Here is a 243,793-nt window from a genome sequence, read left to right on the forward strand (position 1 = left end):
TGCCCCTGGAGTAAAATACAAACCTACCAGCTCCATAATTGCCCATTACTTCTCAGAGTAAGCAGAGAGTGGGCAAAGGAGCAAAGCTGGCTCTACTTGGCTGTAAGAGCAAGTTTGGATCTTTGAAACTGAAAGCGATAAGGTATTATGATGACAAGTCTACACACTAGAGGAACCTAAGGTTAAATAGGAGCCAAGGCTGCAGGGAGCATGCAAGCCCACAATCCTATAAGTCAGTCTTCAAAACCAGAGGTGAAGCATGGACCATACGGTGACAAAACGGAAGGATCAGTTGGACTGATGATCGGAGTAGGTGGTGGGCGGGTTACAAAGATGGAGTGAGAGCAAGAGCAGAGACAGTGATCCAGGGCAGCTGCTGCACACAGAACAGCTTTTATTTCCCAGCAGACTTGGGGGATACATGAGTCAGACTGGTTGCAAAGTTCAAGGCCAGGGCAGACAGCAGTAAATGAAAAAAGATATTATTCTCACATTAACTTGTACCCAAATTATTAAATTTTCCTGAGGCTAATTCCAATGCCCTTGAAAACTCAAATAGGCACCATTTGTTTCATCACCTTGAAGAGTCCAGGAGCTACAACAAAATCCATTTTTAAAAAAATCTTTCAAGCAGCATAAATGAAAGCTCTAAAGCAAATATCTTTGCTGAATGGCCAGATCAAATAGTTGTTTCTGAAGTGGAACATAGAAGCTAAGGTATCACATTTCAAATTTCAAAATGATAAAACAATTTTCTGATAAAAGTTTTACAAAGCATTTTTCAGGAAAATAACATCCCATGACCCCAGCCAAAGGACAATCATTTATCCATTTTCTTCCCAATTAAAGGAAATTTTTTTTGAACTAATGTCAGCCTATTAGTTCTCACTTAGGGCAAAATTTTCCAATTTTGATTTTTTTCACATACAAATATTTTATCTGACATTTATTCTCTGTCAATCTTCTAAGCTTCTGTTGACATTAAAACTAAACTTTATAGGATAATAATTGTAATAGCTAAAATCAATGGAAATAACAGCTGAAGGAAAAATCCTCAATTATGAAAGAAATGATCTGCAGCAACACCCATATTGGCAAGTTCCTATTTGCGCATGTAACTCAACAGGTATGATTTAGACACCTACTCAGCACCATACACTGGGGACCAGCAGCAGGGGACAAAACATGAAGGCAGAGTGAGTTATGAGCATAGGTGAAGAATAATAAACATGTAGAGACAGGCTCTGTGATGCAGTGGGTTAAGCCACTGCTTGGGATACCTACACCCGTATCTGAATGCTTGGGATCAAATACAGCCTCCACTCCCAATCCAACTTTCTGCTAATGTGTACCCTTGGAATCAGCAGGTGAAGGTTCAAGCATTTAGGTCTCTGCCATCCACATGAGAGACCCACATGGAGTTCCAAGCTCCGGGTGACCCAGTCCTGGCTATTGAGGGTATTTGGGGAGTGAACTAGTGGATGGACGCTCTCTCTCTCTCTCTCTCTCTCTCACACACACACACAATGCATTTCAAATAAATAAAAATAAACTTTTTTCTATTATTTATATGAAAATCAGAATTATGGGGGCTGGGGGTGGGGAGAGAGAAAGAGAGATTTTCCACCCACTAGTTCACTCCCCAAATGGCCACAACAGCAAGGGCTGGGTCAGGTCAGGCCAAAGGCAGGAATCCGGAGTTTCTCCTGGGTCTCCTAGGTGGGAGCAGGGGCCCAAGGACTTGGGCCAACCTCCACTGCTTTTCCAGACACATTAGCAGCTTGTTGAATTGGAAGTAGAGCAGCCGGGACTCTAATCATATGAGACGCCAGCCCTGCAGAGGGCAGCTTAACCCACTATGCCACAGTACCGCCCCAAAAGGAGGAGAGAATTTCCACTTTGATTGTGGCCTTGTCTAAATAAGGCCAGAGTTTGTGAACTCAAGAGGCTTCCATAGCCTCGGCAGCTCATGACAAGAGCCTCAGGTGATTACTGACATCATAAATAAGAGTGTCAATTGTTAAATCAACAACAGGAGTCATTGTGCACTTACCCCCCATGTAGGATCTCTGTCCTTAAAGTATTGTACTATGGGAATTTATGGTAAAACTAGTATTCAAAAAGTACTTTACACTTTGTGTGTCTGTGTGGGTGCAATCTGTTGAAATCTTTACTTAGTATATACTAAGTTGATATTCTGTATATAAAGATAATTAAAAATGAATCTTAATGAAGAATGGAATGGGAGAGGGAGCAGGAGATGGGATGGTTGCAGGTGGGAGGGAGGTTATGCAGAGAAAACCACTATAATCTAAAAGTTGTACTTTCAAAATTTATATGTATAAAAGTTTTCTAAAAATGATGCATATGTAATAATGGTAAATATATAATAACATATGATAATGTAAAGTACATAGTATCATAAATTAAAACATAAACTCAGGGCCGGTGCCTTGGCACAGTAGGTTAATCCTCCGCCTGCAGTGCCGGCATCCCATATGGTGCTGGTTCTAGTCCCGGCTGCTCTGTTTCCAGTCCAGCTCTCTGCTATGGCTTGGGAAGGCAGTACAGGATGGCCCAAGTCCTTGGGCCCCTGCACTCAAGTGGGAGACCAGGAGTGTGGTGGAATGAGAAGGCCATGCCAAGATGGCCACTGGCAAGCAAGCGTCAATTACTGAGGAATGGCTTCAGAACCCACCTGGCAAAGGAGCCTGCAGGGCAACAGGCCGTGATTGGTTAGGGCATAAACCACTCCTTGACCTGATTGGCTACCTCGGCTATATAAGCTGCTGTACCAACTGAAATAAACGAGTCTGTGGGGCTGCGGGCTGCTCACCTCTAGCCTGCTTTCACCTGATTCCCAGTGTCTGTATGGTGACTCCAAGCCTCTTGTCCCCACCATGCTCCTCCTCTCAGAACGAATCCACAGCAACACAGGAGGAAGTGCCTGGCTCCTGGCTTCAGGTTGGTGCAGCTCTGGCCTTTGTGGCCATTTGAGGAGTGAACCAATGGAAGGAAGACCTTTCTCTCTGTCTCTCCCTCTCACTGTCTGTAACTCTAACTCTCACATAAAATAAATAAAATCTTAAAAACAAAATCACATAAACTCAGTGAGGGAAAAATAAAGGATAAAGGGATGGAAGATGATAGAAATATCTCTCAGTTTACCTGGAAAGCAAATGTAGAAGCAGTGTTGTATAAATGTTAGGGGTTAAGGGTCTAAAGGCAAACAGTTCTGGATTTTTACTCCCAACTTGAGAATTCCTTAGCATGGTGTATCTGAGTGGCTTATATCTTCTCCCTCAATGTAAGGGTCCTAGTCCATCAATTGGACAAAATAAGGAAACTTGCTTCATCAAAGGGCTGGGGTGACTGCCTAGTCCCAATGCCGGACACATGTCAGTGCTCCATAAATGTTTATTATTATGATCTAAGGTTTGGAACTGTGATATGGAAAACAGCATTTGCGTTGCGCATCTCTACTAAAATAAGGAGGCTTTTTCACCCGTCATGGCAATGTGGTCACATCTTTGCCTCTAGCAAACAGACCGAAATTAGAAACAAATTCCTCGATCTTCTCTGACCTCCCTCAGCATTTTCCCAGTGCTCAGGGACATGTATTGTTTCTTACTAATTTATTTTCCTTCAGGAAATCCTAGGTTATTTTTAGTGTCTATCTCTACCACAACAAAATGACTTGTATCACTGTTCAACTGCCAGAGGTTGCAGTTGCTTGTAGCTCTTCCAGATCGTTAATATTTTTTCTACCACTTTTTAAATTCCTCTTCCAACCCCGTACTGCTTCATGATAGACCCATGGGAAGTGATTATAACATGACATGGAAAGAAGTAAACTGGCTTGCATATAAAAAGACATTTGCATGTGAGAACCCCAGTTCCTGGCATCATTGTCATTGATGGAACTGTTTGCTGTTGTCTGTTTCTGCCTTTACTGATGTGAACTATTGATAATGATGCCAAATCGTGGCAGACACAGCACCCACTGTGACTCGCCTGACTTTATCAGCACTTCAGCACCACATCACCATATCACTCACCTGGATTGCATAGTCTTCACATTGTCCCTGCTGTGTGTGTATGTGTGCATGTGTATACACATGCATGAGCAGAGAGAGAGAGAGAGAGAGAGAGAGAGAGAGAGAGAGAATCTGGTTGCTCAGGTTATCTGGAGCATCACCAAGGAAACATAAATGGAAGTGGAAGAAACTGGTGCCAAGATATAGTTGATGATAGAACTAGAGCTAAAATCAAGTTCCCCAATTCCTTATTCACCCAGCTCCAAACACTTTATAGTCTCCCTCTGTGCTGTAAGTGAATAGGACAAACTCACTCCAGAAGATTAACATGCAGCAATATACAGAAAAAGGATTGATTTTCGCATACAGTACATATTTTTCTACAAGCCAGCCACAAATGCAATCAGTGCAGGCCATTACATAGCTATAATGTTACTTAAATTTATTCTACTTTCATACAAAATGTGTAGTAATGCAAAATAGTAGTCTTAATGTTGTGATCAATTTAACAAATAATAGTGTCATGTGTATTGAGTAATAGCACCAAAGACTACATTAAATTCCATGAGAACTGAGCATTAGCAAGAAAAAAAGGAATGCATAATTATGTTTTCAGTAATTGCATCATTCCAAAATAAATCATTGTGGGATGAGGTTTTATATAGAATCCATCTGGTGCTTCAGCCAACAATGGCCTTTATTCTACATTTACTCACATGTGTATAAGTTGCTATACATCTATGCCTATCATGAGAACCCATCATGCATTCCTGATGATCTTTTTAATAGGGTAAACAGATATAGAAGGTATGAATCATCACAAACAAAAGCAAACCAAACATGCAAACTCCACAGGCATGCAATTATTGACAAAATTCATTAATTTTAAGTTTTGATTTAAAATAATGAGTGATCTTTATTAAATTCAAGCCTACATAAACAGGTATTATCCTTCTTCCCTTGAAAGAGAGCTCTCTGCTCTAGGTCCTATACCTTAAATGATCTCACATGTTTCAAACACAAGCAAAAAATAAATATACTGAAGAACACCTCAGTGCCACTGTCACCCACCAGCACTTAGTGTGACTATAGCACAGCCTGTAACTGAACACAAGCACTAGTATCTTTCAGCCTCTGTGACACAGTTATTCACTGTTGCCCTGTACTCTAGAAACAAAAGTCAACTGCATTTGTGAGGGCTTTGTAGAGCTGTGGGCTGTGACATGGACACTGCTCAAGAAAGGAGGAGACTGTGAACATAGAAAGTGTTAGATAGAGAGAAGACAAGTCAGTCAACTGTTACTGAGACCTCTGCTCAAAGAGATGAAAGAGCTAGAGCCTTACAAAACCAGTGGCAAAGCATCCACTTTAACAGTTTCCAAAGCAAAACTTCAGAATGTGATGTTTTTCAAAAACTTGGTACAAGAATTTTCTTATCAACCTATTTGTTATATTTTTAAAAGTAGAAATCTAGATTTTCAACAAGAAAGGAATAAACATAAGTATATACTATGTGATAGAATATAGTGACTAGCTTTTTTTTTTTTTTTTTTTTTTGGACAGGCAGAGTGGACAGTGAGAGAGAGAGACAGAGAGAAAGGTCTTCCTTTTCTGTTGGTTCACAATCCAATGGCCGCCGCGACAGGTGCTCTGCAGCCAGAGCACCATGCTGATCTAAAGTCAGGAGCCAGGTGCTTCTCCTGGTCTCCCCTGGGGTGCAGGGCCCAAGTGCTTGGGCCATCCTCCACTGCACTCCTGGGCCATAGCAGAGAGCTGGCATAGAAGAGGGGCAACTGGGACAAAATCCGGTGCCCCGACTGGGACTAGAACCCAGGGTGCCAGCGCCACAGGTGAAATATTAGCCAAGTGAGCCGCGGCGCCAGCCCACTTAGTGTTTTTACCTCTGCAGGAGACAAGAATCTGGATTGGGAATTCATATATCCATGGACCACATCACCTCTAGCTGCTTCTTTTCTGTCTCTCTATCAGGTTTATCTTTCTGTACCTGACCCACTATCCAGTGGATAACCACAAGACTTGGCTCTAGGCCCTTCTCTCACTCAGTATTTTCTCTCAATAGGAGCTCATATCGTGCGCCACAGGCGGAGGATTAGCCTATTGAGCAGTGGCACTGGCCGGCCGTGACTAACTTTTAAAAATTGTATTTTTAAGGAATATCCATTAACTTAAGCAAATACTTGGGGTACAGGACAATCAGAATACAAAAACTATGTTTCATGTAATTCTAATTTTTTAAAAAATATTTATACATGAAAAGAAATACATCATAAATGTATATCATAGCTGTACCAGTCTGGATAAGTTAACATCAATCAACAGTATTCAGTTAACATCTACTTAAAATAGAGTGGGTATTTATTGTAATTTAACCAAAAAAAAAATCTAAAGGTAAGCTATGGTGGTATTATTCAATAGCTCAACTCTATCAATAATCAATATTCATTTTGGCTTACCATTATGTTGCTATTAGTGTGTCTCTTTTTGTCCTTTAGTTTGTTGCTTTGTGTTTGCAAAATGGCTGGCACAGCTCTGGACCTTTCAGACTCACCTGAATGCTTCTAAACAAGAAAGTAATGTGGATATCAGGAAAACAAGCTCTCTTGTAAAATGCAAAATCTTGCCAGAATCTTCAAAAGATGGGTCCTGTGTCTCACAGGCCAGAACTTTGTCAAGGCTTAAACATGGGAAGAAAAATGGTATTGTGTATGCTTGTTTTAGACTAATCATGATTCACTCCCTGGAGCTGAGCTTATTTTCACTTAATTTCTAGCTTATTTTAGAGCTGAAAAACATGGCCATGACCATTGGATAGGTAGCCAATGGCATCTCCCCAGAAGAATTATTTCTGAACAGCAAAATTAAAACTGAATATCATCTTTTGCTTTTTATAATTTCTAAACATTCTACAATGAACATGCATTACTTTTTAATAAAAAGGTGATTTTTTTTCTTAAAGAAAATACCTACAAACATTTTAAAGCTCTTAAATAATTCTTTCTACCAGGTGACAAATCCATGAATTAACTGGCCCCGGAGACAGTCCCCCAAGGATCACAAAAACACAATACCATAAATTCACAAAACCCTATTACAGCAACACTGATGTTTATGACCTCAAATCAAAATGCCCTGCTCAGTATGATTTAGGTAATAGTTAAGGTATATGTTTGTCTTGCTAGATCTAAGGAATGGTAAAAGAAAAGGATAAATCTGAACCTAAGCCTACTCAGACAGGACCAGTATTTACTCTAATAAAGACCCCATTCCTGTCAATCACTTCTCACCCAGCTGCTTAGTCCCTCCTTCTTTGCTGCCTACAAGTTCCACATTTCCTGGCAATGTCACCGATTTTTAAGTCATATAAATATTTTGAAATAGAGCCTAAGAGAAAAATGGGAAGAGAAAAATCTCTGGAAGGAACTTCACAACAGTTTTCAAGAGGGACTCCAAATACTGACCCCTATCATCTTTGCTGTCTTTGGAATAATAGACGATATTTCTATGAGCAAAGGGAAGCTACAAAGGCAACTAGGACATATTTTGAAACTATCCATTTAGTGTTCTCATTGTAGTGACAAATAAAATGAGAAATATGGGAGGATTTGTGTTTTTAAATCTAGATATCCCGGGGTCGGCACTGTGGTGTAGCAGGTAAAGCCGCTCCCTGCAGTGCCAGCATCTCATATGGACAGTGGTTCGGGTCCTGGCTGTTCCACTTTGTATCTGGCTCCCTGCTGTTGCCCGGGAAAGCAGTAGAAGATGGCTGACTCCTTGAGTCAGCACCCCTGCACCCACATGGGAGAACTGGAGAAGGCTCCTGTCTCCTTGCTTCGGATTGGCACAGCTCCGGCCATTGCGGCCAATTAGGGAGTAAACCAGCAGATCAAAGACCTCTTTTTCTCTCTCTGCCTCTCCTTTCTCTGTGTAACTCTGATTTTCAAGTAAACAGATAAATCTTTTTAAAAAATCTAGATGTCCTAACATATATAGAAATTAGCATCCATGTTGTAGCAGGATTAATATTTACTTGCCCCCTGAATCCACCTGCCTGTTAGTGCTAAATGTTGGATTTTCTTTGATAAATGTGATAGGATACCAGTAAGTTGTCAGTCCAGATTTTCAGAAAGAAACTTTATCACGGGAGACTATTCTTTCAGAAAAAGTAGGAAAGGCAAGTACTGTGTATTCTCCCTCCCCATGTCTCTCTCTGTAACACTCTTTCAAATAAATGAAATAAACCTTTTTTTTTAAAGTGTTGTATATTAACAAGTAATGTGGAATCTACTATTTCAGCGGAAAGTAAATGCTACATATGTACATAATTTATTAAAAATATACAGTGTGGTACCAAATTTACAGTGGGTGTCTATGGGAATAGTAACAAAACAACTAACTGTTGCTCTATCTATTGTTGTATTATTTCAGTTCTTACCATAAGAAATATCCATTTCTTATGTAATGGGAAGTGACTAATATTTTTTTAAAACTTTTATTTAATGAATATGAATTTCCAAAGTACAGCTTATGGATTACAATGGCTTCCCCCCCATAACTTCCCTCCCACCCGCAACCCTCCCCTTTCCCACTCCCTCTCCCCTTCCATTCACATCAAGATTCATTTTCAATTATCTTTATATACAGAGATCAGTTTAGTATATATTAAGTAAAGATTTCCGCAGTTTGCACCCACATAGCAACATAAATTGAAAAATACTGTTGGTGTACTAATTATAGCATTAAATCACAATGTACAGCACATTAAGGACAGAGATCCTACATGATATTTTTTAAAAATTGATTAATTTTCTATGAAATTTCCAATTTAAAACCAAGGGTTTTTTTTTTTTCATTTTCAATTATCTTTATATACAGGAGATCGATTTAGTATATACTAAGTAAGTATTTCATCAGTTTGCACCCACACAGAAACACAAAGTGTAAAATACTGTTTGAGTACTAGTTATAGCATTAATTCACATTGGACAACACATTAAGGACAGATCCCACATGGGATGTAAGTACACAGTGACTCCTGTTGCTGACTTAACAATTTGACACTCTTGTTTATGGTGTCAGTAATCTCCCTAGGCTCTAGTCATGAGTTGCCAAGGCTATGGAAGCCTTTAGGGTTCGCTAACTTCGATCTTATTCTGACAGGGTCATAGTCAAAGTGGAAGTTCTCTCCTCCCTTCGGAGAAAGGTACCTCCTTCTTTGATGGCCCCGTTCTTTCCACTGGGATCTCACTCACAGAGATCTTTCATTTAGATCTTCTTTTTTTTTTTTTTCCAGAGTGTCTTGGCTTTCCATGCCTACAATACTCTCATGGGCTCTTCAGCCATATCTGAATGCCTTAAGGGCTGATTCTGAAGCCAGAGTGCTGTTTAGGACATCTGCCATTCTATGAGTCTGCTGTGTATCCTGCTTCCCATGATGGATCGTTCTTTCCCTTTTTGATTCTATCAGTATTTGCAGACACTAGTCTTGTTTGTGTGATCCCTTTGACTCTTAGACCTATCAGTGTGATCAATTGTGAACTGAAGTTGATCACTTGGACTAGTGAAATGGCATTGGTACATGCCACCTTGATGGGATTGTATTGGAATCCCCTGGCACATTTCTAACTCCATCATTCGGGGCAAGTCCGATTGAGCATGTCCCAAATTGTACATCTCCTCCCTCTCTTTTTCCCACTCTTATATTTAACAGGGATCACTTTTCAGTCAAAATTTAAACACCTAAGAATAATTGTGTGTTAATTACAGAGTTCAACCAATAGTACTAGAACAAAAAAAAAAATACTATAATGGATAAAGTATTGCATTGTACATCGACAGTCAGGACAAGAGCTGATCAAGTCACTGTTTCTCAGAGTGTCCAATTCACTTCCACAGGTTTCCCCTTTGGTGCTCAGTTAGTTGTCGCCAATCAGGGAGAACATATGATATTTGTCCCTTTGGGACTGGCTTATTTCACTCAGCATAATGTTTTCCAGATTCCTCCATCTTGTTGCAAATGACCAGGTTTCATTGTTTTTGACTGCTGTATAGTATTCTATAGAGTACATGTCCCGTAATTTCTTTATCCAGTCTACTGTTGATGGGCATTTGGGTTGGTTCCAGGTCTTAGCTATTGTGAATTGAGCTGCAAAGAGAGTTTTAAGAGTATTGCATGTGGTTTTATTGTTTCATTATCTATGTATTTCATGTTGCTTTTTCCTTTTTTATATTAATTAATTATTCATTATTGGAGAGACAGATGGACACAGAGATTCAGAGACAGAAAAAGAGAGAGAATCTATCTGTTGGTCTACTCTCCAGATGCTTACAATAGATGGAGCAAGGTCAGGCTGAAGCTAGGATCCTGAACTCAATCTTGGTCTCCCATTTGAGTGGCAGGGCCTTAAATATTTGAGCCATTATCTGCTGCTTCCCAAAGTGTACATTAGCTGGAATTTGGATAGGAAGTGAAGGAGTTGGGACTCCACCCAGGTACTCTGATATGCCATGTAGGCTTCCAAAGCTGCATCTTAAGCACTATATCAAATCCCCACTTCTTATGTCATGTTTTTCATTTTCTGAGAGATAGCAGTATGCCAGAGAGCTCTCTAAGACTACACCCTATTTATTAAAGTAAAAGACAAATCCTCAAACCATATGATATTTGCTGCAAACCTCTGAACTCCAGTTGGAAAGTTGAGCTGTCCTGAGACTAGCCTCTTTGCTTTAAAGGCTGACAGCAAAGTTCGGAGAAAGTTAATGACTAGTCTGAGTCACAACCACTCAAATTCATTGTTAAAGAAAAATTATTCTGACACTTGTTAAAATGGCAAGGAAGACTTCATTCAACACTATTGAAATAAGGGAGAGAGATTAAGAACAAGTCTAAGTACAACAAAGACAGCTAGGGATTGGCAGGATGATGACAGCAGTAGAGAGAAAATTGCTAAGAGGATATACCAAGAGTAGGGAAATTGTGCTAAACTGGCTTTACTGGATTCTTGGTAACATCAGGCCAATGACTTAGGTGTCAAGGATAAGGAATGAAGAGTTTGATCAGATATTAAGTGTAGGGGGATTGTCACTAAACTGACTTAGTGGGAGTCTTGCTAAAAGCAAGCTAAGGTCAAGGACTTCTGCAGAAGAGAGCTAATGATTGGCCAACGAAGGAGTCTTTGTCAACATGGGACTCTGTTTTCTGTTTTGCTTTTCTCTTCTCTTGGAACTATTAATATATGTCCCTAGGACTTTGTTCAGACTGACAAAACCAGTTTGTGGTGGGGAAAGTGAAAATGATAGGTATAGTAGTGTTTAAAATAATTTATTGGATGTTGGAAGATTTTCTAACAGTTAAAAAACAAGTAAATAAAGAATGTTCTCTGATTTTTACAATTCTTATCAGAAAACAAAAGCATGTTCTCCGTGCAATAGTTAAGAAGAGGTTTTTAAAAATAACTTTTGTCCTTACATATCTGTCAGGAAATAATACCAGTTCTGATTTCAGTCTATCCACTTCCTGCCCAAACAGAAAATTTGAAATGATGCTTCTGCTAAAAAAGGTAGAGCTTTGCTTTAATCCCTCATCTCTGATTTTAAAAATAAATTCCAAAGGGCTAAAGAAAACATATTATTTTGAAAGTGTAGTTGATTTTTCAAAGATGTTATTATTTCCTTCCTCACACAGTATGAAGTTTCATGTGGTAGCCCATGTAATTTTTACAGCTAAACATATGGTCTGAGCACAAAATAGCCATGGTCCATAGAAAGTCTGGAGATTTAGCATGATGGTCTCCACCACTTCACTTAAATGGGCTGATACTAATTTTCTTATATATCTAGGGAAGTGTATGAGTCTCCGTGTTTTAAGTATCGTGGGGCACTATTCTTCACAAAGCAAAGTAAAAAGTGAGTTCATATCAACTTTATAATCTTTAAAATATTTAGCATTAAAATTCTGATCACCAATTTACATCCATATTTATATTTAGTTTTAGAAGGGTGCAATTCTCCCTCTATGCACCTTGGCTTCTAGCCGTAAGGCGGATACCTTTTTTTTTTTTTCCCCTTGGAAGAGATGTTGGGATTTGAGGTTGGGCCAAGAAAAGCTAAGAGACTAGGAAGCACTTACAGATGGAGATAATTAGCATATTAAAAATAGGCCAGCCAATTTTTTTTTTTCAAATCAGGAAGTAGAGGGGTAAATGCTCTTTCTGGCAGCACTATAGAAGCTGTGTGGACAGAGGAAATGTGATTCAAACTTTGGTATAAGAATGGTATTTTACTTGAACCATGTTTCAAAAGACTGGAGCAGGAGTTCCTTTGACTGAAAACCATAGAGTTGGCGGGCTTTGTAGGGGCCTCCCTTGAAATTCTGCGCCAAGGGTACTGTTTTGAATTTTGTGTGAAAGTCTTCGAATGGGAGATGCTTGGTTTCAGAAGACACAGGATAAACATCGGGAATTTGATTGGTTTCTAACGCATGGTAGAGGAAGTGGCATTTCTGATACCACCTCCCATTGAAAGGGGATTAAAGAAGAAGGGAGTAGATGGGAAAGAAGGCCCTGGAACAAAACTACTCAGGCTCTACCAGCTCTTTTGCCAATGCTAAAGCGAAAAGCAGAGTGTGAGCTGGGATTCAGGCTCTATCGGTGGGGTGTGCTTAATTGCCAAATAATTCACTGTGGTTTCCTGAAGTTCTGATTCACAGAGTTAGTCCTTCGGTTCACATGTTCCACCCTTTCTTCTGAAGTCTACTCTTATTTAAAACAGACTTAAGCAGTGCCTGTCCTGGAACAGTGCTTCTCAAGGGGTGGTGCAGACTCTGATCTGAATACAGAATCATCACTTAGGGGATAGAGAATTTTGAACACTTACTAAGAATTAACAATTCTTTAATTGTCATGGAAATACAGCTAGTTGTCTACTGCTGACCCTACTAGAATTTTCCTTCACTCCTGCTTTCATGTCCATTCTGAATTTGATTAATTAAATACTGAATTCTGCCCTTTTTCCCCTTTATTTCTTGCTTCGTTTCTTCCCCTCTTTTGTTTTTCTTTCCATGTCTTCTTCCCTTCCCTAGTGGGAAGTTTGACCTGATGCAGAATGTGTGGAAATAAATTTTATAAATCCATATAATAAACTTAAAATTATTTTAATTCAATTTGTTGTTTAAACATTTTTAAGTATAAATCACAATTGAAATGGGCAATTGGCCTCATGGTTAAGAGGCTGATTGATAGGTGGTCATATGGCTCAGCCTTGAAGACATAGCTCAAGACACCCACATCTCATTTCAGAATGCCTGGCTCAAGACCTGCTATTTCACTTACCATCCAGTTTCCTGCTAATGTACACCCTGGGAGGCAGCAGATAATGGTTCAAGTACCTAGATCTCTACCTATCCACATGGAAGACTTGGACTGAATTCCAACCTCCTAGCTTTGGCCTGAGCTATCATTTGAACTAGTGCATAGGAGATCTTGATCTGTCTCTCTTTGCCTTTCCAATAAAATGAAAATAAATGAGTAACTAGACAAATAAATAAAAATTTTTAAAACAAGACACTGTGTGGGACATTAATAGCTCATATTGGAATTCCTGGGTTCAAGTTCTGGCTCTACTCCTGATTCCAGCTTTTTTCTAATAGGCTCCCTGGAAGGCAGAAGTGATTGCACAAGTAACTGGGTCCCCACCACCCATATGGGAGATATTGATTGAGTTCCCAAGTCCTGGCTTTAGCTTCGCCCAGTCCTAACTGTTGCAGTCACTTGTTGGGGGGGGTTGGCAAGGAAAAATAGTGAATGGGAACTCTCCCTCTATTTCTCTGCCTCTCAAATAAATCAATAATATAATTTTAGATGTATAAATCACAATAATGGTTAATGAGAAAAGTTGACAGGGAAAAATAAAAATTCAGAGTACTGAGCTGATCACGACACTGCCGACAGAATAAAAGAATGTGTCATATATATACCAGTTACTGTAAAGTTATAAACAACATAAGCATCTCTACTAAGTGAGCCTTAAGTCCAGTCTCATTAAAGTTTATTGAATCTGTGTATCCTGTTGACTTAAAGTGAGTTTCTATCTAGTTTTACTATGGGGGATACAAGGAAAGTCTCAGCTATGCCTCCCTGCAGCCTTGTGAATATTCAAGGTGAAAGCTTGATTCACATCTCGCTTGAGTCTGGGCAGAAGACTGTGTGGACCCCCTGCAGTAGGGGAGAGGTCTGTGAGGAGCTGCTATGAGACCTCCTTTCACTGACCTCCCCGTACCACTGGAAGACTGTCATAACTGAGTTCTCTGCACCTCCCAGCATGTGAGAAAGTGAGGGGCTTTATCTCACTTCTAGAATTGGATCCTCAGCAATTGGGTGCCCTGAAACTCACACTGTAGTCATCCAGCCCTTGGATGCCAGTGTGTGTGTGTGCATGTGCGTGTGTGTGTGTGTGCGTGTAGGACAAGGATTACAGAGAACTGGCCCACTCCTCACCACTGTCTATCTAAGTAATAAGTGTCCAAATAAATCTAAAAGAGAACGCTGGTATGTTTACTCATCCAGTGAGGCTGGCCTTGGACTTAGCCTTGCCTTGTTAAGTCTGTGTGACTTTGACTAAAGTAAGAAGTCCTCCTGTGAAATTCCCATGTTAACTACAAAGTCATTTTAGATTTGCTCATGTATTATATACCTCTTAACCTTGAGGCCATGTTAACTTAAAGCTAGTTTATTAAATTTTTTAGATTGTAACTCTCTGTAAAAAGAAATTGAATTAGCTCACCAGTCTATGACAATGAGCATGTGGACGACATCCTTGTATTAATCACAGTTTGTGTAAATGCTACTGATACTGAGAAAATTTTCTCTAGACTCTTTTTGGGATCTGAGCAAATAAGGAAATTTTGTCACAGGCCTAATTTTTAAAATAGCATATAAATTCTCATTTTTTTTTCTCATTCCTCCTTGACATGAGTTTTTTAATTGAATGGCAAGAAGAGACAATTGAAGAGACTTTGAAGAGAATTGAAGAAGCAATTGAATTAATCCAGTCCTTGAGCATTGTTGAGTTTTCTGCTGTGGATAGTGAGGTAGAAGAGGAATAGTTAGAAGAGGCATGGCAGATTAAGCTGCCACATCAGATTAGCAGTTGGAGTCCCCAGTGTTATGCTTCCAATCCATCTTCCTGCTAATGTGCCTGGGAAGGCAACAGCAATTGACCTAAGTACTTGGGCCCCCGATACCCACAGGAGAGACCAGGATGGAGTTCCTGGCTCCTGTATTCAGCCTAGCCCAGACCTGGATATTGTAGCTATATGGGGATGGAGGATCTCTCTCTCTCTCTCTTCCTCTCTCACTCTCTCTCTCTCTCTCTTTCTCTCTCTATCTCCTTTATCCTCTCCCTCCCTCCTTTTCTCTCAGTCTTCCTTTCAAATAAATAAATTTTTAAAAATTAAATAGTTACAAAAATAAACTCCAGTTACCCAAGGCAATTTTATTCTTGAAAAGCATACTGAGAATGAAGGATTTTTAAACCTTATCATCATTAGTGTAATTACTATCTCTTAAATTTACTATTTTTCCCCTGGGTAGAATTTGAACTCAAACCAGAGGCTACAACAAGCACAGTATTCTTGAGTTAATGCAGATAAACATCACAGAGATTGTCTCATCATTCTAATCTGTCTCACATAATTTTCTATCAAAGTGCTGAAATATTTGCATCCATTCATCAAGCGAACAACATGACCCTCTACCATCTTGAGATATAATCCACAACAAGAGTTATTACTACTTAAAAGGGTCTACAAATCCCAACAAATCTATTTTTTTGCTTATAAAAGGTGATAGAGTAAAGTATCTGACAAGGCCATTATAGAAGTCAACATTCAGGAAAGAAGACAAGATGCTCACTTGCTTGCAATTCTGAGATATCTGTTCATGAATCTCCTTAAGAAACACCTCCTGCTATCTGTCCACCAAAGTCATCACAGTGAAGGTCCTAGAAATGAACTCTTCTTCCAGATGTTATTTTTCTCATCCTCAACCAGTTATCAGAGAGTACAATAATTCACAAATTGGGAATTTGACTCTACATGAAAGGAAGAAAAATGCTGTCGTCCCAGAGTGAAAGATTTTCTGGGTGCACATGGCTTTGAGATGGGAATATACAGAGGCGTCCAGTGTCAATGAAGGCTTAGAAATGATCATCTAAAGCAGTTGGCATGATAAGAAGTAATTTTGTAGCTTCTCCATTTGCTCCAAAACGCACCGATAGAAAAGCAGGACAAAATGAGGAACATCAGTCAAATTTGTGGAATGAGGAATTTGAAGTTTTAAGGCATCCTACTGAGCTAGTATTGTGAAATCTACCCATATTCTTTCCCATTTTATTGCTGTGACATTAAGTTCAATAGGAAGGGAACTGAATCCTGTGTGTAGGAATGTGTAGGAATGGTTTTCTGTATTATTTATAAGCTATTTAAACTGTCTGCACAGGGAAGTAAGAGGAAATCCCCGGACTAGAACGACTCTTGCATATCAAAGTACCATTGACAAGCGGCAAGATGGCGGAATAGGAACGGAGCACACGATTAGTCTGGGGGACAGACAGGTTAATAAAAGTGGAGATACTGCATGGCCAAGGAAGAGTAGGGGAAGAAACAGCAGAGGAAACTCTTCTGGAACTAGTGATTCACAGTGGACCTGCGTGGAGAGCGTGGGAGCCCAAGTTCGGGACACCAGTGGCAGACTCAACACACCAGCGCTGGAACGCGAGGTGAGCCGAACCTCAATAGCCCGAGACACTGGCAGGGAAGCGGAAAGAGGAGACTAAAGGGAACGAGGCTTGAAACTCCGTGGGGAAAAGTTCACCAGGCTAACTAGAAGAGAGAGAGGAAAAAAAAAAAGTGACCGATACGGACACGAGTTTCTCTCTCTCCGCTCACCCCTCAAAGGCTAGCAACACAAAGAGCAGGCGCCATTTTGGACATACGTCATAAGCAGGGCGACCTCAGGTCTGCACCAGCCCTGAGCCTAGCAGAAAAACCTGACTCTGGGGGGAGGGGTGAAATAACAGGAGATTAGCATCTAACTTGGCAACCCAGTGGGAGACTGCAGGAGAATTGGAGCCCACACTGAGGGCAGCAGAGATTCCCTGTGTGGTCCTTGGGAAAGAGCTTCAGATCTCTGGCTCTCCTGTGGGTATATCATTTGCCTGCTAACTACCTCCAATTACGTTCAGCTGTGCAGAATTACTTCCCTTTTGAATCAAAAAAAGAGAGATTTACCACACCTAACCTGGGAGTGTCTTCTTTGACACACCCTCAACCCTGAGGAACCAAACACAGCTCTCAGTCCACACTCATCTCAAGCCTCTAAGGCTCCACTGAAAGCAGACAGTCCACTTAATATAGAGCCATAGTGCAACAAGAAAAAACACCACAGTGAAGAAACCAAATATCTCCAACATGCCAAACAACAAACGCAAAAACCAAGCTAACAAGAACAAGGAAGACACTATGACGCCCCCAAATGAAAAAGACACCCCAATTCAAGATTATGAAGATTATGAGATAGAAGAAATGCAAGAAGCAGATCTCAAAAAATTGATAAGAACATTAAGAAGTTCTCAAAAACAAATTCTTGAACTACAGAAATCCTTAATGGACAAGATAGAAAATCTCTCTCGTGAAAATGAAATATTAAGGAGGAATCAAAATGAAATGAAACAACTAGTGGAACAAGAAACTCTGATAGTGACTAGAAATCATAATGAAATGAAGAATTCAATAGATCAAATGACAAACACATTAGAGAGCCTTAAAAACAGAATGGGCAAAGCAGAAGAGAGAATATCAGACTTAGAAGACAGAGAACAGGAAAGGAAACAGGCAAACCAAAGAAAAGAAGAGGAAATTAGAAATCTAAAAAATATTGTCGGGAATCTACAGGATACTATTTAAAAAACCTAACATCCGGGTTCTAGGAGTTCCTGAAGGCATGGAGAAGGAGAAAGGATTAGAAGGCATTTTCAGTGAGATACTAGCAGAAAATTTCCCAGGTTTGGAGAAGGACAGAGGCTGATTAGTACAGGAAGCTTATAGAACCCCTAATAAACATGACCAAAAGAGATCCTCACCACGACATGTTGTAATCAAACTCACCACAGTGAAACATAAAGAAAAGATCCTAAAATGTGCAAGAGAGAAACGTCAGATTACTCTTAGAGGATCTCCAATTAGACTCACAGCAGACTTCTCATCAGAAACCCTACAAGCTAGAAGGGAATGGCGAGACATAGCCCAGATACTAAGAGAGAAAAACTGCCAGCCCAGAATACTATATCCTGCAAAGCTCTCATTTGTGAGTGAAGGTGAAATTAAGACTTTTCATAGCAAACAGAAACTGAAAGAATTTGTTGCCACTCATCCTGCCCTGCAAAAGATGCTTAAAGATGTGTTACACACAGAAACACAGAAACATGGTCACCAATATGAAAGAACGTAAAGGAAGGAATCCTCACAGCAAAAGATCACAGGAAGCTCAATTTCTCTTTGACATAGAATTAAACTCTGATGCTCTGTTAAACCAATGTGTTAAAGTAATCTATTATGTTCTCTTGATGTCTGTTAAATTCTAATTGTTCAAAAACAGCTGAATTTTTATTAAGAGCTATGGGTTATTTAAATATGTACTTATTTTCAAAGATTTGAATAATCACCTGTAACAATGATCAAATTTGGTCTACATTATGTCATGATTTTAAGGAATCTTATTTCAACCAGATATTTTGGATTTTGAGCCTTCTTGGCATTCTTGACAGGCATTCAAAAAATCAAAGTTTCAAACAATCTGACTCTAAAATTTCCAGTAAATCCTGGACTTTGGTTTGTCCAGTTTGGGCCCAACTGAAAAAATCGAAGGACCTATGTCTCTCATCTTACAGAGACACTGACTAATCAGGCTATTTGGATTATATTAGAAGTACTATCAAGATGTGACGTGGTACCAAGTTTTAAGTTTCTATAATGGAAAATGCTATTAATACAAATGTTTGAGAATTAAAAAGTCTAATGATCTTGTGTTACTAGACATGATAGTTATCTTAATGAGAAAGCCCCAGAGGCCTAAAGGGTTAAATAATTGTAAAATCATACAGGTGCTTTCAAAAATACTGTGAAGTAAGCAAGTGCCTCTTGTTGGCTGATGAGTTTATAATTTTAAACATGGTGACTTAAAGTCTTTTGTCATCCACAGTTATATATGATTTGCTGCTCATAAAACTAAAGCGTTGTTGGTTCTGTGTTTGGCTGTCCTCCTAGAGGTTCCTATGGACTTTTTCCAGCCACTTCTACTGTATTCAGTACTTTGGGATGGCTCTGTAAACAGATGAAGCCAATAATGTATTAACAGTACCAACTGAAAGTATGGTTAACTGAGGTTACTAAAAAGAAAAAGCAATTCAAATCAATTGGCAATCTACAAAAAGAGTTAAAGATATTAAAAGCTATTATTAAAATTGCTATATTGGTCTACTATGGTATGTTATATGTGTGTACATATTGTATGTCCACATGGGGAAATTTTATTAAGAGTTTTATTTTAAATGGCTTATAGATAAGATTGTCCATAAATTTAAGCTGCTAAAATCAATCAAAGATACATTTTAATTTGTGTGACCTGAATCTGTGTATCATATGTTTTAAACTTGTTGGTAGAAAGAAACTAAAAACATTTTATATGGTTGTGCTTAAGTTTACTGGTTAAACAAACTACACCATGTTAGATATTTAAGAGGTGTTTTCAAATACATGATTCTTAAAATTTATAGAAGGCATTGGACCTTCTGGTAAATGTTTTCTTAAGTTGTTATCTAATGGCTGAAACTGTTTGCTAAGTATTCATGTGATATTGCTATTGTCAGCAAGCGATCTAGGACTTGCTCCCTCATTTCTCTAGTCTAAGCCCAACTTGTTCTTTCATTTCTCTATTCTCTTCAAGGTAGGAAACTAATTCTATTATGAAGGAATCTGTAGGACGCACAATTTAATCTTTAGACCTTATAAAAGAGATGGCTAACATTTTTCTGTAATAGCATAGCCAAAATAAGAACTTAAATAATAATCTCATAGCTAGATTCACATCGCCATCAGCAAAGTATACAGTAAGAAAAAACCTCCCTTTCAGACAAAAGGGAAAGAAAGTTTTTAAGCGAGAATATAATTTTCCTCATGGGCATTGTCTACCTTAGAAAAACTACTACAGAACATGCCTGTGAATATAGACTTGTAGTTCAGGCCACCGAAGATTAGAGATGGGACTTGAGCACTCCCTTGACTTGCATCCTCTGGTCTGCTTTAACACAAACCAGGAGGAAAAGAAAGCTAGGCATCAGAAGCAATGGGTGGCAAGCCTATTAATGGCTGATCTGTATAGTGATCTGCCCTCAAGGAGACCCAACAGGCCAGTCCACTGCAGTGGCTTTCAATGTGGTAAGCCTGGGCTTCAGCAGAAGTCAGCTTGTGAAGAGCCCTGGCAGCTCTGCCAAGAGTTGGATCACTGGAAATGGACCTGCCCTGGAGTCGAAGGATGCCCAGGTCAGAGCCACAGATCTTATTGGCTCTAAGCTGAAAAGCCCTTCACTCAGCCCAACTTCCAAAGTGACCACTGCAGCTGAGGGGATGGTCAAGTAGGGTCAGCAACCTTGCAGGCAGAACTGTAAATTTCTTGTTAGAGATGCCCCCTGACTTTACCTGGCCAGCTCTCCTCCCAGGCCAGCCAAGTAATGAAAGTCAACAGAGTGCCTTCCCCTAGGAGGTTCACACCTCCCTTAGGATATACCCCATGTGAAGAGATAGGTAGGTCTGGGCCTCTTAACTTACAAGGCCTAAAGCCCAACAGATTATTATCAAGCCCCTTCTATCAGGTTCTATTTGCCTCTCAATCAGAAAACTTAATTGTAGCTTAGACAGCACCTTTCTTAGCTCCTCTAATAATGACTCTGTCCTTTGTTCTAGACCCTGTCTAACGTACTTGGGCCTCATTCCTTTGTAATCATAACCTCTACTCTACCACCAATGGCTCTACTCCCAACCTGTGTGTACTGATGGTCCTCTTCCCCACTTAATGCTGTATAATTGTTCAAACCTGGTAAATGCCACTCTTAGGATCATTGGTTACTATCCTCACTCTGTCTTGTATGACCTTGTCTAAATATGATCAGAGTCGGCAAACTTGGAAGGCTTCCATAGCCTTGGCAACTCATGACGACAGCCTAGGGTGGTTACTGGCACCATAAACTAGAGTGTCAATTTGTTGGGTCAACAACAGGAGCCACTGTGCACTTGCTCCTCATGTGGGATCTCTGTCCTTAATGTGTTGTACATTGTGATTTAATGCTATAACTAGTACTCAAACAGTATGTTTCACTTTGTGTTTCTATGTGGGTGCAAACTGTTGAAATCTTTATACTAAATTGATCTTCTGTATATAAAGAGAATTGAAAATGAATCTTGATGCAAATGGAAGGGGAGAGGGAGCGGGAGAGGGGAGGGTTGCGGGTGGGAGGGAAGTTATGGGAGGGGGAAGCCATTGTAATCCATAAGCTGTACACTGGAAATTTATATTCATTAAATAAAAGTTAAAAAAAAAAGTACCATTGACAAAAAAGGAGAAGGAGGAGATAAAAATGGAGAGGAAGAAGAAAGAACAGGGGCAGAGGTAGAAAAATGGTGGTAGATGGAAAGGCAAGGGTTGAGGGGCAGAAGAGAGGAGAGAAGAGGAGGGAAGGGGGGAGAAAGGAAAACTAAGAGCCTGGTAAGAAATAGGTAAATTTGGAATTAAGATGAACCAGGATTATGATGATAATAATAGTTAATACTAGTTAATACTTAGCAAATTCTTTCTTTCTTTTTTTTTTTATTTGACAGGTAGAGTTATGGACAATGAGAGAGAGACAGAGAGAAAGGTCTTCCTTCCGTTGGTTCACTCCCCTAATGGCCGTTATGGCCGGCGCTATGCCAATACAAAGCCAGGAGCCAGGTGCTTCCTCTCGGTCTCCCATGCGGGTGTCAAGCACTTGGGCGATCCTCTGCTGCCCTCCCAGGCCACAGCAGAGAGCTGGACTGGAAAAGGAGCAACTGGGACTAGTAACCGGCGCGGGCGCCCCAACCGGGACTAGAACCCAGGGTGCTGGCACCACAGGTGGAGGATTAGCAAATTCTTTCTTGACATTAGCATTTTGCTAAACACATCATGCCTATTATGTCATTTAAGAGCTGGACAGCGCCATTATCCTCCTTTGCAAAGTAATTGTCTCAAGTCAACAACAACGCAATGCACCTGGCATTCTCTGGCTCCAGGGCCAATGACGTGGTGCTTTACAATTTGTAAGGGTCTGTAATCTGCAGTCTTAAAACCTGCCAAATGGGTGGCTCTATTTAAATCAAAGATCCATAGTGATAACTAGGTGCAATCCACTAAGGGGATTCTGTTTTCAATAAATTCAAATAGCTGTGTATGTTGCATTGACCTGTCACCAGCTGTCAGAGGGCAGCAAACCTGCTCTTATGTGCCCACAGGGACCAGAGTGCTTTCCCCCTGAATGTCTGTACTTTCTGAGGGGAAGAAATAATGGCTTCCACTTTGACTGCCCCAGGACAGTAAGAAAATCAGCATGAGAATAGCAGAACTAAGGGTTAGAGCAATGCCCAGGATCATGAAAGAAAACCAGAGAGACTAAAGGAAGGAAAGAGATGATATGGAAGCCGTAGCAGGAACATGTTTGTGTCTTTGCAAGAAAGCAATCCATGACATTGAAGCTAGAATTTAAGAACTTCTGTGAGACATGAAGGGAAATGCTGGAGAAGTTAAGGATATCTTGTGTCTCATCTTTCACTCATGTCTATGAATAATTTTATATAGGCACAAATGCAAGTCATGAGATGAGATGTAATAGCTGTGTTCTTATGTGTTTAATTGCACTAATTCAACCCCTTGCCTGGGGTGGGGGAGGAAGATGAATATGGTCACAGATATTACTAATGGATGCTAAATAGTCTCATTTCAGTTAAGAAGCTCAGTTCCAGAAGTCGGCTTTGTGGCATAGCGGGTTAAGCCACTGCGTGCTGCAATGCCAGTATCCAATTAGGGTGCCGGTTCAAGACTAGGGTGCTCCACTTCCCATCCAGCTCCCTGCTAATGCACTTGAGAGAGCAGCCCAAAATGATCCAAGTACTTGGGGCCCTGCATGCATGTGGGAGACCTGGAAAAAGCTCCTGGCTCCTGAAATCAGATCAGCCCAGCTCTGGCTATTGTGGCCATTTGAAGATTGAGCCAGTGGGTGGATCTCTCTCTCTCTCTCTCTCTCTCTCTCTCTCTGTAGACTTTGCCTTTCAAATAAGTAAATAAATCATTTAAAAAAGATGTTCATCTGGGGCCGGCGCTGTGGTCCAGTAGGTTAATCCTCCGCTTACAAGCCAGCATGCCATATGGGCACCAGTTCTAGTCCTGGCTGCTCCTCTTCCAATCCAGCTCTCTGCTGTGGCCTGGGAAAGCAGTAGAAGATGGCCCAAGTCCTTGGGCCCCTGCGTCCATACGGGAGACCAGTAAGAAACTCCTGGTTCGTGGCTTCAGATCAGCACAGCTCCTGCCGTTGCAGCCATTTGGGGAGTGAACCAACAAACCAATGGAAGGAAGACCTTTCTCTCTGTCTCTCCCTCTCATTGCCTGTAACTCTACTTCTCAAATAAATAAATAAAATATTTTTAAAAAGATGTTTAGTTCCATGTAGTCATAAAAATTCTGAACTTGAGTGGCAGTTGCAGCCTCTCCCCAGCCATAGAGAATGATCAGCTTCTTCTTTCTACTCACCCAATACTTTTTTTTTTACAGGATCTACTTATTAATTTGAAAGCAGAGTTAGAGAGAGCAAGAGAAAGAGACAGAGAGAGAGAGAGAGAGAGAAGGAATTTTCTATCCACTGGTTCACTCCTCAAATGGCTGCAATGGCCAGGGCTGGGCCAAGCCATAGTCTTAAGTTTGGAGCTTCATCCAAGTCTTTCATGTGCATGCCCAAGTAGTTGGGCCATCTTACACTGCCTTCCTAGGCACATTAGCAGAAACTGGGTCAGAAGTACAGCAGCTGGGACACAGACCAGCACCCATATGGAATGCCGGTATCAGGCAGTGGCTTAACCTGCTACCACCACAACACTGGCCCCATCCTATGCTTCTATTCCTCCTTGTCCCTTACTCCTTCATCCAAGGTTGCTTTCACGTGTGCGGGTGGGGAGATTGAGAGAGTTAATGAGAACAGAGATTCTTTGGACATAGACTAGCAGTACTTTTTGGGCTTTTGCTTAAAGCTAATTCTAGGGAGGGACACACTAGTGGGTTATTTTGAGAATCTACACAATTTCTTGGAAATCCAATGTAATTCTCTGGACCTCAGTGTTACTATGCTACCTGGTCACTTATCTTCTCCTTAGGCCCTGGCAATCTAGCAATACCTACAACATCTTTCTGCAGCTCTTTTGAAAAGGATTTAGGATGACTCCATGGCCAAGCTCTCTCACCCATGGCCCACATCACTTCCATAAGAAGCTGCCACTAGTTCTTAGCCACAGTGAACTCTGGGAGTGCTGGGGTTGCCGATGATGGTGCTAACACATCTTCAGCACATTTGTGAAACTGCCCAGACAATCTTTCATGCTAGAGGTTTCTCAGAATAGAGTCAGATACCAGCCTAACCTTGGAGAACACATGCTGGATTCTCTAAGTGGTCCACTTAAATGCCTGGCTTAAAGAGAGGGACAAGCATCCCCCAGAACTTGTCCTTGTAGGGGACATAGACTCCCCGTAGAGCTCTCCAAAGAAATCCTCTTGAGAATTTTAATTTCAATTTCCTCCTCTACCTTTTTGTATTCCTGAAGAGGATGAGGAATTTCAGAATATTCTACTAGTTCTCACCCTCTTACTTTGTAAATCCTGACCCAGGACTCAACGTGTAATAAGTATCTGCTGTTTTGCAACCTAAACTTCCAGTTTGCCATCCTGTTAAAAGGTAGCACCTGTAATCCAATTTTCCCAAGTCTCTCTAAATTGGGAATATAAAATAGAGTTGCTCTATTTTTATGCTTAAATTATGATGGCAAGAGTCTCAAGCTGTTTTGATGACCAGTAGTTAGTGCATCCCCAAGTGTCCCCAAGATATTTTTGGGAGTTGCCCAAAGGAGTGCCACACACAAGCCCACAGCCTGGTCTGTAACTGCATGCTGTCTGCCTGTTACTTCCTTTCCTACTCTGGCTTATAATTTTGCAAATTCTCTGACTATGGATTTGAAGAGTGTAGGATCACTGTCAGGTTCCATAGGGAAGAAACAACCCACTCTCCAACTGGGTGCCACCTTTGGTCATCATGACCCCGCAATGTTCCTTCTTTCCCTGAAATTAACTTTTGGTCATTTTGTACTTCCAACAAAGTCTCCAAATATCTCCAAAAAAATAGTGCCACTTTTCTTGGCTTGGGCAGTCCAACCCATTCTGAGAGCTAGAACCACTCCCATCTCTGCATCCCACAACCACAGAGTCCACCACCCACATTCCTTCCTTCTCTTCCTTCATGCCTCAGCACAAAAGAGAAACCTCTGCCTATATTAATGGACGGGAGTGACAAGAGGTAGAAGTGTCACTCACAGCTTCTGGGCCAACACTCTGCAGGCTAACCTTATCCAATATCATCTCTGTTTTACTTCCTAAATTCAAGGGCCATTCAGAAAGGAAAAAGCAAAGTACACGACAATGTATATAGTTTGCTAGTAGCAGATGAGAGAAAATACATACAAGTGGGGAAGGCAGGGGTGAGCATTTAGTTTAGTGGTTAATCTGGACATCCACATCCCACATCTGAGTACTGGGTTCAATTCCCAGCTCCAGTTTCTGATTTCAACTCCTTGCTAATGCAGGCAGTAATGACTCAAGTAGTTGGGTTCCTGCCATTCACACCGAGACCCAGATTGTGTTTCCTGTTCATTTGGAGGGTGAGCCAGCAGAGGGGCACTCTTTTTCCCTCCATTGTATCTGCCACACACACACACACACACACACATAAGAATGTCTCCAAAAAGACTCCTGATGGCTTCCAGCATGGGAACTTTGTGATGGGGGATCAGAGTTGGGGAAGACTTTTCACCTCATTTCATTTTGTACATTTTGAATATTTTACGTATGCATGTACTCCTATTTCAGAAGAATTTTTAAAGATTAAGAGAAATACCTTCAATTTTACAGTTTTTAAAAATTGTTGCTTGTACATTTTTGATCACCCCTTGGAGAAAGAATTAAAAGTGGAAAAATTAGTGACTAAAATCAGTCTAATTTGTGTGTGTGATCAAATTCTTCAAACAGAAACATTATTTTCTTAAAATATTACTGTAAAATTTTCCATCTTTTACAATGTTCTAGCAAATATAAACTCTTTCAGTAAGGCTCACCACTGAGGAATTTAGACAGATACAAACTGCAGTGACTGACTCTTATTATTTATGATATGTATCCAATATCCACTGCTGTAGCCTGCCAATGTCCTTTTAAGTGAAGAAATACCAAAAGTTTCAAAACCAGAAGTATATATTTCAACATTATTATCTTATACATTTTTAATTTAGCCATTTGAAATTTCTGTACAGTACATCTCAAGAGTGTTTCCACAGTGCTTTCAATTGTTCATATTCCTTCAGGCTCTGATTACAAAATTGTACAAAAGATTTGTAAAGTGTTTTACTTATTTCAAAGGCAAAGGGACAGAGACAGATAGATGGACAAAGATCTTCCACCCTCTGGGTTCACTGTTCAAATGCCCACAAAAGCCAAGACTGGAACAAGCTAAAACCAGGAGATAGAAGCTTAACCCGGCTCTTCCATGCAGGTGGCAGAGACCCAAGTACTTGACCCACCACAGCCACTTCCCAGGATATACATTATCAGGAAGCTGGTTGAGAGGTAGAGGCAGGACTCAGCCTAGGTATTCCAGTATTGGATGCAGGCACCCGAAGTGGTGTCTTAACTACTGTACCACATACCTGTCCTGCAACACACACACACATACACACACATATGTGTGTATATATACATATATATATATATATATATAGAGAGAGAGAGAGAGAGAGAGAGAGAGAGATTGGGCTATCCCTTGGGTAGGGAGGTTGCTAGAGAAAGATAAGGTTAATAATCCAAGGAAGGATATAATTGACATAATCAAAATGTATGGATGAAAATACAGCATGATAACAAAATAATCTTTCTCCCAGTCCAAACAAGCAAAAATCACAGCAACCTCAGCCCTCACAGTTCCAACCTCCTCCAAAGAACCTTGGTGTTAGATTTTCCTTGTGCTTCCCACTCTTTCTCTTCAACATAGGTACATGTTCAAGTCCCTTCCACCAAAACAGTACACAAACACACACACACACACACAGACACACACACCCCACAACCAGAGAGACACACAGACCAACATAATCTCAGATACATACAGACTCAGCCACACACAGAAATCAACAGGCACAGGCACTCACACAGAGTGCCTTTCATCTCACACCCACCCACCTTCTCTATGGGCTCTATTCCCTCTGAACAGTACCTGTTATTCTCCTTTGTTTCACTGCTAAGCTGTATGAAAAAGAGGTCTACTGTCGCTACTCCAGTGTCACACTTCTTCCATTCCAGATACCTCTAACCATCTGCTGCACCTGTTCCACCACATCATCAGATCACCAATTGTTTCCTAGTGGCCAGATCTGGGTACACTTTACAGTCCGTAGCTTACCTGATCTCTCACCTAGCATTTGACATTCTTTTAAAATAATTATTTATTTATTTGCTTATTTGAAAGAGTTACAGAGAGAGGGGACACATACACACACACGGAGGGGGAGGGAAAGAGAAAGAGAGAGAGAGAGAGAAATAGATCTTCCATCCACTGGTTCACTCCACAGATGACTGAAAGAGCCAGGGTTGGGTCAGAGAAAGGCCAGGAGCCCAGCGCTTCTTCTGAGTCTCCCATGTGGGTGTCAGGGTCCCAAGTGCTTGGGCCATCTTCTGCTGCTTTCTCAGGTACATTAGCAGGAGCTAGATCAGAAGTATAGCAATCGAGTCTCAAACTGGCACCTATATAGGATGCCAGAGTCAGAGGCAGAGGTTTAACTTGTTATGCCACAACGCCGACGCCACAACCAAATTTCTTGAGAACATTTAGCATCATGGGAAACTTCTAATTATGTATTGTATACTCTCAAGAATTTTTCTAAAAATTTCAGATAATTTGCAATTAATTGTCTCAGTTTGAGGGACCACATATATGCACACAAAAAATAACAATATATATCAAAATAATATCAATAGCTATTGCAGGAAGATTTTATTATTTATTATTATTGTAATAAGATATTTATATTCATGTCTATGCCTTCTCTGTTTCCTCAATATCATCAATAAAAATGTATTTTTATATTAACATTTGTAAAACATTTTACCATAGCTTTTTTTTTTTCTTTTTTGACAGGCAGAGTGGACAGTAAGAGAGAGAGACAGAGAGAAAGGTCTTCCTTTACCATTGGTTCACTCTCCAATGGCCGCCACGGCAGGCGCACTACGGCTGGCACACCACAACGATCCGAAGGCAGGAGCCAGGTGCTTCTCCTGGTCTCCCATGCAGGTGCAGGGCGCAAGGACCTGGGCCATCTTCCACTGCACTCCCTGGCCACAGCAGAGAGCTGGCCTGGAAGGGGGGCAACCGGGACAGGATCGGTGCCCCGACCGGGACTAGAACCCGGTCTGCCGGCTCCGCAAGGCGGAGGATTAGCCTAATGAGCCGCGGCGCCGGCCTACAAGCAGAGAATTGATCTTAATGTTCTGTCTTCCAGCAGAGGCTCTGGTAAGTCTGACTCAGCTGGAAATAACTTTTAGTACGTCTCTTAGAATCATAATGAAAATAATCTCTGTACTGGAAAATAGGTGCATCTTATGTAGATTCCATAAACTAAAAGGAAAAAATTTGTGTCGTTAACCATCTTGATTCTGACCAGTTGAATCTCTCTGACCTTTACACTATCTTTTATTCTTTCTTTTGACCTGATTCAAAAATTTGGGGCTTTTAGCACCATTAGAAGCAATTTTAGCAATATATGATTTTCGTATATCAATAGATTAAAACCAATGAGCTCTACAAAACATCCTGTGAAAACTCAAATTTTAAAAATACATTGAAAGAGGAATGCCTCTTTTTTTCTGCTTTCTTTTACAATTTTATTTAACTATAGGATTTCTTTTCCTCTTTCTTGAAAATTATCCTGGCCCCATACCTTAGGAAGCGCCTCCTTTGTATTTCAACTATCAAATGTTTTCACAATCTTTAGTTTTTAGACTTAATCAATTGAATTTGGTAATAAAAAAATGATAAACAAGTACCCTAAATGCACAAATACAAAATGTACTTAATTCACTATCCTTCATTAGTTTCTCACTCCAGCCTCCTGCTAATGCAGACCCTGGGAGGCAGCAGTGATGGCTCAGGTAATAGGGTTCCTGCCTCCCACATGGGGGCCCAGATTGATTCCTGGCTTTCAGCTCAGCCTCAGCTCAGTCTTAGCTGTTGTAGCCTTTTGGATAGTTAACCAGTAGATGAGACTCTCTCTCTCTCTCTCTCTCTCTCTCTCTCTCTCTCTCAATCTCTCTCTCCCTTTCTCTCTCTTTCTCCCTTTCTCCCTTTCCCACTCCTTCTCCCTCTCCCATCCCTCCCCCCTCTCTTTCTCAGCCTCTCAAGTAGTTTTTACTAAATCTAAGTGCATATATAAGAACTTAACAAGGAAAAAAGAATCTCACAACCTCACAATCACAAAATTTTAGAAGGGATTTAGGATCCACTGTTCCAACTGCCTCCAGAAAACTGGAGTCCATAGGGATCATGTGATTTGTTCATGGTTGCAGAAATCTTTAGCAGCAGAGGATGAGAGAAATTCAGGAACCCTGATTCCAAACTGGTTTTCCTTTCACCAGACTTCTTAAACACTGACAGCATCAAAGCAAACTTTTCTCTCAAGGTAGTCAAAGCCCTTTGAGCAAGACTGTCATTGGCTCTGCTGAACGTGAAGTCTCCATGGCACTAACAGAAGCCATTTATTAGGGCCACTGACAGCCACATCATCTCAAACCTCTAAGACAGCCTTCAAAGTAGTACCAAAATTCCCATTTTGTGGGTCAAGCATTTGTTATAGACACACACACACACACACACACACTCCTTGGGATCCCAGGATCCCATATTGGAATGGTTATGTTCAAGTCCTGGCTCTGCTCCTCATTCCCGCTAACGTGCAGGCTGGTAGACAAAAGGTGATGAGTTGACTACTTGACTCCCTGCCACCCACATGGAAGATCTGGATTGAGTTCCTGGCTCCTGGATTTGATGCAGCCAAGACCCAGCTGCCATGAGCCAGTCTGTCTCCATCTCTCTCTCTCTCTCTCTCTCTCTCTCTCTCTCTCTCTCTCTCTCTTCTCTCTCTATCTCTCTCCCACCCTCCCTCTCTTCCCCCCATAAATAAAATAAGATACAGTTTTATAAAATCCCCATTTTGTTGTAAGTAGACTGGGAAACTTAAGCAATTTGCCCAAGATCCTCCAACTGAAAATTTGCCCAAGATCCTCCAACTGAAAATAACAGGGCCAAGAAGCATAGGCTTCAGTGAATGCTTCTTGCAACATACTAGGTTACTTCTCCTTTCAGATGTCAAGTCTTATCTCCAAGGACAGTGTGATTTATAAAGGGTTTCCAAAAGTTCATGAAAAATATATGTTATAAAGAAAATACACATGGAGTCAAAATTTTTCACCAAAATAAATATCATTTAATTTCATTTTTCCATGAAATTTTGTCTCCTCATAGTCATGTGGCATTTTAAAAGGCAAAAAAAAAAATTTTGAGTTTGCAATAAAACATCTACCTGTAGAATACTGCTCTTGCTTTTATTCATTCATTCACTCCCTTATAAGGCGTTGGAAACACTGGCATTATTTCAACACTTCAGAAAGAAGCCTAATGTAAACTTGCCAGAGAATTCAGTAAAGCACCCAAATACCCAAAGGTTTTGATAACTTACTTAATATACAAAATATGCTTGCTTAATATGTTCTTCTAGGCTGTATTCTTTAGGAAAAGAAGCTCAGAAAAGAATTTGAAGATAGCAAAATGATTAAATGATTGAAAAGCAAAGAGCTACATAAAGAAGGAAATTATTCTGTCAACTCAAGAAAAACCAACATAATAATAGTTTCCAGTCTATGAAAGATTGTTATCCTGATAATGATGACAGATTATTCTCCATTTCCAAATAAAATGAGACCAACAAAAAAAGTAACAAAACATGGGGTTTTGGCCAAATATATTCGATAGTCTACTGGGCATGAGAGATTTAAAAGTTTGTCTTAATATATGTGGGGGAAAGGGATCATGGAGTTTATAGAGCAGTAGAATTTCTAGTGCTGTAGAACTTTGTAAACCAGTGGCTTACACATGGTAAAGCTATGATTTTCTCTAAGGTACATGTTGGAGAAAAATAGGAACCAAATTTACTTCAAAATTCTTGATATCTCCAGAGTTTGATGAAGTGAGGCATTTTCATATCACCTTATTAAATCTTACCACTTCCCACTTAACATTATTCTCATTATTTCAGAAAGATTAGCCAAAATTTTCATGACCATTACATCCGTGGGTGCCACAGCTGCAGCCCACTTCTCTCTCCAGCTGCAATGTGATTTGGAGCCGGAGGCATGTCGTCTGTCCATGCACACTAGCAAGCCACTCCAACAGTCCACAGCCAGTCCCTGAAGAAGGTCATAGGGCCAAACAGTTAGAAGCACAGCACACAGAAGCTGGAGAATGGACACACAAAACAGGTATAAGGGCCCCGAGGGGTTCTTGGTGGAACACCAAAAGTGTTCACTTTGGGAATATTGTGCAATCTCCCCCATAATATGCAGTCAGCTGCTTTTGCCATTTGCTTTACATTCAGATACCCAAGTATAAGGCCACCACAGAAAACACCAAGCAGCGGGGTAAGGGAAAGGGTTTATTGGTAGGAAAACCCGACAGACTGAAGGGAAGGGGCAAAGAAGGAAAAAGAGAGCATGTGTCCAGGAAACAGGTCCAAATATCCTTTTTTTGTTAATCCTTTCCTCCATGCAAAAGAGAAGAACTGACTGAACAAACTGTGTATAGCAAAACCAGTTATTCATATTCCCCATTCGATATCGCTTCCAACTCCCAATCTACCACTCATTTATTTCATTGGCCTCCCTTCTGATGAAACAGTTTTTCTTGATTAGTAATAGTCTGAAGAAAGTTTGACTCTTCAAAATCATTTCTTAACTCTCCCCAGAGCACCTGAAAAATCGCCTATCTGATGAAAAAATTTTTCATTTTCATTTTCATGCTCCAATAACCCAAAATGGGCCTTGCTGAATTTTATCAAACATTTGAAAAGAAGGAGGAAGAAAAATCAGTTCTGGATTGAAAGTAAAAATAAGAAACTTAGAGCCTATGGGGGATAAGAAACTTAGAATGAAAGTGCTTCCTCAACCAGAGCTCTCCTGTTGAGACACGATAATAAAAATGTCCACAGTAATAGAGACAATATTTCTACTTGGCACAATCTGAACAAAAAGGAAAAAAACTATATCTCTGGATGGATACGTATTTGTTCAGGCATTTAGGTCTTTCTTTAGATGAGCACATGTCACTTTGTATTGCTTATCAAATACTGAATTTGTTGGATTAAATCTTTTAGTTTGGCCTTGTTTTACAAAACATGAGACAATTTTTGTGCAGTTGAATAAGCTTGTGGATAGATGGCATATACAATGTAATACTACACTTCTTTTACAATGCAACTGAGCTAGCAGACAAGCAATATCTAATTCTTTCCCCTTTTGTGTTTAAATTTAAAATAAATAAATAAATACATTACTTGAAAAGATTTAAGACCACCTGCAAATCTAATTACTGTGAACTCTCAAGGACTGCCCCAATTCTATTGTCATACTAGAGTGCTATAATATTGAGCATTGTTTGAAGTAAGTGGGCCATAGCCAAGGCTGAAGGACAGTCTTTGGCAAATGGAAATTGTCATTATTCTAGTGAATTTGACTTATGGTATAATGTATGATTTTGTGTAAAGTGTGCTGTTTTCCATTTAAAGCAGCAAAAAAATTAACTTATAGTGATAGGTTAATGGAAGGACATTACAATAACAAAATATTCAGAGTATATGCATTTTGTAAAGGAGAAATGTCATTTGTGAATAGTGTGTACTTATTGAAAAGAATCATTCAAAAGTGGGGAGAAGAAGCTCAAACTATAGATGAAAAACTAAAACAAAAATATGATGAAGTTGGAAAAATTAAAGTACAAATATGGCAAATCACAAAACTGTATGATAAATGCCAACTGGATGGACAAATACTAAAATAGTTTAAAAGATGAGATCCCTTCAGATACAACTGGGAATGTAGCATTTTTCCCTCTAGAAAATGTTTACTTGAAGTTGCATAATTTGTTGTGACTTTAAGATGAATATGCAAAATAGTCAGCATACCCTCAAACTGGGGAATGTGGATGAGATGAGACAAACTCCAGAGAAGTGTAGGTGATCAGGGAGGCCAAAGCACAGTTGTGAGATGGTGTGAAAGGGCTAAGGAATGCTGAGCCCAAGGAAAGGCTCCCAGAGTCTGCATGACCAGGGGTGGTGCAGAGAAAACTGTTGGAGATTTCTTGGCTCCCAAGAAGGCTACAAAGACAGAGAATGCAAATCTCACACTCCAAAAAGTCTAAGAATGAAAGGACTGCAGTGATGCACATGGACATATGGATTGGAGCTACACTGGTACTGCCATCATCTCAGCACATCAGGCCAGTGGCCAAGGATCACAGGATCAATGACAACTCAGTGAGAAGGCTGAAGATCTAAGGCTCCCTCACCTGGATGGTATGTAAACCTCTGCCGCTTAGATCAACACAGGGACTACTGGAGAAAGAGAAGCAGAAGCCAAGTGATATATTTACACAGTGGGTCATATGGCTGTAAAACTTATGTGGATAACGCATAATTACAGTGATCCATTCATTCAACAACATTTATTGAGCTAGAATTTTGAAACACTAAGATTACCTATCAGATGGTAGCCACTATAGCAAGTTTTAGAAATACAAAATTTTTTCTAAAAAAGCTAGTTATAAACCAGTACAGTAGGAAAGTATGCTTCTATATAATTATAATATGGAGTAATGTGTGCTTTAAAGTTATGTGTAAACAGTGCTGCCAGAACAATGAAGAAGACACACAGCTTCTCAGTGGGCTGTACAAGAACATCCTGTGGTGTAGGAGAAGTTGAGTTTTTTTTTTTTTTAAGAGATCAAAATACTTCTCCAGACACAGGAAACAACAAAGGGTAAGAGCATACATATTTGTCACAATGGAGAGAGTTATAAAATAATGTAATTGGTTTAGAATGGATAGGGAGCAGACACCAGTTGTGGAAAATAACATTGGGGAGGTAGAAATAGTACAAAATTATGGAATTTCTTATATTTTAAACTAAGGAGTTTATTGTTTGTATATGTGTTTTTAGTCCCACATGGGTTTGATATCTGGCTCTGCACCTGACTCCAGCTTCCTGCTACTGCAGACCCTACAAGGCAGCAGGTGACAGCTTGAGTCCTTGGATCCCTGAAACCCGCATGGGAGACCTGGATTGACTTCCTGACTCCCAGCTATGTCATGGCCCATTCCTAGCCCTTGTGGGTATTTGGGGAGTGAAACACCCAACCACTCAACCCACAAGCTCTCCAAGAAGCAAACTTTAAAGACATCTTGATTTTTCCCTTTTCCTTTCCTCAACAAGCACCACTGCAGTCAACCGGGGCCCAAGTCTCATGCATTTTCACTCTTTTGAGCATCTATAAAAAGTCCCCAGTTCCCTGTGCCCCCTGGTAGTGGCTTAGTTCATATCCATCATCTCTTTCATCAGCACAGATTTTCCCCTGCTAAGCGTATACCTTTGAATCCATAGATGTACTAGTGACACTAGAAAACAGTTTTGAAAATTTAAATCTGACTCTGTTCTCCTTTCTAAAGACACTTCTATGACTGCCCTTTGCTTAGAAAACCAATTAGGAGGCCCTCAGTATCCACCTTTCTTCTCTAATCTTTTTATCAGATCGCCCATCCCCTAAGCCCCCGTCATGAAGAAGTGCTGGCATTGGGGTAGGGGGTGGGGTGGAATATTCACATAGTATATCAGAGCACATGGATTGAGTTCTAGGTCTGCTTCTAATTCAGCTTCCTGCTAATACACACTCCGGGAGGCAGCAAGTGGTGGGACAAGTATTTGGGTCCCTGCCTCCTCCAGGGGATACCCAGATTGAGATTCTGCTTTTTTTTTACTTCAGCCAGGCCCAGCCCTGTCTGTTATAGGCATTTGGGAAATGAATTAGTAGATGGAAGATCGCTCTGTGTGTGTGTTATTTCTGCTTTTCAAATAAAATGAAAATTAATCAATAGATAATTTTTGAGGGCCAGCGCCATGGCTCAATAGGCTAATCCTCCGCCTGTGGCACTGGCACACTGGGTTCTGCGGCGGCCATTGGAGGGTGAACCAATGGCAAAGGAAGACCTTTCTCTCTGTCTCTCTCTCTCACTGTCCACTCTGCCTGTCAAAAAAAAAAAATTGAAAAAAGAAATTAGATGTAGAGTTTTTAGAATTTCCTCTGCGATTCCAAGGTTTTTCATGTTCCTACTGCTGAGCCTGTACACACCAAGGCCGCATGTGAAATGAGAAGATTTCATGTTCAGAAAGCGTACAACTGCCACCACTCAAATTCTAGACTTGCTTCTTACTAGTTGTGCATTATTTAGCTTCTCTAATACTCATTTTAACTATTTGTAATATGGGATAATAAAAGACCTACTTCATTGAGTTTTTGTGATTATTAAAATAATACATTTAAAATTGCTTATTACGGAGTCTGGTGCCTATCCATTACTCAAAAATACTGAATAAACTAAAATACTTAGATATGTTTTTCTAAAATTACACTGGACATGATCTCCCCCTCATTTTCCAGAGTTGGAGTGGTCATGGTTCTCATGAGAACATTTGTTCTAATACACACACAATCAACCAGTGACCAGGTAAAAAGCACACCTTTCTGAACCTTGGGAAAACACAATTAATGTGTTGTTATATTTAAGGAAGGAATAAGTTAAGCAGAAGCAGAGGTGGAGGTAGAAAACAAAGATAATGATGGCACTTGGGTGAACTTGAACCTCAGACCTGTGTGACTGCAAGTTGACTGCTCCGGGCAGTCTCAATATCTTAACACACCAGCCACTCAGGAAATTCCAGCTGTGTCCACCACCATCCACTGCCCTCCTTGTCCAAGCACCTTGGCAGCTTTTGCTTTACTTCACGGCTGAGGTTGAGGAAGGGATTTGCAGGTGAGCAGTGCTGAGGTCACTCACAGCCACGAGAAAGTTCCACTTGTCTAGAAAGGTTTTCCCTAAGTTTGAGTTCTGCGTGGTACTGAACCCTTGTTGAGGATGGACATACCTAATTAAAAAGCATTGTTTTATAACCATGGATCTGAAGCAGCATAGATTTAAGGTTACCTGGCTTATCAGTGTTGTTTTTTGGTATAAACAGTAAGATGATGATTTATACCTTTCTTGTTGAGACTCCTAGAATCCTCTGTGATAGTTTCCATAGAAAAGGATAGCTATGTGAGACAAGCAATTATCCTAGCACAGAAGTTTTTGATTGAGATGCCTATGTTCCATTTCAGAGTACTTGATTTCGATCTAAGATTTCACTTCTTTTTTTTTTCTTTTTTTTTTTTCTTTTTTTTTTTTTTTGACAGGCAGAGTGGACAGTGAGAGAGAGAGAGAGACAGAAAGATCTTCCTTTTCCGTTGGTTTACCCCCCAAGTGGCCACTGTGACCAGCGCGCTGTGGGTGCGCACCGTGCTGATCCAAAGCCAGGAGCCAGGTGCTTCTCCTGGTCTCCCATGCAGGTGCAGGGCCCAAGCACTTGGGCCATCCTGCACTGCACTCCAGGGCCATAACAGAGACCTGGACTGGAAGAGGAGTAACCAGGACAGAATCCGGTGCCCCGACTGGGACTAGAACCCCCAGGGTGCCGGCGCCACAGGTGGAGGATTAGCCTATTGAGCCGTGGCGCTGGCCAGATTTCACTTCTGATTCTAACATTTCTAGTAATGTGCACCCTGGGAGGTAGCAATGATGGCTCAAATTGCTTGAGAGACCTGGGTTGAATTCCAGGTTCTTGGCTTCAGCTGGAATAAAATAAGACACTATATTCAGAAGCAAGCGTCAGCAGAGTTAAAGATTTAACTGGCAAGAGTAAACTGAAAGTACATTAAAGAAAATATAACAGATTATCTTTATCAGCCTAGGAGTACCTGGGGGCTTCTGAAATACGAATCCTGAAAATAGATAAGATGAAAATAATAAGATGAAAAGTGGCATATTTGATTATATCAAAATTAAGGTTGGACAATATTAACAATAAACAGAAAACAGAGAATATAGCAAAATTTAAAACAATAAAATACATAGAAATAAAAAGAAATTTAAGAAAATCAATAAGGAAAATAAAGGCAAATTAATTAAATCTTAAACCCACTGGCAATCAGATTATTGAAAAATGAAATGACAATTAAACACTATTTTATACCTCTCAGATTGGCAAAACATAAAGTACAAAATTACCAAATGTTGAAAACAAGTATCGATATAAATAGGATTCCACTGCACTGCTAGGGGTAATATAATCCAGCATCAATTTCACAAATACCAGGGAACCTCAGGAAGTTCACAGAAAATATATATTATGAAACAATTATGCATAGATTTCAAAAAAATGTAGCAAACTAAACTTATCTTCATTAAAAATTTTTATGTATTTGTTTAACTTTTTTTTAGATTTATTTATTTATTTGAAAGGCAGAGTCACAGAGAGGCAGAGGCAGAGAGAGAGAGAGGTCTTCAATCCATTGGTTTACTCCCCAGGTAGGCGCAAGGCCGGAGCTGTGCTGATCTGAAGCTAGAAGTCAGGAGTTTCCTCCGGGGCACTCATGCAGGTGCAGGGGCCCAAGGACTTGGGCCATCTTCTACTAATTTCCCAGGCCATAGCAGAGAGCTGGATCAGAAGTGGAGCAGCTGGGACTCAAACCAGTGTCCATATGGGATGCCAGCACTGCAGGCAGTGGCTTTACCAGCTATGCCACAGCGCTGGCCCCATGTTTTATTTTTATTTTGAAAGACTGGGAGACAGAGACAGAGAGCGATGGAACTCTTCCATTTGCTGGTTCACTGCCCAAATGCCATAACAACTATGGCTGGACCAGGCTGAATTACTCTCATGTTTATAAGAATTAACACACATGCAAGGAAATATATCAAACGTGTAAGGAAAATGGGAGACAGTCTGAAGAGGAGAAAAAGGTAAAAGGAAGAAACAGGTAATGGAATACTTATAGTGTTAAATAAACACATGAGGTTAAAAAGAGTATGCAGCTGTGAATTCTGCCACAGTACCAGCTTTTGACAAAATCCTCTTAGCATTTTGGAAGCTCTAGTTAATCAGACAATTATACGATGCAATTTCAAGACTTAATCATTGAGCTCTTCAAATTGATACATACAAAGAGAATTAGGACATTGACATGCTTTAATTTTATTTAAATTAAAACATAAATTCTAACTCAAAATTTCATTAATTATCTAGTATTGAATATTAACATATACAGTTAAATACAAGAAACAGAGTTACCAGGTTATTCATCACTCAAACTGGAATAATTTTTTGTGAATAAAAGGAGACATATAAATTGTATAATATTTGAGATTTTTATCTGCTGATTGACACCTTGATGCTATTATATTGGTAGACACAATAAATAATTCTGTTAGCATTTAACTTTGAAGGACTTCTGCTTACAGCGTTGATAAAGTAATGGTGACTATACTTACTCTCCTACCTCAAGCAGCTTAAAAATGGACAAAATTCATGAAGCAAAGGATTTCAGACATTAGAAAACAGGCACTCCAGGAGTTGGGATTTCTGGAAGGAGGGAAATACATGAGGTCAGTTTAGGGTTGCCTGAACATCCATCCAAAAAGTTTCTATGCAAGAGAGACTCAAACAAGAAGGGGGCAGACTTGGTTGAAAAGACAGAGTTTAGAATTTGGGGCAGTCAAGAGAATAGAATTTGCAGAAGTTCAAGAGAAGGGAGAACTACATGGAAAGGAGAAATCTGTGCAATTTCAGAGCCCCAGAGAAGTACTGTACACACTCAGGTCTTATAGGGAGCACCAGTTAGCACATGCATGTGAGGATGCTACAAGAAAACGGGAAAATATGGTAAGAACCATGAACCAGAGCCATCTCTAGAGTTGGCGATAGGTTTTTTTCTTCTTGTTTTCACCAGCTTGGAATCAAACCTCTCTTAATATATGTCAAAAAAAGATTAGTCCTAGACTAACAGCCGCTCTGGTTCTGCCTAGCAAACTAAACATAGACTTCTAAAGGATCCTTCTGTTTCTGAGTCACTAAACAGAGCCCCAGAACAAATTTCAATGGCATGAACTAGAATGCATGAGCAGGCAATACCCAAAAGTTAAAATTCATAGTGTGTGATGTCTAGACAAAAATTACTAACTGGGGCCAGCACTGTGGCGCAATGGGTTAAAGCCCTGGCCTGAAGCGCTAGCATCCTATATGGACGCCGGTTACAGTCCTGGCTGCTTCTCTTCTGGTCCAACTCTCTACTATGGCCTGAGAGGGCAGTGAAAGATGGCCCAAGTCCTTGGGCCCCTGCACCCAAGTGGGAGCCCCGAGGAAGCTCTTAGCTCCTGGCTTTGGATCAGTGAAGCTCTGGTCATTGCAGCCATCTGGGGAGTAAACCAGCGGATGGAAGACCTCTCTCTCTCTCCCTCTCTCTCTCTCTCTCTGCCCCTGCCTCTCTGTAACTCTGCCTTTCAAATAAATGAAATAAATCTTTTTTAAAAAAATCACCAACTAAGAGAAACTGTGATCCATAATGGGGAAAAATTGAGGGTCAGGCACTGTGGCCCAGCAGGTTAAGTTGCTGCCTGAAGTGCCGACAACCCATGTGCATGCCAGTTCGAGACCCAGCTGCTCCAATTCCAATCCAGCTCTCTGCTATGGCCTGGGAAGGCAGTAGAAGATGGCCCAAGTCCTTGGGCTCCTACACCTTGGGAGATGCAGGGCTATCTCCTGGCTTCGGATCAGTGCAGCTCTGGTCAATGGGGCCAATTGGGGAGTGAACCAGCGGATGGAAGACCTCTCTCTCTCTCTCTACCTGCCTCTCCTTCTCACTCTGCATTAACTCTGACTTTCAAATAAATAAATAAATCATTTAAAAAATTGAGTTGATAGACACAGCAATGACACAAATACAAAATTTGTACACAAGGACCTCGAAAAATTCTTGTAACAGTATTCTATATGTTCAAGAAGGTAGAGGAAATTGAGAAGGCATTAAAGAAAAAATATGGAAGAATTTTTGATATCCAAATTTAACTTGTAGAGATGAAAATACAAAATCTTAGATGAAAAAATAGATATACTTGCATGGAATTAAGAAAAGATAATAGCAAATCAAAAAATAGGAACTGCATTCAAAAAGTTATTATAAGTCAAGGTATTTCAAAATGAAATCATGGAATTTCAAGATTCGAAGACCATCTGACTTTCATGGATTTTGTTCAGTTTATGCCTTGTTTTTGTTTTATAGGATGAAAGTTCAATGTCTTCCAATTTTCATGGTTTGACTCTCTAATTCAAGTTATCTAAAAATAGCCAGAATTTTTGATACTTTAACATTACACAGTCAAAAGATTGTTGGTGTTCTATTAAATAATTCCATTAAACAGTTCTAATTCATTTGGAATAAAATGCAAACAATTTAGAGGACTCCTTTTTTAAAATGTTTGGCACTGCTGTAAAATTCTAAAGGAAACTTATAAGGTTGATCATCTAGTGGTGGTGTACAAAGAAGAAAGCATGTATGACAACATTTTATTCAACGTCAGGTCAGCCTTGAACACTCAGTTTACATGTCAGTTGCTCCATTACGTGTACAAATATGTGTTACCTTCAGCAGCTATAGGTTTGAATTAGCGCAATATGGATGCTCACTTAGATTTAACTTGAGCTGAGTGTGCAAAAGAATCCCAAATATATCTATTATGTACATGTCTTGATTGAATTATAACATTATTTTTACCATGATCCTGTCCCACACAAATACTTCATTCATATTATTACAACAAAATATATAATTTTCTCTCATTTAGAATGTTTAATTTATGCTGTCAATCTCAATAGTGTCAGATATTTCCCTTTGAGTTAAATTAAATTCCATATGCTTCTCACTGGTTCCATGAGTTGATAAAAAAAGAAAAAATTGAACCATTAGAATTAATTCCCCCGACTTTTTTTTTTTTTTTTTTTTTTTTTTTTTGGACAGGTAGAGTGGATAGTGAGAGAGAGAGACAAAGAGAAAGGTCTTCCTTTTTGCCATTGGTTCACCCTCCATTGGCCACTGCGGCCGGCGCATCTCACTGATCCGAAGCCAGGAGCCAGGTGTTTCTCCTGGTCTCCCATGCGGGTGCAGGGCCTAAGGACTTGGGCCATCCTCCACTGCCTTTCCGGGCCATAGCAGAGAGCTGGCCTGGAAGAGGGGCAAACGGGATCGAATCCGGCGCCCCAACCGGGACTAGAACCCGGTGTGCCGGCGCCGCAAGGCGGAGGATTAGCCACGGCGCCGGCCCTCCCCCGACTTTTTATAAGTATGTAATATCGCAGATATAAAACGGGCTTTATTTACCTGTATGTGAAGTTCTAAGAAAGTAACACATTTGTAGGTATTCCTTCACTTCTTATTCATGTAAAAAGAAAGTGAAAATCAGAAATGCATGAAACTGATTCAAAGTAGACTCATTTGATTCAAATGAAAAGCTAGGTACAATATTCCTAATGTGATCATCCACTGTCCACTTCTGAAGAATGTTTGTATTTCTGGTGTTCACATAATCTTGCATGATATCATTTGAGCTTTTGTGATAGGTAGCACACAGCTTCAAACTTTGTACATTCTTAGTGTACTCTTCATCACCTTTATTGGGAAATAGAATTCATGTATCTAATTTATCATATAACATATGCCTTGTTTTGTTTTACTTTGGCACTTGTTGATGTCAAAAGGGTTTATGCCAAAACACACAAAAGACTAACCAAAAATCTGAAGCATAAATAAATAGCAGTATGCCTTATATAACAAAAGATGAAACTATTGTACCAAGAGCATTCGGCCCACTTTTTTTTTATTTGACAGATAGTTAGACAGTGAGAGAGAGAGATAGAAAGGTCTTCCTTCTGTTGGTTCACCCCCCAAATGGCTGCCACGGCTGGTGTGCTGTGCCGATCTGAAGCCAGGAGCCAGGTGCTTCCTCCTGGTTTTCCATGCAGATGCAGGGTCCAAGGACTTGGGCCATCCTCCACTGCCATCCCGGGCCACAGCAGAGAGCTGGACTGGAAGAGGAGCAACCGGGACAGAATCCAGTGCCCCAACCAGGACTAGAACCTGGGTGCCGGCGCTGTAGGTGGAGGATTAGCCAAGTGAGCCACAGCGCCAACCTCGGCCCACTTTTATACTCTATAGGAAGACTGCTCAGATTCTATTTTACCCAATTACTTACTGTCCATCTAACTTAAGTTTCCTGTGTTTCCCAGTGACACAGCTGCATGGTTTTGTATATCTCAAAGACCAAGGCAGAAGAGGGGCACAAGGAGCTCATGCACCAAGTATTCAACAGTGATAGAAGCGTCGCCTAATTTTCCACACCACTCTGCACTAAGGCTAATCTGTCCCTTGTCACTCATCCTAGTGCCCTTCATTTTGTCAATGGATGTTTCTTATACCGTCCTTAAAAGGAAGGGTATAATTATGCTTCATTTGAAAAGAGACAGCAAAAGATGAATGATCATTTTTGAGCCTAAGGCACAAATGTAAGGAAGAACCCAGTCCACTTGATAAAAGGAAAGTCAAAATGGTTAAAGAGAAAGCAACATTCCCTGTGCAGGCTGTGGATTTGCTGACAGAGTAAGTTTCTACTCAGTCCCTGAGTACGGAACAGCAAATGAAATGATTCTCTAGGCTTTATCAATACTGCTTGACCATAGCCCCAGCATGAATATTTCAACAGTCTTGCAAAATTTATAACCACCCAATTTACATCAGTATCCAACCACTGGACCCTCTCCACTTTGCTTATCTCCAAGAAGAGCTGAGTTATACTCTCCCCTTCCCCTTTGCTTACAAAATACTTAATTCCATTTCACCTGAGAGAAATACTTATGTGGTTGTAAATTTATGGATCCTGATAAGTAGAACCATTCTGCACCTGAATCAACCTGTCTGTGCTTTTATTTTAACTTTGTGTCCGGTTCTTGGTTCACACACCATATATCGGAAACTGTAAGTTCAAAGCAAAGTTCTATCAAGTCCACCCCAGTTTATTTTAATCCAAATATAAATTGTTAAGTCAGCAACAGGAGTCACTGTGTACTTACACCCCATGTGGGATCTGTCCTTAATGTGTTGTCTAATGTGCAGTGATGCTATAACTAGTACTGAAACAGTATTTTTACACTTTGTGTTTCTGTGTGGGTACAAACTGATGAGATCTTTACTAATTATATACTGAATCGATCTTCTGTATATAAAGATAATTGGAAATGAAAAAAAAAAAACCTGGTGCTAAACTGGAAATGGCATAGAAAATTAATTAATTTTTAAAAAAATATTATGTAGGATCTCTGTCTTTAATGTGCTGTACACTGTTATTTAATGCTATAACTAGTACTCCAACAGTATTTTTTTCACTTTGTGTTGCTATATGGGGGCAAACTGTTGAAATCTTTACCTAATATATACTAAACTGATCTTCTGTATATAAAGAGAATTGAAAATGAATCTTGATGTGAATGGAAGGGGAGAGGGAGCGGGAAAGGGGAGGGTTGCGGGTGGGAGGGAAGTTATGGGAGGGGGGAAGCCATTGTAACCCATAAGCTGTACTTTGGAAATTTATATTCATTAAATAAAAGTTTAATAAATGAAATAAAAAAACAAATATTAATGTCTATGCTTCACTTAAAAAATAAGTTAACAAAAACCCAGGATTTATTCTAAAATAGAAAACATACCAAGAAAATGAGAACTATTCCAGGTGAGCCTGGATGGCTGGTTACCCTAACTAGTATGACACAGCTAATCATTAGTTGTTGATTGTATTACTTATATCCCTACTCCTTTAGGTTTTCATTGCTTACTTTATGTCAACACTGTGAGAAGCACTTTCAATCATTTATCCCTCTTAATACAACAAACCTACTAGAGGTTATGTGATAAGTGGCACAACTCAGTCATTGTACATTTGGGATTGTCACCTAGTCACATCAAAAGCCTGTTCTCTTAATTGTGGAAACCTTTAGCTCAAGTGCTGTATATTCTATAAACTTTGCCTGGACGTTTCTTGTTCCATTTATCTATTACTGACTAACAAACCACCACAAATTTAGTGGAGGAAAACAGCCACAACTTTATTATGATTGTGGATTCTGTGAGTCAGAAAGTCCAACAGGGCAAAGCCCAGAAGGTTTGCTCTGCACCGTGGTGACTGAGGGCTCCACCAAGGGAGACACAAAGGGCTCAGGCCGAAATCATCTCACTGCTCCTTCACTCATGTGTCTGCTGATGGAGCTGGATGAGCTTGGTGGGAACTGACAGCTTATGCATGGCCTCTCCATGTGTAACCATGATAAAGACATCTCCTTTCCTTTTCACATTCTGATTAGTAAAAGCTAACTGTTCGTCTTGGGACTATTTACAGTGTCTGCTTAATTCAACAGAAAGATAATGCTAGCATGAGAATTCCAGAAACTGGCCTTGAGAAAGCTGGCTGAAGTTGCAAATAAACCTGTCCACCCGAGTCACCATGCCCAGGTTTGGATGGATGGCAGCAGAATTAGAGTAAACACTGAACCAGCCCCTGACTGCCTGGTCAGAGGCTCCAGGCATCTGTCCCTATCCTCTATTCCCACCATCCTGACTCCATTTACCCCCACTTTCTGCTCTCTTCCAAACTACCCCTGCTAATTTACAGGTTGAGAAAAGCACTTTTGAGACTAAAGATGTCTGCTTTGCTCCCAAGATTGCTAGTGTCTGGAATAAATCTGTTTTCTTGCATCAACTCTTGTTTTCCAGAGGATGCACTGTCTGGTGTGTGCAGTTGGATTCTTAGAGGAAGTGTAACCAAAAGGAGTGCCCAGAGGGTAGACATCCCAAAAGAACCAAGGAAGAACTTTGTGGCTTTTTTTTTTTTTTATCATACAGCCTCAAAATTCACTTAGTCTTTTTTCTGCCACAACTTGTGCTCAAATCAGGCATGAGTTTATCCAGATTGAAGGTCAGAGGATGAACCCCATATCTCAAGGGGAGTAGTACCAAAGAATTAAAGACTGTACTTTAAGTGACCCCATTCTCCCAGTTCTCTCTCTCTCTCTCTCTCGCCCTCTCTCTCTTGCTCTCTCTTGCTCTCTCTCTCTCTCTCTCTCTCTCACACACACACACACACACACACTTGAAAACTCCTTTGTGCTCCCATGATACTTTGCACAGACAACTGTCTGATCATCTGTGACCTACTGAAGCACTTGCTTGTGTGGATAAAGCCTTTCTGTACAGGAATATATGCTTCTTAAGATGCAAGTCTCTGTCTTAACCCCAGGAACTAAGCACAATGCATGGCACGTGGTGGATGCTCCATAAATGTGTTGAACTGATTGGTTGGTAGGTGGGTTGGTTGAAAAAAAATTTAATAAAACACAATTTCAAAAAAAGAAAAACTTCCCTCTAGTTCTCAGCTACAATTAGCTTAATTCATTAAATCTTTCCTCCATTCCAAAAACAGATGCCATAGAACTTCTCTGAGTCGAGAGCATATGAACAAATCATCTATCTTCGTGTCATAAATTCCTTTGCAGAAGGTAGGAGTCAAGTAGTAGTCGAGGCACAGGCTTCAGGAGGGAGGTATTGGCCCCTTTTTTTCTTCTTTGCAGGTAGAGAAAAGTCAAGACTCTCCCATCATTTTCAAAACACTCGGTTTCATGATTCTGAGGTACAACTGAGGCTCTGAAAGACCCCCTTCATGTCCAGGTGGCCTTAGTATCTGACCCTGGAAAGTTTGGCCTTTTGCTTAGCTCTGCTAGGGTCTTGTGGTTCCCTCCTAAGAAAGTACTGACTATATCTCTCCACTTCCTCCTCTACTTTCCCATATATTACCACTTACTCATAGACCTGAACCTTATCCAAAACCCTGATCTCCACTGAAACTTAAGAACTGATGGTTTTGTAAACCATATAAGGAAGAAAGTGCAATACAGACATTAATGAAATCACAGGTAGTTTTTACTCAGTATTTTCCATCTTGACATATTTTCTGATCTACAAAATGGATTTATTTTAAGATATTTTGATAGTTCAGATTTCATTGCCCTTATTTTAAAAAAGCAGTGTTGAAAATATAATTGAATGTTTTCCTAGATTAAAATTGTATACTTGCTTGCTGCCATTCAACCACTCAACATGTTAAATTTTCTGGATACAGGGGATATGCCTAAATTGAATTATGGTGTTCAGTGGAGTATTTTGTAATACATTTAAAACACAAAATAAATTGTTCAGCAAAACTAACATTGCAGTGAAAAAGTTCAGTAGTTCCCCTAGATAGGTTTGGAGGGGTCATGATGTATGGGGTCTATACTGTCTTAGATAGGTTTGGAAGAGGGCATACTGTATGGGGTCTATACTGTCTTGGCTCTGAGTATCCCCACCTAATTCCTTTCTTTCCATGAAGACTATAAAGGGCCTGAGGTGAAGGTGTCAGTCTAACAATGTTGTCCCACAACTGTATGTAAAATTTTTGAAAGTAAAATACTTTACCTGCAATTTAACTGTCTCTTTTTACTTTGATCGCCCCTCTGCCATGCTCCCTCCTGCTGAAGATGTTGAAGCAGCAGTGACTTTTTTTTAGGTTTAACCAAGTTGAGATTGGGGTGAGGATATACTAGTTTCACTTTAACTTACAAAGACATTTTGGGGTGTTCCAATAAAACCAGTGAGAAATGGTGTGTTCCCTACGTTCTCATACATGAGCAGGTAGCTTCTTTTCATTTGTTTATTCATTAATTGGAGAAGACAAAAATAAAAAAAAACTAATGAAATGTAAAGCAAAGGCTAAGAAGATGAGACCACATAATGAAATCAAGATAAATTAATATATCACTGAAAGTGAATTATAATCCAAAACTTTCAAATTAAGTGAAAAGAAATAAGTCATTAAGAAAAAGAGATAAAGTTACAACAGAAATTGTTAATGGTATTACAGTTCAAAAATGGAGAACAGCAAATTATATAAACACATTGGAAAAATATTCTTCATTTGACATTTTCCTGCCCTATATATGTAAAACCACCTGAAAGGCTTATTTTGACCACCAGAGAATTTGAGTGAGTAGACCTGGGGCCAGGTTAGAATTTGCAAATCTAATTAGCGCTCAGATGGTGCTCACACTGCTGACTCAGAGGTCACCCTTAAGAGAATCATAAATTTTCTTAGTCATCTTAAGTGTCTTCTTTATTTCCTCCTTTCACCTTCATTGTAATAAGTTTTGTAGCCTATGCCATAGTTTAAAAACTATTGTCTTTCTATAAATATTGTCTTAAATTAATAATGGTAAAATCCTGATTGTTTCTATTCATTTCCTCTCTGCTTTATTGAGTAGAAATCCTTGTCTTTAGAATGCATTTACCATCACATTTTTTCCAGTAGCAATTCATTTCTGAGCCTAATGGGTGCACGTTTGAATTCTGAGAGATTCAAATGAATGATTACACTCATATTCAAGTCTTCAAGAGTTTGCACAAGAATCATTTAGATTTTTGTTGTTTCAAAAAATAAAACAAAAACCTAAAGCCATTGCATAAGAAAAAAATAACTTGTTATTTTCACCATGGTCAAAAAAATCATATGACCACATTTGCCTATTATGCTTACCGAGGGAGTAGTTATATTTTATGAAATTGAGGTTTTGGTTAACTATTCCAGAGAACCCACAGAAGTGAATGAATTTAGGGCATTTGAGTCATTTTTACTTAGTTGACAAGGTGATAATTGATTCTAGATTACTTGGCGCATGTAACTGCCCTGGCAAGTTTCTGGATTCTGCCAGATGTTGGGCACTGCTTTTGGAATGTTCAAGGACAGCTTCTCATTAGTGTGGCATGGAAGCCAAACCTTTGTGTTTCATTTCACAGAAATTAGATAACTTAGTCATCCTGGTTTTGCAGGGTGCATTTCTTAATATCTGAGAGGGACAGAAACCAACTCATTGATTTATTAAATGAGATAGAGATCACTGATTTAAACACATACACACACATACACCCCCATAATTTAAGCAAATTTAAGTGAAAGCTCACCTCCTTCCATTGCAGACTAATTTTCTATTTTTATACTTCAAAATTTGCCAGGGAAGTATGACATACAGGCCTATGTATGTTTGGTAAAGGAAATTAACAAATGCTTAGTGACTGTCATGAACAGATATAGGCACTCATATCTTTAAGCAAGTACTTTCCTAATAACTGAATTAAAAGTCCAAAAATTACTTCCAAAAGGCTAGTAAGAGATTTACACTTCCAGGAAGATGAAGTAGACATAATCTTACCTATTCCTTCTGTGTAAAATAACTAAAACCCCTGGACATTATACTACTAAGGCACTTCCAAGTTGGAGTTCCTGAAGTGCTTGGGATATGGAGGTACCCAGTTCACGAACTGCTGAACCCTCAAGTTAACACATTAATATTTTAATGTGCCTCAGTTTAACCTTTCAACAAAGGCAAGACAAAATATTGGCATGAGTCAATTTCTTACCTCCTTAGTTCCATCTGGAACTGCCAAAAATCTTTGAGGAATGTTTGGAAGAGCACAACAGTGCTATATGAAGGAAAATATTTCAAAAGTCAATGGAAAATGAAATCAAGAGATGTTTGTTTTGTCGCAAAAAAAGTTGAAATCCATGCATATGAGGAATCTTCAAAAAGTTCATGAAAATTCAAATTTTGAAAAAACTATACATGGATTTCAGAAAAACCTTTGCACCAAATAAACATATTATTTAACTCCATTTTCCATGAACTTTTTAAAAGTCCTCTTATATAAAAGTTATGGAAGCATGTTGATTTTTATTTTGAGGAAATAGTGATTATAAATTGGAAAGTTCTGACAGTTCCATTTTAACAACTCCCTGTGGATCAGAAACTGAAAGCCTAAAGCAAAAATACAAAAAGGAGCATAAAATGTTAATCCCCTAGGAAGTACTTTAATCAGTAGATGAAAGAGTTGGAAGAGCCCTGAGAGACAAAATGACCTTACTAGGAAGAAAGGGAGTCCTAACAAGATCAAAGGACTCATTCTAGGTAACTCTTTGGCCAGCAGAGGTCTTGCTCCAGGTCCTTGGTATCAATGCCACATTGTTCTCTGGAAGTAGACCCTCCCTGAGTTCAGCAGAGAAACAGCATGAGAAAAATGACTCTAACTGCACTTCACACCCTAAAAAGATGCCAATTTTCTTCCCTTTTTAAATATTTTCTGGCATATTCTTCAAATATATCTGTAAAGGGGAACTTTAAAAAGTTATTGGAAAATGGAGTTAAAAGATATAATTACTTTGGTCCAACAACTTTGAAAACCATGCATAGCTTTTTTTTTCATAAGTCGTATTTTCCATGAAGACTCCCTCATATAAGGGAAGCATGCTTTAAGAAAACAATATGGAATATTTAGCAGTAGATAGAGTAGAATTCATTTCCCAATGTATTTGTATCATAAATTATATAAGTCACAACCCTTTCACTATTTATCCAAATTCTCTAAGGACTAATCCCTTTTACTTATCTACCTTTTCCTGGCCCACCATTATCACAAGATATAGAACAGAGCTCCAGCTTCACAGGTCTGAGGTACGGGGTGATTTCCTTTGCCCTACTTGCCCAGTTTAATTTGTTGCTTATTACCTCGTGAGCCAGCTTCCTGGGCACACCTCCTTGTAGTCACACGGAGCTCATGTTTAGAAGGGCCCTGCACTTGGTCTAATATTCAAGAGGACAAAAGGTTGTCACCTTGATTCTCTTAATAGGTTTTGAACAGAGACCTTCATTTCAGTTCTGCACCGGGCACATTACAGTGGCAATGTGGGAAAAGACATTTTGATGTTCATCAACATTACTGTCAAGAAACTGAGAGCAAATGTTTAAAAAAAAAAACTTGTGGTATTTCTTGAACTTTTTAAGCTTGCAATGCAAATGGTATCTATACTTGCAGTTATGACCTTGCAAACATAAATATGACTCTAAGCCCAAACTTAATAAAAAGGGTCCTTCTTAATTTCCACATTACAACATGCTTTATGTTTCAATTTATAATTTCAAGATAAATTGAGATGAACTTCTATGACCTTAATTTGTACATGTATGAAAATACATTTGAAGAGAAAATTGCACCAGGAATTGATAAGTATTTCAAAGACAAAGGTTCCATTGAAAATTTCACTGAGATCAATATATGCACTATTCAGATGACCTTAAATTCACATCAAGGTTATCCAATTATGTTTCTTAGTGTCTAGAACAAACTTCACAATGTGCACGGAAGAGGTTCTACCTCCTGCGTCTGCAGAGTAAGGTCTCCTGGGCATAGCACACAGATAGGTCAAATACCAATGCTATTGCTAGAATGCCTCACTAGATGGCGTTAGGAGAACCTGAAATAGCTGAGCACCACCTATGAGAGTCCTGAAAAATCCCTGTAGCATTTTCTTAAATTATAGAATAATCTATTTCTGAAAGGAAAAACATTTTAAAATAACTTTTGCACATTTCTGTATGCCTACTTATACATAAGTGCTTTTCTTTCAATGTGAAAAAACTAACAAAATGTCATGGCAAAGGATGTACTTTGTACCTTAAGCATTATCATATTTTCAGAAGTGGCTTTCCTTTCTTGCTGATGAAACACCTGCAATGACTACTGTGCTCCCATCCATTCTTGCAAACAGCAAAGGATGTTTTTGTAGTCCTTTAAACGTTTTTTCTTCCAAAATGTAGAAAGGGTGCCTGATGGAAGGCAGCATGCCTTATGTAGAATCGGATAAACAAGTTAATGATCACACTGAGCCGAAGTTTTCAGGCTACATAATCAGGAGTCATTAAATTATAGTTTTCTGACTCTAAGACTCATTGCATGAAACAATCAGTGAAGTGGGTTAGAAAATCATGGCCTCAAACAAATAAAGTGGATTCGTTTATTTTGCTGATGTCGCCAAACAGCTACTGACGTCCAGACTACTGGCTTTTCCTTTAAAAGATGCAGTTGACCATTATATATAGAACAGATTTCTCCCTATTCATATAGTATTTCAAGTGCAGAGAAACTTAACAATTGCTAGAAGGTGATTAGATCAGAGGGTATCTCTCTCCCAATTGTCCCCAGGATTTTTTTAACTGCCTTTTTTTTTTTTTAAGACAAATCTTTTGGATGCAATGTGTTCTTATTTGTCAGTATCCACTGAAGCTTTGCACACAGCTATCAAGTAATTAAAGTGCTACTTTGTTTATCTTGATCTACATTTTGGCTGATTTCATTTACTCAATATTTGTTTAATCTGAATGCTGGGTTGGGGAAAGACAAAAAGGAGAGGAGAGGAGAGGAGAGGAGAGGAGAGGAGAGAAGAGGAGAGGAGAGGGAGGGAGGGAGGGAGGGAGGGGGAGAGAGAGAGAGAGAGAGAGAGAGAAAGAAAGAAAGAGAGAGAGAGAGAAAGAAAGAAAGAAAGAAAGAAAGAAAGAAAGAAGGAAGGAAGGAAGGAAAGAAAGAAAGAAAGAAAGAAAGAAAGAAAGAAAGAAAGAAAGAAAGAAAGAAAGAAAGAAAGAAAAGAAAGAAGAAAGGAAGGAAGGAAGGAAAAGGTTTTTTAATATTTATTTATTTTACTTGAAAGACAGTTACAGATAAGGAGAGGCAGAGGCAGAGACAAAGATAAAGAAAGAGATCTTCCATCCACTGGTTCACTACCCAAATGGCCATAATAGCTGAAGTTGGGCCAGTCCAAAGCCAGGAACTAGGAGCTTCTTCCGGGTCTTCCACATGGGTACAGGAGCCCAAGAACTTGGGTCATCCTCCACTGCTTTCCCAGGCTTGTTATCAGGGAGCTGGATTGGAAGTGGAGCATCCAGGACTCAAACTGGTACCCATATGGGCTGTCAGCACTGTAGATGGTGGCTTAACCCAATATGCCACAGTGTTGGGCATGAAATTTTTTTTTTAAATCTGTTTTACGCACTAAGCTTGTTTAGAACTGCTAGTTTAGAACTATAGGAAATGTTTTGTGAAATTCAGTGGATTTCAACATTTCTTATTATATGGGCAGAAGGCACAGATATCTTCTGGATTTTTCTTTAGGAGTAAATTCTAAAATTCATAGGATACTTATGATTTCCAGAGAATTATATTTAAAGGCATCTAAAATGCTGAGAGTGAAGGAAACTCTATCAGTTATTGGGAGTGTAATTCTGTTAAACCAAAACTGTTGAGATAAAAGGTATCCAAGGGTTTACTGAGCCATGCCTGATGCTGACCTGTGCAGGACCAGGTCCTGGGACAAGTTCATATCTTGCTCACATCTACTAGCGGGAAGGCCACATAGCAGCTTCAGAGATGCTAGATCTAAAGCCAAGAGAATTTCTCTTTTTACAACAAAAGTTGGGGTGGGTAGGGAGTGTATGTTATTAACATGGAACTCACATTGGCTATGGAGGACAAGGATGGATAACATGAAGTAGGCAAAGCTCAGGGCAGGGGGCTATCTCTACATCCATACTGAGAGGTACCTGTTGGTTTGGGTTGGCTGGGGTGAGCAGCCTGGCAAGTTTATGGGAAGCAGGAGCAGGTGGCACATGGCTGTCAGGTGTTCCAGTCAGCACCATAACATGCATCCAGTGGAGTGGAACAGCCGTTTGTTGGCTTGTTCATGGCTGTTGACTGTCTAGCTTCCTTTATCTCTTCTTTCTTCTGCCTTTTGGCTTCATAATTAAATTTATGAAATTTTGTAGGATGGACCAAGTGTTCTGGCTGCATCCACATGAGAGACTTGGATGAAACTCCTGGCTCCTAGCTCGGCCTTGTTCAACCCTGGCCATTGTGGCCATCAGGGGCGTGAACCAGCAGACGCAAGATCTCTCTCTGACAGTCTCTTTCTCTTTGTAACTCTGACTTTCAAATAAATGAATACACATTTTTAAAAACAGACAAATGAATGTACTTCATTGCTGAACTCAGAAGTAATTATAAATTTCTCATGTGTGGTGAACCAGAGTTCATGAAATGCTCTCATGAGGACTCTTGCTGGCACGGTTTCTGCAAAATCAATTGAAGACACTGCCAAAAAAATAAAGTTACAACAAATTGAATTTAAAGATCTAATTAAATTTTATTTTAAGTCTAGAAACAGTCAACTTCTCATTCTATAATACAGAATGGGTGTTCTGGTGAGCTGAGTAGAGAGTTTGCCTTTAGCAGCAGAAAAGGGCCAAAGCAAGCAGAAACAAAGAATAAAAAGTTGCTTGGTCACTTCAAAATTACTTTCCTCCTAGGGATAAAAAAACAAGAGACTTCCTTATTATTCTGACTCAAGTTGACAGAAACCTATTGTTTCTTTTGGAAGCCTGGCCCTCTCCTAAGTTCCGTTTGAGTAGGTGGCACTTAGTCCAAGTGACTCCACTCTAATCTGATTTGATCAGCTGGGCTAGTGCAGGAGCTCATCCAACACAATGGCCTCCCATAGACTTTGTTTAACAGAAGTATGGAGAGGTAATTGCAAGGGGCATTTGTTTGAGGGTCTACAGCAAAGGTCTCTTCATAGAAGCATGCCTGAGAGGAAGAATAGAAATAAGGACATAAAAGTTCAGATTAAAGTAAAGAACCAGGGTTGACCCTGAGAGTGGTCCAGTGCTTTCAAATAGCCAAGGCATGAAAACCCTTTGATTATTTGACGAGTTTCTTAAAAGTTAAGAAGTTAATGTTTTGGTGATGTCCATTCTCTGTTACTTCTCTTAGAAGGACATGCTTGACCTGGGCATCTCAGCACTTGCTAGTGCCCTGACAGCAACAGCGACCCGTCCATGATCTTTGGTGGTAAGTCCCTTGAGTTTCATATCAAGTTATCAGGTTACAACTCTCAGTGCTTCTTCACATCTTGGGTGAAAGGCCAGCAACCAGGAAACCTGGAGACTGCGGGTGGATGGCCACGTAGTCAGATTTTTGTTCTCAATGATGCCAAGTCTGGAGGAAGGGAGAAATTTGAGAGCTTTAGTTTGGTAATTTACAGAAACATAGGGTAGGGAATTGGAAGGAATGAAAACTTAGTAAGGCTTGATAACATTCGCAAGATAACAATATTCCATCAAATTTCAAGTAGATAACAAAGCTGGTTTTTCCACAATGGGGAAGGAAGTCAATTACATCTCAACCAAACAAGCCAACCTTTATTCATCCATCAGTTACCTGCAATTTACAAAGACATACAAATTATTCAAAGACAATAGAATTACTGTTCTGTGTCTGTTAACTAAAAAAGGTCTGCTGTAATTCTCCACTGATACGAAGATTCTCTCCACAGTTATACCCCTTGGATCAAAGGGAATCTAAAAGAAACAGATTATTCTGGACCACAAAAAAATGTGGTCTCAATTCTACTGAATTTAGTCTGGTTATTTATATAAACACAATAAGAGGGTTGGTTTACTATATATGCCTTATTGATTTTATTATACTAAAATTATCTTCATGAATTCTAGATGTGACTCTTATATGCCTGTTGAGGGTAGTCTCTCAAATGAAGAATTCATCACCAGATTTCTCTTATAGTACCTATGTATTTGGATTAGTTCCTCTTTTCTTGAGGCACCCCAAATACCATGAAAGCCCTAGGACTTCCAGGAAGTAACCTTTCTTATTCAGCTATCAGACTAAGAAGGACACGGTAGGGGCCAGTGCTGTGGCGTAGTGGGTGAGGCCACCGCTTGCAGTGCCAGGAACCCATATGGGCACTGGTTCGAGCCCCGACTGCTCCACTTCTGATCCAACTCTGTTTTGGCCTGGAAAAGCAGCAGAAGATGGCCCAAGTCCTTGGGATCCTGAATCCATGTGGGAGACCCAGAAGAAGCTCCTGGCTCCTGGCTTCAGATCAGTGTAGCTCCAGCCATTGGGGATAATTAGTGAGTGAACCAGAGGATGGAAAACCCCTCTCTCTCTGTCTCTCTCTCCCTCTCTCTCTGTTATTCTGTCTTTCAAATAAGTAGATTAAAAATTTTATGTAGAATGACAAAGACAAAATGGGTGTGGTTAGTTTATCACAGATAATAATATTACAGATAATATTGCAGATAATTTTTCAAAACTCAGACATCTGAAGAGTTTGTAACAAGAATAACAATTGGCAAGGAAATTTGGTTGTTCCTTAACATGGAAAATAAAGTATGTGCAAAAAAGTTATACACAGAATATGTATAAATATAATGATTAACCCCCAGTTTCAAAGAGTACCCATGAAAATGAATGAATATAATCTTTATAGAGAAAATGAGAACAGGCCATCAAAGAAGGAGGTACCTTTCTCTGAAAGGAGGAGAGAACTTCCACTTTGACTATGACCTTGCCTAAATAAGATCGGAGCTGGCAAACTCAAAATGCTTCCATAACCTAGGCAATTCATGACAAGAGCCTAGGGTGATTACTGATGTCATAAACAAGAGTGTCAACTTGTTAAATCAACAACAGAATTCACTGTGGACTTACTCCTCATGTAGGAGCTCTGTCCTTAATGTGTTGTACAATGTGAATTAATGCTATAACTAGTACTCAAACAGTATTTTACACTTTGTGTTTCAGTGTGGGTGCAAACTGTTGAAATCTTTACTTAATATATACTAAATTGATCTTCTGTATATAGAGATAATTGAAAATGAATCTTGATGTGAATGGAATGGGAGAGGGAGCAGGAGATGGGAGGGTTGCGGGTTGGAGGGAAGTTATGGGGGGGGGGGAGCCATTGTAATCCATAAGCTCTACTTTGGAAATTTATATTTATTAAATAAAAGAAAAAAATAGCTAATTATGATGGATAAAACTATAATATTGTTGCCTAATATTAAGCAAAAAATTGATAAGATTTGAAATATATCAAACAAAATTTAATCAGTTATTTTATTTTGTTTTTTATTTGAGAGGCTGCGGTGGAGGGGAGAGGCACCCTCTGGTTTGCTTTCCAAATGCCATGGTCCAAGCCAAAATCAGGGATCAGGAACTTGATTCAGATCTCCCATATTGGTGGCAGGAAAATCCAACTATTTGATCCATCACTGCTGTTTCCCAGTATCTGCTTTGGCAAGAAGCTGGAGTCAGGAGCTAGAGCTGGGAATTGAACTCTGGTTCTCTAATATGGGACATGGGCATCTTAAATGTTTGAGTTAACGTGTGTCCCTACCAATGTCTTTAAGAAGTTGGTTCACACTATTTCATGTAATGTTATCCTCTGTTAAGCATGCGTTGTGAACCTCTTCTATAGGTGTTATGAAAAGAAAATCTTCAACCTGAAACTAATCACAATGTGTAAACAAAATTCTGATTTTAAATTCAGTAACTATGTGTATTGCATTGATTGCATTTCAGCACAGCAGAATTTCCCATTAATGTTAATTTATTTGTCACTTTAAATTATTTACCAATCCATATATATTTAATTAATACAAAATGATGTTTTGATACACAAATTCATACAAAATCATTACTAATGTCAAGCAAATTAACATATCCATCATCTCACATAATTACTTTTGTGTGTGTGTGGTAAAAATATCTAAATTCTACTGTTACGGTAGATTTACTGTTACAGTAAATTTCTGATTTTTAATATAACAATTAATTATAGACCTCAGGCTGTACGTTAGGTCTCTATAATTATTTATCCTATGTAACTGTAACTTTGTGCCCTTTGACATAAGCCCTATTTCTTCTACCCCTCCATGGTAACCATTCTGTTTCTACTTATTCAAGCAATAGTCATTTAAAAATAATTCCTGGGAATAAAAATTTGTCTTAGTGGTTAAGAAGCCCATATCCCACATTGGAGTATCTGATTTTGATAACTGGTTCCAGATCCTGACTCCAGCTTCTTACGAATGCAGACCCTGGGAGGCAGAGGTGATGGCTCAAGTGACTGAGTTCTGTCACCCACATGAGACCTGGATTGAGTTTCTGGCTCCTGGCTTCAGTGGGACCCAGTCCCAGTTGGTGTGGACATTTGGGGAGTGACCCAGCAGATAAGAGCACTCTCTCTTCTCTTCTCTCTCTCTCTTTCTCCGAAATGAATTTTTTAAAAGTTTTCTGACACCTTAAAGTTTCAGTTGGTCCTTTAAAAGTTAAAAAGGTAAAAATAAATACTTTCTGATTTCACCATCTGATAATTACTTTCACATTTTTATTACAAATTTCACTTGAAAATGACTTAGGTAATGTCTTTAAGAAGTGTAGTTATGTTAATAGATTCTTGAGAATAAAGAATATATGTTGAGGGGTCAGCACTGTGACACTAATCAGTTAAACCTCTGCCTGCAGTGTTGGCATCCCATATGGGTGCCAGCTCGTGTCCTAGCTGCTCTTCTTCCAATCCAGCACTCTGCTAATGGCCTGGGAAAGCCCAAGTGCTTGGGCCCCTGCATCCACATGGCAAACCCGGAAGAAGCTCCTAGCTTCTTTCTTCAGATCAGCCCAGCTCCAGCCATTGTGGCCATTTGGGTATTGAATTAGAGGATGGAAGACCTCTGTCTCTGACTCTCCCTCTCTCTGACTGTAACTCTGCCTCTCAAATAAATAAATAAATATTTTAAAATATATAGATTGATAGATAGATATTGAGTAGATAAGGGCATATATGAAACTCTAGCAAATAGATCTTGAACTTGTAGGTATAGCTCTTTCTTCCATTCTGTGTTTTCCTGGGTTTACACATGTAAAATAGCAGTATCTTTACATTGTAACTGGTCATTTCCATCCAGTGCAAAGCCAATTCTTTCATGCTTGCATGTTCTTTTGTTAGCTTAATCTAATAACCAGCCAAAACTCAGTTTGCATTGAAAATACACATGAGACAGAGGGAGAAAACGTAATTTTTAAAATATGCAGAAAGGATAATAAATTAGAAATACTGGAGCCAGCATTATGAGCAACATGTTAATCTGCTTCCTGCATTGCCAGAATCCCATGTAAGTGCCAGTTTCAGTCCTGGCTGCTCCACTTCTGATCTAGCCCCACTGTTAATGCACCTGGGGAAGCAGCAGAAGATGACCTCAGTGCTTGGATCCCTGCCACCCATATAAGACAGCCAGATGAAGTTTCTGGCTCCCAGCTTCAACCTGACCCACTCCTGGCCATTATGGTCATTTGGGGAGTGGACCAGTGAATGGAAAATCTCTCTCTCTCTCTCTCTCTCTCTCTCTCTCCCTCCCTCTTTCTCTCTCTAACTTTACCTTTCAAATATTTAAATAAATAAATGTTTAAAAAGAAATAAGTAAATAAGTGAAATACCAACTTATAGTTTTATGATGTAGATATTTTCCAAAAGCATTTGTAAATGAAAATTAAAATTGGTTTTTCCTCTGTTTAATCACAAGCAAGGAAACTCCTTACACATCAACATTGGTTTCCAATGTCTTGCCGATATTATTTAAAACATAATAAAATATAATTTTTAAAAATACAAGTATATCCTGAAGGACAATGTTTGGCAAATACACTCTAAAACTTGGACTTCAATACACATGAGTGTATAGAACAGTAAGACAAGTAAGACAATAATCCCACCAACCTCTTGCTTTGAACTTTTGAAGCCATAACAGCAATTTGGCAATGTCATTAATGATCCACTTAGGTTTTAAAGTCCATTGTGAGGAACAGTAGTGATTGAGTTATTGGGAATTACTTATTAACATTTATGAGACGTATGTAACCTTGTGCTTGCCTACAAATGTCAGAATGAGTTATGCATTAGTATTTCATGGGAACAATCAATACCATTAAGGGAAGTTAAACAAATTTGGTTGATAGCTGTTTAAAAATATGCGTCAAAGGTACTTGAGATTACAAGTGGCAAGGTTTCTGTGAAATAATCATTAGAACATGTTTCATAGTAGTTATTCTTTTTGTGGTATCCTTACTGATTCCACTTTGCAAGGGAATCATGCTTTCCGTGTTCCTGACTCTAATTTACCACTTTTGTTTACATGTATTACATACCTAAATGAGCATGCATGGGTTTCAAAATGTTTTGCACCAAAATAAACTTGTCTTTGAATTCCATTTTTCCATGAGCTTTTGAAAAATACCCTCATATGCAGCCACTCATTCGGATGATATTTCTTGAGTCTCCTGTGCTGCCGATCCAGTGAGGGGTGCTGGAGACTTGCAGCTAAAGGCAAAGCTATGTGCGAGCCTGAAGCTACTGGTGTGGAGAAGGACACAATTACACCACCCTGCAGTGAAATGTGATAAAATGGGGAAGTCTAGCATGACCTGGGAGCCCCCAGAGGGACAACATGGAATGGAAAAAGAGAAGTCAGAAAGGATTCCTGGAGAATGCAGGAAATAAGCTGAAAGGGAAAATAGGAATTAGCCCGGCAGGGGTGGGAAGAGTGGGAAGAGAGGTCACCAGCGGAGATTTCGTGTGCCATATATACTGAGAGGTTACGACTGAAATTGATCCACACTGGAGTAGGAGCCCTTTTGGTACAAGAACACTGCCTTACTTACCATGCATCTTTGCTGCCTACTTCAGGAAGTGACATTTAATATGTGTACCTTACACTATGTCTGGGAAATAGGAACAAAATTGCTAGAGGATGAGATTTTCCGACCTCCTTGCGCAAGTTATTCTAGCAGGTCGTGAAAGTTGAGTTAATCACGTCAAGGATGACAACAGAACAGGCAAGAGAACTTTCCTTCAAAGTCATGGCTTCTTTTTGGACAGTTGTCAATCTTAACTCAGTTTAGAGATGTTTCTGGGGCTGACATCCAGAGCAGGAGTACACTAAGATGAGAGTTAGGTACATGACTCAAAGGAAGGATGTGGAAAAAATGGAGCAGTAAGAGTACCAAAGAATAAAAAGAACAGTACATTAAATTAAAAAGTAAGGGACTGGTGTTCAACTATAATGGGTTAAGCCACTGCTTGGGACACACACATCCATGTCAGAGAGCCTGGTTCAAGTCCTGACTGCTCTGCTTCTACTCCAGCTTCCTGCTAATGTGCTTGGGAAGGCAGCAGATGATGGTTCAAGTGCTTGAGCTCCTGCCACACATATGGAATACCCAGATAGAGTTGCTGGCTCCTGATTTTGGTCTGGTCTAGCCCTGGCTGTTATGACCATTTGGAGAGTGAAACAGCAGATGGAAGATCTCTCTCTCTCTCTCTCTCTCTCTCTCTCTCCTCCCCACCTCTCTCCCCCCAAGTGTGTCTCTCCTCTCTGTCACTCTTCCAATTAAATATTTTTTCAACTGAAAAGAAAAATATGAAAGTCGTTGGATGAGAAGATGGAGGAAAACTGGAACTATAGGATGAAGACTTAAAAGAAGAACAAAAGAGAAAGCAAAAGTAGGTTTGTGTATCTGCTCCAAGTTGAATTCATGAGAAGGATCATGCAAAGAAATGCCTACTAGACCCGTTTGGCATTTGATCAAGAACTTACAGTCTTTTGACTGGAAAAATATATATGTTTTATTATGACAGGAACCAGGACTCTCTCACACATTGCTGAAGCAAGTGTTTGTCAGACAAATAGATGATCATTTTTGGAAACTATTGCCTTGCTTTTTCCCCGTTTAAGAGAATTTTTTCCAAAGATTTATTTATGCCATTTGTTTAACCACAAGTAAACAGTCAAATTATTTTGTTTATAACCTCAAACCCAAAAGCTTGTTCAGAACAGAAATATGAACCAGAAATAAATTACATGGTAAATCAAACCCTCATTTTGGGGCTGGGACACTATGCAAAGTGGTTTACAATTTGTTCTTTGCAGTGTAAATGAAAACCCCAAATACTGGCAGGAGAGGAAAGCTTTTTTTCCCCTTCACCCATCAGATGGGCAAAACCCCAAGGTCTGAAAACCCAGTCTACTGGTAAATCTGCAAGGAAAAATGGCCTTTCATTTTAGAGCTGGTGAAAGCCAACATGTCATAACCCTACAGATAAAGGGTTGACAGGATCTCATAAAAGTAAATATGCAGTTGCCTTTGATCCAAGTGCTGCATTTCCAGGAAACTACTCCAGAGATATTCTGCAAACTATAGAAATATATAGGCATACATGATTCATTGCCTTTCATAGAAATGACAGGGACCCTTTGAATGAATTAAGGCGCATCCACACAATAGTGTGGTATATGTCCAATAAATAATAATAAAGAGGCCAGCGTCATAGCACAACACAGTAAGCAGCCACCTGAAATGCCAGAATCCCATGTGAGAGCTGATTTGAGTTCTGGCTGCTCCACTTCCTAACCAGCTTCCTGCTCAGATGCCTGGGAGAGCAGCAGACAGGGCTTGGGTCTAGCCACCCACATGAAAGATACAGATAGAGTTGCAGGCTCCTGGATTCAGCTTGGCCCAACGCTGGCTGATGTAGCCATTTGGGAGTGAACCAGTGAATGGAAGATCAATCTCTCTCTCACTCTTTCTTTCTTTGTCTCTGTAACTCTGTCTTTCAAATAAGTACATAAGCCTTTAAAAAAATAGTAAATATGTAAACTTTGAATTATCTATATGGTATGTAGTTATCACTAGGATATATTCAGTTTTTTTAGATTTATTTACTTTATTTGAAAGTCAGAGTTACACAGAGACGGAGAGGCAGAGAGAAAGAGAGAGGTCTTCCATCTGCTGGTTTACTGCCCAGTTGGCTGCAGTGGCCAGAGCTGGGTCGATCCGAAGCCAGGAGCTTCTTCCAGGTCTCCCATGCGGGTGCAAGGGCCCAAGGACTTGGGCCATCTTCTGCTGCTTTCCCAGGCCAGAGCACTGGACTGGAAACAAAGCAGCCAGAATGAGACCTGGCACCTATACAGGATGCTGACACTGCAGGAGGTCGCTCTACCTGCTATGCCACAGCCCAGGCCCCTATGATATATTGTTATTAAAATAGTAAAATAAATGAAAGAATGCACAGTAAACTACTAGTTCACTTAAAGGGAAGTATGATAATATTTTTATATTTTCATGTACTTCATATCATAGAGGGGTAGCTTATATATATTTGTTTAATTGTGAAGAAAGGAATTAAGTGGTTGGAATAGAGGAATAGAAACTAGATTTCTCAGTATGTTTTACTTTGAAACCATGCAAACATTTTACTTAGCTTACATTATTTTTAAATCCCTAATAATTTAAAGCAAATTGAAATAAATAGAATTGTGAATCTGTTGGTGGCAGCATCATACCAAGTAACTAAAATGCAGGATTCTAACTGCGTATCCCCAGTGAGATGTACCCTAAGGATAAATATGATCAGCAGAAAAGCATTAACCTGTGATTTAGTAAAGCATTGTTGCTATGGTAGCAGGTATGTTATAATTCTGAAACTAGCACAAGGGGACATCAAAAAGTTCATAGAAAATGGAATTAAAAGATAAGGCTATTTTGATGCAAATGAATTTGAAATCCAGTTCATGGGAAATGTGTGTTATGAACTAATAAAATAGGAGTAGAAATCAATGAAATAGCAAACAATAAAAAGTCAATGGAACCAAAGCCAGTTTTTATGAAAATATCAATAAAATTGATAAACATCTAATCAAGATGAACTGAAAGAGAGGCAGAAGGAGGTAGAAGAGTGATATGGAAGGAAAGAGAAAGCACAAATAAAAAAAGTGTGATATTACAAATATCTTTGTCAACTGAGTTTACCATTCAAATGAAAATAATAAACCATTTGAAAGAAATGATTTATCTTAAAGAAATAAATCCATTCTCTTCCTTCTGAATGTTGAACCATCTTAATATATTGGAAATTACATAGAAAATTAATCAATTTTTAAAAAAATATCATGTAGGATCTCTGTCATTAATGTGCTGTAGACTGTGATTTAATGCTATAACTAGTACTCCAATAGTATTTTTCACTTTGTGTTGCTATGTGAGGGCAAACTGTTGAAATCTTTACTTTATATATAGTAAACTGATTTTCTGTATATAAAGCGAATTGAAAATGAATCTTGATGTGACTGGAAGGGGGGAGAGAGCGGGAAAGGGGAGGGTTGTGGGTGGGAGGGAAGTTATGGGGAAGGGGAAGCCATTGTAATCCATAAGCTGTTCTTTGGAAATTTATATTCATTAAATAAAAGATAAAAAAATAAAATAAAATAACCCTAAACTAAATCAAATTTAAATTTTTTAAATACAGAAAAAAACTTCTATAGGCAAATATTTAATTTTATCTATGTGGCTCTACACCTAACAAGGGATATCTCTGGCTGCTATGCACAGAATAGGCTAAAATATAAAAACTCAGATAAGGGAGAAGATATTGCAGAGGAATATCATGCAATGAATGTTATGCCTCAGATTCTACAACACAGTAAAGATATTCTTCTACTTGTACCAGCCAAGCTTAAAGGTTCTTACACGAAAGGCTGCACCAAGTAGACATGTCTTATGGACTCACCTCCAACCCACTCTTTCCCCTCTTGCAATGACAAACCTTTCTTCTACCTCAACACATCGCCATGGAAACACAGCTGCCTCTCATTCATTCCCCTCTTGACCTTATTTTATCTAATACTTTAAAATCCCACTCTGTGCAAAGCCAGCAAAGAAGATAATGCTGGGTTAGAAGAAGACGGATAATAAAAGAGAGGGGGGAAGAGAGATCCTAGGATCAAATCTGGGAAGCTAACAACCAAATTACAACCTGTAATTTACAAGGGGAAATTCATTTCTATTTCCTAATATAAATAAACACTTTGAAACATAACCTGTTTACAAATTAAAGAATTTCTAGATTTATATTCTCATATGCTTACAGACTAAGAGTCATAACAGCAAATGAAATTCAAGTCTGATATTTAGATTATTTAGGGAGCATGCACTTTTTTCTTGAAAATGAATCTTATTGAACATGTGTGTATATGTGTGTGTTTGTGTGTGTGTGTGTGTTTGCTGTAAATATATATGACCAATATTTATGCTGGTAAATTTCTGAAGATTGTGAAAAAGAAAAAAGCTAAAGAAATTAGCTCTGGCCTCAAGATACAACAGACAATCCTAAAAAGCCTCAAGTTGGTGGTTTCAAGTACCTTTTCTCCTTTATGTGCAGGTGTCCAGACACAAAAATAGGGTAAGCAGATGGTACTTCTTGGCTATTTATAGCTAGTGTTGAAACTTGTGAAACTTAGGATCATGATTAAGAATCTTACCACCTTCTAACTGAAACATATGACAGTTTTTCTTAGAAGGTGTTAGAAATGCAGCAGTCAACGTTCTCTCCTTCCATAGATTAAAAAAAAAAAGTCTAAAACTATTAATGGCCTTCGGAATGCAAGCAAATAGACACAGAAAATCAAAATTAATTGGGAGATGTTCAGCTCCAAAGCATGTTTGCAGCTCAGAAAGTGAAGATGTGTAGAGCTAGGGTCAAGGAGACCATGTGGGGCCCATTTGGGCAGGTTATATCAACAGTGTTCCACTCAAGGCTTTACTGCTCAAAGGAAAAATATTTCAAGTTAGGTTCCATGGGCAGTGATTGCTTTAAAAATACACGGAGGGTCTTGTGTTGTGCTATAGCAGGGAAATCCAGTGCTTGCAAATCCAGCATACTATATATGCTGCTGGTTCAAGTCCCAGCTACTCCACTTCCACTCCAGCTTCCTGCTAAGGCACCTGGGAATGCAGCAGAGGATGGCTCAAGTACTTGATTCCTTTCCAGCCATATGAGACACCAGGGTGGGGTCGCTGGATTCTGGCTTTGGACTGGCTCAGTCCTAGCTGTTTTGTCCATTTGAGGGGTGAAGCAGCAAATGGAAGATATATCTCTCTCAATATCTCTCTCTCTTTCTCTCTCTCTCTGTCACTTGTTCACTCTGGATTTCAAATAAATCAATAAATCTTTGAAAAATAAGCATAGAAATACCTGGGAACCTTAGAGGACCCCAGGGGATATTTGCAACCCGGCCTCTTGGAGGTTTTGGAACCGGGAGAGTCAGGAACTCTGGTTCTTCAGAAGCTCTGTCTCAATGCACTTCTCTACTTTGTGCAGCTGCTCTGTTTCCCCCTTTATGCTTGTTCCTCCATTGCTGGCTACTTACACATCCTGAATATAGCTGGTTATGACCCAGAGAGGCCTCTGTGTGACCTTTTAGGTCCAGGAACTGCTATCTGACTTCATCTCTAACAGTCCTTTTGCACAAACTTTCAAGAGTGAGTACCCAATTCATTGTTAGTCAGGCATGGATTGGTCAGTACCTGGGCAGGTGGCTTTTCCCAGTCACATCAGCTTTAGGGAGGAAGAGAAGGTACAAACTGGATGCCATTTGCTACTTGTCAAGTGATCACATTTTTTAGAAAAGAAAAAAGGGGGGGGGGAGTATTGACAATCATTGCACCAGGCACAGAAGTAAATCAGTACTGCACAGGTCAAGCAGCCCAGCAAAGCTGTGAGTGGCATAGATTTCCTAGAAGTAATAGAAGGACTAGTAGTGAAATCTGTCACATATATTCTTCTGGTACCTGCTACTCTTTTGGCTTCCAAACATACAAATATCTTTTCCCTCAGAGATACATTGCTAATCCTCGTCTGTGACATAAAGAACCACAAAAGGCTTACATTACACCTTGCAACAAGGGAACCAACCACAGCCAGCTCCTGTGTATCAGGGCCTGCTGTCACCAGGGACTATTCTCCCAGCAGTCTCCTCTCTGATCTCCACCAGTTTGCAGAATGTAGAAGGAATGAGTTCTTCCCAAAACAGGATCCCCTAGCCAGCAGCATCAGTATCACCAGGGAATTAATGAAAATTCACGTTCTTAGGCCCCACACTAGAACTACTAAACTGGAAATTCTGGAGGTGGTAGGACTCAGTAGTCTTTGTTTCACAGGCCCATTCATCGGACAATTTTGATACATGCAAAATTTGAGACCCCACTAGAGTAAATGTCATATTTAGCCACTGCTAACACATTGGAAACAAGTATCTGAATTTTGTCTAACAAAAGCAATCTTCCCTTCATGTTTTGTGTGACCTCCTCAATACCATAACAGCAGCCACCTATATTTTATACCTGAGAGACAGAGAGAGAGAAGAGAAGCAGCAGTGACACTGAGAGTTAAAAAGAACAAAATCAAGTCAATTCCAACTTTGTATCTCCTAGTTCCAATCTCGTGAAATCTACTTGTCTTGCTCTTGAGTTTTATTCTGAGAAATCTCATCTTTTCCTAATATATTAAATAAGTCTAGCCTTCTTGTAAACAACTGGTGCTGAAATAAGCCAACCTCCAATAATCAATACAGGAAAGGGGATGGCGGTTGAAGAGACCTTTGTGAAGCATATTACATGGATCACTGATAGTGAGCAGGTATTAACAGCCTTCAGAAAAGGCAATGGCCTTTTCAATTGACACTATAAGGCCAGGAGCTAAGGGTTACAGTAGATCAGTGAATGTATGGGCAATGGTATGTTATCTAACTCCCTTGAAGTACATTGACTTACTTGAGTAACAAGTTGGGCTATCCTTTCCATTGCATGTCGGGAAATTTTCAATCTTTTCATTCTTTCTTACGGTTATGCTGAGACAAACATCAGGGAGAAGTCCCCATGGATCTGGGTGCCCTCTGCAGAAGTGTGTTTTTACTGGTGTCCATGCTACAATCACGCATGGCCAGACTCCTTGCTGAGCTGATTGAAATCAGGCACAGTTCCTCACTTTCCAGCCTGGAATTATTTTTTTCCTGGCAATAAACAACTTATATAAAACTTTAGTGAGCTGCTGATAAATCTCGTTTGGAAGTACTCCATACTTTAAAACAAATACCAGGGGTATTGTTGGAATTGTAGCTGAGCATAAATCATCCGCTCATCTACTTTGTTTTCATAATGGCCCTAGGGTCAGGGACTTGGTAGGTGGACCAGGCTACCTTTATTCTCCAATCTGCTTTTTCACAAAACCTCTGAACTCAGGGTTCAGTTCACCACATGGTACTGGGGCCATCTCATGATGAAAAGGTAGTATAGGGAGTATTTTCTGGAGGTGTCACAGGATCTCAGCACGCCCTGCCTCGGCTCTATCAAGTGTCACTGTCAGAACTGGCAAGATAGTGGCTCCTCAAGGGTCTTTTCACACAGAGGATGAAATTTGGCAGACACTCCACTTTTTGAGTATTACAAAAAAAGTTGCTATGACTAGTCTCGAGTACTATCCTTTGATGCTTTTCAGCTGGGGATACAACTTCAGTATATTCTGCAAAATATCAAAATGACTAAGGCAATTTTCTCTTCTCCCAGCAATAAATGAAATTCTCAGTTGTTCCACAGCTTCTCTGGCACTTGAAATTGTCAATTTGTGTCTGTATGTTTTAATATTTGCCATCTGGTGTTTGCTTAGTGGTTCTTCATTGTGAATTTAATTGATTTTATCATAATAGCTAATGATGTTTAGCACTTTTTTCATTTATTGGACATTTGGATAATCTTTTTTTGGAAAAAACCTGATGACATTTTTTTTCATTTTCTAATTTAGTTCTCTTTAGATCAATTTATCAATAAACCATCTATCCTTTATTCTTTTGTCCTTATCCTTTATTGTTTTTGTGATATTTATGAGTTGTTTGATATAACTTTGTCATCTTAGAGAGACAAAGATACTGCCCTATATATTTCTTAGATGACTTTTGTTTTATCATTCACATTAACAGTGCAATTCAGGGTCAAGAATCCTCTTTTTTTTTTTTTTTTGCATATGTATACTACTGTGCTTTTAACCCAGAAATATTTATTGAGATTTTTCTCTTAATTCTACTTTACTTTGTGAGATTTATGATAAATTGATACTTATTCAGGTATTAGTATATTTCTAGAGCCTATATTCTGCTCTTTTGATCTATATATTATCTTATATTAATTATTGATCTATTAATGAAAGCCCTCCAGCTTTGTTCTTTATATATTCTAAGTCTTTGAATTTTCATATAAATTTTAAAACCAACTCAGCTAGTTCCATACACAACAACCAAACAAAATATGCCTATACTTTTGATTTGCATTATATTACTTCTATAGATCAGTTTGGAATTAATTAATATAAATATATTTATATAATATAAGTTATAATATATTAATATAATTATTTACACAACTGAGTATTCCAATATATGAAGTGAATATGTGCCTTCATTGAATTAACTATCAGTTTCTAAACTGGGGACCCCAGAATAAGCAAAGGCAGAAGATAGAGCTGGGTGTTCAAGACCCCAGAAAAAAGAACCAGAAAGTTAAGCCCTGAGGGTACATTCTGAATTCCAGGAAGATTGAGCTTTCTTTCCCCCTCTTTCTTCTCTATTCCTCTCATTCCATGTTTTTCAGACTCTTCCTATATCACAATTTGTGTCTTTGAGTTGTTCATTTTGTCAGTAATCACTATAGTCACACAGCTCCTCAACTTTTCATTTCTAGTAGCTATTCCCAACTAATGACAGTTTCTATCTCTCAGTTCAAAAGTTTGAGAGAAAAGCCAGTTTACTGCTAGGTGGTCAGATTTTTTTGTGCTGGTTTAAGTCTTGGGTAGGGTAGGTGGTAGAATGGAGTAAGGGAGAATGGCATGATCGCTGGAAAGAGAGAAACCAGGAAAATAAATGAGACAAATCCAGGAGCTATATCAACTATTAGGACTGGGTTGGAGAAACAAATTCATATTTGAGAGTTTATTTTCAGACTCACTCTTTGAAACTCTGCGATTCTGATACAGATACTTGATTCTTGCTATCCAGCACCTACTTAGCTCTTTAGCAAGCTAATGTAGCTAATTAAAGTCTATACTGGTATAAGGTAGGCTGTGTTGGAAATTGTTCTCTACTTACCACTCTATGTATTTTGTAATTCAGTTTTCAAACATGCAAAATGTGAATAAAATTATTTCAAAGAAATGTATGACAGAATATATGTAAATTCCTTAATTCTGTATCTTTCATATAATAGCACTTGAAATACATTACCTGCTTTGCTATTGCACCTCACTTTTGACTCTAGATCATGATCTTTTGATTCTTTAGAAGGTCATCTGGCTTCAGTGTTCGCTCTCATGGTTCCTGTCAGTTCTACTCATTGCTTGCCTTTGGTTAGCATGATAACTCTCTCTACTTCTCAGCAATTTGAGATAAAGCAAATGCTTTTGGTAGCAAACCAGACTGTTATTCCATCCTTCGATAAACCACTGTTTATGTTCTTGTGGAATTTGATTTCTACTTTTGTTTGCAAATTTTGTTGCTGTGTATTTAAAAGAGTGTAATAAAACCAGAAAAGGCAAAGAATGCTCATGTTTGAGGTCAGTGATGGCAAAACAAATGCCGGCTAATGGATCCCCTGGTCTGACTCAGAGAAACTGTTCTTAGGTTGCAGTGGTTCTAATTCGGTTTCCAATTTCCATTCTTCCTGAACATGGATTTTCCCTTGTCTGCATTTCCTCAGATCTTCTCTTTTCCTCTATTTAATTCTATTTCTATCTTCAGTCAAGCTATCATACTACACGCTCTTGTTCTTTGTGGGCACAAGGCTCCACTGTTTGCTTTGAGAAGCACAGACCTTTGACTTCAGGCCAACCAGAATTCTGGTCACTCCTAACCAAGTGCAGTCTCTCTCTCTCTCTTTTACTTTCCCTTGGGATCTTTTCCTCTTAGTCTGTTGGATTCACGAATTCTTTCCTTTAATATAACCATTTCTCTAGTTGTCATGAATCCCTGAAATTTAAGTAATCTATTTAATGTGTGACTATCTACAGGTTGGAACAAATCAATATTTATATAATTTCTTTACTAATCTAAAGTTGAGAATCATAGTATGTTATTGCCAAAAGTAATATTAAAAGTAGTAAAATCCAATTCCTCCAGTATTCAGAAGTGGATACTGAGATTCAAGACGGTTAGCTCATTGGTATATTAATTACACTGCTATGATACATAAACCACAAATATCAGAAACTAAATACTATTTATTTATTTTAAAGATTATTTATTAGAAAGTCAGAGTCACACTGAGAGAGAAGAGGGAGAAAGAGAGAGAAAGAGAGAGAGAGAGAGGTCTTCCATTTGCTGGTTTACTCCCCAACTGACCACAACAGCTGGAGTTGCACCAATCCAAAGCCAGGAGCCAGGAGCTAGGAGCCTCCTCCAGGTACTCTATGCAGTTTCAGGGGCCCAAGGACTTGGACCATCTTTTACTGCTTCCCCAGGCCATAGCAGAGAGCTGAGTCAGAAGTGGAGCAGCTGGGACTTGAACCAGTACCCATATGGGATGCCGACATTGCAGGCAGCGGCTTTACCTGCTGTGCACAGTGCCAGCCTCAGTACTATTTATTTCTCACTTAATCATCCAAGGAGACTATACTCGTCAATTTTTCACTGCTATGATGAAATCCCTGAGGCAGACTGCTTAGAAATAAAAGAGGCTCACTCTCAGTTTGAGAGACTGAAAGTTCAAGGCTGGTGCCTTTGCTCAATAGGCTAATCCTCTGCCTGCGGCACCGGCACCCCAGGTTCTAGTCCCGGTCGGGGCACCAGATTCTGTCCCGGTTGCCCCTCTTCCAGGCCAGCTCTCTGCTGTGGCCCGGGAAGGCAGTGGAGGATGGCCCAAGTGCTTGGGCCCTGCACCTGCATGGGAGACCAGGAGAAGCACCTGGCTCCTAGCTTCGGATCAGCATGGTGCGCCGGCCGCAGTGGCCATTGGAGGGTGAACCAACGGAAATGGAAGACCTTTCTCTCTGTTTCGCTCTCTCTCACTGTCCACTCTGCCTGTCAAAAAACAAAACAAAACAAAAAACAGAAAAGAAAGTTGAGTGGCATGGTGCTGGCTCTTTCCAAGCTCCCGTGGTGGATGATGCGAGCACATGCAGAGGAAGGGTTCACATACCAATACAGGAAATCAGAGAGAATCAGGATCTGCAACTTTTTATAATAATTTTCTCCCAGAAACCAGGATTCCCTTCTAAATAGAGTGGCCTCAGAGAACTAAGAGCCTGTTATTTGGCCCCACCTTTTAAATGTCCCATCAGCTCCCACATTGCCACACTGGGGACTAACCCTCCAATACACAGACCCCTTCTGGACAAACCACATGTAAACCATAACAGAGATTATCTGGGGTTGTTTTTCCCATACACTCACATAAGACCCAAATTGATGATGGCTACATCATCCTACAAATACTGATTTCAGGATCAATGTGTTGGCTACATCCCAATTACCTTGAGGAAAAAAGGAACCAAGAACAGCACAATGGGTTGGGTTTTGTGGTTGGAATGGCCTGTTGCTTCTTCTCACATTGCTATAGAAAGAGTATAGTCACAGGACATATTTAACAAAGTGTGAGGATGGCCATATGACCACAAAAGAGCAAACTATACTTTGGGGATGTGTTGTCAGCTTTTCCTTATTTTAACTAAAATATCTGAAATAAGTCATTTAGGAAGGGAGGTTTATTTTTGCTTACAATTTGGAAGATCCATAGTCAAAGATACAATTGGGCTGGTGTCTGATGAGGGCGGCAGACAGAGGTGCAGAGGGAGGATCTAATGGAAGTCAGGATGCAGAGAGAACAGAGAGCATGCTCAGTTTACCTTACCAATCCTTTTGCAAAAACTACCTTCCAAGGGACAACTTTTCAGTGACTTAAATACCTATACCTCTCAGATATCATAATTAAATCAAGTCCTCACCCTTAATCCAGTGCCAATTAATGCTAATTCATTAACCATTAACATAAAACTTTGGGTTTTAAATGTCTGCATTAGTCTGGGGGGGAAGCAATTCCTATTCAAATAATAATGGGATAGTTAGTTGGTTTTCACACAGTGATCATAGATCAAATAGTCAATGGAAAGATCTTCCCTACAATACCAGTATTTCTATGTAAACTGATATAGATCATTTATAAAATCTATATTTTAAGTAAAAAATAATTATTTTATTGAATATGCACAAGAAAGGTTAAATATGTAAGAGGGAGAGTGTTTAGCACTTCCATGGACTAGGAATCTAAAAACATACAATAGGTAACATCCCCTCAATGTCCACCTCATTATCAGCTGTCTCTGCATATATATTTCTCTTTAATCATCTCTAGAAACACTAAGAGGCTGCCAGTTTCATCTCTACTATTATACAGCTTAAGCCCGTTACTTAAACAATTATGTAAAATTAATATATTTAATATCTAGAGCAAGAATTTGAATTCAGTGATACTGATTATAAAGTCTGTGCACATTTCACTAGATTGTGTTGCATTTAGGGGAAAAAGAAAACTTTGACCAATAAGCCATGAGAGTCTATGAGCTAAACATAACTACCATATTTTTCTTTCTTTCTTTCTTTCTTTTTTATTTTATTTTATTTATTTTATTTTATTTTATTTTTTGACAGGCAGAGTGGACAGTGAGAGAGAGAGAAACAGAGAGAAAGGTCTTCCTTTACCGTTGGTTCACCCTCCAATGGCCACTGCGGCTGACGTGCTGCAGCCAGCGCACTGCACTGATCCGAAGGCAGGAGCCAGGTGCTTATCCTGGTCTCCCATGCGGGTGCAGGGCCCAAGGACTTGGGCCATCCTCCACTGCACTCCCGGGCCACAGCAGAGAGCTGGACTGGAAGAGGAGCAACCGGGACAGAATCCGGCGCCCTGACCGGGACTAGAACCTGGTGTGCCGGTGCTGCAAGGTGGAGGATTAGCCTATTGAGCCGTGGCACCGGCTCATATTTTTCTTAATTTGTGTGTTTTATATTGTTATATAGTTGGAATCTTTGAGTGTGCGTTTATATTTGTATTAGGTATATACTGTAATCAATCCAAACATGCCCTATCAAAACATGCCATAAGCAAAATTCACTGAAAACAATTTAAGATAGAAAGTTATCTCCTCCAGTGTCACAATTTAGATAAAAATTGATAAAAAAAACACATAAATATTTAAATGCTTATATATAATACAGATGTTATTCATTTTGAAACAAAACCTATAGGCCCTTTCATTCATTGCTACTAAAGGGCTTGATTGGAGAACTTAGAGTTGTGCATGGGGAAGGCCTTCCCTTCACCCAGCTGGGCAGCCAGCAGCCTGCCATTCACCTGCAACATGAAGAGGCTAAAATTTCACATTGTGCTCATTCTGTCAAACCATCAGGTGACCATCACAGAGGGCAACATTGAAGCCCTCAGGAAACAACCCATGGAAGTGCTGAAACTTTCTGGCCTGGCTTATTTTCAAACCTTCCCAAGCACTACTTTCTACCTCTTCCTGACAGAGATACACATTAGCTTCATTCACTTGTTTTCACAACATCCATTCACATAGTTCTCATTTCCTGTTTTTGTTTTATCCTTTAGTAATTGTGTGAACATCAAATAAAGTATGTGAAAGCATGTGAGGAATAAAGTGGAAAACAAAGAAAGTGAACAAAAAGGAGAGAATGGAGAGGGATAGAAGACAAAAGAATGGAAGAGTAGGGAGAAAAAAGGGGGAGGAATTGCTCTGTACTAGGGTGGGGTTTATTGTATGCTCTTTCTTGTATGAAATTCCACAAACTTATCAGTAGTTCTCCTCTAGATATATACAACTTACTTCAATCTCTCAAACACGTTCAATACTCTGCTGACATCGTTTCTGGAGAAACATTTCTCTAAGAGACTTTATTTTTTTAATGTTTTAAGTTTATTTATTTATTTAAAAAAATTTTAAGGTTAACAAATTTCAGATATTTCATATATACAGATTTAGGAACATAGTGAGACTTCCACCTTACCCTCCCTCCTTCCCATGCCTGCCTCTCTTATTCCCTCTTTTAATTTTTACAATGATCTACTTTCAGTTTTATACTCATAAGATTAACTCCACACTAAATAAAGAGCTCAACAAATAGTAACAAGAAAAAACACCGATGCTCAACAGTAGAGACAAGGGCTGGAAATAATCATCAAATCTCAAAATGTCAATTTCACACCTATACATAACATTTTTTGGTACTCAATTAACTACCCCTGATTATGGAAAACATTTGATATCCGTCTTTTGAGGACTCACTTTTTTCACTAAATATAATGGTTTCCAGTTGCATCTATTTTGTTGCAAAAGACAGGATCTCTTTTTTACAGCTGCATGGAATTCCATAGTGTATATATAGTATAATTTCTTTATCCAGTCATCAGTTGATGGACATGTGGTTTGATTCTATATCTTAGCTATTGTGAGTTGAGCTACAATAAACATGGGCATACAGATAACTCACTCATATGCTGATTTCATTTCATTTGAGTAAATTCCCAGGAGTGAAATGGCTGGGTTATATGGTAGGTCTATTTTCAGATTTCTAAAGTATCTCCATATTGTCTTCCACAATGGCTGTACTAGCTTACATTTTCACCAACAGTGGATTAGGGTACCTTTTCACCACATTCTTGCCAGCATTTATTGTTTGTTGATTTCAGAATGAGAATGGGGTGAGGTGAAAGCTTACTGTAGCTCTGATTTGCATTTCCTTGATATATAGAGGTCCTGAGCATTTTTTCATGGGCCATTGAATTTCCTCTTTTGAAAGATGCATGTTCAAGTCCTTCACCCACCCATTTCTTAACTGGATTATTTGTTTTGTTGTTGCTGAGTTTCCTGAGCTCTTTATGGATTCTGGATATTAACCCTTTACCAATTTCATAGTTTGCAAATATTTTCTCCCATCTGTCAGTTGCCTCTTCAGTTTGCTGTTTCCTTTGCATTACAGAGGTTTCTCAGTCTGAAGTAATCACATTTGTGCATTTTGGCTTCGATTGCTTGTGCTTCTGTTTTTTTTTTTTTCCAAGAAGTCTCTGCCTATGCCAATGTCTTGCACAGTTTCCCCAATGTTCTCCTCTAGTAATTTGATGGTATCAGGTAATAGACTTAGATCCTTAATTCATTTTAGTAGATTTTTGTATAAGGTGTAAGGTAAGGTTCTTGTTTCATACTTCTGCATGCAAAGATCCAATTTTCCCAGCACCATTTGTTGAAGAGACTGTAGACTCTCCTTTCTCCAGGGATTGCTTTTAGCTCCTTTGTCAAAGGTTAGTTGTTTGTAGTGTGTCTTGAAATCTGTTTGTTTATGATCATTTTATCTATTTGAGATCTCTTGTGTTGCCATGTAAATTTTAGCATCATTCATCATTTTACTAGATCTGAGAAGAATGTTTATATTTTGATTAGGATTGCACTGAATCTGTAAATTGTTTTCAATAGTATGGACATTTTGATATTAATTCTTCCAATCCATGAACATAGAAGATTTTTTACATTTTTTGTGTTTTCTTCTATTTATTTCTTTAATATTTTATAACTTTCACTGTAGAGATTTTTTTTTTACCTCCTTGGTTAAATTTATTACAAGGTATTTAATTTTTTGTAGCTATTGTGAAGGGGATTAATCTTACAAGTTCTTTCTCAGCCATGGCTTTGTCTGTGTATACAAAGGCCACTGATTTTTGTGTGTAAATTTTATATCCTGCTACTTTACCAATCTATTTTATAAATTCCAATAGCCTCACAACATAGTCTTTTGGTTCCCTATATACCAAATCTTGTCAGCTACAAACACGGATAATTTGACTCCCCCTTTCCAGTTTGTATCCCTAAGAGATTTTACATAACAGATGCTCTGGGGATTCTCTTTACCTTTTGGGATGCATTACTTTTTTCTGTGTCCTCAGGTCTTCCTGTTTCTTGGCTTATTCCCTCATTCTAGTGGAAATCATCCCTGCACATATCTCTGATAAAGGGCCAAAAAGTGTAAAATTTTTGTAACTCCTCATATGTGAAAGTGTTTTATTCTATTCTTACACTTCATTGATCATTTTCTTGAGCACATAATTATAGATTAGAAATACTTTTCATGTGAAAATTTAAAGATAATTCTCTACTGTTGTCATAGGACAAAAATCACTCTTCTAGTTATTGCTACAGAGAGCTGTGTATATGATAGAGAAAGATACAAAGATGATAACCAACACACCACACATTTCAGGATACCGATGAGGATCCTTTTTGCAGCTGAAGCTTCTTATAGCATATCCTAAGCAGGGCAATATTGCCAACAATATCTCCAATGAGATCTGTCAAACTTCTAGCAGCCAACAGGTGCCAGCACAGTAATACATATGAAACCATGTTCTGTAATCAGTTACATTAAAATGATTCCATTCCAATGGAATGTCAACACAATGTGTGTCAGCACAAGGGATGGTCAAAGATTGTAAAGGGAAGTGTGTGTTTCCTAAATATACTTTTTCCTGTTTTGCCAGCTGGATGGGGATTATAATGACATTGTAGAGAATAGAAATCCACAATACAAGAAGATCCTTGATGCTGGGTTGTGATACAGTGGGTTAAGCCATTGCTGGTGATAACTGCATCCTGTATTGGAGCACCTGTTTGAAGCCTGACTACCTCATTTATGATCCAGTTCCCTGCAAATACACATATGGGAAGTAGCAGATAATGGATGGCTTGAGCACTCAAGTATCTGACACCCATATGAGCTACTATATATAGTTCCTGGCTCCTGACTTCTGTCTGGCTCAGCCCCAGGTGTTTTGGTCATTTGTAGAGTAAACTCATGGATGGAAAATATTTCTTTTTCTCTTTCTGTTCTTTTCCATCATTCTGTTATTTTTTTTTTTTAAGATTTATTTATTTGAGAGGTAGAGTTACAGAGAGAGAGAGAGAGAGAGAGAGGTCCTTCCATCTGCTGGTTCAATCCCCAAATGGCCTTAACACCTAAAGCTGGGCTGAACTAAAGCCAGGAGCCAGAAGTTTCTTCAGCATCCTCCACATGGATGCAAAGGCCCAAACACTTGGGTCAACTTCCCTGGCTTTCCCAGGTGCTAGATCGAGGTGGAGCTACAGGAAGTGAACCAGCGCTCGTATAGGATACCAGCACCACAGGCGGCAGCTTGGAAACATTGAAAGTGAAGTTACTTTCCCTGGCTCTGAGGAATATATTCTTCCCTAAAGACATCCTTCAATAACCTTGGCAAAGGAGGGAAACTTGAGTAGTGGGAGGATTTCATCCTAATTAAGAACTTGAGAACCGCTTCATTATTGTGTCTTCTACTAGGAAAAAGCTAAACTACTATGTTCTTGAGAAAAACTAAAGCAGACATACAGATTACAAATATAAATTACAAAATAAAAACTTTCTTTAATATTTTTCAAATCATCTCCTTAAATTCAATTATATATTTATTTGAAAGGCAGAATTATAGAGGGAGAGGGAGAGACAAAGAATAAGATCTTCCAACTACTGGTTCACTCCCCAAGTTGCTGCAATGGCCAGGGCCAGCCCAAAGCTAGGAGCCAAGATCCTCCTTCAGGTCTCCCATGTGGGAGGCAGGGGCCCAAGGACATGGGCCATCTTTTGCTGTTTTGCCAGGCCATTGGCTGGTAGCCTGTAGAAGTGGAGCAGCCAGGACATGAACTGGAGTTCATATGGGATGCCATTGTTACAGGTGGTAGCTTTACCCTCTATGCTACAAATGTCAGCCCCCTGAAATTCATTCTAGTGTGGCTCTCTTAAAGGCTGTTGTTTTATTAATTATTTAAGCAATTATGATAAAAATGTGTGCCCTAAGTAAATGTCATTTTGTATTACTAAAACTCTTCATGAATTAAATAATAATCTTTCTAATTTTAATAGCTAGAATCTTCCTATTCACTAATTCCATGAAATATTCATACTTATCTGTTTCCCAGCGCCTGATTTTCCATTGTACTCAGAGAGCGTCCATTTATATGAATGAGTGTGTGTGCGTGCATAACAAAATGACCCTTTTGGCTCTTTTAAACTGTTAACAAAAATAATTATGCCTTTATAAGAATATTTCTTATTTCTACTGATCCAATCTGCCTTCCCTTTCTCTGAAACCATTAAGCTGAATATAGAGTTTCAACCTTTTTTCAGAATTCTTGAGTGAACCTGTATGGAGCAAAATGAGTCTCACACCTGTGGGACAAAGTGAATTTCTTTCTCTGCCTCTCTGAAGTTCAAATCCTTACACCTAATGAAATAAACTGACAATAGATTAACAGGAGAAAAATCAGACACATTTCTTTACACACACCAGGACATCCTGGGGTGAATGGCCAGTAACCCAACAATATTCAGAAACTTCTCGGTAGAGTAAAGGACGTGGGGAGTGTACGCATTCAGGAGGGGGAGCAGATGATTTTTCTAGGACATAGGTGCACTGGAAGAAGAGACAATGACCAGACACATTATTCCTTGGTCTCTGGGAGTGATGTTTGGTTTTCCGTCTCCAGCTCTGTGATAACAGTTTATTCTATTGCAGTAATATGAAAGTTCAACAGAAGACTGAAGGGAATTGTGTTCCTTGTTGGTGGGTCCCATCTTCGGGTAAATTAGGGAATTTCAGAGAAAAACCTGTCTGAGGACCAGACAGGGGAAAGTCAGAAGGACTTGGACTCTGATGTAAGTTCTTAGCCTTTAATTTCCTTCTGTTCTGGGCCCCAACACAAAATACTGACAGGAAGAAAGACAAAATGCATATGGTGACATCCCCACCTCACTAGTTCTGCTCTGTGAGATGTGTTTTCTCAAGCAACTGGACCCACTGATTCAGTCCAGTAGAGGGAATATAAGGCAATGACAGAAATCCTGGTCCTGGAGCCTCTTTGCCTGAGTTTAAATCCCAGACTGACAGCTGTTTGCTCTTTAAGTGTGATCTTCATCTGCAAAGTTAAGATAACAGGAGTATCTGCTTCATGGATTGTTTAAAGATGTAACTAGCAAGCACACTTTAAACAATCCCTGGCACATACAAGGGTCCTTTGAAAAAGTTGTGGAAAATACAATTAAAAGGTAAACTTGTTTGATTGCAAAAAAATTTTTAAATTTTTTTCATACAGCACAGTTTTTCATAAACTTTTTTGAAGACCCCTTGTATATAAGACAAAGTTAATATTGCTTTTCTCACCAATTGTTTCTGGAGTTTAACCATTAATATGTGACATCTACATAATCATTGTATTACCAAGGGTTTAGTCTTTTTCTCTTTAAAACAATGGTCATCTGTCAGAGCAAAAAACTCAAGAGTTCATGCTCTACTTTGAGAAATGAACAAGAACAACGTAGGCCTGATTAAGACCTGTGTATCAATGATATGCTTCAAATATGAATGCACTTGAAGATTTTTTAAAAATAAATGTGAATTGCTAGCCATAACATGTATGGCATCTGAAAGGTAATGTTAAAGAGCAGAAATTGCACTTTCTCAACAGAACTACCTGTGCCTAATTACGTACTGGGAAACCAAGAAAGCTGTTAATCAATATATTTTTCAGGAAATGGTAAGGCAGAGAAGGAATTGATGAACTATCAGACAGATATGGAGGCACACATATTTAGAGTTCATCTTGGGTTGAGTACTCAATGTGCCCCTAAATGTAAAAACAGTCCCACAACTGTTGTCTTAGACTTTACTCAGACCTGGCCCCTGAGCTGTCAAGACAACATTTTGTGGAATCACTAATAATAAGAGAAAATAATAGCATGTTTACCATTTCCTTGTCTTGGAATTCTCTTTTTCCTTCTATCTCTGTTTCTGTGTTCAGTGTCACCTTAGAGATATGTTCTCAAGGACCCACTATAAGTTAGAACTCCCTGTGTTGAATTCATTCCCATGTTTTAGCTTTACTTTAATTCACAGTTTAAAGGCCATTGATTGATTGATTGATTTAATTAATTAATTCAGGGAGAGGAGAGACAGATCTTCCTTCTGCTGGTTTGCTCCCCAAATGGCCATAGCTACCAGGGATGGGCCAGGCTGAAGACCAGATCCTGGAACTCCTGCTATGTCTCTCATGTGGATGGCAAAGGCCCAAGCACATGGGCCATTTTCATTGCTTTCCCAGACATATTAGTAGGGAGCTGGATCAGAAGCAAAGCAACCAGGACTTGAACTGGTGCTCCCAAATGGGAAGCCAACATTGCAGGTGGAAACTTGACCCTCTGTGTCACAATGCCAACCCCTCTTCATTGTTCTTAAAATCATTAGACATATTTTAAGTTCATTTACAAGAATTGAGATACTGTTTAGTTCACTGTATATCCACAGTTCTTGGAAAGTACTTAGTGATAAGTAAATACCAGTTAAATAAATGAATAGGCCAGCGCTGCAGCTCAATAGGCTAATCCTCTGCCTAGCGGCGCCGGCATACCGGGTTCTAGTCCTGGTCGGGGCGCTGGATTCTGTCCCGGTTGCTCCTCTTCCAGTCCAGCTCTCTGCTGTGGCCAGGGAGTGCAGTGGAGGATGGCCCAAGTGCTTGGGCCCTGCACTCCATGGGAGACCAGAATAAGCACCTGGCTCCTGCCTTCGGATCAGCGCAGTGCGCTGGCCGCAACGTGCCGGCTGTGGCGGTCATTGGAGGGTGAACCAACGGCAAAGGAAGACCTTTCTCTGTCTCTCTCTCTCTCTCACTGTCCACTTTGCCTGTAAAAAAAAAATAAATGAATGAATAAATCTTTCTACATATTCAAATTATATATATACACACACATATATATGGCAATTTTCAATATTCACATTAGGGAGAAACTATAAAAATGACTGTTCAAGCTGAATTCATGCAAAGCAATCTTAGTAATTGCATGGGAACATTATGATTGTTGACTTTTTACATCTTTTGTTAACACAGTGAAAGTCTATTATTGTCAACTATAAATGTACAAGTACATAAAAATAGTAAAGCTAATATTTAGTACACTGTAACTAAAATCCATAGAATTATAAAAATTAAAGTGGTTTATTTCTTTGTTAAGAAAAGCTATCAAAAATAATTTGAGCAGTGCTTGCTTTCTTCTCATTGTGTAACATAAAATAGAAGCAAACATGTTTCTCTACCTTGGTGAGCTGTCATATTTCTTTCTAAATTGGGATCGTTTTGTCCCTTATACTTTCAACACCATGACACACCTCTGGGAATTCCTTAAATGTCAAGTTTGCTACCACTGTCACGTGTGGAATCGCTTCAACCTTCTCATCACAACCACTTTCCTCACTTCTGCTGTTGAGTTAACCTTTTCCAAATTCCCAGGCTGCTCAGGTAAGGACCCTGGAACTACTACAAGGTCAACATCCTCAGTTATAACTATTAAAACTCCCCTTGTGTTTGATTTATATCCTGCAAGCTTATTTACACAATGCAATACAGTTTCTGTCATGCCGCATGGATATCATCTGCTTTTACTTCTTATCGTCTTGCTTCCATGTTTTCAATTGCATGTTTTATGATAAATTTCTCAGATTTTAGCTCCAAAAGCCCCAAAAGCCATGATCTCTACTTGTAGCGTCAATAGTCTGTCCTAAACTTCATATAAGACAAGAAACTTTAAACTTTAAAACAACTGTTTGGCCTATTGGCCGAATTAATAAAGTTATGTTTGGTGGTAAAGTGCAAATTTTTATATCTTCAAATTCCCAAGAAAGAGAAACAGTTATAGTGTTTTAAAAGTTAAACACATGTGCCTACAGTATCTCAACTGTTGGGAAACCAGGCAACAACTATGTACTTTGCTTTCTGGGCACAATCTGAGCAACAGATGTGCAGTGGTCAATCAGGGACAGACCCTGAAAGAAGTGATATGAAGGTCACTGACCATGATTGGTATCTGTTATTTACGTAGTGATTTGTGGACAACAGCTGGCAGCCAAGTTTGTCCTTTATGCAATTATTCAGTTAATATGCTGTGGTTACAGAAATGAGATCTCTATTGTTGAGGGAGTCGTGTTATTTAACTAAGGTAACTGGAGGTCGTGAATGTCGGAGCCATGGGAAGTGAGGACTTCTGCTATTTGTATCTAAGAGCATCTGTTTTCTGAATTCATTTGGATTATGCTGAAATTAACAGAGAGCAAAGCAACTCAATAAGATAGAGAAACATAAATGATAAATCTAGACAGATAATAACAGAATAAAAGAGCCAGAAGAAAGAGAAAGCAATGAGAAGCTGGACTTTGCTAGATAGAATTTTTCAGCTAATTCAAGGAATTTATGGAGGAGGTCACCAGGAAATATAGAATGAGTCACCACACCCCAGCATCAGGAGATTGCCTGGAGGGACTTTTTTTTTTTTAAGGCCAAATCAGAAAGTTCTGCTTGATTTCCACTTGAGAGAACTTTGCCAGAATATTCAGATAGACATCCCACAGATCTGGAGCAGTGAGGCCAGGTTAAACTGCAACCTCCAGAGCTCTGACTGCCCAGGGAGTAATCACTATAGTCCATCATATTTTGATGCTACTGTTTGGGGAATATATTTCCCAGTTATATCTATTCCAGGATCTTCCCCCCATGTAAAAGAATTTAAAGCAGGAATGTAAGTAAAGTGCAATAATGGGATCAGGATTTATTTAAAGTGAGAGAGTCAAAATTAAGACATGGGAGCAGGTAATGCCTGTATAAAGAGATGCTTCTCATGAGAGACCAGAGAGAGAGAGAGATAGCAGGCTGTCCATGAGGAGAGAGTGCCAAAGACAGATCATGCCCCAGTCCAGTGATCCATTTTATTTGGGTAGCAGTGGTACCCTAAATGAATATAGAAACAAGGCAGAGTTGGGGCAGAGTTCTGTGTAGGTTATATCCTCTTGTTAAGCTTTCATGACTTTTCCACATGGAGCTTAGTGAGCACTTGCTGTCATGGCAAGTCTTCATGACAGTGAAGACTGCCTTGCATCATAGGAAACTGCATGTGTTCGATTGACATGCAAAGTGGTGGAGTTAAGGTGCAGGGCTAGAGAAAGAAGCTGCAGAAAATCTTCCATCTCATTGCTCCCTATATGATTCCCTGTCTATCCTGGCCTCATATCACTATGAAATGGGAAGTCCATATAGAAACTGAGAACACGGGCAGGGCCCAGAGTAGGCTGGCAAAAATTTTTTATCGACCAAGGAGCAAAATATTTTACCTTGTCTACAAATATGCATGCATAGCCCCTCAACTTCACTCAGCCCAACCCATACCCCATTGCGGATTCCATGACATGGGTCTTTCCTTATCAGCAAGCACAGTTTTGCAGCTTCCTACAAGACACTGAGTTTTTCAAACTTTCTTTCATCCCATTTGCATTCAACAGCAAGAATCTAAGGGCCCCTCCACCAAGTTATCTAGAAGGCTTTGCTTTCTCCATTTGGAAAGCAAAGTTTCAGCACCATGCATTTTCTGGATCCAGCCCCAGACAGACCTGATCAATCATTCATTCCCTTTCCCTGAGAAGGGCAGTGTTCATTATCCACACTCCAGGGAATGCTCTCTCTTCTGTAGCAATTACTTCCCATTTCCAACCTGTCGGTTACACGCCCTTGCATCTATCCTCTGCTTTCTTATTTGGAGTATTTAATCACAAACTATAAACTTCATGCAGTTCTTATTCCAGAGCACTGATTTCAGTTCGTCATTTACCTTTCTTCATCTTTATACGTTTGTCAGAACCTAGCAGGTATTCAACATAGGTTCCTGGGAGGGGTACAGCCCTTTTGTCTCTTACAATTAACAATATAGTATTGTTCAACACCAGAAACAACAGGCTGCTAACAGTTTTACAGGATTTTATATTATATACAGCTTATGTCTTTGCACCTGTGATTCCATGGGTTTTCCCCTTGCTTATAAATTTGGCCACAAGATTACTTTTACTTTAGCATCCTTGAAATAAGCGTTTTAAGATTTCTCAAAAAAATTCAGTGCCTGATACCTGGATAAGGCACTTGGTTGGGAGTCAATGTCTTATTGTGAGAACAGTTTATAACATTTTTGAATATGAAACAACAGAGCAGTATTCTCTGGAGATTCCAGGGCCATGTTCACGTATCACTATAATTTGCTTGACTACAGAAGAGCAAAATAGCAGCCACTTGGAAATCTGAAGTTAGGGAACTGGTGGGCAGAGATACTCCCTCAGGTATCTAAAGATAAGCTGACTTTTGTTTAGTAAAATGGGATAAATGGCAGAGTTGACTTCAAACAGTTGCTATTGCCTCAGGCTTCTAGACAAGCATATCCAGTTTTCCCCTGAGACTTACACAATGCAAAAGTTAGCCCATGTAGAACCTCCTTGGAGTAGAGTTGATCTTGGGCCAAGGTTCCCATAAATCAATTTGCATAGGAGACCCTAAAGGTGATATTTAAACATGCAGCCATTCTAAATCCTCCCCACAGAGATTCTGAATCAATTGACTTGTGAATATCCAAGAATACGAACTCTGTTTTATTTTAAATTCTGCATCAGAAGTTGGTCTCCTGGAAATTGTGAAAATATTTTTAATGCCTATGGAGACACAATTATGCTCCTATTTTAAAATGAATTAGGAAAACTGCCAAATGACATACTTTTTCATAAGCTATTTATAGAATATATGTGTTTCAGAGCTGTTCTGGCATAATCTATGGCAGCGGTTTTCTAAATTGAATATGCAACACATTTAACTGGAAATCTTTGAAAATACTGATTGTGGGTCTCCAACTGAAGTTTCTTATTTCACAGTCTAGGATGGGTGCTAGAAATTGATATGGGTACTTTAAGAACCACTAACCTATAAGCCATACCTGTGTTAGTTTACCTGTTGATTTTATGGTAAAGACAGTTTAAATCCAAGAAGCCTAAATCTATTAGCAGTGTGCCTAACCTATGCTGCTTCTGCCCTCAGCACTAGTGATGTGATCATCAATCCAACAGTCACAGACTGCATAAGCTTGATATAAATAAGGAATCTCAGAAACCATCCCATGCCTTAGAAACATTTGAAGAACAGATGATAATCCAAAGATGGTTTTCTATTCCATAAATGGATATAATGTAGTGGTGGCCTGCCTTCTCTTGAGTGCATTCATAAGCTTTTTTGTTACTACAATGGCTACTATCTGAGGGAGTAGCATTTAAAGAGAGAAGGTTTATAAAGCTCACACTTTTGGAGGTTCATTGTCAAAATGCTGCCACGTGGACTTTGGTGAATGGCTCATGACAAATAGTGCAAAGAAAGGAAGGGTCAATGCAAGGCAGGACGCAGAGAGTGTGGCTGGGCTGAAACTCAGGCTTTCAAACCAACCCCTTAGAGAAAACTGGAGGCACCCCATCCAGTGACCCACGGTCCTTCCACTAGCTCCTATCTTCAATCATTAAAATTGGCTGTTTCCCTGCTTGTAGTATCATTATCTTAGGACACTGAAGTTTAATGTACTGCTTCAGTTTGGAGGACAAATCACATTGAGTCCATAGCATTGGGACACCCCAGCATTTCCAGAGCAATGTGAAAGACCCGAGACCTTTCTAACATAAAAATAATGTGACTTCATGCCAGCAATTTTTTTAAAGGAGACATTGCTAACAACTTTAAATGAATTTTGTTACATGTAGTAAATCTCTAAGCATGTTATGCCTACTGTTTCAGGCAAAATGGAAAGACATAAGCTGTATATAATATAAAATCCTGTAAAACTGTTAGCAGCCTGTGGTTTCTGGTGTTGAACAATACTATATTGTTAATTGTAAGAGACAAAAGGGCTGTACCCCTCCCAGGAACCTATGTTGAATACCTGCTAGGTTCTGACAAACGTATAAAGATGAAGAAAGGTAAATGACGAACTGAAATCAGTGCTCTGGAATAAGAACTGCATGAAGTTTATAGTTTGTGATTAAATACTCCAAATAAGAAAGCAGTGTACACACTGAGACACGGTTACAGAAGCCTGGCATTAGGCTCCTGGGAGGACATTTCAGACAGGCTCAACTTGAGCAGCTTCAAATGCCGCTGCACAGGTGTGAAATCAGTATTCTAGAGTATGTTTGACATATTTTAAAGAAACCAGGGACTTGGAGGACATTAAAATTATATGAGAGTTAACATTTATGGAATATGTACCCTGCCAGGTACTCTACTAAGTGCTTGAAAGGCTGTTCAGAGCAGGAGCTGTGACATAGCAGGTTAAAGCCATGGCCTGCAATGCCAGCATCCTATGGGTGCCGGTTCAAGTCCTGGCTGCTCCCCTTCCAATCTAGCTATCTACTATGGCCTGGGAAAGCAGTAGAAGATGGCCCAAGTCCTTGGGCCCCTGCAACCGCGTGGAAGACCTGGAAGAAGCTCCTGGCTCCTGGCTTCAAGGAATAGGACAAAGATGAAACATGTTGATCAATCCAGGCTCAGAAACTTCAGAAATAAAAAGGACTTTGAGATCTCAGCAATTACAACTCAGGAGACGTAGGATCAGAGAGCTCTAAATCAGGGATCTCAGGAAGGCAGGAAAGGTAGGAGCTTAGGTTGAGAAGGAACAGGTGCTGTGAGATTGAGAAAATATGAAAAAAAGAATATGTAAGTCCAGAAAATGTTGAGAGTCTGAGCACAATGTAATTGCCTGGTCATTTCATGTCATTCCAGAGGCCTGCTGTCAAAAGTTAAATGTGATCAGAGTTCAATTTTCCAGCAGTAAATGGGATCAAACATATTAAGCCCTACTTTCTGATAGTCTCTACTCCATTTTGAAAGCTCCTTAAATGTTGCTTTAATTGTATTCTTTATATTTTCACAGGCACAAATGCATGTCATTCTACTTCTAATGTTATTTTTACAATTCTATGGTATTCACCTTGTCAAAATAACCATTCTGTACTTTTAGTATTACTGAAAAATATATAATCAAATGGCATATTTTAGAAAAGCACTTTTTCCTCTCTCTCTATAAAAGTAATTTTTCTTTAGTTTGGCTATATATCTTCAGTATTACTTTCCTATTTGTCATTTGAGAATCTAATGTCTCACTTTATGCTAGTCTGTATTTTGTAGTTGTGAAGTATATTAGACTTTTTTCTTAACTACGAAATATCTGCCAAATATCGTCACATCCATTTTAATATTTTCATTGATTTTTTTTTAAAGTGTACTGATTTATTTACTTTGTCTACTTGAAAGAGAGTGTGAGCTTCTATCTGCAGGTTCATTCCTCCAAAGCCCACAATAGCCAAGACTGGGCCAGACAGAAGACAGGAGCTAGGAACTTCACCTGGGTTTCCCATGTGGGTGGCAGGGACCCAAGCACTTGGGCCATCATCTGCTGCCTCTCAGGATGCACCAGCAGCTAACTGGTTGGAATCAGAGGTGCTGGGACTCCAGCGGACCCAGTGGCATAGAATGAGGCTATCACAAGCAGCTGTTCAATCTGCTGTCCCACAATGTCTGCCCCCATAAGATTTTTCAAAGCTAGTAATTCTCATTTTTAAATTATTTATTTGATGTAAATGAGAAAACTTTAAGTAACTAATTCCTGGGGACCTTTTGCCATAGACAGAATCTTTATACATGCAAAGTGGCTTCTTGGAACGTCTCTGATTCCCCCTAGGACATCTAAACTCCAGTCTATCTGCCAACTTGATGAATTGGCCCAGTAATTAAAAAGGAAATTAAAAAGGAAGGTTAGCTTTGCTTTGAGCCTGGAGACTCCTAAGGTCTCAATTCTCCCTTCTCCTCCTCATCTGGCCCCTACCTCTTCACAGTGATTCACTATAGCTAAATATGCCTCCAAACTAAAGGTCTCTCCAGCTCCCAAAGACACAGACACAGTGTTTCTTGCTGTGCCAAAAGGAACCCTTCCCTCCTACACCTCAACAAAAATATACTAATACTTTATCATGTTGAGTAATAATATTATCTGTTCACTTTTGTTGTTAAAATTTATTTATTTATTTGAAAGGCAAAGCAACAGCGAGAGAAGGAGAGACCAAGATAGAGAGAGATCTTCCATCCTCTGGTTCACTCCCCAATTAGCTGCAAAATTCAGGCCAGATAGATGGCAGGGACTCAAGTAATAGAGCCATCTTCTACTGCCTTCCTAGGCTCATTAGCAAGAAGCAGGATCAGAAGCAGAGCAGCAGGGACTCGAATTAACACTCTAGTGTGGCATTTGGACATTAAATGGCAGCTTAACACACTGTGCCACAGAATTGGCCCATGGTCCATCTTTAAACCCTGCTCTACCCTGCTGCAGATGAAGTTTGCACCTGGGCTGCCTAGGTGCAGGGCTGCCTCACTTCTCACCAGTGTTTCCCTGTTTAATCTTAACCACTGTTCACCTGAATGCTATTCTTAAGGCAACTTATTAACTCCTTATAGGTCACAAAAAAACTACAGAAGCTTGAAGTGATTCACTGAACTTTCTTTTTTAATTTTTTAATTTTTATTTATTTATTTTGGACAGGCAGGGTTAGACTGAGAGAGAGAGACAGAGAGAAAGGTCTTCCTTCCGTTGGTTCACCCCCCAAATGGCCGCTACAGCAGGCGTGCTATGCCGATCCGAAGCCAGGAGCCAGGTGATTCCTCCTGGTCTCCCATGCGAGTGCAGGGCCCAAGCACTTGGGCCATCCTCCACTGCCTTCCCAGGCCACAGCAGAGAGCTGGACTGGAAGAGGAGCAACCAGGACAGAATCTGGCTCCCCAACCAGTACTAGAACCCAGAGTACTGACACCGCAGGCGAGGATTAGCCTGGTGAGCCATGGCGCTGGTCTCACAGAACTTTCTTAAACTCTTTGAATAAATAAGACAGAGTGGGTGCTCCTTACATTTTTAGCATTTCATAAAAACATGTTTTTTTTTTAATATGGCCTCTTGATGTGGGTTTTTCTTAAGGTGCATCACCACATAGCACTTTATTCAGATAGCCTTAAGAGCTCCCACTGTGTTAGGCTGTGATTTACCTACTTTTGAGTATATGACAGTACTTCAAAAGCTCATGGACAAATGGAGTGAAAAATACACTTACTTTAGTATAAAAAAGTTTGAACTCCATGAATAGTTTTTACATAATACACATTTTTCATAAACTTTTCAAAGACTTCTTCAGATACATGGATTTCAATTTTTGCCCTAAAGTTATCTTTTAATTCTATTTTTTTCACAGTTATGTCCCATATATACCACAAGTACAAAAACATAAACTAGCATAAAGGATGTCATTAGATTCCAAAATGAGAGGATTTTTAAAAAATATTTGTTTTACGTGAAAGAGTTACAGAGAGGGGGGAGGGACAGAGAGAGAGAGAGAGAGAGAGAGAAAGAAAGATTGGTTTTCTATCTGCTGGCTCACTTCCCAAACAGTTACAACAGCCAGGGCTAGGGCCAAGACAAAGTCAGGAGCCTGGATCTGCACTGGGTTTCCCACATGGGTGCCAAATCTATCTTCTGCTGCTTTCCCAGGTGCATTAGCAGGAGCTGGGTAGGAAGCGGTGAAGCTGGGACTTCACTGGCTCTCAAGTGTGAGGGAACTTTCTGAATACCCTTGTATAACTCTTTTCCCTCTGAAAAACTTTTCCCTTCCCTTCTACACCAAAGGGGCCAACAGACAGTAATGATCCAGTAAGTGATGTATTCAATAAATGTGTTCTGAAATGACCAAGATATGATTCACATCTCTACATAAATGCAGTATAAAGTTTGGCCAAAAGATGACAATGTTTACATTTCTTGCTAAACTTGGAAGTACAGTGCCATCTCTGGAGCGTTGCAGTTGAACTATGTTCTTTCTAAAAATAGTGAATTGGAAAGTCTTTTTTCTTAAAGCATCAGCTTACATATGGATGATATATTTTAGACAGAGAAGTATAGCTATAGGTATGGATCTCTTCTATTAAATTACGGAAACGGAAATACACTTAGAAAGCATCAGTGGCATTAACCAAGATCAATACATGGGGCCCACACAATGACTTGTTACTGCTATCTAAGCCCAAGAAACAAAATGGCTTTCAAAAGTCAGAGCTACCAGGGTAGGTCCAATTTTTCTTGCACCAACTTCAAGACCTATTTCAAGAGTTTCTGAAATAAGTCACTGATTTGTTTTTGGCAGCAAACTGGGCAAATAAAATCCTACTCGGCACAACTGCCAGAGCATATTTTGATGTTTTATTTTTTTCTTCCCTTTTGTGCACAGGTGTTTAATACAAGTCCACACCAGCTTTGGGGCAGAAAAAGAACAAGATCCATTTAGGACACCTTGTTACCTTGTTACTCCAAAAGCTAGGACTAATCTCAAGATGAATGGGAGCATGTGAAAAGGACAAAAGGACACTGTAGCAAAATTAAAGGGACAGAAAAACATTTGGTGGTTATTTGGGGGGGGTTGACAAAAAGGTGTCAACAGGGAAAGTTCCACTGTGTTGGAACTATTTTGTGTTTTATTTTGTTGGTAAGTACACAATGATGTATATTGTCCAAAATTCATGGGACTATACCCAAAAAGGACAAATTTCACTACATATAAACCATACTACAATTTTAAAAATGGGATACCAGAGCTCCTTCTGCCCAAATTTAGAACAATGGTTAACATTAAAAAGAAGAATGACCACACATTAATCTATACCGAACTATTCAGAGCATGTTTATTTCTAAAAGCCCAGAACCAGAAATAATCAAAGGGTCCCTCATTAGGGGAACAGTTAAACAAAGAATAGTCCATGTACCATGGAATATCACTCAGCAATAAAAAGGAGTGGCTGTTGGCACACACAATAGTTCGGATGTGTCTGAGGGATATTATGCTGAATGAACTAAGTCAGTTTCAATTGTCGTATACTGTATGGTTCCATTTACATAGTATTCTCAAAAGACAAAATTACCATAATAGAACACAGATTAGTGATTGCCAAGAGTTAGAAATGGCAGGGGTCAAATAGGTAGATGTAACTATGGATGAGTAGCAAGCTAAAGGTCTCTAGGATGACAAAATGTACTCTACTTTTTTGTGTGAACATGAATCTACACCTCTGACAGTGTGGCCCAGAGACAAACACATACATTATTTGCAGCCTTTCAAACTGTTTTCTTTTGCTTAGCAAAATGCTATTAAGTTTTAAGTATCAGTAATTTGTCCTTTTTTTAACTGAATAATATTCTCTTTTTTTTTTTTTTTTTTTTGACAGGCAGAGTGGACAGTGAGAGAGAGAAACAGAAAGAAAGGTCTTCCTTTACCGTTGGCTCATCCTCCAATGGCCACCATAGCCGGCACGCTGTGGCTGGTACACCGTGCTGAACCGAAGGCAGGAGCCAGGTACTTATCCTGGTCTCCCATGTGGGTGCAGGGCCCAAGCATTTGGGCCATCCTCCATTGCACTCCTGGGCCATAGCAGAGAGCTGGCCCGGAAGAGGGGCAACCGGGACAGAATCTGGCGCCCCGGCTGGGACTAGAACCTGGTGTGCTGGCGCCGCTAGGCGGAGGATTAGCCTGAGCCACGGCACTGTCCCTGAATAATATTCTGTTACACAGATATACCATAATTTGTTTATCCATTCACCCACTGAAGAGCATCTAGGTTACTTATTGTTTTTTGCAATTAAGAATAAATCTACTGGCCGGCGCCGTGGCTCAACAGGCTAATCCTCTGCCTTGCGGCGCCGGCACACCAGGTTCTAGTCCCGGTCGGGGCACCGATCCTGTCCCGGTTGCCCCTCTTCCAGGCCAGCTCTCTGCTGTGGCCAGGGAGTGCAGTGGAGGATGGCCCAAGTCCTTGGGTCCTGCACCCCATGGGAGACCAGGAGAAGCACCTGGCTCCTGCCATCGGAACAGCGCGGTGCGCCGGCCGCAGCGCGCTACCGCGGCGGCCATTGGAGGGTGAACCAACGGCAAAAGGAAGACCTTTCTCTCTGTCTCTCTCTCACTGTCCACTCTGCCTGTCAAAAAAAAAAGAATAAATCTACTATAAACATTCACACAGAGATATGTTAAGAACTTGAGTTTATAGAAGGGAGAAGTAAAAAAGTAATCAGTGAATTAAAAAATTCCACAAAGACACAATTTTCTTACTAACCAAGTAGAATGTCAAGGTCTTTGTTATGGACTGAACTGTTTTCCTGAAAGAGCCAGTAATCATGTCCTAACCCCAGGACCTCAAAATGTAGCTATATTGGAAGAGAGGGCCTTTAAAGAAGTGATGAGTTAAAATGATATTCTTTGGGTGGGCTTCATTCAAACTGAATGGTGCCCTTTTAAGAAGAGGGAATTGGACATACAAAGGAGCTGCCTGCACAGAGGGACAAGCAGGTGAGGAGGCAGCAAGTGAGAGGAGAGAGGCTTCAGAAGAAACCAAACCTTGCTGACACCTTGATCTGGACTTGTGACCCCAGTGGTGTGGGAAAATGCATTTCAGTTGTGTAAGCCAGCCAGTGTGTGGCACGTTGTCATGGTAGCCCTCGTAAGATACATAAATAGTCACCCACTAGGTTTTATCGAAGAACCATCACCTCTTCCCATTCTCTAAGTGGGGAGAGTTGCTGATCCCATCCCAGTCACTTGAGCGCAGCTCCCCTTCCCACACTCCAGTAGGAGATGAGCGCTGAAGCAATGTTTAGGCAAATGCTGTCTGGAAGTCATGGTATCTCCACCCTAATATGCAGTGTATGTCAGGGCTCTTAGCTGCAATTAAGATGACAGCTCCAACTGATGAAGCAAAAATGAAGTTTATTCAAAGCATATTTTTAAAAATCTCAAAATTACTAGGAAAGCTGCAGAACCAGACTGCAAGCTAAGTTTTCAGGAATAGAGCCCAAAACCTCACAACAGAATTGGCCTGATGAAAAAAATCTGCTGTTGTTGCTGCTTTCCCACTGAGTACTAAAGGAAACTTGGCAGCCGTCACCCCGTGGATGATGCTTCTGCGCCAGGATCTCCGCCTTGGGCCCGCAGGGAAACAGCCCTGCCTCTGCCAGCCCTGGGAAGTTTCATGCATCCGCTGCCCTGTGCCCCCATCAAAGTTGGAGCTCCCCTCAAGTCTGACACTCCCCCGTGGCCTCTGAGAGACAGAGTGTGGCTCATGGCCTGTGTTTCAGTGGGAGCCTGAACAGTGATGCAATTAAGAGGCAGGACCCACTGTGTGGGAGTTTACCCAACTGAAAGATATTTCCGTAGTTAACATCTAAAATTACAACAACACTGTTAAGGATAAATTTATATGTGGCTGCGTGGCTGCTATGACTTATTGACCTCTGTTTTCCTTTCTACACTTAGCTTAGTGTGTTTTCTTTAAATCTGAGCTTTCCTAATGCTAAATCAAATCCTCTTTCCAACACCCAAAAAGATCTTCACTGGCCAGAGTAGCCCATCTGCCTTACTCTCCATAACATCAAGATGTAGGACTAAGACAGGAGTTATAACCCTGTGTCCTTCCTGAAAACCAATTTCAGATGACTTATCTATGGTGTCTGCCATTGCATTGGAATCCATTACCTGCAGCATCAAACAGTGTCTAAAGGAGGCATATGCTGTTAATCTTAGGGAAAATATTGTTTACATTTCATAAAATGAAAATGATTCACCATAGAGGTTGTAATTTCCCCTGCTATATTTTCTTATCATTAACGGAATAATCGTATGTGCTTTGACAATAGGACCATAAAATATATAACTTATAAAACATCTTTTCATAACTGAAAAGGATAAAGTATTACATTGTACATCTAGAGTCAGGACAAGAGCTGATCAGGTCATTGAAGAAAAGTAGGCAGGAGCCTAATGGAAAGTACCTTGCTCATAGTTGTCTTCCAATACTTTGTCCTTATCCCCAACTTTTGTACCTTCAAAAAACATTGATGACAATTTTGGGAACTTGGTGTCAAAATTTTGTTTCAACTTCAGTAAATTTGTATTTGCCTCCATTTCCACCACAAATTTTTGTGGTCATCCCCCACAAGTATTCCATTTCCAAGTTCTCAAGTCCTCAGAAACGCTTTTCTGACCATATCATTCTTTCTTCTCTCCTTTTTCTCCATTACTTCTGCTGAATCTGTTTTCTCATCCCATGGTGACTTCCAGGCCCTATATAGCTTGCTGTTCTTCTATTACATCTCCTTTTTCTAACTTCATTAGCCATCTAACTGGGACAGAATCCCATTTCACATCACAAATACTCACCTCACCTTTCTCCTTCTCATCTGCCAATCATTATTGATGAAAGTCATACAATCCTGCTGATGAGATTATGTATGTGTTCCCTAACTTCAGGTGCCTATCCTGGTCCCCCTAATTTGTGTATCATTTCCTTTTGATGCCCTAATTTCCAAAAATGTTTTAAAGACACTTTTCACCTTAAATTGTCCCTACCTGACCTCTTACTTTTTTGCAGAATTTATCTTTGAACAAGCACCATGAGTTGGATGCTGATGCTTGCTCAATTGAGCAAAAGAAACAGCCCTACTCAATACCTGGAAGGAAGGAAAGCTGCACAGAGAGGCAAAGAGGAATCAGAACTCAAGGGCCTTACAGTATCCCCACTCAGCCTATGGGCCCCAGATCATACCTTCTTCCCAATTATGTTGCTACACAGTTGTGCACATTTCAACCTGTTCTACACAATGAAGTCGCCATTTAGAGCTTCCAATTAGCTGAAAAATGGGAGTTCCTGGAGGGTGGTGCACCTGGAGAGGGCACAGAAGCTCTGAGCTCCTCCTGGTAACTAGCCCAGCGCATCTCTTCACCTAGATGCTTTATAAGCCAGTAGACATCAGTGTTTTCCTGAGTTCTTTGAGCCACTCAGGCAATCTAAGCAAACCTCAGGAAGGTTCACGCAGCCCCAATTCATGAGCCTCCAACTCATGGGATCTGACACTATCTCCAGGTGAGCATGATCGGAATTGAGTTGGATTAGGGTACAACCAGCTGGTTCTGCTGCGGAATCGCTTGCTTGCTTGTGGGAAGAAATCCCCACACCACATTGGGCCACAGAAGTCTTCAGAGTTGATTGTTGGGTGAAAGCTTTTTCTAATACAACTATGTTTAATCATACCACAGAAAAAAAGCACGTCATTTTTCTATTTTCTGTAAGGAAATTAGGTGACATGTCGTATGAAGAGGCAGTTAATTAGTCTGTAGCTAAAAAAAGTAAGAAAATACAATGTTATGAATGTGGGTCATGTTGTTAATAAAAATAACATATTTTTCTGGATTTTCTATATTCATGGCATTTATTAGCTTTTAAAAATGTACATTCTTAATAAGTTTTACCTTAAATAAATATATAGTTTACTACCGGATTTTGTAGTACTTTTCTTATAGTACCCAAACTGTGGGGATCCTGTGTACCTGAATGTACCCCCAGCTACTGCTGTTGGTCTGAACACCACAACAACTTCCTAAGTGAGCTTCCCCTTTTTACTCCCATGCAAACACAACCCACTGCCACCCAGTGATCTTCTCAAGGAAACATGTTAATCATACCATGTTGAAAATCCTTTATACTTTCTCCCCATCATAAAAGTTACCCAAATTCTTTCATCTGGCAAATAAAGATCCTATTCTGATTTTTATTGTCAACAATTTCCTGTTTGTTTTGTTTTTCTGCCAATGTAACTACTTACTATTATAAAAGCATCAACTTTAATCTTTTATGTCACTGTTTTCTCTTTCTTTTTTTTAAACTTAGAAACAGAAGGGCACAGAAAGAGAGAGAGCGAGAGAAAGAGAAAACTAGTGAGAGACCTCATCCACTGGTTTAATCTTTAAATGTCCACAACAGCCAGGGTTGGGCTATGACAGAAGCTGTGAGTCAGGAACTCAACCCAAATCTTCCAAGGAGAAGCAAGGAACTTCAGCCATCATCTGCTGCCTCCCATTAGCAGGAATCTAAAATTAGAAGCTGGAGCTAGAAATTGAACCAAGGCACACTGATGTGAGATGCAAGTGTCTTAAACAGAATCTTTTTGCTTTTAAGATCTACTTACGGCCGGCGCCGTGGCTTAACAGGCTAATCCTCCGCCTTGCGGCGCCGGCACACCAGGTTCTAGTCCCGGTTGGGGCACCGAATTCTATCCCGGTTGCCCCTCTTCCAGGCCAGCTCTCTGCTATGGCCCGGGAGTGCAGTGGAGGATGGCCCAAGTCCTTGGGTCCTGCACCTGCAAGGGAGACCAGGAGAAGCACCTGGCTCCTGGCTTCGGATCAGCGAGATGCGCTGGCCGCAGTGGCCATTGGAGGGTGATCCAACGGCAAAGGAAGACCTTTCTCTCTGTCTCTCTCTCTCACTATCCACTCCGTCTGTCAAAAAAAAAAATCTACTTACTTTGAAAGACAGAGTGACAGAGGGAGAGGCAGAGAGAAAGCTCAATCTTCCATAGGTGAGTCACTTTCCAAATGCCTATAACAGCAGGGATTGAGACCCAGGAACTGTATTCAAGTCTCTGACATGGGTGGCAGGGATCCAAGCACTTGGGCCATCATCTCCAGCCTTCCCAAGTGTATCAGCAGGGAGCTGAATTGGAAGTGGAGTCACCAGGACTTGAATCAACATCCCAGTGTGGGATGTGGGTGTCCCAAGTGGCAGTTCTGTGCCACAGCACCCACTTCTCTACCAGAATCTTAAGAGGAATCTTATGCCTGTCCCTACTCTCAACTTTATTGCCAAAAATCATCAGTCTATTAAGGTCTATCTCAAGTGTGGCTTCCTTCATAAATTTTTTCCCTGTTCTTGGACCCTAACAGTCTCCCGTCTTCTCTATGTCTCCCTTCTGCCTAGCACTCTCTCCGCCGTCTCATTGTTCTTATACTTTACCATTACGCAATGCATTTGTATCATTTTATTATTTTATATTTTCATTCACCAATAATTCCAAGCTCTTTGAAAGCCAGTATTACTTCTCTTGGATTATTGTAACATCTTTAGCATCTCTTAAGCTGTATTTATAGAATAATAAATAGTATTAGTTATGAATGATCAAATGAATGAATAGTGTAACACTCGACTGAATAATAAATGAACTCATTCAAATGCCACTTAATTCATTCAAAATAAATATTTAAATAAACCATATATCGTGCTAAAACTTGTGGCCACATTTGAGAGTTTAAAAATATACAAAATATTAACAAAAATGAGCACTTTGGGGCAGGCTTTTGGTGCAGAAGTTCTGTTGCCACTTAAGAAGCCTGTATCCCATATCAGAGTGCCTGGACTCAAGTGCCAGCTCCACTCCCATTTCCAGCTTTCTGGTAATGCATAACCTGCAAGCAACAAGTGATAGCTCAACTAGTTGGGTTACTACCACCCACATCAGAGACTCAGACTGATTTCCCAGGGGAATTTGGGTAGTAAGCCAGTGGATGGGAACTCTTTTTCTCTCCTGATTTTCAAATAAATTATAAATAAAATTTCAATGTAGTCATTTCCCATAGGAAGCTAACATGCTAGTGTGCAAATGAGCATTAATCCCAGAATCGCCTGGGCAAATATAAAATTCCAACCTTGACAAGGCCAAAATAGCAAAAGTACCTGAGGCATTAACAATGTACAATGTGTATGATTTCAACCAGAGAGGACAATTTCATGTGAACGCCCCATGATGAACCAGATATTCAATTCCATTTTTTAAAATCTTCTCTGTAAGGAAATAGCTAAATTACATATGATTTTATTTAACCACTTCCATAGAGTTTCTTTCCTTAAATAATGATTCATTTGATCTTGAAAATTTTACAAGATTAGAGCAATGGTATTTCCCTTGTTTCCAAAAATTGCCACCATTTTGGTGATGCTTTCTGAGGGCACAAGCACACTGAGAAGCCCAAAGCCTGGCCCTGTCTCTGAAGATAATGCTCGTTGTTTGGACTGTGACTGGCCATATCCCATTTGGACTGCTCTTATTCTGCCAGACATGGGTCAGTGACTTTGCTTTCAGGAATCATCCTGCCTTACAGCCTGTAGTTCAGATTGTCTGCTTGTGGAGTTTCCCTGATTAGAGGATCTTACACGGTGGATTCTGCTGGAGCCCTAACTTCCCAGACCTCAAAATGTAGTTGTATGTGCAGTTAGGGTCTTTATAGAAGGAATCAGATTAAAACAAGGTGATGTGTGCAGTTCCTATTCGTGTATGACTTATACTAAAAGGAGGCATTTGGACACAGAGACAGATATTTATGAAGGAAAGATGCTAAAATACAGAAAGAAGACCACTTGTAAGCCAAGAATGCCTGAGGCCAACAGATGCTAAGCAGTGGCACAGCCCTAGGAAGGTGCCAACCCTGTGGACACCTCAATCTCCAACTTCTGTCCTCTGAAACTGTGAGACCATACATTTCTGTCAAGTAGGTCACTTAGTTTGTGACACTTTGTTATTAGCCATAACAAGATAATACACTGTGTATTTCCATAGACATATTTTTACAAAACTAACGTCTCCAAGATTTTTAACCCTATAGGAAATTTCTCTCTCTAGGATTATTTACATTTACACCTAAATGTAAATTTAGAAATAGCACCTGGAGTCCGGACACTATGTGGCCATTAAAAAAGTAACAGAGGGCAACATTGTGGCACAGTAGGTTTAGCTACAGCTTGTGTGCATATAAGGAAGGGTTGAAGTATGGGCTGCTCCACTTCCAATCCAGCTCCTTGCTAATGCCTGAGAAAGCAGCAGAAGATGACCCACACGGGAGATCCAGATGGAGTTCATAACCCCTGGCTTTGGCGTGGACCAGCCCAGGCTGTTGCAGTCATTTAGGGAGTGAACCAGCAGAAAGATACTCTCTCTCTTTCTCTCTCTCTCTCTCTCTCTCTCTCTCTCTGCCTGCCTATCCCTCTCTATAACTCTGCCTTTAAAATAAATAAAATACATTAAAAAAAATTATAGCAGCAACTGAAATGTTCTTGGTAGGAATACTTTCTGTTCTGGGATGGACTTCACCAAGAAGCTTGGCTGGGACTTCCTCTTCCATGTGCTGCTACCTCTGACAGATTGAGAGGGAGGGTAGCAGATACACCCTCAGGGAGAATTAAAGAAGCCAAAAATGCTCTTGTGCTCAGAATGAGAGAGGAATATGCGAGGCACACAATGTAGTTCTGTATAAAGATCTCTTAATGCTTGGGTTACTACCATATTTACTTTAGGGATTAAAGAAACCATTGTATGTCCTGGCTCAGAGTGAAAGGCATTTTAAAATCCATCCAAATGGCTGTCCCTGTGAAGGAGTGCCTACAAAATAAATAACTTCTGTTCTTTCACAATAAGACAGCGGTAGGGAGTTTTCCCCATCTGGGCTTGAAAGGGGAGGAGAGGCCTGGAATATATATCCACCATATGGGCAAAGCTGTGCTGATTTAATCTATTTTGGAAGAAATAAATTTCAATAGGTCCAATACTGTCATTTCAAGAAATATTTTTCTGAAAACCTATGGTTATATTAAGTACTGGGAATATGCAATTGAGCAAAAACAGGCATGGTCCCTTCCTGTAGGAAATCACACTGGACTTCAAGAAAAAGATAGTACATTGAAAATCATGACTGCATGTCTAAATGTAAAATTTCAACTGTTACAGGTACTATTAAAGCTTTATTTATTTGTTTAAGAGGCAGAGTTACAGACAGAGAGAGGAAGAGACACACAGAGAGAGACCTTCCATCCACTGGCTCACTCCCCAAATGGCTGCAATGGCCAGAGCTAAGCCGATCCAAAGCCTGGAGCCAGGAGCTTCTTCCAGGTCTTCCACAAGGCAGGGACCCAAGCACTTGGGCCAGCTTCCACTGCTTCCCCAGACCATAAGCAGAGAGCTGGATTGGAAAAGGAGAAGCTGGGACATGAACCGGCACCCATATGGGATGCCAGCACCCAGGTGGAGGCTTAACATTGCCAGTCCCTACTCCCTACAAGTGCTGTTAAGAGAAAGTACACATTGAATGAGAGTCAGTAACAGAATTGAATTTATCAAAGAGATCAGAGAAATCATCTGTGGCGGAGCTTTTTACTTTTTTTAATTTTTTTATTTTATTTTTATTTTTTTGCTACCCAACACATCTTCAAATGTCAGAGCATTTCCTATATTATAAGCCTTGGTGGGAATCAGAAAATGCCTCCTACTATAGACATATGCAGCTGCCTTGTGGCTGTAATGCTATGGACTCTCTATCTACTCTGTAGCAAGGGAGGGGAATTTTTCTCTGCCAAGAGCCATTGGCTATGTATAGCTTTATTCACAAGCCGTACAAAATTATCAGCTTAAAAATTAGCCTGCTGTATAGATTTATTGGATTTGGATTCCCACCTACAGTTGCCTTGGCAGGGCCAGACAAAATGATTTTAAGGGCCTTTTATGGCCCATGAGCTGGACATTCCTCATCCCTGCTATAGGAACACATAAGTGGCACCAAGACAAACTCTACCATGTGGTGCTTAGTCACTGTGCAGACCAGTTCCTGAAATAAGTGAGCATGTTCATCTTGGATATCAGAACTTAGTTCTGCAGTCTACACTATCATTCCATCTGTGAGTTACAAATATCTTCTCAAATCATTCTTTTATATCTATATCTATATATGGATATAGATACATAAATAGATATAGTTTGTCAGGAAAAGCTTCCATTGTTTTTAAACACAAACCTTGAATGACACAAGGTTTCTCCATAAGAAGTGCCACTTCAGCAGAGATCTGAAGGGTCAGTAGGAGTTAGCTAGCAAAGAAGAGAGGCAAAACCATTTCAAACAGAGAGAAAATAACAGTGCAAGTGAGGAGGAACTGACAGTGTGATATGGGTTGTATGGGTAGAAAAGCAGACCACGAAGGGGAAACCACTGGGCTACAAAGACTTTAATGGAGTTGGAAGCAAATTAAGAGACTTAAGCAATATTTAAAAAGCATTGTTACATCTTCTAGGATAGGCTGACAGCTTTGACATGAAAAGAAAACAAATGAAACAAAGCAAGTTTAAGAGTGGGTAGGCAGAAGGAGAAATCACAACTTTAGTCAGAGACACAATAGTTTTAAGGGATGTTAAAGGGATCCAATGGGAGATGCCAAGCATGTGTTAAGTCTATCAGGCTATAGTACAGAGGGGAAGCGTAGGTCAGATGTATAAATCTGGAATTCACAGCTGTATGTATGGCAATCAAAGATGATACGAGCTCCTATTGAGAGAAAATACTGAGTGAGAGAAGGGCCTAGAGCCAAGTCTTGCAGTTGTCCACTGGATAGTGGGTCAGGTACAGAAAGATAAACCTGATAGAGAGACAGAAAAGCAGCAGCTAGAGGTGATGTGGGCCATGGATATATAAATTTCCAATCCAGATTCTTGTCTCCTGCAGAGGTAAAAACACTAAGTGGGCTGGCGCCGTGGCTCACTTGGCTAACCTTTGGCCTGTGGCGCCGGCACCCTGGGTTCTAGTCCCGGTTGGGGCGCCGGATTCTATCCCGGTTGCCCCTCTTCCAGGTCAGCTCTCTGCTATGGCCCGGGAGTGCAGTGGAGGACGGCCCAAGTGCTTGGACCCTGCACCCACATGGGAGACCCGGAGGAAGCACCTGGCTCCTGGCTGCGGATCAGCGCAGCACGCCGGCCATAGCAGCCATTTGGAGGGTGAATCAACAGAAAAAGGAAGACCTTTCTCTCTGTCTCTCTCACTATCTAACTCTGCCTGTCAAAAGAAAAAAAAAAAAAACACTAAGTGGAGATTAGTATCATGCACGGATAGGAACAGAGTTTAACAGTGATGGAATAAACACATGGGAGTGTAGACTATCCCACACTGAAAAATACACAATATGAGTGGACCAAAGAGGTGCCATGAACAGTAAAGAGGAGCAAATGAAAATGATACCTCTAAGCAAGCATGAGAGAGGCCCATCAAAGACCAGTCCACAGTGGAAGAACAATATTCTCCCAACTCCCACTACTTTTTTAGTAAGGAAGGTAGTGATATCCCAACCAAGTATACAATGAGGATGGGGTCTGGTATGCACCCTGGTCCCCTATTCTACAGGTGCATCCCAAGAAGGTAAGCATGTCACACCAACAATTGAAGAGATAGGGTTACATTGTAAAGATACAAGAGAGGCCTGTACTATGGTATAGTGGGTAAAGCCACCAGCTGCAGTAACAGCATCCCATATGGGCACCAGTTCAAGACCCGACTGCTCCACTTCCGATCCAGCTCTCTGCTATGGCTTGGAAAAGCAGTAGAAGATGGCCCAGTGGGAGACCTGGAAGAAGCTCCTGGCTCCTGGCTTCAGACTGGCCCAGTTCTGGCCATTGCAGCCTATTAGGGAGTGAACCAGTGGATGGAAGACTTCTCTCTGTCTCTGCCTCTGCCTCTCTGTAACACTCCCTTTCAAATAAATAAATAAATAAATCTTTTAAAAAAGATTAAAAAAATTCTAGATCACCTAAATTTAACTAACTGCTTAGTTACGCCATATCACAGGGATGTGAAGGAAAAACATGAGACTCTCCAGTTTCTAAAGCCATAGAAAAGAGGGATGGTAAGGAAGAATGAAGTCTGGTTAACCAGCTCGAGTGTTCCAGAGTTTCTTATGTACAGTAAAGAGGAAGCAATGTCTGATGAACTCAACAGGGTACCCATGGGAGAAATTGGTGATTGTTGGGAACTCTGGGTCTCTAGAGTGAGGGGGCATATGCCAGGCTGGAATTGAGGTGAGGAAATGAGATGCAAGCATAGAGAATTTACAGGCTTAGTTATCAAGGGATGATGTGAAATGAGACTCCAGTTGTATTAAAGGTGTGGCCTTTAGGGAGTTTTATTTGCATGTGTTTGTCTGATGCAAAGAAGGATTTGAACTTATGTGTAAGGCATGAGAAAGATTGCATTAAAAAAGAGAGGCTGAATGTTCAAAACAAAGATAGATTTTGATAAATTATTGAGAAGAAGTGGGCCAGAATCCACATTTCAGGGGAAAAGGGACTGATCTCAGGTAGCAAGAAGAGGCTAAGGATAATTGGTGTGGGTGCAAGTAATTTTGCAAGGCTGTTAGGGAGAAATTGAAGTGGTTCTAATCTTTTTACTTTTATCTGGAGCATTAGGGGGAGTGATCAGATATGAAGCTTAAAGCAAGTAAAGGAGGTTCAGAAAGACTTTAGAAAGAAGTTTTCAAAGGAACCATCTACCTTTTTGGGGTGGCTTTCTCCAGCAGGCAGGGCTATAAGTATATACTTTGTGCAATCTTCATTGCAACCTCTTAGGTATACAGCCTATGCACTTGTACAGGTTCCTACTCCTGGAAGAACCCCACACTTGGTTGAATGCTCTGCCATTCCTGTCTAGAAATTCTTAATAATGGTTTGACAATGAGCTTGCATTTTTATTTTGTACTGGGACCTATAAATTATGCAACCAGTCCTGATAGTAGAACTTTAGAACTTTGCCCATATTGTATTGAGATTTCAAACTTTCATTCAGAAAATACTGTTTGAACTATGAAAGCAATGATTAGGAATAGTTTTTGTCATGTTAATAGAATTTTTTTTAATCTCAAAGCATACTACTAAGAAAATCCTATTAAAATATTCCAGCATTCTTCTCATTGCTAAAATATACAAAAGTATCATCAATTTTGCAGATACTAACAATTTTGTGAGTTGTCACATCTCTGGTAACCTGCAATGTTTTTTGCAAATGAACTGTGACAAGAACTAAAAGAGCTTTTGCTACATTTCAGTCAATTAAAATGTTATATTAATCATATGATGCTATTTTTATAAATAGTATTGTCGAGTCTCCTACTAATTGATAACTTGAGAATGCCAAGCCTGATATAACAAGATTTGCTAATTTTCTCCATACATATTGCATATATAGTTAACATATTTGCCAAACAATCGCATTGGTGTTCTTTTTTTTTTTCCTGAAAGGTAGAGAAATGGACAGACAGAGATCTATCATCCACGGATTTACTCCCTAAATGCCTGAAACAGCTGGGGCTGGGCTAGGCTGACCCAGAACCAGGAAATCAGTCTGAGTCTCCAAGCTGGATGGCAGGGACCCAACTACTTGCGCCATCATCTGCTGCCTTCCAGGTTATGCATTTACAAAAAAAGCTGGAATAGAAGTCGAGCCACGACTCAAACCCAGGCACTCTGATATAGAATGCAAGCATTGCAAACAGACACTTAACCATTATGTGAAGCATCTGCCTCAAGTCTGGTATTTACACTTAGGTTCCTCAAAATAGAGATTATGTGAGAGACACATTACTGTGTGTGTCTGCCCATTATTTACAAAAATAACATTTTAAAAAGATTTATTTATTTATTTGAAAGGCAGAGTTAGAGAGAGAGAGAGAGAGAGAGAGAGAGAGGGGGAGAGGGAGAGAGAGAGATCCATCTATCTATTTACTGGATCACTCCCCAAATAACCAGAGCAATGCCAGGAGCCAGGAGCTTCATCCAGGTTCCCCATGTGGGTGGCAAGTACCCAAGCATTTGGGCCATCCTCTGCTTCTTTTCCAGGTGTGTTAGCAGGAAGCTGGATTGGAAGCGGAACAGCCAGGGCTTGAACTAAACCCACATGGGATGCCAGCATTGTGGGTAGCAGCCTAACCTGCTGTGACACAACACCAGCCCCCAAAAGGAAACATTAAATGGAGCTCTTGGCAAAATTCCTGGTCACATTCAGAGAGAACAATGTTGTTTATGTGGGAATGCTGTGAGAACAGTGCTCTGACAGCAATTGCCGGGAACGGTCCCTAAGAAGTGAAACTTGAAAAAGATCTTCAGGTTATTTAATAAATTGTATAGGGCTGGCGCTGTGGCTCACTTGGTTAATCCTCCTTCTGCGGCGCTGGCATCCCATATGGGCACTAGGTTCTAGTCCTGATTGCTCCTCTTCCAGTCCAGCTCTCTGCTTTGGCCCCAGAGGGCAGTGGAGGATGGCCCAAGTGCTTGGGCCCCTGCACCAGCACGGAATACCAGGAAGAAGCACCTGGCTCCTGTCCATAGTGACCATTTGGGGAGTGAACCAACGGAAGGAAGACCTTTCTCTCTGTCTCTCTCTCTCTCTCTCACTGTCTATAACTCTGTCAAATAAAATAAAAACAAAAAAATTGTATAAAGGATAATTTCCTGCTTTCAATCGTTACATTACAGTGTGATGTGGCCTCAGGGGCAGCTGTTTCAAGGGTATTGCAATGGTTACTTTTGTGTCCACTAGACTATGGGATGCCCAGGTGGCTGGTAAAATACTATTTCCATGTATTGGTGAGGGTGTTTCTAGAAGATATTAGCATTTGACAAACTGAGCAGACATCTGCCGTCGTCTGTGGGCAGGCACCATCCAATCTGCTGAGAGCCCAATCGAATAAAAAGGTGGCAGAGGACAAAGTCGCTGTTTGAGCTGGAACATGCATCTTCTGCTCTTAGCTATTCTTTTTGTTTCTCAGAAACATGGTCCTCTTATTGTTCTCATATAACCTGTGATGGTTTCCTGGCCCTCTGAAGGAGATACCTATTAATCCTCTTAAATGAAAAGAGTAGTGGGCAGCCACACCCTGGGGTGGTGGTGAGTGACAACACACAGAACAACCAACAGGCTCCCCACCACAGGCTGTTTTATTATCTGTTTCAAAAATCTGGTGGCTGGTGTTGTGGTGCAGCTGTGTCTTTTATACTCACATTCCATATTGAAGTGCTGGTTTACAGCCCAGCTGCCTTGCTTCTGATCCAGCTCCCTGCTAATGCACCTGGGAAAGTAGCAGAAGATGGCTCATTACCTAGACTCCTTCTACCTTTGTGGGAGACCCTGATGGAATTCCAGGCTCCTGGATTTGGCCTGATGCAACCCTGGCATTACAGCCATTTGGGGAGTGCACCAACGGAAAGGAAGATCTCATTCTGTGTGTGTGTGTGTGTGTGTCACTCTGCCTTTCAAATAAATAAAATCATCTTTAACAAATAACTTAAAAATCTGGAAAAATATGTCACAAAACAGAAATGTCTTTTCAAAGGTCAAGAAGAAAGGTCTTTGATGTTGCCTCAACTGGACAGGTGCCTCCAAAGAAACAAGCTTTCATTTCCAGTTTCCTTGGCTGCAGCCAGTAGGATACAAGAGCCCTGCAGGACTCTGGACTCAGACTGAATTACATCTGCTTCTCCTTCTTGCTGACAGCAGATCTTGGGGCAGCCCAGCCTCCATACTGTTATGAGTTAATTCCCATAGTACAAACACATTAAGGCAGAGATACAGACTGGAACTATACTGCCCCACTCAAGAAATGTCAGGGCCCACCAGAAGTTGGAAAATACAAGGAAAGATTCTCCCAAAACTCTCCAGTGCGAATGTAGCCCTCCCAGCCACCTTGAGTGTGACTTCTGGCTTCCAGATTGTGAGAGAATACATTCCTACTGTTTTAAATCATCAAGTTGGTTATCACTTCTTGAGGCAATCGTAGGAAAATAATACATCAGGTGACTTTCACAGTTTTCATGGATTTTTCTCGAAGAAATTAGAGGGGGAAAAAAGCAATTTTGATTGGAGACATGAGGGAAAGTTAATATAAGAAAAGAAATTTGAAATGGGCCTTAACTCTTGCTTAATACAGGACACAAGAAAATGTCCTGCCTTAGCTCAGGAAGTTTGAGCTGGCATTTCCCGCTCTGAATAGCGCAGTCTATCAGAGTCCTTCTACTGATTGTGTTGTGTCCAATCCTTGAACCCTCATTTTTCTGTCAGTCTCCCAGCCACTCTTGTCTTTCCTTTCTGTCTCTTGAATCATTCTCTTACTCTGGCTCTAAACCGACCCATCTCTTAAAGGTTGCTCTAGCTTGCTGGCCTGCTTGATCGTCTGCCACACCCCTCCTGAAATATCCCAGTCAGGTACTGGCCTACACGGCTCCTTCTCACATCCACACTTTGACCGCAGTAAAATCACAAAGGTGCTCAGATTGAAGTAGTTTCAAATTCCAAGAAGTCTGAGCTTAGGGGACCTCAGTGCTGCTCTTACTGACTTAATCTTTAAGGGAACCTCATTGTGCTGCCGAGCACCCATGCCAGCACTATTACCTCCCTTTCCTTCCCAACTGATTGTATCTCCTACTTCAGGGAGAAAACAGAATGAATTCCTCCCCGAATTCCTCTATTTACAAGGCTGTTTTCTTCTGAACATTTCCTTTTCTCCTCCACATCTATGTCAATGGGAGATTTGCCCCTGCCCTGTTCATGGATATGTCCACCTGTTCTCATGTAACACGTATTCACATGTACATGTACAGTTCACATTTAAGAGAAGAACACTAAGAAGCCAATCTAAAGCTGTGTGTTCCCAGGTTGAGCTTGGTGACTTCACTGTCATCTCCTGTCACTTTTGTTTCCTCTTCGGTTGGTCAAATTAACCTGAAGAGGGGATAATCTATCTTGTGCCTAAAAGATACTAGCTTGGCTGCCATTGGTGTGGAAATCAGTGCAGAAATTGAGCTGCTACTATCAAAAAGCAGGAAATAAGCTTCTACTGGATCTCCCTGGGTCCATCACGGTCTCCTTACGCTGGACTCTACCTCTGCACACTGTGGAAGTGAACCTGTGTGGGAAAGATTCATTCCCCTGCTAAGCATGGCTGAGTGGGGGACTGGGGACTTGGGCCTTCTGAAAGCAGCTTTCCTCCAACACAACTGTTCTCACTGCCTTGCCTTACTTCCACATCGTGGAGGTGGGGGAGGGGGTCTTCTTAGGCTTGCCTTAACAGTAGCCGTCAGATCTACTGTCACTGACCACTGACCATTGCCTGCTTTTAGTTTCCAAAACTGTGTGTCTGACATCCACACTCACATGAATTATTTGTTTGTGAGGCTTTATGAGTTCTTGAAAAATCTTTCTACCCTCATTATAATGGGGTTTCAGGACCCTTGGCTTAACATTATCTCCTGACCCCTGATAGTGACTAAGGGTGCATTCTTGCACAGATTCGTGTCAATAACTCGTTTTGTCTTCTACTTTCCTGCTAACCTTTCCATGGCCCTGTATATACATGTACAGCGCATAAACTTTACCATGGAGTGCAGAAAGTTCAAACTATGAACCAATGAATTATATTACAGAGAGAATTTTTGTCCTAACACAGGATTAGTGTTTTTAACGATTCCTTCCAGACCCTTCCAAGGGCCATTTCAAAATTCCTTTCTCAGGGTTCTTAAAAACTTGGAGTAACTGAGCTCTGCATTTTAACCACCCTGCAACCCCACTGATCACTGACCAGCCCATCTAACTAATGGACACCCTCGGAAACATTTTCGATCAACCATCTTCCTATGAGGTTGGAAAGCTATTAACACTAGTTTTATTTTGACTTCTGAAGGAAATTCTGGTGTTTTTTTTTTCCCTATTTTGGGAAAATGTGAAGATTCAAAACAATGGTCTGAAGCCTCAGGTCCCCAGTGCAAGCGTCAGTTAAAGGGTTCTTCTGTAGTGAGAGCAGCAGCTGGGCCTGTCCCTTATGGAGTTGACTATATTTTTGTTTTCACAGTTGTTCACATGTCAGTCTCTTCTTTAGACTTTGAACTCCCTAGAGGCAGGAAGGCAGGGACCCTCTCTTTTTCAAATATGTGTCCCTATTCTTGATTTGGTACCTACAAGAAAGATACTTCTTAGTACTTTTATTTTAGTAAATGTTCAGTAATTGTTTTGAGTGAATGAATGGGGCTATAAATCATAAAAGACATAGAGCCAAATAAATAATGACTCAATTCACATTGTCACCATATAAGTACAAAGAATACATATAAATAAGTTTCTCTGTGAAACATTTATTATTCTTTTCTTCTGTTAACATCATAAAAAAAACCTTTTTAATTCCATTTGCTTTTCATTCCCATATGCTCAATATCCTTAAGGGACGTTTTATAAAGTCAATAATCCATCATATAGAACATAAATCACATTTCCTGTCTGCAAAGCTGTCATTCTGTCACTCCCTTAGCTTTTCTGAATTGAATATCCTGTTTCCTGGAGTTATGTCTTGTGCACTTTTTCTTTTTTCTTCTTTTTAAATTTTATTCTTCTTGTTGAAAAATCACAAATTTCAGTAATACTTGGAGAAAGGGAGCAGAAGAAGTGAATTTAATGTGACCTTTAATTGTATGAAAATGCCTTTATTCTACATTTGTACTTGATTGATAGTTTGCCTGGGTAAAAAATGTCTGAGTTGGATATTATGCCTCTCAGAACCTCACTGTCATGTAGTTTTCAAAGAGTCTAATGCCATTCTAATACCCAATCTTTCGCATACCACCTAATTTTTTTCCTTTTTGGAAGTTTTCAATATATATTCTTTGCCCAAATGTGCTGAAATTCAAAATCATTTCCTTTACTGTGATTCTTTTCAAATTTATCCCGCAGGTTTTCAGTGACACTTTCGTTATGAAAACACATGCATTTTATTAAGTTCTGGGAGACCTTCTTATATGTTTTTATCAACAGTTCGCTAATCTCTATTTTCTCTTTTCTCACTTCCTTTGACTTTTTTAGCCAGATATTGCATGTCCATTATTTCCCTTATTTTCTTTCATTCTTCTATTATTTTCTTCTAATATTTTCTTCTAATTCCTATGTAATTCTCTAAATTTTACCAATTGAAATTTTTTACATTATCTCAATTCCTAGTTATTCTTTGAACTAGCTAATGTTTCTTTCTTTTTGTCTTCTCATTCTTGTTCCATGATACTGTATCATGTCTTACATCTCTGAGGCTGTCAGATACCTTGTTTATAGCATTTTACTTCTACAATCTGTTCTATCTCCACTTTCTCCATTTCGTTTCCCCCTCTGCCATGTTTTCTGGTTCAGAGTATTTTATACTGGACACTTCTTGTTGTATAATTCTACATAAATCCTAGGTTCTTACCCAATGCATAGCAAGCCAATCCCTGAGATAGGGGTAGTGGTAGAAAATGGGTGTTTATTTAGCAATGTGCAGAGTGAGGAGTTAGACAGCTGTTGCTCAATACACATGCCCAGAGAGATTAATGGCAGTGAATCTTTTTTTTTTTTTTTTGACAGGCAGAGTTAGACGGTGAGAGAGAGAGACAGAGAGAAAGGTCTTCCTTCTGTTGGTTCACTCCCCAAATGGCCACTGCAGCCAGTGCACTGCACCTATCTGAAGCCAGGAGCCAGGTGCTTCCTCCTGGACTCCCATGCAAGTGCAGGGCCCAAAGACTTGGGCCATCCTCCACTGCCTTCCCAGGCTACAGCAAAGAGCTGCACTGGAAGAGGAGCAACCAAGACAAAACCAGCACCCCAACCAGGACTAGAACCTGGGGTGCTGGCACCACAGGCGGAGGACTAGCCTAGTGAGCTGCGGCGCCAGCCCAATGGCAGTGAATCTTATAGACTGAAGTCAGGCTTGAGCAGTGCGTGATCAGCTCAAGAACAGGACTCTGGTTGTTCCACAGCGCTCATGGCTCCCTTTGGGCAGTGACAGGAGGCTGGCAGATGTTCCTTTGAGAATGCTGAGATGGCAGAGTGGGTTCCCAACCATCTGTCAATGGATAGAAGGTGACTATGTTGTTGGATCAGGGCCTGGGGTTCCTGTAATGCATCTCAAAATATAGTGTAGTGTTAGGATGTTTGCTGTAGAGATGATCATTAAATTCTGAGTCTTGGGACATGGAGTCTTGTGGGGCCAGCCTGGCCCATGCACCACTCCCTTAATTTAGTGAGTTAATCTTTAGTAAGGAGTTGACTTGCAGTTATCCAAGTGGAGACAGAGGGGCTGCAAACTAGGAGAGGGAGAGGAGATCCTGATAAAATCTACATCAACGGCATTAGGAATGGGGCTGTTTCACTCACTTAAATATCTAATTCTTGGCTATCTATTCTTGTTAAATTTAAGGCAGTTAAAGAACCCGACTGAGAGTTCTGTGTGCATCGGCAAAGCTTGTGAGTTAATGAACTTCTCTGAAGGATAATTAGCCTGAGTTGGGATTGTTCCCCTAAGAGACCCACAGTGTCAGTCACTGAAGGCATTCCCATGAATATGTCATTCCTCCCCTTTCCTGCCTGGCTCCTGGGTCCTAACGAGGAGGTAGAGGGACGGGGGCTTCCAAGTCCATCTGCCGACTCTCATTTTATTCCTGTTTTTGAAGTTCTCTATTTGCCCTGAGTAGCTTTTGAGTTCCAGTGTCTCCAGAGAATAAACCCATCTCTTTCTACTTCAGGGAGGGAAGACAGAGGTTAAGACAGTTCCACCGCCCTCGAAGGCAGGCAGGACCCTAAGAGCTTCCAGCTGTGTTTGCAAACCCCGACCAACCTCTCACCAATGCCTGGTGTCCCGATCCAGGGATTTCTTGGGAGATGCTTCTTGTTCACACTCTTCCTGTGTGGCCTGTGAGTGGCAGCTGTTTTTTATCTTCAATATTTTTAGCTGCTTCTCTCAGTTCTCTCTCCCCCAAATGTGTTAAGATCTCCTGCCCACTGTTTTCCTTTTGTCTGTTGTCTGCCTCTCTGTTTTCATTGCAGATTTAACCTTTCTTCTCCTTTCATGCCATTTTAGAAAATGTTTAGAGGAAAGAATCAATAAGGAATATTAGCAGACAGGAAGTTCACCTTAAACTCTTTGACACCGCTCTTGGTTTGCTGGTTTGAATTCTACATTATTTAGCAATAGCTGTTTCAGTTAAGATTGTGGCTATGAAATCATTTTCTACTGAGTACTAAAACTACCAATTATGTTTCTTTGATTTTCTGAGCATCAGAGCTTACTCCTACAAGCACTGATTAAAGTGTGTTATACTGTCAAGCTCTAGTATGTCAAACTTTCCTCATTAAAGGTTTTCATATCTTTACAGGAAAAAAATAAACTAGTACTTGCTAAGCATTGTCTGTGTGTTCATCACTGAATAGCTGCTTTCTGGTTTATTGTCAGAAAAGCCCTTTGGCCGGCGCCGTGGCTCAACAGGCTAATCCTCCGCCTAGTGGCGCCGGCACACCGGGTTCTAGTCCCGGTTGGGGCGCCGGATTCTGTCCCGGTTGCCACTCTTCCAGGCCAGCTCTCTGCTGTGGCCAGGGAGTGCAGTGGAGGATGGCCCAAGTGCTTGGGCCCTGCACCGCATGAGAGACCAGGAGAAGCACCTGGCTCCTGCCTTCGGAACAGCGCGGTGCGCCGGCCGCAGTGCGCCAGCCGCGGCGGCCATTGGAGGGTGAACCAATGGCAAAAGAAAGACCTTTCTCTCTGCCTCTCTCTCTCATTGTCCACTCTGCCTGTCAAAAAGTAAAAAAAAAAAAAGCCCTTTGAGGTTGGTTTCTGCTGTATTGCCATGACTGTTTTCATAGACAAAAAACCCAAACTCATAAGCTAAAGGAAATTTTCTAGTATCCTACACAGTTAGAACATACTGGCTGCTCCACTTCTGGTCCAGGACTGACCTCAGGGAGTACATAGTCCTGTGACATAAGGCAAGCAACTCACTGTCCCTCCCAAGTATGAGATTCACACATTCTGCCAAAATCAATAGGTTTCATGAGCATAAAATATGTCAAGATTTACAATTATAAATTATGATCAGTTGGTTTCTCTCTGAAAGTCGTGCTATAAATCATGGTTTACACATTGTTTTCGACACATCATATCTATCTTTAAAATTACAGGTTTGCACTGAAAAATCAAAACCACGTTTCAGAAAATATACAGTACAGCTTCCCGCTAATGTGCCTGAGAAGGCTGTGGGTGATGGGTCAAGAGTTTAGACCCATGCTGCCCCTGTGGGTGACAAAGTTCTTTGACCTGGCCCAGCCCTAGTTATTGAGACCATTTGGGGAATGAACCAATGGATGGAAGAGCTCTCTCTCTTTCTCTCTCATACTCTTTCTGCTTTTGAAATGAGTAAATAAATCTTTTTTAAAAAGACTACCTAGATGCACTCTGCTGATATACAGAATGTGTTGATAATTTGCCGATTTTGAGCAAGGTTTTTGTTTTTGTTTGTTTGTTTTTTTACAAAAAAATGGTTTGTTTTGTACTTTATTTACTATAATGATGCAATATGGTAAAAAAAAGATTATGGCACTGTGAAACCAGGTAATTCTTAGCTAATTTTCAACTCTGCCACCCCATAGCTGTGTGAATCTGAACAGATTTCTTACACTGTCATATCTCCATGTCCTGAGTTGGTACTGATTCTAACTAGCTTGTAGGTTTGATGAGGTGAGCCATTAACGGCATTGTGAAATGTATCCTTAGGGCTTGTCTCAAACAGTTTTATTTGTTGCAAAGAAAAAATCTGACTCAAGCTTACTCAAGTAAAAGGAGTTATTGTGAAAGTATGTGTGAATGGAAAGTTCACTGAGAAGTCATGGGGAATGACGGCAACCTGAGAAACACGCTGGGCCTGCTTTCTCTTGTGCAATACCAGACCTCTTTCTCACAAAGCCATCCCTGCTTCTCTCTGGACTCTTGCTTCACACCCCCCTCTGGTCCCATCTGTTTCCTCTGCTTGCTTATAATTTCTGCTGCTTATAACTTCTACTTGCAATTATTTTTGACTTTGGACATTAACAATCATATCTTTCAAATAACACATTTGCTTCTGCTGATCTTAATGGTCAGGTTAGTTTGTTTATTTTTTAGTTTGAATTTGCAGGAGCAATTATCTAGTTGAGTCAATTTATCTTTTTCAGTTATTGGTCTAGACTGATTACATGTCAATGTAAGTCCCTTGCCAGATTGTGGTTTGGTTGCTTCAGCTTTTGTTCAGGGTTAATTAGAAAAAGGAAAAGAAAGCCAGATGGTTCTCTCACAGTATGACACTGACCTTCTGCAAGAACTAATGTGACAGTTTCCTTAGCTGGTTAATCCACTGTCTGCAACACTGACATCTCATGGGTCTGGTTCAAGTCCTGGCTGTTCCACTTCTGATATAGCTCCCTGCTAATGCACGTGAAAAAGATGTGTAAGATGGCTTAGATGCTTGGGCCCATGCTCCCATGTGGGAGACTCAGCTGAAGTTCCTGCCTCCTGGCTTGGTCTGGCCCAGCCCAGCCATTGAGGCCATTTGGGGAAAACAGCAGATAGAAGATCTCTCTCTCTCTCTCTTTCTCTCTCTCTCTCTCTCTCTCTCTCTCTCTCTCCATCTCTATCTCTGTAGCTCTGCTGTTCAAATAAATAAAATAAATCCTTAGAAAAATCATGACTTTAGCAGATAACTCTAATGATTCTAGAACAGCAAACTACAAGTTTGAGTGTCTTTTCCCTTTGATTTTCTATGCCCTGGATGACAAGAACATTACGCAGATTCATCATTTATCCCCTAATCTCATTCTGTTTTTCTTTCTTCTTAGAGGACTGAATGATGTTCTCAAAAACATGAAACAATAATTTACCAGTGTCGCCTGCACTCAGTTTACCATTTAAATAGTGCAGGTAGCTGGAAGCATTGAATTTACTGAGTTTTTGCTGAGATTCCTTTTGATCTGTCATTGTGCTAGGCATGGTGGTTCATTCAAGCAAATATAAAAGTTAGACTTATTAAAGAAGTCAATCTTGCTCATTTAGGAATTGTTCCAGACAAGTCATTGAAAGCCATGAGTGTAGTGGACAGATAACCAAAGCTGAGGCTAGTTTTGTCCTTGCGGCGACTCCACCACCACTGATCAGTCAGTTTGCTTGCTGGGTCTCAGTTAACTTTAGATGAAGGGATCACACCAGGTTATCTCTAAAATTCCTTTCAAATCAATAATCCGCGTTGACTTATTTTAAGGTGAAAGTTTGATGTGACATCCAGAGTTAACTACAAGAACGTGTCTACCTGGTGTAGAGACCTGGTGCACATCTGTGAAAACACCCTCACCATGTTGTGTGGCAGCCCGTGAACACATTGGCAAATACAAAAGTTAAAAAGATTGCTATAGAAACATGATTAATCTTTGAGAAACTAGAACACAGTCCACTATTTAAACCCCAGAAAAGAGTTTTTCTACTGCAAGTGAAAATAAATATTCTTAAACTAAATCTATGCAACTGATTCTAATAATAGTTTGTACTTTTGCTTAACTTTGTGATTTCCCTTTTTAAAATAGATTTATTTCATTAAAATTATGTGTTGTCCTTAGTATCACTGTGCTTGAATTACATTACCATGGGGGGGGGGGAAGGGAGTGGAATACATGTATTGTTATTTTCTACTCTTTAAAGTAGCAGAAATTCCTTGGAATTTTAAAAGAATTCAGAATGTTCCAAATTTTACACTGAAAAAAGTATTACAGGATTTGGATAATACCAACAACTTGCCATTGGTTTTTGTAGACTTAATGGTCTTCCAAGAAAAGAAGAATCCACAGTGCTCTGACATTCTGCCAAAAGCAACTGAGACTGTGAAAAGCCCTGCCTCTAGCTTGCTAGACAGCTCACCAGAGACCAGACGTTGGAGTTTGTCACCGTGACCACTGTTGCCCCACCAACTGGCAGCACAGCATGAGCATGACTTAGAGGTTATTCAGACAACTGCTCTCCTGGATGAGGACGCTGACCTGTGAGTATGTGAAGTTGGAGCCTGGTGTCAGAAGTCTAGTTTTATAGACAACTGTCCTTGAAGTCAGTGGGGCAGTGTATGTGCCACTGCAATTATCTACCTAAGCACAACACATGCTTCAACTGTGGGGTGCTAAAAGCAATGAATGGACTTTAAAGTGAAATGACAGTTTAAAAAATACCTTCATTTGGGGGACCTGCATTTTTAGCTGTGTTGGAGCACAATTTTCTTCTTGTCTCAAATATAAGGATGATAACAGTCATGAAATCTTATATGCTATTGTCATTCCCATTCTTTGTTTTTAAGAATCAGAATAAAGTTGTATTTCAAATATTTTTAAAGAATTGTTTATTTATTTGAGAGGCAAAGAGAAAGTGTGATAGACAAAGATAGAGAGACACAGTTCTAGTCCTCTGGTTGGTTCACTTTACAAATGCTCCCAAGGGCCAAGACTAAGTCAGCACAAAACAGGAGCTAGGAAATAAATCCAGGTCTCCCATGTGGGTAGCAGGAGCATAACTACTTCATCCACCACTGCTGTCCCTAGGATTTTGATGTTGATTCTTCTAATCCATGAATATGGAAGATTTTTCCATTTCTTTGTGTCTTCTTCTATTTCTTTAATCTAATGTTTTGTAATTTTCATTATAGAGATTTTCACCTCTTTGGTTAAATTTCTTGCAAGCATTTAATATTTTTGTAGCTATTGTGAATGGTATTGATCTTACAAGTTCTTTTTCAGCCATGGCTTTGTCTATGTATGCAAAGGCCATTGATTTTTGTGTGTTAATTTTAAATCCTGTCACTTTACCAAACTATTTTATGAGTTTCAATAGTCTCTTAGTGAAGTCTTTTGGTTTCCCTATATATAGAATCACATAATCTGCAAACAAGGATAATTTGACTCCTTCCTTTCCAGTTTGTATTCCTTTGATTTTTTTCCTTGCCTAATGTTTCTGGCTAAAACTTCCGGGGATATATTGAATAGTAATGGTGAGAGTGGGCATCTTTGTCTAGTTCCCGATCTTAGTGGAAATGCTTCCAACTTTTCCTCATTCAAAATGTTACTGTCTGCTAGTTTGTCATAAATTGCCTTGCCTATTTTGAGTAATGTTCCTTCTATACCTAACTTGCTTAAGGTTTTCATCATGAAAGGAGGTTGCCTTTTATCACATGCTTTCTATGAAACTATTGAGACAATGATATGCTTTTTATTCTTCAATTTTCTAAGGTGATGTATCACCTTTTCTGATTTTCAAATGTTGAACCATCCCTGCATACCGGGAATAAATCCCACTTGGTCTGGATGAATGATCTTTATGATGTGTTGTTGAATTTCATTATCTAGTATTTTGTTGAATACTTTTGCATGTGTGTTCATCAGTGGTAATGGTCTATAGTACTTTCTCTGTTGTATCATTTTTTGGTTTTGGAATTAAAGTGATGCTGTCCTCACAGAAGGAGTTTGGAAGAATTCCCTCCATTTCAGTTGTTTTGAATAGTTTGATAAGAATTTAGCAATGTTTGTGTTAAAGTCTATTTTGTCAGATATTAGGATAGCTACACCTGCTCATTTTTGCTTTCTGTTAGCATGTAATATCTTTATCCATTCTGTCACTTTCAGTCTGCTTTTGACTTTGTTGGGGAGGTGTGTTTCATGTAGGCAGCAAATAGATGAGATTTGTTTTTAATCCATTCAGCTAGTCTGTGTATTTTAATTGGAGAATTTAGGCCATTTACATTCAAGGTTGCTATTTTTAAGTAAGGACTTGGCCCTGCCATTTTACCATAAACATTCTTTTGCTTTAGATTTCTTTTGTACTTTTACTGGGAGATTTTCTGCTTACACATTCTTTCATAATGATGATTTTCTTTCTGTGTTTCTTTGTGTAGCACATCCTTAAGCATTATCTGTAAAGCTGGATGAGTGGTGATAGATTCTTTCAAATTCTGTTTGTTATAGAAGGCCTGTATTTCATCTTCATTCATAAATGAGAGTTTTGCAGGCTACATTATTCTGGGTTGACAGTTTTTTTTTTTCTTTTAAGATTTGTACTATATCTCTCCATTCTCTCCTAGCCTGCAGGGTTTCTAATGAGAAATCAACTGTAAGTCTAATTGGAGATCCTCTGAAAGTAATTTGTCATTTCTCTTATGCACATTTTAGAATTTTTTTCTTTATGTTTTACTGTGGAAAGTTTGACTACAATGTGTCTTGGTGAAGATCTTTTCTGGTCATTTCTATTAAGAGTTATGTGTTTTTTGTATTTGTATATCCCTGTGATTAACCAAAGCAGTGAAGTTTTCTGTTATTATTTCACTGAGTAGACCTTCTAATCCATTTTCTCTTTCCACACCTTCAGTAACTCCAAAGACCCATACACTGGAGAGTTTGATAGCACCCCATAAATCTGGAACACTGTTTTGAATTTTTCTAATTTCTTCTTTTTTGGTCTGAAAAATTTCCAAAGATTTTTCTTCTGGTTCAGATATTCTTTCTTCTGCCTCACAAAGTTTTCTGTTAAAGCTTTCCACTGTATTTTTATTTGATATATTGAATTATTCATTTCTTTTATTTCTGTTTGATTTCTTTTCAAAATCTCTATCTCTCGGGAAAATTTTTCCTCCATGACATGTATGGATTTCTTTAAATCACTAATTTGCTCCTCATTGCTTCTGAGCAATCCAATGATCATTCTTTTAAATTCCTTTTCAGGCATTTCTTTAATCTCTTTTTGTCAACAGAGGAAAGGGTATGATCATGTCTACTGATGTAATCACAATCTCTCCTCCTCTCTTCCAAGGTGATCAATGGCCAGAATTAGCCTACAGTGGGTAGATCCCCATCCACGCTGACACATGAACCACAAATTATCTGTGCAGTCCTCAGTGTGACCATGGAGCCCTTTGCAGTGACCTACCCCAGGCCATCAGGAAGCTCTGAACTTCTACCAGATATAGAAGTTGCCCAGAGACCAGCTACACCCTGTGCCCTACCATGTAGTCACAGAATTCCCATAGTCATAGCATGAAGGTTCTCACAGTCAAGGGGTACAGAGGGTCCACTCCACTCAGCCCCTCAAGCCTATCAAGTCCATGGAGAGTTCAGAAACGTTCCCAGAGCTAGTTGTCTGTGGCTGCTCTTCCTTCACAGTTTGAGCCCTGGAATCTGTGATATGTTGAGAGAATGGGGCCACCTCAGAGTCCTATATGGGTGCCCAGCCCCCTCTCATCCATCTCAAACTCAAGGTCCATGAGGAATTCAGATTCTTCCCTCTGATAAAATCTACTGGTCATTCATGTACATGAGAGCCACCTCAGCCTCTACTGGTATCAAGATGGCGCTTTCTCCCTGTGGGTTGCCAGGTGTCCTTGTGGGGGCATAGGAGAAAGAAATGTGCTTTTCTTTCACTGGATAAGATAGGTACCCTGCCCTCTGCTAGGGTAATAGGCCAGACTCAAAATCAGTGTGGTCCATAAGGTACTCCCTAGGCAATATCACCAGTGGCATGCACTGCCACAGTCTGTTCTCACCTTGGTCTCTGATGCTAGTGTCTCTTGAAGCCCCTAGCTGCAGGAGTTGTGTGGTGACCCTGCTCACGTCTGTGTGTCTGCTCTTTCCACACTGCCCCAAGGCATCCCTCTTCCTTCTGTAGAGTTTCCACTGCAAACTTCTCTCCAACGATCCTCTGTAATGCACTTTCTCTGCATTTCTTTTCCTATTTTGCTCTAGTCAAAAGCAGCATGTCTTTACACTATTCAGCCATCTTGGAATATTCTCCCTTTGCTATTTTATATTGTACCTTTACTTTGATTTTTTAAATCTACTTATATCTTTTTACCTTATTTATTATATCAATTCTTTTTTATTTTAATTCAATTTTATTTATTTATTTGAAGGGCACAGTAACAAAGAGAGAGGGAGAGAGAGAGAGAAAGAGAGAGAGAACTTCTAACCACTGGATCACTTTCCAAATGGCCACAATAGCTGAGGCTAGGTCAGGCTAAAGCCAGGAGTCCAGAGCTCCAACTAGGCGCAAGTACTTGGGCCATTTTCTGCTGCTTTCCCAGGCACATTAGCAAGGAGCTGGATCAAAAGCAGAGTGGCCAGCACCAGCCCCTGTATCCATTTTTTAAAGCAAACCCATCCATGGAAGTCTCTAGAGACACTCTCTATGAAAAACCTTTTCCTATTCATTAACAAAACTTGGGACAAAGTTCTGTCATACTTAGAATAAATGTACTCTCTGGGAGCATTGAGTTCATATGTTATGCATGAATTTATATTGATGGTCACTCTGTTCATAAACTATCCCTACTTTTATCCAATTGTGAAGTTTTCTCCCTCAGCTTGGGCTGGTGTTGGGCTTTGGGGCTCTATGAGAAGCATTTAGCTTTTTGCTGGCTCTGCCTTTTCTCCAGTTCCCAGCTGGATTGCTAACCCTGTTGTACTATAACCTTCAGTGAGAAGAGATCCAAAGAAAGAGAATCATTTTATAAAATAGTGTTACGAGTATGAGTGTGTTGGATGCTCAAAGCTATTTCACTCATCAGAAATTTTCTTTGGAGACCTCTGAACTTTGTCTCAGTTCCTGTGGGGGCTGAGGGAACAGAGAGGAAAGGAACATATAGACACACTCTTGAGACTGTTTGAGAAGTTGAACAGAGCCTCATCATCTCAGTTTGACTTGCATCAATAGTCTACCACCTCATCTTTCTTCTTTTTGTTAAAAAACTAATGTTGTTATTTGAGAGGCAGGGAGACAGAGTTGGAGGGATCTTCCATCTGATGACTTACTTCCTAATTGCTGTAATGCTCAGGACTGAGCTGAAGCCAATTCTAGGAGTTAGAAATTCAGTGCAGGCCTCTGGCATGGGTGGTAGGGATCCAACGACTAGAACACCTCACTTTAGAATGTGGAAGTGTTGGCCGGCGCTGTGGCTCACTAGGCTAATCCTCTGCCTTGCGGTGCCGGCACACCAGGTTCTAGTCCCAGTCAGGGCACCAGTCCTGTCCCGGTTGCCCCTCTTCCAGGCCAGCTCTCTGCTGTGGCCAGGGAGTGCAGTGGAGGATGGCCCAAGTGCTTGGGCCCTGCACCCCATGGGAGACCAGGAGAAGCACCTGGCTCCTGCCATTGGATCAAGCGCGGTGCGCCAGCCGCAGTGCGCTACCGCGGCGGCCATTGGAGGGTGAACCAACGGCAAAAGGAAGACCTTTCTCTCTGTCTCTCTCTCACTGTCCACTCTGCCTGTCAAAAATAAAAAAAATAAAAATTTAAAAATTAAAAAAAAGAATGTGGAAGTGTTTATAAAGTTTTGTTAGCCTTTGGAGCCTCAGCCGGAATAGAAATAGACAGAGCCTCCAGCCAAAAACCTACTACAGGAAAAGCTGATAAAAGGGAGGTTTAGTTTCTCCAGCTATACCACCTACATCTTAAGAAACACAAAATATACTCATCTAAAGCAATATAATGAGATAGTTGCATGGAGCTTTTCTGCATTTTGCTTAAATATAGACTGGAAATTGAACACTATGAAAGATACATCTCAGATCATTAAAAGATGATTTAATATTTCATGGATGTTGAGTTGCCAACAATTACTTCCTTGGTATCTAATTCACTATCTAAAAACATTTTACTGAAGAATTCAATTTGAAGATTACATTTATATATATATATCACCATGGCTGAGTCTAAACAGTAGAAATAGTGACCAAAATCCAACTGGTGTGCTGCTGAAGTGATCTTTAGAGTGTATTTTGTTCTAGTTTTTCCTGAACAGGTTTGGATTTTAAACTTTACCAAATAATAAACAGAGTCACTTTGATTGTGATTATACCATAACTTGGCTATAATCTGATACACATTTTGAGTTCCTGTTTATAAGTTTGGTTTGAGTTGGAATTTATATTTGATTCCCCCTTGACCTCTGTTCCTCTTTTCCCCATAATTCCCTTTAACATAATTCATTTTCTTGCCTGAATAAACATTCCAGGTCATTTTGATTCTTTATCTCTTATATTATTATTATGGTCATAAATGTAAGGTGCTGAGAGTCATTTGTCCCCTCCTTCCACTTTCTCTCCATTGTTACCAGTCCTTTCCCATCTACATCCAACTGTGTTTCATTGATGCCTATGCTACTCTCCACAATGGCTGCCACTGTAGCAATTCAGACCATCCTCATATCTTGCTGGACAGCTGCTAGAATCTTCCCCATGTTCTCCCTGTGCTGCACAATGCTGCATCCTCCACACTTCCATGGATTTCTTGCAGAAGCACAGAAATGACCACGGGCTTTCCATGGCCGATGAAATTCATTACCAGCAACTTGGAGAGTCACAAGGCCTATATGACATAACTGTACTTTTCCATTTCTATATCAGTTGTCATCTCCATTCACCTCTACTGTAGTCACATTACTTGACATTTAATATGTCCATACTTAGCATCTTCTGTCCTTCCAGCCTCATACACCTTTCTGCATTGCTGACTATAGGAAACTGTATGTCTCAGCTCAAATACTACCTTCAAGATACTCCTTTCCTTACTAACAAACTTAGCCTCTGTGGTCCCAGAGGTGATTGTGTAATCACCCATTGGTGTATCTCATATTATGTAGTCCCTTTTGTCTGTAAGCCTTTTTCTCCTACTGCACCAAGGAAAAACAACTTATTCCATTATCATTGCATCTTTAGCATTTAGTGCAGTGCCTGGCACAGAGCCTACAATCAATTAATGTGTGTTGATGAATAAATTGTTTTATGCTATAAGCCTTTTGGGGATAAAGCTAATTTACTTTCTAATACTTCCAAAGAGACAATTCAACTGCTGCAAATGAAACACTTAGTAATTTTATGGAATTTATTTCAGTCTAAGATCTGGCAGCATAGCTCTCATTCTTTAATGCTTTATAATACACTTCCTCTTAAAGAAACAACTAGGAATATATACTGAATCACCCCTTTAAAGCATATGAGATTACTCAAGTGTGAGAACTCTTAAATTTCAATATCCACAGGGCTATTAGTTGTAAATGCAACTGTTAGGAATTGACTTGTGTCCCCAGAAGGATATGTTGAGGTCCTAAACCCCAATACCTGTGAATACGACGTTAATGAGAAATAGTCCTTGCTGATTTAATCAAATAGAGAGGAGATCATACTGAATTAGATGGTCCTTAATCAAACATGACTTATGTCCTCTCAAGAAGACACACTCATGGGAAGAATGCTGTGTGGTGACAGAGGCAGAGATTGGAGTCTTGCAGCTTCAAAGCTTCAAATGCCATGGACCGGCAGCCACCACAAATGGGTAGAAAGATCAAGGAATGGTGCAAAGTGGAGCGTCAAAGGGAGCACCACCCTGCTGACACCTAAATTTCAGGCTTCTGGCCTCCAGCACTGAGAAATAACTTTCAATTTTTTAGGCCTCACAGTTTGTGTTTCTCTGTTACAGCAGATATAGGAAGCTAATATCATAATGCAAACCTTGCTTGATGTTTCAGCATGAGAAGCTGTGTTTGAATGATTCCTGAAGTAGGAGATACTTTCCCCAGAGAGAGCAAAGCTAAATTCTATAGCAGTAAAGCCCACAGTGTTGGAAGAGCCGAGGAGGATTTTTAAATTCACTTCCTGACCTTTTGCTTACGTTTCTCAAACTGAAGCTCATGAAATCTTTACATCTCACAGTTTTGGAAGTTTTTGTTACTGTTCATTTTCACTCACTTGAAAGGCAGAGCAAGATAGTATTAGCAGACACTTGTCTTGTTTGTGTGATCCCTTTGCCTCTTAGACCTATCAGAGCCATCAATTGTGAACTGAAATTGATCACTTGGACTAGTGAGATGGCATTGGTATGTGCCACCTTCATGGGATTGTATTGGAATCCCCTGGCACATTTCTAACTCCACCATTTGGGGCAAGTCCGATTGAGCATGTCCCAAATTGTACATCTCCTCCCTCTCTTTTTCCACTTTTATATTTAACAGGGATCACTTTTCAGTTAAAATTTAAACACCTAAGAATAATTGTGTGTTAATTACAGAGTTCAACCACTAGTACTAGAACAACAACAACAACAAATACTAAAAAGGATAAAGTATTACATTGTACATCTAGAGTCAGGACAAGAGCTGATCAGGTCATTGTTTCTTATAGTGTCCATTTCACTTCAACAGGTTTCCCCTTTGGTGCTCAGTTGTCACTGATCAGGGAAAACAAATGATATTTGTCTCTTTGGGACTGGCTTAATTCACTCAGCATGATGTTTTCCAGATTCCTCCGATAGGTCTAAGAGTCAAAGGGATCACACAAACAAGACAAGTGTCTGCTAATACTAACTGATAGAATCAAAAAGGGAGAGAAAGATCCATCATGGGAAGTGGGATACACCGCAGACTATAGAATGGCAGACGTCCTAAACAACACTCTGGCCTCAGAATTAGCCCTTAAGGTATTCGGATCTGGCTGAAGAGCCCATGAGAGTATTGTAGCCATGGAAAGCCAAGATATCATGGAAAAGAAAAAAAAGAAGAAGACCTAAATGAAAGATCTCTGTGAGTGAGATTCCAGTGGAAAGAACAGGGCCATCAAAGAAGGAGGTACCTTTCTCTGAAGGGAGGAGAGAACTCCCACTTTGACTATGACCCTATCGGAATAAGATCAAAGTCAGCGAACTCTAAAGGCTTCCATAGCCCTGGCAACTCATGACTAGAGCCTAGGGAGATTACTTACGCCATGAGCAGGAGTGTCAAATTGTTAAGTCAGCAACAGGAGTCACTGTGTACTTACATCCCATGTGGGATCTGTCCTTAATGTGTTGTCTAATGTGAAGTGATGCTATAACTAGTACTGAAACAGTATTTTTACACTTTGTGCTTCTGTGTGGGTACAAACTGATGAGATCTTTACTAATTATATACTGAAGTGATCTTCTGTATATAAAGATAATTGGAAATGAAAAAAAAAAAAAACCCTGGTGTTAAATTGGAAATGGCATAGAAAATTAATTAATTTTAAAAAAATATTATGTAGGATCTCTGTCTTTAATGTGCTGTACACTGTTATTTAATGCTATAACTATTACTCCAACAGTATTTTTTTCATTTTGTGTTGCTATATGGGGGCAAACTGTTGAAATCTTTACTTAATATACACTAAACTGATCTTCTGTATATAAAGAGAATTGAAAATGAATCATGATGTGAATGGAAGGGGAGAGGGAGCGGGAAAGGGGAGGGTTGCGGGTGGGAGGGAAGTTATGGGAGGGGGGAAGCCATTGTAACCCATAAGCTGTACTTTGGAAATTTATATTCATTAAATAAAAGTTTAATAAATGAAAAAAAAAGGCAGAGCAAGATAGAAAGAGAGACCAAGAGAGACAAATTTAATCTGTTGATTCACTTCCTAATTGTCTGCAAAAGCCAGGGCTGGGTCAGACCAAATCGACAGCCTGGAACTGTATCTGGGTCTCCCCAGATGAGGAGCTTCCAGGGAAGCAGGGTTGAAAGCAGCAGGGCAGCCAGGACTCCAATCTATACTCTGATATGGAATGCAGGCACCCCAGGGGCAACTGAACCTGCTGTGCCATGACACACACCCCTCAGCAGCTTTTAATGACAATTTATAAGAGGATTTCTCTACATATAATGTCTGAGAATTTACAAATATAAACTCCAAGTTTCCAGCACATGGGGCTTGGTGACTATTTTTCCTGACTTAAATAAGGACACTGGTATTATTTCAGTATGATCTTACTCTGGTTGACTTAGGGTTTGTCCATAATCACATCCTTTTGGGAGGGGGAGAATTACATGTCGCCTGCCTCCTCCCAAGGCCTAATAACATGAGAAGATTTGCCAGTTTTCTGTCTCTCTGGCACTCAGTTGGGTGGAATACAGGAGTAGGTATCAAGAAGTACTAACACAAGATTAAAGGAATTAAAAGTCAGAACAAGTCAGAACCCAAGGAATATTCTGGGATTAGGGAAAAGAGAAGGCTGCCCGTAAAATGATTAAGCCTTCCTAGGTTATGGCTATAAAACAAGAAAGAGAGACATCACTCAAGTGTAGGATTACCATCCCTCAGGAAAGCACAACAAAAGATTTGTGTGTGTGTTTACTTTCAAATGGCCCATGAAGTTGATGTAAGTTGTAATTTGGAGATCATTTCTCTTTTTCAATTACCAGAGCTCAAGAAAATGGAAAACCTTCAGCAGGAAGGTAAACGGATACTTCAGACCGCTGCCGCCAGAGGAAAACGAATGTTACCTCTAAAAGAAGTGAATGTTTCCAAAGGAGAAGAATATAAAAGGAGTTTTCCAAAAGTTCGTGGAAACGTGTATCATGAAGAAATTATATGTTCATTTCAAAAATTTTCTTGCACAAAAACAAGCTCATCTTTTAATTCTGTTTTTTCACGAACTATTGGATGCTCAGAAAACCACTTAGGATGTTAATCAGTAAGAAATCTGGAAATTTGTTAACAAAAAAATCTGCCATGGTTTTTACTCTCGTCCCTTTCTTGCTTTTCTACTAAATCGAATCATACCCCCCCCACCTCCACCACAATGCAAATGATGTACTTGTAAAGGCTCCAGAGGATGAAAGGAAGCAGAAATATAATTGCCATCTACTATCCTTTACAGAAAATAACCAGTGGAAAGTAGAAGAGCTTATTGACTGTCTTCTAGAGTTTTGACCAAGAACGCTGATTCATATTATTAAAAATTTGACACACTACCATACACTTGGCCTTCCCAACTCAGACTGGTAGTGCAGCCAGCACATGCACTATCAAGACAACTAAAGATATTTTTGTGGGAAGGCATGGCTATTTTCCTCAAAGCTTCCCAGTGCTGAAGTAATAGCTTTCATCTTGTCTACTGGGATTTCTGTGTTTAATTCAGTTTGAGTTGCCGGAACAAAATTCTCTCGGTATAATTTCCAGTTGATGCAACATAAATCAACTCTGGAAATCTGATGTACAACACAGTGAGGGTAGTTAACAATACTATATTGTAGATTTGAAATAATACTATATTGTAGACTTACCTAAACGCCTGAAAATGAGAAATGTAATTGGATATTTGTCCCTACTCACTGTCACCCAGGCCCACACATAACTGGGGCCAGGGAAGGGTTTGGGGAACTGACAACAATCACTGGGCCCTCGATTCCCAGTCCTCAAAGTAGGATGCTGGAGGCTGCGCTTCTGGGTTTCAATCCCAAGACTGGAAAGATACCCAGCAAATCTACAGCCAGGGAACAATGTGAGGCTTACTAAGGCCCCACCATGCCTTTCTGTTTCTCCCTGGAACTTGTGCCCACTAATTTATCCCTCTGATCCTTCTCTCTTCATTCTCCCCATCAAATACAGTGTGCTGTTCCTGTAGTCCCCCTATGAGAAACAGGGCATGCTCCTTCACTTGGGTACGATAAGTGTACAAACAAACCAGCTGGCACACCTCCGCATAGATCCCTTCCGAGGAGACCTTTCCTCTCGGTTGACATGAGTGAGGCCAAACGCCCCCAGATCCAGAGATGCATTACCTCTGCTACTTACAGTCATGCTTATTATTCTGTCAGCTGGTGATGGTCCTCCTCCTGGAGGAAATATCCAGAGAATTTGAATATAATAATAAAAGCAACTGAAATTTTGTTTAGCTTTACATTACTATGATACACCCAGGCATTCTATAGGGTGAGAATGGCTGAGATGGCAGGGAGGACTCCGCCTGCAGAGTCCACCTTGATGAGCCCTGTGCTAGGGTCATGACATTGTCTATACATCCCTGAAAGAGGAAACTATTTTCTCTGATAATTCCTAAAAGCCTCTTTCTCGTGTCCAGCCATGGCCACAGCCCTCCTAGCCTTCCATTCACCAGTTTGGAGATCTCTGTGCATCTGAATCCAGGACTCCTTCCCTCCGTCTACACACACCTCCATCCAGTTATGTTGGCCAAAAGCTGAGCTTCAAACTGGCTCAACCCTTAGGTGAAATCATTTTCTTTATCTTTGTTCCCAATGAGTTTGCAACTTAGTTTTACCTTCAGCCAATGAAGACAAAAGTGACCCTTGTGCGAAAGAAGCCTGCACGTGTTCTGTTACCCATCTCCCAGCATAGCAAGTGCACCTCTATCTCTGTCTGCAATAGCACTCCCTTTCTCTCAGATTTATTGAGAGATATTTGACAAATAAGAATGTTACAATTCACAGTGTAAAATGTGATGTGTTGATAGATGTATACATTGTGAAATGATTAGCGCTATTCAAGCTATTTATCATATCCATGATCCATCACCTCAAATAGTTGTGAAGTTATGATTTTTCATATGTATGCTGAAAACACATTATACCAACTCTGTATGGAAATTTCAAGTCTACAATATAGTATTATTAACTACCGTCACTGTGCTGTGTATCAGACCCCCAGAGTTGATTTGTTTTGCATTAACTGAACTTCAGTACCCTTTGACCAATATCTCCTCATTTCTCCTCCTTCTACCTCCTGCAAGCCATTGTTCTTCTCTCTTTCAGGGGTATGACTTTTTTAGATTTCATGTACAAGTGAAATAATGTAGTATTTGGCTTTCTGTTGCCTGGAAGCAAGTAGTAATCTTATTTTTTTGAATTTCCAACTAAAGTCCTATATTGGTCTCCCTTTCCTCCTTAGAAACCATCTTTTTTTTTGGATAGGCACAGTGGATAGTGAGAGAGAGAGAGACAAAGAGAAAGGTCTTCCTTTTTGCCGTTGGTTCACCCTCCAATGGCTGCTGTGGCCAGCGCATCTCGCTGATCCAAAGCCAGAAGCCAGGTGCTTCTCCTGGTCTCCCATGCAGGTGCAGGGCCCAAGGACTTGAGCCATCCTCCACTGCGTTCCCGGGCCATAGCAGAGAGCTGGCCTGGAAGAGGGGCAACCGGGATAGAATCTGGCACCCCGACTGGAACTAGAACCTGGTGTGCTGGTGCCGCAAGGCGGAGGATTAGCTTGTTAAGCCACAGCGCCGGCCAGAAACCATCTTTTATTATTTAAAAACATTTCAAACCAGAGTTACTCAAACTTTAATAGTTCACATATCACTTTAACTATTTTCCCTTTTTAATAAATATCTATGTATTCATTTGAAAAGTAGAGAGAAAGAGAGAGAGAGAAAGGGAGGGAGGGAGGGAGGGAGTGAGGGAGGGAGGGAGGGAGAGAGATCTTCTATCCTCTGGTTCACTCCCTAAGTGGTCCCGATAGCCAAGGCTGGGCCAAGTTGAAGCCAGCAGCCAGGAACTCCATCCAGATCTCCCGTGTGGATGGCAGGGGCCTAAGTAATTGGGCCATGTTCCATTGCTTTCCCAGGTGCATTAACAAGGAGCTAGATCGGAAACAGAACAGCCAGAACATGAACCAGGACTCCAATATGTTATGCCAGCCTTTCACTAATTTCAACTTAAGTAATTATTAAGTAATTATTCAATTAAGAATTATCAAAATCATGATGAATTTTACCACAAATGTATATACTACCCTTACAAAAACCTTATTTTAAATATACAGCATTAATTATAAACATCTTTTCACTTAGGAGAAGGAAAGCTGTTCCTTTACAATATATCATTTTGTACCTAAATCATTTTCTCTAAAAGGAAACACAAGCATGGAAATGTGTTTGTATTGCTAACATATACTTGCTGTTGGTGTCCACTGATGCCTTTGTGACAACTGACAACTGAAATTAATGCATTATGGCATGTGTTCTAAAATGTGGAAGCTAGCTCAGTAGCTGGTCTAGGCCCAGAGCCCTTCTGATTTCTTTCCCTCTCTTCAACACAAATTTTTTGAGAAACTTAGACCTTGAGGCACCTAATCATCTGATTAAATTACTAACCTCCGTGATGCCGGTGTTGAGGTGTAGTGTGTAATTCTACCACCTGCAACTGCAGCATCCCATATAAGAACCAGTTTGAGTTCCAGCTGCTCCACTGCTGATCCAGCTCTCTGCTAATGTGCCTGGGAAAGCAGCTGAAGATGGTCCAGGTGCTTGGGTCCTGCACCCACGTGGGAGACACAGAAGAAGCTCCTGACTCCTGGCTTCATTTTGGTCCAGCCCCAGCCATTGCAGCCATTTAGGCAGTGAACCAGAAGATGGAAGATTTCTCTGTCTCTCCCTCTCTCTCCCTCTTTGTGATTTTGCCTTTCAGATAAATAAGAAAAAAATTAAAATATTAACCACATTCTCTGTTAGAGTGCCTTAAAAAGCTGTTTTCACTTTTCTGATATTCTGGGTAAACTGCCAAAGAATCAAAGATAAAGCTAAATAATCTGCAAGTGAATCATCAAGTGTCACACAGAGAATGACTACACAGCAATTTCAGCTGGGCTGGGTATTACTTACTAATGAGCTTTTCAAAGTGGCTCTCTCCATGAGTTTTCAAAGTTAGAAATAAACTTGTCATTTGTTTCATTCATCTTTTATAAATGCAACCTTTGAGTCACAAGAATGAGCAGGCATGGTGTTAGAACACAGTGTCTTTCAGTAACTATTATAAACAGCAGGGAATGGAGTTTTCGGGCATTCAGTAGCAAGGATCACATACTGCAACACCCCATTCTAGCTATTTTGCTCTTCAGAATCTGAGTAATGTCTTTCAAAGACTCTGGAGGGTTGAGCAACATATGATACAAAATGAATAGGTTCCCCAAACTGTGTTGTATCTCATCACTCTTGAGGGAAAGAGTAATACACTCTCTGAGAACTAAAGTCAAAGAAACAACACACAATGCTGCAAATGTCTTTTCAGCTGCACGCTGAGGTGACACACACGGCCTCCTGGGTCCACAGGGATTTCTCAAGCTCTAGCCTCCCAGATTTGACAAAGCAAAGTCACTGCACTACCCTGCTCATTGTTTGATTGTGCTCTTTAAAAAAAAAAAAAAGATGAATATATTTATTTTGAAAGAGTTACAGAGAGACAGGGAAAGACAGAGAGTGGGAGGGAGAGAGAAAGAGAGAGAGAGGTAACTTCCATCTGCTGATTTACTCCCCAGATGACCACAGCAACCAGGACTGGGCCAGGCCAAAGCAAGAGGTTAGGAACTACACAGAGGTCTCCAATGTGGACGCAGGGGCCTAAGCAGTAGGGCCATCCTCTGCTGTGTTTCCCAGGCCATTTAACAGGGAACTGGATCTGAAGTGGAGCAGCTGGAAATCAAACCAGTTCGGGTTGCACACTTCAGGGGCGATGGTTTTTTTTTACACCACAGCACTGGCTCCCAGTTGTGCTCTTATTACCTTAACATTGTCAGGGTTAGATTAAGAATCAGTTATATTTCTTGGGAGTAAAAATAATGATGTTGCTTGGAACTGAGTCCTTATTTAGTTGTAAAAATGTAAGAGATGTTGTGTTTAATATGCAAAGCTATCATTTAACATTATTAAGTTATTGTGGTTAAAAAATAAAGTGATGCAAGAGGAAAAAACTGAAATTACAGAATTATGTTATATTTGAATAAATTTAACATAGCAAAATTTTGTAATATTTGATCAAAAACATTCTAAGGAAGAGGCCAGACTTTGTGACATCAGCATCCTATACAGGTGCTGGTTCAAGTCCTTGCTGCTCCGTTTCTGATCCACTCCCTGCTAATGGTCTGAGAAAAGCAGCAAAGGATGGCCCAAGTGCTTGGGCACTTGTATTCACATTTCATACCTGCATGGAGTTTCTGGCTCCTGACTTCCACCTGGCCCAGCCCTAGTAGTTGCAGGCATCTGGGGAATGAACCAACTGATAGAAGATCTCTCTCTCTCTCTCTCTCTCTCTCTCTCTCTCTGTAGCTGACTTTTAAAATAAACAGATGATTAAAACATTCTAAGAAATACTGACGTTTTATTAGCTAGATTGAAAAATATTTGTTCAATTTATATGGTACATTCCAAATTTCAATCCTGATGAAAATTTTAGAATTTTTGGGTGAACTGAATCATAGGTCCAATAGATCAGGAATAGGAAATGCCTTATTGCTAAGGAAACTTAAATTTCTGAGGATTTCCAAGCTGTTATCTAAAGGGTTGGGCAGGCTAGAAGTCTGGCTCCAACTCAGCAAGAAGCGTTCTCTGATATAAAGTTGCATCCACATGTCAGGGTTAGAGGTAAAAGTTCACTCTTGACTCATCATATACCAGTTTATAATACTTATTTTTAATATAGACCATATGTGTAATAACTGTGCCTATGAAATACATGAAATCTGTTCTTTTTATATCAATGACCTTTTAAAAAAAAAGATGTAATAAAATAGGTAGAACATAAATGAAAGCTGGGTAGCTATAAAAAATAAGTTAGAATTCTTGGAGATGAAAACAAGAGTTATGAAAATGAAAAGCTTGTGAACTGGGAAGAGTCTGGGATGGGGAGATCCCAGGGAGTGAGAAGAGTTCAGCGAGGAATTCACTCATGACACAAGCGATGTAGGGCACAAATTAAGAGGTTTTCCAGTTTTCCTGATCGATGCTGTGGAAGAAGAGAAGGGAGTAGCAGAGGAGCAGTGTGTGAAGAGATAGCTGACAATGTTCCTCAACTAAAAAAGCATGAATCAGGTTAAAAGCATCCCGTGGTTTTCAAAGGATACAAATAAAAGTAAATCTACTCCTAGACTTTTTTTAATGTTTGATACAGAGTATTTGTACATATTTATGTGGTACACTGTGGTGTTTTGATACGTATATACTATGAGAAATGATCAAATCAGAATAATTAACTTGTCCATCACCTCAAACATGGACCTTATCTTTGTATTGGGAGTACTCTAAATCTTTCTTTGAGGAATTCTGAAATAAGTAATAAATTATTGTTAAAAATAATCTTTCTACTATACCACAAAACAGTAGAACTCATTTTTCCCTTCCAAATGTAATTTTATACCTATGTATTCTCTCCATCCAGCCTCTGGTAACCACTATTCTGCTCCCTAAATCTATGACATCAACTTTTACTCACTAGTCACAGTAGCCAAGATATAGAATCACCCTAACTGTCCATCAACACCTGAATGAATAAAACAATGTGGTATACATACACAACAGAGTATTGCTCAGCCACCAAGATGAGGTCAAACCTCTCTTTTGCAACAGTGTGGATGTCCCTGGAGGACACTGTGTTAAATAAAATAAGCTAGAAACAGAAAGACGAACGCCACATGTTCTCATGCCTACTCAGAAACTCATCCTAGACATTTGCTTGTGTAACTGTGGAGCATCAAGAATAAGAAGAAAAATTGTAAAGCAACCAGAGAGAAAAGACAAACCACTGAAAAAGGAACACTAATTAGGATGACGGAAGACTTTGGAACATGATAACGGATGATAGCAGACAATTATATAACAGAAAAAGAAAAGGCCACCAAACATTTTATATAATATTACACTATGTTCCTAAAGCAAAACTTTCAAATATATACAACAAACCAAAATCAAAATTAAACACAGATAGTGAGACATCCACTATCATAGTAGAATATTCAAGCAGTTCTTTGTGGTGTGAAAAACTTAGAAACAAACAGACTGCATCCTTGCAGTGATGATCCAAATCACTTATTATACCGTAGTTTAGTATCCAGTCATTACAAAGACTGAATTATTAGCATGCAAGTTTCTGTTATACTCATTTTTCCTTCTAAATGAGAAAAACATAAGGTGTAGAAGTAGACATAAATTAATTCCAATGCTTAAAACGATCCCATTGTAAAAACCTATTCACATGTGTGTGTAGTTGTATTTGACTGAAACTGAACAAATGTTTGGGAAAACCTACAGTATATAACTTAAGAAGAAAGCAGGTACTGGAGTCGAAGGATGCCCAGGTCAGAGCCACAGATCTTATTGGCTCTAAGCTGAAAAGCCCTTCACTCAGCCCAACTTCCAAAGTGACCACTGCAGCTGAGGGGACGGCCAAGCAGGGTCAGCAACATTGCAGGCAGAACTGTAAATTTCTTGTTAGAGATGCCACCTGCCTTTACCTGGCCAGCTCTCCTCCCAGGCCAGCCAAGTAATGAAAGTCAACAGAGTGCCTTCCCCCAGGTGGTTCACACCTCCCTTAGGATGTACCCCATGCGAAGAGATAGATAGGTCTGGGCCTCTTAACTTACAAGGCCTAAAGCCCACCAGATTATTACCAGGCCGCTTCTGTCAGGTTCTATTTGCCTCTCAATCAGAAAACTTAATTGTAGCTTAGACAGTACCTTTCTTAGCTCCTCTAATAATGACTCTGTCCTTTGTTCTAGACCCTGTCTAGTGCACTTGGGCCTCATTCCTTCGTAATCATAACCTCTACTCTACCACCAATGGCTCTACTCCCAACCTGTGTGTACTGATGGTCCTCTTCCCCACATAATGCTGTATAATTGTTCAGACCTGGTTAATGCCACTCTTAGGATCATTGGTTACTATCCTCACCCTGTCTTTTATGACCTTGTCTAAATATGATCAGAGTCGGCAAACTTGGAAGGCTTCCATAACCTTGGCAACTCATGACGACAGCCTAGGGTGGTTACTGGCGCCATAAACTAGAGTGTCAATTTGTTGGGTCAACAACAGGAGTCACTGTGCACTTGCTCCTCATGTGAGATCTCTGTCCTTAATGTGCTGTACATTGTGATTTAATGCTATAACTAGTACTCCAACAGTATGTTTCACTTTATGTTTCTATGTGGGTGCAAACTGTTGAAATCTTTACTTAATATATACTAAATTGATCTTCTGTATATAAAGAGAACTGAAAATGAATCTTGATGTGAATGGAAGAGGAGAGGGAGCGGGAGAGGGGAGGGTTGCGGGTGGGAGGGAAGTTATGGGAGGGGGAAGCCATTGTAATCCATAAGCTGTACACTGGAAATTTATATTTATTAGATAAAAGTAAAAAAAAAAGGAAGCAGGGCAGTAATGGTAATAAGAACAGGTGGCAGAGATGTAAAAGTGTTTTATTTTCAATAATTACAACAAAAAAATTAGCTCGATCAATGATGCTCATCTAAAACTCCTCAGTAAATGCTCTGAGGCAAGAAAGAACACAAACTTGTGGGAGGAACCAGAGTGGGACACAGAGAAGATGACCTCTGGGTTGGCACCGAGGGAGCAGGAAGGCCTAGCTGGTCTCTGTGCAAACAGACAGACAGAATGTGTCCAGCACACTGCATAGCCACATTTGGCCATATCTTTCAGTATAGAATACCTCCATTTTCACCTCTTGTTATACTTTTGTCCTTCATATAGTTTTTGGGGCCAGAAAGGCAACAGTTCAAGTCCCAGTTGCTCTGATCCAGCTTCTGCTAATACGCCTGGGAAAGTAACAGAGGATGGCCCTAGTATTTGGGCCCCTGCCCCACATGAGAAAACTAAATGAAGCTCCTGGCTCCTGGCTGCAGCCTGGCCCAGCCCTGGCTGTTGTGGACATTTGGGGAGTGAACCAGCAGATGCCAGGTCTCTGAACTCTCTCTCTTTCTCTCTCTCCTCTCTCTCTGCCTATCAAATAAGTAAAACAAATCTTTAAAAAAAATAAATAAATTTTAATTAAAATAAATTAAAAACTAAATAATTTTTTAAAAAAACTAAATAAACTTTTAAAACTAAATAAATTTTTCTTTTTTTAAAAAAACAGGTTTATCTTATTTATTTGAAAGTTATAGAGAGAGAGGAAGAAAGAGAGAAATATCTTCCATCTGCTGTTCATTCCACCAATGGCCACAATGGCTGGAGTTGGGCCAGGCTAAAGCCAAGAGCCTGTAATTTCAACGGGGCTTTCCATGCAGATGGCAGAGGCACAAGCCCTTGAGCCACCTTCCACTGCTTTCCCAGTGCATTAGCAGGAAGCTTGATCTGAAGTGGAGCAGCCAGGGCTTGAACTGGCACTCTAAACTAAGATGTCAAAACTGAAGGTGGCTACTCAACCTGCTGCTGCACAATGTTGGTCCTCTTAATACATTTCTGATTAGAGACATTTATTTCCTTTTATACATAGATCAAGAAGAAAGAAGAAAGTCATTAAAGGATTCCATTTTGTATTACTTTGGTTTTTTAAGTACAAAAAAGTGAAAAATCATATATTTTTTCCAATGAAAAATTCAAATTTTCTCTGATAGAATTTTTAGGATTGAGGCATAATCTCCATAATATCCATTATGGTACATCTGAATGCTCTTCTCTTTTGTAAAAAGGCTTTTAAATATATTACTAAATACTTAACATATCTGCTTTTCAATTTATTTGGTATGATAAGCACTTAAAGGGAAGAAAACTTCCCCTTCACGGGCCATTAATGAACCTTGACTTTCTGGTCAGTAAACTGTAGAGAGTGATGCATAACACTGCTATGAAACCATTGGATTATTGTTAAATCAGTTTAGGGCTGTTGTCTTTGGCGCAGTGAAATGGCACATCTAAGCTGACCTTAAATTCTGAAAATTGCTCAATAATGATTGATGGGGATTCCTTCTATTCTATTCATAAATGTGAAGGGAGGACTATGCAGGAAAATAATAACATTTAGGGTTCCAGCTATTAAAAAGAAGTAGCAGGAAAAACAAAACCGAAAATATTTTATGTAGTATTAATCCATTTCTTTTGTGGAAAGCAACTGTGAATTCTTGTGAAAATGAAAAGACAGGGAAATATGAACAGGATGTCCTTGGATAAGGATATAACACATATAAAGTAAGAGAAAAACAAAACCAGGCAAAATTCATCAAAATGAGAATACATAATCAAGGATTTTAGCAGTTTCTACCCACTCTTTCTAGGTCTAGGAATTTAAAAAAAAAACTGTTTATTTGGAAAAACTTTAAAAATGCTCAAAATATTGTCTTTTACCTAGTACCTAGTACCTAGCTATAAAGGTCATCGCCAACACCGGTCTCATTGGGTAGATGCCTCTACTCACCTCATGCTTTCCCCCACTGGATTATTTTGAAGCAAATATGAACATTGTTTCATTTTATCTGTAAATATTTCAGTATTTGTTTTCAAATCTAAAACTCTTACCCAAGGGCCTGTAATATCTGAATGAATAGGGCAAATTGGCTCAGAATTCCAATGTGGTTTTAGAGCAAGGAAACGCTTTGCTGATCCCTCCATGCTGCGGGGGACACCCAGCATGGTCCTTATTCTTCTCTAGAGTTTTTGTGCACTTCTCTGTTTCAAGGTCACACAAGACTTAATCTCCCAACTGTTTTTTCTAGTCTCATCTTTCCTTTCTTTTGTTTCCTCTTGCCCTATTCCTCCACTTCAATAAGCTGCTAGTACTTTAAAAAATAAGGAAAATCATGGACAACATTAATAGAAAAAAGATGTAAATTTCTGAAAGTGTCTTTCTCACTTAAGGTGGACTACAAAGGCTTAGTCACTATCTGAAAGAAGGGAACCAGAAGTGAGAGAGATCCAGAAATTATCTCATGTGCAATTTATTGTGATGGTTAATCTTATGTGCCAGCTTGAATGGATTTAGAGATGCCCAAACAGCTGTTAAAATATTATTTCTGAGTGTTTCCGATTGTTATTTGAATCAATAGGTGAGTAAAGACAATTTGCCATCCCCAGTGTAAGCAGGCATCATCCAATCTTTTCAGGGGCATGATAGAAGAAGAAGGTGCAGGAGGGGCAAATTCTCCTTCTCCTCTTAAGCTGGGACATCTGTCTTCTCCTGCCATTGAATGTCAGAGCTCCTGGTACTGGGGCCTTTAGACTCCGACACTTATATCAGTATCATCTCCCCTCCTCCCAGCCTTCCCTCACCCTCAGTTCTCCAGTCTCTGAAAAAAATTACACAACAGCTTTCCTGGTAAGAGCTTGCAAACATCATAGGGTGGAAGTTCTTGGTCATAATAATCCCTTGAGTCAATTCCTATAGTAAATATCCTCAATAGATAGACCTTCTCTCCGTTCTGTTTCTCTGAAGAACTCTGATGGATACAGTCAGCTATAATATCTGGATACACTGTAGATTATAAGTAAGACTTAAGATAAACACAGTATCAAAATAACATGCAAAGCAATATGAAAATGCAGCATTCTTCTATCTGCCTGAGATTCAAAGACCAGAGTGAGATATTAGAGTCCATGAAAATGATAACAAAAATAACAATAATGGTTTAAATAGAGCTGGAATTAAGAATTCCAGAGTGAAAGCAGTAGAAGATGGCCCAAGTCTTTGGGCCCCTGCACCCATGTGAGAAACCCAGAAGAAGCTCCTGGCTCCTGGCTTTGGATCGGCACAGCTCCGGCCGTGGCGGCCAATTGGGGAGTGAACCATTGGATAGAAGACATCTCTCTTTCTCTCTCTGCCTCTCCTCTCTCTGTGTAACTCTGACTTTTAAATAAATAAATAAATCTTTTAAAAAAATTCACATTCTCTACACACTTAGCAAAACATTGCTAAAATTTAAAAAAAAAAAAAAAAGAATTCCAGAGTTAGACAACTATTGGATGTAGCACAAGTGGTAGGCATTAGTATTACTCATCAATGTTTCCAGTTTTTCAGCATTTGGACTTAAGGGAGAATTATAATCCATTCCATACTTTTGGAGTTAAAAATAGTTATTTGACTTGCTTTGGCCAATTGTATGTAAAGAGAAGTGCTATATTTTTCAATTATACTTGTACTGAAAGAAATGATCATAATTTGGAATAGACAGGTATGAAGAAGCAAGGAAATGTAACAAAAGTTTATAGTTAGGATGTATTTCAAGGGAAGGACTAATGGGATAACCAGATGATGTGAGGTATGAGTAAAAAATGACTAACAGTGCTCCTCAGTAACTAGATGGAAGCTTGTACCTCTCATTTAAAGGGTGAATCCTGATGGAGGAACAGGTGGGAGGTTAGGGGAGAGGGATAGGAGGATCAGAGGTGAGCCTTGCGTACATGAAATATCCAAATTGGAAGTTAATACTTTGGATGGATGTGAAGGTAGAGAGTTCAAGGGTGGGGCTTGAATTATAAATATAAATCTTGGCTTTATTAATATTTATATGATATTAAAGCCATAAGACTGATGAAATCACACATGGAGCCAGTGTAGCTTAAGAAGTAGAAAGATTTAAGCCTTTTAGGGTGTAAATGGAAGGAGGAGGACATAACAAAGGAGCCTAAGAAGAAACGTCAGGCGAAACGAGAAAAACCAGAACAGTGTGGTGTCCTAGAACCAGGAAAAAAAATATTCCCAAAGTGATATATCTGATGATGGGATGAAGAGAACATGAAAAACTGAGCTTATCTTTTACACTATAAACATCCATGTTGACGTTGATGAAAATGGATTCAGTGCAACAAATGGCAGGGAAGAAATGCTAATTAAACTGAGTTCAAGACAGAATATGGTATTTACCGTCTACTACAACAAAATAAGCATGAATTTAGCAGCTTAAACCAAAGCACATTTCATATTTAGCTGTTTCTAAGGGTCAGGAATCAGGGCATGCTTTAAGTGGATTCTCTGCTCCATGGTCTCACAAATCAATAATCAACGCGTTAGGCAGGGCTGAGGTTTCATCTGAAGGACTCACTTCCAAGCTCACATGTTTTTGTTTTTTTAAGATTTGTTTATTTATTTGAAAGACAGTTACAGAGAGGCAGAGGCAGAGAGAGAGAGACAAGTCTTCTATCCACTGGTTCACTCCCAAAATGGTTGCAATGCTGGAGCTGGACCAATCTGAAGCCAGGAGCTTTTTCCATGTCTCCCACATGGGTGCAGGGGCCCAAGGACTTGGCCCATCTTCTACTGCTTTCCCAGGCCATAACAGGGAGCTGGATTTGGAAGTGGAATAGCTGGGACTCAAACCAGCACCCATATGGAATACTAGCTCTGGAGGCAGTGGCTTTACCAACTACGCCACAGAGCCGGTCCATGTAATTATTTTTGATAACTATACTTAAGAAAATACTTTTATGTTAATTAAACACTAAAGCATTTAAGGGCAAAACAATATCATTGAGGTGGACATTTGGCCTAGTGGTTAAGATGCTGGTTAAGACACATGCATACCAATTTAAATTGCTGAGTTCAGTTGTTGACTCTGCTCCTGACTCCGGCTTCCTGTTAATGCAGAGCCTTTGAGGTAACAGCAATGACCCAAATAATTGAGGTTCTCCACCCACATGGAGACCTGTATTGGGTTCCAGGCTCCTGGTTTCAGACTCAGCCCAGTCCTGACACTTTCCAAAATATGGGAAGTGAACCCAGTGGACTGGAGCTGTCTCACTCTCTATCTGTTCATGTCTTCTTCTCAAATAAGTTTAAAATAGCATGATAGTGAGTGAATGTTAAAGTAAATGTAAAATGTTACTGATTAGAGATGGGTAAACTGTATTATTCCTAGAACTTTTCCATAGTTTGAAATTATTCTCAAATAATAAGATATATATCTATACTTTATATATATATATATATGTCATCAAACTCATTGTAATATCATTTATAACAAGCAATCATTATATATACACACAAGACGGAGTAGAAAGTGAGAAGGCAGAATCATCGAGTGTACTGACCTCTCTTGGGGCATTTGGTAAAGTGAAGCCCAGGTATGAACGAACAGATGCAGATTTTGGAATTTAAACAGTTTTCTGTGATTGCTGCTTGACTATGAGTGATGGTAAAGCAGATAGATAATGGCGAATGGGAAAAATCCAACAGGAGAACAATGCATGGGTCATGAGAAAGAGGTAATAATTTCAGAAGCAAAACCCTCAAACAGCAAAGTAAAGGTGAGTTCTGGTGCATATGTGAGGGTTTAGCCTTCAGTCCCAGTACATCCACCACAAAGAGAGAGGAAGAGGAGCACACTGGGTATGAATGCAAGTGGTTTGGTCAATGTGATGATAGAGGAAGGGAGTGCTTTCCTAGTGACTTCTATTTTCACTGTAAAATGAGAAGCAAGGTCACCACCTAAAATTGCAGAGAGGTGGCAGAGTGTTGAAAATTTAAGGGCATTCAAAAAGAGCCGAACTGTAAAGAAGAGGTCAGAGGAAGAAAGCAATAATAAAGTCAACAAACATATATTTACAAATGAACCATGAAGCCAGCATATTATGAGGAAATAAAACTGTATTTATGTTTTATTATCAATGGCCCATAAAGGGGAAAGGCTTGTAGCAACAAACTCCGCAACTCTACATGTTGGAGAATGCATATCTGAAAGAGTAGAAAAGTGATTCCTCACTCACATCCTTTCTGACCTATAGACTTATTCTGCTTTTATGAGACTTAAATAACTAGGCTCATCCAAAAAATGCAGTTCAAATATGTGGCAGATGTTGAATTGAACTAGTGAAGTTTCAAACATATAGCCTTGAATATAGCTTCTTAATGCCAGAAGTGTCCCACACACCAATGAAACCCTACACTGCCATAGCTGAGCAATTCTGGCCTGGGTCTCAGATGGGTGGTTAGATTTCAGCCCCTCTTAAGATTTGCCTTCTTTGCCCAAACAGGTTTAGGCACCATCTAGGTATCCCATGGTTTTGTTGTCACACTTGTGTAAATTTACTTGAGACATATTTATTTGCCTTGGCAAAGAGGTAAGTCCTATTCATCTGTTTCCAAAGAAAAATCCACAAGTTAATCACATAGTGTAAGTATTCCTGAGGAAAAGTGTTCTTCATCAGCTAATACTGAGATTTGTAAAAAGAAATAGCATGAGAAAACTGTGAGATTCCATTAAGCGGTTTCTCACCCATCAAATTCTTTCTAAAACGCGATCTCCCAAAATGCCTTACACTTCAGTCCCAGAAACCAATGTAGCTTAGACCCAGACACAAGAACGGTACAAAGAAGATGCCACTGCCAGTCGCTTCAAGGAACTAATAAAATTTAAATTTAAATCACGTGAAATCCAAGTAAAAATTCAGTTTCTCACGTGCACTGGTCACACTTTCAGTATTGAACAGCAGTCTGTGGCTGGTAGATTCAACATAGGATGGTGCAGTTATAGACCATTTCATTACAGAAAGATCTACCTGAAAAGTGATGGCTCAGACCATGGAAATCACCATTTATCCTGTCTTCAAGACTGCTACCAGTCCAAGGGAAGCATAAATATGAACTTCTGACATAATCACAGAGTCACCTCAGACTTCCCACTGACCCAAAACTGGAGCTCCAAGCTTTAAAAAGCAGAATCTGACTCAGACCCATATCAACCATCAGAATTAAGGAGGCTGATGAAGCAACACTTAGCTCAAATGATGGAACAATTCTTGGGAAGGATCTTTAAAACTGTGACATGCTATGCAAAAATAAGATTCCCTGGAGGCCAGCATTGTCGCACAGTGGGTTAAGCACTCCACTTGTGACTTGGGCATCTTATTTCAGAGAAAAAGTATGAATCCTGGCTGCTCTGCTTCCTGTCCAGCTCCCGCTAATGCACTTAAGAACGAAGCTGAAAATGGGCCAACTACTTGGACCCCTGCCACCATGTGGAAGATTTGGATGGCGTTTCAAGCTCTTGCTTCAACCTGGCCCAGCTGTGTCTGTTGTCATTTGGGGAGTGAACCAGCAGATGAGATCTCTCTCTCTCTCCCTCCTCTCCCCCTCCTCCTCCCTCTTCCTCTCTTCCTCTCCCTCTCCCTCTCCCTCCCTCTCTCTCTCTCTTTTATATGCTCTGCCTTTCAAACAAACAAACAAACCTTTATTTCATTTATATGAGGGGCAGAGTTAGAGAAAGAGAGATAATCTTCCATCAGCTGGTTCACCTCCCAGATTGCCACAATCACTGGGGCTGGGCCAGGTTGAAACCAGGAGCCAGGAGCTTCCTCTGGCACTTCCACATGGGTGCAGTGGCCCAAGCATTTGGGCCATCATCAGCTGCTTTCTAAAGTGTATCAGCTTGGAACTGGAGTGGAAGTGGAGAAGTACAGACTCGAACCGGCACCCATATGGCAGCAGCTTAACTCATTACACCACCATGCCAGCCCCTAAATATTTTTTTAAAGATTTATTTATTCACTTGAAAGGCAGAGTTTCAGAGAGAGAAGAAGAGGCAGAGAGAGAGGTCTTCCATCTGCTGGTTCACTCCCCAATTGGCCACAATGGCTGGAGCTGCGCTTATCCAAAGCCAGGAGCCAGGAGCTTCTTCCAAGTCTCCCACACAGACTGGGCCATCTTCTACTGCTTTCCAGGCCATAGCAAAGAGCTGGAACAAAAGTGGAGCAGCCAGGACTTGAACTGGCACCCATATGGGATGCAGGCACTGCAGGCAATGGCTTTACCCACTATGCCACAGCACTGGCCCTGAATAAAATCTTTAAAGCAAGTTTTCCTTCAGCAATTGTCTTTATTTTGTTGTGGGGATTTCCTGAGACTTCTGTTTCCAGTACTAGGCTTTACGGCTGGAAAAAGATCAGAAAATTTGAAGGCAGATCAGAAGATATACAGAGATGATGAAAAGTTTGGGAAATTAAATACTGTGGCTAAAGTAATGGAAGTCATACATCCCAGCAGAAGATATTATAATTGTCCTCAGGCATAAATATGCAGAGTATAGGGAGATTTATGTACAGCTACTTTGAACGGTACTGTGGACAGAGTAGAGGAATTAAATTAAACTAAAAGTAGTGAAAGCAAATTTCCTGACAGTAGTGGCTGTACTCAAATAGGCTATTAAGAAAATTAAAGAGAGGCTGGTGTTCGAAGATTAGAGATGGAACATGGGCACTCCCTTGACTTGCATCCTCTGGTCTTCTTTAACAAAAACCAGGAGGAAAAGAAAGCTAGGCATCAGAAGCAATGGGTGGCAGGCCTATTAATGGCTGATCTGTACAGTGATCTGCCCTCAAGGAGGCCCAACAGGCCAGTGCACTGCAGTGGCTTTCAATGTGGTAAGCCTGGGCTTCAGAAGAAGTCAGCTTGTGAAGAGCCCTGGCAGCTCTGCCAAGAGTTGGATCACTGGAAATGGACCTGCCCTGGAGTCGAAGGATGCCCAGGTCAGAGCCACAGATCTTATTGGCTCTAAGCTGAAAAGCCCTTCACTCAGCCCAACTTCCAAAGTGACCATTGCAGCTGAGGGGACGGCCAAAAAGGGCCAGCAACATTGCAGGCAGAACTGTAAATGTCTTGTTAGAGATGCCCCCTGCCTTTACCTGGCCAGCTCTCCTCCCAGGCCAGCCAAGTAATGAAAGTCAACAGAGTGCCTTCCCCTAGGAGGTTCACACCTCCCTTAGGATATACCCCATGTGAAGAGATAGATAGGTCTGGACCTCTTAACTTACAAGGCCTAAAGCCCACCAGATTATTACCAGGCCGCTTCTGTCAGGTTCTATTTGCCTCTCAATCAGAAAACTTAATTGTAGCTTAGACAGTACCTTTCTTAGCTCCTCTAATAATGACTCTGTCCTTTGTTCTAGACCCTGTCTAGTGCACTTGGGCCTCATTCCTTCGTAATCATAACCTCTACTCTACCACCAATGGCTCTACTCCCAACCTGTATGTACTGATGGTCCTCTTCCCCACTTAATGCTGTATAATTGTTCAGACCTGGTTAACACCACTCTTAGGATCATTGGTTACTATCCTCACCCTGTCTTTTATGACCTTGTCTAAATATGATCAGAGTCGGCAAACTTGGAAGGCTTCCATAACCTTGGCAACTCATGACGACAGCCTAGGGTGGTTACTGGCGCCATAAACTAGAGTGTCAATTTGTTGGGTCAACAACAGGAGTCACTGTGCACTTGCTCCTCATGTGAGATCTCTGTCCTTAATGTGCTGTACATTGTGATTTAATGCTATAACTAGTACTCCAACAGTATGTTTCACTTTGTGTTTCTATGTGGGTGCAAACTGTTGAAATCTTTACTTAATATATACTAAATTGATCTTCTGTATATAAAGAGAATTGAAAATGAAGAGAGGCTGGTGTTGTGGCATAGCAGGTTCAGCTGCCACATGTGATGCTGGCATCCCTATGGGTGCCAGTTCATGTCCTGGCTATTCTACTTCCCATCTAACTCCCAGCTAATGAGACAGTAGAAGACAACCCAAGTGCTTGGGCCCCAGCCACCCATGTGAGAGACCCAGTTGAAGCTCTTGGCTCATAACTTCAGCCTGGCCCAGTCCTGACTATTGCAGCCATTTGGGGAGTGAATCAACAGATGGAGGATTCTCTCTCTCTCTCCTTTTCTTTCTCTCTCTCTGTCTCTCTCTCTCTGTCTCTCTCTCTCTAAATCTGCCTTTTAATAAATAAACAAATTTTTTTAAGAAAAAGAAAGAAACCTTCTATGGATGGATTAGAAAATAGGGAAGTTTTCAATATAAAACAATTTCCAGGCACTAACTCCTTCCAAGGAAACCACTCAGATATAATTCAGCGTGCATATGTTCTCACATTTTATACCTTGGACAGATCTGCTCTCAGCTCCTTTGGCCCAGGGATGGGCTCTGGCTGGATTGGTGGCTACTATCAGGGCCCCTTCCAATAGTTTGATTTCTTTTCTTTCTTTCTTTGAAGATTCATTCATTTATTTGAAAGTCAGAGTTACAGAGAAGGAGAAACAGAGGCAGAGAAAGATAAGTCTTCCATCCGCTGGTTCACTCCCCAAATAGCTACAACAGACAGAGCTGGGCTGCTCTGAAGCCAGAAGTGAGGAGCTTCTTCCCAGTCTCCCATGTGGGTACAAAGGGTCAAGCACTTGGTTCTTCTTGCTTTGCTTTCCCAGGATCATTAGCAGGGAGCTGGATCAGAAGAGGAACAGCAAGAACTCGAACCAGCGCCCATATGGGATGCCAGTGCTACAGATGGAGGCTTAGCCTGCTATGCCACAGTGCCAGCCTGCAGGGGCACTTTGTATTGGATAAGGTCATTACCTCCTCAGGAACCACTTCTCCTTTTCTTATAATAGATCCCATTATTTTTCTTGTGGAACCATCCTTATCCGACTCCATGCAACCCATTCCCCCAGCCAGAGGGATCAGTTCAGAAATAACAAGTAACGCAGAAGGAAGAGAATATTACTATATTCTTAGAATTGTATCTATGAACTATATCGAATCTGCCAGATACTAATCAAAATTTTAAAAATAATCAAAGAGACTTAATTCCAGGACTTTTTTTTTTCCCAAAATGTTGGGAGCAGAGAATCTTTCTTTGTGACATGTTTGGAGGAATGAGATTTGATGCCTGGCTGAAGTGATCCAGCGTTAGGTACCTCTGCATAGAGACCATGGCAATGTCTGGTGCCTTACGCACTTGCATTCAGATTCCCCAGAACAGAAGCATTTGAGGACCAGCCAGGGAGCCAGCAGTGAGGCTGCTGAGCAGCCCACTAAGCTATGGAACTGAGGAAGGAACAGGAGGAAGAGGCAGCAGTGGATCTTTGGTTCACCTGGTTCACCTCCATCTTTACAGCATCATGAGATCCAGCACAGTTTGCGATAAATGAGAACTCTGCTGAAGGATTTCTCTCTCCCTTCCATTCAGTGACCAGCGGTCCATGCTTTCCCTCTAGCAAACTTTACTGAAATCTTTCAACTGCTGGTGTCATTTCTCCTATCTTCTGAGTATTTATTTCCTTTAATTTTGGTCTCAAGAAAAAGATGAATGTACTTGATCAATACATCATTTTTTTTTTTTTGAGAAGCAGAGAGAGAACTTCTGGCTGCTGATTAATTCATCAGATTTACTGTAACAAGGGCTGAAACCAGAAGCCAAAAACTCAATCCAGGTGCAGGAACTCAATCACTTGAGCCATCATCCCTGCTTCCCAGGGCTTGCAGGAAAACTGGAGTGAGGAGTGGAGCAGGTATGGAACTCAAGTGTGGGACACCAGCATCATCAATGCTGGGCTAAATGCTCTCACTACCACCACCATCGTTTAACCACATCTATGGTAAGAACAAACCAAAATGCCCAAGAACAAAAAGTGAAGAGGAAAGAGTGAGAGTTAAAGTAAAAGGTAATGTCTGCTAACTGCTCTCATGAGCTAAGTGGCAGGAGGTGGGCCACTGCAACTCAGTGCCTCTAGACACTCAACTGTGGGCTGGCATGTCCTCAGAGGGACGATGCTGAATTCAAGTAGGATAGTGACCAGACCCACTGCGCCCTGGCAGAGACCCAGCCTGCAGATGCTTCAATCTGTAATTTTCTCCTGGCCCAGTGAGAGTGATTTATAGGTTAATTCACTTGGTTCATTGTTTTTTCTACTTTCAGATTGACTTCAGGTCTGTTAGGTAGGTTGTCAACAAATATTTAGTATACAATGAATAGGCACAAAGTATTAAGTTATATACAAAAGCACAATGGAGAACGAAATCTTGTTTCCAAAGATCTTTCAATCTTTGGAAGAAAAATAATGTGTATGCTAGAAATGACAAGCAGAGAAGTATTTTTGACAGAGAAGGGCAGGGCAGGGCAGGAGATGCAGATGGGATGGGTGAGGCAGTGGCCACATGTAACAAGAAGAAATGTTTGGGGATAATCAGCTCCCTGATGCCAAATTGTAGCATCGATGTTTACAGATATCTCTCTTTTTAACAATTTTGTATTATTTTATTTTCATTTTATTTGAATGTCAGTGAGACAGATGGAGAGAGATTTTTCATTTGCTGATTCATACCCCAAATGCCCATAATAGCCAGGGGTGAGCCAGGCTGAAGTTAAGAGCCTGGAAGTCCATCCTGGTCGCCCTCATGGGTGGCACTTGAGCAATCATCTGCTGCCTCCCACGGTGCTAGATCAGAAGTGGAGGAGTGGAGACTCAAACCAGGCACTCTGACATGGAATGCAGGTGGCCCAAGCAGCAGCCTAACTGCTGACCAAATACCTGTCCCTCCAGATATCTCTTTATAATGTCATTTTAGGAGTGGGATTAGTATTGGAGAGAGTTAACCCAGATTAGAGGTATTATTTCAAAAATACACAATTTTACACTATTCCTAAAATATAATCTATAATCTTTTCTGGTCCTTAGTTTTCTTATTTAAAATATCTAAGGTGTTTACAGTTCTGAAGTTTTAGTTTTGAACCAAAGATTCTGGTTTCTTTTTTTTTTTAACTTTTATTTAATGAATGTAAATTTCCAAAGTACAGCTTATGGATTACAATGGCTCCCCCCACCCATAACTTCCCTCCCACCCGCAACCCTCCCCTTTCCCGCTCCCTCTCCCCTTCCATTCACATCAAGATTCATTTTCAATTCTCTTTATATACAGAAGATCAGTTTAGTATATATTAAGTAAAGATTTCAACAGTTTGCCCTCACATAGCAACACCAAGTGAAAAATACTGTTGGAGTACTAGTGATAGCATTAAATAACAGTGTACAGCACATTAAGGACAGAGATCTTTAAGAAGATTCTGGTTTCTGGCAATCAGGATTTTCCACAGAGTAAACATGAAAAATAAAAACTCTGTCTTGGGAGCCAGCACTGTGGTGCAGTGAGTAAGCTGCCACCTGCAGCATCCCATGTGGGCACCAGTTTGAGTTGAGGCTGCTCCACTTCCGATTCAGCTCCCTGCTAATGGCCTGGGTAAGCAGTGGAGGATGGCCCAAGTCCTTGGGTACCTGTACCCATGTGGGAAACCTGGAAGAAGCTCCTGGCTTCTGGCTTCAGATAGGCCCACCTCTGGCAGTTGTGGCCATTTGGGGAGTGAACCAGTGGTTAGAAGATTTCTCTCTGCCTTTCACATGCCCCCACATTTCCTACCGCAGTCTGATTTTCTTGTAAAACTTCTCTGAAGAGTAATTCTCTTACACTGTTCCCTTTTCCTTATCATCGGGCACTCATTCCACTTGGGTCTGGCTTTTGTCTCCACTTGTCACTCTCCTTGATGTGTCAACTTCATGTTGGCAGCTTCAGGGGCCTCTCTGTATCCTGCTGTACTGACTGTTTCTTGCAGTGAGTCTGGCTGCTTTCTTTCCCATTCACTCCTCTCTTTGATTTAAGATAAATTATTTTTCTCATTTCTACTCTTTCCTCATGATTGGTTGTTGTCTGTCTCCTTTGATGACTCCTATCTACTTAATCTTTGCTTTTAATTTGTTTATTGAGAGGTAGAGTTACAGACAGTGAAAGGGAGAGACAGAGAGAAAGGTATTCCTTCCGTTGGTTCACCCCCTAAATGGCTGCAACAGTAGGAGCTGCACTGATCCGAAGCCAGGAGCCAGGAGCTTCTTCCAGGTCTCCCAGGTGACTGTAGGGGCCCAAGGACTTTGGCCATCTTCTATTGCTTTCCCAGGCCATAGCAGAGAGCTGGACTAGAAGAGGAGCAGCTGGGACTAGAATCAGCGCCCATATGGGATGCCAGCAGCACAAGCGGAGGATTAACCTACTGCGCCACGGCATCGGCCCCTCTACTTAATCAATCTTTAATTGCTTAAGTGCCTCAGGGTTTGGCTCTGAGCAATTTTCTTTTCTCTATCTGCATGATTTACTTGAATAATCTTATCAAAGCCCTTGGCTGTAAAGCCATCCAAATATTGCTATCCTTGAGTGTTTGGAATCTGGTCCTAGATTACAGGCATGATGCATTGGCTAGATGTTGGATTTGGAGTTATCCAAATGGATTGTTACTGGAAACTTTAAGATTGGAAGGGATCATGGAAAAATGAAAGGTATAGGACTTGTGATAGGACCTGGTGTTTTGTGGTTAGGTTTTGGAAGAATTGAAGAAGGGAAGTGATCAGAGAAGGAAGTCTAAAACAAATTTGAAATGCTGTAGAAGAGAGATAGTCAAGGAAAGGAGCATAGCAAGCCCTGAAATTCCACAGAAATTTTGGATAAGATGATAGAAAGGATTTTTAGGATTTAATAAGAATTTGGAAAGGAGATTATATTTGAAAGTTTAATTTTGGTTGGTTATATAATGCACATATGAATGTTTCAGATTAAGAAGTAGGAAGAGAAAACTAGCAAGTATAAATCACTCATTTCTTAAGTTTCATGGAGAGAGAAATGGTTTGGTAAATAAGAGAATAAGGTAAATAAGGCCAATGCAATGCTGTTTTTTTTTTTTTTTTGTCTTCCTGTTTTTTTTGATGCTATTTATTGGGTCAGGGAGTTGACAGCATGTTTTTAAAAAGATATCTACAGAGAAGAGTGATTCAAAATGTAAAAAAAAAAGAAAAGAAAAGAAAAGAAAAGAAAAGAACAATTAAAATCAGGGAAAATAGAAGGATTGGGCTTTGCAGTTCAGATGAAAAAGTGGAGAGATTCTCCCTTAGGAATAAAGAGGTTTACCTCTTACTTTGAAACTTAGGGAAAAGATAAAAAAAACCTGAAGAACATAACAATGCTGGGATAAACTGAAGATGATGGCCCAAATTTGTCATCAGAGGTAAGATCATATACTAGATGATCAGGACTTACTTGTGAAAAAGGAAGTTGGTTGTGAAAGATCAGGTAGGAGCCACGAAGACTGAGTTCAAACTTTTAGCTGGCTAAGAATGTCTGTTTGTCCTCATCCAAGGCAGATTCTTCACTTGCAATATAAAAGAACTGGACTCAATCTCTAAAGCCCCTAACATTCAATGTCTGATTCTGTGATTTGAGGATGGGGAATTTTTTTGTAAGGAGAGGGTTTACAGAGTCAATGAGGAAAAAAGATTTGGATCTGAGTCACTCCATACCTTCTTCTAAGAATTCTCAGTTTCTGGAAAGTAGCAGTGGAGAAATCAAGCCATGGTAGCAGCCCTTTATAGAAGACTGATGTGTCCAGTTCTGCAGAATGTTCGGTTCTAGGACATCTAGCCTAGTGAAGAAGGTGCATTATAGTCCATGCTGCTTAGTCTTAGGCCAAAGTCAGTTTTGTAAAGTAGACTCCATTGGGGTGAAGTGAATTAGGAGATAATAAAACCTTGGTGAATGTCTCTAAAGTCAGAATGTTGGCTGCAGTGGGTAAAAAGGGGGACAGGAGAAACATGGAACAGCTAAGAAGTTCATGACTGAATTATAGAGGAATAGCAATGCCTACTAAAATGAGATCAGGTACACTGCTAGTATGCAGATGATATTAAATAGAAATGAAGGATTGTTAAGAAAACAAATCCAGCAAATGTAGCATCAAGGCAGTTTAGTAACGAGAACACTGAGGTAACTGATGTCGTTGCTCATAGAGGAGCAGATTATAAGATAAAAATATAATAATTATGATGAATATGGGGATGGGGGTTAAAAATTGTACATCAGACTATTTGAAGAAGATAGTGGAAATAGATTTCATTACAGTGTGTGTGTACGCCAGTATAAAAGTGAGAAAGAGAAGACAGATAGTACAATGAGAAACAAAAAGGTCAACAAGCAATCTCAATTAAAACAAAAAAGCAAGAATGAAAATATCTTCAAATCATGGAGAATGGGAGATGCTAAGACCACCATAATAGACCAAGAGGTTACTGTTAGAAGGACAAAATATTTTTCATTAAGATGAGTGACAAATTCCTTCCAAAATCAGATAAGAATAAAACAAGAAAACTATAGACCAATATCTCTGATGAACATAGATGAAAAACTCTCAGCAAAATACTAGCAAATAGAATCCATCTATACATCAAAAATATCATTCAACTTGCCCAAGTGGGATTTATCATAGAGATACAGGGACTGTTCAAAAAACATAAATCAATAAATATAATACATCACTTCAATATGTTAAGAAATGGGCAAAGACATCAATTGATAGTTTTCAAAAGAATAAATACATATGGCAAACAAATATATAAGAAAATGTTCAACATCACTAGCCATCAAAGAAATGCAAATGAAAATCATAATGATTTATCACCTTATCCCTGTCACAATGGCTAAAATCTAGAAATCAGAGTTACAAATATTGGTAGGGATGTGGAAAAGGGGGAACACTCATACACTGTTGGTGGGAATGTAAGTTAATGCAGCAACTGTAGAAAACAGTATGGAGATTTCTGAAAAGACTAGAAGTAGACTTGTCGTGTGATCTAGAAATCCCACTACTGAGAATATACCCAAAACACATGAACATGTTTTATCAAAGAGATACTAGCGCCTCCATGTTTATGGCAGCACTGTTCACAATAGCCAAAATATGTAATCAACCAAACTGTCCATCATCAGATGAGTGGATAAAGGAAATGTGGTATATCTACAAAATGGAATATTATTCAGCTGTAGAAAGAATGAAATTCTACCATTTATTTCAAAATGGATGCAACTGGAGGACATCATGCGGACTGAAATAAGCCAGACAAAGAAAGACAAAAGCATATGCTCTCCCTTATATGTGGGAGCTAAAATTAAAGCAAAGAAAATAAATCGAAGGACAAAAATAAAAAATAGAAAGAAATGACTGTAACAGTATTGCTGCAAATAAGTTTTTAAACCTTTGTTTTATACCTTGTAATGGTCAAAAATGTTATACTACTATAGTTTTAATGATCTGTGATTACTTTAAAATGTACTGTCTGAAGGTGAAATGCTTTTCACTTGATTACTATGTATGTACATATATAATATTTACATATTAAGTAAAAATGGCAAGAGGTTAGATATTGTTAAATCTATGTGTGCTCATTGAACTTTTCTTTGTACTTTTCTGTATTATTTAACATAACAACCAAAAATCAGGATAAAAAGATGAGTGGGAAGAGACAATGAGGAAGATAATAATAGTACCTGTCTTAATGCTGAATAAACAAAGCACTCAATAAATGTTATTGAATACTAATCAATCACATAATTAAGTATTTGTACCCTATCCCTGATACTTTTACATGCATCTACTTTTTTTAAAAAAGATTTTATTTATTTATTTGAAAGGCAGTTACAGAGAGGCAGGGGCAGAGAGAGAAAGAGAAGTCTTTCATCTGCTGATTCACTCCCCTAATGGCTGCAAGGGCCAGAGCTGGGCTGATCCAAAGCCAGGAGCCAGGAGCTTTTTCTGGGCCTCCCAGGTGAGTATAGGGGCCCAAGGACTTTGACCATCTTCTACTGCTTTCCCAGGCCATAACAGAGAGCTGGACTAGAAGAGGAGCAGCTGGGACTTGAACTGGTGCCCATTTGGTATGCCAGCACAGCAGGTGGCAGCTTTACCTACTACCCTACAGTGCTGTCCCCACACATTTTTTTTATTTTAATCTTGTGAGACTTTTGAATCCTAATTTTCTCAAACTTTTTCTTTACAAAGAAGCTGGAATCAATCCATCAGATAATATCTGGAGTCAGGATCACAAAGATTTGCAACTTGGATATGGATTCTCCTCTAAAATCAGGGTTATGAACACAGTATAGACCTTTGAATAAAGCCAAAATTCAAATCCTGGGAAGACCAAAAACTAAGTTCAAATTGAAAAGGTCAAATGCAAGATTAAGTCAACACCCCTGGGCAAAGAGGTGAATGAAGCCTAGACTAGAGAACAGAATTCAGGAAAAGAGAAAGTGAAGAAGAATGATTTGACTTAATAGTTGCACAATGTAAATACATGTCAAAGCATCACACTGTGCCCTACAGATATACAATACATACAATTGTTATTAAAAATGACAAAGTGAAGCACTTCACGGAAGCAGTGTGGGTGAAAACTCAGCTCATTTTCACTACTTCATGGTAGTGTATTGATCTAGTTGTAATTAATTAATTAATTAATTTTTAAATTTTTAGTTTAAGACTTTGTAGGACATTGTATTGTATTTTATTTTTTTACTTAATTTATTTTTTGACAGGTAGAGTTAGAGAGTGAGAGAGAGAGAAAGGTTTTCCTTCTGTTGATTCACCCCCCAAAATGGCCACTACGGCCAGAGCTATGCTGATCCGAAGCCAAGAGCCAGGTGCTTCCACCTGGTCTCCCAATCGAGTGCAGGGGCCCAAGCACTTGGGCCATCCTCCACTGCCTTTCCAGGCTACAACAGAGAGCTGGACTGGAAGAGAAGTAACCGGGACTAGAACCCAGCGCCCATATGAGATGCCAGTGCCTCAGGCGGAGGATTAACCAAGTGAGCCATGGTGCCAGCCCCTGATCTAGTTTTAAGAACTAATAATGGGTCAGGGTGAAATCAGTTCTTGGGCCTTCATCTGATAAATGGTGATTGATTGTTTAGGTCTTTTGTTCTAAATCTCAGGTTGAGATCCAGTTTAGACTGAAATGGAGTTTGTTCACAAGGAAAAAATGGTTTTGCAATTTATTCCTTCAATTGTTCTTAAATTCTTCTGGGTTTCAGGGCCATCTTTCCTTTAATCCAAGTAGTTGGCTAGGGCCACCATTCTGTGTGCTTTTGGAAGTAAAGTACTCCTTTCTCACTGCCGTATTTCCATGTCTTCCTGGTTCTCTATTACTCATTATTCCTGCTCCCTCTTAGTGCTTTATCTCCATTTATGGTGTTGACTTCTGAGTTGTCACCTTTGCCCAGACACATCACACAGGAGCACTGCTTTCTCACGTACACTCAACAAAGTACTCCCAACACCAGTTGTTTTGTGAAGCTGATATCTGCAGAGGGTTTGAGAACTTCAGAGCCATCCAAACACTGATTATTTCATTTAGTAGTCAGTTTTCAGCACCCATCATCTTGACATTTTTCTAGGTGCTGGGCACAATGCATTGATCAATAAGGATGAAATCTTTGTCTTCATGTTTACATTTTATTTGGGTCACAGAAAATAAGTTATTTTAAAACTCATATTAAGATTGTCACTCACTTCCTTTTTAGACACATAATGACAGTACTATTTAGGGATCTAGAAGAAATTAGAACTTGGTGTCTTTAAAGAATTGTTTATTCTTTCCCACATTTCCTTATTTTTCTTGAAGGACGAAAAAAAATGAAAGAAAGAAAAGAGAGACCGGTCATATGATGGGGATTCCTAAAGGTAACAGGTAACTCCAAACACCTCACTTGTTCTCCCACACCCATGAGTAAAGAAAAGGCAGACCTGGAAGAATTCAGTGGATGAACTCTTTCTTGGGACAGTTTGTTCTGGGTTTTAATCTGCTCCAGTGGGTGTTGTGTGATCTATGAAGTCACCCTATTATCAGTACTAGCAGGAACTTTCCTCCTAGGCGCAGGTCTTTTTGGCCTTATCTATATCAAGGGCCTCCCCTACATATTTGCACTGTGCCTCTTACATTGATAAATGCTTTTTACTCCTGACTGCAACAGCTCATTTCTCTAGAACTCTCAATTCTCAACTCATGATTAATATTTTAGTTACTGTCCTTCCCTTTAATTATCTTACTAATTTACAAAGGTGACCTTTCTCTGTTGTAATGAGTACAAATAGCTTTGTATTTTATGTGTCCCATCAGAAAATGGTGATGGAAAGGACAGTCCCTCACCGGAAAAAAGGGAGGGTCTCTGTCTTCTAATCAGCTAAAAATGATTTTCCAAACCCCTCTTGACCACATATAGTACTGTTCTTAAAGACCCATAGATACCCACTTTTTCTTTTTACTCCCCCTGTAGGTTTCTCTTGCCCCCTATTGAAATCTTTCTTCTTTCTTCATATCAAGACTCCCCTCCCCACAAATCCTTCATCTCAGGTTCCAAGGGAAAAATTTTTTAAAGACTTATTTATTTTATTTGAAAGGCAGAGTTACAGAGAGAAGGAGAGAGAGAGAAAGAGAGAGATCTTCCGTCAATCTGCTTGTTTACTCTCTAAATGGCCAATGGCGAGGACTAGGCCAGGCCAAAGCCAGGAACTTCATCTGCGTCTCCAATGTAGGTGGCAGGGGCTCAAGTACTTGGACCATCTTTCATTTCTTTTCCAGGCACATTAGCTGGAATCCTGATCAGAAGAGGAGCAGTCAGGACTTAACCCAGTGTACATATGGGATGCCAGTGTTTAAGGCAGCAGCTTAACCCACTACACCACAATGCAGCCTCTGAGGGAAGTTTTTAAAATTTTTAAATTTGGCTGATAATATTATCATTATCAACCATTCCAATTTTGACCAAACCTTGGAGCCTACTTTTACATAAAATGAGTGTGGGAAAGAGAATCTTTATGTTTTGTCTTGTTTTCATTTTTGAGAGGCAGGTCAGGAAGGCTGGGCCAGTGATGAAGCTGGGACCCAGGAACACAATGTGGTCTTCCACATTGAGAGAAAAACCCAATTGCTTGAGTCGTCACCATTGCCTCCCAGGGTCTGCATTGACAGGAAGTTGAAGTCATCTTTTTAATAATATTTTCCTTCCTGAAACAAATGTATTACAGTCAAAAGGAGTAACAGAGAGAAGTCTTTGGCATGGGAACTGTTGGGTTTAGGAAGAATGAATATAAAATTTCAGAAGGTTTAAGGGTGATGGCCTTTGGCTTAGATTAGTGGGTTAGAGAATAAGGGAAGAAGGGAGCTCTTTAGTTGGTGTTGGGTAAGATTTCTATTAGTGGTTTGGAGGAAGAGGTAGACAGGAATTAAAAGTAGAGGATAGTTTACATTGATAGATATTTAGACATGCCTACATAAAGATGCAGAAAGGCTGACTTGCTTCTGACATCGTAGGGCCAATGCAAAGTGTAGTCAAACCAATTATATCCAGGTACATTTTGGAAAAGCTGTGTTGATTGGCATTGCATGTGGAAAAGAGGCCAAGAGTTTTGTTCACAGTCAATTCAATATAATGAAATCCTGTGATTTGCCTTCAAAAGGTGCTGCCTAGTATCTTAGGCTATAATTACAGTCTTAATGCAATTAAAGCTTCTTAATAGTGTAGTCTTCTACAATATTTACCATGGGGAGTAAAGCAAGCCTTCCTAGCAGGGTAGTGAAACATACCTTTTGGTAACAGTCGTTAATGAACTGTCTGCTTTGCTGGATAAATTTTTATTTGACCATGTAAAGACATCATAAGCTTTTATTTCCATAAAGTGAATCATCTTTACACTTCCTCTGATAATGCCAGGAGAAACTTTCACTTTGGTTAGTTAATATTCCTTTTTCCACTCTACACAGCTGCTTTTTAATCACAGTTTTTAAAAGTAGTTAAAAGAGAACCGGCATTGTGCATTAATAGGCTAAGCCTCTGCCTGCAGTGCCTGCATCCCATATGAGTGCTGGTTCATGTCCTGGCTGCTGCTCTTGCCTTCCAACTCTTAGCAGGGCCCTGGGAAAGCAGTGGAAGATGGCCCAAGTGCTTGGGCCCCTGCATCCACATGAGAGACCTGCAGGAAGCTCTTGGCTCCTGGCTTTGGATCAGCTCAGCTATGGCCATTGTGAACATTTGGGGAGTGAACCATTGGATGGAGGACCTTTCTGTCTTTCCCTCTCTGTAATTCTACCTCTCACATAAATAAATAAAATCTTTTTAAAAAAGAAGTAGCTAGAAGTTAGGAGACCAGTATAGGTAATAAAACTTAGTTGTGTTGGAGAGGATGGTGGTGGGAACTTCAGAAATTACCACAGGCCAGAGTGAGCATCAGCCACAAAGAGTTTAGGGACCACAAAAACTCTGAGGTCACGAATCATCCAGCTCCGAAGGAAGGAGCTACAGATCTGTAGGACTTGAGGCAAAAAAAACAAGCTACCCTCCTGACATCTCAAGATCTGGAAGGTGGTGTCTACTCCTTATGTTTGCCCCTGAAAACCCTAGGCTAGGAAAAAGCCAATTATCTGTGGCACAGATTTTGATATTAGAGTAGTTTTAGGACTCAGAATGAGTTAGGAAGTATTCCCTCTGCTTCCATCTTCTGATAGGGGTTTTAAAAAATTGTTGTACTTTCTTCCTTAAATATTTGTAACAATTCATCAGTGAATCGATTCAGGGCTGATGCTTTCTGTTTGGGAAGGTTATTAATTACTGCTTCAATTTCTTTAAAAGATATAGACCAACTCAGATTGTCAACTCCTTTTTGTGAGTTTGGCAGATCACGTCTTTCAAGGTACTGATCTATTTCAATCTACTATATCAAATTTGTGTTTATAAGGTTGTTCAAAATATCCCTTTATTATTCTTTTAATCTACATGGATCTGTAGTGATGCCCCTTGTTTCATTTTGGATATTAGTAACTGTTGTCTCTCCTATTTTTATAATTTGCTATCTAGAGTTTTATTGATTTAATTGATCTTTGCAAAGATTATCTTTTGCTTTCATTGATTCAATTTTTCACTGGAATCTTCACTTCTTCAAGTCCTCTACCTTTCTGTACTAGCCCACTGTGAATTTTTGTTGTTGGGCTTTGCTTCATCACCATCCCAAAGATTCTAATGATAGATTTTTTTTAAAATAGCATTTTTTCTGCTCTTGTACTATCTTCTTTGTTTGCATCTTTGATCTCTCACTTTTTGTTAGGAGGTTTCCTAGGGTGCCCAGTAACCATGGTTCTGAAAGTTTCTGTTGAAGAGTGAGCCACTGCAAAGTTGACTGAAAACTTTCAGTGTGATGTTCTAGCCTAAGAACGTCTGCTCTACGTTGATCTACATATTGGCATTAATCACAATGGTATTTATTTTTCCATAATAACACATTATTTCTATGCTATCCAAACTCCTGTCCAAGGTTTACATAGTTCAACCAGGCACTTTTTAGTCTCCCTGACCACATTCCCTCCTCTCCCCTGTTCACGCTGACCCAGTCATATTGACCTTCTTGCCTTTCTCAACCAGTCAGACTGGTTCTAATCTCATGGACTTTACACTCTTTGTAGCACTCAGTAAACATTTGTGCAAAGAATGAATACAGGAAGTATTAACATAGGTAGTATCACACCTTCCTTGGAGAATAACTAGTACAGCAAGAAATTACAAATGGAAATGAAAACAGAAGCACCATGTCTGAAAATGCCAAGGTAAGCAGCCTGTGAGTGCTACTCTATGAGAGTCTATCCTCATCATCATGTATGCCATGAGGAGAAAATTTTGCAATAAAATATTGTGTTTTTTAATTCAATTCAGAGCGAAATAGGGGCCCTTTATATGTACCAAGCATTGTATTTGTAACCAACCTCCCAAGAATATAAAATGATATCCTATGTATGACACAACTAAGCTAAGCCCACAATAAATAAGTCAGAATTACATCAGTCTGACAGCAGAAAGTCTGCAGCATTACTGAAATATGGGACAAGTGCTCACAAAATCTTTGATTTTTATTCAGGTTTATACCTTTGTAAACTAATATTCCAGAGCTGGGTTTCTGGCGCAGCCATTGAAATGCCTTTGTCCCATATTAGAGTGCCTGGGTTCATCTCTTGGGTCTGGTTCTGATTCCAACTAACTGCTAATGTGCACCATTGGAAGCGGTGATGATGTCTCAAGTGGTTGGATCTCTGTCACTCACAAGGGAGACCCAGACTGAGTTCCAAGCTCCTGTCTTCAGCCTGGCCCAGCCATTCCTGTTGTGTGCATTTGAGAAGCGAACCAACAGATGGGAGATCTCTCTCTGTCTCTCTCTCTCTCTCTCCATCCCCCATCCATGTCTTTCTTGCTTTCTCTGTCTTTTAAATAAAAAAAAAAATTGCATTTCACGAGCAAGTGTGCCTTGTATCCTGTTTGTCTCTTTATGATACTTCATTTTATCATGCTCCAAGATATAGGTCATGGTCTGGTGGCCATCGCTCTTGCTTCATTTCTTTTTTCCTGCTCATCTGTTTTTCTTATCATTGTATTTATTTCATCTTATTCATTAAAAACCCAAGTTTATGCAAAAATTGTTGTACTATGAACACTTACTCATCTTCCCTCATTGTCAGTGCCACATGTCTGTCAGTCCAATTATTCCTCTTGTTTTCAGATGATACGCTTATTTCTGTCTTGATGAATGTACTCATACAAACTGAAAAGCCTTGAAAGGCCTTCCTATTCCTCATTTTTAAAAATTTTATTTTTTTTTCTTTGCAAGGCAACGTGAACACACACAAACACACAGAGAGGCAGAGAGAGATTTCTCATATACTGGTTTACTCCCCAAATACCTGCAACAGCTGGACCTAGACAAGACTGAAACCAAGATCCTGGAGCTCAATCCAGATCTCCCATGTGGGTGGCAGGGACTGGAATACTTGAGCCATCAGCTGTTATCTCCTAGGGTACACATGTATAAATATATGTATAAATATGCCACAATCACTGGAATTAATGCTTTCATTGTAAATGTTGGACAAGGGTTAGGTACAGTTTTTAAGCTGCCACTTGGGACTCCATATTCTACATCATACTGCCTGGATTCAGGTCGTGGCTCTGCATTCTATTCCAGCTTCCAGCTTCCTGCTAATACGTGCCCTGGGAGGCAGCAGATGATGGCTTAAGTGATTGGGTCTCTGCTACCCATGTAGGAGACCTGGATTGAGTTCTGAGCTCCTGGCTGCAGCCTGGCCTAGCCCCAGCTGCTATGGGCATTTGCAGAGTGAACTAACATATAGGAGAATTCTCTCTCTTTCTCCCTTTAAAATAAAAGAACTGCAGGGCAGACTCTGTGGTTTAGTTGGCTAAGCCTTCAGTGCCAGCACCCACTATATGGTCGCCAGTTCATGTCCTGGCTGCTCCACTTCCAATCCAACTCTCTGCTTATGGCCTGGGAAAGCAGTGTAGGATGACCAAGTGCTTGGGTCCCTGCACCCATGTGGGGGACCTAGAAGAGGCTCCTGGCTTCGGATCAACTCACCTCCGGCCATTGGGAATACTTAGGGAGTGAACCAGTGTATAGAAGACCTTTCTCATGGTCTCGGCCTCTCTCTGTCTGTAAGTAGACCTCTCAAATAAATAAATAAAATGTTTTTTTAAAAATTAAAAGAACTGCAAAATAAATAATTCTAAAATTAAGGGCACGAATTTGGTTTGGTAGCTAAGATGCCACTACAGACATCTGCATCTCATGTCAGAATGCCAAGGTTCTAGTCCCAGTTCCACCTCCAATTTCAGCTCCCTGCTAATGTACATCCTGGGAGGCAGCAGGTGATGGCTCAAATAGCTTTGTCTCTGCTATCCAGGTCAGAGTTCTAGATTGAGTTCCTGGATTCAGCCTGGCCTGACCCTGGCTGTTGTGGGCATTTGTGAAGTGAACCAGGGAACGGGAAACCAATCTCTCCTTCTCTCTCTCTCTCTCTCTCTCTCTCTCTCTCTCTCTCTCTCTCTCTCCATTTCAAATAAAGAAAAAAAATCTACAAATGAGTAAACAGTCATTGTCCTTTGCTACCTATTTATGATGTTTAAAAATGAGAAGTACTGGTGGCATCATAAAATATGCTTAATAATAAAATAGATTTTGTTTATTGATTAGAACAAATAATTAACTAGTTCTCCAGTTTTTATAAAATCCTAAGTAAACAAAAGATTATGCCATTAAAATGTGAAACAGGAAACACCTAATAGGAAAATGTGTTGTTGGTAGACAAAATTCTTTTGTCTATTAAACCTTGTTAATTCTGAACTCATTATTATCCCCACTCAGGAAGAAGCAGCAAGTGAATTCTTGCCAAACTGTGGGTAGACCTATATTTTCCCCAACCTACACTCTTTTTATTTTTGTACCTTAGGAGCTGTTAACAATCACTCTGCATTTATAAAACTGCAGAATTTTATCTCTATCAAGTTTTACCACCTTCTGTTGGAGTGATAGGTAATGTTATAAAATGACTATTTTTGTCTTTCCAAAATTCATATGTTGAAGCCCTAATCCCCTAATATCATGGAATTTGGAGATAGGGCTTTTAGGAAAAATAGGACTAAATGAAGTCAAGAAGAGGAAGCGAGAGCAGAGCTCTCCTTCTTTTATTTTTTTAAGATTTATTTATTTTATTTGAGTTATGGAGAAGGAGAGGCAGAGGCAGAGGCAGAGAGAGACAAAGAAAGAGAGGTCTTCCATCCACTGCTTCACTCCCCAAATGGCTGCAATGGCCAGATCTGGGCCTGTTTGAAACCAGGAGCCAGGAGCAGGGGCCCAAGCACTTGGGCCATCTTCTGCTGCTCTCCCAGGTGCATTAGCAGGGAACTGGATTAGAATTGGAACAGCCGGACTTGAACCAGCACTCGTATAGGATGCCAGTCCTGCAGAAGCTGGCTTTACCTGCTACTCCACAGCACAGGTCCCTCTCCCTCTTTATTTACCCTGTGAGGATACAGAAAGAAGCTGGCCATCTGCAAACCAGCAAGAGAGTTCACACTGGGGAACTAAATCATCTAACACTTTCATCTTGGATTTTACAATCCCTGGGGGAAAAAAAAAATTCTGCTTTTCAAGCCACCCAGTCTATGGTTGCTTTTTATATTTAAAAATATTTATTTTATTTATATTCATCGACTTGAAAGGCAGAGTCTCACACACACAAACACATACACAGAAAGAGAGAGAGAGAGAGATAGACAGATAAATGCTTGCAACAGCCAATGCTGGACAGGAGTCTGGATTTCATCTGGATCTCCCATGTGGGTGGTAGGAACCCAAGTACTTGAGCTGCCTCCCAGGCACATTTGCAGGGAGGCAGATGAGCTAGGACTCAAATTGGCACTCTCCTATATGGGAAGTGGGAGTTTGCAAGTGGTATTTTAACCTGCTGTGCCACAACTCCTGCTCTTTAAAATTTTTTTCATTTGTTTATTTTGTTTGTTTGAAAGGCATAGAGACAGAGTCTCACAGAGATTGACAAAGAGAGATCTCTCACCTGCTGGTTCACTTCCCAAATGCCCACAACAGCTGCAGTTAGGTCAGGCTGAAGCCAGGAGCAGGGGACTCTATCTTGGTCTTCCGTGTGACAGCGACCCAAGTACTGGAGCTACCACCAGCTGCATCTAGGATATGCATTACCAGAAAGCTGGAATCGTGAGCAGAGCCAGGACTTTAACCCTGGCACGTCCATATGGTATGCAGGCATTCCAGGCAGTGTCTTAACTGCTGTGCCAAGTACCTACCTATGCTATTTTGTTATGGCTACTTGAGCTGACTTAGGGATGGGTCTAACATTTATTCAGTGACAGCAAAGAGCTGTGCAAAGTGAAAAGGAATTAAACATTACCAACCCAAACTGCAGTAGCTGTGAAAAGTTTAAATGATAATTTGGCTACACAAGGGGTACTTAAGTCTTTTAGAAATACAGAACAATAATTGTGCATTCCATTTTCAGCTCTGAGCCTGATTAAGGAGTGATAGGATAGCCTTCCTATACAATGGAGATGTATTGTTGTTTACCCTAACTCAGTGACACAGTAATACAAAATATAATTTGCTTAGCACATTTACTTCATAAACACTTAAAACATTTTATGTATTAGATTTTTCTCTTCAAAAATTTTAAAATTTATTTATGCATTTATTTAGATGGCAAAGTGTCAGAGAGGGAGTGGCAGAGAGAGAGAGAGAAAGAGAGAGAGAGAGAGATCTTCTCTCCACTGTTTCACTCCCCAAATGATTGTAACAGTCAGGCTGGACCAAACTGAAGCCTGGAACCAAGAACTGCATCCAGGTCTCCCATGTGAGTGGTGTGGAGTCAAGAATTTGATCCATTATCTGCTGCTTCCCAGGCATGTTAGCAGGGAGTTGGATGAAAAGCAGACCAGCCAAGACTTGAACCGGCAGTCTGATAAGGGGTGTGAGTGTTGTAAATGGAGGCTTAACCCACTGCACTATAATGTCTACTCCTCATTTATTATTGCAACAAAACTTTTGCTATCCATGTGGAAAAAAAATCAACTAAACAGTTTTAATTATATAATGTTATCTTAGCAAGATCTTTTTCCTTTATCTTTCAGGATGGTACAGTCCTTTCTCTTAGGAAAATAGAATGGTATAGTAGAAAGAACATTAATTTGTGGATTAAATTACCTGAATTCTGGTCCTAGGTCTTCTACTCATTCATTTCATGACTTTGGAAACTCATTCATGCTTTCTAGGAATCTATTCATGTATAAAATAAGACGTGTTAGGCTAAACCATTTTTGAGGTCCACTGTGGGGAAATTAGTTACATGATGGTGCCCAAAGGAAGTAAGGTGGGCGGAATCCAAAGTTGTTTACCACTAAAACTAATTGGCTGCGCAACATCAGGGGAGGTAGCAAAACTAGTAACAAGTGTATAGACATATGGCTAGTCCTATAGAAATCCCCCCGTAAAATGACCATTTAAGTGATTGGTTGGTCCTTAGCCCTGCCCCAATGACTCTGCAGTTTTGTGCTATAAAAGGTTCTGTTTTGCACGAAGTAAATGAGTCCTTGCTAGACTTGGCTCCCCGCTGCGTCTGATTGTCTCCGGGATCGGGAGGCTGGGGAACGGGCGGGCGGCGCACTTACCTTTCCTCGGACCCAGTCCATCCTTGTACGGGTGGGCTAAGACCCAGCAGTCCACTCTAAGTTGCACATTTAGCATTATTTCCATTTATCTGTTTCTACAAAACTCTGAAGAGCTGCTCTACACCATCTCATCTGTCACCGTTCACTTTCTCCAACTGTGTTCCGCCCATACTGGGTTTCTGAATATACCTTGACCATGGACAGCATGTTCCCTTCCAAGGAAGTTGCACTTACTGTGTTCCCTATTGTAGAACACTAGGAATCATCCTCGCTTCTTTTATTTTTTTTAAAGGATTTTATTTATTTATTTGAGAAGTAGAATTACAGACAGAGAGAGGAAGAGGCAGAGTGAAAGGTGTTCCATCTGCTGGTTCACTCTCCAGATGACTGACTGCAATGGCCAGAGCTGGGCATATCTGAAGCCAGGAGCTTCTTCTTCCAGGTCTCCCACGTGGTTGCAGGGGCCCAAGGACTTGAGACATCTTCCACTGCTTTCCCAGGCCATAGAAGAGAGCTGGATTGGAAGAGGAGAAGTCGGGACTTGAACTGGCACCCATATGGGATGCCGGCACCATATGCAGAGGATTAACCTACTGCACCAAAGCTCCAGTCCCTATCCTCACTTCTAGCTTGGCTATAATCATTGGAGATGCCTTCTCCTATGTAATGGTACCTCCCTGTTACTCTCTACAGAAGAAAATCACATCACAAAGTGATTTATTTTAAGTACTGAATCACACAGCTCACAGGGATTCTCAGTGCCACCCAGCAGGCTCACTCTTCCTGTATGCTCTCACACTTCCCTTCTTACTACCACCCCCCCACCCCCAACTTCTCCTTACTTTGGACAATGGAGTTTCTGTTTGATTCAAAAGGAGTGGAAACTAGCCGAAAATAATTAAACCATTTTTCCTTCGCAAAAATCTATACCAGCAGTTGAGCCCGTCTTCTCCATCTTCTCCCCTATTACAATGGAGCTGTATTCAACCTGCTTTCATGCCTTATATCCTTTCACAAAAATAAATTCAAAGTATACCATAGACCTAAATGTATAACACAAACTATATAACTCCTAAAAGATAACAGAAGAGAAAACATAGATGACCTTGGGTATGTTCTGGGTTTTCAGACACAACATCAAAGGCAAAATAAATGAGGAAAAATTTTGATACATTGAACTTCATTAAAATTACAAACTTCTGCTTTGTGAAACACCCTGTGAAAAGAACTAAAAGGCAAGCTACAGGCTGTAAGAAAATATTTGCAAAAGATATATCATATCTGAAAAGGACTGTTCTACAAAATAAACAAAGGACTGAATTGAATAGTAAGAAAACTAACAACTTGAAAATACATGGGCAAGAGACACTTCACCAAAGAACAAATACAGGTGGAAATAAAGTTTATGAATATTGTTTCAACATCACATATCACTGGGGAATTGCCAATTCAAACAACAATGAGATATAACTACATACATTTAGAATGGCCAAAATCCAAAACACAGACAATACTAAATGCTGATAAGGGTGTGGAGCAATGTAAAACCTCATTCATTTCTAGTGGAAATGCAGAACAGTATAGTCACTCTGGAAGACAATTTAGAAGTTTCTTTAAAAACTAAATTTATTCTTACCATAAATCTAACATTGTGCCTCTAGGTTTTTATCCAAATGAAATGAAATCTATGGCCACAGAGAAACCAACCCATGGAAGATTATAGCAGTGTTATTCCCAAACTTGGAAGTAACCAAGATGTCCTTTAATAGGCAAGCAGATAAATAAAGAGAGATACATCAATCCGTGCTAAAAAGAAAGGCAATAACAAGCCACATAGAGACATGGAGGAAACTTAAATGTATGTTGTTAAATTAAAGAAGACAATCTGAAAAGGCCGCACTGTATAATCCCAACTATATGACATTCTGGAAAAGGCAAAACTATAGAAACGGAAAGTTTCAGTGGTTGCCTGGAGTAATGAGTATGGGAAGGATGAAAAGGCAGAGCTCAGAGGATTTTTAGGGCAACAGGACCTAGTAGGCAAAATAGTATGACACTACAATGGTGGGCACATATTATACATTTGTCAGAACTCATGCAATGAATAACACCAGGAGTGAGCCCCAAGATCACCCACCGACCTTAGGTGATGATGATGTACACTGTGGTGTGGGAGGTAGATAGTAGGGGTGGTTGTGCACATAAGAGGGCAGAGGACATATTGAACTCTGTACTTCCCATTCATTTTTACAATAAGCTTTAATGACTGTAACAAAGTCTATTAAAAATTGATTTCTAAAAATTAAAATTGATGTATCATCAGATGTGTTGGTACCTTATTGATCAGAGGTTTATACTTGTCTAGGGAAGCTAAAAAGTGAAGTAATGATAAATATACAGAAAACAAGTCAAATTGAAAAATCAAGACAACTATTATCAAAGAAGAAAATTATAATGGAAAAAATACAGTATTTGGCTCAGATTCAAACATTCCTATATACTCCTAAGCACTAAATATAATTTGTTTTAACATATATTTTGATAAGTATTGCCTTGATAAATTAGAAAAATTGTTACTAAGCGAAAAATACCTAGCTGGCATAACTACATAAGAAAGATATTGGGGAAGTAAATTCTGTGTGTGTGTGTGCGTGTGTATGAATATGGGTGTGTGTTCTGGATGGGTGTCAGTTGCTAATACCAGAAGAAACAGCTAAAAGTATTGAAAATGTAATAATTTGTGGTCATGATACTTTCAAGAAATTCTTTCGTTTATTATGTTTGAATTATAAAGTTGGACCTTGTGTGTCAAAAACTTTTCTGAAAAAATTTAAAACCTAGAATCATGAGCCAAGCAGCCTTAATCTGCAGAAGGTTCACATTTGAACTCTCAACTGTGGGTCTTGAAAGGAACAGCAAACAAAGACTTCGATCTGTGTCCAAGTAGACAGAAGACTGACTCTAACAGAAAAGCCAAAGAGATCCTGCAACAGCTGGACGTGTCCCCACAATTCATGTGTTAAAATCCTAATCCCCTGTGAGCTACATATTAGGAGATGGGCCTTTGAGAAGTAACTGAGTCAGGAGACTTAGGCCCTCATAAATGGGATTAGTGACCTTGTAAAGGGACTCTGGTGAGCTCTCTTACTGTACTTCCACTAAGTGAGGGTACAATAAAAAGCCTTAAGTTTATAACCCATGGAGGGGTGGGGGCTTCCCAAGAGCCCAGCCCCATTGGCAGCCTGACCTGAGACTTCCAGGCTTCAGAACCATAAGAAATACATTCGTTGTTCACAACCCACCCAGTCTGTGATGCTCTGTTGTAACAGCCTGAATTGAAAAAGACAGAAAAGCAGCCTGACAATTGAGAAGGCATTGGACTGAGAATCTGAGGTAAGGAAGGCGTTGCTGGTGATAGACTTTTATGAAAAGGAGAATTTAACTGTAGGTTTAAAAGAGCTTTTCTAACCTTTAAAGTTTGATTCTGAGATACTTAGTATGGATATTATGATTTGTGAAATAAAAACTTGAATGGATAGTAATGGATGGTGCGTTGAGCGGCGGTCCCCACAGACGTACATTCACATCCTAACCCTCAGATCCTATGAATGTTATTTGGAAGGCCACTGCAGATATAATTAAATTAAGGGCTTTTCTGAGATCATTGTGGATTATACCAATGGACCCTAAATCCAGTAAGAGGAAAAGATAGACACAGAGAAGAGGGTGTGAGGTCAGAGACAGAGAGTGGAGTAATGCAGCAATACGCAAAGGAAGTAGTAACATGGCTGTAAACCATGGAAGTCAAGGAATGCCATCAGTCACCAGAAGCTGGAAGAGTTAAGCAGCGGTTCTCTCCCAGAGCCTCCAAAGAGGACACAGCCCTGATAACACTTGACTTCTAGCCTCTAAAACTGCAAAACGATAGAGTTATCTTTTCTTAGGCTTCCAAATTTTTGAGTATTTGTTTTGACCCATGAATCTAATAAAAAGAGACCACATATCAAATATGGGTCAAATAAACATTGGGAGTGGGAAAGCACACACACACACACACACACACAGTTGAGATGGGCAGTGGTGACACAGGCTGTAACTATGCCTGTGAAAATCCTACAAACTCTTTAAGATAGGCATTAGGCCAGTGCCAAGTCTTTCTTTGTGATGTCTGCTGTCACTTTTCCTTTCAAGGAACAAGAGACATTATAGAGATAGGTAAGACATAGATATGGATAGAATGCATTTACACAGGTTGATTCTTAACATTTTTGGAGATTTGTAATTCAAATACTCTCCACCCCCACCATGATACAGCCACTCTTCACCTTTTTCCATGTGGATTCGTTTCTTTTTTACGATATGGCAAAAACAAACCTGATAACTTTATTCTCCATAGCATTTGAATAGTGCTATTTCTTAGGAGAGATTTGTATTTTATTAAAGGACTACTGAAAACAAAGGAAACTTCTTAAAATTGTCTGTTTTAAGGGTTTTGTTTTTTCAATTTAAAAGAGCAGAAACTCATTACAGCAGAGGGAGTGATATTGTCAGATTTCAGTAAAATGCTACCCATGTGGGAGACCAGGATTTAGATCTGTGCTGGTGGGGGCCCGTGCTGTGGCACAGCGGGTTAAATCCCTGGCCTGAAGCACCAGCATCCCATATGGGCGCCGGTTCTAGTCCCGGCTGCTCCAATTCCTATCCACCTCTCTGCTACAGCCTGGGAAAGCAGTAGAAGATGGCCCAAGTTCTTGGGCCCCTGCACCCGCGTGGGAGACCCAGAAGAAGCTCCTGTCTCCTGGCTTCGGATTGGCGCAGTTCCAGCCGTTGCAGCCATCTGGGGTGTGAACCAGCTGATAGAAGAACTCTCTCTCTGTCTCTACCACTCGCTGTAACTGTCTTTCAAATAAATAAAATAAATCTTAAAAGAAAAAAAAATAAAGAAATCTGGGCTGGTGGCTTTGGCCTGGCCCAACCCTTGCTGTAGTGGCCATTTTGGAAGTGAACCAGTAGGTGGGAGATTTCTTTCTGTCTGTCTGCCTATCTCTCTGTTGCTATTCCTTTCAAGTAAAGTGAAAAAAAATAAAGTAAAAAAAAAAAAAATTTAAATTTACATGAACAAGATTGAATCAAGGGCCGGCTCCATGGCTCATTTGGTTAATCCTCCACCTGTAGTGCTGACATCCCATATGGGTGTCGGGTTTTAGTCCCAGTTGCTCCTCTTCTAATCCAGCTCTCTGCTGTGGCCCGGGAGTGCAGTGGAGGATGGCCCAAGTCCTTGGGCCCTGCACCCGCATGGGAGACCAAGAGGAAGTATCTGGCTCCTGGCTTCAGATCAGGGTAGCTCTGGCCGTGGCAGCCATTTTGAGGGGTGAACCAATGGAAGGAAGACCTTTCTCTCTGTCTCTCTCTCTCTCACTGTCTAACTCTGCCTGTCAAATGAAAAAAAGAGAGATTAAATCAAATGCGTCTCTTTTCTAACTGCTATTGACAAAGCTGAATTCAGCTATCTTTCTTTTTCATGAATCATAAGATCAAAAGTCAAACACATCTATTGAAACATTTTGATGGTGAATCAAAAGATATTCATTATTAAAAAGACAACATAGGTATTACTAATCAGTCCTTCTCCTCTTTACTTTTTACTTCTTTCATAGGGAAACAAAAAAGAAAAAACAACAGAAATCATATCTTTAATCAATTCCAAAATATTAGTATAGCTCATGATTACAGTCAGCCTTCTGCTAGAATTTAATTCCGTCTTTCTTTATAAACTCACTCAGGCTTTGGGATAATTGTCATTGTTTATGTTTGCTATTAAAAACAATGTATTGTTCTTCTGGGACTGTGTTTAGAGACAGTCAGTAAGGCCCAGCATTTGACCTGGTGCCATAGGTTTCCCTGCAGCACTGCCTCCAACAAAACCAGACTATCCCAACTCCTGGCAACAGAACTGTTTACCTTTATACTAAGAAGGTTGGGAAGGCACCAAAGTCTGCTTGTGTCTTTGCTTGTGCCCAGGCAGACTCTGAGGGGTTTGTACTGTGAGACCTAAAGTTCTGATGAGGTTGTCTAAAATGAAAAACACCATGTTAGCAGGGCCTTTGGTGGTTCCATGTGTGCGAAATATGACAGTGACAGCATGGAGCATGCTTTCCTCATTGAGGAACAGAAAATTGTTGTGAAAGTGTTGAAAGGACAAGCACAAAGTCAGAAAGATAAATCCAAAAAATGAAGCTTTTGGGTAATTAAAAAACGCACAGCGTGTTCTAATATTACATAATCACTCTCCGTTTTGATCCCTGGGGATTAGAACAATAGATGTGATTACCTTAACCTACAATCTTTCAAAAATTTTTAACCAGGGTCAAGCCAGAGTAGAACTGGAGTTCAGAAGTTGACACAAATTTGCATTTATTCTTCCTTTGACATACACTTAGGTCAATACCAAGTTCACCTTCCTTGATTGCCCAGAAGTCTTCAGTCTCCCTGAGATACCTTTCCTCCTTCGTTTTCTGTTAGATTTCCTCTGGGTTTTGGCCATGGTTTTTTTAAGTTAGTAAAATGAATCAACATTTCCTGCCTGGTAACCTGCCATCTAAGTCCCTTGCTATTCCCCAATCTTCCACCATTGTAATGTAAACACTTCAAGGACATGGACTTCACATATTTCTTTCCAAGTCTCTAATTCCTAGAACTGCTCTTGGAATGCAATAGGTATTCAACAAACTCGTATTCAATAGATAAATTCTCAGAAGCATTAGAGTAAATAAAAGATAGAAATTTTCCTGCTAATGTTGATGGATCTTTGCGTAAAGACTCCAGGGAAGATGAATGGGAAAAAAAAAATGGTAAAAGAAAATCCCATCCTCCTGGAATGGCAAACCCCTTCTGGGAAGGGAGCCATCAACCAGCACCTGACAAATTGGACAGGATGTGTTTGGATGTAGGTGCATTGACTGATCACACCTGTACCACAAACAAACTACAATGAAGTTATTTATCTGAAATCTGAAACCAGAACAGTGAAAAATGCATTAGGGTATGGGGAATTGTAGAATTCTTCCAAGACACTTTTATCATGGTCAAAGAACAAGACAGACCTGAAATGAATAGATGTTCAAAACATACAATCATCCTTAGGCTCTGTGGCTACCATAGAGTTTGGGCTAAGTCAACAGTGGAGAAGCCAAGTCACAGAAAGGTGAAGTCAACATAAGGTCCCATGATAGCAGTTCTCCAAAAAATGGTCTTTTCTTCTCCCTAAGCTTGAGATAGATTTGTATGGGGGAAAAGTATTTTTGTGGTGAAAGGGAGAATCAAGGAATAAAATAGGTCAAAATATTAAAAGATGATAAATAAACAGGGCAGCCCATTGGTATGTGCTATTAGCTTTATTACCAGATGGTGCAACATGTTCTGAAGCACACTTGGATACCAATCCAGGACCAGGTGACAAAGGCATCAATTGAAAAAGAAACTAGAAATCTGGCCCTGGAGATATGAAGATCCTGTTGACCACACATTTCATTTATAGGGACAGCACTAAGATATTGGTGATTGGGTGTCATGGTGGCTTCTTTGCTTGTGTACTTATATGTTCTGAATATTTTAAAGCCAAGTCTATATGTGGGTTGATTTTGCTTATTTAAAGACACATCAATATCTTGTTCTTAGTATTCTGCCTACAAAACCATAATGAATTTGTTAAAACCAATTAAAAATTAAAATATTAATAAAAACAAAGCTATGAACTATTAAAAATTTTTAAAATAGCATGGGTACTGAATTTGTCCATATTTTTAAAAATGCACCATTTTGCTCCATGGGGTCTTCTGTTTCTGGGTTTCTCATTGCTTTTTTATTTATTTCAAATTCTGTTTCCTCTTAGTCTTAATAACTTTTTTGTCAAATTATAACTTGCTAAGAAGTAGCCAATGTGAAAGGATTATTCTCCTACCTTGATGAGGGGATCCAAATATCCCAGAGGTTGAGTTAAGGTGGCAGTGGCAAGGAGTGGAATCCACAGGTTGTGATGAGGAGAACCTGGCGAGGAAGTAGCAGGTGACTGTAATAAAATGCACTCTGGAATTAGATCTTCTGGGAGAGCTCAGACTATTGCATCTTTCTGTCTGTGCTCTTCCATTTTTCCATTTAGGACCTGTGTGAAGCAATAGAAAATCATATATTAAACATAATTCAAATACCCATTTAATATATATAAAACTATACAGTGAGAAGTGACTATGCAAAAAGTATAAAGACTTAAGATATGACCTTTAAAAGACCTAAAGTTTACCCAGATTAAGAAACAAACTCAGCCGGCACCGCGGCTCAATAGGCTAATCCTGCGCCTGCAGCACCGGCACACTGGGTTCTAGTCCCTGTCAGGGCGCCAGATTCTGTCCTGGTTGCCCCTCTTCCAGGCCAGCTCTCTGCTGTGGCCTGGGAGTGCAGTGGAGGATGGCCCAAGTGCTTGGGCCCTGCACCCCATGGGAGACCAGGAGAAGTACCTGGCTCCTGGCTTCAGATCAGCACGGCGCGCCGGCCGCGGCGGCCATTGGAGGGTGAACCAACAGCAAAGGAAGACCTTTCTCTCTGTCTCTCTCTCACTCACTGTCCACTCTGCCTGTCCAAAAAAAAAAAAAAAAAAAAAAAAAAAAAAAAAAAAAAACACAAACTCAACATATCAGGTATGTTTAGCAGCATTATTTTTCCAGCATAGTTGCTCAAATGTGTGCAGATAAACCATCAAGTAGCCTTTGGTACTTGATGTGACCTTTATGAAAGGTATCATAAAGTACTAATCTTATGAAATTCTGAATACATTTTATCCATTGCAGTATACAAAGGGGAGAAGTCTTTCAACAGCATTATGTATGAGAACAGTCTTTCTATTAGTCCATTGAATTTCTTCTCTCTTAAGAAAGTTGTGCTAACATTTGGAAAAGAAATAATGCTAGAGATGAGAAATTTGCTAGTGAGGTGATTTGCTTAGCAGCCCTTTGGCTAGAAGTGGAGTTCAAAAGATTGTAATCTGATGTCCTTGGGTGGGCTTCAGAAGGTTCATGTACCTTCTGAATGAATCTCAAAGAGGAAGATTGCTATTTGAACCATAATTTCCTTTTAAGAAGGTTGAATATGTTAAAGGAAGCCACAAAGTGTCAGATAATGCTTGATTCTACTTAGACTGTGGATGGCTCTTTAGTTCAGATGAGCACTTTGATCTTTTGTTCACCCTTTTTCTGGGATGAGAATTCAACGGTTTGCATCACCTGCACATAGATGCAAAGAAATTGAAAAATAAATGAATTGATAGGAAAAAATTAAATTTTTTTTAAAAAATCTATTTAGTTGAAAGGCAGAATAAGAGAGAGAGAGAGAGAGAGAGAGAGAGAGAGAACAAGAGAATTTTCCATCTGCTGTTTCACTCCCCCAAATGGCTACAATGGCCAGAGCTGTGCCAGGCCAAAGCCAGGAGTTTAGAATTTCATCCAGGTCTCCCATGTGGGTGGCAGGGGCCCAAACACTTGAAGCACCATCTGCTGGCTCCCAGGATGCATCAGTAAGAAGCTGGATCAGAGCAGAGATGCTGGGACTTGAACTGGCACTCAGATATGGGGTGTGAGTAGCACAAGCAGCAGCTTCATTGCTGTACTACAAAGCCTACTTCGAGGAAAAAAACTTAAACATCATCATTTTCTATTGCATATTTCTGGTTTTCCTTTGAATTTTTATGTCTCCATGTCCTCTTTTTTATAATGATACCTCAACATCACCAGGAAGTTACATTTATTTTTTGGAATTTCCTCTTTTTCTTCCTTCTAGATGTTTGTACTTTGACATCACTGTGAAAATGTTTTTCAGAGCCAAGATGACCCATTACTTCCCTAGAATTTCCCCTTCAAATTTAAAAAAAAATGACTCAATCTGTCATATTTAAAACACACCTCATAAAGTTCCATTTGCTCTGGTTGAGCAAGGTGCCCAAGTAGATAACACCTGTCCCTTGAGTGTCTGGAGATGGCTGGACTGTGGTGTATCAGTCATTTAGACCTGTCCTAACCAATTAGTTCACTTCAACTTTTAGAGTATTTATGATAGTGACATTTGCCAGTGGAGGTGGTTGAGAGTTTACTAATCTCTACAGACTTAATAACAGTTTACCATGAGAATGACTCTCACATCAAAATGTGGTACATATTTACTTTAAAATATAATTAGCAAGAAGGCACAAAGCAGCATGAGCTACGCATACAACCTATTCTATAGTTGACAAAATCCCAGTCCTCTGTACCTAAAGAGATTTGAACACAACTTTCATAAAAGGTTCATCTGGAGGCAGGAACACTATACAAACCTTACCTATAGTGATCACGCTTCAGGCTATAGGCTTACCAGATTGTTATACCTTCTTCATGAAGTGGGTTTGTTGGATTCTAAAACCTTTGATCTAATGCATCTGTCACAAAAACACTAATTTTACCAATAAGGCACCATCTCATCTTTGTTATCAAAGTTGTCAGTGTTGATGGAACATAAAGATATCTGAAGTACTTGTATTACAGCTATTTCTAGGGTGAACTTTTCTTAAATATGAACAGGCAACCCCCAAAGAGTGAGTTCCTGATTAGGATAACTGACTGCCCTAGAATTTAGCTTACAGCAAAATAATTATCACACTATCAAGGTGAAATGCTTTGCAGTTAAGTATATGGATGTCATATAGCCCTATTAAACCAATTCTTTATTTATTTAAAGTTTCATTTATTTTCATTTTGTCTGAAAGGCAGAGACAGAGAAAGATCTTCCATCCACTGGTTCACACCCTATCCAGGCTTGAAGCCAGGAGCCCAGAACTCAGTCTCCTACAAGGGCGGCAAGGATCAAAATACCTGAGTCATCAAGACTGTCTCTCAGGGTTCACATTTGTGTGGAGATGAAATTGTTACCAATAACTGGGCTCAAACCAGGCACTCTGATAAAAGATAATGCAACCGCCGGCACCGTGGCTCAACAGGCTAATCCTCCGCCTTGCGGCGCCGGCACACCGGGTTCTAGTCCCGGTCGGGGCACCGATCCTGTCCCGGTTGCCCCTCTTCCAGGCCAGCTCTCTGCTGTGGCCAGGGAGTGCAGTGGAGGATGGCCCAAGTGTTTGGGCTCTGCACCCCATGGGAGACCAGGATAAGCACCTGGCTCCTGCCATCGGAACAGCGCAGTGCGCCGGCCGCAGCGCGCTACCGCGGCGGCCATTAGAGGGTGAACCAACGGCAAAGGAAGACCTTTCTCTCCGTCTCTCTCTCTCTCTCACTGTCCACTCTGCCTGTCAAAAAAAAAAAAAAAAAAAAAAAGATAATGCAACCATTGTGCCAAACACTTGTCCTCATTTCCTTGTTCTTGAGGTATTCACACATGACCCCATTTAAGCTAAATCGACTTCATAGCACCTCATGCAAAGAGTAGCACTTGGGGCACTGGGAAAGAGAATGATGGCCAGGAGGTGGATTGCCCAGATATAAGGAGGCAGTTCCACAACTTGAAAGTCAATGATGGGGCTGGCGTTGTGGTGCAGCGGGTTAACGCCCTGGCCTGAAGCGCTGGCAACCCATATGGGTGCTGGTTCGAGACCTGGCTGCTCCACTTCCAATCCAGTTCTTTGCTATGGCCTGGGAAAGCAGTAGAAGATGGCCCAAGTTCTTGGGACCCTGCACCCGCGTGGGAGACCTGGAAGAGGCTCCTGGCTCCTGGCTTCAGATCAGTGCAGCTCCGGCCATTGTGGCCATTTGGGGAGTGAACCAACAGATGGAAGACCTCTCTCTCTCTCTCTCTCTCTCTCTCTCTGCCTCTCCTCTCTCTGTGTAACTTTGACTTTCAAATAAATAAATCTTTAAAAAAAAAAAAAAAGAAAGTCAATGATGAGGATACTATCCAAGTCCACTCAGCAAGCAGGGGCCTGAAGCTTATTCCTGGCAGCACAGTGTACACACTTAATGTGATTTCCCATCTTCCTCAGGGACTAGTTCTGCTTCTGACTGACAACTTCTGGAAATAGTGTTTTCTACTTTTTCTGTCATCTAGGGTCATAATCTTGATAAAGTTTTATCCCTGCAATATTCATATTCAGTGAATCATAAAGCCTGTCAATTCTTCCTTTATGGCATTTCTCTCCATAGCTTGTGGGGCCCAGAGTTACATGAAAATGCAAAATCTCCATTTAAAACACAAAAAAATAAAAATATGCCATCAAAGGAACTAAGTGATCTTTTCCATTGTCTTTCTCAATCAGTCATGATGGTTTTTTATTTATGATTTAATGTTCCACTGTCTCAGACATCAGGTCATGGTGGTCCCTTTCCTGTGCCATGTGCCATGGTCCTGTATCATGGTACCACTCCCACCAGCTGCTGGTTCACATTTCAGACCCCAGCTGGAGTACAGGATGCTCTCTGCTCCAACTCCCAGTGGACAGTGATCTGCATGATTGCCGCCTTCCTATCAGGACACGCTTAGTACCTAGACTGGGGAGAGCAAAAAGCTTACTCCCATGGAGTTGCTTATTGATTGCATTGGAGCTTTGACAGCTGAATCGAAGGCAGCTGCCTCCAGGTTCCACTGTGAGATGCCAAAGAACATGTATGTCCAACTCTAGTCTCCCCCATGCCTGTGCAAGGTCTGCTATGGGCAAAAGGAATGAATAGTCACTGGGTTGGAACACAGAGGAAGAAGTCAGGCAGGGCCCAGATACCAGAGAGTGGTGAAGCTGGTGGGGGAGAACCCGTTTGGGGACAATGGGGAAGCTGTGAGTGTTGGGACACAACATGAGCAATGGTGCTAAGCTCCTTGATTGTTCCATCAGGTTTTAGTCACAAAACACTTATTCAAAGAGAAAATTATCAAGAATTTTAATATGGACCCCACAGAGTATTAAATTCCAAGCATGGTCCTTCTAAGTGTGGGGCCCTTCTGGATGCAGGGCCCTATACATCTGATCACCTGCCCATGAAGCCTGCCCTGGGTATCTCCCATTATCCTTCAATTTCTTCAATCCCTGCTGTTACCCAGTGAACTCAGACCTGCATCTCTTCTCATCTGCCCAACACCAAAGCCCTCTAACTGATCTCTGCCATTGACCACTTCCTTGTCACAATTCCACAAATATGAGAGTACTTCAAAATTTTCATGGAAGATGCAATTGAAAGATGTTTATTTTGGTGAATTTTTAAAAATTCATACGATCAATTAATGGCATCCTGTGGTAAGAAGACTTTCTTAAGTTTCCTTAATTGCATTTATTACCCTTTGAAACTCAACTGCAATATAAACTTCCCAGTCATATACATCAATATTAGCCATTTGCCCTGCAAATTTTATTTCCTGCATACTTGCATATGGACACAATATCATTTCCACCACAATCCCCTTATGCCTCAAGATTGAAATGCAATATATCTCACCTTCCTAAGACTTTAGGAGAAATTTGTAAAGCCTGTTTACAATGGACCAGCTTTCTCTGGTCTTCTGCACCTGATCACAGTCTTCATGTATATTCATGCATTCCTTGCATCAACTGTCCTTAAGCTTTGGTTATTTTCAAATGTGCAATTCAATTAAGAATCTTGAGATGATAGCATTCTAAATTATACAGAGATATCCCTAAATACAATGACAAATGTCCTTGTGAGGCATAGAAGAGGACAAACAACAGAAAAAAAGGCTATGTGAAGATGGGTACAGAACACTCAGAGCCACTAGACTGAGGAAGAGGCAAAGAAGAGTTCTTCCCTGGAGTATCCTCAGGAATTCAGTTCAACCCAACCTTGATTTCAGATTTTTGTCCTCCAGGATCATGTGATAATGAATTTCTGTTGTTTAAACCACCTATCTTGAAGCAAATTTTTATGGCAACCCTAGGAAATGAATAGATGTCTCTTCCCCTGGGCTCTATGCAGATATTGGTCTCTATCACTTCTGTGTATCACTTCTGTATGAGTAGGATTTTTTTTATGTAAGAGGTTAAAAGGGACAACTGTCCCAGGCTCCCCTCACAATCTACACTATTTGAATTCTTTAAAACGTAAGTGCAGGGCTCGATGCTGTGGTATGGCAAGTAATGCCACTGTCTGCAGTGCTGACATCCCATATGGGCACCGGTTCAAGTCCTGGCTGCTCCACTTCCAATACAGCTCTCTTCTATGGCCTAGGAAAGCAGTAGAAGATGACCCAAGCCCTTGAGCCCCTGCACCCCTGTGGGAGACCTGGAAGAAGCTACTGACTCCTAGCTTCAGATCAGCGCAACTCCAGCTGTTGAGGTCATCTGAGGAGTTAATCAGTGAATGGAGGACCTCTCTCTCTCTCTCTTTCTCTCATTCTCTCTCTCATTCTCTCTCTCTCTCTCTCTCTCTCTCTCTCTCTGCTTCTGCTTCTCTGTAACTCTGCCTTTCATATAAATAAATAAATCTTTAAAATGGTAACAGAAAACTCCTCAAGTTCTGTCAAAAAACCAACATTCCAATGACACAATTCTTCAAGAATTTTGTGCTACCATAATAGCCACACATCTCTCTGACATGTTCTTAATTGAGCTTTTTATTTTCAGATCATTACAGATTCACACATGCAGTTCTTAGAAGTAATAGAGAGATCCCATGTACTCTTACCTAGTTTTCTCAAACACTCTGTGAAATGATAACACCATAACACAACCAGGGAATTGACATAAATAAAATCCACTGACTTTGTTTAGATTTTCCCACTTTCAATAGTGCCCACTTGTGTGGAGGTTTTCATCTTGGTAATTAGATCACCTGTTTTGTTCATGTTTCCACAACTACAATCAAGATACAGAACTTGTTGTTGCCACAAGGGCCCCTAAAATGGCCTAATATATCTATACCTACTTCTTATTTTTCCTGCCTTAACTCTGAGGATGACAAATTGATGAATCTCAAGAGAATTATAAAGAGTGAAAAAAAGTCAATGCTTAAAGATGGTATACTGGAGCTGGCATTGTTGCATAGTGGGTTGAGCTGCCATCTGCAAAGCCAGCATATGGGTGTCAGTCCAATTCCTGGTTGCTTGACTTCTGATCCTGCTACCTGCTAATGGCCTGGGAAAGCAACAGAAGATGGCCCAAGCACTTGGATCCCTGCAACCACATGGGAGACCCAGATGAAGCTCCTGGCTCCTGGTTTCATGTTCAGCCTGGCCCAGCCCTGGTCATTGCAGCTATTTGGAGAGTGAACCAACAGATGGAAGAATTCTCTATCTCTCTCTCTATCCCACCTTCTCTGTAACTCTGCCTTTCAAATAAATAAGCCTTTTTTTAAAAAATGACATACTGTATGGTTTGATTTCTGTAACTTCTTTGAAATGACAAAATTTCAGAGATGGATATAAGTTAATGGCTGCTAAGGGTTCTGTATTCTTTTGAAAGTTAGATTTCTTTGCACATTTCAGGAGGAACAATGACCTTGGTCAAGATGACCACTCCCACTACACCCTCCCTGACCAGGTTCATGACCCAGGTCCTCACCTGCTTGGCCTGCCTTGCCCTGACAGAGTTGCCATGCCAAAGAGTGGAAAGCAACCCAACCTCCAGGCCCATAGTTCCTGCCTGGATTGAGTGACTGCAGCAGGAAATGCCAGGATGGATCTGGATGTCACCTAGTCTGGATGTATGGAGAAAGCCTTGACCAATTCTTGTTGGCAGGGAGCAAAATCTTCCAGAAGCTTCCCTGATTCTACAGAAGACTCTTTCTGGAGATGCTAAGTCTTGTGACAGTAGCAGCAACAGTGACAATTTTAATGCCCAGGAGGAAAGCCCCAGAACTATCTCCAGAAAAGAGGGAAAATACCCACAATGGCATGCACAGGACTGGAGAAAGAGTCCCTCGTAGACATTTTGCTATTGCTGGCCTCTGACACTTGTCCTGAAAACATGCTGAACCTCCCCCTGACTTCTAAGAATGCCACTGTCACTGGCAGTGCTGCCTTTTGGACCCATTTATACGGAAGGCACTGCACACTGGATGCTCCTGTGCCTTTGCACCTGTGACCAGAGTGGATGGATAAGCAGCTCTGGTGGGTGGGATCTGATCTCTGTATCTTATTTGTACCAATTTGCTTGTACCAATTTCTGCTGGAACCACCAAGATTCCAGGCATTCCAGAAAGCACTCCTAACACCCTGAAGAATTCCAAATGCTTACTTTTGTGATTCAGAAATATCACTGGGAGCCAAAGTGGGAATTCAAGTTCAAGTTCAAAAACTGTCCTCTAGGTTACTAAAGAGTGAGTGGGAGGACTGTAGTAGCCCTTCAGGATGAAGATGTTCAGGCCAATCCAAATCAGAACTGCTGCCTACTAGAGGTCACCACCCTTAATTTCATCTTTATTCCAGTTGTGGGAATATTTACTCTTTACCATCAATGTGAGCACAGACACTTGACATCACTGAGTAAGGCTGCTGTTCAAGATACTCCTGTCCATGCTGATCAGGAAACTGCATAAGGACCGGGGTGCAGGGGTCGTCCTGAACTGAATGCAGGGCATTCAACTCTATCTTGTGACATGCTCAGCATTTGTTCTCCCTAAAAGCTTTGTTCCTACTTCCCATCCCTTGTGGTAGTGCTGAGTCTGGTCCATTAGTACTCAGATTTCATTTTGGAGGGCAAGGTTTGTACATCTGGTTAATACCACACATGTTCCTTGTGCTTCTGAATTATGTAAGGGGCAGGAGAAGGGTTGAATGGAAAACAAAGATGGGAAGGCATTTGGCCTAGGGGTTAAGATGCAGGTGCCCCACGTTGGAGTGCCTGGATTGAAAACCTGGCTCTCTGGCTCCAGACTCCAACTTTCTGCTAATGCAGACCTTGGGAGGCAGTAGTGATGGCTCAACAGTTCCATCACCAACACAGGAGACTTGGAGTGCTTTCCTGGCACATAAAATCAGCTCTGGCCCAGATACAGCCAATATGGGCATTTGGGGGTGTTCTCTCTCTCTCTCTCCTCCTATCTCTCTCTCTTTGCATTTCAAATAAATAAACATAATTAAAATGAAAAACTGCTGTGATTTATAAACATATTTTCACATAAAACTTGCATTTGAAAGAACATTCCATAATCATATTATGACTCAAAACCATTCTGTATAGCAAACTTCTTAGCAATTCAATAAACTTTTTGGGAAATCTTTTGTGTGTCTGACACTATTTCAGTGCCGGACATTTTCAGTTACTGCTTCAGAAAATGCTCAAAGACACCAAAGCAAGAAGCTCTAAATCACAATTACATATTAAATCTTTGGTGGGGAAAAACCTGTCATGAATAATAAGCTTTGATTCATATTCCATCTCCCTAAAGGAACTGGGAGAGATTGTGAGAGAATATGGCTTATGAATTAAGGGTTCGGAAGACGAAGCAGCTTAAACTGTTAAGGTAGAGATATTAAATCATGGGGCCCCTGGAATCCTGATAGAGGGTCAATGGAGCCGGGATAGCACATGCACCCAGTGGTGCATGGGGAGATGATGATGGGGCAATGACCTTCTGGACTGGACAGGGACAAAAAGAGTGACAGGATCAGGGTACTGCAGACCATAATTGAACAAAAATGAAGTCTCTGCAAAAATGAATCTTGAGAGCTTTATAAGACAATGCAAATGAGTTCTGGGATAGCTGGCAGCCTGGATGGATAAGCAGACATCTCACCAAAGTTTTGCATGCAAACCAGAGAAAATGAGTTTTATCTCTTCTATTAAAAGCGATACCAAACATCCTTCAAAACTCAAGCAAAATAAAGTGATCAAACTAAAAAGCTGTGGGGGAATTTTCATTGTTCTCATGTATAGGAAAGATACTGGCCTGCACAGACTAAACAACTTGCCAGAAGACACTTAACAGCCAGTAATAGATGATAGCAAGGATCCAAATTCCTCTGTCCCTGTCTGGCTCCAAAGCCAGCACTCACCTCAAGCCTTTCCAGGAATTAAACAATGATAGGGGCAGAGAAGGAGTGACTTGGAGATACAGAAGAGAAAGGGAATTGGTGAAGATGAAATTATCTTGATAGATATCAACTGAACCTTAAATTTCCCACTCCCGGTTTTTCAAAGTGAAGTGAGCAATTGCCCTGGCTTTGGCTTCATGAATAGAGATGGAAATTTTGACTATTGGATAGAACTCTACAAAATACCAGATGCTATATTTGAACAGAGCTGCTCTGGGTAAACAAATTACACTTTGAAAAAAATATGTACCAAGCCTCAGTGAGACCACAGCAATTCTACAGAAATTATTTCAAAATAAAAGTGCAAAACTTGAACAGCTCAGGGATTCATAAATACTCCTTTGTATTTAATCAGGATACAAGTTGAGATTGGCTTAGATGTGTTGCTTTTGTGGTTGGGGAGGTGGGAGAAAAGACACTTCAATGGATATTGACCTGGAACTAGAAATGCAGTTAATGAAACAATTTTTGATGAGTACGTTGATTCTAGCTCCCTATCTAGGTCACAGATATATCAAGGAAAGGCATGCTTGCCCATGAAATATTGCCAGGCTGCACAACTGGAAGATTGTTTAAGCTTCCAGTGTTTGCATCCTATTCATTGGTACCAGTGATTTTGAAAAAGTCCTATTAGGAAAAAGGTCCAACACATTAAAGAGAGTGTATACCACTACCAGAAAAAAGTACACAAAAAATGGCAGTAACACATGTGGCAGGTTTTGATTTATTATATCTGTTTGCTACTTGTATGTTTGTTTTGCTATTTGTATGTAAATCCCATCAGAATTGTATTCTGTGGTGTGTTCCTGAACTATGTGTAGTGATCATGAAATTCACCAGAGAATAGGTCTTATTGTAATAGCAACAATTGGATGATATTTTGTTGCCTGTATTCCCAACATTTGGCCTTTCAGAGCAAAGGATGCATTTTGTTTAAATGTAACTGGAGATGTTAACATTTAATAAAAATAATGTAGAGACAGTGAAACTGAGTTATAGACCTAAGCAATTATGCTTCAGGAAAACACAAACTTTGTTCAATGTTTGTGCAGTTGCTTCTTCTCTGAGGGTTTTCTGGTTGGCTTTTTATTTTTCTTTTTTAAAACAGAGTGTGGGCAGAAGAGTTTTTAGATGACTTACTGTGAAGTTTATTCACTGTTTGTACTTAGAATTAAATGTATATCGGGGTGTCATTACATTTTCCCATTTGTTCTGTGGCCATGAAAAACTTAAAGCAACTTCTCCCAAGGTCTGATAAAACACACACTTTAACATACCTGATAGACTATGTGTATATTATGTATGAAGTGTGTGTATGTGTGTGCGCACACACATCTGCGCATCTGTATGTACATAGGCTGATTCATAGCTTAACGATGATTTATAAAACTTTTAAAAAGATATTTGTTGGGGTTGGCACTGTGGTGTAGTGGGTAAAGATGCTGCCTGCAGTGCCAGCATCCCATATGGGTGCCAGTTTGTGTCCCAGCTGCTCCACTTCCAATCCAGCTCCCTGCTATTGGCCTAGGAAAGGTAGAGGAGGGTCCAAGTCCTTGGGACCCTGCACCCATATGGGAGACCTGGAAGAAGCTCCTGGCTCCTGGTTTTGCATCGGCCCAGCTTATTTGAAAGTTGACTTACAGGAAAAAAAAGACAAAGAGAGAGAGAGAGAGATCTTCCATGCACTGTTCACTCCCCAGATGGCTGCAACAGACCTGGCTGGGTCAGGCAGAACTCAGGAGCCAGGAGATTCTTCTGGGTTTCTCATGTGGGTGATGGGAGTCCAAATACTTGTGCCATCTTCTGCTACTTTTTACAGGCCATTAGCAAGGAGCTGGATAAGAAGTTGAGCAGCCAAGACACAAACCTGCAACCATATGAGATGCTAGCATCCTAGGCAGTGGCTTTACCTTTTATGCCCCAACACCAGCTCCTAAACCATTTACTTTGCCTACTGTCTTGTTCAGTATGCAAATGCTGTGCTATAAAATGTGAGACAGCTTTGGTTTCCACAGCACTATTTTGCCCTTTCAGGCAAGGCTGAAGTTTGAGAGGTCTGAATGCACATTGTGATGAGATTCCTGAAGAATTTTTAAAACCCACTTAATCCAACATAGATGTAAAATTTGACACTTGTACTCTTGCATTTATTATTCCATCTCTTTCTCTTATTTTTCTGCTATTTTTGAAGAGCTCAGCTAGTTCTGCCCATCTCACCACAGGTTTGAGTTTATTATCCAATATAACCATGTTTTAATATTTTAAAGTAACCCTACGTGCAGAGCTAGACAGCTTCTCCCTCCCCCTAACCCTGAATCCTATAAACCTTTTCCTCCATGATTCAGTTATTAACCACTATCTGACATCCTGCCATAATACTTAGCAACTTAAAAGAACCAAAAACAAACAAACCAAAACCCCTGTAATTTCTCAAGCTTCTGTGGGTTGGCTGGTCTCAGTAAGGCAAGTCTGCACCACATAGTATTGTCTGGAATCACTCATGTGACCCATAGAGCTGGGAGCTTAGCTGGGGCTGGACCAGCAATGTGACTTGACTCCTGTTTGGAGTCTGCTGAAGTGGCTAGAACGGTTTGCAGATACGTAGGCCCCAGTCTTTCTGTATATAGTTCCTTATCATCTAATAGCCTTTGTATGGTGATGATTCTCAAGAGAATGAAAATGGGAGCTTCCAGTCTGTTAAGTCTAAGCCTAGAGGTTATAAAGCATCTGCTCCACAGAATTCTATTGGTCAGCATGAGTCTCAGTGCCAATTTAGAATCAAGAGGAGGGGCTGCAGAAGTCATCTCTTGGTGATACAATGGCATGAGCTTACGGAAATGGGAGGTTTCAGGGGCCGGTACTGTGGCATCCCATATGGGCACTGGTTCAAGTCCCGGCTGCTCCACTTCCAATCCTGCTCTCTGCTATGGCCTGGGAAAGCAGTAGAAGATGGCCCTTGTGCCTCTGCACCCACATGGGAGACCTGGAAGAAGCTCCTGGCTCCTGGCTTCAGATCGGCGCAGCTCCAGCCATTGCAGTCAATTGGGGATTGAAACAAGGATGGAAGACCGACTTCTCTCTCTCTCTCCCTCTCTCTCTCTCTCTGTCTCTCCTTTTCTCTGTGTGTAACTCTTTCAAGCAAAATAAATAAATCTAAAAAAAAAAAAAAGAAATGGGAGGAATTGTCGGAGGCCATGTCTATATATAATCTAATACTCCACATACATAAAATGGTATCAAATGATCTATTCTACTTCACAGTGGGTCCAATTAAAATTCTGAGGCTTTTCACAAATTTTACATTTAGTAGTATTATGTAATCCTTATGTGGGGGACAATACAGATTATAGTTTTATACAAATTCTGTACCCACTGACAGGAGAATATTCTTTTCAAGTAAACAAAAGAGATAGGCTTTGAAGGGAAGCATGTGGGACTGAATCTTGGCTCTGGTTCTAAGAAGACTGTGGACAGTGTTCCTTTCTAGTCCTTCATTTTTCTCCTCTGAATTTATGGGATTATGAGAGTTAAGTGAGCAAGTATATATCAAATCCTGAGAAAGTGCCTGGCACACAGTACCTGTACAATAAACTTTTTTTTTTCTTTTGACAGGCAGAGTGGATAGTGAGAGAGAGAGAGAGACAGAGAGAAAGGTCTTCCTTTTTGCCATTGGTTCACCCTCCAATGGCCACTGCGGCCGGCGCATCATGCTGATCCAAAGCCAGGAGCCAGGTGCTTCTCCTGGTCTCCCATGCGGGTGCAGGGCCCGAGCACTTGGGCCATCCTCCACTGCCTTCCCGAGCCATAGCAGAGAGCTGGCCTGGAAGAGGAGCAACCAGGATAGAATCCGGCGCCCCAACCAGGACTAGAACCCGGTGTGCTGGCGCTGCAAGGCGGAGGATTAGCCTGTTAGGCTGCGGCGCCGGCCCAGTACTTGTACAATAGACATTAGCTTTTCTTTATTCTTGTTCTGAGGGATACTTTTTAAAGCTGGAAACCTTTTATTTAAGGGATACAAAGTTACATTAGCTTTTAAAAGACCAGTTATCATTACATATTATCTTGTGACACGGTAGCAACCACTTGCTTTCTACGTCCTGGAGCTGTGAATATCTCTGTATCTTTTGACACTTGCTGACTGCTTCTGCCTTCCTCGCCGCTGCCATGCACAAGTGGGAAGTGTCTTTATACTTTCACAGGTGGAACCTCTGGCTGATTAAGTCCACAGTGATTTACCATCTTTAAAAAAAACCCATATTATTAAGAAATACATTTTACAACATAACCCAGACACACACACAAGCACACAGACACTCACCTATAATGCAGTACAACTACTTCATGAACAGTGCCTATCCTCAAGTTATGCTATGAAGTCTTTTTGTTCTATTCCATTTCAGTGAACCAAAAACAACAAAATGTTGGTTGTGATCCACTGTTAGTGGTTTCATCACCTATGAGAGGGTCCTGAGCTGTATTTTATGGTTGATGGAGACACCGGATTTTCAGCACAGAAGCCGTTTCAAGTATGGTGCTGTAAGAGTATGATGTGTTCTTTCTATACAGGTTAATTCAACTACAGAGCAAAACGTTCTATGTCAAACATGGCCTGACCTCTACTCAAAGAGGATCACATAAATTGCTTCAGTTGGACAGAGGGACTTAAGGGGAGGCATGTGTCCAATACATATTGTTTTGTTTTGCTTTATTTGGGTACCATAATTAAGCAAGTGTAATCTTGTTTGTGGTTAGATGTAGATTAGCCCGTAATTCCAGCTTTATAATTTACTATCTCCTATTTCTGAGCAAACTGCTTAAACTCCATTTCAAGTTCTGGTCTTTGGATTTGTTAAAGTAATACATATGTAACATCTACTTTGAATTGTGAGAACAGATACATAAAGTCCCAGCAATGTGTTTGACACACAGAAGACACTCAATAGGTATTTCTTGTTTCCTCCCCGCTACCATGGATGGCAAATTCCAGATCCCATACCTACCATTACACTGTGTGTCTTAACATTTTTGGAGGTTAGGTAAGATTTGGTCTAATATCTACCAACAGCAAACCTACTATTATTTAATGCAACTTAATTTTTACAGCCATAGATGTTTCCAATATCCTATGTAATACTAGTCAACAGTAGTTATTACTTATTCTGGAATATGATCTGAATTATGAAATAATTTTGTGTTCTCAGGTCTTGTAGGGTAAGATTTGGATTTCTGGTGTAGTAACACCAGAGCAAACGTGGAACAATCTCTTAACCTAGGAGAAAATCATTTTTTGACGTGTGGGTAATCATTTAAACGAACAAAAATGAAGCATAAAATGCAAGCACTACTTTTCTTCTCGGACCTAGCACTGAAGTGTTGCCGGAATTCTGATGCCCAGATAGGATTTTCACGGGCAGTCAATCTTGCTTCCACGAAGCAGTTACAAGACAGTTGCTGTCTTGTAAGGCTGACAGGACCATGGACCTTGCCATCCATCCAGCTGCTGAGTTTGGGCTTTTTTCAGATCTGAGCCTGTGTGTGTGTGCGTGCGTGTGTGCACAGGGAGGGAGTTGGTCCCACATGTCTTCCCCCTCCTGCGGTGTGACCCCAGCAGGCAGCAGACCGGGCCGGTCCCACGTGGCAGGTCCCCATAGCTCCAGGCGGGGTCCTGGGCGGGGTCCTGGGCAGGGGGCGGTGCCGCAGGGCCCCTCCTCGGCTGCCCTCCCTGCCCTCCGGCCGGCCCGCCGCCCGCTCGGTCCTCCACCGCCAGGGGGCGGGCGCGGCCTCCCGGCGGCGGGGGCTCATTGGTCGCAGCGGGGACGCGTAGGAGGAGGCCCAGAGGCGAGCAGGCTTCCTCCGGGCCACTCGCCGGGGTGAGGGGCAGCCGGAGGAAGCCGGGGGAGTCGGCAGCGCGAGCTGGAGGCGGCGGCCGTTCCCGTCGGCCTCCGGCACGACTGACCGCGGAGAGGCCCGGCGGCGGGCGGGAGGCTGGTGAGACGGGCGGGGCGGCGGGCCGAGCCTCGGCCGCGCTCCTGGGCGGGATGGATGGAGGGGGGCCAGCGCAGGCGGACGCCACCCTCGCCCGCGGCTCCGCTCGCCCCGCGGCGGCCGGCGTGGCTGAGGCGCGTCCCGCGGTGGGAGGGCGCAGGCAGGACGGCCGAGCCCGGGCCACCGCCCCGGCGCGGGCAGCGGCTGCCCGGCGCCCCCGGGGCCCGGCGCAGGGCGGGGCGGTGTGTGCACCTGGTGCAGGGTCCCGGGGGTCCCAGGTGGGCGCCCCGGGCCCGGGCCGGCCCCCTGGAGCGCGCCGGGGCGGGAGCGGGGCGCGCCGTGGGCTCCGGGCCGCGGCGGGGACGGGGCTGGCGGTTGGTGTGAACTCTCGTTGGGGGGTGTAGACCGGGCTTGCAGAAGTTGAGCGGGAGGCACTTTTTTGTTTTTGCAGACCAGCCCCTCGGCGCTCGGTGTCGCAGATGCACGTACTCTGTGCTTGCCCTGTGGTTTGCTCCTGTGCCCGCAGTTCGGAACCGTTAGCGCCCCTAAGCAGTAACGCCTGACACATCGAACATTTCAGATCTCCATCTGTGATTGTTTCGGGTGTTTTCTTCCCCTTCCTACTTAAAAAAAAATACTATTTTTCCAATGATGCGAAACTGCTGGTTAATTCAAAGGACTTTTTTTTTTTTTCCTTTTTGTGTGTCAGATACAGGTGGATAAAATGACTCTGAATAGTCTTAGGTTGTTTCCTGTCTGGTAGGCGTCGTGCCAAATTAATTCTCACAGCAACTGTGTGAAAAAGCCCTTTAGTCTGTCTTCGCCATTGTTACAGATGAAAATATGAGCTCCCAGAGCGAGGGAGTAGGATTGAGGCTGAGAGCAGGTTCCCAGACCCTGTGGACCTATGACCGCATAGTGGTGTATGATTAACGTTTTTCAGGTATTGGGAAATACACTGAGCGCCATACCGTGCCTTGTGGAGTACAAAGGGATCACTTAGGAAATAAAAGTTAATGACTGAACGAATGCCACTCAGCGGAGAAGTTGGCAGAATCACCAAACTGCGCATCTGGTTTTGGTCGCATTGTTCACCTGTCCTCTTTCTAGACACCCAGCACCAGCTGTCAGTCTCTTCTGAGTTTACTGGCTGATTTATAAGTGGCTATTTTTTCTTTTTTCCAGGCTTATATAGGTGTTGGGAGCTTTGTTCCATAGATTCATGTAATATTTTCTGAGCTCATTAAAGGCTAGCATTTCGATGTAGGAAAAAATATAAAGAGGTGGATGTAATTTTAAAAAGTTTGGTAGTTCTCAAACTGGGGGACTCTGAAGCACCTGTGGAACTTTATACAAAGGACAGGCCAGGTTCCCCAGCATCCCCATTGTAGTTACTATGACCTTCAGAATCAACTTAAGGATCTATTCCAGTTACAAGTTTTAATGGAGGTTGCTACCATAAGCATTGCTAGCTATTTAGTACTTAATAACTTATGAAAATACCTTGCAAAGAAAAGGATAATTGGAGAGAGAGTCAAAGGGAAAAAGGTGACTAAATGACAGAAAGTAACATTTGCTGGGGGATCATAAGAGTCATATTTTTCACCATCTAGTTTGTGTTTTAAATTGTCTCATTTTTATTTTTTTAAATAATATTTTTAAAATATGAGGTTTAAGGTACCTGAAGTGTGCCAGTAATTATAGGCATCATGGATCCTATGAATAAAATGACATGGGCCCCCATCAAGCTATTTTATTTCTTCTAGTGCAGTGAGTCTTTAATAAGCTTTTTTTCCCCCATCTTTTTTTAACTTGAAAGGTGCAAGACCCAAAAAGAAAAAAAAAAAAAAATTGGTGTAGGACTCACAGAAATCCATCTGGCTCAGAGCTTAGTACAACAGCAGATACCTGTTTTGAGTTTAGTCCAGGGGAAGTCTTGTCCTGGGGATCAGAGAACTCAGATCTTAGGCACTAGGTCTGTATTGAGTCCTTGTGAATGGCATTGACCAGATTGATTACTGTCATGCCCTGCTTCACTAGCCTTTTTGAGGAAACTGAACAGGGTGGTTTCCAAGATCTTTAAACTTTAAATGGTTTTGTGATTTTTTTAACTACTGAAATAAAATCAGCTGGCTGCATGTATATCTATATTTGTATATATACATATATGTATATATGTCTCAGGAGAAGAAATTTTAAGTGTTGCAATCAGTGTCCACTGTGTAGCCTATTAATATTTCATTCTCTTCATTGGCCTATTACATTTGATTGAAGCAGTTCTTATATTTCTTACATTGCCCTTTTTTCTAATCTCACTTATCTGCTGTTCATGATTTTTCTAGCTTCACTTTAGTGAGTTTTTAATTTCCAATTTTACTTTTTAAATTTAATTCATATAACATAGAATTTACCTCCTTTTATTTTATTTATTTATTTTTTGGACATTACTTCCATGGTGCAAGGGTACGTTGAATGTGTTTGAGTTGAGAGCAGGCATGTAAGACCTGGTCATTTGGGTGCCTTGAAGTGGGTGCATAGTACCACACTAGAAACACCACAGCGTTCCCAGGATTTATCCCACAGTTCTTCTTCTTCTTCTTTTTTTTTTTTTTTTAGATTTTTTTATTTATTTGAAAGAGTTACAGAGAGAGGCAGCGACAGAGAGAGAGGTCTTCCATCCACTGGCTCACTCCCCAGATGGCCGCAACAGCCGGAGCTGTGCTGATCTGAAGCCAGGAGCCAGGAGTTGAGGTAGTCCAAAGCCAGGAGCCAGGTGGGTTCAGGGGCCCAAGCACTTGGGCCATCCTTTGCTGCTTTCCCAGGCACATTAGCAAGAGGGCAGCCAGGACTCAAATGGGTACCCATATGGGATGTTGACACCACAGGTGGCAGCTCTACCCACTACACCACAGTGCCAGCCCCAACTTCGTTACTTTTTTTATGGCTGAATAATGTTCCATTGTATATTCTGATATATACCATTCCATGTGTATTATCTCATTGACATACCATATTGTGTTTATTCATTTGTCCACTGATGGACCCTGATGAGTTTCTGTGTGCTAGAAAGTGATATGAACATCTCCAGCATAATGTCTGTTCTTGAAATGAATTTGATTATAAATGTGGTAGGATTTGTTAAAGTAGTACCGTGGTACCAGGGATAATATCTGACAAAGATACCATTCATTTCCTGTAGTTATGTGGTCATTGAGTTTTGAAAGACTTATGGTCAACAAAAATGAGTTTTTAAATTGATTTAATTAAAACATTTTTTGGACTGGTATTGTGGCATAGTAGGTTGAGACACCACCTGTAACCCCTATGGGTGCTGATTTGGGTTCCAGGTGCTCTGCTTCTGAACCGGGTCCTTGGTGATGCACCTAGGAAAGCAGTGAAAGATGGGCTTAAGTATTTGGACCCTTGCCATTCTCATGGGAGACTTGGATGAAGCTTCTGGCTCCTGGCTTCAGCCTGGCCCAATGCTAGCCACTGAGGCCATTTGGGGAGTGAACCAGCAGATGGAAGATCTCTCAATGTCTTTCTCTCTCTCTCTCTGGGTGTACATGTGTATATGTGTGTGTGTGTGTGTAACTTGCCTTTCAAATAAGTAAATAAATCTTTAAAAACATTTCATGCTGGAAGCATCTTATTCTACGGTTTGGAAACAACTGCTGTTTTGCGTCCAGTTGTTAAGGATGGAAATATTTCATCCTTGTCCTCTGAGCAGAGGGAGCCACTGTTTTCCGCCCTTTCTTCATGTAGGTTTGACTGGGAATTATGACTGCTTGTGCATTTAGTTACTTCATGAATGGTATGTTCACTATTTGAAGAGCATAAATGGAGTGGAAATGTAGGGGGATTCTTATTTATTTATTTAGGAACCAGAGAGAGAGCTCCCATCCACTGATTGACTCCCCAGAGGCCTGCAGTGCCCTAGGTTGAGCCAGACTAGAGCCAGGATCACAACCCGGGTCTCCATGTGGGTCCCAGAAACCCAATTATTTGAGCTGTCACCTTCTGCCTCCCAGGATCTGCATTGGCAGGAGGCTGGAGTTAGGAGATAGAACCAGCTATCAGACCCAGGATGCAGACATCTGAACCACTAGGTTAACTGCCTGCCCCGTGTAGGGGAATCCTTAAGCATTTATTTGGAATAGGAACATACAACTTCTGGTATAATTTAAAATAGTTGTGAGATTATGTGAGGTAAGACAGCAGCTACCCTGGATATGCACTTGTGCCTTTAACCTTTCCGTTTTCCAGCAATTCATGAGCTGAACAGCTCATCCCTCTCTGTCATTCTTCCTGGTAATATCCTCTGTCCATTTATCCCACCCTGGGTGTTGCCCTGGAGAGTTTAGGTAGTTCAGATCACAACTTTTTAAATGAGCAGAGAACTCTGAAGGCGCAGGCAACAGTGGGTGGCATTTTGTAGCATTCCGCATTGTCTTCTATTTTGGAAATGTTTGTGCTCTGGGTTACAGCGATCTAATCACCTTGTCATTTCTTCAACTGCATTATAACTTGTAAATCAGTTCTCTGGTGGCTGAGAAAAACTGCAAGCAAACATCAGGGTAATTTCCAGTCTAGTACTTGGTTTTACCCATTGCCAACTGGAGTTCCTTCTTTATTCCTTACCACCTTTTCCTCACTTGCTCTTCACTGCCTGCCTCTCCTTTTTCACGCCCACAGGAGACCTGGCCTGGAGGTAGGCTGATTTCCTTTGCTTGTTAGGGAAAGAATGAAACTCCTCACCTCATGAATTTGACTTTTGGGCTTTGTTGGCCTAGATCTGCCTTGGCTCCCCACCCCACCCTTCCCTGGCCTTCTCAGTGTGTTTGGGTTGCCTTGCTTTATTTCTGAAGTTCTAAGATCCCAGCGGGAATAAAAGTCACCCAGGGAGCTGTGAAAGGTGCCAGAGTTTTAATCCCCACACCTAGGGATTCTGATCCTCCAAGTCTATGGTTGGCTCAGGAATTTGCATGCTAGTAATTCAGCTATCCATGCTGTTGTAATTATAATTTCATAGAATCTTTATTGCCATATTTTGCAGCTACACCATTATCTTATATACTATCAGAAACAGAAATGTGGTTGAAAGCCTTACTTCAAATTTAGATAGGTTAAAATGAGGGAAGCAGTATGTATCTTTTTTTTTTCTTTTTCAAGATTTTTTAAAAAATTTATTTGAAAGGCAGAGTTACACAGGCAGAGGCAAAAAGCGGGGGGAGGGGGGGGCTTCCATCTGCTGGTGCACTCCCCAAATGGCTGGAGCTGGGCCGATCCAGAGCCAGGAGCTTCCTCTGGAGTCTCCCAAGTGAGTGAAGGAGCCCAAGGACTTGGGCCATCTTCTACTGCTGGATCTGAACTGGAGCAGCTGGGATTCGAATGGGCACCCATATGGGATGCTGGCATTGCAGGTGGCAGCTCTACCTGATATGCCACAGCACTGGCCCCAGCAGTATGCATCTTAAAATCAATAAATAGGGCCCGCACTTTGGCGCAGTAGGTTAATCCTCCACCTGGGGCTCTGGCATCCCATATGGGCACCGGTTCTAGTCCCGGCTGCTCCTCTTCCCATCTATCTCTCTGCTATGGCCTGGGAAAGCAGTGGAAGATGGCCTAAGTCCTTGGGCCCCTGCAGCTGTGTGGTAGACCCAGAGGAGGCTCCTGGCTCCTGGCTTTGGATCGGCGTAGCTCCGGCCCAGTGTAGCTCTGGCCCTTGCGGCCATTTGGTGAGTGAACCAGTGGACCGAAGACCTTTCTCTGTGTCTCTCCCTTTCACTGTCTGTAACTCTACCTCTCAAATAAATAAATAAAAAGCAATAAATAAAGGTCTTTAGGTCCTGTTAAGTTAAATTGTTATTATGAGGCATAGGAGATAAGAGATAAAAGGGTTCATGTCACATTGATATCAGTTACAGCGTGGTCATTTGATTTCTTTCATTTCTGGCTTTGTCTGGTAGAGGGCTAACCCTCAGTCATTAACGCCAGCTCCTGAGTCCTGCACATGGACCCCAGTCACACAGCATCCTGGATGGAGCAGTGTTAAGGTGTAGGGCAGTAGTCAGGTAGACACCAGATCTGTGGCAGGAAGCTTGAACACTAGCTGGCCACACATGGAGAAATGCTGGGGTGGCTTGTTGGGTATTGAGGGAGAGTTTCTGTGGGGTAGAACAGAGCTTTCCCCATTGAGGATTCACGAAGCTTCTTTCCCTGGTAGAGAAAGCTGCTTAGCTGTGTTAGGTTTGGGGAGACAGAGCAAAGCACATGTCTGCTTAGTGTTTAATCCCTCGTGCTGGAGATGGAAGTGTTTCAGACATCTGAAATCTCAAATTTCCGAAGAGGAAAAGACCTCCAGGTCTCTTGAGCACTAATTCACATTGATTGAAGGATTTGTACCTGCAACTCTTTAACATTGAGGTGAATCATGTTGAAAATGCTCTCAGAATGTAGTGTTTGTGGTTCGTCAGGGTTGGCTGCTCCTCCTTCCTGTTAGTATTTGGGGCAAAGTTGGTCTGGGTGGGGGGAGGGGGGACTGTTAAGATTGAGCCAGGCACCTTCACTAACTTGTTTGTAACAGAAGGGACAAGTGGGTATTTGTCAGTGTTGGTTCTTCAAAGAGTAGAGTTTTGTTTAAGCTGCTGTAGATCAGATAGAATGTTCTCAAGTGTTGCCTTCTCCATTCATTGTCAGGATAACAGTATGGAAGGCAAGGTATAGTAATTTATAGTGGATTGTGAAGGAAAACTGAATCTTCACAGTATAATCCTAATCTCTTTCATATCTAGAATTGATTAGCATTCTAGGGGGAAGTTAAAGAAACTTTAGCATCATTTGTGCTTTTCCACAGTATACTTCTAATATTTCTGTTTCCTAACTACGCTGAGAGATTAGTCAGTCGTCTTCTAAATATAATTTCAGTGTGCTGCTACTTAAGACAATTAATAAGAAAAACCATAGGATGTTGATTCTGGTAGCTGTTAAAAATTCAGGCATGTAGATCATTAGTATCCCTCTCTTCCCAAGGTTTCAAGAGAATGTTAAAAATGTATTCTAAGAGACTTATTGGTACTATGGATCTGTGATTTAAAAGTTTTTGCTCTGTTGTTTGCAGTCTCACCTTTTTTGGGGGGCATTTTGCACAGTCGATACATTTATATCATTTTCCTCCGTGATCATTTGAAAAATTGGCTGTCCTTAGCTCTCTAGAATTCTTAGTGATCACCTCCCCCTACCCTACCCACACATGTTGGTTTTACATTGGTTGTTTAAAAACTTGGATTATTTTTTTAGTTAGTCCTTATGTCACCCTTAAGAGCTCTATAACAAAAGTGTGTGTATATTAAGATGGTAGATTCTTTTAAAAAGATGCATTTTCTAGGATTTATTTAATATTAACAAACAATTAAATCAGAAGAAAATACTACAATTTATACTCCATAAATGTAGAGGATTTGTAGGATTTGATATGAGAGTGTATGGTTAGCATTAAATAGTTTCTCAGGTTATTAATTGGACTTCTTTTTTATCTTTTAAGCATTCTGTGTTAAAAACACCAACTCCTATGAAATTAACATTTATAGAGATAGCAGCTCAGGTTTCATGCTAGATATTTACATGTTAATATTCTTTCCAGTGAATGCAGCCCTCTCAGCCCTTTCCATTGTTTATTTTAAGAAGTAGCCAGCCTGGCAGGATGTGTGTATGGTGGCATTTGGGTGAGATGGGGTGCTTGATGGCACTCTGTGTCTACTGCAGTAGTAACTTGTTATTAAAGAAAGTTTTTTTTTTTTTAAGGTTAAATATTTGACATTTTAAAAGTTGATCAGACATCAGATTCACAGGTCCAGCACCCTTTATTTAAGCCTTTCTCCCATGAACACCTGAATAAAGGAAGTATCAAAGTAACTTTATAGTTAATGAAATGGAGTGTGGAGAAGATTAATTTTTATCCATTTCTTTTGTAACTCCTGGGACTGACTGGGAGACATTACAGAGTATAGACTTACTCTGCCTTTGCTGTGCAGATGGACAGCTTCAGCCCACAAGGAGGGAAGGATTTTTTTTTCCCTTCCTTTTAAAGAAGATCCGTTCTGTGTTTTCTCACAGAATATATACTGCTTTCCCTGGGGAGCAGTTGATTATGCAAATGTCTTATACAGCATAGGATTTAGGATCATTTAACCTGTCCTACTTCTGAAGTAACACTTCTAAGATGACCCATAGAAGCCATATGAAATTTAAGTATCCTGCAAGGAGCCCAGCAAAAAATTTCAGACTGTTAAGATGTGGTTACAAAGGTTCTATTCTCCCCTCTTTTTAAAATTTTATTTTAAAAAATTGTTACTTCTCTTTATCAGGAGTTGGCAAATTACTTCCCCAAGGCCTGTACGACCGACAACCCAAGATTGGGTTTCACATTTATAAATGTGTCAAAAAAAAAAAAAAACTCTAATGAAGAATTAATTTTCTGACACATGAAATTCTATAAAATTCAAATTTCAGTATCCATAAACGAAGTTTTATTGGAACATAGTTGAACGTGTTGCCTATGCTTGCTATCCAGCTGGGACTGCTGAGTGGCATAGCTGCAGGAGATTGTGTGGTCCGCAAAGCCTGAAGTATTTGCCGTCTGGGCCTTTGTGGAGTATGTTTGCCAACACTTGTATCATATTTACCTAAATGTAGCCATTTACTGCAAATAGTGTTTTTAAAAATACCTTCTTGTTTTGTAATTACAACATCATAGTAACTTACTTTAGGGACTGGTACCATTCCTTGGATTTCAGTATTTTCTCATTTTCCTCTTTTACTTTTAATGCTCTTGTGATAAACATTTAAATTTTTGCATTCAGATCTTGTCTGTATTCAACCGGGTTCTATCTAGCTATAGATATATATTCTTCATAATATATATGTAGCTGGAACTAGGTCTATGTATATGTAGGTCTGTCATTTTATATATATTTATATATGATTATATAAATATATGTGATTATATATAAATACATATTGATTTTATACATACATAATATATACATTTATTATAAGGAGTTGTCTCAACAGTTAGGGAGGCAGAGAAATCCAGGATCTGCAGTTGCTTGCAAGCAAGTGACTCAAAAAAACTGCTGATATAGGTCCAGTCTGTGTCCGAAGGTGTTCTCCCAGCTTGAAGACAGGCAGAAAGCAAACTACCCTTAACTTTCTTGTTTCAGAAATGCCTTTGCAGACCGACCCAGCATAATGTTTAACCAAATACATAATTAGTACTCTGTGGCCCCATCAGGTTAACATGTAGAATTCAGCATTGCATCTGTTACATCTGACTCTTTGTACTTTGACCTATTTTTCATAGTACTCTTAAAAAGCGCCAGCCCACAGGAATATTAGTAGAATAATCTGAATTTACTCCATTGGTTCTGCTAAAATTGTTAGTGCCCAGTAGTGGATTAAAGTTGGATTGAATTGACTGATCATACCTCTACCTTTATGCAGTATAAAGTGTAGTGTTTTCTTCTGATTCAACTGTTCATTAAGAGTAAATAAATCAATGAGGTATATTCCTGTGGTTACTTTGTATCATTTCTGTCTGGGTGATTCTAAGGTACAAGCTTAGTCATTTTGACAAACTAAAACTCTGGAGCACCGACTTTGTAGTAGAGATGAGCAAGTCCCACGGTATGAGGATTTGGGGTGCTAGTGGAGGCACTGTTCTGTCCAGGTCTCACACCTAAGTGTGTGTGCAGGTTGGGAGTTTATTGTCCCGGGACATCATGGTGGCCCTAATCCAAGGACATTCAGATAGATGACTGTGCACCTCACATATTAGCAAACCGTTTGAGTTCAGTCGTGTATAGATTTACCTAAAACACTGAAACTTGTTTTGGCCTCCATTACACTTTTTGGAGCAAGCTGTTTCATAAATGTACTTGCTCAAGTTTTTTTTGTTTTGTTTTGTTTTTATTTTCTTCTGTCTTAAATATACCCTCTTGCCACTAATACTGTTGGTAAATGGCTTTAATTTCTATCTTGCCATCTTTTGATGAATATATGTAAGAAAAACTGTCAACACCTTTACTGCTGCCTCTAGGTTAGGGTTCTGAATTTCTAGTAGAGGCTTTTTATTCCTGGACCTGTTCTATCCCTATTTGATTGTTGTTGGCTCCCCGGGAGGTGTCATTAACTTCTTGCTTCACCCTCTCCTACTAAGATTGTCAATATGTAAAAATTTTCTTTTGTTTTTGAATGTCTTCCTGAGAAGACAAGTAGGGGATGCTTTGGAATTAGCATGTCATAAGTATGCTCCAGGATTTGCCCTCAGATACATTCACTGCCCATTTATGCTGATTTATACTCAAAGATGCCTTGTGGCTGAGACTTCACTTGAGTGAAAAAAAACAGGTTTATTTATTTAAAAGTCAGAGCATCAGAGAGAGAGAGAAGGAGAGAAAGAGAGAGAGAGAAAGATGGGCACAAATGCCAGGGTGAGCCAACCAGACTGAAGCCAGGAGACAATCTCCATCCTGGTCTTCCACATAGATAGCAGGGACTCATGCAGTTGGACATCTTCCACTGTTTTCCCAGGCACATTTCACATGAAGCTGAACAGCCAAGACTCAAACCAGTGCTCTGTTAGGGAATGCTGGTGTCACAAAAGCAGTGGCTTTAACCCACTGTACCACTGTGCTGGTCCATGATGAGCTTTTAATTTAGAGAGTCTACTAAATGTTAATTCTCTAAGAAATTTTAATAGAACACGGTTTTCTTCAGCTTGACAGAGTTGCTTATTTTGTGGTCTTAGTAGTGATGAGTGTAGTTACAAACTTAAGTGACAAACTTAGGTGATAGATGTATGAGACAGTGATCGTAATTACACAGCTTTGGCCACAAAAGGAAATAGCAGATGTCCAGTGCCCAACAGCTTATCACACTTTCAAAGGAATTTCCCTAGATCCCCACTCAGAATAAGACTAAAGATGTTTTAGAATAGTAACCAAGAGGTAATGTGTGTGTTGTGATAGCACAGTTCAGTTTAGCTGAAATCAAAAGAGGATTTACAACCACGTGAGAGTTTCATTTGCAAAACTGAGGAATTTCTTCCTGCAGTCATGAGATGGTTTGTGGGTACTTTAACGTCTCTTGTTCCTTTTAGTATTTTCCAAGCCTGGCTAAGTAGTTAAATAGTTAACCGTGACATTTCCTGTTATGTGGAAGTATTCAGATAACAAAGGAAAACAAAAGCAGTAATGCAGAACTCAGGTTAAGGGTTGATGCTTTCTTCAGAGTAGATTGTATGGAAGATGGGGATCTAGTATAAGAGCCTTGCGCCTTTGGGTGATGGCCAGACCCCTCTCCCTGTTGATTCCAGTCAGAAAGAAAACCATGGCTCACTTTGCTTTCTCTTCCTTCAGAAGTGTGCCATTGTTTACATTTGAAGCAGTCTGGGCATTACATGGACACTGACATCTAAATATAACCTAAAGTAGAAATAGGTGTTTCTGGTTAATTTGCTTCGTTAAAATTTCCTTTTGAATTCAGTTTCCTTACAATAGCAGTTGACTTTGAAATCTGTGTAGCTAAACTTTAACATAGCTTTCCCATCAAACTCATTAACTTTTTCATTTTGTCTTTAAAATTTCACTGATCTTAAACACACATACACATTGAGGGTTTTTTTTTTTTCCTGTGTCTATTTCTTCGTGATTTTACAATCATTTCAAAGAACAGTTTCTTCATTTGTAGTATAGAATTACTCTGTTAATAATGATGATGGCTGGGATATTTAGAATTGCACTTCTATACTTGTGAACATACTGTTTTACAAATTTAAGTTCAAAAATAATAGTTAAAAAAAGAATTCAAAAAAACAAAAATATAAAGAGGAAGAGGGGACTCTGGTGTTAAAATAAGATGACTTTTTTCTGAGTGCCCATCATGTACAGGAGTGAGCCTGCTGACCTAAATTCTAGCCCATTTTCTGCAAATAATTTGTTCTATGACTAGATAAGCAGCTTAACCTCTTTTTACCTCATCTGCAAACTGAAGGTTTGGAACTAAATACTGAAAGTGGCTTACAGATGCATAGTCACTGAGAATAATAATTGCATGACTGATTGATGGCATGTTTTTTTTTTAACTAGACAGACAGACTGATCTCCCATCCACTGGTCCACTCCCAGTAAGTACCTACAACTGCTGGGGCTGGGCCAGGAACCCATGAGCCTGGAACTTAATATGGGTCTCCCACATAGGTGTCAGGGACACAGTGATTTCAGCCATCACCTGCCTCCTCTTAGGGTGCATATTAGCAGTTGCCAGGGTCAGGAGCCAGAGGCAAGGCCAAGCCCTGCCACTTTGATGGCAGGTTTCTACTCATTTGTTCATTCAGCTTGGGGAGCTGAGATGCAGCAGTGTAAGACGCTGACCCTCCTTGGAGTTTTATGGTCCAGTGAAGGAAACAGGCTCAGTGAGTTTTTTACTAAATGTCAATATTGGTAGAATACTTAGAAATGTCGTGACATTTATTTAATTAGTTTAATATATGTACTCCAAATCAAACTCAATCTAGGGAACAGTGTTTGTTCTAGACTTAATGATGTTTGCCTTTTCTTTTGATTTTTAGGAGCTTATTTAATGAAAAGTGCCATACACTGAAAAACCAAACATGAGGGTAGCAGGTAAGACATTTAATTCGGTAGAAATAATTTTGCTTTTTGTGTAACCTGTTTGTTTAGTAATGACAAAGGGAGAGGGTAAATAATTTTTTTTCTTTATTGAGTGTAAAGCTGAAATATAACTTAACAAGGTAAATAGTTTTTTCTGTATTGAGTGCTAAGCTGAAATACAACACATTAAGCAATTTTTAGCATTCTGATTTTTTTAGGTTGTCAGCAAATCGCAATTGGACATCTAGTGAGCATTAAGTAAGTTTCTTTGGACAAACCTTTTGTTGAAATTATGCCAAGTAATTTTTGTATTTATAGTCTTTTAAAAAATTTTATAAATTAAAAAACTTATTTGAAAGAGAGAAACAGGCACAGAGAGTTCCTGTCCGCTGGTTCAGTACACAAATGACTGCAGTGGCTGGAGCTGGGCTGGACCAGACCAAAGCTAGAAGCTGGAAAGTTAATCTGGGTCTCTGAGGAACCCAGTTACTTAACTGCCACTACCTAGAGTTTTAATTGATAGGCCTAATGTCCATGCCTGTATTCCCAAATGTTGATCTTATTTGCTTTATATATATATATATATATATATATATATATATATATATATATAATTCCGTGTGTGTGTGTGTGTGTGTGTGTGTGTATATATATAAAATGTATATGCTATTCTGTATATGGAATATAGGGAATATGGAATGATTTTTAAAACCTTGGAGGGCTGATTTTTGTTTATGGTAAATGTTCTATCTTGTAGAGATAAATGACTTAAAGTTTAAATCTCAAATAAGTATTCACTTAAAACTAGTGTATATGAAAGATTCGGTAAAATATATGTCTTTCTCAGTATTTGTCAGTTCAATCTGCCTAAGTGAGGCTGTTTGTTTATTAGATTGTATGTTATAGTCAATTTATTCCTTAAGCAGTGTACTGGAGGAGGAAATTGAAAACTCTCATTGGGTGTTCATAGTACTAAATTAATTATGTCTAAGCATTATGGAAAGATCTGTATGTGACTGCAGGGGCTGATGCCTTCTTCCTACCTGTACAATAGAAGTACACTGCATTTCCCCACTTCTAATGCAGCCGAAGTCCAAGAATTTCTTTCCATAGAAATTTCTACTGTGTGATCAGTTGTACTTCTTCAAAATCAAGATAGTCTTTCTATAATATAATGTAATATGTAATACATATATTAATATATAATTAGTATAATATAATATCATTATCTCACCAGTAAATCAAATTATTTTCTTGCGAGATCCTTTCTGAGAAATGCCTGAAGTCAAGGTGGTATCTTCTTCCTTTGGTCACAGTTGTGTAGAATAAGATGCAGTTGATGAAACATGATTATTAAACTGAGATAACTTTGTGTTGTTAACAATGGTTTTGTTGAAATCTGAAAAACTGGATCTCTTTGCCTTGTTTAAGTAGTTTTTAAAGACAAATATTTCCAGAAACCTGCAGCTTGTCTGTGGTGTGGGGAAAAAAAAAAAAGCTTTGGTTTTTTCCTTTTTCTTTTACTCTTTTGTTGATCTTTGTGTAGCAGATTGTGGTATCATGTTTCCAATTGATTTTTTAAGCACTTAGTTAAGTATGGTGGTTTGAAATTATCAAAAAGTTTCTCAAATAATTCTAAATTCCTTCTAGTGGAAATTAACTTTCTCATCTAGTCCATTTCTCTGATTTTGACAATTGATGTCCAGGTTAATTGATAGGTAATTATTTACTCACCTGTCATTTTATATTTGGAACTGTTTCTAGCATAGGTCTTGAGGGCTGCCTTTAATAAATGAAAAAGAAAAATTAACTATCTGTTGCTTTTAACTAATCTCCTCCAATTAAAAAAGAATCTTGTTGCTTTGAAATATCCTTATAGACATAAATTGTTCTCCTGGTGAGTCATCTGCATCTGAAGTTTATTGTTTTTGTTTGTTGAAAAATAGGGACACACTCAAATTAGTACAGCCCTGGCTATCAGAGTGAATCTCATGGAGAGTTGGAATGGACATCACGGTGTGGTATGGCTAAGCCCCTCCAGTGCTAGTTCTGGCTTCAGACTCACCCTGGAGGGATTTCAGACCTCACCATTATAGAGGCTCTGCCAAGTTTCTCTACTTCTAACTTCTCTCTCCCTTCGAGTTTTTACTTGCTCCTAATTCCACTGATTGATCCTCAGTATAAGTGATTAGGTATTAGGTTTAAGACTCATTATTACCATTAACCAGTTATGACTTTAGGCAGGTGATCTGAAATTTTAGACTTGTTTTCTTTATTTGTATAGTGAAAATAATATCTTGAAAAGCTTTTGAAAATAAGATTATGCTTATAACATTCAGTTTATGAGTATAGTAGGCTCATTGTGTTATATGTGAGGATGTATTACATATATTTACTATATATATGTGTGTGTATGTATAAAACATGTTTAGTGTAAGCTCAGGGTCAACTTGGTAGTATTTGGTCTAGAATTTTCATGTTACAAAAAACTTGGTATTTTAATCATTCGGACATCTCAATCTTGAATAGTGAAGGTTTTATATACAAGGAATCTTCAGAAAGTCCTTGGAAAGTATATATTATTGGGGCCAGCACTGTGGCAGAGCAGGTAAAAGCTGCCTCCTGCAATGCCAGCATCACATATGGGTGCTGGCTCCAGTCCCAACTGCTGCACCACTTCTTCTTTTTTTTTTTTTTTTTTTTTTTTTTTTGACAGGCAGAGTTAGTAAGAGAGAGAGACAGAGAGAAAGCTCTTCCTTTGCCATTGGTTCACCCCACAAATGGCCACCACAGCCGGCACGCTGCGCCGATCCAAAGCCAGGAGCCAGGTGCTTCTCCTGGTCTCCCAGGCAGGTACAGGGCCCAAGGACCTGGGCCATCGTCCACTGCACTCCCGGGCCACCCCAGAGAGCTGAACTGGAAGAGGAGCAACTGGGACAGAATCCAGCGCCCCGACCGGGACTAGAACCTGGGGTACCAGCACCGCAGGCAGAGGATTAGCCTAGTGAGCTGCGGCGCCAGCCTCGACTACTCCACTTCTGATCCAGCTACCTGCTAATGGCCTGGGAAAAGCAGCAGGAGATGGCCTAAGTACTAGGGCCCCTGCCACCTATGTGGGAGACCTGGATGAAGCTCCTGGGTTCAGCCTGGGCCAGCATTGGCTGTTGCAGCCATTTAGGGAGTGAACCAGCAGATGGAAGATATCTTCTTGTCTTCCTCTCTCTTTCTATAGCTCTGACTTTCAAATAAATAAATAATTTTTTAAAAAAGAAAATGCATATTATTGAAAAGCCATGCATGGATTTTAAAAATTTTCTTACACCCAAATAAATATCTTTTAATTCCACTTTTCACAAAATTTTTGAAGTACCCTCATATCTGCTTTCCATATCAGGTTGCGGGTGATTATTAGAAATAAGGTGATAAGACTGTCATGTCATATATAATCCTTAAGCCTTTGTCTTGATCTTAAATGATCTTAAATGATGGAGGAGGATGGCTCTACCACCTGTTGTCATTCATCTGTTTAGCAAACAGTTGTTGAGAGTGTTAATGCAGATGAAGCACTCTGCTACATCCTAGGAGATCTGTTTAAAGCCTCCTGGAATGTTTGTGTTTCTGCACTAAAAACACCTTGTAGTTGCTCTTGAAAACCAGAAACAGATTTGGGGGGAGCATGTAGTAAATAGACGAAGGAGGCAGTTTATGGTTAGTTTTCTAGTTAGACTTCCTCATTGCCACATCATTTCTGTAATAATAGAGAGTTTCTTTTCTATATAAAAGACTTTTTAGAGCAATTTCTGATTCACAGCAAAATTTTGAGGAAGCCAACAGATTTTTCCATAAGTCCCCCACCCCCTACGTAGCCGTCGTCAAGAGTGTTTCCAAGTAGAAGTGAGTCAGCTCTGAGAAGCTGCTGCCTCTGCACCCTCAGCTTTTCCGAGTGTGGTCAGTGCACAGCCTCCCCTCTGAGTTTGTAGTCTATTCTTGCAGGTTTATGAAATTAGAATGAAGGTGAAGGGGTGTGTGTGTGTGTTAACTTTCTTACCAAGTAAGTTGAGCTTGGTGATTTTTCAGAGGAGTGTGGTCACTGGTGTGGAGGGTGGAAGGCCGGGCAGACTGCCATATTTGATAGGACCCTGGCCTCCAGTTAATCTGTAATCTTGGGCAGTTTCCGTGTTCCATAAGGACAGTAAGATGATCGTCAATGCAGATGAAGCCATTGGCAATAGAGTGGAGATTGCAGAGGCAAACACTAATACTGTTCATCTGTAAGCTATTGAGATATCCCTGGAATCCTCTGAGTAAGAGGAACATAATTCTTTCATGTCATTTCCCATTTCCTTTCTTGTACTTTCCCTTTTCCTATCCTAGATTTATTTAGCTCTGGTGAAAATAACATGAGCGATGATTCATATTAAGCAATAATGTCAGCGCTATTTGTAAGGTACTCAGTTTTGATCAAAGTTATAAAGTCATAAAAAATAAGAGACTGTCCTTATACCATATAGCTAAGTGCATTAAATATATGTGATAGATGCCAGGTTACGTCTTCCTGAGCAGTGAAGGCCTGTCTTAGCAGGTGTGAGGAGGAAGACTGGTTGACCACACCAGGAGGAGATGTGTTGCATCTCACTTGAGAACTCCTTGCTTAATGCTCATCCTGACATTAGTATCTCCAGAAACTCCAAAGTTACTGCAACATCTCTGAACAGTATTTCCCTTTATGTTGGAAAGAAATAGGAATGCAACACCCAAACATGCACTTCTCATAGAATTGCATAGCAAGATTTGCGGGCTTGTAAACTCATGTTGAATTATTTCTGCCTTTATCCAGGTGCTGCAAAGTTGGTGGTAGCTGTGGCAGTATTTTTACTCACATTTTATGTTATATCTCAAGTATTTGAAATAAAAATGGATGCGAGTTTAGGAAATCTATTTGGTAAGTTTCATTTTTCCCCTTTTTTACACGTTATTTTTGATGTTATTCTCTAAATTTCTGTCAGTTCTCAGCATTCAGTCAATGGGTGTTAGTCTTTCTAGAAAAGGAATTTTTGTATCGGTAAAATGATTCATTAGAATATTTTAAAACATAAAATAAGCAGTTTTAGAATTAATCCAGTGTAAGGCATGAATCTTCTGTCCTTCATTTTGAACATATTTTAGAGTCTGTTTTACACATGCTTACAGGCATTAATCAGGACTTCTAAGTGCAGCTTCTAGAAGGTGGAATACTCTTTAAGTTGCTTCTCTGTTTCAGTTGACTGCTAGAAAACTTGGAGCCAATTCTAGCCCTTAGTTGCCAAGTGTTTATAGTCACGTCAGCACATTTTAGTTATCAGCCATGGTATTTTCCTTCTGTGATATTTTTCTTTTTACCTGTTTCTATATTTTAAGTGTATCAGTATGAGAAACATTAACTCAGTTTTCAACAAAATTTTTAATATTGTAACATTTGAAATGTTTTTCTAGGAATGTTACATTTAATGCTATTTTAAATGGCTATACTTAATATCTAATTGAATCTCAATTACATGCTAAGTGTATCTCTTCTGTAGATATATCTTTATGGAAGCGAAAAATAGAATTTAGTGTTTACATACTAAAATGGAACATATTTATTTAAATTTAACCTAAGATTTTATACAAGAGTAATTCTGAATGTCTTCTGGAAACCATAGGTCTTCATTATTTGAAGTTAGTAAATCTATCTTCACAGGTCCTTCTTATAATGATTTAACTTTGCCTGAAGTATTATTTAAACTATTAAAAAACTCAGGCATGAGAAAATGAGACTGTGAAACCTGGAAACAGTAATTTAAGGTAGCAGGTGAAAGTTAAATGAGAGAACTTTGAGAGCTCTGGATGAGCTTTGTGGTTCACAGTTAATGTTTGAAAGGGATCATCAAGACCTAACTCATTTCCTCTCATGCTCTTATGCCAGTGCTTCTCAAACTTCAGTGTCGAACAGATCTCCAGAGAATCTTGGTAAATGCAGATTCTAATTCAGCAGTCTGGGGAGGGGCACGAGATTCTGCATTTCTGGCAGGCTCCCAGACGGTGCCGAGAGTCCCAACATGGGCCACATTGCAGGACTTTGGACACATCTGATGTGTGGTCCTCAGAATCTCTGTAAAGATACTCAGGTGACTTTTCAAGGATGCCTACTTAAGAGTGCTGCTTTGTGTTGCGCTGGATTCTGCCGCTTGTATCCCACATAGTTTGAATACACTGGTACTGTCTGTCTGATGGCTCTCTCTTCCGTATCAGAGATCTCTCAGAGTTCAATCCTAGTCAAAGTTCTTCAGACCCTGTTCTTACAAGTTTTCATCTTTTCAGGTAATAAGGCCCTCCCTCTCAGGCATTCCTCTTTGTGGATTGGTTATTTTCCTCCTGAATCAAGTGGTCAATGCAGAGTGTGACTCCAGAATGCTTTTTCAGTCCTGTGTACATCTAGGACTACCTAGTGCCCAGAGCACAGCTGTTTTCATTTGGACAGTGTGGCAAAAGCAACACGGAGGCCATTGAGGGCTTGTTCAGGGTTGCCCTGGAAAGCAACATTTATAGCTACTGCTTCCAAGAAATGTTGGGGTGAGGAAATAAGCTGATGGGATGATAGCTTGATACCGATGGATGCTGCACATGTGTTACCTTTGTAAAGTGATGGACAGACTTCTACATGTCTGTAGGCCTTAAGTGAAAATTTGGTCAAACAGAACCAGCAAGAAAAGGAGGGTCCTTGGGAAAGGGGAAGCTGTGAGACTGTTGGGACAAAGAGAATAGGTGCTTTGGGAAAGGCCCACTGTTGTGAGAAAAGTGACGAGGAGGCTGGGGAAGCACAGTGTGGCAGTCGTTACCCACACACAGCTGGCGACCCCCTCCAGACACGGCCGTCTGCCCTCGTGCTCCATCTCCCATCTTTGCCCTCGTCTGTGTTTATTAACATCTTTGTGACAGCTGTATGTCTGTTCCCAGTCTTTGCCGTCTACCTGTCTTATCTCTGCCAGAGCCATTCTCTTGAAACACGTGAACCTTCAGTACTTCCGATTCCCACAGAGTAAAATCCCAACTCTCTGCTTAGGATAGCACACGAGCTTTTCCTTTCTCTTCTCCCTGTGTGACACACTGCTCATGCCCACATGCCCACCATCGACAGGCACAAACCACGGGCTCTCCTTTGATTCCTAGGACTTTGCTCATTTTCATTCCTTACCCCACACAACTTGTACATCGTGTCACTTGCTAATCCTTATCAGTTGTCAAATCTCTGCATTAATATCCCTTTTGTGGAGAAAGGTTTTTGAAGCTTCTATTTGTCTAACAGGCTGCATTGCTCCTTTTTCTGAACTGTTTGTTCTGATTGCATGATATTTAAGTCTCTCAATTTACCACTGATTTTTATAGTTTCTTCTTCTTCTTTCTCTTCCATGTGTCTTTTGACCTGAGAGTAAGTCTTGAGGATAAATATACCTTGATATTTCACCCTGCATCTAGTGCTGATTCTTTAAATACTGATTGAGTGTACGTAAATGTGGGTAATTGAGGATTTGGGAATTCCCAGAGTGGGATTCATGCAAAGCCAAATCACTGGAAAGTCAGGCACTGGCAGAGAGCTGTGAACAAACACTGAGCTATACTTGAACTGGAAGAGTTGTCTCCTAATTTTCATTTTGATTTTTCCTAATGTCAAGAACCTGCAAGGTTTTATTATATGCATTTTATCTTTTAGATTTAGGCATTCTTAGTGCAAATGGTTTATTTTGACTTCGTATTTAAAGTAGTACAGTGTTTCTATGAAACATTATTGAATTTCGGTCCATTGAATTGATAAAAATGTAATTTGTGGGATTTTAATTCTCGTTTCCTACTCTTTGCAAAGATAATTATGGTTATCTTTGCCACTTGGTTTAGCTTCTAACGTAATTTAAAAAAGGGAGCACATTTGGCCCAGCATTAGAGTTTGTGTCTATAATCAGAGCCCTAGGGATTCATGCAATTTAACTACAGTTCTCTTGGTGAGTAGCTTTCCCTCTTTTTCAACTTGTTGATCTAATGACTTACTTGGTAGTTTTCTATAAACCATATCTGGTTTGTTACATACTGTTGTTTCAGAAATATAAAGCAAAGTTATTCCTCAAAAGGAAGAATGCAAAATTTACTTGCAATTAGTATTTCAAAGTATGAGTAGATTGTGATTTTTAAAAAGTTTTTAGGCCGGCGCTGCGGCTCAATAGGCTAATCCTCCGCCTTGCGGCACTGGCACACCGGGTTCTAGTCCCAGTCGGGGCACTGATCCTGTCCCAGTTGCCCCTCTTCCAGGCTGGCTCTCTGCTGTGGCCAGGGAGTGCAGTGGAGGATGGCCCAAGTTCTTGGGCCCTGCACCCCATGGGAAACCAGGATAAGCACCTGGCTCCTGCCATCGGAACAGCGCGGTGTGCCGGCCGCAGTGCGCCTGCCGCAGTGCGCCTACCGCGGCAGCCACTGGAGGGTGAACCAACGGCAAAAGGAAGACCTTTCTCTCTGTCTCTCTCTCACTGTCCACTCTGCCTGTCAAAAAAAAAAAAAAAAGTTTTTAGATAGAACCTTTTATTTTCAGATAATTATTGGTTCATCTGCATTTGAAGAAATAATACTCAAGAGATCCTGCATACATGTCATTCTGTTTCTCCATTGATAACATTTAATGAAACTATTTAACTGTACAATGTCACAACCAGGATATTGACATGGATAAAATATGCCAGTCCTACTCCTGGTTGTGGTCTAATATAGTGTTAGTTTTTTAGCATGGATACTGAATTAGTCAATGTACTGAACACAGTCCAAATTATTTTTATATATATTGCTACAGTAAGTACTTACTGTTCTTTCTACACTTTTAGATTTAAAAAATTGATAAGTAACGTATGCAAAAATTACTTGACATTCATTGATACAACCAAATTAGAAAGATTTATTGTTACTCTTCCTTGAAGGGAAATGTTGTAAATCTTGCTAAAAATTAAAGATTAAAATTTTCATGTGGTTGGAGAAGTAGGAGTTGGAGAAGAGGAGGGATGCTTGTCTTTTCAGATTGTGTTAGCACTTGGGGAATGCCCTTTTATTTGGTAAGGTGAATTTACCTGTTTGACCACCAGGTTTTTTTTTTTTTTTTTTTGACAGGCAGAGTGGACAGTGAGAGAGAGAGAGAGAGAGAGAGAGACAGAGAGAAAGGTCTTCCTTTTGCCGTTGGTTCACCCTCCCATGGCCGCCGTGGTAGGCCTGGTCTCCCATGGGGTGCAGGGCCCAAGCACTTGGGCCATCCTCCACTGCACTCCTTGGCCACAGCAGAGAGCTGGCCTGGAAGAGGGGCAACCGGGACAGGATCGGTGCCCCGACTGGGACTAGAACCCGGTGTGCTGGCGCCGCAAGGCGGAGGATTAGCCTGTTAAGCCATGGCGCCAGCCGACCACCAGGTATTAATATCCTTAGTATTCAAGGCCTGGTAGAGGAAGTTGAGTTTTGATGTGTACTGGGTAAAAATGCAAAGAAAAGTTTTCACGGGAGTCTCTTTACTTTAAAGCCTCTTCTTCCCTTATTTGTATACAAATTGAATGGAGCTCATGGCCTGATGATTAAGAAAGGGTTTTCTCAGAACTGTAGCCCAGTAAATGATATTTAAAATTGAGTAGCAATTGCTGCTTATTCTGTCTTGAATTTTACAAGCAAATTAATTTGTTCCAGAGACTAATCCCTGTTTTCCTGTCTGTATCCTTTTCCTCAGCCAGCCAAGGTTCTTAAAGTTCCTTTTGCTCAGATCATTATGTGTTTATTGACGTCTCAGCTCCATGCTCTCTTCAACCTCTCCCTGGATGATTCACCCTTTTGCTAATTTTCCAAGTTACCTTAATCCTTAGATTCCATGTACAGCTGTCCCCTAACCTGTTCCATTCGGATCTTACAATGAACAGGTGCAACACAGAACTCACCATTGATTCCCATCCATCTCCTCTGCACATTATAAGCATCTTGAGTGCAGATATGGTATTTTATTCACTGGCTCATGTGATTGAATAAATTAATTCTTCTGAAGCGAAATCCTTGAACAATATCCTTGTGTCCTCTCTTTCTGTCATCTCTGCATCTGGTCCATTCCCAAGTCCTGCCAGTGCTGTTTCTGTAGCTGGTGTATCTGTCTACCTTTTTCAAACACACAGTCACTACCTTTTTGTATATGAGTCTGGGGAGGCTTTCCTACCCTTTTATACCTGGATCACTTAAGTGGTGTCCTGTCCTTGTTGAATTCCCTGTCTCTAGTCTTGAACTCAAGTCTTCCTGTCCTGGCTTCCTGCTCCTGGCAAGACTAGCAGGTTTTGTGTATGTAATCATAGGACCTCAGACAGGGCCATTTTCAGAGGTGGTATAACAGGAGTTTGGGTGCTTGGATGAGGTACATCATTGAAAACTAGTTCTGCCAATTCCCAGTGATGACCTAGAACAAATCAAATCAGTCAACTGCTCTGTCCTCACTGTATCCTTAAAACAGTGACGATGATGAAATCGTTAGTCTGGACTGTAGTGAGTGCCCTGCAAATGTGAATGAACTGTTAGCTGAACACTGTTAGAATCTCCTTACCGCTGGTCCGGTAGACCAGAGTTCTGATTCGAACAGCGTTCATCCACCAGAGTTGTAATAGCTGGGTCTGATGATAACACCTTTGCCTAGGACAGTGGAGAATTTCTAGTCCTTGTACTCTTAATCACCCTGTGGATTTTGTGACTTTAATGATGCATAATGTTCTGAGTATTCTGTTGCATTATTAAGGCTTTGCTTACTTGGTCATTGTCCTCCTCTTAATCATTTAGGTACTATCAGCTTCAACTTTCTGTTCCCTAGTTTGACTTACAGGAAATTCACAATGTTACAGAAATAAAAACTGAGGGACTATGTGTAGTCAGGCAGCTGGCTGGTGTTTATCACACTGCATACTCATTAACCAAATCAGGCAGTGGCCGTCCACTGCACTTTGATGACCCGAGTTACAGTCTGTTGGGCTAGGATCAGATGCAAGTGCATTTAAAAAGCTCTTAAGTGTTAATTGTGGTAAATGCCCAGTTGAGATCTCTTGCATTCAAGTTAAGATTTGACCTTCTGGCTTCCTTGAACTGATGAATTACAACACTTTAGGAATGACCTTAATTTTTTTATTAGACCCAGCACACTTCTGTTTTGGAGAAATTAAAGCTCCCCATCACCCTTTCTCTCCATCCTGCCAATCTCTTAGCCACTAAGATGGGTTTGAAAGTCCTATGTGCCCAACACCATGCTCAACACACCAGTGTTCACCGAAGTCTCTGTTCATAGCTCATAGGCTACCTTTCTCATTGGGATTTAAATGTTTAGTAACCAAAATAGAAACAGTGTGACGGTGAAAATGAAAGTTTCTGGCAGTGGTCAGCTGCCGCCTCCTGGGATTCCTCCACAACATTGTTTATAATGAGTCATGTTACTTTCTTACTTTTTCTCTGAAGTGGTGTTCATTTTTTTTTTTTAAATCTTATACTGAGCAAACATTCACATATTTTTATATTTAAAGCCTATTAGAAGCACTACATATGCTTAAAAAGTACATTCTTCCCAGTATGCTTATTGTTTCTAATGAAGGTAACTTTTTTTTTCCCCTTAGCAAGGTCAGCACTGGACATTGCTGCACGTTGTAAGTGTTTCTTCTTGATATTTTACAATTGATTTGTCTGACTTAGGCATGTGAGAGCTTCTGTTCAAGCAATCTCAACAGTTCAGTGTGAGCAAAAACTGATACTAGACCTTGATCTTTAAAGATAAAAGCATGTTATTTGATTGGGCGACCTGATCTTGGTATTTATTCATGACAGGACTGTTGTTTCATTAGCACTTTGATTTTAGTTTCAGTCTTGAAGTATAGAAAGTTATGGAGGAGTGAAAGGAGAGCTCTTCTTTGGAACCACTACTTGGGCAGATAGTCAGAAGGACATTAAACTTTTGGGTGGTCCTGGAGGTAACCCATTATAGAAATGGACTGGAAATATAAAGTAACAGTTCCAGCCTCCTGCATTCTGCAGGATAAAATTAAGCTCAAGAATAGACAAAAATATTTACACTCAACAAAATCATACTACTGATCCATTTCTGTCCATTAGTAGCTGGTTTCCCAGGAGGTTCTGGTTTTTTTTGTATTTTGTTGTTGAATGTTTGGAGATCTTTGAAACCTTTGGGAAACGAATTTTAGCATATATTTTAAAATATGTTTGTCCTAATGCTTTACCTGATACCCTTCCTTTGTGGCTTGAGCTACAAAACAAACTAATTGTAGTCTGTTAATTTGTTTTCTAACCAAACCACCCCCCACAATAAAAAATCATTTTTTCTCCCCTAAAGCTACAAAGCCTCCCAGATATAAATGTGGAATTTCAAAAGCTTGTCCTGAGAAGCATTTTGCTTTTAAAATGGCAAGTGGAGCAGCCAACGTGGTGGGACCCAAAATCTGCCTGGAAGACAATGTGTAAGTATTTGCCGACTGGAAACTATAAAATATGCTATTAAGTTGTAGTCAGGGATGGGCACACGGCACACTGGGTAAGCTGCCATTTGAGATGCTCTCTTCCTGCGCCGGAGTGCTCAGGTCCCAGTCTCACCTCTGATACCACCTTCCTGCTAACGTGCATCCTGGGAGGCAGCAGGTGATGGCTCCACTCGTTGAGTCCTTGCCACCCACCTAGGACACTTGGATTGAGTTTAGACTCCTGGCCTCCACTGGGCCCTGCCTTGGCCATTGTGGGCATCTCAAGAGTGAACCAAAACAAACAAACAAAGTGAACCAGAGGATGGAGGATCTCTCTGTGTCTGTCTCTGTCTGTTTCTCCCACTCCTTTCAAATCAGTTTAATAAAATAAATAAATAATAGTTGAACCTGAGTTTAATGGATCTTCTGAAAGTGTGTACGGCATGCTTTTTTTTTTTTTGACAGGCAGAGTGGACAGTGAGAGAGAGAGACAGAAAGGTCTTCCTTTTGCCGTTGGTTCACCCTCCAATGGCCGCCGCGGCCAGCGCACTGAGCTGATCCGAAGGCAGGAGCCAGGTGCTTATCCTGGTCTCCCATGGAGTGCAGGGCCCAAGCACTTGGGCCATCCTCCACTGCCCTCCCGGGCCACAGCAGAGAGCTGGCCTGGAAGAGGGCAACTGGGACAGAATCCAGTGCCCCGACTGGGACTAGAACCAGGTGTGCCAGTGCTGCAAGGCAGAGGATTAGCCTAGTGAGCCGTGGCGCCAGCCAGTTGGGCATGCTTTTACTAAGGGAAGTTGATTTTAGTTTTCTTTTTACAATTCATTCCTCATGCACTTAAGGAGTCAAAATTCTTAAATTGTGCACAAGACAGCGAGAAGATAGCTGTTCCAGCTTCATGTAAACATGTGGAATTTCCTTAGGGCGAATTCTGTACATCTGAACCGTAACCTTTGGTAGCCACCAGACACTAACTAAGATGAGAAACTCAGTTCCTTTGTCACAGTTGCCATATTTCAGGTGCTCAGTGGCCACACGTGGCTCCTGGTCATGGAACCGAATAGCACAGAATATTTATTTCTGTCATGGCAAAGTGCTGTTGACAGCATTGCCCTAGGAAATGAACTCTGCCGTACAAGCCATCACCTTTCATTTTAAATGTTCAAGTGCTGCTTGTTGAAGTGTGACACGATCCAGCTAGAACCTCAGCTCCATTGCCGCACACCCTGCTGTCACTAAGCTGGGTGGTTTCCTAGGTTGAGATCCTCTCCAATGTATGGATTTTAGGTTTTGCAGTATCCTACCTTGGTGTCACCCATCCCTTGTAACTTCAAGTTCCTGCCTCTGGTGTGCAGACTCTGCTTTTGGTAGGTTTCTTTTTAGTCTTCTATCACCTAGAAAACTAGATATGTGAGCATACTTAAGTTTCATGCAAAATAATAAATACGGCATTAGTTGTGTAGAGTTGATAACTTTATAGAGAGGAGATTCAGCCTAAACTAAGCAGGTTCTCCCAGCTCTTTTTGTGTCTCTTCTTTGAAATGTACATGATCTTAAGTTGTTCTGTTGCTCCTCTTTGCAGCTGGTTATTGAGTGGAAGGTCATTTGGCCACATGGAACACTTTCCTTGCAGAGTGAACGTTTGAGCAGCTAGATGATCGTTATGCTGTTGGTCATTTCCTTCCTTCACAGGAACAATAATCTTTAGTTATTGCATTATTTTCTGATTTCTCAGTATAGTTCTGTTTTGCTGAGAGGTAATAAAGCATTTGCATCGTAGAAGCTTATGGGCTTGTAAAAAACATTCCCTTTTCTGCTTCTCACCTTATCTGGCTGAAGAGACCCCAAGTTTGATTCTAAATGATAGAAAGTTCCTTTAAAATAGCTGCCCACAGATGATCTCTGAGTACCTACGCTGCCCCCTTGCAGCATGTAAGTTTAATGAGGAGAAAAAGATTTCAGACTCCTTTTTTACTAGCAGGGTTTCTGTTCCCTGATTATGGAAGTTAAAAAGAAAAGAAAGAGAGCATGTAAGTGGAGCCTGGTTAAAAAATAATAATAATAAGGTACTGGGCTAGGAGCCAGGGAATTTGCTTCTAGCATGGTAGGCTTGCCATGTAAAATTTGTACAATTTCTTTAACCATTAAATTGAGGCAGACCACCTATCCACCTTCATTTCAACAAGCCTCCTGCCAATCCCATGAGAGATTACATCATTGGTGGGATTTTATAGCTAGGCCTCGGGTCTTGAAAATAGTCCCTGCAGAATGGCAGAATAATTGGCCAGGGATCCCCAGTGGAGACACTACGGGGACCAATTCATAGTCCAGTGCTTTTTCCAGTATGTTTCTATGTTGAAGGCCTAAAGGTTGGTTCATGGGTTGGTTGCTTGCTTGCTTGCTTTCTGTCCTCCTCCTCTTTTTCTTCTTCTTTTGTAGCTTTAAAGAAAGAGTCTGACTTTTCTAAGCATGATTGGTACACCTATGTAACAAGGTTTTATTGAGCATAGTCCACCCTCTTGTGGAACTTGGAGTCTAGTAAGGGTATCAGCTTCCAAAGCAGTAAATGCAAGTAAGTCATTGCAAGTTACGGTCGTGGCTGTGCATGGTAGCTGGGTGTGATGAGTGCTGTGGGGTGCTGGTGGCAGTGACGTGGGGTGTCCGCTGCAACATAAAGGATTAGGGAGCAGGTTTTAGGGCAGCCTTGTGTTCGAGAGCCAAAGCCACAAGAAGAGGGGCAGCAAGGGGGCAGACTGAAGGCAGAGACAGCAAAGACCTGGAAAAGGAAATCAGTCCTGGCTATGGTAGAAGTTTGCAGGACAGGCGGGTAAGGGGTTCAGATCTTTTTGGGGTATATTGAGAAAGTGATGATGATTTTTCTGACTCTGCCAGGTCATGATTTCATTTGTTTTGAGAAAATAAAAAGCTGTAAAAAATGATTCTAGGAAAGAGCATAGAGAACAATTGGAAAACCATTGCTAGTAGCCGCCATAGCTTCCTGTTGGTAAATGATGTGGTTTTTTTTTTGTATTTTTTGGCACATTCAGTAAAATTTAAATAATAAAAATACCTAAATAGAAATTTTAACATTTTCCTGAGTTAACTACTGCTAGAGCAGAAGTTGCAGTAGGGGCTGTTTGTCGCTTAGTGTTGTCACAGCTGCAGTGCTGCCACTCAGAGAAGCCAGATACTGCTAAGCACACTAGATGCTAACACCATTAGAGGCAGAAGTTGAAAAACTCTGGTATAGATAAAAGTTGATACTGAAGATTAGGTTGGGGTCCAGAGCTGTGGTGTAGTGGGCTAAGTCTCCCTACTCACCTGTTTATTCCCCAAATACCTGCAACAGCTGGACCTAGACAAGACTGAAACCAGGATCTAGGAGCTCAATCCAGGTCTCCCGTGTGGGTGGCAGGGACTGGAATACTTGAGCCATCAGCTGTTATCTCCTAGGGTACACATGAGCAGGAAGCTAGAATCAGGAAAGAAATCAGGACATGAACCTAGGCACTCTGATATGGGGGCTGAATGTCCCAGCTGATGATTTAAATGCTGAACCGAACACTTGCTCCCCATTCTTCACTTCCAAACTAATTTTAACCTGTATTTCAGTACCTTTCTCCAATCTCCATAGACTTCTTTAACTAACGTGATTCTTTTCCTGGGAGTATTAATGTACTGTACTACGTAAAGTATTTCAGTGTCTGAGTGATCTCTTCTGTGTCAGTTGTTTGACTAGCATCTCAGTAAGAGAAGGAAGACATCACATATTCCAGTGTCTCCTCCACAAAATTAGACACTTATCCTTACTGGAGTGTGTTGACTCAGGAGTGTCTGTGTGACAGGTCGGAGGAAGGAGCTGGTTTAGAGAGATGGGCAGATGTGCTCCACAACAGCTCTCTCTCAAAGACTTGGTTTCTTCTTGCTGGTTGCCCTGCCAGCCTCTAGGTTTCCTCCAGTCCACATGACTCAGATGAAAGGAGAGGGGAGCCAGGCAGGTGGAAGGCAAGCACTTCTCTTTGAACAGGTGGGACACGTTGCCTCTGTCCACAGCCCATCCAGAAGACAGTCCCTTGGTCCTATCCACTGCAGTGGGTCTGACATCTCCCACTGGGCGGAGCCAAACCAAGTCCTCCTGTTGTGAAGGAGGCGGAGCAGATGCTGGAAGACTTCGCAGTAGCAACTCCAGGTTCTTAAAATAACCAAATACTATACAAGTAACTTAGTTTAATTGTCAGTGTGGCTCCAGTCTCAGAAAAGATCTTGGTAGTCTTTCTCAGAGGTTGATTTCATTGGGGAAAAATCATTTTAAAAGGAGAAAATGAAATAGTTCATCAACTTGACTGTGTAAATGTGCCAGACTCACCAGAATTAATGCTTTCATTGTAAATGTTGGACAGGGGTTGGGTACAGTTTTTAAGCTGCCACTTGGGACTCCATATTCTACATCATACTGCCTGGATTCAGGTCGTGGCTCTGCATTCTACTCCAGCTTCCTGCTAATACGTGCCCTGGGAGGCAGCAGATGATGGCTTAAGTGATTGGGTCTCTGCTACCCATGTGGGAGACCTGGATTGAGTTCTGAGCTCCTGGCTTCAGCCTGGCCTACCCCCAGCTGTAGTGGGCATTTGCAGAGTGAACAAGTTTACAGGAGATTTCTCTCTCTCTTCCCCTTTAAAATAAAAGAACTCCGGGTCAGACACTGTGGTGTAGTTGGCTAAGCCTCCATTGCCAGCACCCATCATATGGGCACAGTTCATGTCCTGGCTGCTCTTCTCCCAATCCAGCTCTCTGCTCATGGCATGGGTAAACAGTGGAGGATGGCCCAAGTTCTTGGGCCCCTGCACGCACATGGGAGACCTGGAAGCAGCTCCTGGCTCCTGGCTTCGGATGGGCCCAGCTCCAGCCCTTGCGGCCATTTGGAGAGTGAAAGGGAAGACCTTTCTCTTTGTCTCTCCCTTTCTCTCTCCAACTCTGCCTCTCAAATAAATAAAATCTAAAAAAAAAAAAAAAAAAAAAAAAAAGGCCGGCGCCGCGGCTCAATAGGCTAATGCTCTGCCTGTGGCCGGCGCCTGCACCCCGGGTTCTAGTCCCGGTTGGGGCGCTGGATTCTGTCCTGGTTGCTCCTCTTCCAGTCCAGCTCTCTGCTGTGGCTTGGGAGGGCAGTAGAGGATGGCTCAAGTGCTTGGACCCTGCACCTGCATGGGAGACCAGGATAAACACCTGGCTCCTGGCTTCAGATCACCATGGTGCACCGGCTGCAACGGCCATTGGGGGGTGAACCAACAGAAAAGGAAGACCTTTCTCTCTGTCTCTCTCTCTCACTGTCCACTCTGCCTGTCAAAAAAAAAAAAAAAAGAGAGAGAGAGAGATTAGGGTAGTGGACATGATTTTAGTGATAAGCAGGAGTCAACATATTATGAAGATTAAGAGATCTCATTAGAAAAGTTTGGGTGTAAACCCCAGGTGTCAGTGAAACAAGAGGTGCAGTCTTTTTTTCACTTTGTGATAGAGAATGTAGAATGTGCTCATGTTAAAGTCACAACTGTCATCTGAGGCAAATAATCTCATTGGTTTTCAGTCCAAGGTTGTTACTAGGAATTATTTCACTTTATTATAAATATTTAGTGCAGGAGAACATTGGAGACTATTTTGAGTATTTTGGGGGTTTCTTTCTATTTTTTTTTTTTTTAAACAAAGGACCAGGTTTGGCTGTGAGTGCTCAGAAGTAACGTCAAGGGTAATATGTAGGTAATTATGTAATCCATTAATTATAGCCATCTAAAAATGTAAAAACTCAATGAGTATTGAAACAAATGGGCCACATCGTGGTGTAGCAGCTAAAGCCACTGCCTGGGAGGTTGGCATCCTATTTGCAAGCTGGTGTCCCAGCCACTCTACTTCCAATCCAGCTTCCTGCTAGTGGCCTGGAAGAAAGTGGAAGATGACCCAAGTTCTTGGGCACCTGCACCCATGTGGGAGAACTGGATGAAGCTCCTGGCTTCAACCTGGCCCAGTGTTGGCCTTTGCGGCTATCTGAGGAATGAACCAGCAGATAGATAATCTGTCTCTCCCTCTCTGAGTTTAAAAATAAATAAATATTTAAAACAAATAAAAGAACCACTGAATTGATTTGGCCCATTAGCTATAGCTTGCTAAATAAACCCTGCTATATACTATTCATTTTAAGTAGTAGTAGCTACAACAAAATTTGAAGATTTAGAAACAAAGTTTGGAGATTTAGAATAGATCTACAAATTATATAATCATTTCCTTTAGATCTTTCCCTTGAGGTGTATGGTGGGGATGGCACCTTCATATGCATGAAAGATAAAATATTTCAACATGGGTTAGTAAGGGTAACTGGCTTTTACACATTTTAAATCTTCAGTAGTTTTCCATTTGTTGAGTTTTCCTTGATTTGAGTTCGTTTTTAAAAATTGATAGGCTGCTGCCCTCTTGTGGGCAGCCTGTGTCATTGTGCTGCTTCCTTACATCTGTTTCTTTGCTTTATGATAGACTTAGGTTTATACAATACAGCAGCTTACTCTGAAAAGATGGCTACTTGGAAACATAACTGTGGCTGTTAATCTAAGAAGTTAACCAAGACTACTACTTTGTGATATTATTGTATTTTCTAATCTGATAGATATGAAATTCTCTAATATTTACTTATCTTAAAGGGGCAGAGCAAATGCACTTTGAAATTTCCCTCCTCTTTGGAAGCCGCTTACTACTGCATTGGTCATGTGGTAGAGCGTAGACCTCTCTGTGTTCTTTTGTTTAGATAGCTTTGAGACATAACTCGCATGCCATTCTCTTCAGTCAGTGGTTTTTAATGTATGTACAGGTGTGCAGAATCTCTGTCACAATCTATTTTAGAATATGTCTGCATCTCAAAAAGGCACACTATACTTTTTGGCTCTCACTCTCTTATCTCACTCACCACTGTCCTGGTCCTAAGTTACCGTTAGTTTACTTTCTGTCTCCATGGATGCCTGTGTTGGACATTTCATTTAAGTGGTATCAGGTAATATTTGCTCTCTTGGGATCAGTTTCTTCACTTAGGATACTATTTTCAAGTCCGTGTTGTAATGTGTTGTGTTAGTGCTTTCTTTTGCGGCTGAATAATGATCCATTCTACAGTTAGTACAATAGCTTGTTTATCCGTTCATCAGTTGATAGACATTTGAGTTGTTTGCACTTTGTGGATTTAATAATAATGGTTCCATAAACATTTACACAAGTTTTTATGTGAACACATGTTTTTTTCTTTATACTGAAGGGAGCGGATTTTGGTTCTAGTGGTGGCTGTTTGTAGTATTTGAGGAGCTGTTCTGTGTATCGTTTTTGACACTTAGGTTATCTGACTTAGTGTTTGTAGACACCCTAGTAGAGGTGAAGTGATATTGCATTGTGGCTTTGATTTGCATTTCCACATTGATGAATGATGTCTAGCATCTTTTCTTGTGTTTGTTGACCATTTGTGAGAAATGTGTATTCCAAGCCTTTGTGCATTTTTGCATCAGGTTGTTTCTTATACTTACAGATAGCATCTGTCACTTTATTTTTTAATTCTCTGTGGCTGGTTCTTTTTATTTATTCTTTTTGCTTTGAAGATTTATTTTATTTATTTGAAAGGCCAAGCTGCAGAGATAGAATGAGGGACAGAAGGAGAGAGCACTTCCATTTGCTGGTTCACTCCCCAAATGGTTTTAATTGCCGTCTTCTGCTTTCCCAAATTCTCAGGGAGCTGGATCAGAAGCACAGCAGCTAGGATTTACTGGGTGCTATGGGACGCCAGTGTCACAAGCAGCGGCTTAGCCCACTGTACCCCAGTTCTGGCCCCTCTCTGGTTTTACTGTGTTCTTTTGAGTTACGTGAATTTTTTTTTAGAATTTCCTTTTGATTTATAGTGTTTTTGAGTCTATCTTTTTGCATAACTTTTCATAGTGACTGCTCAGACTACACAAAACGTTTGCGGGCTCAAGCTCTGGACTTAAAGTGAGGGACAAAATGTACATTATGCAGATTCAGCTTTAAAGTGGGTCATGCCTTTCACTGTCATATGATGAATAGCACAAAAAATTGAAGAAATAATTGTCTCATATTTGAAAACGTACCTGATTCAGCAGACATTGACAGGAGGGTGGTTAATGTCTCTTCTGTTTCAGATCACTCTGATGTTGCATAGAGTGGAAGAGATTACCTGATACAGTGTGATCCCTGGAGATGGAACAGGGCATGTGCATAATGTTCATGTGTTTTAAGGATTTTTCCAAAGTGATATTTTGTAATCTGATACAGAGCAACAAACAACAGTGTAGTATTTCAGTCCCAAAGCTTTTTGATAAATATTTCCATTTGTAAAATATTATTTAAGGACATTCCTTTAAAGTTACTCAGTGTTACACTGTCTGCTCTGACTTGGTAGAAACCTTTAAATGCCCCCTGCAGGATCGACTGAAGGATGTGCCGTACATGTGTGTACGTGATGTTCCTAACGTGGTTTTTTTTTTTTTTTTTTTTTGGCATGACTTTATTTTTGTGATCCGTGTGCAGCATCTGATTCTAAATTTGTCTTGACTTTTCCCCTTCAGTTTAATGAGCGGCGTGAAGAACAACGTTGGAAGAGGGATCAACGTCGCCTTGGCAAATGGTAAGAATCATTATTTTAGCTTGTGAATGTAGCGAGGCATATTCTTGTGCCCCAAAGTGGAATGCACTCCAGCTCCAAGGGAGCAGGCTACCAGCGCCACTCTTGACCCTGAAGTCCTAAGTCCCTCATTCCCTCCTCACCCCTAAAAAACATTTACTAGTGGATACTCAGTGTGTTGAGTATGTTGTTAGCAAGGATTCTCGAAAGCAGTGCAGCTTCCTGTGTGCTGTGTGGGGACTTGTCCTGGAATTGTCAGCTAACAACCCTTCCACTGCTCACTGGATGAAGCTACACCGCAAATACTGCAAATACTTCATTCCGTGAAGAAACCTTGACAGGAATGAGGGCGGCACAGAGGATGGTGGATTTTGGGGTGGGGTAGGAGGTGGAACAAAGATTAGGGATTTATTGTAAATTTTTAGTGTTGTTCCCATTGAATCCTGGACATTTTGAGTATTCTTGAAAAATTGAATCTGAAAATCTGCACCCCTGAAGTGAGGCCCATGGCCTAGTAATCCTCACCATTCTGATAGGAAAATTATGCTGTCAGGCCATGGAGGGTGTTAGGAGCCACTGTTACCTTTCCCAGTTTGGGTGTAGGAAGATGTTCTTTGTTCACAACAGAAAATGAACTTTTGCAGTTTTTTACCCTTGTTTTTCGTAGGAAAAAAGGTTCAGTATCTATTCACCTATTTAATTGATAGCAAAAGGATACATTTTAAAGGGAAAAGAAATGTGCATTCTTATAACATTATGAGGACTTTAATACAGAAAGTATCTGATTCAAGGATGTATATTTTTTGTTTGTGAAACTTGTATGTATTTTTGAGTAATTCTTACATGAGGGAAGATGGTCACACCTAAAGCTGAAATGTGTGTAAGCTTGAATAGGAGTGTTTTGCAGTTGGTGATAAACTTCTGTTTGTCATTCTTCGGCTTAAAAGGTTAATGACGAAAGTATTATCCCAAACTTAATCTTTGAAAATGTGTTTCAGACACATAGAATTTCCATCTTAAGTTGTTCTCCAAATAATTCTGTCTTGGGTAATGAAGTCACATGAGTCATTGGGTTAAGATCATTTGCCCTGTATATGTCAGAAGCATAATCTGATGTGAATTCATTTTCTTTCAGGAAAAACAGGAGAAGTATTAGACACTAAATATTTTGACATGTGGGGAGGAGGTGAGTGAACACATATAATTCTGAGTATTGTTGCTGGCACTGACTCAGTCACCTCAGTATAATGCAACTCATTAATGACAGAGTAACAGGACAGCTTGTGTGTTCATTTTGTTTCACTTTATTAAATGTCCTATATGTAAGCCATCAGTCAATTGGATGTACTGATGTGTAATTGAGTACAATAAAAGCAAAGTTGATATTTTAAAAAAATGACCTGAATCTTATTTTCTACAGGACAACTGAGTCACAGCTAGACTTCCTTAGGGTTCGTGCCTGAGAGTCACAAAAAGAACAAGTAATCTGCAGACTGGCACAACCAGTGCAACTGATGGAATGGATTTCTTTACAACCGATTTTTCTGTCACAAAAATAAATCAGGACCAGTAGAATTTTTTTAAAGATTTATTTCATTTATTTGAAAGGCAGAATGACAGAGAGTGATATCTTCCACCCTCTGGTTCACTCTGCAAACGGCTGCAACGGCTGAGTGAACCCGTGTTCATATGGGATGCTGCTATAGCAGGCAGCCGCTTAACACACTGCACCACAGTGCTGGCCCAAAACCAGGAGAATTAGGCATACAGGATAAACTGTCAGGTTTTAGAAAAAGCAATAATCCTATTATTCCTTCCAGTTCTGTCTTCTGACTCGTGGCCAGATGAATATTTTAGATAAGAAATAGTCAGATTTTCTCTCCTTCGCTGGACTTAGAGTCATGCACGGATTTTTTTTTTTTTTTTTCCTTCCCTATTTGGAAGACCTTTAAGGGATGGGAAGGAGCCATCAGCAGACAGACAAGAACCTGCCCCACAGAAGGATGCCACCCACTGTGCGAGGGGAGGAGGGCGGCTCTGGGCCGTTTCCTAAGGGGGGAAACTCCCGAGGAGCCAACAGCTATTCATCAGTCTTTCTGAAATGTATGTGAAGAGTGTTCAGACAATGTGGGTTTCCAGCATTCTTTCAGCTTGTGATAAGATGCTGTGTACTATTTTGTTTCTTAAACGAAGCTAGAAAATTTTGTAGCTGTCAAAAGTTGTTTATGCTTAAAATCCTAGCATCAATTTTAACTTCTGCAGGCATGACTGGTCCTGCTTAAAGAATATTGTGTAGGAAAACTCTTACAGGCAGACGAGTGGCTGCTGAAAGCGCTCAACCAGGTCCAGCAGCGGTTGCAGTGCCCTCTGCATTTAGATGGAAATCGTTTGTTCACTGTTTTGTTACATTTTTCTGAGTTGAAAATGGTACTATTAGAGAATCTGATCAATTAGAGAAAATCTGCAGCCTTTGCTATGGAAAGAAAAATTGGATAAATTTGCAGTAACCTAGTTTTGAAATAGTATTAGATCTGGGGGCTAGAAGGAACCCTGACATTGTAAAGAGCTCAAGATGTAAAAAAGATTCATGATTCTTGAAGTGTCTATCTGGCATCACCACTTTGTAGGCAGTTTTGAAGTGGTTTATTTTAAGTCTTTGTGGATCTAGCGTTTGCCATAATTAGGTTGGGGTTTGGGGATAACCTAACCTAAATTCCTTCCACCACTTGATAACAAGTAGAAGATCCTTTAAATTTGTGTGTGAGTGAATTGATAGGTTAAAGAAAATGACAGATTTCTTTGAGAATTGGATAAAAGCCGTGTGTCTTCCGAGAAAAACATCAAAGTTTTGCATAAACTCAAGGAATCTGTGAGTTTCTCTCCTGCTTCCTGAAGCTTATTCATAGATGACAGAATCAGATTTTCCATAGTCCCAATTATATATGTGAAAGATCCCTTCCCTACGTTTTTTACTTGATGTCATGTTTTCACATGGCTTTACTGTGTGTTTTGTTTTGTTTTGTTTTGTTTTTCTCTTTCCTTTCGCCTTAGGCATATCAGTGCAGAAGTCACAGCGTACATCAGGACTGGGAAATTGCAAGCTGGATGTGGAATTATATTAAGATTTGGATTACTTGACATTAAAAATTACAAATTTATATGGAAATTATCTTTTATGTTAATTTCAGAGATTATCATGGTGGTTACTCAATAATTGTTTTCAAAAAACAAATCACTATTTTTTTCTTCAGATGTGAAACCATTTATTGAGTTTCTGAAGGCCATACAAGATGGAACAATAGTTTTAATGGGAACATATGATGATGGAGCAACCAAGTATGTAAGCTTAAAACCTTATACAACTTTCTGGAGGTATAATTTATGATTATAAATGCAATCCATTTTCATTGAAAAAAATTATAAGATGGAGCAGTGTACTCTAACTACTAAAAAACACTATTAGCTTGTTTCAGTTTATTTTCTTCCTTTCTGGATAAATATTTATCATGCATATATTGTTGTAATATTAGAATGACATTGTATATAGAAGGTTTTATACTTTTAAATTTTGGTTTTTGATACCCTTAATTTGTTTTCCCTGGCATTGATATTCTTCAGTAGTAGTTTTTTTTTTTTTTCCCCATGGTTGACAGTTCATCATATTGGCTCCCCTTTATTTAATTTTGATTTATTTATTTTATTTATTTGAAATGCAGAGAGACAGAGAGCTATCTTCCATTTACTGGGTCACTTCCCAATGCCTGCAACAATCCTGGCCTGTGCCAGAACAAAGCCAGGAGCTCTGAACTCAATCGTGGTCTCCCACGTTGGTGAAAGAGACCCAGTGATCTGAGTAGTCATGGCTGCCTTCCAGGTGCCCATCAGTAGGAAGCTGGCATTGAGAGTGAGCCAGGACTGAACTGAGGAACTCTGAGAGGGGGTGTGGGTGTCCCACCCTGCCCCTTAACTACAATGTCAAACACCTCCCCAGCTCACGTTCGTTTGAAACTTCCTCTTTTGTCAATGTTTACATCATATAAATTACATTAAGATAAACACCCTTTTATATTATTTTTGTTGCACCTTTGATTATATCCTAAATAGGTCCCTATTGAATTAATTGTCAAAGATGTAGTTGTGATATATATTTTATGATGTTTAATAAATGATAGATAGTTTTGTAACTTTTTTTCTTAAAATGATGCTTGTAAAAATTTGGAAAATAAAAGCACAAAGAAAACAGTTCGTTGCACTGGCCAGGGATAAGCATTGATAGTATTTAGTTTCCACTCCAGATGAATTAAAATACTTATTTTCTTTGTTTTAAATATTTAGAATAATAGTATCTATTGCTTACCTTTTCACTCCTGGGATGAATATTTTCCCATATTGTTAAATATTCTTTATAATAAAATTGTTCAGGTCGGCCTACTCTAGTTTTGAAACGTGTCATGATTTATTTAATATGTCTATTAGGAACTTGAGCTATTTCCTGTTTTGTGCGCTTAGTGAAATGCACTGTCTTAAAAAGTTTTTAACAATCCCTGTCTATTTCTTCAAGACAATTTTGAGTGGGATTGTTGAGTTAAAGGATGTACAGTTTTTTCGAAAAATGATTTTAAAATTCGCTTTAGTTTTATATTTTTTCAAGAGTTCCATGACACTACTGGTTAGTAATTTGAAATTCCACTTCTGAAAATTTTGAAAAGATAGCTTGCCTTTCAAAAAACATGCCTTTCTTTGATTATTGGTGAAATTAGATTTAATGAATATTGTTTTGTTAGAGCCTTTTTATATTAAGTACACTAATTTCGTATGTTAAAAATGTGGGTTTTTTTGTATATCATTTGCTTTTAATTTTGTGACTTTTTAAAATAGGTTTATTTGTTTATTTGTAAGGCAGAGTTAGAGAAAGAGACAGAGAGAGATCTTCCATCTGCTGGTTCACTCTCCAAATGGCTGCAAAGGTCAAGTGTGGGCCAGGCCAAAGCCAGGAGCCAGGAACTTCATCCAGATCTCCCGCAGGGGTAGCGGGGGCCCAAGCACTTGGGCCATCTTCCACTAGCAGAGAGCTAGATCAGAGGTGGAGCAGCCGGGACTCATAGTGGATGCCAACAGGGTTCAACATGCTGCGCCACAACGTGGACCCCTTAATTTTGTTACTTTATAGACTATTTTGACTTCTAAAAGGTTAGACTAATTCTTATGTAGTTAAGTCTTGATTTTCCTTTTTTGTTTCTTCCACTTTTATACTTGAGAAGTATTTTTCCGTCTTTAAGTTGGATATTTTAGTAGATTTTCTCTTCCAGTGATTTCACTGTTATCATGTCTTTTTAGACCTTACATTGAGTTCCCTGTGACTTGTGAGGCCTGTGTAGCCCTGGGCTCTAATGTAGATTTGGCCTTGCTTCTGGGATTTCTGTTCTATTCTGTTGACCCATTTATTTCTGTTCCCAAAATACACTATTTCAATTATTATAACTATTTTATTAAAAAAAATAATGTACTTTATACCCCTCTGGTGTGGCTAAATTCCTTTTAATATTACTCTTTCTTTCAAAAATCCTTTCAATGATATTTTTCCAGATGCTTTTTTCAAGAATTAAAAAAAAAATCACTTGCAGATTGAATTGAAAAGGCTTTAAAAATCACAAGATTCACACATGAGTGTGGTATGACTTTTTTTTTAAGGTTTGTTTATTTGAAAAGCAGAGAGAGGAAAAGAAAAAGATTAAGATCTTCCAACTGTGGGTTCACTCCCCAAATGACCTCAAAAGCCCTGGCTGGGCCAGGTTGGAGCCAGGAGTCAGAAACTCCACGTGGGTCTCTCTTGTAGGTGGCAAAGGCCCAGGGACTAGAGTGCTCATGTGCTGCTTCCCCAGGCTCATTCATGTCTCTCCTGCCTTTTTATTGGCTGACTTTCATCATTGTATTTGGTGTATAGCTATATTATTGCAGATCAAGAATGCCATTTTATGAATTGCTATAAGCTGAAGTAGCTTCATTGATACTGTATATTTAATCTGGTTTTACTGAAGGGGTATTAAGTCCATAAATTGACGATTAGTTAATCAGTTAATAAAAATTAATCATCTATTAATAAAACCTGGTATATTGAATAATTCCCATGTAACTAAACAAAACAAATTGTAAGTAAGACTTCCTTATCAACAAACCAGTCCTTTGCAGTTTGCTGTTGCTGAGAGAATTGGATAGCATATGTCTGTCTGAGGTTTTAGCATTTCTTTGAAAAGCCTTTTTTCTGAAGAGACACGCATGACCTCTCTTTACCAGATTACTTCATTACTATATCTGATGAGAATCAGACTTTTTCTCCCTAATAATAAATTAGAGCCATACCTAAGGATTAAAGTAGGAGTGATGTTTAACTCTTCAGCTACTGTGTTTGTGCCCATTAAATGCACCAAAAACAGCCTCAGAAGAGGGTTCAACCTGCAAGCGAAAGTAAATCACTTTAATATCTTTTCCTGCTTGGTCAACATGTGCTTCAATTTTGGGGCATTTCAATGAATTAGGTTGTTTGCATCTTCAGTTTGGAGCACATATATTTCAGATACTTCCCTCTTCCAAACACTGGTAAATAAATTCTAAGCATGCTTTTTTAAGAAAAAGATTTTGTGAAAGGCAAACAGAGCAAGCAAGTACAAACACACAGGAGCAAGCAAATGCTGTCTCCCATTCTGTGGTCCACTCTTCAGATGCTGTTAGGCCTGGAGGTGGGACCAGGGCTGAAGCCAGGGTCTAAGAACCCAATCCAGGTCTCCCAGGTGGGTAACAGGATCCGAATCACTTGAGCCCCCAGCGTTGCTCCCTGGGGTCTGCATTAACAGGAAGATGGAGTGAAAAGCCAGAGCCTGGTATTAAACCTGGTTTGATGCAGGATGTAGGCATCTTAACTGGTGTCCTGACTACGAGGCTAAAACTTGACCCTGACTTGTCGTCCCATCATTCTCTTTTTGTAAGATTGATTGGCTTGCTTATTTATTTCAAAGGCAGAAAGAGAGAGAGATCTTTCATTTGCTGCTTCATTCTCCAAATGTTACAACAGTTAAGCCTGGGCCCTCTGGAAGCCAGGAGCTCCCTCTGGGTCTTCCACATGATTGGTGATGACCCGGCTACTTTGAGCCATCATCCACCGCTTCCTAGCTGCAACAGCAAAGAGCTGGCCATCCCGTCTTTTACACTGAAATGAACCAGTAGTCCTTAGGAAGTGCCTCCTCCAAGTATGTAATACAGCAATGTGAGCAGGGTATCTGGACAGGTATTTGTGTAACACTTGAAATGGTGCCTGGGTTGTGGTGTACCTATTCATATGTGAACAGAAGCCCCTCCTGCTGCTACTGGTGGATGGATGTTCTTCCTTATGAAAGGCCACTGGATCCTACCTTGTAAGCAATTCTTTTCCTCCCACTTACCCCAAGAGAGTCTAGCGTGTAAAATGGAAGGGCCAGGGCCGGCATTGTGCTGTAGTGCGTTAAGCCCATCTACCCATATGGGTTGCCATCAACCCATATGGATGCTAGTTTGAGTCCTGAATGTTCCACTTCCAATCCAGCTCCCGGCTAATGCAACTGGGAAAGCAGCAGAAGATTGCCCAAATGCTTGGGCCCCTGCATTCTCATAGGAGACCCAGATGAGGCTCCAGGCTCCAGGCTCCTGGCTTTGACCTGGCCCAGCCCTGGCTGTTGCAGCTATTTAGGCAGTGAACCAGTAGATAGAAGATCAATCAGTCTTTCCGTCTCTCTGTAACTCTTTCAAATACATAAATAAATCTTTAAAAAAAAAAGGGGGGGGGGGGAGGAAGGCCTACTCTTTCCATGAGAGGGGGTTTGTTTGCATGCTGACTAGGGAAGCAAGGCCTCATTCTGAGTTCCTCTCTGATCCTAGTTAGGACTGAACGTGAGGAGCCCGTCAGCGTACCGTGAACGTGAACAGAGTGACTGGGACTGTGCCATTGCAGTGTGCTCAGTGGAACCGCAGTTCTTTACAAGTACAGTGGGCAAATAAGTTTGAAGTTCTAGCCTTGTATTTCTCCCCTTTTAGGATTTTACGCAGAAAGACTCTGAAGTTCTGCCATGAAGAAATATCTTCATGTTTTTCTTAATGTTTCTTGATTTTAATCAGGAAACCTATTAAAAAAGAGAAAAAAAAAAAACTATAAGAAAACAAATGTTAGGGAGTGCCAGTCTCTAATGATGCCTCCTTTCTACCCCAACCCCAGCATAAATAGGTTGTTTTTTGTTTATTAAGTGAAGAATATGATTGTTTGAATGAGCAAGCTAAGTTTTGATATTGTATTCCTCCTATAAGACAAGTTAACTTCATGTCTAAGAAAGATTTAAATGTTCATGTCTCAGAGTTGAAAGGCATCTTAAGGGGCCGGTGCTGTGGCACAGCAGGTTAAAGCCCTGGCCTGAAGCACCAGCATCCCATATGGGTGCCAGTTTTAGTCCCGGCTGCTCCACTTCTGATCCAGCTCTCTGCTATGGCCTGGGATAGCAGTAGAAGATGGCCCAAGTCCTTAGGCCCTTGCACCCACACGGGAGACCCAGAAGAAGCTCCTGGCTCCTGGCTTTGGGTCAGCACAGCTCCAGCTGTTGCAGCCACCTGGGGAGTGAACCAGCGGATGGAAGACCTCTCTCTCTGTCTCGACCTCTCTCTGTAACTGTCTTTCAAGTAAATAAAATAAATCTTTAAAAGGCATCTTAAGTTGTTTATTTATTTGAAAGGCAAAGTTACAGAGTGAGGGAGAGATCAATCTGTCTGCTGACTCACTCGCCAAATGGCTGCAACAGCTAGGGCTGGTCCAGGCTGAAGCCAGAAGCCAGGAGATTCATCCAGTTCTCTCACATGAGTGGCAGGGGCCCAAGCACCTGGGCCATCTTCTGCTGCTTTCCCAGGCGCATTAGCATGGAGCTGGATCAGAAGTGGAGCAGCTGGGACTCGAACCGGTACCTGTGTGGGGTGCTCGGTGTCTCAAGTAATGGCTTAACCCTCTGCGCCACAGCACTGGCCCCAAGAAGGGATCTTGAAGGTCGGCTGAAATAGCCTCTGTTTCCAGGCAAGGCTCCCTGGCAACGTCTCTGTGACCCCTGAACGCCTCACACATGTAAGATTTCAGTACCCTTTCTTTTTCTCCATTTGAAGCAAAACAAAAAAATATTCATGAGGAAATGTTAAGTTCTCAGGGTGGTCTCCCTCTGAGTTCTGTCTGATAGTCCTTAACTTGGGTGAATGGAATAACTAAACAATAAAGACGTTCGTTCCCCAAGTCATTTGATACTTGAAGTATCTGAAGCTGATTAGCTCCTGCAGTTTTCTCTTTTCCAGACTCAATTACACATGGCACTTTTAACCTTTTATCATGTTAAGTTTCTAGTTTGTTTCACCCTCCTGGCTATATTTCTTGGGCATTCTCTGGTTGGTCATTGTATCTCTTAAAATGAGCACCCTGAATTAAACAGTGTTCCAGATGTGGTCTGGCCAGTGCAGGGCGCGGCAGAGACGCTAGCTTGCCATGTCTTAGAGATTACATTTCTTTGAATATTCATGCTGACTAGTGTTGTATTAGTTTTCCTTAAAACAGTCACATCGCATTTTTGGCTCATGAGTTTTTGGTCAAGTGAAAGTCTCAGCTCCTTTCTTTTGACCTCAGACATTATTTTTAACCACCGCCAAGTAAGGGCTTTATCCTTATTCAGAACTTGATTTTCTTTTATCTAAATGAAGGATTTTTTATTCATATATTCTTGTTTAATTTTTCTGATTCGGCCTGCTTGGTCTTGATTTTGACATTTGTCCTATAAAGTTTCTCTCCAGATTCATTTTTATGTGTAAATATAAGTCATTGCTAAAAATGTTTACCAAAGTTAGCGTACTCAGGCTGCCAGGGGTCTCCTCTAAGAGATTCAACTGTTGATTAGCTGCACAAACTACTTCCCTCATGGCTGCCAATGTACCCCAGTAGGCATAGCATCCTGCTGCTGTTTCATTATTCTTTTTTTAAGAGTTATTTATTTGAAAGGCAGAGGCGGAGGGGAGGGTTCTTCCATCCGCTGGTTCACTCCCCAGATGGCTGCAACAGCCAGAGCTGGGCCGATCCAAAGCCAGGAGCTTCTTCTGGGTCTTCCACACGGGTACAGAGGCCCAAGGACTTAGACCATTTTCTACTGCTTTCCCAGGCCATAGCGGAGAGCTGGATTGGAAGTGTAGCAGCCGGGACTTGCACTGGCACCCATATGGGATGCTGGCACTGTAGGCAGCGGCTTTACTGCTATGCCACTGCACCAGACCCTCATTATTTCTTCTTAGAGGCTGTTTTCTGGGACTGTCAGATGTTCACTTGAAATCGATGGACTATGCTAATCCCAATACTCTGATATACTGCTTGAAAAGCTGAGATAGCTGAGATGAAGGTAACTTGGCCTACTTATCCTTTCTCCTTCCCACTAACACCCTGATCCTGCTCCCTACTAATGCGCCAGGGAAAGCAGTGGGAGATGGTTCAAGTACGTGGGCCCCCTGCTACTCATGTGGGAGACCTGGATGGAGTTCCACGTTCCTGGCTTTAGCCTGGCCCAGCCCCAGCCATTGTGGCCACCTGGGAGGTGAACCAGTGGATGGAAGTTCTCTCTCTGTTGCTCCCTCTCTGTAGCTCTGCCTTTCAAATAAATAAATAAATAAATAAATCTTTAAAAAATAACAAACACATGATGCTTTAGTGTAGAAGAAAAAGCTTCTCTCTCAAGCTGTGCTGCATATAAATACATGTATATATTATCAAAAATTTATGGAAAATGGGATTGAGTGACATTTGGTTCAGAAAGATAGGGGCTTACTAATTTGATGGTAAGGAATGAGCTACCTTGAAAAATCATTGAGCACCTGTTGCTGGGGTGGGATGAGCAGAGACCCCAGATCATGATACACATTTTCCATGAGACCTTTTTAAAGTAACCTGTTTTAGTTACTCTGGCTTTTAAAGAAATGGAGCATTTTGATGCCAACTATATATTTTTATATTGCTCAAAACACTGCCTGTCTTGCATGCTTTTAAATGTTTTTTTGAAATAACGTAGTTGTCTTATTTAGTTAAATAGAAGATACCAAAGAATGATAAGATAATCCCCCCAAACTCTGCTTAGGCAGGTAAGAAAACTGCAAATGTGCTAAGGAAGTCATCTTGTTATAAAAGTACTATTAGGTATACAGGAAATGTGTCAGGGTTTCCACCCTCGGTGTGATGATTCTGTAGGACAGTGGTGGGGAACATCCCACCCACAGCCGTATAAGGCCCACAAAATCACTGGGTCTGGTCCTGCCAAGGCAATCTTAGGTGGGACTCAAAATTCAGTACGTCTATAGTGGGCTGATTTTTAGGCTGATAATTTTATGAGGCCTGCAAGTGATGTTGTTATCCAGATGACCCTTGGCAGAAAAAAGGTCCCCACCGCTTCTCTAGATGGACTCCTGGCTATGATTTGTTACACAAAAGAATTCAAAGCAAAGTCAGTAAAGGGAGAAGGTGCATGGGGCAAAGTGGGAGGGACCCAAGCCCAGGTGTCTAGGAGTCCTCTCCCAATCAAGCAGGATGTGCGTATTAATTCTTCCCACAGTAAGTTATGATAACACACGTGAAGTCTTGTCTACTAAGGGAGCTTATTGGAGACACAGCACTCAGAGATTTTATTGGACTGTTCATGTAGGCACATTCTGGCTAATCTGTTCCAGAATTCCAGACTCCAGACAGAAAGCAGGTGTTCCACGTAAGCTGCACTAAATGTGGACAGAGTTCAGGTACAGTGAATCATTCTTACCAGTTCTGGAAAGGGTGAGAGTGCGCCCCAAGGCCATGTGTACAGCTGCCACCCAAGGCCAGTCCTGGTAGGGAGCCTTTGTAGTTAAAGGACGCTTCGGCCTGCTGTGCTAGTGCTTCTCTGCACAGGACCTTGGGTTAGTCTTACAGGAAAGAGATTAATGGGATCAAAATGGAAAGCTGAACTCTGGAGTTGTTTCCAAATCTGCAACACTATTTGGCCAGGTTACTCTGGATGTGTAAGTACAAAAGTGGGGCAGGCATCTCGTCCTAGTGGTCAGGACATCGATTGAGAGACCCATATCCCACATTGGAGTGCGTGGGTTCAAGTCCCAGCTCCACTCCTGACTCTAGGTAGGCAACAGTTGATGGCTCAACTACTTGGCTTTTGTCATCCTTGTGAGAGATCTGGATTGAGTCCCTGGCTCCTGACTTTACCTTTCCTGTTGTTGGCATTTGGGGAATGAACCAACAGATGGGAGAGAGTTCTCTTTCTGTATCTCTGTCTCTCTGCCTCAAAAAATAAATACAGTGAAAGTACAGAAGAAAAACTGACTCTCCTTTGATATATTTCTTAGTGCACCTTAATAGCAAACTGTTAGATTAGAAAGAGTTTTTTGGGCCGGCACCGCGGCTCACTAGGCTAATCCTCCGCCTTGCGGTGCCGGCACACCGGGTTCTAGTCCCGGTCGGGGCACCGGATCCTGTCCTGGTTGCCCCTCTTCCAGGCCAGCTCTCTGCTGTGGCCAGGGAGTGCAGTGGAGGATGGCCCAAGTCCTTGGGCCCTGCACCCCATGGGAGACCAGGAGAAGCACCTGGCTCCTGCCATCGGATCAGCGCGGTGCGCCAGCTGCAGCGCGCCTACCGCGGCGGCCATTGGAGGGTGAACCAACGGCAAAGGAAGACCTTTCTCTCTGTCTCTCTCTCACTGTCCACTCTGCCTGTCAAAAAAAAAAAAAAGAAAGAGTTATTACTTTTTGTGGGAGCTCAACCTTGCATTTGGATGACCACGTATTTTTCTGGCAGTTTCTGTGTATAAAGCAGTCCCTTATCATTTGTGAATGCAGCATCTACTATTTTTGGTATGTACGAGCTACCCTAAAGGCTTGTGTGGCACCAGTGTGTAATTTTCTGGGATGTTACTGTGAATGGAGCTGTGGGGCCCTGCAGAAGGCAGTTGCCTACCTACCCAGTGAACTACCATTTGCCATCTGCATTTCAACACCTTTTATTCCTGTGAACTCATCTACTAGTGCTGATAGTACAAGTGAAGACATCTAAAGAAGTCTCCAGAAAACAGGGCACATGGGCAAACTGTGCAAATGGAATTGGACCACCTTCCTGGTCCGTGGCTTCCTAACACCTTTTGGAAACAAGAAAATAGGGTCAGGCAGTACTCTGAAGCAGCTTCCCCCTAGTACAGGAGTTACCAGGTGAGCAAATAGGTGAAAAGTGAGAGCTGACTCGTGAGGGTGAGTGTGGCAGCCAAGGCTCCTGGGAACTTTGGGGAGAAAACTGGAAACCTGGGAAGTCATGGTATGTGCAGGGCTCAGGAGCTTCACAGAGACTTTGTGCTGCTTTTGCTGGAGACATTTCACTTTCTTTCTGTTCATTTAGTTATAATGCATTGTTTTATACTCTTTGCTAAAGTGTTTGCAGGGGTGGTATGAGTAAGGGGGAGAGAGAGAGAAGGAGAGAGAGGGAGGGAGATGAGAGTCTGAAAGACTGCATATTCCAGGGATTATGGCTTTACTTACTGATTCTTGCTCCAGGTGGACAGCAATGTTCAGCTGTGGTCAGAACAGCTCTGTTGCGCTATACATCTGGTTTATATAATCATGAAAGTTATATATATGTATGTATAAAATTCTTTCCTGTTTTGTAGAGCTTTTTTTGACAAATTATCTAGTTTATCTTGAAGTTGGTTAAATGGAAACCATTCTGTGTACTGTTTCCTGCATTAATATATTAAAGCAGCAAGCTAGTAGTAATATGGGATGTTTAGAACACTGTGGAATGAATAGGTACTGTAGCTTCCTCAGTAGCCTTTCTGCTGTTTCCTTATATAAAACTTGATTTGCCTCCGAACTGAGCAGACTAGACTTCTCTGATTGATATGTAAGAGCTGTCTTTCGGGCAGTAGATACATAGGACTCAATGCCAGATACCCGTGGAACTGCTTTTAGTTATCGTTTTGTTCTTTTTTAGCTCTACAGCTTGCATTTATCTACCATATTTCTTCTCCACTTATACGTAGAGGGAAGAGTGAGGATCACTCAACAAAAGCATAGTGGCCCACACAAATTGTTACAAAACATTTTATTTATTGATTGATTTATTTGAAAGGTAGAGGGACAGCGAGAGAGATTCTGTCTATTGATTCACTCTCCAAATGTCCGCAACTGCCTAGACTAGACCAGGCTGAAGCCAGGATCCTTGTCTGTAATCTAGGTCCCCCATGTGGTGACCGGGACCCATGTACTTGAGCCATCACTGCTGCCACCCAGAGTGTGCATTATTAGGAAGCTGGGATCAGAAATACAACCAGGACTTGAACCAGGCACTCCCACGGGGGATACCAACATTCCAAGGAGTATCTTAAGTAGTGTACCAAATACCTACTCCACAATTTTTAAAGAATGTTTATTGTCATTGGAGAGAGTTCCCTTTCATTAATTAACTCTCCAAATATCTGCAACAGCTAGGGCTGGGCCAGACTGAAGCTGGGAGTCAAGAATGCAATCCAGGTCTCCCACATTCGTGACGGGAACCCGGCTGTTTGAGCCATCACCTGCTGCCTCCATGCCCTGCATTGGTGGGAAACATGAGGAGCTAGAGCCAGAAATCTAACCCAGACGCTCCAGTGTGGGATACAGAGGTCTCAACTGGTATCTCCCCCACTAGGCCAAATGCCCATCCCTTACAAAAAAATGTTAATGGCATTTTTCAGTTAACACTGTCCCAAGTAATGAACTTTTGTCACTGTTTCCCTTTTCCAGTATGCATTTAGCTGCTGAGTGTTTAATATTTTCATTTTTTATTAGCCCCTTAGCAGGTACTACCGAAGTAGAATTTATATCCCTGTTCTCAAAATAAATTTTCGTTAAAAACATGGCATTAGAAGCATCCAGATTTCCATCAACATTTACCTTTATCCTGTTCACATGTGATTTACAAAGTATTTACAACGATCACTTGTGTACTGGCTGTACCAGACCTTGCATTAGCATAGGTAGGCTTCTGACTGTGGTGTGACTTACTTGTTTGATGAATGTATTTAAAAAAGCAGGTGAAGATGAATTATTGTTGTGAAATAAAGACATCTAAGATACTTCCTAATAGAACGAGCTTAAAATTAATTGCTGGATTTTATATATATATATATATATATTTGGCCACTAAAGAATTCAAACAGTGGGAATGTTACTCTGAAAACACTTCTGTTCATGTTGTGTTCCCTCGTTTAAGCTGATACGTTCTCATTTCATGTCGCAGTGCCTGTGCATTGGCATCAGCTGGATTACGTACGGTAACCTGTGTTTATCATTGTGTTCTTTTCTCTCCTCCTTTAAGACTCAATGATGAGGCACGGAGGCTCATTGCAGAATTGGGGAGTACATCTATTACTAATCTTGGTTTTAGAGACAACTGGGTCTTCTGTGGTGGGAAAGGCATTAAGACAAAAAGCCCTTTTGAACAGGTTAGTGTCTTGGGTTCTCATAATTCATGGACAAAAACAAATTGTGTGAAACTGTACAGTGCATACTCCTATTCCAGTTATTTGAGTATTAGATAAAACAGTTAATAACTACAAGAGTGTCTTTAAAACGCTCATGGAAATGCACATTATGAAAAAACTACATGGATTTCAACATTTTTTACACCAGAATGAGTTCCATTTTCCATGAACCTTCTGAAGCATCTTCATATGCTCATATAATTCTCATAAATTCTTCATAATCAGGTACCTGAAATAATCCTGACACCTTTAAAATTTCAGAACTTAAAAATAAACTTAAAAATTCTGTATGTTAATTGCTTTTATCTCAAGCCTTTTAGGGCAGCTTTAAACTATTAAAGATTTTAGTTGAGTTTTGGCTGTTATGATTGGTTAAGTTTGGGAATACTTCGGGACTTGGTAGAATGTAAACTACTTTTTGACTAACATGATCCTTTAAAAACAATGTAATGTTTTGTTCCTCCAGCTGTTACTCGAAGGCCTGCCATTTATATATGAGCTAGGCCTTAATGGTTGCTTCTTTAATATCTTGAGCAATTATGTATATGAACTCATTAATGACCATGAGTGTTACTGAAATGATAGTGGGTCAAGTTTGTTACTGTAAGTCAGCAGTCCCCAAAGGTGTTTTTAAACGTACACTGTTCTTGTGTTCAACAGCACATAAAGAACAATAAGGATACAAACAAATATGAAGGCTGGCCTGAAGTTGTAGAGATGGAAGGATGCATCCCCCAGAAGCAAGACTAAAGGGACCGTGGAGAAAATGGAAGGAAGCACACTTCCACTGTTCGTGGGAGAGCTCTAAAGGAAAAACTTCATGTAAATATTTTAAGAGCATGCAGCAATCTCGGTGTATGCATGAGCATTATTTCTTTTGATATCAGGATTATTTATTACTAACGTAAATAGATATCTTTGTAAATAGCCAACCTAACGAGCAGATCACTGAACCATTTCTAAGCACATCTCCCTGCAAGAACAATGTGTAGACTGCTGTGGTGGTAATGTGTCTTAATTCTAAGTGCTTACCAGACAGATAACTGAAAGGATTGTAAAAACTATATTGATATGTATACTGTTGCTGTGAAAATCTGTCATGGAATAATAATGGATTTTAGGGAAGAGACTTGGTTTTGTTTTATATAAATCATATATGTATGTGTGTGTGTATATACATATATGTGTGTATATAGAGAGAGAGCTTTATGATGACCTTATCTTTTAAATTAAAAAGAGATTTGGCTCATTGTGTGTGTAATGTTACTTTATAGTCCAGCTCTCCTGAGACACCTTTTTTCTTACTTTTCTCTTCCCTTCCCAGGAAATAGAGGAATTTATGAAGACTTATATCAGACACTTGAAAAGCACAATGAAATTCTTTTAATATATGCAGTAAAAAGTAAACATGCAAATGTAGATGGCATTCAGGACTATAGTTTCTGAATTTTGTGTTAGCAGTATGAATAACTTGATTCTGTACGAGAGTCCTTCAAAAAAATTCATGGAAACTGTAATTGAAAGATAAGTTTATTTTGGTGCAAAATACAGGATGCACACATGGAATCTTTAAAAAGTTTGTGTAAAACTATTATGAAAAACTACATGCATTTCAATTTTTGTGCATCAAAATAGACATATCTTTTAATTCCTATTCCCCACAAACTTTTTTGCCATACCCTTGTATATAAGCTGTTAAGAGTGAGGCTGGAGGTGGCAACTTCACAGAACTGGGAAACCAAGCCAGATCTGCCCCCCCAGCATACATAGGCCATTGAGGACTCATGTCTTTGTATTTAGAACAGTGCTGGCATGTGTTTTCCTTATTTAATTTGTCAGCATTTACCAAGTGGTTTAGAAGGAGACATGATTTAGTATCACAATAATTTTGATTTGTAACCAAGAAGTTAATTCTCTGTTATCTAATTTCATGACAGCAAGTATTGCCCGAAGCTATAGTGGCATATTTAGAAAAGTCCTAATTACTGGGTGGACTGATAACATTTTAAAAATAACTTGTTGACCTAAAATGACTTTATACCCAATTCTACATAAAAATATAGGCAATCCACCTTTTTTTTTCTTAAGCTTTAGATGTTCAACAAATGACTCCATTTTCCTTTTTTTTTTTAATCTTTTTAGGGCATTAAATACCTGTTGTGTATGGAGTCTCTTAAACTGGAACATGAAAATTTTAGTGATCCAACTGCCTTTAACAATGTAAGGCAGCACTTAAATTTGGAACCTAACTTTCAGATGACTTATGTAAAAAACCTAATAGCAGTATTTGTTATTTTGCTATAAACCAAGTTAGAAGCTATTCACATATTTCTTAAATATTCATGAGATGTCTGGTACTGTTCTTTCCCTCAAACTGAATGTAGCTCATGAATAAATGCACCTTATACATTAAAACAATTTTTGTACACTTTCTGGAGTTTCGGTGCTTATATTGTTAAATCACATTCAGCATGTATATTTTGACATTTAAAATACTCCCCACATTTCTGTAAATTAAAAGAGTTGGTATTTTACAGTTCCTTGGATTGTGAAATAAATGTTGCTTTTTTTAAATAATGAAAATAAATATTCACTTTTTGCGTTGTGATTTTTTTTGTATTATCTGACAAAGTAATATACTTATAGGGAATCACATTTAAAATTTAAGTACCTGGGTGGTAGGGCATTCCTTTGATACAAAACTGTAAAAGGATGACTTGTATAGGTGTTTGTAAGAGGTCAAAAGAAGTGATAAAGATTTTGATTATGTAATTCCTTTGGAATAGTTTGCTTTTTTTTCTCAGTTCTTTTGTATAGATTGTGCCAACTCAACTTTGGAAGCAATAGTTTACTACATTTCATTTCCAGATCTCTTTAAAATCAACATTGTAAATGCTCATTTGATGTTAAGAATTTTCTTTCTTAAAATCAGAAATTTGACTTTGACATTTTGATATTTTAAGTGGTGCTTAAGGGCTCATCAGTACATAATTTGTATTTGAAATTACCTATGCTTTCCAAGAATTAAGTGTATTACAATATGAATGTTAAAACTGACCAAAAGGAAGTAGGAAAATAAGTGATAATTGAGAAATTAAAGAAAAATTCATTCAGTCTTCATATTCCTAACTTTAATTTGACTACAGTAAAATTTATCATTGTTCTTTCTGTTTTTTTTTTTTTTTTCTTAAATGAATCAGGTAATGTTTTATAATTTTACGAAAGATGGAAGCTCAGCCTGTTAAGCCTATATTGTAATTTATGGTTAAAAGTTTATAAAAATTATAAGTAGTCTGACCAGAAAGTGACATTATTTCATTTAGTTTTTTTGTTTTTTTGTTTTTGTTTTTTGACAGGCAGAGTGGACAGTGAGAGAGAGAGACAGAGAGAAAGGTCTTCCTTTTACCGTTGGTTCATCCCACAATGGCCGCTATGGCTGGCGTGTTGCGGCTGGTGCACTGCGCTGATCCGAAGCCAGGAGCCAGGTGCTTCCTCCTGGTTTCCAATGTGGGTGCAGGGCCCGAGGACCTGGGCTATCCTCCACTGCACTCCCAGGCCACAGCAGAGAGCTGGCCTGGAAGAGGAGCAACTAGGGCAGAATCTGGCACCCCAACTGGGACTAGAACCCAGGTGCGGGTGCCAAAGGCAGAAGATTAGCCTAGTGAGCCACAGCGCCGGCCCATTTAGTTTCTTTACAACCTACATTTTAATTCAAAGAATGAGAAATGTGCTGTGTTCAGTTAGTAGAATAGTTAAAGTAGAAATGATTTAGAGTGCTTATTCAAATGAACATGAAAGGAAAAAAATGGCTTGTGTTGATCAGGTAAAAAATTTACTATTTAACTTCTTCAATTATTTCAACCAGTATTTTTAAATTTAGAGCTGTAGAGTAAGGGAACAGGTTTCAGCTTTTCCAAAGCATCACTCAGAAGCAGCCTTTTCCTGTCGCGTCCTCCCATGTCCTTGTTTTTAATTGTCATTTGCCAATAGCTAGTTAATTTCCATTCCCTTTAGAGCTCCTTCACTTTTTATTTTTAAAAGCTCTATTTATTGATTTGAAAGGCAGAGTGACAGAGGAAGAGATGGCTGCAACAGCTGGGGCTGGGCCAAGCCAAAGCCAGGAGCTCCATCCTAGTGTGCCATATGGGTGGCAGGGGGCCAAGTACTTGAGCCATCACCTACTGTTTTCCCCAGGCACATGAGCAGGGAGCTGGATCAGAAGCAGATACAAACCGGTACTCCAGTGTGGGATGCCAACATTATAAAGCAGTGGCTTAACCCACTGTGCCACAACGCCAGACCCAGAGGTCCCTCAGTTTAACCACGCTGATGCCTCTCTTTATTGGTCACTCCTTACTGCAGTCTTCTTCCCCCTTATTGAATTTTTATTTTGATTCGGACAGTAAGAGCTTCCGTACACTGGTTCATTCTTCAAATGCCTGCAACAGCCAGAGCTGGGCCAGACCAAAGCCAGAACCCCAGAACTCAACCAGGGTCTCCCATGTCAATGGCAGGAACCCAATACTTGAGCCACCACTTGCTGCCTCCCAGGGTAAGCGTTAGCAGAAAGCTGGAAGTAGGGATAGAGCCTGAACCTGAACCCAGGTGTGTTTTAATCACTGCACCAAATGGCCACCCAGCAATCCTGTTTCTATCTGAGGGTTCCAGTTGTGGCAAAGGGTCCATGCAGTGAAATGAAAGCAGACCTAGCCAGAGAGTGTCAGCCAGTTGTTGCAAGGTGGTATGAAGAGAGCCTCAAATGACAGTATAGGAAGCATGGTGAAAACAGCTCCCAGGAATCAAAGCGCCTCTTCCAGCATCAGACGCTTCCTCCAGTCTGGTGAGGGGGCAGACAATGAGAGCAGCTGTATTGAGGAAATGCTTTCGGCACTTGGATGTCTTCCATGGGTGATCAGAAAGGTGAAGTAATGGCCAGCTCTTAGGCAGAGGCAGAAGAGACATTGTTCTTGGGCAGTTTATGTGCTAAGTAGCATGGGGAAGACCATCTTCCACTACGGGTGTTACTAAACTCTCCACTCAGCTCTGCACAAATTATGCTGATCACTGAAGAGAATTGAATATTGCAAGAATAAGTCAAAGCTAAGTTGATAAAAGATACTGATATTTTATGAAGGCGAATTAATCTATGAGCCTGCAAGCTTTTAATGTTCTGTATAGTCAACCACTATTTGTTTCACTTAATAACTGAAGAGAGAATTCTGTATTGATGAGACAGATTTGCCAAGAACACAGTCCTAAGAATGTCTCTGTGCTCCACTGTTAGCGATGTGAGGACCCTGAGAAAGAGTTCTCTCACCTTTAAGAGACAGGAATAATGTGTTTGCCATGCCTACCAACGTGCTGAGGACGAAGTACTCAATTCAGTGCAACTGCTGGTGCTGCTGTCTTTATCAGCCCCTGCCTCTTGCAGGCTATTAACACATTAGCCTAAGAGAAAAGTGAGCAAGTCAGATTCTAGCTGTCCGCTCCAATCATACCATGCCAGAGAGAACGCTGAGATGACTTGGGCAGTAAGATGAGGGGGGAGGATGCAGTGCTGTTCACCTGTGGTTGTAGACCTCCATGCCGCTCCAGGATTGCCTCATCTTTCACTCATTACACCTTGATAGCAAACTCCCCTGCACATGCATTTGTGTATCTCCAGGCAACTAGTACTTCAAATGATCACCTGTGAGAGTCCTGTGTGCTTCAGTCAAAGGCGGTGGTGGAGGGTGAGAGGAGGAGACGTGGCACTTGAGTGACCCCTTCCTGTGCCAGCAGCCCGTAGAGGAGCCTCACAGCGGAACACAGACCTTGCTCCCTGACTCCTGCAGGCTGGGGGAGAGGCAGACCCTTGGCTGCCCACTTGGGCTCAAAGGGCCTGTGAAGGTTCTTAGGCACCACCAGGGAATTTTAAAGCAACCTTTTGTTTTCTGAGATCAAAACTTTGCTTATTGTGGTACGTGTATTGAAATATATACCTCGACTTCCAAACACACTTTGTGATGTATGTGTTCAGGCACAGCCCTGCCTCTCTACAGTGCTGCTGCTGTGCACTGTGGTAGGATGGGAGGGACAAACTCAGTCCTGGGTGCGTCCCAGTCCCAGTGTGTTCCCTGTCAAGTCAAACCACGGGAACAAAATGACCAGTTTGGAAATGCACCCGCAGCATTGTCCGTAAGTACATCCCTTGAAGCCAAAGGACATGATGGCTCACCTGTGAGAATCGGGTTTTAGCTAAGAGCCCAGTGTGAGCCTGAGAAGTTCTCTTATGCAAAAACTTCATGTGACGTGCACGTTTTATGATTTACAGA

The 243,793-nt window shown here is 40.4% G+C and overlaps 1 protein-coding gene and 1 pseudogene across 3 annotated transcripts; both read left to right on the forward strand.

The window, feature by feature from the left end:
- The first annotated feature begins 98,170 nt into the window (after nt 1-98,170).
- On the forward strand, nt 98,171-180,604 carry LOC133762325 (transmembrane protein 183A-like; annotated as a pseudogene).
- A 7,327-nt stretch (nt 180,605-187,931) lies between these two features.
- On the forward strand, nt 187,932-240,087 carry FAM3C (FAM3 metabolism regulating signaling molecule C). Of its 3 annotated transcripts, XM_062206691.1 has the most exons (11): nt 187,932-188,059; nt 200,203-200,240; nt 200,685-200,739; nt 205,565-205,669; nt 212,394-212,423; nt 213,125-213,248; nt 221,849-221,907; nt 223,040-223,090; nt 225,156-225,240; nt 237,314-237,440; nt 238,140-240,087. In XM_062206691.1, the coding sequence occupies exons 3-11, from the start codon at nt 200,727-200,729 to the stop codon at nt 238,227-238,229; spliced, it is 684 nt and encodes a 227-aa protein (XP_062062675.1). In that variant the 5' UTR covers nt 187,932-188,059; nt 200,203-200,240; nt 200,685-200,726; the 3' UTR covers nt 238,230-240,087. The 3 variants fall into 3 exon arrangements, with proteins under 3 accessions (XP_062062675.1, XP_062062665.1, XP_062062683.1); XM_062206681.1 differs by lacking the exon at nt 200,203-200,240; XM_062206699.1 differs by lacking the exons at nt 187,932-188,059; nt 200,203-200,240 and adding an exon at nt 190,722-190,829.
- Nucleotides 240,088-243,793: the final 3,706 nt, after the last annotated feature.

Source organism: Lepus europaeus, chromosome 1 (genome assembly GCF_033115175.1).
Source record: "Lepus europaeus isolate LE1 chromosome 1, mLepTim1.pri, whole genome shotgun sequence".
Classification (NCBI taxonomy): Eukaryota; Metazoa; Chordata; class Mammalia; order Lagomorpha; family Leporidae; genus Lepus; species Lepus europaeus.

Coding starts and splice junctions, on each gene's coding strand:
- FAM3C (XM_062206691.1), top strand. Junction 213,249..221,848: donor ATCTGCCTGGAAGACAATGT/GTAAGTATTTGC, acceptor TTTCCCCTTCAG/TTTAATGAGCGGCGTGAAGA. Junction 221,908..223,039: donor CAACGTCGCCTTGGCAAATG/GTAAGAATCATT, acceptor ATTTTCTTTCAG/GAAAAACAGGAGAAGTATTA.